Source organism: Tenrec ecaudatus, chromosome 4, assembly GCF_050624435.1.
Source record: "Tenrec ecaudatus isolate mTenEca1 chromosome 4, mTenEca1.hap1, whole genome shotgun sequence".
Classification (NCBI taxonomy): Eukaryota; Metazoa; Chordata; class Mammalia; order Afrosoricida; family Tenrecidae; genus Tenrec; species Tenrec ecaudatus.
The window spans coordinates 48,061,197-48,349,554 of NC_134533.1; the positions used below are offsets into that span (position 1 = coordinate 48,061,197).

A 288,358-nucleotide genomic window follows, 5' to 3' on the forward strand; every position below is an offset into this window, starting at 1 on the left:
AAAGCAGCACCTTGCAAATAAGTAATCACTTTAAGAAGCAACAAGATGTTGAAGATGCAGTTTGCAGATGAAGATAAACCATCCACAAAATCTTTTGAAGAAAAAATTTAATCTTGCTGGAACCCTAACTGAAGACAAGTAATTATTAACAGCCGGAACAGTAGACAACACCATAGACATCTGTCTCCACTGGTTCAGCTTACAAAATTCTGACTGGAAAATTAAAGTTGAGCAGCCTTTCTGCTCACTGAGTATCAGCACAGTTGTATCCAGACCAGCTGCAGCCAAGAGGAGAGCTGTCCTAGGAATGCTAACCCCAGGGGATGGCAATCCTGAAGCATTTCTCAGAGGAATCGCAGCAGGGCAGGAAACACGGCTTTACCCACAGAAGCCAAGCCACCATGACTGCCAGGTTGAACTAGTCTAGCCAAAGCAAAACGCAAAAGCAGACTAGTGAGGAACAGTAGTCATGGCAATGGTATTTTGGGTTGTTCATGACATTTTGCTGGTTGACTTTCTGGAGGCGGAAGAGCTATAACAACTATTTATTTATTAAGCTAAAGCTTTCACGGAAAAAAAACGCCCAGGAAAGCTTTGCCAGAGTCCTCTGCCACAGCCATGGTCCTGCTCAATCTTCTCCTCAAACAAGGCCAGTTTTGCACGAAGTTGTTCGGGAAATTACCTGGTAGCCACGCTAAAGTCCTGGTTCAGCTCCTTCTGCCCTCTTTTTGTTTTCTAGCGTTACACGTGTGTAAAAGGCACCGTTTCTCTGGAGTTGGCCATACAAAACAGACTGCATCGCCCAGGACCCTCTTCTGGGAAGGTCCTAAATGGCTAGTATCATCACTGACACAGCGTCTTGAACGCGATGGAGTGTATGTTGAAAAGCAGTTTCTCTCTTTTATTTTTACTTTCTAATGCAATTTTTCTATGAACGTTTTGAAATCCCCTTGTATAATCTTGAAACATAAGCATAAAAGAAATATCAACATAAGGAGTTAAAGTAACATAAGATGATATATTTTTTAAAAATACAAGGACTATGAGTACTAAAAATGCAAGCACAAAACCATTTCTCTTTAATGAGCTGGATTAGACTTCTTTGGTTGTATAAGCCATATATTTAAACTTTAATTTTGAAGATGCTAGAGTTATCAAAGAATTCTATACAATCCTAACCATGTCTTAATTGTAAATACTGAAGTGCAATATAACTAAAGTTGCTTACTTTAAATAAAAGGTATTATTATGTTAATATTGGTCGCCTAGCACCATCTTCTGGCTGTGTAAACTTTTTCACACTACAAATTATTTTGATATAAAATTATGTGTGGGGCGCCACCTGCTGGGATTTTCCCAAGGAACCAATAGTCATTCATGCTGATGAATTTTCTGGGAAATTAAATGATTACACTGAAGGAGTATGATTTTCAATCATTCTGGGGAAAATACAACACTTACAAAGAATATAAATCCCCTGCTTCTGAGGTAACTATAAATTTTGTGTTTCATGTGTCATATTTATTCTTCTGGAGAAATTGGCTAAATCTGTATTTGCAAACTCAGTCCCCATTTAGGAAGAAAATATGCCAACTCCTCACTTATCAAGTGTCACATTATTCAACATTTCATTATACAATAATAGCAAAACATTACTATGTGACTGTTTCATGCCCTAACCGTGTGGGGGTGGCAGAAATGCGTGTCAGGGTGCAAGGCAGCAGTGGCACTGCTTATGACAGATAAGTAATATCTGGATCAGTGTGGCCCATGGTCTCCAGTGATTTGGCAGTTATGCGATGTATAATTTTACTATTATGTACTGATGTCATCACCCTCCATGATTGCATAATCCAGTGATTGTGTCATGATTTGGTCTTTGAAAACTAACAATATTGACAAGAAAGTCGGTGTATACCAATATTTAAGCATACACCATTCCTTGCCACTTACAAGTCCAAGAAAAAGACAGTAACTGCTCCATTTTACAGACTAAAATACAGATGCAGTTTACTAACTTTTTTACGTAGCCTATTTTAAAAAACACACGCGCACACTCCTTGGGTGCTTCTTCATGTGGGCTTGGTTGGCACCTCATTCAGTGTTTGAAGATGAGTCTTTTAAGACTCTAGATGCTAGTCTTTCTGATAGCTGGGTACCATCTGGTCTCTTGACCACACTTTGTTATAGCACCCATATCTTCAGTTATCTCTTCAGGAGGATGATTATCATGTCATAAGAACTTAAGTTTTTAGATTGGGGCTAGAATTAAAGATGATCCCCAAATCCATTCACATAGCTCTGGTTTGTATATGTCTCTGGTTCACTTTAGAAACATCATTATCATATTATGATAAAGAGTATTTTCAATCATCCCCCTGAGGCATAAAGTAATCCTATTGGTAATGTCATTAATTTAACCAATGGTATAGAATCCAAAACTGTGTTGAGGAAAGGAAAGTATACAAGTATAGGCTAGTGTCAGACCGAAATAGATCATTTGTTGCCTGTGCAGATTAAACTCTTAAGTGATGGAATGCTAATGACAAACAATGGCATTGATGGTAGGACCAAACTTTCTGTAACATTCACAAAGACAGAAGCGTGCCTACTGGGCTAATGCATGACAAAATAAAGCAAGGCTATTATTCAGAGTATAAATATAAGAGATTTGAACCAACGTTGAATGACCACAAATCCCATAACCTTGGGATCACAGTCATGTGCTTCTTTTCAAAGTGGTTCAGCGTGAAGTCCAAGGGAGTGTGTTGGTTCCTTAAACCTGCAACAGTGACTTTGAGTTAAAGCTCTTTGTTTATGGATGGGGTGGGGGGTGTTTCTACATTGTATTTATTATAAGTAACAACATCTGAATCCAAACAAAGGGATGTCATCAGAGCTTAAATTATGAACATTCGGTTTGGAGAAGACCATGGGCAAAAAAAGCTCCCAAATCTAAGCCTACATGGGTTACGCCTCCAGCGAATCCCCTCTGACCACAGAGCAGGGGTGTAAGCGTCTTGTTATGAGAGAGGGAGGGCATTGGAAAGTCAATGGTGGCAGATGTAGCAATATATCCTATCATTTGATCTCCCTTCTGATTTATTTTAAAATTTCACTTTCTAATATTTTCTGCTTTCTTTTCAATTGAGGTTTTTTCTTCTATTTTGCCTAGTCACTGTTGTTTGTATTTGTTTGTTTGCTTCCTATTTGTGTTATGTATGGTTTTCTGTATCTCAACTCCAGGATAGGTAAATCTAGAGACACAGTAACTGGATTAATAACTAGCCAGGGAGCCCTAGTGGTGTCGTGTTTTTACATGGGGCTGTGATCTGCAAGGCTGCCAGCTTGAAACAACCAGCAATTGTGCAAGAGAAAGATTGGGCTTTCTACTCCTATAAACAGTCTCAAGACCCCACAGGGCGTCCCTCTGAATCAGCATTGACTTGATGGTCATCGAGTTTGTTTGTTTTGTTTGTGGGGAATGGCAGGGAGGTTTGGGAGACAATATGGTGCTTACACGAGTGAGAAAGAAGAAAATGTTCTTAAATTGAATGTGGTGAAGATTATACAACTCTTCTTAATATAATTGAATAATTAAAGTGTAAGATATGTGAAGCACATGCCAATAAGAGTATTGGGGGGGGGAGGGGAACGGACTGCTATCAAGTCTATTTCAACTCATAATTACCCTGATATAGGTTTTTCAATAATGTAAATTCTTGTAGGAACAGACAGCCTTATCTCTCTTCCTTGGGGATGCTGGTGGGTTTGAACCAATGACCTTACAATTAACAGTCCAGCCTGACCTACACTGCCACCAAGACTCTCATACCAAAACAAAACACTGGAAAATCCAAACAAAAGTTCAAATTTCTCTGCTTTTCCTACTCTACCCATCTGTATGGCTATTGAAGGGAGGTTTATATAAATATAAAAACAAAATTTCTCAAATAACATTGCAATATTTTTCATATGTTCTTGTAAGAACTTGACAGTTTGGAGATCAAGGTCATGTTATTTCCTTGACTAATTTTTCCACGAACTCAATGTCAGGTTTATTTGTTGCCTGAGACTCTTTCTGCCTGGGCATCTCTAAAACCGACCAGGTCATTAAAATTCCACTTGTGAATATTTGGACAGAAATGTCCAAAAGAAGTTGTTATAAAGTCACTTTTTCTAAAGCATTGATTATATTCAATCCAAGGTAAAGAACACTAACGTTTCTGTCCCTAAGAAAACAGATGTTCCAGTAATTTACTTATAGGAATCTGATTCCATGTGATTTTGGGTGGGTTTTTCAATCATGCATTTAGTGTGTTAGAACTGTTATTAGCTCATCAGCCGGGTTTTCCTCTAGAACTGGCAGTGAGGACCCTCTCAGGGAGCGGGTTAAGTTCTAAAGGCTGCCAGCACAGCACCATGTAAGCAGTCCCCCCATGGGCCAGAAAACTTATTTGCATTAGGACAGAACAAGGCCAATTCACAGAGAGACAGCAGCGCTAATAGAGACTAATTATTATTGTTTGCTGAAACCCAATTTTCTCCTGCATTCCCTAATTATGTAAACCAAAATAACAATAAGAATTCTTTCATGCTTCACTTTCATAACTGCTTTTAACACTTTACTCATACAGCACTCCGGGAGAAAAAATATATATATTTATATCCAAACAAATATACATATATATACCCAAATATATATATATATTATATATATACCCAAAGTAAATGATGAACTTAGATAATTCTCTTAAGTTCTCTGAGCTCCATTTCTCTTATTTCATTCTAATACCAAGGTAATTATCTTACCTTCCTTCAAACAGGAAGATAACTTTAGCAACTTATTACAAATGTGCTGTGTAAGTGTCCAGAATCATGGGTATCCAATTTGTCAATGCCTGAACAAATCATTCCGGGTGCCCGGCACAAAAAAAGACCCTAATTGACAGTAGGTTGTTTCCAGCTCACAGCGACCCCGTGTGTCAGCGGAGAACCGTGCCCACAGAGGATTTCCAGGGCCCTGGTTTTCAGAAGCGCTCCAGGCTTGCGGAAGAGCGGAGGCATTTCTGTGCGGACTCAAGCTTGAACCGCCATCTTTCCATGAGCAGCAGAACCAGTGGCGCCTTTGCACCGCGCAGGAGCTCTGCAGAGTGTTGCTGAACCGCCGCAGGGAGTTTCTGTATCTTCCAAAGGAATCCGTCTCCACCTGTCCGTTCTAAAAAGGTAGACACGGGGAGCTTTCCTGGGGTTTTGTTAGTTAATAGAACCCCAAGTGGAGACACAGTAAGGTGATGAAGCCGAAGGATCAGTGTAATGATCACTGACACCTGTGTTTGATATAGACTAGGTGCTGGGAAGAAAATGCCTTGTAGAAATAACACTGCCTTTGCAGTTTTATTCTTCGTAAGGTGAAGTCATTTCATCTTGCAAGGTAAAGAGGGGTCGTTTACTACAGTTTTTCAGCGGCTGCTATAGGAATAATGCCTTCTTTGAACCACTGATCCAACTCTTAGGTTCTGGTGATTCTAAAAAGAATTAGATGATCAATTAATAGATATTTAGTTGATATAAAATACCCAATGAAAGTTTGGCAGATCGATTAAACGTTTAAGAATAAAACGCATTTTTAAGTTACATTTCTAGAGCAGGGGAACATATTTTAATGAGGCCATCATTGTCTTGCTTAACAAATAGTCCTGTGAGCTATTTGATAAGCTTCCAAAATCCAGTTCTCTGCCAGATATTTTTATGTTTGCTCTGAACCTTATCCTTACAAGTCATATGATATCCAAGACTAGACAACACTTGGAGAACTGTTTTGGCCTTAGGCTGCTAACTGAAGTTCAGCGGTTCAAACTCACCAGCTGCTCCTCAGAGAAAGACAAAATTACCTGCTGGCATAAAGATTTACAATGTCCGAAACCCTATAGATGGTCACTGTGATTCAGAATAACTGGATGACACGGGTTTGAATTTGAATATTTCTTATGTGTGAGCTTGAGAAGAATTATTTCCCATTATACAGGGTAACTATTTTAGCATACTCTTTCCCATTCCATATTTCTGAGCTCCAAAATAGTGAGAGATTTAAGTGATATAAAGCAGTGGTTCTCAACCTTCCTAATGCCATGACCCTTTCATACAGTTGCTCAGGTTGTGGTGATCCCAACAATATACTTATTACCATTGCTACTTCAAACTGTAGTTTTGTTACTGTTGTGAATCATAATATATATATATATGATATGTAGGATGTATTTTCACTGTTACAGATTGAACATAATTAAAACAGTGATTAATCACAAAACAATATGTAGTTATATATTGTGAAATATTTTTTCTAATGACAAATAAATGAAATGTTGTCATGAAGCCTGGTGTAGCATGGGTAACAGTCTTCATGCCGCGTACTTAGATGTGGGCATATCTGCATGTGGGCTGACCCCCCTGGAGACGGAGAGAGGAATGGTGTCTCGGTTCCTAAAACCATCAGAAATATGTGTTTTCTGATGGTTTTAGGAGGACGTAAAATGGAAAAGTGGGTAAGGGGTGACAAGATATTGTAAGATATGAAAATAATAATCTATAACTTCTTAAGGGTTCATGAGGGAGGGAGGGTGGGTGGGGGTGGGCAGGGAGAAGAAATGGGGAGCTGATATCAGGGAGTCAAGTGGGAAGAAAATGCTTTGAAAATGATGATGGCATATGTGCAAATGTGCTTGACACACTGGCTGAAGGTATGGATTGCGATAGAGATGTAAGAGCCCCAATAAAGTATTTAATGAAAAAAAAGAAGAGCCAAGACATAACCAGAAAAAAATAGCCCAAACAAACCAAAGACTGTGTCATCTGTTTATAGATAAAGCTGATTCAGCAGTCTTCAAATTAGTCTCTTTTTGCTGTTATTGTTGTTCTTCCCTGTAAATGAAAAAATAAACAAAACTGCAAACTTTCAAAATTTGGAGAGTAATTAGAGTTATGATTTTATTTTATAAATGGCCACCAATCCTGAGCACTCCTGAACCTACTTCTGTTTTCTTTTTATCTTAAAATTTTCATTAATCTGCCAACTTTCATTAGGTATTCATATCAAAGAAATATATATTAATTGATCATCTGATTCTTTATAGAATCACTGGGACATTAAAAGTTGGATCAGTATTTCAAAGAAGGTATTTTTATTTTGTACAATATGCAATTTCTAGAAATATATGATATCCAATTAAGATGCAGTCAATTTTGAGCTACATAAGGCATTCCTTATTCAGATTTTAAAAACAAATGCTTTATAATGATAAAGCTTGACTATAAATTATTGTTTTATTGATCGTCATAACATTAATGTAAACCAACATACCCTGCCATAAAATTGATTCTGCCTCAAAATGATTCTATAGGTGTCAGGGGATGCCAGCCCCTAACACATCATTACGGGTCCGGTAGGCCCAATTGTACAGCGATAAGTAAAGATCATAGTAAAGTTATCGAGAGCATGAAAGATAGAAGAGAAATATTGAAATAAATGGAGTCAGACACGATTCATGGTAGCATGCCCACCTCAGCCCCACTTGGTGCTCCACGTGGAGGGAGAGCGAGATTTTAATGCTAGCCCAGGCTTTTTATATTCTCTGGGGACATGCAAGCCCCCTAATCACAGGTGAGGACATACGTCACAGGAAGGGGCTGCCCTATAGGTAATACAGTAATGAGAGGGGGTGGTCTAGGGGCACACACGCAATAGGAAGAGGAGGGTTTGGGTGTATACATGTGACAAGATGGAAGGATCCTAGGTTTAAGATGGCAGCCTAACCTTAGTCATCCTTGGGCAGATTTGACCTCTCTGGAGTCTCCTACCAGGAAACAGACAACTACTATCCTTATCAGAAGGGAGTGGGCCCTATTTGTTGTGGGATAAACAGTGGTGACTCCTTGCTCTAGATGACTGATAGCTCTCAGGGAGAATAAACCCTGACCTACTTCTGATGACCTCCAAGTGTATGGTTATTCCCAAGCAGCTGTTTGGCATATATTTGGGGGAGACAGCTTGGGAGAAATCCTTCTGTACCCCACATATAGGAAAGAACAGAACTACTTTATGGGGTTTCTGAGACTTAAATCTTTATAGAAGCCAATTGTCTCATCTTTCTACCATGAAGCAAGTCATAGGTTTAATATCATGAATGTCAGAAGTAAACAAATATTAGGTTCTGAAATTCTGCATTTTTCACAAAAGGCTATAAACTGCCACTGCAGCAGAATAATCCATCCCTGGCTATGAAGTGTTCATGTGTGGGGCTGCCCACCACAGGATCAGCATTTCAAAGCTTCGTGTCCCTCGGCAGGAGAAAGCTGGGGTTCTCCATTCACACAGTCACAGGCTGAGAAACTCAGGGACAGGTTGACTCTACCCTCCAGGGTTGGTAGAAATCACAATTGACTGGATGACGTTGTGTTTGTATTGCTGTTAGCCAGGGGCTGACTGTGCAAAAGACAGTCAGCTGTTCCAAACAAGTTTAAGTTGCAGCTGAGCAAAATCAGAACTAGTTCGTCAGAAATGTGGGAGTCTGGGGACTTTAGAGAAACAAATCCACAGAAACTCATGTATAAGAGAGAGCTTTATATAAAGGTTAAGTGCACATCAAGTAAACATCTCAACCTAGTGCTGCCCAAGCCAACAAGTCCAACATTAACCCATTAACCCATGTGTCCAACACCAGTCCACAAATTCCTCCTCCATCTCACACAACAGACGCAATGATGCCGACTGCAGGAGGAAAGCCGAGTCAGTGAATGTGTAAGCATCTCAGCGCTGGCAGGGGTCTCCACATGGCTGCTCCAGTACCCAGGGCTGCATTGGGGTAGGTCCATGTGGCTTCTCCTCAGGGATGTCTTGCAGGAAGTGAGCCTTGCCAGCTGAAGCAGGGAACTAAGGTCCAACCGTCAGAAAGCAAGAGACTGGAGAATTTGAAAGGTGAGGCTCACCGAGCCATTTATCCCTCTGCCCTTCAATTAACCCCACATGTGTTTATCAGCCAGGTTGGCACAATAAACTAACTACCTCAAGAACTAATGCATGACCTTGAGTATTTAGCATTTGGATTTAGAGGTTAACTCAATAACAGATTTAATCCAGGGAACACTAATGACCCAAAATTAGACAAACTAAGTGGCCATATCAATGAATCATGCATGAAGAAGCAAAAGTTCATTTAAAAAGAAAGAGGAAAAGGTCAACATGACTGTCAGAAGATAAGCTGAAGTTTGCTTTTAACAGAGAGTCCCTGAGAGGAATGGGGGAAATGATGAAATAAATGAGCTGAACAGAAGATACCAATGGGTGGATCAAAAAGACAAAGTAAAGTATTATAATGAAATGTGAAAATATGTACAAATAGAAAACTAAATTGGAAGACCAGCCTCAGGATTTGTCTAGTTGAAAGGACTGAAGAAAATACCCAAGCATTGATATTGGAGCATTCCATGGGCCAAATATTGAACAACACAGGACATATTTAAAATTGGAAGAAATGCACCATACCAAAAAAATAGTCGATATTCAATCATTTCAGGAGATAACACTATGAAGAACTGATGATATCAAAAGAGGGCATATTAACTCCCCTAAGACATTGGTAATTAAAACAAACCCCTCCAGGGCTCACAGAATCTGGACTTAGGTATCTCAACAAATAGGAGCAGTTCTGGAATGATGGCATGTGATAAGGAAGACAGCTAGCTACCTGGCCAACCAACTGGAAGAGAACCAGATTTGGGTCTATTGCAAAGAAAGGCGATGCAAGAGGAGGCGGGAATTATTGAGCAGTATCATTAATCTCACAAGTAAGTAAAATGTTGCTGAAAATCATTCAGAAGGAGTTGCAGCAATGCATCCACAAGTAACTGCTAGAAATTGAAACTCAAGTTGGAAAACAGCACAAAAGATAACAAAAGATATCATTGCTGATGTCAGATAGATCTTGGCTGTGGTAGAGAGCACCACAAAGATATTTAACTGTATTTTGTTGACTGTGCAAAGGCATTTCACTCTGTGGATTATAATAAATCATGATAGCATTGCCAAGAATGGAAATTCCAGAGCATTTTAATTGTGCTCAGGCAGAACCTTTATTCAGAAAAGAGGCAAGCATTTGAACACAATAAAGGGATGCTGTGAGATTTGAAATCAGGAAAACTGTGTGTGAGGGTCATGTCCTTTTACTGTACTTATTCAGTCTGTATGCTGCGCATCTCATAGAAGACCGACTGTGTGCAGAAGAATTCAGCATTAGAATGGGGGAAAGACGTGACCAATTTGTAATACACCGTGGGCATGGCTTTGCTTGCTGAAACTGAAGATCATTTGACATCCCGAGGAAGAGCAAAGAGTGCAGCCTTCGGTATGAATTACACCTCCACAGAAGGAAAACAAGCACGCTCACAACGGGACCAACAGCAACCTCAGGATAAACCCATTGTTAAAGCCGTCATTTACTTAGATCCACAGTGACCATTCATGGAATCAATGGTCAAGAAGGCAAATTATGTAGGGCAAATCTGCTGCACGTTTCCTCCTGGAAGAGTCCAAAACCAGCTCTCACTGTGAGGACTAGGGCGTGCCGGATGCACCACAGCTTGTCCATCGCCTCATACGCAGCTGAAAGCTGGACATTGACCACGAAGGAACAGCAAATAATGGCATGGGGAATGGATATTGAATATGTCACGGACTTCCAGCAGAAGGAATGAGCTCGTTCTTGGTAGAAGTATACATAGAGTACTCCATTTTAGGAAGGATAGCCAGACTTTATCTTAGATACTCGGGACATGTTATTGTCAAAAGAAACCAGTCCCTGAAGAAGGACCTCATCTTGGTAAAGTAAGTCGTTGTTCAAGCTCATAGAATTAGTACCTACTCAGAGCAGCACTAGGTGCAACAGAATGAAATATTGCTTGGTCCTCTGCCAGCCTCGCCATTGTTATATTTGGGCCCATTGTTCAGCCACTGTGTCAGTCCATTTGGTTAAGGATCTTCCTCTTTTTAACTGATGCTCCATTTAAGAAGCATAATTTCCTTTTCCAGGAGCTAGCATCTTTCTATAACATGTCCAAAGTATGTAAAGAAAGACCAAACTCCAAGCTCACTGCCAAGGAGCCATTGCTGACTCATAGAGACAACTATGGGGTTCTGAGACAATTACTGTTTACAGGGGAGAAAGGCCAGCCTGGGTCTTGGGGAGCTGAGCTAGATGGCAATGGCCATAATGAGCTAAGGCATTGCAGTGACAGTGAGGCCGCTGCAGCACTGCAGTGTTCGTTATGTCAGGGGGCTGCTGTGCGTTGGAACTCCACGAACAGCAATGAACAAAACCAAATTAGTAAAATGCATGTTGTTTGTTTGTTTTTCTATGGTTGATACCTTATTATGAAGAAACTATAAGATCCAGACTTACTCTTACATGTGAAGATCTGCCTCTAAGGACTAAGCTGATGTGAAAAGTTCTATAACCTTGACTTTTACAAATGGAGGTACATGGAATGAGAAGGCTAATACTGAATGTAATGAAAGATTGGTAAAAAATAGAAATAGTTTGCACAGCCCTTTGGCTCGTGTTGTAGATGTGAATGTGAATGTATTTGAGAAGGGTGGGTTTCGTTCAGGTGTAATTTTCCGATGAGTTAATAGTAAGACTAGATTCTTTGTGCCAAGGAATTGTGTATGCAGGCTTCTCTATTTACAATGTAAAACAAGATCGATAGAACGCTAGAACACGTGAACTCAGTAAGAGAGCAAGAGATTATTTAGGGAACAAATATTACCAAGTGCTTTTTCATCAACTTGACTACGTAAGCTTATAGGGATATAAATGAAATAGCAAATGTCTGTTTGTAAGAATTAATTTTTACTTATTTATATTTTCATTTGTTCTCAGGATCTCCAAAACGTGGACATGGACTCTATGTCCTTTTAAAATGCCCTTTAAGGGACTTGTTTAAATAAGTATTAGGGTTTCTAAATGTGAAGTTGTACTTTAAGGGATAATTACTAGCTGCTTCTTATCTTTATTTCTACTAATTCAGCCCAATGGCTTCCATAAGGATCTAAAGCTAGCATTGATTATTTCTGAGTAATTTATCTCACTCAACAGCTTTGAATTAAGAAAGAGCAGCTTTTATATAGAAAGAACCATAAGCTATCTAATGGAAAGTGTTCAATATCTTCTGAGGAGGAATCCTTTTGATGCAGTCTGCTAAGAACTGGGCTGTTTACCTTGAGGTCAATGGTTCAAAGCCACCCACTTCTTTGAAAGCAAAAGCAAAAGGTGAAACCATTTTCTCTGGTAAAGATATACACTCTTAGAAAACCCTAAGGAGCGATTCTAATGCTGTCCCCATGAGTTAGTGGCACTGGGTATTTTCTGAGGAATGATTTTGAGGAAAGATGATATTATATCCGGGCAGTTATGATATATGCAAAGAGCTAGCAAAAGGAGACTGAAAATTCAGATGGAGCACTGGACAGAAAGAACGTTTAATTGCTAGAAGCAAAGTGGATATACATTCCTTTCCTAATTTTTGCTCCCAGTTCCATCTTTCCCCATTTAATCCCAGATTTTTAACTGCCTGATTCTACCTATAGCTCGATCAGCACCGCCTTCCAAAGTGGCTTTTAAATGGCCCCTTCTTTCCGATTAAACTCAGTCTTGTGGACTCTCGGATCACCCTTTGTTCTATCCTGAGCATGCCATACCATCACATTAAAGTGAAAATACTTAGGGGAAAGGTCAAGAGCCTCCTCTAATTCCTAATGCCTTTTCCTACTCTTCTGTAAATGTTTGTTCCAGTAACGGTCTTTGGCCGTCGCTTTTATCATCTTCCTGGCCCAAGATTTTTCCTTTACTGTACTTTCTCAGACTTCTACCACCACACTTGGTGATCACATCAGCACCTCATCAGCTTTACCAGCTCATCCCTCACCATCCTCAGCCAGAGCCCTAGAAGGAATTCAGACAGTCACAACAGTGAGTTGTGTAAGGGATATGATATTATAAGTTCTATAAAGAAACTGCGAGAGACAAATTCCTCTATGTAATGAGGGAGGTGGCATGTGCTACATCCACAATTCTAAGAGCAGCAAACAACTTAATTGCTGTTTTTACCTAATGGTGCAAACAACCCAGAGCCACATTAAGCACAGCCCGGGCTCTACACTACAGTGGTGTAAAGTTCCAATTCCAGGTGGTAGGAGAAAAAGTGAAAAAAGAAAAACAAAGTAGGTCAGCCAATGAGCATAGTATGTGAAATTGGCCTCTGAAAAAAGACTGAGTAAAAAGATACAGAAATACTAACAATGAAAATTCATGATGCCCTTCTTGTGTGTAATTTTAAAAGTAAAAGGCATTAACTGCCATTATTGTAATTCAGAATGGACTCCAGCACACCTATCCACAACAACATTACTCTGTAGACGGATAATAAATCCCCAAAGTATCTAGCTCATAATCCCCCAAGGCAGGGCAGGTAGCCTTGTAGAGCCTGGATGACAAAGTGCAGAGGCATTGGGCTGCTAACCAAAAGTCAGCTGTTCAAAACTAGCAGCTGCTCCGTGAAAGAAACACCGGTTGTTTCCAACTCCTTGCAATTGTGAACTATGCCGCGATGAGCATTGTTGCTCAGATGTCTGGCCGTGGTTTGTGTCTTGCCTTTTCTGGGTATATACCCAGTAGGGGGATTGCTCAGTCATATGGTAGCTCAATTTCCATCTGTTTTAGATATTGCCAAATCGATTTCCATAGTAGCTGTACATACCTACTGGTGGACTAGCAGTGGACAAGAGTTCTGATCTCTCCACAGCTCCTCCAACACTTGTTACTTCGGATTTTTTTAATTGGGCTATCTTTGAGGGTGTTAGGTGGTATATCATAGTTGTTTTAAGTAGCATTTCTCTTATGGCTAGAAATCTGGAACATTGTCTCATATATTTATAGGCTATTTGGATTTCCGCCCTTGAGAAACTTTTGTTCAGGTCCTTTACCCACCTCCTGAGTGGACAATTGGTACAGGGCTTTCCATTTTCATAAAATGTTAGTCTTGGAAACCTATAGGGGAAGTTCTACCCTGTAGACTTCACAGCTTCACTATGAGTTGGAATCAATTCAATGGCAGTAAGTGTGGTTTTTTGTTGAAGGCCATTAAGACTCAGCCTTGAAACGGCTGAGAAGTCGCATGACCTATGTGTCAGTGTTTGCTGATTTCTTCTGTGACTTAACATTTTGAACAGACTGTCAAGAACAAGAAAGTATGCAAAGTCTGGGAAAATAGGTGGTTTAATTTTCTCAAGGATGTCTGACTTGGCAGAAGATAGAGTTGCTATATGTATCAAATGTGCTTACTTAACAATGAGATAATTAACCCCGGGTTGTTTCGGCATGGATAAAAGGAGTATGTGGAATAAACTCATGGCTTCAGTATTCACTGTTGCCCTCCCAATACTTTCTGTCTCTCTTTTTGTCTTAATCCTCACTCCGCCCCCTTTCAGGACTGTTCCACTTGTCTGTTGGCTCCAACAGCTTTTGTTTGTTTGTTTGTTTGTTTGTTTGTTTGTTTGTGGGAGAATAGGGCCATTGCAGATGTGATTAACTTAAAATCTCCAGATTAAAAAAATTGTCCTGGATTATGCAGGTGAGTCCTAAATGCCTTCACAGTGTTCCTAGAAAGGAGAAAGCGAAGGAGTTCAGATATACAAGCCTCATGAAAATGGAAACAGAAATTGATACATATAAAGCCCCAAGCCAAAGTCTGCCAGAAGCTACTAGAAGCTGGAAGAAAGGATAGAGATCCTCCCCTGGGACTGTTTAAGGGAGTATGACTTTGTTTCCCTCTTGTTTTCAGATTTAGGGCCTCTGAAACTGTGATAAAATTGATTTCTCTTCTTTTAATTATTTTTAAATGTAATATCATCAAGTTTGTGGCAATCTGTAGAGCAACAATTGGAAGTAATACACTAAGAAACCATATAAACATGGGAAAATCCAATAAAATGCTCTTTTGTGTTCTTTCTTCTTCTGTTGCCTTTCATTGATTTTTTGTACAATAGTAACGATGAAGAATTTCACCTAAGATTCTTTCAAAGGCAGAGAAAAGTTAATGAATAGTCTTCAATGTGGACTAGTAGTCTAAAGGATATCTCTCAAACTCACTGCCAGCATGTTGATTCTGACTTATTGAAACACTATACAACGAGGTAAAATTGCTCCCATGGGTTTCTGAGTCTCTCACTCTTTACAGGAGTAGAAAACCTCATCTTTCTCCAATGGAGTAGTGGGTGGTTTTGAACTTCCGATGTTATGTTTAGCATCCCAACAAGCAGCCCACTATAAGCCACCAGGGCTTCTTAAAGCACATCTAGATTCCAGGAATGCAGAAGCCTTTAAAGACCAGATGGTGGGTGAGATGTATGTAATGTGACATTGTTGTGGTTAGACTCCCTGTGTTCTGACTCATAGGAACCCTAGCGACAGCAGACTCAAACAGCTGTGCCTGCAACAGCCTCACAATTGTTCTGTTTGAGCCTATTGGTGCAGCCATCGTGTCAGTCCATCTCTTTGAGAGCCTTCCTCTTATAATATGACCTATTACTTCACCAAGTAAAACGTCTTTTCCCAGGGATTGGTCTCTCCTGATAACATGTCCACGGGACATGAGGTGAAGTCTCAGCATCTAAAGAGCATTGTGGTTCTACATCTTAGAAAATAGATTTGTGTGTACTTCTGCAGTCCTCAGAACTTTCAATATTCTTCACCAACACCTTCATTCAGATACAATAATTCTTTTGCAGTATTCCTTATTCCTCACACGCATGTGAGACTGTTGAAAATACCATGGCTTGTGTCAGGTGCACCTTAGTCCTCAAAATGACTTCCTTGTTTTTCCACACTTCAAATAGGATTTTTTAAAAATCATTTCATTAGGGGCTCATACAACTCTTATCACAATCCATACATACATTAATTATGTAAAGCATATCTGTACATTCATTGCCCTCATCATTCTCAAAACATTTGCTCTCCACTTAAGCCCCTGACATCAGGTCCTCTTTTTTGTCCTTGCTCCCTGCTTCCCTGATCCTCATGAGCCCTTGATAATTTATAAATTATTATTTTGTCATATCTTGTCCTGTCCGACGTCGCCTTCACCCACTTTTCTGTTGTCCGTCCCCAGGGAGGAGGTTACATGTAGATCCATGTAATCAGTTCCCACTTTCCAACCGACCCTCCCAGTATCGCCACTCACACCACTGCTCCTGAAGGGATCCTCCACCCGGGATTCCCTGTGTTTCCAGTTCCCATCTTTACCAGTGTACATCCAGACTTTCAAGGTAGAATTCTGATCATGGTAGTGTGTGTGGTGTGGAGGGGGGGTGGAAGCATTTAGGAACTAGAGGAAAGTTGTATTTTTCTTCAGTGCTACATCACGCACCCTGTCTGCCTCATCTCCTCTCTGAGACCCCTCTGCAAGGGGTTCTCCAGTAGCTGACAAATGGACTTTGGGTCTCCACTCTGCACCCCCTGCCTCATTCACTAGGGTAAGATTTTTTTTGTGTGTTCTGATAATTCCTTATACCTGATCCTTTCAACACCTCATGACCACACAGGCTGTTGTGCTTCTTCCATGTGGGCTTTGTTGCTTCTGAACTAGATGGCCATTTGTTTACCTTCAAGCCTCAAAGGGGAATTTTGCAGCCAATTTACCCAAAGTAATATGCTGTTTTTTTTCTTGGCTGCTGCTTCCAGGAGTGTTGATTGTGGATCCAATAAATGGGTACTAGTTCATACTGAAAATTGGATAAATTTATAACACAACATTCTATTGAAAAGTACTAGTGAGTAGGGATGGACCAGAAGGCATTTTCTGTGATGTGTTGTACATCATCCTTGGTTTTGGACAAGGTTTGCATCGCACACTTGGCTGATAACAGAGTGACACATTGGTCTCACCAGTGGACAGCACAGAGCGGCTACATTACACAGCACAGAAAGGGCTCCCTCATGATAGGCTAAGCAGGTAAGGGAAAGCTAAAAATAAATAACTCAATATAGTCATATTAGAAGTTTTATAACCTAGATTTTACTAATAACTACATATTTAGGGAAAAAGGAAATTATGTCTTCGAGTCCTTACATGGGAATAATAACATAAGCTCCGTTGCTATGGGCCAAGCTATTGATTGATAGACAAGAAATAGAGAAACTGTTAGAAAGCATGCTAGAGAGAGAGGAAGATACATAAATAGAGATGATAGATTTAGGGCTTGCTGTGTAATCTGTAGGACCCAAACAAAATGTATGTGGAATGATTCATGTTATCAAAAACTGATGCAGATAGCACCTGTGCTGAAAAACATCTTTCCCCTCACCTCTTATATGTGTTTAAGATCCACAGTGGGGTGGGGGAAGAAAAACAACGGCAATGGGGGGTCAGAGCACTAACCCACCCAAGGAGAGGGCATCGTTTATATTTCCACAGGAAAGGGGAGTGAGAGTGGACCTTGAAGGTGGCATTCCTGCTCAGAGCAGCTTGTTCCCAGAGATGACTGCAGCGCAGGCCCCAGCTAGAGACTGCATGTCCTCTCCACAGAGATTAGCACCACAGAGGACAGCCCGGAAGTAACAGCTTGGGGAGCGCAGCCAGTCTGACCCGCCCACGTAGGAGCAGGTCAAGAGGGGTGTTACAGTCCGGTGATGGGAGTGAAGCCACAACGTCCCCTAGGATCCTGATCGTAGACTTCTGATTCCAGGGGGAGCACTAGCCACCCCATCTGAATCGACTATGCACACGGAGACCACACTGAAAGTCTAATGGTATAAGAGCAGGGGCTGGAGGGGCGGTGTCTAGATTGCTCCATCCCTGACTACGCAGTGGGGACTTTTAGGATGCACACCTTTAGGACATGAATACCAAAGACCGAAAGGCCATTGTGTTGTTAGGTAGACAGAACCTGGGATATGTAACCCTGAAATTAATGGGGATGTGCTGATGGCTTATAACATGACCTTCTCTCTATTTAACAGAGAGATGTTTATCTGTTCTATGTCAGAATCCCTGTTAGACGTGTGACTGTGTTTTGTTTTTTTCCAGGTGTTTATCTGTACAAGATAGGGAGGATAGGTATTGATACAGAAGCAGCAAATGGACGGACAGTTCCTGGGGGTTAAGGGAGGGGAGGGGTGGGGGGAGGTGAGTGGTGAGCCAGTAAAGACGGGTACAGGGGACTAGTAAGTTTTCTAAAACCGATGGCGATGAAAGTGTAGCTTTTCTGGTCATGTTTGATCAATGGAATTGTATGTGAGAAGAATTAATGAGAGGTGAATGATGGGTAAACATAATAGTGGGGCAGAAAGTAAAAGAGAAGAAAAAGAGGGGGAGAAGAAGAGTTGGTACCAAGGGCTCAAACAGAAAGAATATGTTGCAAAAATGACGATGACAACATATACACAAATGTGCTTCATATGTTAGGAAGCTAGAGACAGGGACAGGGGGGTGTCCCTCCCATGCCTGTACAGGCCCCCTGGAGGGGGTTTGGAAGGAATCAGGTGAGCATTGGCCACCCATGAAGACCCTCAAACTGAGCATGCTCCAATTCAGGTCCCAAGCCAGGTGGGCAGTACACGGGACTTCCCAAACTAGACCCAGGTGGGCTTAAATCAGCCAGTGGGGTCAACCAGTGCTTTCAACCACACCTTCCCAGTCAGAGACTTGAAACACCCTGGCAGCGGGAAGGCTGTCTTCTTTTTGCCCTGCTCCTGCTCAGAGGCAGGTGGAGGTAGGAGGTGCACCTGCACCACTTCTGCAGGACCCCTCAGTGCCGCCTGGCTCTGCCTGGACCCACATGCCCCCGTGCTGGGTCTATTCGGGGCCTACAGCCTCTCTCTCTCTCTCTCTCTCTCTCTCTCTCTCTCTCTCTCTCTCTCTCTCTCTCTCTCTCTCACACACACACACACACACACACCCCTGCCCCCAGGGCCCACTCGTGCCATGCAGCTTTCTCTGGCCTCGGTTTTGCAGGTGTGGTGAGCAGCTCCAAAGGGTTGCTCGTGTCCAGTTTTGACCCCAGGGCAGTCTTGCTGAGGTTTGTCTCGCTTCCCTGAAACAGCATGTACCCTTTGAGACTGTAAAACCTGAAACTTCTCCTTTCCTTCATAAAAGCTCACTTGGATTACAAACCAGCTTTTAGCATTCTCGTGCAAAGCCAAGAACTGAGGTATTATCCACTTGAGAAACCTCACAGATACAATTGATGTATGCATTGTTATAAGAGCTGTAAAAGCCCCCAATAAAATGATGTATATATTTAAAATTAATAATAATAAATAAAACGTGCATTCTCTCCAACAAAAAAAGACAGAAAACATATATTTGTGTGTATGTGCACATATAAATGTATGTATACTTGTTTATCTATGTATATATAAACAAATGCAACAAGGAAAGAGGGACTTTGGGCCTCTACTTAAATCTTACCTCAGTACAGGAACAGTTTGTTCTAATCCTGTGGCATTGTTTAATTCTTACCTTCCTGACACAATCGCTGAAGACAAAAATGGGTGCATAAACAAATTGGCAAAGAAAACTGATGGTGCCAACTATTAAAGAGAGTCTTAGGGCCTGTAGCTAAACAAGCAGCCATTTACCAGGGAAGCGACAAAACCCACATGGAGGAAGCATTACCAGCCTGTGTGATTTTAAGATGTCGACGGGAAGAGTTATCAGAAGGTCAAAATCAAGCAACCAAATTGATGTGAAGTAGCATAGATGTAGTGGAAACCCAAGTATTAAGGTTGCAGATGGACATTGGGCCTCCACTCAAGCACTTACTCAATGCAAGAATATGTTGTTCTATTAAACTGGCATCCCAGGATGCACACCTTCCTGACATGAATGCTGAAAAAAAATGTGTGCATGAGCAAATGTGGTAAAGAAAGCAGATGGTGCCCAGCTATCAAAAGATATAGCATCTGAGGTCTTAAAGGCTTGAAGGTAAATAAGCAGCCATCTAGCTCAGAAGCAACAAAGCCCACATGCAAGAAGCACACCAGCCTGTGTGGCCACAAACTGTTGAAGGGATCAGGTATCAAGCATCAAAGAACAAAAAATCACATCATTGTAAATGTGGGTGAGTGCAGAGTGGAGACTCAAAACCCATCGGTAGGCAACTGGACACCCCCTTACTGAAAGGTTGTGGGGAGGATATGAGCCAATCAGGGTACAGGGTAGCAATGATGAAACATAACTTTCCTCTAGTTCTTAAATGCTTCCTCCCCCCACCCCTCTGTCATGATCCTAATTCTACCTTACAAATCTGGCTAGACCAGAGGATGTACGTTGGATCAGACAGCAACTGGAAACAGGGAATCCAGGACAGATGACTCCTGCAGGACCAGTGGTGAGAGTGACGTTGCCTGGAGGGTAGAGGGAATGTGGGGTACAAAGGGGAACCAACTACAAGAGGGGAACCAACTACATATAGCCTCCTCCCTGGGGGATGGACAGCAGAGAAGAGGGTGGGGGGAGATGTCAGACAGAATAACATATGACAAAGTAATAATAATTTATGAATTATGAAGGGTTCATGAGGGAGGGTAGAACGGGGAGGGAGGGGAAAAATGAGCATCCACTATTAAGGGCTCAAGTAGAAGACAAATGTTTTGAGAATGACAATGACAACAAATGTACATATGTGCTTGACATATGTGCTTGATGGATGAATTGTGATAAGAATTGTATGAGCCCCCAATAAAATGATTAAAAAATAAGATGTGCATGGGTTTGGATTTTGGCAGGTCCGATCCCATGAGCCTCTCACAGTGCCCCATGCTAAAGCAAACTGTCACCCTGAACCATTACCAGGCTTTACCCAGTGGGCTTAAGGCAATGAAGTGGGTTGCACAGTGGGAAAAAAAAGATAATTGGACAATCCATCACAAAAGGGTCACACTGAAATGATGATAAATCCAAGGTGCAGTAGAGCACTGATGAACCATGTTAACTATCCTCTAGTTCTTTAATAGTTCTTTCCCTTACTATTATGATTTTTATTTTATTCATGTCATCTCATTAATCATGTTAGATTTGTGTCTGTTTACTTGTATATTAAGATCACTTGGTACATGAAATCCAACATAGATAACCCCGCAGAAACAATAATAGGAGTAATGGCTCCCTGAGGGAATAAAAGAGGGGTGTGGGGAAGGGGAACTAGGGAGCTGATAGCATTGATGGCTGAATAACCCCACTTGATGGGATCAAACAACAGAATTGTATGTGAATGAATACATTGGATTGTGTAAGATATGGCAAAAATGTAAATAAAACTACTATACGGTAAAAAACAAGGGGTCCTTGGGGGTAAGGTGGGGGAGGGAGAGTATAAATATGAGCTGTTATCCAAGCGTTCAAGAAGACAGTACATGTTCTGAAACTGATTGTGGTAGCAGTTGTACAACACTGCTTGATGGATCTATGGAATGTTATGCTATCTATAAGAGCTCCCAATAAAATGATTAAATAAAATAAAATTATAAAATAAAAGTTAAGATTGTTAAGACAGAGAAAAAACAATAAACCAGTTGCAAAACCCTTGGAAGCATGAGGCCCTGCCAACTGCGTAAGTCACACAACAGTGAAGCCCTCCCTGGATTGGTAGGTCCCATCTCCCACGTGACATACTCCTATATGACTCTGGATTACGACTGAACTCCCAGACAAAGCAAAGTACCTGCCACAGAAGGGACAATCAGTGCATATTTCTTTAGAATGAAATGATGGCCAGAGAGACGTATGGCAAATCACATTTTTCATACTGAAGAACGGGCATAGACTTTAACATAAAAATCACCAGCATTTCAATGATTGCAAGAGGCAAAAGGTTTACTTTTTAAAGTTTTATTTTTTAAAAAAAAAGAAAGTCACAAGCAAAACTTAAAGAAATAATTGAGTTAAAATGTTCCGGTGTTACTTTGAAAAATAACTTCAGATCAAAGGATGAAGCAGCAACATTGACATGAAAGTAAATAAGCAATTTTTCTTAATGTCCTAAAAACAGATTTCATGGTCCAGGGAAACACAGAATATAACAAAATGGAAAACCAATGACAAGTGATATGATTTATCACTATTGATAATATGTCTATGGTTCTCTACACATTCTTTCATTTATCTGCAAAAGTTTCTAAGCTAACGATTTAAACACTGTACTTGTGTACAGTTTTAAATCTGAAAATTTTATTATGAAACCATCAAACATAACTGGCAAACTTTTCCCCATAAAATGTGATTAAAATATTTAAATGTCTACAGTGAGTTTTGTTGCTAAATTATCAAGCTTTGAAATGCTGGAGATTACAGCAAAGAAAGGTGAAAAGATACAAACTTTAAATGTTTCATTGGAGAAAAAGAGAAATGCTTAATTATTAAACTCAGAAACATGATGAATAGCGTTTATAAATATTCTGCTTCATGGGATAAAGAATTTATTAAATTAATGCTACTTTAACAGATCTTGCTAGGTTTCTGGGATGGTTTACCTTGGTTCTTGCTTCTTGCTAAAAGCATTCATGGGGCAGAGACAGTTTTGTAAATCTAAGTAACCTTTATGAGGGAACAGGAAGCTTCCAGTAATACAGTCCCAGATAGCACATCTTATCTCTGGCAAGCTTTCAAGGGATGGGGCATGGGAAAGTTCACGACCAAAGATGGCTGCTTCAGAGGAGCACAAGGAAGTGAGCCCATCTTGGGACCTGCAAGACAGCACCTGAAAGAACTGCCTGCCCTCTTTCTATTTACCTCTTCCTGTGCCCCTTGGGGAGGATAGGTTGGGGTATTGGCCATTTTTAGTGGCAAAACTTAGGTGCATCTGTGACTTTGGTGCCTAGTGTGTGCCCAGGTTGCTTGCACCTGTGCCTAGATGACCTTGGTCGGTATGTGCCCAGCTTTGGATTCTCCGGACAGGTGTCTAATGTTCGCCTGATTGCTTTCCGACTCCTTTGTTGTGGCAGGGCAGGCTAATTTTTGTTTAGCGAATGCATGTGGATACAGCCCCCTCTATCTCTAATCTTCCTACCTATCAATCTCATCAGGGTATATTTGTCAAGTACCAAGAGAAAGACAATAAAAATACCAGCTGCTGTATAGAAACACCCTAATGAGCTAATTCTGCTTTTATTATGATACTGCCACTGCAGATATAAAACAAAAATCACTGAATATTGCTTAGACAGAAAACTTGAGACCAAAGAGATAGAGTTGGCCCAAAGTGATTTGAATAATGATTTTCATGGTTCAGATGTATTTTATATCGAGGACTTACCTGAGCTCCCTTGACCCTGAGACTGGAGGTAGATGATGCCTGGAAACCAGTACTGCAACTCGAAAAGGAATCACAACAAAAGGTGCTAGGAGAAAAATGTGGATTTAAAATCAAAAGCATAAAGATGGAGACTGAGGTATCCCCCCTGACTGAGGTCCCTCGTCATCCTTCAGGTCTGGAAATGAGTCACTGGCATTGCTCAAGCTTCAGCCAAACAGTAGGCAGGACTGTAAAGAACGCAGAGTCAGTCCGAGGTAAGCATCCCAGAGGGAGATCGCCCTAGGAGCTCAAGAGGGCAGCATTTGCCCAGGGCTAAAGTTCTGAAGCAGGGGCCCACTAGGAAAGAAGAGCAAATGACACGAGAGGAAGCAGGAAGCTTGCTCTTACATCTTGCGATTGCATTCCCCAGTCACAAAACCGATGTACTCTGCAAACTTCTCTCAAATCACAGAAAAGAGTTCAAAAAGCAAATGAAATGCAAAGGTTTTAAAGTGAAAAGATTATGAAATACATTTATAAAAATACTTAAAATACATTCTTTTTTATGTTGTTGGTTTGGTTGTTTGTTTTAAAATCATTTTATTGGGGGCTCATACAATTCTTATCTCAATCCATACATCCATCCATTGTGTCAAGCACATATGTACATTTGTTGCCATCATCATTCTCAAAACATTTGCCTTCTACTTGAGCCCTTAATATCAGCTGCTCATTTTCCCCCTCCCTCCCCACTCCCCCCTACCTTATGAACCCTTCATCATTCATACATTATTATTATTATTATTATTATTTTGTCATATATTACATTTTCTGACATCTCCTCCCACCCTCTTCTCTGCTGTCCCTCCCCCAGGGAGAAGGTTATACATAGATTCCTGTAATCAGTTCCCCCTTTCTACCCTACATTCTCTCCACCCTTCAGACATCGCCACTCTCATCACTGGTCCTGGAGGAGTCATCTGTCCTGGATTCCCTGTGTTTCCAGTTGCTATCTGTACCAATGTACATCCTCTGGTCTAGCCAGATTTGCAAGGTAGAATTGGGACCATGATAATGGGGAGGAGGAAGTATTTAAGAACTAGAGGAAAGTTATATGTTTCATTGTTGCTACTCTGCACCCTGCCTGGTTCATCCTTCCCACAACTCCTCAGCAAAAAGTGTCCAGTTGGCTAGCATTGGGCTTTGAGTCTCCACTCTGCACTCACCCACATTTTCAATGATAAGATTTTTTGTTCCTTGATGCTTGATACTTGATGCCTTCAACAGCTCGTGGTCAAACAGGCTGGTGTGTTTCTTCCATGTGGGCTTTGTTGCTTCTGAGCTATATGGCCACTTGTTTATCTTTGAGCCTTTAATACCATAGACGCTATCTCTTTTGATAACTGGGCACCATCAGCTTTCTTCACCACATTTGCTTATACATACGTTTGTCTTCATTGATCATATCAGGGATGTGGGCACCCACTGATATGATTTTTAGCTCTGATCACTGGTCCTTGTTGTCAGACAGGCTCGTTTGCTACTTATGAAATAATCTTTCATTATTTGGCAGTAACAACTCCCATTAAGTAAGTCTCTATTTAAAAGGAGAGAGACAGACATAGAACACTTCCAAAGGGACCCCTGGAAGGCAACTGGAAAGCATCCTGTGCTATAGTCTTCTTGGAGATGCATAGTCGCTTTAGCACTTTGCAGGTGCAGAGTCACACTTCAGCCGATATGTTACTATAACTTATTACATATCAAATTCCCCAATTTGTTTGCAGTTAATACCATTTTGTTGTTGTTGTGAAAGGAACAATTGTTTTGTTGTTCAAATGAAATAATGGACTTTTGCGCTATTTCTTGGATCTTGGCATGGAGCATTGCAGGTCTGTCCCAGCAAAGGAAGAAGCTCTGTGGTACTGTCAGGTAAGTGTTGAGCTGTTAACCACAAGGTGGATGGTTCAGGCCCTTCTGCTGAAGCTCTCTGCTCCCATACAGATCTATAATTCTCAGAAACCTATATGAGGTAGCTATGAGTCCAATGGTAGTAGGTTATCAGCCAAAGTATAGAAGGGAAAATATTGAGTACCGTTTTACTCAGCATTCATGAGTGTTCAGAATTTAGTTAACAACTAAAAGTTACCTATTTTGCAGGTTTTGAAAATATAATTTTCACTATCTAGAATTACATTAATACACCTATCTGTTTCATCTTTTATATGGTGAGATCAATGCTCTGCTAACAGACTATACTAAAGACTATACTATAGTAAAGCCTACCAACTCACGTAGTGGGGAGACTTGAAACCATTCCTCAGAGCTATAGTTGAAGAATCATATATGGCTTAGGACATGATCTCTGCTGCTCCGATTATGAGGATGTTGCTTTCCCATCCAAATGTACTCTTGAAGACAATGTCGGGACTCAGCATATGTTATTCTCTTTAGCTAGTAGGATTCCTGGAAGATTTGGCAGACAAGGGACTTGGGAAGGCAGATGGAGGGAAAATAGTTCCTTCATGGTTTCTTGCTCTCGATGCCATGTAGCAGTGGCTCTTCACCTGACAACATCAATTGTTTTCTTTTGTTGTTTTCAGAAGGCATTGTTTCTAGTTTCCAAGTTCTTTCCAAATTCATAGTATTATAGATTTCTGGTAAAACCTATGTATCAGGTGATGCCAGACCTACACGCAGGGTCTGTCCTTGTCTTGTTGCATTAGCTTCAAGATTATTGCACATAACATGGTGGCTATAGTGAACTTATACTAACAAGAAACAAGCAAAGTATGTAATAGTAAATGGTGACGTGCACTGGTGGGAAAAATATAGGAATTAAGGCAATTCCTTGTTTGAGAGTGTGGGTAAAATTGCACATTTTCTCTAAAGCTTATTCTCCTGAGGAAAGGTTCCAGAAGGCCGGGGATTTCAAGCATCACCCTTGGGAAAGATTATGTAATTGTTCTATGCCTAACTTGTCCAAGAATAGAAGTTTCTGAGACTTTAGGAAAGCCATGTGCTAAAATGTGTCCATTCAGTCCACCAAGAGAGATCATGAATGACCATGCTGAGGCAAGAATGTATGGGATGAAGAAGGTGGAATACAGGTCACTGTGAGCAAAGCATTACACTGGATGCGAACAAGCAGACATATGAGGTGAGGAAACTCATAAATTTTACTGTAAATAGGAAGAGAAATGGTTCGAATTCAATGTCACACAAACGTTTTCTTTAGAAGAGTTTGAAGAGCGGCAGGAGCACTTTGAGCATAGTGGATTACGTGTTGGGCTACTAACCACCAGGTCAGCAGTTCCAAACCCCAGACAGTGCACAGAAGAAAGATGATGCTTTCTACTCCCATAATGATTTTCAACCTCAGAAACCCAAAGGAATCATTAAACCCAATCCTACTGGGTTGCTGTGAGTTGAAATAGACTCTATGCTGTGATTTTAATTTGATTTGGGTTGTGAAAAGGAGAAAATGTGAGTCTGTTGTATGGAAAATGTTTACACTTCAGAGGTACTATATACCTAGAATAGATCATTAACAAGAAATCTGTAGATTGCAATCTCCAAGGAAGTTCCTTAGGGGAAATTGCACAAGGAAAAGATGGAAAAAATTGCCAAGACAGAAGGAGGGAGATCAATTTCCCCATTACAACAGTGATTCTAGGACACAGCATAGTGTGAGTTCATAGAAGATTTTTAAGGTTGATAGGTGACCAAGAACTGACGGAGCCGCAGACTGGGGTTCAAAAGCAATTGATGGCATATCCCAGTGAGTATGTGCACATGCTCTAAATCCAAACTTTCTGGATGTAAATCCTAGCTCACCCTCTTTCTAGTTGTATACCCCAATCATTGGACAACCCAGAGCTTTACTTTCTGGATGATTTTACATGTGCATCTACCTCCTTGGGTCATTGTAGCATAAGTTCCCAAACTTACTTGGCCTACCACCACCTTTTTAGAAAACAATATTACTCAGTGCCACCAAGAAATTAAAAACTTTGGCACCCCTGCTATAGACTATAATCCACGATAAAGTATAGGTATCTGCTTTTGTATCCCTGATGCCCCAAGAATTCCAGTGCCCACACCTTTTACCTCCTTCAGAGAATGGTATCACCCATTTTGGGAAACGGTTGTAAGGAATTGAGTAAACTTCTCTAAAGATGCTGATGCTATGCAATATATGCAACATATTAAGTGTTAGCAACTATCAATGTTGCAGGCAAAAGTTGCCATGATAGTTCTCCCTGTTATAACCCAGGATATGGTGGGTTGAGAGACTTTAATAGAGGACAGGACTTTGAAGGGAGTGACCAGGGTACAAAATGAGGAGCTGGTGCTGTATAGAATTGGTAAGGAGTGGTGACGCCTGGGTTTCAATGACCATGGATATAGGTAGGAGGGGAGGGGGTCAGGAGGTGTCTTCACAAAATATATTTAAAAATGGAAATAAAAAATCATGGAATTTTTCCACTTGCTTTTGAAAGTCCCCTCATATATTGTCCAACATTCCACTCTCCACTTCCCCTGTGTCTTCAGTCAAGGAATATTGTTAGTGCTGTTAGGTGTCTCTAAGTTGATATCTACCCATGACAACCCAATTGACCTCAGGAATAGAATGGAAGGAAGCCAAGTTGGATAGATCCATTTGGACCCTGTTGGAGTAATAAGGAGAAGGAATTGTTAACGTTGACCACGGAGAGGCTGACATGATGGATTTAAGACTTGAAGATATCTCCATGAGAGAGAGTAGAGAGGTGGGGACTAGGAGCGATGGAAAGAATTGGTGGTGTGTGGTTTGTCTGGTTAACAAGAGCTAGATGGAGAGAAATCCTTGGTAACTTGACACTGCTAAATTCTCTTTAGCTCTACCTCTCCCTAGAAAGGGATTGGCAAGCCATTAGGATAAAGGGCGGGGCCCAGAGGAAGGATAAAGCAAATTATGATGGGTGGGGTCATTGGGGGTGTGGTGGGCGTGTCCTAGGTACCCAGCAGTCCTAGTGTCCATCTGAGCCAGCGGGAGGAAGAGCGACGGGCGCTCAGAAGATCTGCGGCATGTGCCTGTACTGTAAGGGGGATGATACGACCCAAGTCAACCCCGTGAGTCCTCTTGAGACGTTTATCGATCTGCTCTGAGCCTTGTGCGACTAGGTAGTTGGGTCTGGGTTTGGGACACCAAGATGAAGTAAGAGAATGGATTCTAGGCTGCGGAACTGAAGGTAGAGGGTAGATTGGGGTAGGGAGTGAGGCTGGCGGGGTGGAGAAAAAAATCAACAATGTACTGTCTTGGATTCAATGGGTATGTATTTCTCATGAGCCCCTGGAGTGGGTTTGTGGGGGTACCGTGTTGGGGACTGGGATAAAGTTCTCGATAGCCAGATGCAGATGATGTCTTATAGATTAAAAGACAAAAACCACAAACATCGGGATCAAAACTACAATACTGAAAGTTCTATGGAAACTTCATTAAACTAACAACCAAGCATTCTCAGCCTCAGGAAACCACCCAGCCTCTTGGAACTTCTCAATCACCCCAGTTTCCTGGGGCTTTAGAAGCCAGAGTTAGAGACTCACTCACTACCATTGAGCTGATTTATAGCGACCCTATAAATTTCACAGGACAGAGTAGAACTGCCCCTGTGGGATTCCAATACTGTAGCTCTTAATGGGAGTAGAAAGCCCCATCTTTCTCCCGAGGAGCGGCTGGGGGATTGGAACTGCCAAGCTTGTGGTTGGCGGCCAAATGCACCACCCACATACCCCTCCTGAGCTCATTAGATTAGAGACCGTCTAAAAATTAAATCCCTTGGCCAAGGCCTTGGTGACACCACCAAAATCAAGTGCCGGCAGAAATATAAATTTGTGGATTCCTTATGCATCCTACACGCCAGCATAAAATACAGTAATTTGAGTGCAGGAAGGTCAGTCACAGGTCCTTTATTTCTGGTATTTCGTCCCTACCCTTTACCGCGATACTTTTGCCTCATATGATGTTCTCATGATCTGGCCTCCTGTAGGTACGGCAGTACACGACATAAGATGACATTAAAACTAACCCAAAAAAGTAGTATAGGCTTCATATAATAACTAGTTTTGACTTATGTCTTTCTAATGTTTTTACATGTTACATAGGAAGGACCAAGAAGGAGGGATCCTATAGATCTCACTAGGAAACAGGTAATGTTTAAGTAAATCATTTGATTCTGGTTGTCGCAAAACTGTACTTTTCACTTTACGTCTGACTGATAAAACATGATACAACACTTCTGCAATACTGTTAGAAGGGGTCACAACTAGTGTGACCTAAGGGCTTATATTCTTGATTTTTACTGCATCCTTTGACATATAAGAATGGATAGAGCATTTATAAGTTTTAAGGCAGAATAATAAAATACACCATTAATTTCAGAAGAAAAGCATTACAGGTATCTTTGACTTAGTAAAGCATTGTAGGCATTCTCGAATTCATCAAGGAGCTCCTTCCTCATCCTACTGCCCTGCATCTCTCCCAGAGGTCCCACTGCCATGAGTTCTGTTTATCAATCTCATTCTTCCCATTTCCTGCTTTTCTCCCCTATCTACCATTAACAGAATCGTGTGTCTTCCTTGGTTTTAAAACTTTACAGACAGAGGATCCATACAACTTACGGCATGACTAATTGCTCCCATTAATTCTTGAAATGTATTTCTCTTTCTTCAGAGTTACATTTCTTTTATTTATGTGGCTGTGTAATACTTCATTGTGAAATAAGTCACAGCTTTTTATCCTTTCTCTTTCCCCTGTTGGGTGGACACTGCTTTGTGTTCACGGGGCTGAGATGAATATTCCAGTACAGGTCTTCTTTGCCATTATACCAAGTTCATTTGGTTATTCAGCTAGGACTAGAAAATTTGGGTCTTTAAGAAAACACTTTTTTTTCCATTGTTATCAGGTAATGTCACATTGTCTTCAAAGTAGGCGTATCCAGCTGTACTCTTGCTTTGTATCACGTCTCCTTCCCAACACCGTGCCTCCGTATGGTGATGATAGTCTTCTAGCTTGATAGGCTAGAGCACTCATGTTTAAATGAGGGGTCTGCAAAAGTTCATGGGAAATATCTATTAGTAAAGAAACTATGCATGAATTTCAACTTTTTGTGCACCACAATAAATTCATCACTTGTTACAACATGAATAATTGAGTTTGCAGTAGTCATGAGGCTAAGATGTAAGTTTGAAAAAAATAACATGAACGCTGATAAAACTGAAGCAAGAACAAATATCACATTTCTGGTGAGTCTTGGAAGGAAGAATGATGAAATTCCGCATGTCTTATGAAAAGCTTCTGGGAACAGTCCTTCAAGGAAACCTCCCAGTTTACAAATAAATAGCTCAGGTTCAGAATGGATGAGCCAGTGATGAAAAAGAAACTTGCAGATCCACATCAATTAAAAAAAAAAAACATCTTGGAAGAGATGAAACACGGCTTCCTCCTATGATCCTGAAGGCAAAGCAAAATGAAAGCAGTGGCTACCAAGAGGTCGAAGTGGTCCCGTCAAAGCAAAAGCAGACTGGCCCAGAGCTAAGGTCATGGCGACAGTTGGGGGGCTGCTTACAGCCTTTTGCTCGTTGATTTTCTGGAGGGTCAGTAAGCTGAAAGAAGGACTTATTATGGACACGTGTGGAGACAGTCAGCCTAAGCGTTCACCGGACAGTGCTCGGGAAAGCTCCACTAGAGGGGTTCCTTACCACAAAATGTTCCTGCGCATTTCTGTCATCAAACAAGGGAAATTTTTGGAGAAAACATGACATTCATTTTACAGTCCTGATTTGGTTTCTTATCACTACTTTTTGTATCTTACCCTTTAAAATGTTTAATAGGCACCTATTTTTCTCTAGTTGATGATGCAAAAGACTACATTGACATGGCAAATTCTCAGGCCCCGCAGTTCTGGAAAGAGGGACTGTGGTGTCATTGCTCACAAAAGTGCCACACACGTGGCAGAGTTTCGGTTGACAGCGTTCCTATATTCAAACATTTAAAAAATTTTAATTCCCTCTCTTCACAAACATTCTGAATACCCCTTGCTGCCATACAACAAAGATATAGAGAGCTGTGGTAGTATGAAATATTAAGAAACAAGAATGCACATATATATGTATTTTAATCAAAAGGTTATTTTATTTGGGGTTCTTGTAGCTCTTATAACAATCCATAAATTGTGTCAAGCATATTTGTACATATGTGCCCATCATTATTTTCTAGACATTTACTTTCTATTGATCCCTTGCTATCAGCTCCTCTTTCCTCCACCCACCCACACCCAGAGAGACCCTTTGATAAATTATTATTATTTTCATATCTTACACTGACCACTGTTCTCCCTTCCCCCACGGTTTCCTTTGTTCATCCTCCTGGAGGGGGCAGGGGGTGGTGGCTATGTGTCAATCATTGCCCCTACCCCTTCCCTTCAGGTATCACTACTCCCATTCCTGTTCCTGCATTTCATGTGTTGTGTACTCTTATCACTTATATGTACTTGTGCGCATGCTCCAGTCTAGCCCACAATGAAAGGCAGTACTGAAGTCATGATAGTGGGGAGAGAGGAAGCCTTAAGGAACCAGAGGAATATTGTGGGCTTCATCAGTGTTTTACTGTGACCTGGTTGACTCTTCCCTTCCTTGTGACCCTTCTGTAAGGGGATGTCCCATTGTATACAGAGAGGTTTGGGGTCTCTGCTCAGACCCCTTCATTCTCAACAATATGGTTTTGGTTTGTTTGTTTGTTTGTTTGTTTGTTTGTTGTTTTGGTTTTTCTGATGCCTGTTCATCAGTCCTGTCATAGTTGCACAGGCTGGTGTGCTTCTTCCAAGTGGGCGTGTTGCTTCTATGCTAGATGGCTACTTGTTTAACATCAAGTTTTTAAACCCTATATTTTTAGTGTGTGTTTTTTGTGTGCTTATTTACTTTCATAGTTATCAATATATATTAATACATACATTTAATTAAATGTTACAAAAAAAACGCCACGTTTGGCATTATAGAGTTAAGACCCCAGACATATCTTTTGATAGCTGGGCACCATCCTCATTCTTCACCACATTTGCTTATGCACGCATTTTGTCTTCAGCAATAGTTCCCAGGAAAGTGAACATCACAGAATGCCAGTTTGTTAGAACCAAGTGTTCTTGCATTGAGGGAGGGTATGAGCAGAGTCCTTAAGTCTTTCTAAAACCTTAGTTTATTGCCATATAAATAAATGTGCCTGGCTAGGTCAAAACTCTATTTTTATGAACTCATGCACTTACATATGTACACACCTACACATATATCTCTATCCATAGCTTTGCTTCTTAGATTGTTCTTCTGTTTCCTTTTACTGTAACACACATAGATTTTGTTTTCTTATTCCTAGAAAGAAAAACCCCTTTTATGTTTTAAAAATTAAAATTCACTTTAAAATAAAAGTAAACACATCTATCCACAAATCATACACCTATGTAAATAATATGAAAAAATAATAATTGGAATCAAGATTAAATCCCACAAGCCTGCTGATTTGTCCATATATTTTGTATGTGTTTTTTTGTTTTCACCTATGAACCACACATTTCAAAGAAAGGTTTCTCCTCATTATGCAAACAATATGTACAGGTTTGTTTCAGATGAACACAAACTCAGAACTACAGTCAGCACGGTACCTTTTCATGTTGTAAAACTATGATGTTGTCATTTAATCTTCCCAAAGTCCACGAACAGGCGTATTATGCACATGCAAAACATGAGGAAGCAGAAGAGGAAACAAAGTAAACTGTTCTCCAAGCCAATTCCGGATGAGGAACCAGAACTCCTAGTAAGTATAGAAATATCACTGATATTAGCAGATACCTGGAAATGCAATACACATCTCATGTCTTAGCTTAGGTAAAAGTCACTGTAAATTGTATTTCTTGTTTGGGAAGGTGTCTTCAGGTTCCTCTAAGGAGATGCCCATACATTATTTAAATATTTGCAGTCCTGGGCTGTAGATGATGTGGTGTAATGAAGAGCATGACCTTTGAAATTAAGTCATGCTGAATTCCAGTTTTTGTTTTGCCCTACATTTTCTGACTGCCTGAGTTTATTCATGCAAATCTTTTGGATTACATTATTTGGAAAATAAACTAAAAACTCCCGACATAGTCATTTCAACCTAACCTTCAACACCTATAACAGCAGAAAACTCTACACCAAACACAACTTATTTCATCTTTGCCCATCACAGAACCAGACATGTTGTCTCCATGGCCCTTCTCTATGTGTCCCTGACTGTATGTGTTATAGCCAGATGGTACTAACGCCCTGCCCTTTGAACATCTCTGCGAGAGTTGAGGGCTACCAGGGCTTTTCTTCTGGGTCAACATCATTGTCCTCAGTCATCTCTTTTTCAAACTAATGGTCAGCACTGGACTCATATCTTACTCTCAGAAATGTCTAGAATCAGTATTTTATTTGATATAGAAATATTTGGTGAAAGTTGTATTTTGACTGTTTTGTTTTGTTTCCTTTTGGAAACTACAAAGACAGGGCATGAATAGGTTTGTTGCTGGTGAATCGCTAATTTTAGCTTCTTTTAAGAGGCACTCAACTGCCATGAGGTTTTCTCCTCTAAACCAGTCCCCCTGCCCTAGGTGGTCTAGATGTGACAAAATGTGTCAGAAACTCATCAGAGACTCAGCTCCTTCTATCTTTGTGATCCTCTTACTTTGCCTTGTGACTTTAATTCTTAGGGCATCCAAAAAGGTTTTCATATTTGTGTTTCAAGAGAAAATAGGTATGGAAAGAAGGCATTTTCCAGTGGCGTTAGTTCCCTTTTGATTAAAAATAAAAAGGCTTCCTTATGTATATATATTCACATCTATTGAATTGCTTATAACTGGGCCACTGGTCACCCTCAGCTTCTAAGATGTTCGTTTGCCTTGAGTCTGCTCTGCCCAGTAGACAGTCAACTGATCTGCTGTCATTCCAATAAGGCTTCATTCTGATCTGTAGGTTCTTCGGGAGATCATCAAGCCTTTTCCTAGTTTGACTGAGTCTGGCATCATAGCAATGCACAAGGCACTGATGGGTTAGTGGGTGCGGTGCAACGAAGTTAAGGAGCCAAGCCACTACCCTGGAGTTGCTGCTGATTCATCACAGCCTTTAGGGCGGATTGAACAAATCCTTATGGAATCTGAGACTGTAAATCTTTCTGTGAGCAGATAGCCTCAGCCGGCTTCCATAGAGCAGCTGGCGGCTTTAAAATGCCAACCTTGTGCTTAGCATCCCAGCCCCTAGGCCCAGTGCTCCAAGGACAAGGACATTCTTAGTTGAGTCTACTGTGGGTGGTGGAATGCAGAAGAGAGGCATGAATACTGAGACGACCTTTCTATAGCACGTGGAAATTGCTCTCGCTTTCTGGCAGCTAGTATTTCTTTTTCCTACTCTGTTCTGAGTATGCTTTACCACTCGCCTGGTATTTGAAATCCCATTTGCATGGCTTCCAGTATCACAAGAACGTGCAAGTCGCCAGAGTGCAGCAAACTGACAGATGAGGGGTGGCCAAAAGACCATAGTCGTAGAAGAATTATTATAAAAGAATGTGAATCATTAATCTCAATATTGCCCAATCAATATTGTCTCAGAAACCAAACCACACTGAGTAACACTACTCTAAATGATACTTATTCTTTTATTTTTTCTTTGCTAGCCACTTCTGCAAAGAGCTTTGTTAGTAAGCAGCACCCCGACTGCTGCTTTCTTATTTTCCTTCTGCTTAATCTTTGGCTTCAGGGAAGACTACATTCATCAATGTGGTCTGTCCATCCTCAGGGGAATGGGATGATTATTAACCTGAGTCTGTACCAATGAGTTCTTTGCTGAGTCTGGTAGAACAGAGGGTGCATAGTAAATTATCTAGTTGTGAAAAGAACTTTGACAATATACTCTGGTGTTTTTAAAATATTTTTTATATTTCACTGTTTTATATATATATATGTTTTTGTATCACTTTCTTTGCTTTTGTCTGTTTAAATTTCACCTAGTTTTTCTCAAATTATCATTTCAATTATATATTCACAGATTAAAAAAAATATATTTAAGATGTCATGTTAAGATCAAATTCCCATGGGTTTTGTGATACCGAATACTTGCATTTTCATTTACTTGTCCCCGTGCATTCAGAGTCATTTCAATGGATGTATAATCCCTCACTCAATCACAGGCCAACCTGGGAAAACATTCCCTGTTTTGTCATCTCTGTCACAGTCACATGCATGACATGCCATCTCTGTCACAGTCGCATACATGGCATTTCAGGACTGATTTTTGTTCTTTACTCAAAACTGACATCTACCATTTCTCCAAATTCATCCTACCTGCAATGTGTGTGTTTGGCTCATGGAATTGTTTTTTATATCAGATCCATTACTTTGTTGATAATGCCTCTTTCCCTATTTGGCTCCTATCTCCACATGATCTTATTTTAATTCAGAATCTCATGCCTCGTTCTTGGTATAATTTGGCTTGCATAAGAGAGAGTCCTGTCTGAAACCTTTCTCAAATGATCTACAATCAGCGCCAGCTTTTCCCTATCTAAGGTGTTCATTGTACTTATTTTCTTTTATGCATTTTTAATCTCTTCCAGTGGACTTCCTGATAGAGCTGGAGTCTACTTGAAGGAGTCATGTGCCAGACCCAGAACACGGATTTCTAACATCAAGTGGCATGTCATGTTTGATTTCACTTGCAAATAAAGGCAATGCTCTGACACATCAGCAAAATAAACCCAGGTGTGCATTGATCATTCAAGCTACAGGTTGTAGTAAAGTATTAATGATTATGTTTTGTTACCACTTTTCTGTGGTAAATTTGAGATTTGCTGCCTCTTAACAAATGGCAAGGAACCTGCATAGACTTTTAAAGGTTATATATTCATGGTTATATTTAGTATTGTAATTTAATCTGAGTTACTATATAAGTAGGATCATGCTTTAATAATAAGGGCATATACTTTACTTAAATTTATATAACAACTTCTATTTACTATAGTGGTTAAAATTTTTTTAAATCCCAGAAGATGGTTTTAAAATAGTTAAAGCTTTTATTAACGATCCTTTCCTCTGAATATTTTGTCATCTCTGGTGTTTATATTTTAATAAGTTGGCTTTTTAAAGTTGTACGATAAACTGTTGCAATCAAGCCATAGTGTAATTTCAGTTTTGACTGAAGGTAAAATTTGAATGCCGAATTAAAATTTTACTGTTATGTATGAAATGAATGATTAGCATACATCTCTTTAAAACCCTCACTTAGTTGCATAAGTAATTGTTGACAGGCAAATAGAATGGTAGCAATTCTTTTCTAAATAAAAAACGATCAACTATTGGATTAAAGTGCGAATGATATTACCTGAGGATTTGCACTTTTCCAAGTGTAATGAAAGTGAGGCCCAGGGAATTCTTTGTCTGGACCTGTCTATTGGTGCTATGTTCTCATGGGAAGCAACCAGAAGATGGAAGAAATGATAGGAAACAGTTATCATACGAACTCAGACAAGAGACACAAATGTGATCCTTGAAAGAAGAGAAATAAACAAAAGGAACCCTGTAATGGGGCCCTTTTCTCCTGAGAGGGACATTCTAGACCAGGGTGAAAATTGGGGTAGCTGAAGAAAATTACAACAGTTTTCCTGATGAGAAACAGAAATAAGTGTTTGGGGACTTTGTGGGAACTGACAGTTGTAGAGCACAGTTCTGGAGGATAAGGAACAGTGAAAGAATTCCACAAAGTCTTTGATAAATGTGAAGGTTAACATAAAACAGATTGTAGACTTAATTTTTAAAATGATGAAATCAATATGGGTTACAAAACAATCGTCATTGTGATTGTGTACAGGGACAGAAATCATGAACCATTAAAATATGTTAAATTAGATTTCATTGAAATTTGAAACTTCTGGTATTCAAAACATCCACTAGAAAATGAAAAGAGAAACCAAATACTGGGAGAAAGTATTAACAATGCCTCTATCTAGGAGAAAAGGCTTGCATTCAAGATATATATGTATATATTTTAAGGATGTAGCACTTCATTTCATTCATTCATTGGAAATATGGATTGTTTCTACACTTTAGCTATAAAAAATACTACTGCTATGATATTTGCACACTGGTTTTAATGGGCATATGTTTTTTATTTCTCTTAGTTATATACCTAAGAGTAGAATTGCAGGTGCTTTTGTTTTTTAATGTTAGAACTCCAAGAATATGAAAACCCCACTGAACTAGACAAAGGAATTTTTTAATCACTTTGAAAAGGAAGATAATAAAACAATGGCAAAGACAAATCAACACCACTACACATCATTTGAAGTGGTACAATTCAAAAACCATGGTTAGGATGAGACACAACTGGTATATTGTTGAATGGAAAGTCATACAAGCCCTTTATTTGACTTAAAAGAAACACAAAATTATTTTCCATACACGATGACTGAGTTATTCCATCCTCAGATATTTGTGCATGACTAAAGAATTTTTAAAAAGATATTTATCAATAATTTTATATCTTTATTCAAATAGTTCAAATTAGAAAAATAATGCTAAAAAGACAACAAATATCTTTGAGTAAGTTAATTGATGTTTAGTTTGTTTTTGTAAATGTGTCATTTTTGTACATATCATTTCTGTAATATCATTTAAGATACTATGTTTACATTTCAAAAAACTATATTGAGAAAGGGAGCCAGCTACAGGGAACATATATGATATGAGTTCATTCATATAAAACTTTAGAAAAGATGGTCAATACGTGAAGACTGAAAGCAAATTAGTGCTTAACTTGGACCAGAAGTGAGTGGGGACATCGTTTGACAAGTGTCACAAAAATCTAATTTAAAAATAAATAAATCAGAAGACTAAACATCACCATGTTCACACTGATAAGTATTTTTATCTCTGTATAATTGAACATTGTAAGAATAACTAATAGAATGCAACAATTATTTTTAAGTTGGTAGCAATGGGAAGAGATTATTAATATCAGTATTCCTGGAATCTTACTAGAACTGACTGTAAATTCCTACCCTCTCTCAACTCTCTGCCTTCTAGTAAATTCCCACTCATTGAGACTCTATAGCAGAGGTTTTCAACCTGTGGGTCACAACCCCTTGGGGTCAAATAACCCTTTCACAGGGGTCACCCAATCCATAAAAATAGCAAAATTTCAGTTATGAAGTAGCAATGAAAATCATTTTATGGTTGTGGGGGGGGGGGTGGGTTACCACAACATGAGGAACTGTATGAAAGAGCCACGGCTTTAGGAAGGTGGAGAACCCCTGCTGTATAGGAAAGGGTAGAATGCCTCCTCAGCGTTTCTGCGGCTGAAATTTTTACAGGTGCAGACAGCTTTCTCTTTCTCCCTAGGAGCTACCGGTGAGTTTGAATTGCCCAACTTACAATTAGCAGCTCAACCCTTCACCCACTGTGCTATCAGATCCCACCCTAGACCTTTAAAATCAATATTACAGCTTAACAAGGTGCCCAGTTGTATCCTACAGCTATTAAAATCTCATAAAGACTCAACTAGATATTTCTGAATACAACATTGTTGACCCTGGACCTTACTTTCTTAGTGTCCTTTAACAGAAATCCTACATATGAATGTCTTAAAAATTAATTTCTCAGTGTGGTAGTTCCATAATCTGTTGTTAATTTGAGACCAGTGAAGGGGTGAAGTTTAACCTGCCAATTAGGTTGCAGCTTGAGGACTTCATCTGGAGGCACTAAGAAGATACATAGCTCTTTCCAGGCTGGACACAAGCTCAATCCCTGTGAGATATTGTTGACAACCCATGTGAAGACAGGCTGATGGCAGCCAGAGCCTCGGGGCTGGAGAAGCCACGTGGAGACCCTTGCCAGCACTGAGATGCTTACATACCATCACTGTATCCACAAGACTTTTTCCACTCACTGGCTGGTGATCATCCTACACATGGCATCATTGCATGTGTTTTGTGAGTCTGAAGACTTTAGAGATTGGTGTTGGACATATGAGCTATTACCGGTTTACGGACTTGATTTGGACAGGGCTGGGATGTTTTCTCAATATTCAATTGCTCTTGTATATATGAGTCTCCATGAATTTGTTTCTCTAGTCTTCCGGGACTAATACATCATGGTACCAGAAGTGGGGTACTACAGAAACAAATCATATGATGGAGAGTGAATGTTTGATTTCTGCCTCACAGTAATGTTTTTCTCTTGTCTAGCCAGAAGTCAGATATGGCAATGCAGTTTACTGGGTGGTTTTCTGGAATGAATATGGGAAGTTAAAGCTTTGATTATTTTGTTTGGTTGTAGTCTCCAGTTATTCCTGTTTGAAATGGCAAAAGTGAATGTTGTTAATTTATAGTTTGAGCTTGGGGGTAGAAACAGCCGCTTGAATTTCTCAGTGACCATGCTGGTTAGAGAAAATAGCTGACTGAAGTCAAAACGGCTGACAGAAGGCCTGGCCTTGGCTTGAGGCAATGCTGTCAGAGGCCTAATCTCATATGTTTGGATCAACACAATTGTTTAGATGAAGAATTAAGATAAGCTAAATATGGATTGAATTTGACAGTTTGAAGAATTGAGATTAGTATCTGATTCTAATTTAAACTGATTTCTACTGCTTATTATTATTGATACAATGATTGATAGCATTATTAGAAGTATGAAAATAGCTTGTAAGCCCCCTTGCCATGAGCAATTATATTTTAATCTCTAAATGGGTTTAGAACACACCTGCAAAGAAAGCTCTGAAAAGATAAGCCCCATCCAGTGCTTTGGTGTATTCAGGATAGCTGCATTCCAAGAGACCTGCTTAGGAGATTGTTGACAGATTGAAGTAAAAATGAAATCTTTGGATTTTTGAATTTTGAACTAGTGGTTTTTGTCAGAAGTTGGAGAAAACCTGGAACCACGAAGAAAACTCCTCTCTAGGACTGAATATTAAAGGGAGCCTGTGGGGAGGCTGAAATACTTGTTAGGTGACCACCTGGATCCACTTGTTGAGTAGAAGTGAGAGAAATGCAGCAATAGAGAGATAGATTGAGTCTAGTCACTGACACCTGTGGGCCTGGTTTACAGGAACTAGAGGAGATGAGAGCAGGTTGATTGGTCTGAAATTCGTGACCTAGCACAAGGGGCTAGGCTTGTTGAGAATTTGTAACAAGTCCATGGTCTAAAGGCAAGGTGACCAGTGGGCACCCTGGAGAGGCTAAGTGAGGCGGCCCACATTGAGTTGATCAGAACCCGACCAGATGAAGAGATTTTTCAACTTATGAACTGGTGCATATTGCTGCAGACTTCATAGATGGCCTGCCCTGATCTGAGTTTGCTAAAATTTGCTTTGCAGATTTTACAAGGTTCTAGTTATAACTGGAATGAAAATTCTCCATGTGAAAGAACATGATGGTCTCCTTAGCTGGGTTGATGTAAGTGGGCAGTATAGAAATTGGATACCCACAATTGGGAGCATAAAGACATGAAGTGGTCGGCTTACAATCATTCATATGTGGGGGAATATATGAATAGGATTAAATACATTGCTTTGTTGCTATTGGGTGGCATGGAATTGATTCCTCTTCTTAATGAGCCCATGTGACAAGGTAGCACTGTCCCATGTGGTTCCTTTATAATAATTTATGGGAAATTAGCCCTGGTTGTGCTTTTAGGTACTATGCTGTTGACCACAAATTTGGAGGTGGAAAGCCACTAAGCTGCTCTGCAGGAGAAAAATGAGACTAGGTTGTCTGTGCCCATAAACAATTATAGTCTCACAAACCCTATACTACATCACTATGGGTCAGAATGGACTCGATGGCAGTGAGTTTATCTTTGGGGGACAGATCATCATACTTCTCTTGTGAAGCAGCTGTGTGGTATCAAACCATCAACCTTCCCATTCTGAATTTAGGGTGCCTGCTTTAAGGGAAGGCTCTGTTGGCTCTAGGATAAGGCGTTTGTCAATCTTCAGCTTCTATCCTTTAGTCATCAGTCATATACATGGGGCCTGGTATCTATCTTCTATTACTGTCCTGCTTCTGTATTTAAACTTCCTTTGAGAGCTCAAAAGTCATTGGCATGAAACACTTTGAACAGATAGAAACACATTATAAAAATATAATCTCACCCCAAGATAAAGGTACTACAAACCCACATGGTCATTGATTCATTAAAAAAATAAAATAACCCACGGCCATCCAGAGTCCATCGGACAAATGGCTAGCTACCTTGTATAGGGGTTCCATGGCTGGAAATCTTTAGGAGAGCAAATAGCCTCGTCTTTCTCCCGAGGGGCTGGTGGATTAACTACACATTTTGTGTCTGAAACACCAACGCTTAACCAGCAGAATGAACTTCAAGACCAAACTCTCTGTCATCTGGTCAGCTCTGACTCATCACAACCCTGTGGGACACGGATTGTACCCTCTTTGGGTGTCCAAGGCTGTAAGTCTATCTGAGAGGAAAGCCTCATCTTTCTCCCACAATGAACGGTGAGTTTCGAAATCCTTACTAAGCAGCGGAGGGCGTACCTCAGTAGAACCGGGGTTAGATTTTATAATATACGTTTGGGGTGGGTAGAGCACAGTTAAACCAGAACAAGAGATAAATAACTTTCGAATATCAAAACTAATGGAAATCTCAACACATACAGTACTATGTTGGATTTTTTTAAGTGGTAAGATTCCCATGCTCGGCCCTTTAAAATGGAAGAATACTGACTGGATCTCTAAAAAGGCAAGAAGCAGTGCTGACACCAACTGTTCACGAAAGCTTTAAACTCCTGAAGGTCACAGTTTCCAGACTCTACCAACAGTCGTTCCTTCTTGATTGAAGGCGAGGGCGTCAGGACAACTTGGGGAACCACAGATTTCCCGTCTCTGTGGTAGGCTATTCCTTCCGGGTGCCCCGCCCAGCCGCGTTCGGTTGGAGCCAATGGTAGCTGGGTGGGGCGGGGCCTCGGGCTTTGAATGGGCCCTGCCGGAAGGGGCGGAGTCAGGAGAGGTGAGGTGGGCGTTGTCTTAGGGAGCCGGCCGCGCCGCAGAAAGAGGGGGCGGGGCGTTGCCGCAGGGGGCGGAGCCGCGCCGAGCGGCGGGGCAGCGATGGGGGCGGGGCGCGCGCCCGGTAGCCGAGACGCCAGTGTGACCTAGCAGTCCGCACCGCCTGGCGTGAGGCGGACCCGGGAGGAGCCCCCCAGCCGCTGAGCTCATGGGGCTGTGTTTTCCCTGCCCTGGGGAGTCTGCCCCGGCCTCGCCGGACCCGGTGAGTAAGGTGGCGGCGCCGCGGCCTCGCGCGCGCACCTGTCACCCGGCGGGGCGCGCCCGAGGCCGGAACGACGGGCGCCGGCACTGGCCGCTGGCCGCGGTGGCTCCGGCGGCAGAGACGGGGGCGCTGCGTGTGGGCGCGCCCCGGGGCTTACTGGGGTCCTGCCAGCGGGACTTGTCACTGGGGACACACAACGTGCCCCACGGGGGTCCTTTCACCCTTTACTGACGCGGCCAAGCGCCTTCGTTCCTAGTTCTCACGCTTACGCAGCAAGTGCGGGGCGCGGCCGGCCTGGGCCCCATGGGGTGCGCTGCTAGGGGCGACGGAACCCCCTCTCCGCGAACCCCGAGCTGCGGGCGATGTGCGTCTTCCTGTGTCTGTACCAGCTGTTCAAAGAAGGTGCTCCCCGAACTCGCTGATCGCCCGGGGCTGGACAGGATATTTTATTGATCAGTGTGCATCCCCCTTAGCATTTCTGTTTCTCATGTCCTCAGTTGAAAAAGAGTTTGTAAGGGGTGGTCAGGTTTAACAAAAATCAGGAGCGCCGATTAAGTTTGAATTGCAAATAAAACAGGACTATCTTATGAAATACTTGAAACATACTTATAAAAGTATCCGTTGTTTGTCTGAAATTAAAATTTAATCCTGCTTGTTAGACACAATGTTTTCTTTAGCTTCTCTTTTTAACAATATCTGTACATCCGTACTTCTTCCTGGGAATAGAGAAGTAGTTCACCTGAATGTCTCATTTCATCCCTGTCCAGCTAAACATAAAAAGACGAAACGAGATCTTTAGGGAAGTGCGTTGGCGCTCTTTTGGCCCTTTGATGATGATGACCATGTTCGGGTCAGCTATGGTTTCAGAAGCGTAGCGACTCTGTGCACAACAGAAGGAAGCACAGCCCCGTCCTGCCCCATCCTCAATCGTTCTGCTCAGTTGAGTTCATGGTTGCAGCCGCTGTATCCATGCATCTCGTCCAGGGCCTTTTGCTTTTTGCTGCCCTTCCACATTACAAGCACGATGTCTTCCAGGGACTGGGCTCTCCAGAGAACGTGTTCAAAGTACGTGAGGCGATAGAGAAAGTTTGCTTTGTTGTCACTGCTTGGTTTTCCATTTTAAACTACTGTTCTGCCTGCATGTATTGAACACACACACACATACCCCTGGAGCCTGGTTATACGTGTAAGGTCCCTATTTCAAGCCCATCAACTACTCCCTGGGAAAAAGATGAGGCTTTCTATTCCTGAAAGGGTCTGGTCCCAGAAACCCAAAAGCAGTTTTCCTCTGCCCCTACAGGTTGGCAGTGAGTCAGAATTGCCCCCTCCACAGTGACCTTGCTTTTGTTTTTATTTGCCACTCCCCTCTGACATTGCCTACTTTGCCTTCTTGGAAAACTGTTTGGGTGTCACTTTCTCTATGAAGGTTTTTGAGACCATTCTAAATAAAAGAAATCTGCCTTCCCCCTCTACAGTATGGCATACTAACCACCCATTCTCCTTCTTATCCCTCCTATTCTTTATGGGCGCTTCCCCAAAGCATTTACCCTCACCTGACAAACGTACTCATTGATTATAGATAGCTGTCTGTGGAGTCTCATTTGGATTGCAAATCCCATAGGGGTGGATACATTTATCTGTATATTTTTGTTTTCTTCTGTCTGCTCAGCTCCTAGAAAAATTCCTAAATTCTAGTAGGTGCTCATTAAAATGTTTCCAGTTCATGATTAGGTGTAGGTTTGGGGTGTGGATGATGCGGGGATTAAGTCCCGGTCCCCTAAGAGAATGCTTTCTGTTTTATGCCTTTAAAATTATATATACTATAATCTATAGGAAAATAATATTGCTTCCCAATTTGGAATACTAGCCCTCAAAATTTTACTCAAATCCTTCCCAATCCATATAATGAAATTAATCCAACTCATTTTCGAGTCGTTCCTGAAAACAGTAGTCTTTAACTTTTTATTGTTAAAGAAGTGTTTCTTTGATATATCCTCCTGTCTAGTTTGTAATCTGTTTTTTAAAGAATGGATTTTATTGGTCAACTGTTTTTTTTCATACCCTACTCTTATAAACAGCATTATTAGTAGGATGTATTGGATCTATACTAAATATCTTTGTAAACCCTTGAATTATCTATAAAACATAAGTATAGTGTTTATCCATGACAATGTTTGGTTTTCTTCACAAACATGTTCCACATTTTCCTTAGGAAGAGAAAAGAGCAAAACTCGCAGAAGCTGCCGAGAGAAGACAGAGGGAGGTAAGAGTAAAAATAGCATTTGCCAAGTTAGATCATTGTTTTTTTTAATTCCCTTCCAGTCCCTATTTCTAGCATATTAGAAGCATTTTTCATGTTATTATAAATCACATTGTTATATTTACAGCATCTAGAGTATGAAAATGTATAGTTGTTGTTTGTTTGTTTGTTTGTTTTAAGATGATATGCCCTGTTACTAACATTCTCGCTTGGGATAAAGTGACTATATAGTGTTTCCACTGACATATGTTAAGTTAGATTAGGGGGAAGTTTTGTATGGTTGCAGAATACCCAATGAAGAAATGACCATATATTTTTGTTTTATGTAAGGCTATTACAGATCTATTTCAGTTACCCCAAACAGGCCCCAAACAACAAGAAGCAAAAATAAAAACACTTTTTCCCTATTTCCCAGGTGGACAATATGACCCCTAGAGGGCATTGGAAGGATCTGGGGCACTGCAAAAGCAGATATTGCACTTTATCCTGGGTATGGGCTCTGGTATGCAAGTTTTCTTTGCACAGAGGCACTGAGTAATTTCAAAAGGGGACGTGAGCAAAATAAGTTTGGAAACCTATGTTTTGGACAAGTTATTGTTGCTTGTTTTAATATGCTTACAAAAATTTTAAAGGCTGCATCTCGGGGGATTTTGGATGTTCACTCCGTAGAAGAAAAGAGAAGGAAAAAGGAGAAACTAGAAAAACAAATCGCTTCCACTGGGCCCCAAACAGAAGGTGGACTTAGAGTAAGTAATTGGCATCTTTAAAAATCCATCTATTAATTTATTTCTAAGTGAATTGTCCACAAATTTAAAATCAATTTTGGAAGACAGATACTATAGATGGAAAGGAATGCTTATGTTTAACATTTATTGTAATCAATTTCCCCTTTTGTCCCCCCAAAGTACAATGATCTGTTTTTCTGATTATCCTAAGACTTGAGAGGCAAATTCAAACAATAAGGAAATGCCTAAAGAAGAAATTCAAAAGTACCCCAAATGTAGTGCCATTAAGACTGATGTCATTTCTAGATTTCATCTATCAATCTTACTGAATGGAATTTTCTTGTGAATTCCCCTTTCATAACCTAAGGTTTTTCATTCAAGTTTGCGATCTTTGACCTTCCACTGTTGTTCATTAGCAGAGTCCAGTCAGTTTTGAGAAGGACGGTAGTGTGCACAGATGTGCTGCTCTGGGAGCAGCCACCTCATGCGGCACTGCGGACGGAAGGTCAGGCAGGTTAAGTCAAGCTCTGCCAATGGGCAAGTCAGGGACGAGCAGGGCTGCAATGGCTTCATAGTACCTGTCAAATCCCAGGAGAGTAATCATTCAGGCATTAAGATATTCAGATATAATCGATTTAAGATAATATGAAAATTGGGGTGATATATATTTAAAAGAAGTACATTTCCTAAATATACTTGTGAAAGGTACAGTAGATTTGTTTCATTTATAATTAACGTGACAGTATCTCATTTAGCAGTGTTTTTTAACCTGCTACGCTGTTTTCCCATCAGCTTTGTTTTCTGTTCAAAGTCAAGTTTATTTTCTATTTCTATAGCTTACAAAACTAACAAATTATGTTTTGCAGACCCCAAACCAAACCCACTGCAGTGGAGTTGATTTCCATTCATAGCGACTCTCAATGAAGACAGAGTCCAACAGCCCATAGCATTTCCATGGCTGTATGTCTGCGTGGAAGCAGACTGCCACGTCTTTCTCTTTATAAAGAAAAGGACGCTTACGTGGTTTAATCCTTAATTTTTCAAACCAAACTTGTATGTTTAGGTTATATTTTTACCAATTATTTTCAGGTTGACACTAATTTATGGTGCCCCTTTTGGTGTGTGAGAACACTTTTCCAGAAATGGATAACCTGACCTTTCTTCTGTGGTGCTCTTAAGTAGACTTGAACCGCCAACCTTTGACTTAACAGCCGAGCTTATTCACCATTTACACTATGCAGAGACTTCAAAGTGTACATAGCACCCAATCTTATCCCTTAGATGTACTTGGAAAGCAGTCCTTGGGAGACTGTGGAATATATTCGGGTCTTCCATGCCCTGCTATCACATTATAATTAACATGGCCACACAGAACGGCACAGGAAACATTTCTCCACTCAGGCTATGTTACTATGTTCTATTCTGTTTGCCTCCAATGCCAATCCATGATTTTTGTGGTTTTATTGCTGTTCTGGTCTTTTCTGGTGGTAGGGTGGGTGACTCACTTTATTGCTTCATTGATTACACTTTTCTGGCTACCAGGATCTCATTACCCTTTGATCACCTCAGGTTTTAGCTCCATTTCCCTTCATTTTTAAGCATTCATGTATTTTACTCCAGACTTTCAGCTGTAAGGGAGAGCAGTTTTCAGTTGAATAATTTTTTTATTTCACTTACTGTGTGTTCTTTTTTTCACTTGTTTGTACATTGGAAAGGTGTTACATGACAGTGAGTAAAGCAGACTTTCTCGGTATGTTTTCGTATCTTCCAGTGGACTGTTTCATAAAGCTAACAGGGGTGGAGGAGTCAACTACCAATGACGTTGCTATCTTCAATCAAGTGGATCTTCTTAATTTCTTCTCTTTGAATAAATGAAGATTAAGTGTTTATAACATTATTGCCCTTAATGCAGTACTAATTTTATATAGAAAATACTGCAAATACTTCTGAGTTTGAAACTTAGGAAATGAACAGAACTTTCATTAAGTGCTACTTTCCCTGCATCTGCTTGTCTGCACTGGCTCTAAGCAGATAGGTTACCATTTTTCAGCAGTTAAAGCGTGATGCTGAGTAGGAAGTATATCTGCATCTGTATGTAAAAATTCTCCATATGTCCTTGATATTAACATTTGAAATTGTGTTCCCTACCCCAAATAACCTAGTTCTTTATAACTCTGCTGCTTAACCTTATTCCTGTTTTGATTATGTTATTCAGCAATCCTCTGGTTGTGAAAGCCTGGTTTACAGACAACTACCTGTCCTTAAATGCTTTACAAATCTGCCCTCACTTAGACTATCCTGAACCAGCCCGACCCCCAGCAACCTTTCTTTGCAGTCACCTTCTCTGGCAGCATGGGAAGCTCTTCAGTCATTGAGCAGGCTTCAAGCATTTTCTGAAACTAAAGTTAGGCTAAATATAAGAACTGTCTATTCCTATTTTGACTTACTGACAAATTCTAATTAAAGACATGGAACAGATCTCATCCATAACCCAGGGACTGCCTCTATTTAAAGATTCTTGCGTAAACTTGGAATTTTGTGCCTTTAAACTGAAATCTTGAAAGTTCATTTTAAGGGCTTATATGAAGGAACATTGTAAAATTTATTAATGAATGAATATTTGTAAACATCAAATTTCATCTAATTTTTTCTACAGCTTATTAAATAAACAAATTGTATTTTATATTATACTATCCCAAACCAAATCCACTTCTGTTGAGTTGATTCCAACTCATAGCACTCTAGGGACACAGTAGACCTCTCCTCCACCTGGCTTCCAAGGCTGTACATTTCTTTGGAAGCAGACTGCCACATCTTTCTCTCAGCATGGCTGGTGGGTGGGTTGGAACCACCAACCTAGCAATCTGCAGCTAAGCATTGAACCTTTGTGCTACCGGGGCATCTCATGACACTAAAGTGTTTTTGTTTTGTTTCTGGGTTGGTGTTCTTTTTCTTCTAGACTTTAAAATTATGTTAGTAGTACCATCAGAAGGAACTGTGGCTGTACAGAGATTAAGCACTCTGCTCCTAACCAAAAGGTCCGTGTTCAAAGCCCCAGCCCCTCTGGGGGAAAGGTGCGGTAGCCTGTTTCATAAAGATTCTCGTCTTGGAAATCCTAGGAGCAGTTGGACTCTGGCCCAGAGTGGAAATGGCCCGCTAGCACGGTGTTTGACTGGGTTTTGTCTGGGACTGCCATCAGAGGGCAATGATGCACTATTGGTTGTATAATCCTAACAGATCCAGTTTTATTGAAATGTTGCTCATAATTGAGTAAGTTAGACTGTGATTTGAGGTGGGTTATTAAGTATTTGGAATATATATCCTGACTCTATAAGCATTTTTATTCTTTTGTATTTATTAAGGAATGATTATAGAATTTATACACATGTGAAATTGAAAAGGAAAATGCAAGTATATGAGAGAAAGGTCTATTTTCAACATAAAATGTAACAAGGTAATTCTGTATGCTGTGTTATTTATAAACTTTGAAGATTTTTATTCATTCAAGATGTAAGTTTTATAATATTGTTTTGTGACATTTTAGATGTCTATGTAGAGAGAGATAATAAGCCAATATAATCCTTGCTGTTTCTTTTGAGTACTATGCTTGCTAACTTTTGGAATCCCATGACCACATAATGAATCTTAGAGTATGCATATTCTAAAAGGGTGATTAAATTAAACAGATCAGGTAATTTGCAGAAAGGAAACTGAGCCACAATCTTACCATCCTTCCCATGAGACGTGTTATATTACAGTATGCTTGTATTGTATATGTTAATTTTAAATCATTAGTCTTTTCACCCCATGAAAATAATACCTTTTCTATTATGGCATGAAATATTATATAACTCTCTATGCAAGACCGGCTCAGTTTTCTTCATCCTGTTAGAAGACCAGTGGTATTGTTGTTCATAAGAATACTGAACTCCTTGTATTTTGAAACAAACATTTTTAGCTGTGAAGTGGGCTGCTTTTTCCAAGGTTGAAAGGAAAAAGGAGCATCGACAACCGTGAACTGAATTTAGAACCCGAGCATTTCATCTTTGCACTCTTGTAGTGTAATAACAATTTCATGTTCATCACACCTCAGGCATTAGAACTTGGACTGCTGGTGCGGTAAGCCCGGGGAAAGCGCCAGAGTTGTGAAGATGGCGCAGGCCTGAGTGATGTTGGGATCTGTCATGTCATGCACAGGGTTGCTGGGAGCCAGAGCCACCTGGAGGGCACCTAACAATGACAATGGCCAGTGGCATCTCTTTGGGATGAAGGAGAATAGAGGGGGAAAAGAAGCTTGTTTGTTATGTCCTTGAAAACACAGGCATGCTCTTTCTCCTACAGGAGGAATGATCCTATGAGCCTCCTGTTTCTTAGAGAACAGTACTAAGAGTTTACACCCAGGGAATAACACTCAGCTCTAGCCACAGTATCCTCAAACACTGTGCTTATCTGCGAGTGATTTGCTGGTTGGTGACTTTCTGGGCACTGAGATACGCAGCTCCACCTAATCCAGGACTGCCTCCCTGAGTGTGATCAACTTTCCCCAGAACCACGTGGGGTGCAGAGGCTAGGAGCTGGACACCGCATGTGGGTTAGAGGCACTTTTAGGCAGAGGAGGGAAAGGACGGCATATGATTCCTGGTAAGAAATGAGTAATTGCTACTAGAAAGAAAAAGGAAAAACTATACACACAGTCATTCCACTCATCAAGTTACTAATCTCTTACGAAAATACTTATCTGATAGCCAGTTTCCCCTAATTTAGATAGGGGAAAAAGTTTAATGTTTTGTAAGTCAACCCAAATATCTGAATCAAATTATGAAAATAAGGCTGAAGTGTCAAAATGAGTGTATATGTATATATATATAGTTATGATACTAAATAGTTTCTGTTTTCTAATTCTAATCATTAAGTGACTAATATGGCTAAAACAGAACAGAAGTGATATGTGAATACATAACCCATTTGTTGTCAAATGGCATGTTTTATGAAACAACTATATGTGAGGTTGTTGTTCCACCTATTGTGTTTGATATGTAGCTCAATATTTTTCCTCACCTAATTTTGTAATAAGTCTGTATGCTCTTTGTGAGTATGAATATATACTTTTTTCTGTGTAGACATTGGCTTTGGCCATTTCTTCTTAACAAAATCACCTGTTACATGTGCTGACTCAGGGGGATTGACACAAGCTTGGAATGTTTCTTTTCTTATAGTTTAGCTTTTTTTCTCCAGTAAAAATGATGATGTACTCTTAGAATAAAAAGTAAATCTTGACGCTTTTCTATTTGAATAAGATGATTTTACATAATCAGTAGGAGATGCATAAAATATGCCTGCCTATCTGTGTTGAGATTAAGATGTGTTCTTTTAACATCCAGGTCCCCTTAACTAATAGATATGCTGTAAATGTCATATCTGGGACTTTTTTTCTTCTGAAACCCACTGTTGACCACATGACACTTGTATGTGCAGGAGACTCTGGGATGTGGTTTGGCATAAAAGAGTTTGTGTCTCAACAAGTCTAGTGTTTTAGGTTGTTTATAGGACATGGCTTTGTATTATTCCCCTTTCCCACTTCTACATATGTTTCATCTCACAGGGATCACTTCTAATTCTGATCATTATGGTCTAAAATTTGGATATTTCCAAAACCCCTGGATCTGGATACTTTTATGATCATTTGAAGTTTATTGAATATTTTTACAGCATCATCCTTGACTTCCCAGTAAAACAACTTTTGAGTTTTGCGTTAATTCCCTCTAGTCATAGAGGTAGACTAAAGCCATTATCAATGCCTACCTTAAATGAACACATAAGTTTTGTGTGCAAACTGGCTATATTTAAGCTGTTTCTGAAAGCTTCTTAGTCATATAAGTGGTAAAACCTCCTAGTTAAAACCGGGATAAGAATTGTGAGTAGACATTTCTCCAAAGAAATTATAAGACAGGTTAGCTGTCACATGAAAGTGCTTAGCATCATAAGGAAAATTCTAATTAAAACAAAAAAGATAAACAGATACCAGCTCTTCCCCTCCAGACACCCTCAAACCCTACCCTGCTCCCCAGAGCTACAGTCAAGAAGACTGATAATACAAGTTGTTGGCAAAGATAATGGAGAGTGGGGGAATCTCATATATTGCTGGTGAAATGAAAATATGATACAGCTAACGTGGAAAACAGTTTGACAATTTAGGTGAACAAGTGTTCTGTGTGACTCCAAAATGCTACTAGTTTCTAACCCAATGATTTACTTATGAATATTTGGGGGCCCATAAGTCGTAACAGCCCCAAATTATATGCAATCCAAATGTCTACCACCTAATTAATGGATGGATAAACCAAAGAAATACTCTTCATTAATAAAAAGGAATAGACTGATCCTTCCTGAAAGATTCGTGAGCCCCAAAAGGATGCTAGGTGAAAGAAGTGAAATGCAAAAGACTCTATTTGTAAAATTCATGTATCTTTCTGTCAGTGACAGATGCCCAGCTCAGTGGTTGCTTAGGGCTGTAGGTGACGCAGAGATCCATGCACATAGGATCAGGGACCTGGATTGTTGTGCTGGCTGCACAACGCCTTCAAATTTATTTTTAAAAATCATTGAATCGTAAAATTGATGTATTTTATAGTGTGGAAAATATAAATAAAGCTATTAAAACTTTTAAAATCAAATGTATATTATCTGTTACTTTATGAAATCCAAAATCAGGAATTATAGCTGAGGACTGTGAGGATTTAAAGAAGGAACTCAAATCTGGGATCCAAAATTAAGTCTTTCCATTCTCATTATAACCTCATCTTGTGAGTTACCGTGTCAAAGCAGCTGCTTCATTTGTCTCATTTTCTTTAGCTTTATTTTCATTCTGCCCTCAATTTCTGGTCTTCTGGCTATGGATTCAAGTAGCCAGTGTAATCCAACTGTATTCCAGTAGAGCCCCAGAATTTTAAGCAGCTAACGGTCTTGTTTCCTCCGTTTTAACAAGACATCTTGACATTTGTGGTGGACTATCTGTTTTTGTTTTGTTCCATGTGATTTGTATTTTTGGGGGTGGGGCCACAAAAACCTGTTCTTTCTCCTGTAGGCCTTATAAATTTATGTTTCACATCGACTCCTGTTTGTCAAGAGTTTATTTTGTTTCAGAGCTAGTGTTTGACATTTTTTTTCCTTTCACAGAGAGTAAATCAGTTTTCTGAACACTATGTTATTCTGACACAATCATATTTAAAACATGGTTACAACAAGCACTCATGGATAAAGCATCTGTTGCCCACTCAGGATGTTCAAGTCAACGCTGAACATGCCTGCCCCAGAGTAGGAACTGCTCCCACGGGTTCGCAAGGCTGTACGTCTTTACAAGAACATAAGACCTCCCCTGCTTCTACAGAAAATAACGTCATAACGTATTAATTCATCGTATTGGTGCTCTCATGATCAATTTCCATTACAATCAGACGCTTAGTCCTCTTGGATTGATCAGTTGGCTGGTCCAGTAGTGCTGCAGCACACACAGCAGCACTGGAATGTGTGTTGATGTGGGGTGCTGTGGTTACAGCTTTCTCTTCTTTTGAAAATGTGCAAGCTCTTTGCTTACCCTTTTTCCTATTAGAGCCTAGTGCCTGTAGTTGCTAAGTAATTCTGAATATGCTTCCATCAGAGTGGGTGCCTATTCCAGGCAGAAGTGGAGAAATAAGCGTTGCATTTTATAAAAGAAAATGCATAGAGCATAAAACAAAGTAGGAGTGACATGCAAATTGATGCATTTAGGGTGTCATATCTGAGGGTTACAAAGAATTCAACTTTGTACCTGGTCCTAAAAGAAGAGTAGAAACAGATTCCTATCAAAAGCATATTTGATTCATCTACCTCGTCAAACCCGGTTTTCTAAAGCAGAATTCCCGTTCATTGATTTAAATGAGAAATAGGCCTGCCAGATGCAGAACACGTAGGAGTCTAAACCTATACTTCCTCTGCAAATGTGGTAGGTGGAAATCTAAGAATCCTAACACCCCTGGACCGGGGGAAATCGACTAGACTTTAACTAGCACTGGCTCGGCCAGCTGAGATGTATGGACTGTGTGGAGTTCTGCACCTCCCTCCACCTGGAGGCACGGGGTGGAAAAGATTGCATTGCAGCTCGCCAGCTCCAAGATCAACATGTGCTCAGTGGTCTCTCGGGGAGCGTTTACTGTTTACTTATTTGGATTTCTGTTTGTGGATGTTTCCTCTTACTAACCATGTTTCAAAGTACCTACTTAAATGTCTAACCCTCCATAAATTTAGAATAAGAACCCCTTATCCTTTCTTCTTTCTTGGATCTCATCTCTAGCTGAGAATAAGCAGACAGTATCTAACTCCCAGCTACTGCCGGGCCTGTTTACCCTAAGACGTTAAGGCATTATTGAGTGAAATCTCTTAATATTTGGTAATTTCCAACTACAGAAATATAATTTCCTTTTTCCATATTTCCCTTCAGCACTAATAATCTGGAAGCTATACTTAATATCCATTCTGACCACCTATTTAGAGACTTTTTTTTAGAGACTTTTAAGAGACCACAATGCATTTGTTTAAAAGAGTAAATCTCGAACAAAATATACATATCCTAGTCTCAGGAACCCGTGAAAATGTTACCTTCCATGGGCCTTTGGAATGATGCTTCATAACCCTGAAATGGGAACGATCTGGGTTATCCAGGTGGATACAGTTCAATCACACAGATCCTCAAAAGCAGAGTGAGTGCCTTTGACAGGTGTAAGCAGAAAGTCAAATAGAAAGGAGGACCAAAGAGACGCTGTGCTGCTGGCTTTGGGGATGGAGGAAGAGGACAGGAACCAAAGATGGAACAGGGGAGACAGTGGAGTCTCCCACCCTCTTCAATAACGAGTGCCGCCTGCTGGCACCTTGACTTTCCCCCAGTGAGACCTGTATTGGACTCTCCAGAAACATAGAGTTATAAATTTGTGTTGTTTAGTCTTCACATGTGTGGTAATTTGTTAAGGGAAATATAGATGAAAAGATTGATGTTTTTACTAGAGCTAGACTCATGTCTTTGAGTTAAATGAATAAAGTACATATTAAAAGCAAATTTAAGAGGAACTTGTAAGCATAGTGAAAATGTTCATGAAACATCAGGATCATTGTACGAAGAAAGGGTTAAAGTTAGTTAGGTAATATAAAGTCCAAATCATTCAATGTATTTTAAAAACTATTAGAATTATCCATGATTCAAGATACATGAATTTCCAACAAAGATCTAAGTTTTATTTTCTCAGGAGTTATTACAGATAATTCCTTTTTCAAATTAATTTCCACGGCCTGTTACATAATTTCTGTGGTTAAGCAAAGCTGTTGTTTGCAAGCTTCTCCAGTCTGAGGAAGCAGTAGTTAAATCAGCTCGTGACAAGCTGACAGAAACATCTCCCTTAATTCCATGAGCAAGAAAGGTAGATTCTGCTGTTTAAAAACGTGGAAATGGAAAATTACCCCCGCTATGTTTTTTAGGAGAGGCCCTGCCATGGCATGGTGTCTAAACCGCCTGGCTGCTCCCACAAGTTCAGCAGAAGAAAGATAATGGCAGTCCGTTTCTGTAAACATGTCCCACCCTGGGGACCTCCGGGGGGCAGGTCTAGTCTGTCCTTCAGGGTGGCCCAGTCAGAACTGAACTGACAGCAGTGGGGTTGGTTTGGGCAGGTGCTTTTTCTGATTGGGGATCGACTCGGCAGTAAGAAAAACTTGGTTGGTGCTTCTAATGCTCATTGTCCCACTTTAAAGGGGCCCTGGTGGTGAAAACCAATCAATTGCCCCCCAGAAGCAAGATGAGGCCGTCTGCTTCGATAAAGAGCGACCGCCGGGGCCTTCCCGAGGGTTGCCATGAGTTGGTATCAACTCGATCACACAGGATTTGGGCTTAAGTGTCACATTCGGTACTATTTATGATAAAGTCAAGAACCTCTACTCAGGAAAATAAAGCAGTAGCCCACCCACCTGCTCAAAGTGAAGAGAAACTAGGTGACCATACAAGGGTAAGTCAATGAACTCAGCCACTAAGCAGATTCCCAGCCTCAAATGCACAGGTTTACCCAAGGCATGCTGGACCACATCTCTGTAATCGGTGACAAATTCTCTCAGTCACATGCTTGCCTTAGTTTTGTTTTGACAACTTAAAAAAAAAAACCTTTGGAGGCATATCATGAGTCAGTTAAAATCGAGGCAGATAGGTTAGCCCAGAAGCCTCTGGGGACTCTTAAAATTATTATTGAAAAAGGTAATGTTGATAGATTTTATCAAAGGACTCAGGGAATTCTGATGAGGGGCTTATTATTGGAGGTACTTATGAGGTTTTAAGAAAATTGGAGTTTGCATTAGAAGAGACTAGTTGGCCTGAGGAATTATAAACTGCCTCACAACAATGCACTTATTTATCCTTGAGAATTTTGTTAAGGAGCAAAACCTCACCTATTCTACAGCCCTGAGCTTGGCCCTTTGAGCATCTTTAAAACTCAACATGTCCAAAAAGCACAGCGTGAGTCCCTTGAGGATGCTAAACCACGCCGCTGTGTGGTGTGGTGTGTGAATTGCACAGCACAGAATTTTCCAGGGAAGGGACAGCACGATGCTAACACTTCCCTCAGCAGTGTCTAGACCTGGGTGGAGCATATGGTAAGAGACAACAGTTTTCCCATTTTGAAATTTTGGTTTAATCAAGGTTCTATGGAGTTGTTGCTGTCAAAGCCACAACGACAGAATGAAAACCTGCCCTGTCCTGAGTCCTCCTCACTGTTGTCCCTGTGCTTGAGCTCATTGTGGCAGCTGCTGCGTCAATGGATCCACCTCCTGGTGGGTCTTCCACCCTTTCAGGAGCCCCTCCACTTCACCACACATGACGTTCCCCGGGGATTTTACATTCCTCTCCTCATTTGATTTGCTCAATCACTTTCCAGGAAAGTTGCCATTTGAAAATTAACTTTATTTCTGAAGAAAGTTAAATGTCTTGATGTCAATTGGATATCAATTAAATCAGTGATACAGCAACACTTTTTTACAGATACAGATACAAATTTCTTAATTTAGCTTTTTCATTCTTACATCAGTGAGGACAATATTCTGCTGTTTATTGGCACAAACCAGCCCTTCCCCAGGTATACAAGGGGGTATATATGTCCGTAACCACGTTAGCTACAGTGAGCCAGCTTTACTGGATAGCATAGCAAAGTAGGATTAACTACAGATATACTTTATTAAGAAAAAGCTTTAAAATAACATGAAGTCAATGAATATTTGACTGTACAATTTATTCCATCAAAATATAAATGTAGGGCAGCTTATATGTGTGAATTACACTAAATGAATCTAAACCCTTCCAAGTGCTTAAGAATGTGTGAACAATCTCACAAGTGGTCCTCTAAGGGGTGTACCGAAAACTTCCCAAAGTACCACAGATATTTGGTCATAGGTAAAAGATAATCTTTAAGGCAATCTTCCAAGTAAATGTAAACTTTTCTGAAGTGACCTTCTCAGTAAGAATTATTGTTGTGAATTCTCAGTCATCTTAGGTACTTTCAATAACACCTTGTTACTCTCATTGTCCCCTCATCTTTTTTGTTAATTCGGCAATTATGAAAGTGGGATGCTTTTGCTCTGTAGACATAACGCAGGCACTTTCTGTTGACTTATCTGTGTGTACTAAATATTTCCTTCTAATCGTTTTTACCTTTAGCTAGAATGGTGTTCCTAATATTGTTTACATTCTAAACATTGCATTCCCATGTGGAGAAGAAATAACTTGCCTATAATTTATCTAATTTAAATCCGAGTTCAGAAATTCTTTTAATAGGTCTACAGAAGCATTAAAAATAAATAGTTCTATTCTTTGAACATCTTTCAATATGATGGAGATTTTCGTCTTATGCCTTTTTCCCAAAGGGTTTTTCAGAGCAGAAGAACTTAACTGACTAGTGGGGAAGCGGACAGGGCCATTGCTGGGGTCCCCTTCTCATGACCAGCTACCTTCATTTAGCCTCTTTCTTGGCCTTGCAGTTGGCAGAGACCACCAGATAATTATCTGGGTTCATGTCCTTAAGGGTTGGAGATTTGCTTTGGATGGGGGACGTTTTGCCATCCACACGGGAGATCTGCAGCATCCGGCAGGGGTCATGTTTCAACAGGTACCCTGCAAATGTTTCCCATCCTCCTCCAACGCGGACCATAACATGTTTGTTGTGCAGCATCTAAAATGGAAAAAGAGGACAAGTGTTAAAACTGGACCTTCTTACAGTATCTTAAATCAACTGCCAATTCTAATAGAATGAGTCCTTTTTGCCTTGTTTTTCATGCCCCATTTTCTTCTTGGTGCTCAGTGTCTGAGCTAGCAAAAAGTCCATGAAAGAAGCCTTGTTTTTCCTACGCAAGTGGATCACGGGGACACAGTCTCTGGATCCCGCTTGTCCCTATTATGAGGACTAAGGACTGTGGATCAGCCCCTGGTCTGCTGTGTGTGCAGGCTGCTCTCTGAGAGCTGGTGCTCCATCCCACGGCTCTCATTGCCCCCACCAGTGTTCCCGTCCACTGCATTCTACGCTTGTGAACTGGAATTTATAAAACGGGTCGTCTCTGCTATTGTGTAACAAAGTTAATAATCACACAGTCACTGTAAGCTGGAATCGAACATGCAGTCAGGAAGGCAGACGTCTTCCCCAATCATCACCTGAGCCTTCCGGGCAAGATGTTTTTGAACGGTCAAATATTGATGCTTTCCATTACTCTTGTTCTTCCTAAATAATTACTTTACAACACGTATTTCTAAAACTTATCTCCAGGCCCAGGAGCCATCTAGAAATCTAAGTTAAATAAATACTGAAAAACTGAAGAATATATTGTTGTTTCTATGTAGTAAAAATGTCAGCGTTATGGAGTTTGGCTTCTTCCAAATACCAGAGCATTTAGGATGGAGGGGAAATGTTTCTCATCACCACAGGACTGTCTCTCCGAATATCCCAGCTCCATAAGGACAGTGAAATGTCGAGAAGCGGAAGCAGTGTGAGAGGAACTCTGGGAATTGCTCTCATTGTAGAGCCCAGACTTGAACTTGTCCCCTGTGTCAACTTGAGTGAGTTTTTTAATCTTCCTTTTGTACATTTTATTGTGAGTTGGATGAAGGTTCACAGGGCAAATCAGTTTCCTATTCAATAACCCATCTCTATTTTGTTTAATGCCATTCATTGCAATCATCACAATGTAACATCATGAATCCCACTTCTCCCCTAGTTCCCATTTCCATACTGCCTTTGTTACTAACTTCCTGCCATCTGAACTTTGGGTTTGGACAAATGTACCCTTTGGTCTCATATAGTTGAATGTTCTAACAATTATATATCTCCCGGTGTTACTTTCATTTTACAAGCCTGTCTATTCTTTGGCTGAAAATTGAGCCAGAGAGGAGAGACTTTGATTCCAGGTCTTAAAGGTGACCAAGGCTCATAGTCTCAGTTCTACTAACGTCTAGGGTGAGGTTGGTCTTTATTTATTTATTTATTTGATCTTGAGTTTTGCATCACATCTTTCACTCTACCCAAGACCTTCTAATGTGATTCCTCTCAGAGTAGTTGGTAGTAGTAGCGGGCATCAGCTAGCATCACTGGTTTCACAGAGGTTGAGGTTGGCATAATCCATTGGTTATTGGGCTCTTTAGGGCCTGTGTTTTCAGTTTTCTTCATTCTTCTTTGATACAGATAGCGAGAAACTAATAACTGCACTTAGGGGGCTACCCACATGTTGTAAGAGGGCGGTCACTATTGAGAGCTCCTCGGATGCCCGTGATGCAGGGGGCCACTTGCCCTCTAATTGCTTTCATTCAACTTTTGAGACTCTGATGAGAGGCTCTGACCATCTTTTTGTATGACCCATCTGCTAAGTTTAACATGAGTAAAGTTTAGGTAATTCATAGACTCTCAGAAAATCATTCACAGACTCAAGCTAAGAAATGTTGATTTATGGGGATGACACAAAATAGTCATCAAAGTAAAATGTGCAGAGTAATAAAAATTATGCTGAATAACAATAATTAAGACTAGCTCCTCTTTTAAAAACCCTATGACACATACTCAGTCTTTGACATACAGAGAGTCACCACAAGTAGGAACAGGGGTTTAGATTTACAAGAATCCAATTGAATATAACTCTGCTACTCATTACATTCACTGATAACACTAGACTTTTTAAAGGAAGGGATCTTAGGAAACAGCATCCAGGTGGAAGCCTTTACATTTATTTCGGTATCAGATTCTACTCAACAAACGAAACCTTAAGGGGAACCCCTGACATATCAGACAGATAAGAGCAGTCAGGACTTAATGTGTAACTGCTTTGCTTCCCCTAGCTCTTATCAATGACATCCTGTTTTCATTTTACAGATGAGAACCATTCTGCCCAGCTCTTTCACGTGACATACGTAGACTAGGATCAAATATTCTGACTCCTACTATAGTATTGTCAGGCTTGTTTGTTTTTATTTTTTCCTACCATAAGATTGTGTCTCCCTGTAAAACCCACCAGAGTTTTAAGAAATTTCTTCAGAGTACTCATTCCCACATGCTCCTCTGAATGCTTCTGGTGTGGGCTTCTCAAACTAAGACTACTCAGACATGAAAACATACAGGCGAGTGTCACAACAGCACTCTGACCCTCTTCCCCATTGCTCAAGAGACTGGCTTTTCCTACTGTTGAAATGTTGACACTTCCTAGCCTTAAAAAATAATATTTAAGGACTGCCTCCAAATATGTGAGCAGGAATTGCCTCCGATGGAGTGCATAAACTGAGTTCACTTAACATTGTCAGTACCCAGGCTATTTTAACCAGAATGAATTCCCTATCCACACAGGTTTTAACACCGAGCTAACTCTTGGGGGGGAGTCGGGGAGTGGGCGGTGGAAACCAGAGCCAAACTGCATGATAATAGAACCCGCACTCAATCTACACCCACTTCTTCTTGACACCAGCCCTACCACAGGGAGGGATGGAGACCCAAGTTTCTTACCATAGTCATCAGGGCAGGTTAAGCAGAAAAGAATTTCACAAAGTACCTAGGCTTACTTTCACTTACCAACGCCATGCAGTCTCGTACTCTGAGTAACTGAAGTCACTGGAAGTCGGCTCCGTCTGCGACTCACTAATTTTTAAGAGAATGAGCGTTGGAAGAGACACGGACATGTTTGCTGAACTCTGACAGGTTTGCTATTTGGGTCTGCGCCTGTGTGCGGATGTGCATTGTCGGGTGGGTGTGGGTGGACAGTTGCTGAGGAGGAGACTGACTCCTGGGGACTCCCTGTGTCTAAGAGTGAAATTGAGCTCCCTAAGATGTTCAGTGGCCCATTTCAGGAGGTCATGGCCAGGCTTTCTGCTCAAAGGGCCTCTCAGACTCCGACCGTCAGCCTTTGGGTTAGCAGGGGACTCCTTCCACACTCTCACTTACATTTACCTGTTCCCCTAAGGATGTGGACATTTTCTCATTTGGAAATCTGAATCTAGATTTCTCATGAAATCGTCTTTGACTATGTTTTTCCCTTTGACTATTTCCTTAGGCAATAACTGAAAAGGTGTCATTCCCCAGAAGTCTATGATAAACATCTCTTATCAAAAGTATTTCTATTTTAATAAGCATAAAGTTGACTCTCTAAAGTTAGTTTGCCTAAAAAAGTACAGCAAATAAGTGGCCTACTGAGTAAAGAATCCTTCTCCCTCTCCCCCTGCTTATGATACCACACCCATTTATTCTATAACGTGGAGTTTTCATATTTACTTAAGTCACTGGTTCTCCACCTGTGGGTCATGACCCCTTTGAGGGTCAAATGATCTTTTCATAGGGGTTGCCCAATTCATAACAGTGGCAAAATGACAGTGATGAAGTAGCAACGACAATAATGTTATGGTTGAGGGTCACCACCACATGAGGAACTGTATGAAAAGGTCGTGGCATTAGGAAGGTTGAGAACCGCTGCCTTAAATAATGACTTGTGATAAATTTGTACAGGCAAGGAATTCTATCTAAACTAGTACTGAGTAACTTGAAGCAGATAAAATGTCTACACAGAAGGAGAGGCTGGTGGGATGGGTTGGGAGGGGGTGGAGGGCAGTCAACTATAATGTATAAAAGAAGGTAGAAAAGGTCCCAAAGTTGGTTGTGGTGATGATCACACAGGCCTTCGTGATGTCATCTAACTACTGACTGGTAGGATGTGTTACATGCAGCTCAATAAAAGATAATGGTTCACAGTCTGGGGTCCCCCAGAAACCCTAAATAAACATTCACCTTCATATTAGAAGCTTAGCCTCTAGTGGCCCAAGTTATTTAAAAAATTAACATAGGGCAAAAGCAGGTAATAAGACAGAATACACTCTAAGCCGAGGTCTCTTGCTATATGAAGGATAGGGAGGGGGCTTTGATGGTGTGTTCAATGCACATCTTCCTGCTCTTTGATTTCAAGGTTAAACAACGTGGGGTCCTTCACGGGATAAGTAGGTGTGGTGTCACAAGGCTGCATGCAAAAGGCAGCCCCACTTATCTGATGGCATTCATGTATCTCGTATGTCAATTCAGTATTCTATGTTGGTTTTCCTTTTCGTTCTATTTATTTGTAAGTAAAGACTATTTAGAAGTGCTACAAATGTTGCCCCAAATCATGTGTCACCCGGCAAAGTTGTTGCATAGTAGGTCCTATTCTGGCTGTGGCCATTTTTTGACAATTAGTCTCACCCCTCTGCAAAGTCTCGGGGACATTGTTCACTGCTGATCTAGGCGACATTTCTCAGTGCTAAAAGAAAAAACAAAAACTGCAATCTTGTCCCAATATTTCTCTCAATGATCTTAATGGAATTCTAGAGGCAGCTCCAGGCTGCTGCATGCACTGCCAATGCCTCTTGTCCAAGGTCTATGAACAGCATGTCTCAAAATTTTGTTGATGGCTTTGTTCTACGAAGATGCTCAATCGTATGTAGTTTCCTTAGGAAACCTCTCCATATATGCTAACAAAAATGAATGTTAGCATTAGATAACAAAGAGCCGATAGTATTACAGGCCCTACTATGGGTCAAGTAATCTATAAATGCATTACATTGCAACTAAGATAATTAAAAAGATCCAATGGGGCCATTGGCAGGACTCTCACTCCACAGACTTATGAACAGCGAGAACGTAACACAGGTGGTTGGTGCACCAGGGTCAGGCGAGACATAGCACGCTCTTTGTTTGCAATGTAAACTGTAGCTGTGCGACTTGAAAAGCTGCATGATTTTAAACATTCTTATTCTTAAACGAATTGTTTAATAGAGTGACTCAGCACGGCCTTATAATCCACTGTCAAATAAACCACTCTTTCATTTGGCTGAAGGCAATGCACCTTTTAGAGTGACTCCACTCTGTTGACCACGTGCCTTCATTTCAGCACCACCTTTTTAAATCTTGCTTTCTAATATTATAAAATAGCAAACAATTCTGCAAAAAAACTTAAAATATTTAGTTCTGTAGCTCACCTAGGTACTTAAATGGGGAAATGAGTTGAAAGTCCATTTTCTTGGTCAGTTTAGATGTTACATACTGGACAAATCTTGAGATCAGTGTGGTTTCAGAGTCCTGTGTGATATGGCTCTGTGGTAACAGTATCATGTCCTGTTATACATAGGATCATTAATCAACCTGATGCCAACCCAAAAGCAACGTAATGACCACAAGTGGACAGCCCAGCAAGGCAGAGTGGAGTCAGACTAGGCATAATGAGCTCAAAGCAAGGGGAAGATGTCTCTTCTCCTTCTCAGAGACATTTAAAATTAGTTTTTAAAAATATAAACACAAAAACTCATCTATCATATCAACAAAGAGACTGTATATGTAGATCACACACAAAAAGCAAGTTTTCCTAAGTGATTTTTTAAGTGGGGGAGGGATTTGGATCCTGGAAAAAATTAGAGTGTTGTACTTGTTTTTCAAGAGGAGCAGGCATTGCATAGCTATGTTACATAAGCAGCAAACAAGCAAAATCCCCAACAGATAATAAGGAGTAGGATGTAAGAAAAATTAATCTAGAGTCAAAGGCTTCATGTTCATGGTTGTTAGCTTTATTTAATGAACACCCTGCATGGACCAATATCCCCAGTGGGCTGAAACCATCAAGCCTATGAAATGCTTCCGGCATCATCACTATCTCAGGGCAATGCTGACAACTATGCTTCTGACTCAGAACCTGAGTTGGTGTTGGTGCCCCTGAGACCTGTCAAGTGCTCTGAACACCGATGTCATTAGGCCCCAAGAAAGTGAGAGCTTTGCAGTAGGGTGCCTTCATCAGCTCTCACACTTCACGAGTCCACCTTCTAATCAAAAGGAAAATCAGACTATGCCACACAGACTTGCCCAAATAGCCTGAGCGATTTTTAGTGATTCTCAGTCACTTTGAAGTCCAAGAAGGCTATGATCCATTTTTATTAGCATAGTAAACCAGTGAGGCAAAGACTCTGGAAAAGCAAATGTGTGTGTGTGTGTGTGTGTGTGAGAGAGAGAGAGAGAGAGAGAGAGAGAGAGAGAGAGAGAGAGAGAGAGAGAGAGAGAGAGAGAGAGAAGGGAGAGGAAGCAGAATCAGCATTTCCCATGTGGACAGAAGTGTCCACAGGTATAATTTGGAGAAATAATTCCCCAGTGACTGTGGCATCACAGTCTATTTCTATTTCTTTCCCTATTTTCCCTGAACCTGAGAAAAACAACCCTGACACCAAACACACAGTGTATTCCATCCTCCCCATCACCTTCTATACACTGCCAGGGCTACCTCATGTGGTTGTACAGACAGTGTACAGCTGCAGAGTTCTCTTTGGTCTTCTTCTGCAGCCTGCTGGCCTTCACCCACACTCAGCTTACAAATGATCAGCACTGCAGATATTCTGAACTCCGTAGACTGCCCGGAAAGTTTTTATACATGTTTCTGCATGCACGAAATTCCTCTACATGTCTCAAGGAAACCAAAGTGGATCCTTTCTTTTCAACCATTCACCAAATACCTATTGAGTGCAAGGCCAGGTTATTTCTTCATAAATAGCATACCTGAGGGGCAAGCACAGTCCCTGACATGGAGCAGGGACTCAATAAATGCTTGAAGAACCAAAATAGCACTTTGAGGGATAAGTTGCACCTCATCCAAGTGAGGCCATTTTCAATCATCTCCTATGCATGTGACAGCTGGGCCATGAATGAGGAATGTCACCAAAGAATAGATGCATTTACGGCATAGGCCGAGAATATAGGGAGCACTATGGATTTTCACAGAACAAACAAACGTGTGAGTAGAAGTACAGCCCTAATGCTCAGAAGAGAGACGGGTGAGATTTCATCTCATGGACTTTGGACACATTTTCAGGAGAGATCGGTCCCTGGAAAAGCATATCAGGTTTGGTGCAGTAGAGGGACACTGACACAGACAAGTGGCTGTGACAATGGGCTCAAAGAAAAATAATTAAGTGGATGGCAAAGAAGCGGGCAAGGTTTTGATCACTTGTCATAGGGTTTCAAGGAGTTGAACCAGACCTGATGGCGCCTAACAGCCCCAGCAAGGACACGTACATCATGAAGGGCACGTCTACGAGTGCCTCGCTCCCATCTCACTAGCTTTATTCATTTGTCTGTACTCTCTGACCTTGAGGCAACCTCCTTCCAACGTTCAGATTTCTCTTCCTAGACCTCAGGCAAAGTGCTGGCAACCATTGGCTGCCTACAAAGGATAAAGGCAACAGTTAAATGATTGTGTCCTTCTACTGAAGAGAGAATCTGAAGTAACCAAGAAGTGGATTATAAAGCACATCCATCTTTGCTCAGAGAGTTTCTTTGAGAAAAAAGAGAGCTTTGGGGGTAAGAAAGAAACAGGAAGCAGAATACATGAGAAAGAGGGAAATGCTATTGAGAATTAGGAGAGAAATAGGCAAAAAATGGAAAAATGAAGAAGAGATACAGAAGATACCATGAATGAATACTAATATCTCTTCATAATCTTCCTTTGCAAACTCTCATTACACCTGGATTGCATGTTTTAAGGTAAAAAACAAAACACCTTCCTCTCAGTCGTAAAACATTGCTTCATACAAATGCCACCCTCTCACTCTCACTCTCAATGGCTGCATGCCATGTGGTGACTCGCTCTGAAGCAGCCCCTCCTCACTCCATTGACCCCAGAAGCTCACATTCAGCCAGGCCTCCTCACTCCACTCCCTAGAGTCACCCTCTGAAGAGGCACGGTCCCCCTTGCCTCTGACACTGCCAGCCTGAAGGAGGCAGCTCACCTAAATTTAGATCCGTTCACCCTCCTGGGATATCATATGCTACCTGACACCTCCTTGTCAACCCCATTCACTGTGTGTTTTTACAAGCCATCATAACGTGAATGAAAATATTGTTTTTAGAATACAGTCATCTGCTCTCCAGAGGAAGGGTGTTAAATGAATTTATAGGACAACAGACTCTGTCATTGTCTAATATGATTGTGAAATGGCATATGCTCAGAATTGGGCCATGGGGAATTCAGCTATCTGCTGAAGGTATTCCCTGACACCTGGCGGAGCCAGACAGCAGGTGTTCCAGCGATGGTTTGCTCTTTGGAAAGCCTGGCACCGGCACTTTCAAAATAAGTGATAAGATCATCCATTCACAGGGCTGAGGTTCGGTAACAACAACCATTTGGAAGTGACTTTGTCAAGGGTTGGAAAATCCTCTCAAACTATTAGGGAATTATAAAGGGTTGTCAATGCCCTGTCCCCAAACATGTGGTTGTCACCTAATCTGGTGTCAATGTAAGGATTAAGAGTGTAGGGGTGGAATCTAGGCTGTCAATCTGGAGTTAGCCAATGAGACTTCTGTGGGCATGGCCACCTGAGAATTCTGGGAAATCTGGTACTTTCCTCCTCAGAGGCAGGAGAGACTCTCTCTGCCACACCCAGGGAGACATAGCTGACAAGACAAATGGATCCACCCTAATGCAATGAACCCTGCCAGCGTTGAGATGTTTCCAATGCCACTGGATCCAAGAACTTTCTACCCACTGTGATCTTCTACATCCGGCGTCATTGCATGTGTTTCATGCGTCTGAAGAGGACTTTATAGATTGGTATTGGACATATGGGCTAATATCAGACTTATGGATTTAATCTGGACTGGGTTGGGATGTTTTCCCAATGTTCAATTGCTCTTGTATATAAATCTCTTTCTTAGACACATGTGTGTGTCCATGGATTTGTTTCTCCAGTCTACCCAGACTCACACAACATGCTTCTGGAATGAACACTTCATTGTTTACAATGCACTCTTTTTTTTTTAGATTTCTTCACTTTTTCTTCATGATATAGCATGAAGCATATCATACCCATCTCAGATGTATGGTTTCATAAAATGAGAAAAAGGGAGCCCTGATGGCATAGTGGTTACTTGTTGGACTACTAACCACAAGGTCAGCAGTTTGAAACCACCCCCTGATCCATAGGAGAAAGACGAGGCTGTCTGCCCTCAGCCATAATTACAGTCTTAGAAACCCACTGGTCAGTCCTATAAGGGACACTATAAGTTAGAATCAACTTGATGACTGTTTGTTTCTTTAGTTTAATCAGTTTCAGAAATGAATGTAATCTCTCAGGGTCTCATTTTCCTCATTTGGAAAATGAAGATTATAACAGTTCCTTCCTGAGTTGCTCAAAGAAAGATGTTAATATATGTGACCCTTTCAGAAAGTATCCCAGGACCTCCAGAGAAGCATGTTCAAGCTCACCATATGAAGTGGTGGGGCCTGACGATGGAGGCGCCAGAGACCATGCAGGCAGGCTGTGGAGCAGGCAAGAGGACCACATCCTGGAGACTGTGAGGGAGAGTCACAGGTGGGCTTCCTGGCCCAAGGGGCACAGGCCAGAGGCCCACATGGCCAAGGGGGTGAGGTCTAGAGAGGCCTGAGGGAAAGAGAGGGGTTGTTGTGGACCAGTGACTGTTCCATACTGTGAACTGACCCTGACTGCGGTGCCCTGTAAACCCCCCTCACTAGCCCTCTGAACCTCAGGGGAGAAGGAAAAGGAGGTCGTATCCGGTGCATATTCCATTAGCATCACTGCTATAAAAATGATGTGGTTGTGTTCATGATGATAGGCTCCTTGCAGACTTTATTTCATTGAATCCTTAGAACTGTTTTCAGAAATATGGCTGGTTGTTAACATTCAACGAGAAGAGACAGGACCAGTCGCTGCCAGAGAGATTGAGTGCATTGTCCACCGTCACCCAATTAGAAAGTAGCAACATGAAGGTTGGCTGAGACTGTTCCATGGGCTATACCAGTTTCTGTTGTGTTACGTACTAACACTTTAAGATGCCCCCCTCTCTTTATAGCTGCCCTCGGCGATCACATTGCCCAGCTCGAAATGCACCCCAGACCCAGAATAAAGGAGGGGATTAACACACATTTGGAAGAACTGACTTAAATGTGTAGCTGTTCATGTACACCAAACTGTGGGAGTTGGTGCCTTGCCTGGGCCTCACATTCCCAAAGGAAACTATTCAGAGAGCCTCCTGACACTCTCCAGAAGACTCTCTCCCTCTATTGGTTACCGCAAGTACTCAGAGGTGAGGCAGGCAGGCATTGTTCCGACTTAATAGATGCCCCAATAGAGCCTCCGAAGGGGTAAGTGTGTGGCTCGAGGGTACCCAGCCAGCGTGATGTAATTCATTGTCTTCAGTCAGACATGCTCCATGGGAAGGCACAGCATCCTGACACTCATCTATGAAGGGTGTTCTATTGCGGTGCCCTCAGCCGAGATCAACCCCCAATATGAAGGTGAGTTGAGTCAGAGATGGTCTAGGTATTGGATGTGGCCCGAAGATATCCCTGGCCCGACTGTTGTTGCTTAATGGTGGGGGTGGGGAGCTTGTGCTTCCTTCCAGAGGCAAACGGGAGAAGAGCAGATGACGTGTAATGATGGACTGTTCTAAAGTGTGATTTACATCTGCTCAGAAATTTCATCAGAGATCAACGCCAGGCAGTCCGCATGGAGTTGTTATGTAAGCGTTCCTTTTTTCCCACCTCCGCACCAAATGAAATGGCGAAGGCTTCGCTGAAATTTAATGACCAGTCTACGCCACCATTCCAGACAGGAAAGACAGCAATAATGACTATTTTGAGGAGCGCTCCGCCAGGCGAAAGCAACGAGGCGGAGAGGGTGGGGCTGCCTAGGGAAGTGTGGCCTCAGTAAAAGGTTCGTACTGCGTCTGCGCAGAGGGTACCAGAATCCCGAGCCCATGTCCCTAATCACGTTCCTATCACAGCCCTCCGCTCTCCGTGGCCAATGGCTCTTGCCAGTAACCCACGTTGCCTCCAAGAGTCACACACACTTCCTTCTGCTCTGACCCTGCGTTTCTGAAGCATCTTAAAGTGAAGGCGAAGTCTTTCAAAAGTTCACTGGTCAGATAGTCTTTTACACTATTTAGGAACATTCTAACCCAATCCTCGGTATGGAGGCAAAGTACTTCTACGGGGTTGCTTTTCATTCTTTGTTTGGATGCTTCCCACAACCGTGGTCTTTGTGGCATCTTTTAAATAGTTTCCCGTTTGGAATTTAATTTTTTTTCCTTTTACTGAAAATTCTAATTCCTCCATTCATTTTCCAATCTGAGTAGGTGGCGTTTGGAAGCCACTTCCCGATTGTTCAGTCTTCTTCAAGATGAAGTCCAGAAGAAATAAGCAATTCATCCCGGCATGGCTGTTGCTCTTTGCAGCAGAGGCTGGTACACACGCGGTCTTCTAAATGAGCCTATTGTCCCCCAGGGCCAGCGAGAGATCCCCAGGGAGAGGAAGGATGACACAAGGCCCGGGGAGAGCAGCCACACGCAATGGATGTGCTCAGAAACGTGCCTGCCTGCTCACACGCACCTCCTTCTCAGGCAGGACCCCCCAAAGCTCCCTTCAAGGTCCGCCATGCCCGCATTGATTTTCTCCTCCCCCAAGTCGAGTATTTTCCTTTGAAAGTTTAAAAACTTTCAGCAGCCGAGTTTAAATTTCATATTCTCTGCAACTCAAGACGTCTATTTTCATACTTCTATCATTTTTGCTCCTAGATGTATGTGTGTGCCCAGCTGGGCTATATTCACATCTGCTGTTGAAGAATTCATTTAAGTGTGTCCCTTAATTTGCATAGGGGTTGCACACTGGAGTAATAACTGCACGGTTCCCCATGGTTCAGAACCCCTGTCCACAGGAGAGAGACAGCTTTCTGCTTCAGTAAGGACTGGCAGTCTCAGCACCCCCAGGGGCCGGTTCCACTCCATCCAGTGAGATCACTATGAGTTCCCATTGAGTCAGTGGCAGTGAGATCACTATGAGTTCCCATTGAGTCAGTGAGTTTGGGATTCAGATTCTTATTTCCAGGTTTTGGTGGTGCTGTTTTTTTGTGGTTTTTTTTTTTGTCTCCTTCATTTATAGTGCTAACAATGGGATTAAGCCTAATTAGAACTCTGGGGCAACTTGCTAACCCTTCTTTCTCAAATGAGAGAGTATTACTTTAGAGGAAACCCACAGAGCAAAACCTCAGTCACGTGTGTCCCTGGACCACTTCCTTTTTCTGCCCAGCAATCCACAATCCACTGCTTGAGCCGATGCTTCCCTGTGTCCTGTCTGTACAAAGCACACATTTCAGGAGCATATCTATATCTGCATATCAATGAGACCATGTTGTTGGGTGGTGTGTGTGTGTGTGTGTGTGTGTATGTGTGTGTGTGTGTGTGGTTTCCTTTGTCCCTTTTGGAGGAGCCCTGAGGGCAGAGTGAGCACTAGGTCAGCAGTTTGCCCCACCAGCTACTCTGTGGAGGAAAGACGAGGCAGCTCTCTGCTCTAGTCAAGGAGCAGTTCTAGCGTGTCCTATAGAGACACTGAGCTGGGATTGACTCAATGGCACTGGGTTTGGTGTTTGGGTTTATCCCTTTTAGTCTAAGTAAGTAATACCATGGGCACAAATAAACAAAAACCCAAACCCACTACCATGCAGTCCACCTTATATATAGCTTCTGAGGCCATAAATCTTTATGGGAGCTTCTGGCCACACCGTTCTCCCACAAGCAGGCTGGTAAGTTCGAACCACCAACCTTTCCTATAGTCATCAGTGCTTACCTGACAGTACCAGGGTACTCATGTGGAAAGAGCACCTATATTTATTTCCACTGAAAAGTCTATATTTCCTAATAATGTGTTGCCAATTTAGCTGAATGATGCTCTCTGTGTTTGACGTCATACACAGACTCCAGCGCAGTCTCGCTAATAGAAGTGCACCACTGTTGGAATGTTGCCTCCCCTTGACTGAAGTTTTGGGAAACAAACTGGTAATGGTGTGAATCACACTAATCCAGTGACCTTCACACTAATCCAGTGACCTTTTTTTGGTCTTAAGTATCTTCTTTTGTTCTAAATTCTTTGAAACTACCTGAAGCTCTCTTCTGCCATATTTCTGATTCAGGCTCTCTAACATCCTAACTACGTTAAATAACAAGGTCAAGACCAATATCTTAATCTTCACTTTTTAAGGTCCTTCTTCTTCATTCACCCATTTCTTACTGACTGACATGGTTAAATCTGAAGGCCCAGATCCTTATGTGGAAATGGAGCATGAGCAGATAGATCACCCAATGGAGGATGACTACATGAGTCCACAATTGCAAATTGCATCACTGCCTCAGTACCGAGTCACTGAGAATCAGGTCCCAGGTAACTATGTGGCACAAACCTTATCCATCAATTAAACTCCTGGTGCATCCCCTTTGACCATGGACCAGGGATCTGAAGAGCCTTGCTATCATGCAGATTGCATTGGAGAGAGGATTGTAGCAGACGCTGTGAAGTTCAAATTTAGCACCCTATCATTTGATCGACCTTATGTTCCACTTAAGTTTGTTCTAGTTTTTAAGATTTCCTGCTTACTTTTCAATTGAAGTCTTTATGTGTTTTACTTTGTTAATGTTGTTAGATTCGGGGTTTTGTTTCAACATTTTCAGTAAATGAATTCCAGGAGAGATAACTCTACAAAGACAGTAATTGGATTAATGGTTCCTTTGGGGTATCACAGGGATGGTGGGGGAAATGGGGAGCTAACCACAATGAGTTCAAGAATGAAGAAAACATTCTAAAACTGATTGTGGTGATGATTGTACAACTCTTCTTGATGTGATTGAACTATTGAGTTATATGATATATAAACTATATGACAATAAAACTCAATTGTGCCAATCTCTGACTTAACATTCATTGGCACATACAAAAAAAAATCCTTGGTGACCCTCAAGTGCAATAGTATAGCATTCAAAGTCACTCTGTACACTTGCACCGTTCTAGTTTTTATCTATCAAAGCCAGTCTTCTTCTTGCCTCCCACATAGGTGTTTATTCCTGCCAGACATATGTAATTATTATGAAACACATTGGAAGTAGGTTGGGTTTGTTTTTTTGTTTTTTAATATTGTTGGACTGAAATGTTGGATTGCAAAGTAGTTGATAAGAGGCATAGGTATGATATGATTAATAGGTTTCATTTGGTGAAAATCCACTGCCATTGAGTCAGTTCAGACTCATAGCAACCTTATAGGACCCCACAGGACAGGGTACAATGAAACTCCGTGGCCCCCAGACTGTAAGTCTTTACAGGAGTAGAAAGCCTCATCTTCCTCTCTGTGCTTCTAAAAGCACTTGTCAAAAGAATGACTGCTGAGGCCTCCGAGTCAAGGAGCACTCTCCATGTATGCACATCGGTCCGCAGGCTCCACACTGATGCATATCTACTCACGATGCCGCCCTTCCCTTCTCTGTCCATACCCCTGGAGAGAACTCCTCCTCCCTTTATGCCTGCGCTCGCTCTTTAGCCTTTCAGGAGACAGCCCACTATCTAAGTCTCTCCGCACTGTCACGTGTATTATTGAATCTCAAACCATCACCCATTCTTCTTTGCCTCGCTTGTACCCTAAGAGTTCTTCCAAGGGGGATTTCATCTTGACCTTTCTTCCATTTTTTAAAACATACTTCTCTATTTTTAACTCTCTAATAACAATGTTTTGTTAACTAAAATGTCTCCACTCCGGCAGGATATTTTTCTCTACCATAAGTTGTTTTTTCTTCTTCTTCTTCTTCTTCTTTCTTGAATATACATTTTTGAAGACCCTGACTGCAACTATAATATCTTAAATGTTTCTTTATCCTAATATACTTTTACCTACTCTCACCCCTACCCTTAACTTTCTGGAATTTGTTTGGTGAAAGTTTTCAAAGTTTGCTACAGAAGCACACCAAACATACCTTCAGCCTAGTCTTTGAGGGGTGAGGGTTTTATGAATATTTTTTAGGGCAAATTAAACTTAAGGCCCCAAATTAGTTTTTGACTGAATGAAGAATGGAAAGAAGATGATTCCAGCCTGAGGGAAAGGTCATGGTGTAGTCAGGGAATGCTGAGCTGCCTGGTCTGTGTAGCTAACCCGTGTGTAGCTTACTCTTACCACAGCGAAAATGTGAGCAAGATGGAAGAGATTGTCAGCAGATATGGCTGGAGAGGTAAGCAGTGAGTGTGTAAGTGACTTTGAATGCTTTCCTGGTGCATATGGGCTATGGAGGGTCACCAAGGATTTTTTTTCTTTCTTTGTGCCAATAAATGTTAAGCAAGGATTGGCATGATTACGTTTCTGTAACACAAGAACCCTTCCGGAAGGCCCACAGAGAAGTCAAGTGGTGGAGCAAGAAAGGGTAAGTCGGAGCTTCCACACCCCGTAAGGAGCTTCCTGCTGCGCCCTCAGCTCACGATGGCTGCGCAAAGCATTCATCCTGCCCCCACTCCAGAGCTGTTCTTTTGCTTAAGAGAAGACCCAGAAAACTTCCAGCCTAATGTTCCCACTCTTTATCCTGAAATATCTTCTACCCAAATAGGACAGCTACCTAGGATTATTATCAGATCCCAGGATTTAAAAGGTTTCCTTCTTACGAATGATCTACAAAGACTCTCGGTCCACAAGCAAGAATGATTTGAGGAATATCACAGAACCTATGGTTTGGGGCAGAGAAAGGAACAACTCAAACAAGATCCATACGCCTACAAGCCTGCCTCCCACGAAGACTTTGCCGAGCCCAAATGACTCTCCCTCTAGTTCCACATTTCCTTTCCCGGTGACCCATTACCCTGGTTCTTTCCCAGCCAGTTCCAATTAATCCAATCAATCTTCCCGGGCCACAGTTCACACTGCTGAAAGGTTGAACTTACCCTTTATGGAGAAACATGGATTCTAGTCCCTTGAAAATACGGTGCAAATGTAACTCCCAAACCCCATATACACCCACATACTGAGGCATCTGTCACTGGTTCTTCCCTCACTACCTAATTCGTTTCTTCACCTGGCCCCTGACTCATGCTGTCCTTTGCTTTGGCAGAGACGGCAGTTCCACTCGGTCCTGTCGGGTGGCTGTGAGTTGGCCTGGAGTTATGGCATTGGGTTGGTGTGGGTACCTCCAACTAGATGGCACTTTTTCTCTCTCTTAAACAAGCCTGTAGTCTTTGGAATCTTTCTTTATACATGACTAATTCTTATGCACTTGCATGATAGTCTATAAAAATAAAAGGGGGGGTGAATGCTTTTTGTGAATGAGACATCTTTCTCACCCTGGATGTTAACATTTCCAGACTCAATACTAGGCTCTTTATTCTCTGTTCATTCTCTCAACAACCTAAAAGATTTACTAAGCAACTACTATGTTGTAGATAACCTACTAAGTACTGGGGACGCCATATAGGATAAGCCTACCACATCCTTACCCTCATGGGGCTATAGTCAGTCAAGGAAACAAACACTGACCGAGTAAACACAAGTGTGACTCTGACGATAAAGCACAAGTCCAGGGGCCGAAGGCATCAGACATGATTTGAAAGTCAATTTGGATTTACTGACTCAGCAGTCATTCCCATTAATCTCTACTCTGCTGTTATTGTACACCAACAAATCAATTCCAACTCTCCCAGGGACCTGCTGGTAGGTTTGACCCATGGATGTGTTTTGGTTAACAATTGAGTGCTTAATCGTTGATCTCACCTGCAGAGGCTGGAACATGTAAGCACTTCCTTGTTTAGAGTTGTCTTTGCAGCTCAGGTGGACCCTACGGGTCAACCCGGGGAAAGAGATGGGTGAAAAAGCAGCCAGGGCTGGCACCACTCCTTTCCACTCTGGGCCCGTCTGAAACTCAAGCAGGATGCTTCCAGCTTGGCGCACCTCTCTTACCACCACAAGGGGGTAAAGCTGTTACAGAACACAGAAGCTATTGCAGCCGTGGCACCATTTGAAGTGAGAAAGCCCGTGTCCTTCGTGGTATCGCTGTGTATTCTGGCCAGCATCAGCAACAGCCACCTTCTGAATGTGTCATCGTGCCAAGTGTTAGTCACACTGGGCCTGGTGTTCTGTTATGCTGCAAGTGCAATCCTAATGGGTGGGTTGAAAGGAACACTAACCGTGCAGAGAAGTCCAAGAGGTCTGCCTGGAAGACGAAGCTTTTGTGCTAGCCTTGAAGGGTATGATGTGTTAATCAGACAAATGGCGTTCGGGGCAGTAGCAAAAGAAAACCATTGTGGACACAGGAATGGGGCTGTGCTAAGACCTCCATGTGGCAGCACTCTTAGCTTCTTGAAGAGGCGACAGAAGAACATGTACGTGGTGAGGCAATGGGAATAGTATCGTCAGATGAGCTACAAAAGTCAAGCAGGAGCCCTGTAGGGTCATTGACATATTATTTTGTGGCCCTCCAAATAGTTATAAAATAATGGTAATTTCTACACTCATATCATGAAGTAGCTATATGTGCTATTTCCATTTAAAAGTTGAAGAAAACAACCTTGGAAAAGCTCAGTGGTATATGCAGTCAGACTTTAGTTGGTGGCAGAGCGGGGACAGACACAGATCTGTGTCTATAAAAGGACAAATGGACGGATGGGCTGCTGGACGCGGCTGCAGTTCACAAGGCATCGGCCATGCTATGTCTCCAAGCAGCATAATTCACCCCTCCGTGAGTTTTCAAAGCATAAGAATCACTTATTTATATGTCATTAGCATAGTCTGTTTCATCCTCGGTAGAGCTCAAATCTCAGTGACAATAGTGATTTCTGGCTGTCCTCTTGGAGGGAGGAGGCTACCCTGGCATCTCGTGGGTGGAAGCTAGAGACGCTGCAAAGCTCCGACAACACTCAGTATAGCACGTACAATAGGGGATTATCCTGTTAAAGATGCTGATAGTGCTGAAAACGATCAACCTTCCTCTATAAGAGTGTTTATGCCAATAAGTCAAATCACACTAAAACCCCCACTGTGAAACAAAACACATTTCAGTAACTTTCAAATTCAAACTCCAATGTCTTGTTCCATCTGAATTCTGGGCCATTAGACCATCAAGAAAGCATGATTGAAGGAGCCCAGGTGGCAATGTAGGGAAGCAGGGAACTGCTAACAGCAAAGCTGAAGATTCAAACCCACCAGCCACTCTTGTGAAGAAAGAAGAGGTTATCTGGCCTGGTAAAAACTTGGAGCCTTGGAAACACTCTATCGGGTCACTCTGAGCTGGAAATAACTTGGGGGCAGTGGGCTCTGCTCTGACGAGATGATCAAAATGCAACACTCACAAAGCCGTATTCTCCTGCAGGAAGGAATATGTGATCAAAAGAGCGGGAGGTGACGGCTATGCCTGCTTTCTTGCGGAACGTCAGTGTTACACGGAAGGGCAGAAGAGCAAATACACACCATTTCAACTTATAGCAACACTGACACCGCAGAGAAACAGCAGCGACCTGCCAGCCTGAAGTCAGTAAAGAAAGCCACTTGTGCCAGCCAGCTCCTCATTACTCCATACTCTGAGAGGGAACAAACACGTTCCACAGACTTCCTACAGTGGTTGAACATCTGTTACAAAATTACTAACAAGGTACCAAGCTGTTTGCCAAGGTTTAATTCCAGTGGTGTAGCAATACTGCAGTTCCTAAATTTCAGCACGCGGGGGCAGCAGCACACAGTGTGTGGGTTTAGGTCTTGAATAAGCATTTAGCACTGTCTGCTTTTACTTCGCCTGGCACCAAGAAGTCTGCATGTTTCTTCCCCCAACAGTTCTCTCCGTTGTTGGTTTTGTTTTCAAAAGAAATCTATTTTTCTACTCCAGGATATATGTTTCTCTGCGAGAAAATAATAATGATCCCTGGTGGCACTCGCAGGTAAATGCTGAACTGCTAAACTCAAGGTCCATGGTTCAAATCCACTGACCTTTCCTCATGAAAAAGAAGGGGTCTGCTCCCATAAAGATTCCCAAAGTCTCAGAGACCATATCTAGGGTCTCTATGAGTCAGAATCCATCTGATGGTAATGGATTGTTGGTTGGATTATATATGTGTGTATGTATATATGTCCATACATATATATACACACACACTCATACATAGTGTATGGACACTGTTTATCACAATAATAATGGTGAACACAATACAATTACACATTAATAGGGCCTTTCTCCTCGGTGCTTTCCCTCACCTATAATTTTAACAAAAAAAGATTAGCTTCCTCCCTTTGCATCTCAATTGCCAAGGATCAGAGAGAAGGAGCAAATTGGCCAGGGTCACCGAACATGAACTGAAGACCCGAGACTCGCGCTGTGCGTTTCAGAGATTTGTAGGACAGTAAACGTCTTTGATGGTAAGATCAGAGATCTTACTGATTTCTTGTTCCCGCATACCACACATGCTTAGTAAAGTAAAAGGTCAGCAAAAGCAAGGACAACTATCAAGGTGATGGATTGACACGGGGACTACACAGTGGGATCAAACATCACAATTGAGTTGATGGCCCAGGACCAGGCGATGTTTCAGTTTGCTGTGCACAGGGTCACTGTGAGTTGGAACCAATTTGATGGCACCTAACATTAACCAGGAGCCCAGGTGATGTAGTAGATAACTCTTGGGCTTCTAACCCAAAGGTCAGCAGTTCAGAAGCCACCTGTTGCTCATGTAAAGAGTTAGTCTCAGAAAGCCACAAGGGCAGTTACCCTGTGAGTTGGAATTGACTGTACAACAGTGTGGTTGATTTTAGAAACAACAACAACACACATCAGTGCCCAGCATCATTAATAAGGACAACTCATTTCCTCTTTTTAGAGGGGGGAGGGATGCATGAAATGGGAAAGTGAAGATGATTACTAGAATGCTTTTAAGATGTAGATGATCTGACCTTTGCCCCAGGTCAATTAGATCAGAATTTCTGCTGCAGGTAAACGTCTTCAAGTTCTTCAGGTGATTCTAATAAGTAACATCCTTGAGAACAGAGAGAGGCATGACGATGAGAGTTAACTATTGAGAGTGGAAGAAATCTTTCCTACCTCTTTTTGCCTTTGATAAGTCCTTACAGAGAGAGCTGAAATATCAAGTCCTTCTGGAGATGATACATATGTTTTGATTTCTATGGAAATACAAGTTTCAGCTTGTCAATCCTAATAATGACCCACCCACCTGTTGCGATCAATATTATGAATTCAATTAGAGAGGCAGGAACCCATTTTCTAATTCAATTAACAATATCTCTGTGCAATATCAACGTTCATAGACATTCATGGTAGATATATGCAGAGTCATTTTGCCCTGTATTATTAATGATCTTTTATGATATCAGCAACTGTTGAAGATGTGTCCTGTGATGTGAGTTATTATGAATATACTAAGATTGCTATTATTGAACACAGATCCTACCACATAATGGGTAAATGATAAGCCCTTACTATATTACTTAGGGGTGAAATTCATAAATACCCACAGATAAATGCATGGGTGAATAGGTATAGAGTGACTTGTGAAGTGATGAGACAAATGGCAGATCTTATTGGCTCAGCTCCAAAACCCCACTTGAAGGCATCCTTAGCTAGCTCTACTGGTGTTTTGAGCTGGCCAATGTTTACAAAAAATAAAGATGGACAAGGACAGCTGAGATAAAGTACCTTTTTACATTCAATAAAATGTAACTGCGTGAAGATCTGTTTTCAGAAATGAAACTCCTACAAGCTTTGCATTTGTCTGAACAGATCTACGCCACCCAGTCAGGGCCATGTTAAAGCTATTCTGAGAGGTCTATCATGGAAACAGAACCATTGGTTAGAGAGTTAGGAAAATAAGAGGTTAGTGTCTCCTTGTCTCCCAAAGACAAAGCTTTGGTCAATTTGACCCAAGAAGCCTGCCTTGGGGACACTCCCTGCTTCTTGATGGGCAGAGGCCGTGTGGGATCATGTTGCCTGCTATACTCACAGATGGTCACAGCACAGCTGTGGGGGTGCCTACGTGACTCCCCTGATTTCCCAGACATCAACAGAGTCCTTCAATCCACCAGCATATTGTTCTGTGTATAACACTGCTTGAATAATCAGGTGCGAGTGATTCAGCACCATCCGGCACTCTCTGGTTCAGCCCGGCTCTTATCCGGTAAGACGTGTCAGGTGTAGGAAACAAGGCAGCTTCCCAATGAGAACCCTGTGTCAGAGGGAATCAGAGGGGCTGGGTGAGAAGTTGAGCCAGGATGGAATATACTCGGCCAGGATGAGGAGAAAAGGAGGCGCGGTAAGGCAACAGAGCCCTTTATCCCGCTGGCCTTCTTTATCTGTGCAGGCGGCAAGGATGTGGCTACTGAGTCCCATGCGTGTGTGTGTGCGTGTACGTGTTTGTGTGGTGTGTGTGTGTGTGTGTCTGTGGGCTCGACCAACAGAGGAGGTGGAGCTTGAATGACGAGCAGCTATGACTCACCAAGATCACTTTCAGTCCTCCAGGATAAAGATAGAATTGCCATTCAGCCACAAGTTTCTGTCTGTATCATAATTGTTTATCAGCTTGACTAGAGCTTTCTGGGGCCATGACAGAAACACCAGTGCTAATAATTGGGCCTCGACAAAAGTACTCCCTCAATGCAAGAACACTTTGTTCTATTAAACTGGCATTCCATGATGCTCACCTTCCTGACACGATCACTGAAGACAAATGGGTGCACAAGCAAATATGGCAAAGAAAGCTGATGGAGCCCAGCTAGCATAAGATATAGAACCTGGGGTGTTTAAGGCTTGAAGGTGAACAAGTAGCCATCTAGCTCAGCAGCAACAAAGCCCACATGGAAGAAGCACACCAGCCTGTTTGAACATGAGGTGTAGAAGGAATCATGTATCAGGCATCAAAGAACAAAAAAAATCAAATCATTGTGAATGAGGGGTTGTGGAGATTGGGGATGCAAGACCCATCTGTAGGCAACTGGACATCCCCTTACAGAAAGGTCACAGGGAGGAGACAAGCCAGTCAGGGTGCAGTGTAGCAACAATGAAATATACAACTTTCCTCTAGTTCCTAAATCCTTCGTCGCCCCCCACTCCCTGCAAAACAAACACACACACACACACACACACACACACACGATCATGATCCAAATTCTATAGTACAAATCCAGCTAGACCAGAGGATGTATACTGGTACAGATAGGAACTGGAAACACGGGGAATCCAGGACATATGAACCCCTCAGGACCAGTGGTGAGAGTGATGATACCAGGAGGGTGAAGGGAAGGTGGGGTAGAAAGGGGGACCCGATCACAAGGATCTACATTTAACCCCCTCTCTGGAGGACAGACAACAGAAAAGTGGGTGAAGGGAGATGTCGGACAGCGTAAGACATAACAATAATAATTTATAAATATCACAGGTTCAAGAGAGGGGGCAGAGGTGAGGGAAGGGAAAAATGAGGAGCTGATAGCAAGGACTCAAGTAGAAAGCAAATATTTTTAGAATGATAATGGCAACAAATGTACAAATATGCTTGACAAAATGGATGGATGTATGGATTGTGATAAGAGTTTTATGAGTCCCCATTACAATGATTTAAAAAAAAAAACACCAGTGTTGTGCGCATGAATCTGAGTCGCGGCTACAGAGGCAACCGTGAGTTGAGAACTGGGTAGAGTGAAGGTTAGATGTCATTACCTGTGATGAGGAAATAGAAAATCCACTGCCATCTACCCCCACTTATGAGAGTGCATGCTTTGGAGGCCTGGGTCTAGTGGTTCTGCACTGGGCTGCAATCCACATGGTCAACGGTTTGAAAACCACCAGCAGTTTCTCAGGGGAAAGATTGGACTTTCTAGTCCTGTAAACAGTTACGGTGTGGGAAACCCATGGAGGCTCACTATTGATTTGACGGCAGCCAGTTTGGCTTGGCTTGGTTTGGTTTGGAAATACCAGAGCAAGGGCCTAGGCCGTGCAGGGGCACTCAGAGAGCATGACCACTCTGATGAAGAGCCAGCACACCTTCATTGTGGAGGAGGGCTGAGCGAACACCTGAGATTGCTTAGAGATCATGATCCACCACTAACAACTACCTGCCAACGGGTTGATTCTGACCGACAGGGTTCTAGCTCTGCGGGTACATGAGACTATATATCTTCACGGGAGCAGATAATCTTCCCATTTCATAAGAAATGTCTGCTCTGTCCGGATCTTTATGTGGAATAATAGCCTGCAAGGCAGACACATCTATATCCATTTCATAGATAAGGGAAGTAAGCTCATAGATCAGTGTGTCCCCCACAGAACAGTAGGTTGTGACAAAACTGGGGAGAAGAGTCCGTGGGCGGTAAGGAATTCACTGCCTGCCCACAAAGTGTCATAGAGACGGCGCGTTCAGAGTTTTCCTTTCACAGACTGTGGGTGGCAAGGAGCCTTCCCCCCATTTCCCGCCTTCGTGACTGCCCGGGCTGGCTTTATAATAGAGACTAGGACCCCAGATCGCCTGAGCCTATATTTTGTTGAACACAAAAACAGTACTGTCAAAGTAGTTCAAAGCTAAGGAGTCCTTTTCAAGCCCAAGTTCTGGAAAAAAAAAAAAAACATAATGAGGCTGAAGAGGGTCCTCCTATTTATTAAGAGACTATTTTATGCCAGGGAGTGGGTGAGGGGTCTTCTTTAGTTATTACAGAAAATCTATCAAAGATCTTAGTTGTTTTCCAAGAGCTTAGGGATCATTCTTGCAGTGGTTGCAAACGTGTTCCCTGGGACAAAACTGGACATGTCTCTCACTGACCTTTCACTCCCGAATCTGAACCTTGTTCCATATCATGGTGAAGACAATTCTGCCTACAGAACACTAGAAAACAACCTACTCCCGATTTTAATGACTCAAAACATGCATGTTTGCTATAAAAGCATCAACTGATTTCTATGAATATTTATTCTACTAATTAGATGTCAACTTGGAGAGCCTGTACCTCCTTGACACAGGTACAGATTCCACTTTGATTTCTGAGCTACTGAAATTAGTCTGACCTCATTTCTTCAAGCACAATACCCGGCACTCAGCTGTCCCAGGTGAGAACAACTCTTATGTTGTGATTCGGGGAGTTGGCATATATTACACTGGGGTAAGAGAGGAAACCTTGGACATTTACTCAGCTCTAGCTAAAAGCAGACACCGACCTGACAGCCAACAATTAAAGTTTGCCTTCCATTAAGGTTCCCAGTGAAAGTCTATGAGTTGTTAAAAAAAAAAAAAAAAAGGTTAGTGGCCTTTTCCTATAGAAATAAAGGTACTAAAAACATGTAGGCGGTATTGAGCACCATGCTGTTCTCTGAAAGAAAACACACACACACACACACACACACACACACACACACACACACACACACGAGACATGATAGATGGTGCTTGCTGGAAATTTTAATTAAACCTCTGAAAGCAGCTGCACTCGTTCATGATGGGCCACAATAGCAGAATCTAGGGCACGTGGCAGGGAATAGATATCCTGTGAGAGCGGCCACAATCTCCTTGAACTTCATTTAATCTAGCTCTCCACTAGGCCTGCTTCTGAAGGCCCTCTCAGACTGCCACGCCAGGAATGGCAAAACACAAAGCACTCTGCTCCTGGTTGCTTAGTGACACTTGCGTGCAGACCAGTACATGTCGTGTGTGTGTGTGTGTGTGTGTTTATAATCGTGTGCTTGTGTACCTGCTATCCTTGTTTGTTGAAGAAAGGACACCAGGCCTGTGACTTCACCTTTCTGGCTTGGCTGTGGCACTTGAGTCATTAAAATCTCTGATCCTGGAAGCTTCCTATGAAAGTTCCTTGTATAGTTAAGACGACCAGCTGTCTAGAGAGATGCTGGAGTGGTTGTCGGTGTCACTGAGTCCGTTGCGTCCCACCACGACCGTGAGCAATGCACTGGCCACTCCTGCGCCGTCCTCACAAGTGTCCTTACGCGTGAACCCATTGTTGTAGGCTCTGGGCCAGCCCATCTTGTTGAGGGTGTACCTCTTCTCGCTGTCCCTTGACTTTAGCAGACATGTCGGCCTTCTCCAGGGCTGCTGTCTTCCAACAACATGTCCAAAGTATGTGGGATGAAGTCTCGCCAGGCTGGCCTCCATGGAGGCTTCTGGCTGTGCTTCTATCAATGCGGATTTGTTTGTTCTTCAGGCGGTCCATGGCACTTTCAATATTCTTCACCAGCACCATGATTCAACTGCATCAACGACGTTTGGGCTTCCTTATTCAATACATGTATGAAGCACTGAAAACAATACAGCTTGGCTGAGGTGCACCATTGTCCTCAGAGTGACTTTCCTGCTTGTCCACACTCTGAAGTGGGCTTGCGCAGCAGTGACCCAATGCAATGCATTGTGGGATCGCTTGACTGCTGCTTCCATGAGCATTGATTGTAAATCCAAGTGAGATGAAATCTTTGACAACTTCAATCTTACTCCATTTACCATGATGTTACCTATTGGTTCAGCTGTAAGGATTTTGGTCTTCTTTACAGCAAGTTGTAATTCAGATCCAGGTTGTAACCTTGGATCTTCATCAGTAAGTGTTTCAAGTCATCCTCACTTCCAGCAAGCAAAATTGTGTCATCTGCGTATCACAGGTTGGTAATAAGCCTTTCTGCGATCCCGATGCCACACTCTTCTTCATGTAATCCAGCTTCTCAGATTATTTGCTCTGCCTACAGAATCTGTAAGTGCTGTGAGAGGACACCACCCAGACACACACCTTACCTGATTTTAAGCAATGCGGTATTCCCTTGTTCTATTCACACAACTGCCTCTTGATCCACATACACATTCCACATGAGACCAAAGAAGTGTTCTGAAATCTCTAGTCTACTCAAGGCTGCCCATACCTTGTTATGCTTTACACACCCTGAATGGCACAGTTAATAGGCTCAGCTGCTAAGTGAAAAGCAAGAGGTTGAGTGAGGTTTACCCAAAGGTACCTTGGAAGAAAGGCCTGACCACCTACTTCCAAAATATCAGCCACAGAAAGCCCGAGGATGCACAGCTCTGCTCTGGCATGTGGGGGGTCATCGTGAATTGGAATCTTTTTGGTGACAAATGGTCATATACACCTTGAAAATTCTGGCTTCTCCATACTGCCTGCTTCCTGGAAGTATTCATACCTCCACAAATTCCTTCCCCAGCCTTTCCCATGCCTCTGAGAGCAGGACGCTCTGGATATCATGTGTCATAAACATAACTCAGTCTGCCCGCACCACCTTCAAGTTGTCTGATTCTGGCCAAGTCTCTTACTATATATATATATAGTCTGTTACTTTATCAGGGTCTCATTTATAAATCTATCTTGCTTTTGGGGCTCGTTTTGGTCAAAGGTGATAATATAATTCAAAGTATGTTGTGAGCGGTCAGACACTTTTTTAAGTATACAATGCCGTGACTCATTTTCTCCTTTAATTTTTCACCTAAATGTTCTCTCCTTTTCTAAACTTTTCTTGAAAGCTACAGACTTGGCTGGATGATTAAGTAAGATGTGGGCAGAAGTAAAAGGTGCAAGGCACTTATGTGGTGCATGTGCTTCATCCTTCTTTTCGTTCCCCCTCATTTTGTCTGGGCCATGCAGCCCCCTTGGGTCCTGCATCTGAGACCCACCCTCAGCAGTGTTGAGCGGAGGGCTTGAAGACCACTCCGCCCCAAACACTTTGTGGAATAGAAGCCTCAAAGCAGCTGTAGAATTTCATGATGGAGAAATAAACTATCTTCTTGAAGTCACTGCTACTTCATTTTGGTTGTTTTCTGCCCTATGTAATTAATCTTAGTCCTAAATAACAAATTGCTTTACTTGTTTAAGCATTCCTCATCTTTCAAAAATTATGTGTCTCGGTACTAGCTTCTTTGGTCAAGCGTCATCCATTTGACACATAGTTATTAGTCATCCTCATATGGCAGGCGATGGATGCCTGGAGAGGCCATTGGGAGACCAGTGAGCAACTTCAATGCATGTTCTGTCCTTGCCATGGCTAAGGGAGGAAGAACGCTCACCAGAAAATATTTCCAATAATATGAGTATTTTAAAGGAGAAGAGTTTGCGATCAGTATTCCTGCACAGGGAGCCTAACCTCACAGGGGCCACCACGGAAGGGCATCGTTGAAGCGCAGGACTTTAGGAAGAATGACTAACACGAAGACACACGTTAGTCAGGCAAAAGTCAGAGAAGCACATGCATTCCAGATAGCTGAAGCAAATGGCCAGGGCCCTCTCGCAGGAAACAGAAAAAGGTGTTGAGAGAAGAGAAATTCAAAAGGCTGCCAAAGAAGCCAGGCAGACCGACCAGAGGTGGACACGGTACTATGATACACTGTACATTCTCTCTACCCTTCCCATCACCCGCAAAACAGAGATGGACAACTACACGGGGACTACCAGCAAGGGGAAATTCTCCGGCTTGATCTTCCTAATTTTCTGGGTGAGAGGATGGATTTTAAACCAACAACACAGCATCAAAATAGTCCCTGAGTCTAGTTTTGGGTTTTATCTTCATTTTACCCTCCGCCCCAAAAGAAAAACACTGACATTTGAAAGCTACTGCTTAATGGGGTCATTGTTTGGCCCTGGTTTATATAAGAATGAACAAAGCAGACGAAAACTTGCCAGTCATCTCCCTCAACAGAACACTTCTTGTTCCCATCTGTTTCCTATCCTTTCCATTTTTAAAGAAAGCAAGAAAAATGGCTCTCCTCCTCTTTCTCTTTAACAGATGCCGGCTTTTTCATACCTGTTGCTGTTTGTTTGTTTACTACAGAAATATAAAGTAGTAGTAAACGCATGTGCACAGACTTAGCATCAGCCACGATACTGAGAAGAATCCGGAAAAGTCCCTTCAAGGTGTTGCTTGGTGTCACTGAGTTGATTCTCAGCTCACAGCTCCAGTTTTCAAAGTCAACCTGAGCACTTTTCACCACTGGCTGGCCAGGACTCCTTGCCACGCCCCCAAGCCCATCTTGCCAATAAGGCTTTGAGTCATATAGAGGCTCTGGGCAGAGCAGAACAGCCCGGGGGCTTTTCAAGGCAGTCCTCGCTACCAAGGCAGTCTGCCCGCTTTCCTCCCAGAGGGGCTGATGGGTACGAACAGCTAATCTTTAGGTAAGTAGAGGAGTGTTTCACCCACTGCACCACCTGGGCTCCTTAAAACTTATTATCAGAGGTCATGCATTCCTTTGCAATCTGCTGTAATTTCCACTCACTGATAATCGAATATTACTGTTCAAGGGATACAAGACTACATTGTCTCCATTCTCCAGGACTGTTCAAATAGAAGACAAAACATCCCCTACACGGCTCCTCGGCTAAGCGAAGTGTTGACTTGCTTTTAAATTTACTGCCACCTTTATCGGACCTGCTTTTCCTGCTCTTCTCAAGGCTGGCTCCTCTCACCCCTTAGCTTTTCCTTCAGCCGTTGCTTCCTGGCAGACACCTCCCTTACGTGTCCACTTCAATTAGCCGGTCCTGAATCCTATCACTGCCTGTGGCGTCAAGCTATTTCCTTCTAGCCTTTAGGAATCCTAACTGAGCTGGTGAGTCGGTGTGCCAGAAAAGAATCTGTCTCTACACGAAGGAATAAAGGAAGGGATCTATTTCCCGCTGTGTTCTCAGTAGCTGAACAAAAATTTCTGGTATATCTGTTGTGTGAACGAATAATCAGTCCTCTGTGTGAGCACCTCAGACCAGAGTCACTTGGGGTGTGTTTATAGAGCAGTCAGCTCCACTTTGAAGTCTTGGCAGAAACTAGGATCTTTGTTGAATCTCAAAGTGGCCTTTTCTAACAGCCCTTTCACTGACTTTGATACTCACTAAGATAGACCCTGCAGCAGACTCATTTCCCCTGGGGCCTGGCAGGTGCAGGCTATCACAGTGTACTCCCAGAGGGTCTCTCCTCCCCATCAAGCATATGCAAGAAGGGAGGGCTTAGGCCCGAAGGGTTCTGGATGCACAGTTGTACCGACAGATCTTTACAATGGATCCCAGAAAAGGCAGGCTTGGCAAAGCAATGTTAGCAGTAGGCTCCCAGAAAAACCTGTCCTGCCATCGTCCTGTGACCATTCTGAAACAAACAGAAGAGGAGGCACACTTTTAATGAGAGAACCTAACCAACCATGTAATCCCACATAAATGTTCTTCCCCGCCCTTTGATAGCACACTTTTGACTCCTCTCATTGACTTTCAGCCAGTCATGAATTTGTACCTTTATTTCCTTCCCAACTGTGCAAGACTGCTTGCTTAATCATGGTCCAGTGGAATATTCATGGTCATCCTGTGAATCTGGATGTCTTCCTGGCCTGGATCTTCTCTGGAAATTCAATGAACCTCTTAATTTAACTTTTACAGAGTGCATGTTTTCACTCTAGGACGCATATAAAATGAGTCTAAAATAATTTTCATTGCAGATGAGTCACAGAGATGCTCAGTAACAGGACCAAGGTCATGCAGCAAGTCCATGGCAGCATCACATGACATTGGAAGCTCCTTTACCCCATAGACATATCTTCTCAACTTGATTTTTTTATGGACAAGGGAAAGTAATTTCTATTAAGATATTCATTTTTAAAATTCTGGTTCTTTTTGTCTTTCCCTGTAGTTCATCATTTCACTCAAACCTACCCTCAAAGGATGATTCACATTATCCACCTTTTTTCTTTCCACGCTCTCAGTAACATTTTCATTAATGCTTTTATCAGATGAACAACGGCAATTGTCTCCTAACGGACTGCTTTGGTAACTTTAGCCTCCTCCTGCTCCAGTCTACAAATCTACAGTTAAAACTCTGGCAGACTGATATTTTACGATGCAATTTGAACATGCTAATTTGCTACACAAGCAGCTTCCATTGTTGACTAATGCCTATGTTTAAAATGCAAGTTTGTAGCTCTCCGAAAGTGTTTCCCACTTACCTTAGGCACTGTAACCCTTATTGAATTTCTTGACATAAACAGCCAAACTGGCCCACCCACTGTTGCAACATTCCTTGGCTTATTCCTGTTCTGCTCTGCTCACTCTATCCTCTGTGTTCTCTCAATTAAATCAGAAACATTGTTAAAACCTGGTGATTTTCTAACTTTGTTTTGAAAGATTTCCTGATACATCAACTGCCCATTGGCTTCACCTTTTTGTGAATCTGCCAGTGCCTACAATGGCGCCCAGTTTCTAATAGGTACTCTGCAAACCTTTGTCGAATGAATGAATGAAACGACAGTCTCTACATCATGTTCTATGTTCTAGCACCTCTCATTTGGTTTTATTTGGCCATTTGATATGTATTATTACTGTTACTAACTCTCTGATCTTTCCAAATGGATTCTTTGGGGTCAAGACCTCTTTTATTAGGCCTTTTACACACAGGAGGTCATATCTCCCTTCTTCAACCAAGTGAATCATACTCACAGATTATTATCAGTGGTCTTTTAATCTCTGTTAGGTTGTGCATCCCGGGATCCAATCACAGCTACACGTAGTGCAATGATCCCTAAATCTTATCAGATAGACCACGTGACATACAGACATCATACAGACCATATTTTACATACAGCCAATTCACTTTGCACTGATGTGTTATGAAAGTAAATTATCAGTTTGTGTCACTTTTTAACCGTGTTTTTAAAAAATACAAATTTTCTGGTTCTTATGAAATCATAACCCCTTAATTCTAGTTTTCTAATTACATTAACACATGCATACCCATCCCCACTATTGCAGCTGAGTTGACTTTGACCCTAAGACCCCATGAGAGTATGAGAGCAGACGTGCGGCAAAGGGTTTTCAATGGCTGTTTCTACAGAAGTCAATGATCAGGCCTCTCTTCTGAGGTTCCTATGGGTAGACCTGAATTTCTAATCCTTTGCCTTCTCAGCTGAGCCTATTTCCACTCATGGGCCCTTCCAACCACATAAGAATAACATATTAGACACTTGGGACAGAGACTTGTATCTACCACCGTCCATGCCCTTGTCATACTCAAAAGACATACTCATCAATGTAAATGCTCTCAGTACCAAATTATTTATAAATGTAATAGGATTCTAAGACAGTATGAATATGAAAATCAGGGAATTATGAGTTGGATTGATTCAGAGCAACAGATTTGGATTTGAACTGGAGCATTGAGAGAAGCTATGAGGTGGCTTTCAGCAGCCGTTCAACAAATGCTGAGTTTCATGTCAGACTGTGCTTCTTGGCCCCTGCCTTATCAAACTTGTAATCTACAACAACATTTACAGCTTTACAGACATTTTGAAGAGAAAAAGAAATAGACAATTTCCTCTTCAATCACATTGATACTGATTTAACCCTTTCCTAAAGAAGCCTTTTCCAACTTTCTCCACCCAAAGCAAACACACCCAAGCCCTCTCTTCCACAGAATGTACTCTTCTTCCTAGCTCTTGTGAGTCCTTGAGCTGAGCTTATTTATTAATCTATTTCAGAGATCAGCAAACCACAACCCACAGAACTAATGTCGCCCCCTGGCTGCTTTTGTAAAGAACAGCTCTATTGGAAGACAGCTATAATCATTCATACACATTGTCTATGGCTACTTCCTTTCTGAAACAATGTAGTAACTTATGACACAGACGCTATAGCTAAAATGCCTATGACAGTTATCATCTGGTGCTTTACTCTTTAATCTTGGCCCATGTGTTTATCCTTTGTCTCCCCATTCTCAAAATAGAAAAAGAGTAAGACTCTTTTGTGAATGTGTATCTTCAAAACCACTGCCTAGGATAAAAGAAAGAAAAAAAGAAAGAGAGAGAGAGAGAGAGAGAGATCTCACTGCCATGGAATCTATTCAACCCCCAATGACCATAAAGTACAGACTAGGACTGCCCCTTTGTATTTCTAAGGCCTTCAGACTTTGCAGGAATAGACTGTTACACTTTTCTCCCATGGATATAGTAGGTGCTTAATGGCTGTTTCTGACCCCCCTCCCCCCCCCCGTCCCTTGCAGAATGAATTTAAAAAGGTAAGCTAGTATATAACTTGCTCCCAAAGATCTACACATCTGGTTTCATTACTTTCTGGGTAAATATGTAATAGATGCAGGCAAAGAAATTTAGCAAATGGCCAAAGAATACTCTGGAGAGGCTCTTGGCCCAAAGAGCAGTTTCATTATAAAATGCCTTGGTCTCATAGATGAGCTTACATGGGACCAAACAGTCTATTTTTATAGCCCTGCTACATGAAATAAAGTATGTACTAAGTCACCAGGCAGGATTGGAACTGAGAAGCTGGGTCCCATCTGGAGAATAAGAGCTCAAGGTAACACTTTTTAAAACACTTGGTGATAGAAGCACCAGCTTGTGCCTTTTTGTAAAATTTATTTGAGTCTGGTTGATTGAGATTGCCCAGAGGTTTAGAAAACATTTAACTACTACAGTTGTAAAATATAAAAATACCATTTCCCACCTTTTTTTTTTTGGTTCCGTTACTAGTCTATAATTTTATCCGATGTCAAATGCTCACCAGAGAAGTCCCTATTAACAAGTGGAAATTCTGACCAATTGAAGCCAAGCCACCCCCTATGCCAGGCAGATGTGTCAGAAGAAGCCAAAATCAACATGTTGCTTTTCAGTTTTTCTGCTTAAGGAACAGAGATGAATTTAACAGTGTTTCAATTTTATGTAACCTATACACCAAGACAAAGTCCCTGCAGAGTGCAAACAGTTAATAGTCTTTTGCTAACTGACCGTGGGTCTTGACCACCAAGTGGGGCTTTATAAAAAAAAAAAAGCCTGACCATCTACTTCTGAAAAATCAGCCACTGAAACCTCTACTTTGTGCAGTTCCACTCTGACACATATGAAGTAACTATGGCATCAGAATCGAGCAAAAGAGAGGCCCTCACGCGGGAGACCATAGCATGTACTGCACTCAGAATTCCAGCCAGTTAGGTCTCCAGGCTGCGCCACACTGTCACGATCCCCACAGCCTGCCCAACCAATGGGGCTTGCTGATTTCTTTCCTATATGATACCTTCGCTCCATAACTACAATGCATTCAGAGTTATTCAACATGTAAAATATGCATCGCTCTGCTTCACAAAATTCAACCAAAGCGTCATGATATCTTCAAGCAAAAGTCAAACTCTCACTTATAATAGTCTCCTGTCTCCTCTCATCAAACCAGCCTCCCATGCTCCCTCCGTCCTTTGTTTCTGCTCTCCAGGTGGCCCTTGTGCTTTGCTTTTGTCACATGCCTTCCCTCCACCTGCAATATTCTCTTTCTCTGGGCCTTTGTGAATGCTACTTCATTTCAGTGCTCTCCGCTATAAGAAGTCCTGGTAGCACACAGGTTCAGCACTCAGCTGCTAACTGCAAAGCCAGCAGTTGAAATCTACCGGCTCACTCCAAGGACAGGGGATGTGGTATTCTGCTTCTGTGAAGATTATTGACCCCCAAGCCTCCTCAGGAATATGCTACTTTCTTTAGGGCTCTTTAAAGCCATGATAGGGCCACTGTAAATCTGAAGATACTCCACAGCGACAGGATATGCTTTGTTAAGCTAATTCTGGCTTGCTTTTTCTTTGAGTCTAAACTCATATTTCACCTTCTCCTAAAAAGCTTTCTTTTCCCCCTAAAGTTCAGATTAACAGTGGGGGGAGGGGGCGGAATCTAGGCTTGGAAAAGCCATTGAGAAGGAGACTAGGCAAGGAAGCAAAATCAGAGACCTGGACTGGGGCAGAGGCAGAAAAGTACAGGTTTGTGGAGTATACCTCACCCCTGGGATTACATTCACCTGAACCCTTTGCTTCCAAACATCACCTAGTGCAGCGGTTCTCAACCTGTGGTTCTCGACCCCTTTGGGGTCAAACAAGCCTTTCACAGGGGTTGCCTGATTCATAACAGTAGCCAAATGACAGTGATGAAGTAGCAGTGAAATAATGTCGTGGTTAGGGGAGGCACCAGCATGAGGGGCTGTGTTAAAGGGCTGCAGCATTGGGAAGGTTGAGAACCACTGATCTAGTGGGACAGCACACCTGTAACTAAAGTCCCAAGAATGTCAGTCCTAGGGACACTTAAGAGTCTGGGAAAGCATCTGCAGGGCAAGGCAGCCAATGTCTGGAGCACTGGAGTCGACTCCCTCCTCCTAGAAGTCTCTCCATAGACTTGCCTTTACATCTCAACCAGAACAAGTCTTTCTGTGGTAAGGGCAAGAGCCTAATTGTGGTCGCAGGCAATTTCACTCCCAAACCTAAACAAAGACCTCTGTCTCAAAAAGATTAGTGAAAGACAGTGTTTGCACTTAATCTTGATATATCCCCAATGTGATTACACTTTTAAAACAATTCCAATTCATGGTAATCTCACTTTGTCACAGGAGAACCGCATTGGATTGGGTTGTCTATGGTTGTAACGTTTGGGAAACACCTTTTCAGATCTTCCTTTTGTAGAGCTTCTGGATGGACTCAAATGGCCAGTTTGCAGTGGGGCATTTAACCTTTTTGCTCCACCCATTTGCCAATTAAAAAATGTAGCATATACAATTTAGTAACACTAATTATTTTAATTATGTTGTCCGATCATAAACAATTCTGTTGCCAACTTTCCCATCACCAAAACCAAAAACACAATGTTTCTTAACTAATGCTTAAAACCAGTTCTACTTTGAGCACTTTCCCAGTTAATTTACCCATGGACCTCTTGTGAATTTTCCAGCGCTTTGCTACCAAAGGCTGGAAAGGGGAAGTAAAGTGTGATGAAACGTTATTTGTCAAAATGGTACATTAAGTTCCTTTTAATCACAAATATGTCTTGTTTTGAAAGTCTTTTCCTTTTCAGAGATGAGAGAGCAAGTCCTTAGTGACTCCCAAACTTTGCAATATGGAAAAGCACTGGGCTATTCAGGATAAATACCCACAGTAATATCAATCATTTTGAAAATCACATAAAATGAAAATGGAGCTATGATGTATTTTTCTGGACATTTCTAGTCAGCAAACTGCGTGGAAGCATTTTAAGTACATCAACACCTCTTTCACCAACTTCAGTTTAAAAATATGTCTGTCACTTTTTATAGCCTGCCGTGGGAATGAGATCTACAGATGACATTGTGGGGGGTGAAGAGAATTGATCTGTTTATTGCAAATGAAAGCAAACAGAAAAGCTGACCCTTCTCCTTGCTTTCAAGAGAATAACTTTTATACTAAACAAGCGAGGAAAGTACTCCATTTCAGCTCGGTCCACAACCGGCAGATCCAAAGGTGGCCTGCTAGAAGGAGATCAGGTAAGCTTGAGACATGACACTGGCAGTAAGGAATGGTGAGCATTAGAGCCTCCATCTCACTCATGGGTCACTGATTGAAATGACGTAAGGAAAATTAAAAACTTGGCACAAACCCAAACTCACTGTCATTGAATCAATTCTGATTTATAGGTCCCCTATAGGAAAGGATAGATCTTTTAAGGCAATTTCTTATGATCTTTGGAAAGATATTTAAGAGAAATTAAATTTTACTTTTAAGAGAAGCAAGAAAAGTAAAATAATTTTCAGAACATAGAAAATCATAGTCTTTGAACAAAGAGTATTAGCTAAAAAACTTCTTGAACTTTATTTCAGGTGACCCCTGAATACTGCAAAGGGAAAGCAATTCCTAGTCAGCAAGATGACTCAGCCATCTTTGGTGATGAATCATGCCAATGCTATCATAGTCAGATTAGCTCCACAGACTTAATTTTCAAGTTCATTTAGCAGTAACTTTCCAAACTCACTGCCATCAAGTCTATCTGTCGCATGGCAACCCAATACAGTAGGGCAGAACTATCCCTGGGGGTTCCCTTTACAGGAGTAGAAACCCATGTCTTTCTTGGCTTCACTTATTGCAATATATACAAACCAGCTATAGCTTACTTTATATATGTGCAAAAATGCATTGTAGATATTTACACGTTGCAGGTCACAAAAAAAGTTATGTCTGCTATTTCTTTCATCCAACTTAACTACAGACTCATTCCTATAAGCTTTACATTTTTAGGGTTTATTGTACAGATTTTAGAAATTATTTTCAGGAGCGCATTTATCCCACTGCTTGTCAATTGTCAACAGAGATGACCAAATAAATGAATTGTAAATGTCAAAATAATTACTAGTCGACACTAACAAATTAAGCACTGTCTTTACAAAGAAACCAAGTTGACAGATAAATGGTATCCTTAACATTTCCAGTAGTTCCTAGCACCTGGCAAAGATTCATGTATTAGGTGAAGGAAGGAATAAATGACAGATGCATTCATGTAGTTAGCAATCATTTTTAAGAAATAGAAATTAATTTTCATAGTTTAAAGATATCCATATTTTAAAAGCAGAATTTACACAGTGAGTTTTTATAAGAATAATTTTTTTTCTTTATAATGGACACAATTTACCCAAGATTTCCTTTCCAGACCGTAATTCATATTTAAAACTAAAGAATGAGCTAATCCTCCTGTGCATTTAGGCAACCTCAGGACCTCCAATTCAAATACCGTCTCAGTCATACCTTCCTTAAGCTCCACTGCACTGGAATAAGACATCACACGTGGTAGCTCAGGCACTGCTGACACATCTGGAAGTGCAGATGTGATGTCCGGAGCAATCGTTTGGCTAAGACCCATAGGTCCCATGTGTGTTAAAACACACTGGCCATTTGTGTCATGGCAGTAAAATAGGAACACTGGGAGCACGTGCTGCTACGGTCACATTCTGTAAACGTATTCTTTTAAATGCTTTAAAGCAAAGGCCAAGATGGCATTTCATGCGAAACGTAAAAGCAGACTTATCCTTTTGACAAATTTTGTTAGGTTCAAGAATAAATGTGCTAGAGTGAATATGGGAACTGTGTTAAGAAAAAAAATATTTTATTACTATTATTCCCTACCCACAAAAATCCACAGATTGTCCTTTTTTAAAAGTACTTTGGAGAAAACCAAAGAAGAAACAATGTATTTTTACTAGTTGAAAGCAAAACAAAACAAGAAAAAAAAAATTACAATCGCCCCACAGAGGGGTCACAGTGAAGGGATGAGTCACCAGGGTGCAGTGAAGCATCAAGGAAACACACAGTATTCCTCTGGTTCCTTGAGGCTTCCTCACCCCCCACTCTCATGACCCCAATGCGGCTTCCCAGTTCAGACTAGACCGGAACATGTGCACAGGTATAGGAAGGGATGGGAGCTCACGACACACAGAATCCAGGGACAGGAGTGGGAATAGTGATACCAGAGGGGTAGGGGGAAGTGGGGGAGAGGAAGGGAGAAAGGGAGAAATGATCACAATGATCGACACATAACCCTACACCCCTCTACAGGGGGAAGAACAACAGAAACCATGGAGGAAGGAGACAGCGGTCAGTGTGAGAGATGAAAATATTGACAATATACAATCTATCGGGGGTAGGAGGGGGTGGGGAGAGCTGATACCAAGGCTCAATAGAAAGTAAATGCCTAGAAAAGAATGAGGGCCACATAATTACAACCATGCCTGATTCAACTTATGTATGGATTATGATAAGAGTTGTATAAGCCCCCAATAAAATGATAAAAACAAACAACGAAATTGTAACAGACCAAAAAAAAAATTTACTTCTAGTGCCCACCTTCCCTCATTTGATTGGAGGCCAAGACGCCACAGAGAAAGCAAAGTGGAGAGGTTTTCCCCTTAATTATTTAAGCAATTACCTTAAACGTGTGCTTTGCTTTGGCTGTGGAGACATAGTCACAACCACGAAGGCCCTACTGAAACAGAAGACACGATGTTCATAAAACGCTCTCCGTCTTCATCCCAGAAAGGCACATGCGCATCACCTAAACACGCAGACTGTCATCGTTTGTGACAAAATGAGAGAAGACATTTAAAAAAATAACAAATACCTAAAATGAGAATGACTAGGCCTCCGTGCCTCCACATTCTACAGTGCAGGGGCCTTTTAATGCATCGTCAACGAACCTAAGTGACCAAGGGGATGCAGAGTCTGAGGACTGTCAATGGAGCGGTCCGCATTTAAAAACACAAATACTGAGGGTTACCTCTCTTCCGGGGTCCCTTGTTCTGTTCCCTGCTCAGTTCTTAGATTAAAATTAGAGATTAATGTGAGGAAATAATGTTGCCAATTCAAGACATCAAGTCTGTCTCTCCATCCCTCATGGGAGATTAGAGAACATGGGATTCAGTCCTGGGGAAAATTGTAGCGTACGTGCGGTTTTCCTTTTCAATGGAAAACTGCTTCGTTTTGGCAGTTGGGGTGGGGTGGTGGTAGGCATTGGTACCCTGCCATCTTATTCTCTCTTCCCTGGTACTCAGCTCACTCACGTTGTGTACTTAGTTATTTCTTATAGAAGTATGTGTAATGGGAGGGGCGCACATCTGTTTTTTGGGTTTTTTTTTTTTTTTGCTGTGGTTTCAAGAATGAGTTCATGCTGTGCTCTAATCTCTCAAGGGTCACAATCTCGCAGAAGGCAGAGCATTTACCCCAAAGGCAATTTGTTGACAGACTTTCCATCAGAATCGAAGGGTATATACCACATGCTCTGCCTAAGTATGAGGCTTCCAAAGTAAAATAACTCCCCATAGAAAATACGATAATACTGTAATTGATCTATTTGTTGTAATTGGTCTATTTATCTTTAGAAGGTAAGCTTCTCCTTTAGTCTAGTTGATATTGTAAGTTATCCATCAGCTATATTGACACTGTTTATGAGCAAAGATCTCTTTCGGATGCTTTGTCCCAAGATGCCAATTAAAACTGGGGTTCCTTTGGAATTCTTTCTGAGCTCCTAGGAGAAGTTCGTTTTTGTTAGGTGGTGTTGAGAAAACCCAGATGACCAGGGGAACTCTCCCAGATTAGGGCAGAGCACAGTCCACACTGATCATGTTTCTTGTACGTTGCTTGGGGAAATGGTAGAAGGCAGAGGGTGTTTTATAAACAGCATCGTGAGACAGGAGGTTTTGCAGCGTATGTAGTGTAAGCCATCTTAGGTAAGGCAGAAGCAGGCCTTGGCCTTAGTTCTGTGGAGGGGAAGGCATTGTGACATCAGAAAAGCTCCTGACTGTTTGCCATATGAGTTTTCATGATTCTTCTATTAACCCAAGACTTGGAATAGTGCTGATTATCCGAAGAAAAAAGCATCCTGGCGTAAGTAACATTTTAATGGCTAACACACTGATCCCGTCCCCTCCTGCCATTGAATCAATTTCAACTCATAGAGACCCTACAAGACAGAGCAGAACTGCCCGTGGGGTTTCCAAGTCTGTCCATCTTAACTACTGCATCTTTCTTCCACAGAAGGGGGATGGGAGTGATCTGCTGGTACTGCAGTTAGCAGCTCCATACACAGCTCCTATGCCACAGCGGTAGATGACCATAAACAGATGTGTTCCTCTCTGTCTGGTGCAAGAGTTTTAGAAAGGCATCCTGGTAGACCTTCCACCTCATCCCAAAATGAGAGCATAGAAATGCAATCAGGCATGCCCTTCCCCGCTTTCAAACGAGGCTTTCATGAAAGAGATGGCCCAGTTGTCTCTGACACACTTACACTATGAGGCTGGATTTCAGGAGATACATGACCAGCGCCCCCTTTCAGAATGAATACTGAAAACTTCAGCAAGGTGTCAGGTTCTGGGAACAGGAATACATTCAGCACTGGATGAACTGGGGAGGGGAGAGGACTGAGAGAGAGTTTTATATGGGGATGTCCCAGATAATTTTCAATCTTTCTCATGGAGGATCTTGCCCACTAGAACTCATCCACATGGATTCTAGGGTGTATGATTCTAGGATGCACAGAAAGCATGTCTCCATATTTGGGGAGTGTGTTAGACAAGGCACAATTGGCGTGTTGCATGATAAGGACTTAGCAAGAGAAGATGATGTGTACACTATATGATGAAAGAAAAAGATGTAACTGGGAAATGAGTTGTGACTAGCTGCAATGGTTTCTTACTGGTATTCTTTTCTAGGAAACATGGAAAATTTCACTGACTAACTTACTATCTCTGCTCGCCCTGACCACAAAAACAGCAAGATTTTCACTATAATGCAAAGACCTACATCCTATATTCCAAAGTCATATTCAACTCAAATTTGTCTACCTTATTCCTCCTCATAGCTACACAGAGAGCTCCTCCAGGTCCTCAGTGCTTCCAGACCTGACTGAACAAGATGGCAGGGAATAATAGAGCCTATTGTAAAAACCTTAAATAAACAATAATAATAATAATTAGAACAAATCATTCTGGTAAATTGAAATTTCAAGTGAATCAGTTGGGAAGGTTTGGTAGTTTAGCCACAAAAGCATCAGCTGAAGTTAGGACTGAAAGTCTATGTTTTGGCTGAGGATCTGAAATTGATAATGCACAGTATTAAACAGTGAAATGCAAAGCAAGGCCTAAAATAATCAAATCATGCAGAAATGTAACTCATTAATTTTAATTTATGCAAAAGATTAATACTAAATAAAGGAGTCATGTTGTATTATAGTAAATGTTAACATTTTCACCGGGCTTGATTACATTCAATGCAAATTCAAGATGGCCACATTTGCAAAATATGCTTTCTAATGAGCCAGGCTTCATCTTGTTAAGCAACTTGAGCCCTTGGGAGACCTACATGCAATTTATAATGATGGGTATTTCACAGGTTTATGCTTTGGCTGCTAGAAGATTCATCAATAATTCAAGGACATAACACATTATGTATATGTGTTTCATTTCTTTACTTTTTGCCCCCTAAATGCACATTTACATTATTAAAAATCATTCACATTTATAGTAGTAGACCCCACAAAAAACAAAAAGTAGTTTTATTGGATGAACACATGAGGAGAAAGATCTTCAAAACTTTTCAATTTCACATTGCTAGACCATATCTATTTTGTTAGTCAAGGCAAATGATCCCTAAATCAAAAGCATAGTGAACACTGATTTCATTTATGCTACTTAACAAATAAAGCCTGAGAGAGAAATCCTATTGTGCGATTTTAGAAGTAGGTAGAATCAAAGATACAAAATTATCATAGTTTAGTGTATCCTGGCTTGGCCACTTAGTACCAATGTAATTTAAAGGAATTTTCTAATTCTCTCTCATTTTTTGTTTCACAGTCATAAAGATGAATAAATTAACCATTTTTAACAATGATGATAAAATGAGTTCATGTATATTTAAATGTGCTTTAGAAAACATATAAAGTAAGATGGATTACTGGTACCAATTAAAAAAATTAAAACAGCTCATTAAAAAGTTATTTTAAAAATTTAAAAGTTATTTAAATATGACATCAAACCCAAATTTAGCTAACTTGATTTCAACAGCATCAGTTTCTTGCTGTGCCAAAAGTTTTTAGTGTGCACCTTTTCATAAATCTAAGGACCTTTAATAAACATTTGCAAAGATAGAAAAAGATCTTAATCCAGAAATCTGTTTATACACACTCCATTTTAAATGGAAAATTATCATTGTAGCTAGTGAAAAACATTCTTTAATTCTTTCATTCCTAGAACCCAAATTATCTCTGAAAAATTTTCCACGTCTGGTCAATATATTGAAACACCAATCAAACATTGTGCTAAACAATAGGAAAACCCTTTTGGTTGGGTTTCTGACTCGACGCGGAGATTGTTGTTGCTTTGTGAGAGTCCTGTTTTTACTTTTGAGTGTCCTGAGTAGTGTCCTTATGACTCTCCGACAGAGTGGCTATTACGTTTCAAGGTTTAATGAAGGACACAGGCAGAGAAACAAGAAAATTAGGAGGGAATTACTAGACCTTGAAAGGTTATGCCACAGTACTCCAAAATGCCATACCTAAAACCTAGTGGGTCTAACATAGAACAGAGAGCACTAAGTTAGCCTTGTGGCGCCTGCAGTGAGGTGTGTGGGGTCAGGAGAAGACTTCTGTGCTTGTAGCTCCAAGTATGAGCCAGCACTGAGCTAATTTCCTTCTCAGAACCTTGGCGATCATCAGGGTGCCTATTTCACTGCTTCCCAAAGATGTGCGGCTCATCCAGAGCACCCGAGGAAAGCACTTAGAACTGCACCTGACACGCAGGAAGCAGTAAGCGAACATTAAAGGGTGTATGGAGAAATAGAAGCAAAAGGGAAGGGTTAATTTTCTCAAATAATACTTGACTAAAAAATCAAATTGAGATTTCTTTCAACATCAATTAAAATGGAAAATAAATAAATTCATTCAACTTTGCTATGTCTTTTTTTTAACACATTGAAAATGCACACATATATAAATAAATATACATACACACATGAGGTCTATAGATGTTCAGAAAATCCATGGGGAAAAGAAGATACCAGAATTTTTTACCAACCTTTTGAAGCCATCTCATATAAATGCATATATCTATACCCACTCATGTGTGTTTGTGTGTGTGTGTGTGTGTGTGTGTGTGTGTGTGTGTGTAAAGGCCTCACTATCGAAGACATGCATATCTCTGTGCGTGTGCAGTGGTACAATTAGGGATAAATCTATATTAAAAGCAGGAAGGTATAACCACACATCCCTTGCACAAAACAAGCTTATGTTACTGGCAGGAACATTAAAGAAATACAGAAACTGGCCATGTAGATTCTGGAACTTTGCATTTTCTCAATAAGGCCATGGGTTTTTTCAATATGCCTCCTAAAGTTTAAATAAATTCTAGCACACATACTTGCACACAGACACAAGATTCGAGCTGGAACAGAGTCACACATGAATTGCATCAACTGAAAGCATTGGAAAACGTGCTGCTCTAGGCAGACAGGGTCAGAATGCCGAGCAGCTCAGGTGGAAGGGAGATGACTAGTTTCTCATTGATGTAGCTGCCATGCGCAGTGAGGAGTTGAGGCTTGGTTAGCATGTGTACAGTCCTTTTAGAGATGTGTTACCCAAGAGTAAATCGCATCCATGTATCAGGACAGCCTCAGTGAACAAGAATAAATTACAAACAAATGTGAGAGATTTTCATAGAGCAAAAATATTAAAAAGAAACACCAGAATTTTATCATTGGGATGAAAGCCACGTGTTTAATACATTTCGAATGTTGTTACTTGCGTTGGTTGAATTAGTGCAGTTTTGAGGTGGCTAAGGAAAGAAAGGGACCCTGTCTAAAATGTCTCACTTGCTAAGAACAGCTCTGCTTGCCTTGCCTCGGACGACTGTTGGAGATTTTACATACCTCAGAAATGATATATTTTTACTAGTGAGAAATATGACAATAAAACGCAATATAGTTTTGGAATTATAATCACTGCTCTAATAAATTCCTGAATTCCGCGTGGGCTTATATGTCAAGCCCGTTTTTGCAAACACGCATTCTTTTAGTCAAGTGCTGAGTAATGGCTGCTTTGGCCATGTTTCCGCTAAGGTGAATGGAGGCTTTAGTCTCCAGGCTACCTGTTTAAAACTCCTATCCATTTCTTACACAACAGCCTATTTCTCATTACCCAGAAGGGTATGCAATTTGAACCATGCTACTTTTTACTCACAGTAAATCAATATGTGTCATAAGAGCAAAAAAAAAATAATATCGCTCCCTATCCTTGCAACTTCCCTTAGAGCAAGTCCCAGAAGACATGGCTGGGTTGCGTTGCTATAGCAACGGAGCCTTAGTGCCTCCCTTGGTAGGATTGTTACAGTGGGTTGATTTTTACCCCACAGGTATAATCCTGAAAGAATTTTTATGGAACAGAAGAAATTGCACAGACCCTGTAAGAGTGTGTGTGACCTTTCTATTGATCTGTGATGATTTAATTCCAAAGCAGTACCGAGGAGGAGTTTCCATAGTACTTTAAATCCTTTTTGCGATTTCCAATTAAATTATTCATTGTCTGTTTGGGGCGCCGAGCAATCGCCTGTCTTAAACTATGAAAAAATACCCTTGAACTATTAGACCATTAACACTGAATCTCATCTGATTTTGCCCAAAAGTGACGGTCTGCCACAGAATGCCTTAAAATAATACCAAGCCACTTTTTAAAAATTTACATTGAAAAATGTTGACCAGAAACTCCTGGCAATAAGAAGAATTATTTCCTGACCTCTATTAAAAATGCAACAGAGATGGCAACAATATATCTTAAAATATTTCAAGAAAAAAAGGCCTTATAACTACTTTGATAGTTTTGGCATGCAGTAAGTGCACAGGAAATATTTTACCCTTATTCACCATCATAATGCCAGGTAAACACTATGAATATAGATACCTGTTTTTACAGCTGGCACTGTTGATTACCTAATTGTCTCTTCTTTTTGTATTTTGTGTTTCTAAAGTGCAAAAGGTCAAAGGAATGCTACACATGTGCATTAAATCTAAGAGAAGCAGATCCTTTCAGAGCACTAGCCTTTTAAATAAAATATGTGCACTTAATGGCCATGCTACGGGGAAGCTGCTTGGATGGGGAGACTTGGATTTTAGCTATTATATACTACCCCGTCACCTTAGTTGGTCTGAGATCTGCAGGGCCCGGAGTTCGAACCTGCTGACCATGAGCAGAGGAGCCCTGGAGGTATAGTCGGTGAGTGATGCACTGGACGGTCAAGCACAAGGTCAGCAGTTTGAAACCACCAGGCACTTCATAGTGAAGCACTTTCCTTTGTGAAAGAGTTAGAGAAGCCACCTCAGATCCTGCAAGGTAGCTGTGCATCAGAATGGACTCAATGCTAATGAAGCCATTGTTTTTTGTATTCCCTAGGTGGTGATTCTGAGTAAGGTCTTCAACCTTCGTGCTTTACCTTCCTTGTCTGTATAATGGGATTGAACCTCTATTCACTAAAGTGGGATGAGACTTTAAAATACAATAATATATTCCCCGTTTAGAAAGAGCCAGGCAGATGCAATGACCAATAGTGATAGTTGCTAAACACCTCATTTAAACTCCTCAAAGTGTCAACTCTTTCTTACAAACATCATCTTTGAACAAGAACTATCATCGTTCTTTGGATCACACTTTATTCATCCTAACTTGGTAATAATAAATTCTGATGCAGTAAACAAATACTTATCATATCAGTGAGTGCCCAAAGCAAGTAGTTAAAAAGTCAGTCAGCTCCCTATCATCATGTGGTTGTCAGCTGGCCCCAAGTGTGATTACCAGAACATCGAGCAACTTTGTTCAGGGTCAAGGTCATACCCTCAGGGATGCTGGAACTCCTTGGAGTCCTTTATGTCCATTTCTTGCATTCGCAGAGATGTTTCTCATATCAGATCATTCCCATGTCACTAAATAGTGAGTCCACTCCTATGGTCTGGGACTCCAAAAGGTGAAGCTTTAATGATCAATAAGGAGACATCTGAGAGGACATGACTCACTGCTGGGATATGCAAATAAAAGGGATATGATCCTCTTGGTCACTGGTCCTCAACCTTCCTAATGCCGCGGACCTTTCATACAGTTCCTCAGGTTGTGGGGACCCCCCAACCATAAAACTATTTTCGCTGCTACTTCATCGCTATAATTTTGCTACTTTTATGAATTGGGCAGCCCCTGTGAAAGGGTCATTCGACCCCTAAAAGGGTCCGACCCACAGATTGAGAACCACTGCTCTAGATCATGTAGATTCATGTTTGCCTGTTTGCATGTCCACACAGGAAGACTTGATCCTAAAAAAAAAAAAAATGAGAGCATTCTCCAAAAACGATCAAATATGAAAGGAAGAGAAGAAAGGGGAGCACTTCATCTGAAGGAAGCTGTGCTAGACGTGAAGTCTTCAGGGCCAGAGGAGCACCAAGGCGCTAAGCAACCTCCCTGCCGGGTACAAAAGATCGAAAGCTTAGCAATGGGCTCCTAAATATGAATAGTCTGCTAATTCACACGACAACGGTGAGAAAACCTTTAATTTAGTCTCAATTTTGCAAGTGGCTACTTGCAGGCTTCTCCTTTTAAAGAGGCCATCTATTTAAAATCGCATAAACAGCAATGAGAACAGAAAAACAAAATTCCTCCTGATGCTAGTCCCTCAACACACAAACAAAAAATCAAAAGCTAGTTGCCGTGACTCCTGTATTCTCTAAGTCATAGTCATAATTATATGTGTATATAATTTATACATGGATATTTTTATAGGATAAACATCATTTCAAAGTTTGTTTTTTCCATTTCACATTGCTCCTAAAGCATGTCCTCACAGAAATGCAGACATTTCCATAATTATTATTTTTAGTATCCAAATGGTTATCTAGCATATACTATTGAATCGATCTATTGTACAGTAAATATCTTCCTACAAATAGTTAATTGTTTTTCTTTTATAGTGGGGGATTTAAAACTTTAGTACACAAAAGAAACATTTGGAGGGCTTATTAAAAAACAGCTGACTGGTCCCTAACCCCAGAGTTTCTAATTCAGTAGGGCTGATTCTTAAGGCATGAGAATTTGCAAGTCTAGTAGGTTCCCAGCGGATGCTGATGCTGTTCATCTGGGGCCCGCGTTTTAAAAATGATTGTGGGATTATTTACATAGAATAAGCCATCATTTTGGCATTGATAAATCAAATATAGGGAGTCCTGGGTTTGTAAACAAGACCCATTCCTAAGTGTATATTTAAGTCAAATTTGTAGATTAGTAGAAACGGTGCACACATTTGCGCCATACTTTAGTACAAGAAAGGTGCCCTGATGACGTAGTGGGGTGTGTCTTGTGCTGCTAACTACAAGGCCAGCAGTTCAAACCCACCAGCCACTCATCCAGAGGCAGATGAGGTGTTATGTTCCTTTAAAAATGTATAGCCTTGGAAATCCAACGGGGCAGTTCTACTCTATCATGTAGCGTCTTTACGGATCAGAATTGACTTGAAGACTGTGAACTTGGGGTGGTGGTTGTTTGTTTTTTATTGGTAGAAAAGGCTGGCAGCTTTTTACAGAGCTTTAAACCATTCATTCTTGAGCTAGAAATTCACTCCTCCCCACCCCTTGGCCTCTTCTTGGTTTCCCCTCCCCCGTCCTCAGTCACCCGTTCCCTTTTCCTCATCCCCTCCCCCTCTCTCCACATGGCCCACCAGCAGGGCTGATGTGAACATGCTATCATGAAATGTGTCTGAATCCATTATTTCAATCTCTCTTTTATCTCTCATGCTCTCTATGACTTTATTATACTATATATATTATACATAATATATATATACTATACAATTGCACTTATCAAACCTGCGATTAGTTGTGGGGGGCTGGCCTTTCCTCCACAAACATCAATGACAATAAATTGTTGTTTGTATTGAGCAAGTTCACTCTGGCCATATGTGGCCAAATCTGTTGTCAATTTGAAAGGATTATGAGTGAAGAGGTGGAATCTTGCTTGTCAATCAGGTCACAGTTTAATGACCTCATTTAGAGGCACTAAGGAGATAAACAGCTTGCTGGAGGCAGGACACACTCACTCCCTGGGAGACATTGCAGTTGACAAGACACATAGAATGACCTAGTGACCTGAGCTGGATGAACCACGTGGAGACCCCTGCCAACACTGAGATGCTTACAACGCCACTGGATCCACAAGACTTCCCACTCACTGGCCTGTAATCTTCCAGTATTCAGTGTTATTTCGTGTGTGAAGAGGACTTTATAGATTGGACTGATGGACTTGATCTGGACTGGGCTGGGACATTTTCTCAATCTTCAATTGTTCTTGTATATAAAGCGCTTTCTTATACACATAAGTATCTGTGAATTTGTTTCTCTAGTCTACCAAGAATACCACACCACATGAAGACAGTATGTATATTTTATAGCATAATACAAACAAGTCAAGATGCCTACATTTGGTAGCTTCAAGAAAGATATGGCACCGTTTAAAATATGTTGATGTTAAATATGCAAATTTATGAAACATATACAACTTTGACAAAAACACAATGAAGTAATTCTCCCTTTCCTATGTTTGAAATCATGACAACAGATGTTCACTCATTAAACCAGGAACACCCCCCCCCAAAGTTAATTTAAAATATTACCAGGTACAACCAGATGACCATTTGAAAACTCAATACTGAGGTTTTAGGTTTTCTTTTAATTAACAATTACCAATTCCTTACAATGAGTTGAAGCAGAATGACAATCAATGAAATATAGTCAATGCAACCAACTAAGAAAAACTGCTAACCAGAATGTGCACACATCACCAACACTTTGTCAAGTCAACCATTCAGTGTAGAATTGGGGAAATAAAGGAAAATATGTACAATACAAGACACATGTGACCCGCCTATGCAATGCTCATTCCTAAACACAAGAGAATGGTAACATAAGTGCCACCAAGAACACCTAGTGACAGGAAGAGGAGCCTTTTTAGAATCACTTAGCACCATCTGTCTGAAGCTGTATACCTGGGCAGATAGATGACAAGTTACAACAAATATACATTAATGGGTGTCTTCTTTCTTGACAGGTATTTTTGATTTCCAATTTAAGAGGTGATTAAAAAATAATTTCCTATTGAAAATTAAGTTTAAAAATGTGTGTGAAATATTTTTGCAAATGAATATTATCAATATTATGTGGCCATGGCAAATATTAAGAAAACAAATAAATGAAGTTATTTAAAACTCAGGATAATCTGTGAATAATCCCACCACAGTTAACTCCCTTAGTGGATGCAGACTTACCTGGCATATCAGAAATATAAAACTGAGTTCACACGATATATTCAGATGCATTTACTGAAATTAAATTTAAATTCTATCACCAAAACATTTGGTGATGATTTCTCCGTAACTCACAGCTCATTTCTATAAACAGCAACATGCAAATCCAAACCTAACTCACTTCCCTCAAGTCACTGCTGCCTCACAGCGAACCTCTGTGAGTTTCCAAGACCATAGCTTTTTACGGAAGTAGAAAGCCTGCCTTTCTCCTGCAGAGCTGCAGGGGGTTTCAAACTGCCAACCACGCAGATCACAGGCCAACGAGTAACCACTATACCACCAGACTCCTAGTATATGAAGGGTTTCATGAAAACAAAATCCATTTCCTTTTAAAAAGAAACAAGATACACCACATATGTTGAATACTCCATGAATTTACACTATGTATAAATGTAAGGATTAACTTATTTTGGTTTATAAGTGACTAAATATAGAAGACCAGAATACACACACATGCACACACACACACACACACACACACACACACCAGGGGGAGCTTCAAAAATTTGTGGGAAATTTATATTTTCTTTTCATTGAATTTTTTCCACAAACTTTTTGGATCTCACTTTTATATGTATTTTGCCTAAAATATTAGGTAAACTGACTTTTAATTATGAGTTATAAGTTATTAGTCATGAATTGTATTATATAAGGGATTCATTGTTTACATAAATAAAACTTGTTTTGATTCTAAGAGCTAATGTTCTAAAAGAAGTCACGTCTCGATTGATAAGGTCAACATGGTAAAATTTAAAAATTTGTGGAGATGCTAAATCACTGTTTAACATGCAAAGTGAAAACTAGTAGTTTCATTAAAACAAAATGTACATTTTCCTTGCAATAAAAAAACCCACAACAGAATTATCAGCCATAACTCGGGCAACTGCCTTTTCCTAATAAGCTCATTTACCAAAATTTGTTCTTAAACCCATAATAATAAGTTATTACATTGTAGTTAATGTCCCTTTAGTTGCAATTTCAAAGCAGAATAGCAATTATTACCTGAAAATTAAAACCAAAAAAGTTAGTAACATTTGAACGAAATGACATTAGAATACAAAATTGATATATTTTCTTCAGAAACACATTATAGAGCCTTATAAAAAAGTTTACATGAATAAGATTCAATGAAAAAATGAAACCAAGGAGATTTACACTGGCAAAATTTCCACTGGATTACCATTAAGAGTTATATGAACTATTGTACTAGTTGTACATGTTCAAATTGTTCTTTTCTACAAAATAACAAGCAAGATTTTCAAAAATCATAACCTCTGCCCTTTAGCAATTTACTAAGAAATACGGCAGAAAACATATATATTCAGTGACTGGAAATTTTAGGGGATCAAGTTTACGTTTTTAGTAAAGTGCTGTTTTCTCACTAAGAAGGTACTAATTCCTGGTATTAGCAAAGCACCAGAACCTAATTTTGAGAGCCTGAGTTCTCTGGATATTTAGCAAAGCAGATCGCAACCGAAAGGCCTTCAATGCTAATCCACTGAGTCACCGATTACAGTCTCCAACTGCTCACCAGATCCAGTTGGGGCGGAAATTAGGACCATTGGACAGTGGACGGCGACTACCAAATGTGTAGGTAGGTGCACCACATTCACTTATCCTGAGTCAGACATAAATCAGAAGTTACCGTTTTCATTTAAATTATTCTGTCTGAATTTTCATTCTCTATTCCTACACCATAACCAGATTTCTTAGCAAAAAAAACCCAAAAAACATTCAAGCAATTTCAATGGTTTTCAACACTCCAAACCCACTGCCATTGAGTTGATTCTGATTCATAACAAGCCTACAGGCCAGGGTAGAACAACCCATGTGGGTTTCGGTGACTCTTTCCAGGAGTAGAAAACTTCGTCGTTCTCTCCCAAGGAGTGACGTGTGGTGATGAACGACATTGTGGTTAGCAGCCCAGCAAGTACCCACTAAACCACTACTACACAAAGGCTTCCAAAATGGTACTCAGGATCAAGTGAATGATTTTTCCAGAATCAGAGTTATGGAAGTCTACCCACCACCCACCCACTGCCATTGTGTCCATAGTCCTGAGTAGAGCAGAACTGCTCCATAGCGCTCCCAAGAATCTAAATCTCAATGGATCTGATTGCCTCATCTCACTCCCTTGGAGTAGCTGTTGGTGGGTATGAACCACTGACCACATGGTTGACAGCCCAGTGCTTAACCCATGGCATGGCACCACTGTGCTCTTTTGGATGGCCACAGCGCACAGTCCTTGTATTTCCTCATTGGAAGATTTTAGTTCCTTTCTTCTACCATGTTTCCCTGAAAATAAGACATCCCCCGAAAATAAGATCTACTTACCGTTTTGCCTCTCACTGAAATATAAGGCATCCACCCTCAAATAAGACCTCCCCAAACATAAGGCCTCCCCGATAATAAGGCTCCCCCAAGCTACCATAACTCTGGACCGTAGTGGGGGTGCCACCTCGCAGCTCACTGTTGGCCACAGAGCAGCCAGAGCAGACAGAAAGTGCGAGTGATTGTACCGTAGAATAGGAGTAAGTGTACCATAGGTTGTTGTACATGGAAATAATGGTAGTAACAAGAATTCTTGATACTGCAGGATTCACAGTTTGTCTGGTTATGCTGGTTTGTGATGACAACTACTACCGTACCGTATACAGGTAACACGTTTCCTTTTTTGTTGTTCAACAATAAATGTGGACCGCATTCTTCTTCATGGAAAAATAAGATACCCCCTGAAAATAAGACCTAGTGCATCTTTGGGAGCAAAAATTAATATAAGACACTGTCTTATTTGGGGGGAGACAGGGTATTTGGCCCCCATGCTACCTTTGTGAGTTCATGTATCCATGAGTATGGAAACAGGATCTCTCATTTATTTGGGCCTTTACCACAGATTGTACATACGATACTCTCAAGAAATATTCGTATCCTGCAGCTTTCATTCAATTGCAAGCACCACCAGGGCAGATCCTGCTTACTCACCTGTCAGATTTTCCCTACAGCCCACACCTCAAGTCCTGAATACTCTCATGGAGAGCAAAGCATCAAGGGAAAAGAAAACGTTTACCCTAATGAAGAGGATCTTTTCTCCCACTCGGTATCTTCCTTGGGAGAGCCGCTCAACGCAGAACTTGTTTGGGCATTTGCAGGGCGGGTCTTCAGAGATGCGTTTCACCTGAAGTAGAAGAGTCGTCAAGTTCACAAGTCTCATTTAAAACAGTTTTGGTTTTTTTTTACTGGATTCAACATACCTTGTAGACCAATAATATTTTAAAATTTGTTCCATACTGGACTATGGGCAGAGACACAAGCAAAGAGATGTCATATTAAATGGTGACTCAGCCAATGAAATGGTTTGATCCCCAATGGATGATGGGGTCAGCAGAAAACGAAGCAGAGTTTCATTGAGCTGTGCATGGGTTTGGGTAAATGCAATGACAACGAGCAACAACATAAAGGTCAATTCCTGAAAGCATTTTTCTGAAGTCCAATCATGGTCACTAAGGCTGAAGCTGGATGTTGAGGAGGATGGTGTTACTGATGAAGAAGAAATCAATGGACAGTCTGGGAATGATAAATTGAGCTCATTCACTTTTTAGGATGAAAGAGATCAGGTACATCAGTTTGCCACAATAAATATACTGAAAACTAGTCTAGAATGTATGTTAAATATTTATAAAAGATGAGTATGTTAACATAAGATTACATATTTCTAGAGTATAATTTCAATTGTATTAATTGACCTACTTTCAAGATAAACGAAAATTAAATTGTTGTTGCTTCTTAAATGAGACTATTGTTTCATTTGGTTTTGAACTCTAAGTTTTTCTAAATGAAACCAGTCCTAATTCACCCAGACTCACTCATAAACTCAATTCAATTTCATCCATTTCAATCTACCAAATGATACTTACAGGATCATATTTTGAATTCTATATGAATTTTATGAATACCATGACTGTACATCAGATTTTTATCTATTATACATTATTTCCACTGTTTAAAAATTATATAAACTAGATGAGATGCTCACATTCCTTATAAATAGTTGTAATTACTAAAAGACAATGCGTGACTCCCTGGTTTTAAGAATATATTTGATATTTATGATTTTCTTGTTTGGGAACCTGCCTCTCTCATATCTGCCCTTAATTCAATTAACACAATAATGTTCTGTGTTGTGAGAAAAGGTTTCCTTGGAGGGTAGAGAAAGTTCTGATTAAAGTTCTACCTGCAACTAAGAGGCTGACTAGACATTTGAACACCTTAAGCTGATTTTCCTCATTTAAATTCTCTCTTCTACAAAGTTATCATGGTGCCTGGGGTTCTGTCATCAACTTACAGTCGTTCCTTCACATAAGTGAATGCTCACCTCTACCTTTCTACTAAGCAAGCACGGTGACAGTTGCAAACCCCACTGACACGTGAGTATAAATAAAGACTTTGCTTTCTCTAGAATAAGAAAAAAATCCCAGGACATAGAAAATCCAGAGAGAGTAGATAAATTGTGAAGCACAACTTATTTTAAGAAGAATAAAAATGTGCTTCGATGAAGACCAATATAGAAGAAGCAGACATATTTCTGATGGAGAGAATTGATCAACCTGAGAATACATCTGCCAGTTCTAATTCTGCCAACATACCAGCTAAAGAGCAAACCCATGTCAACAAAGGACTCGGACTCTGAGAGACCTTGCAGGACAGAGGAGAACTGCCCCTTTGGTGGTGAGGCCCGTGATTCTGAGACTGTGACTCTTCACAAGAGAAGACCGCTTCACCTTTCTCCTGTAGAGCAGCTGCGGGGTTGGAACTGCTGACCTCTAGGTTAGCCCCACATCGAAACCGCTAAGCTTACGATGCTTGGTCTATTTTCCCCCATGCATTTTTGTATCTCAGTTACTGCTTTACCTTACTGCTGCTGTGTTACCCGGAGAGTTCCTTAACACTTTTGTGAGCTCTGGCACATAGAGCGTCCACATGCCTTTTCCATGTCTGGAGTTCAGTAGGAAGGTGTTAGTCCACTCTCAGTTTGTGCTGCCACTTGGCATGTGCATCTGCAGAAACCGCCCTTCTCCCACCAACCTGGGCACCAACCCCCCCAACACAAATCCATCACTGACTGCATTGTTCCGATCTTACCCAGAATGCTTCCATCACGGGAAACCTGGGATCTCCACAGAAGACGCAAAGCAGCAATTTGGTCTTGAAAGTATTAAGGACTAAAATGGAATTTCATAACATTTTACAATCCTTGGAATAGTGTCATGCCTTCATTGCATAGACTATGTGTTTGACAAATCGCATTGCATAAATAAATGAGCAAAACCAAATCAGGGTCCTCCGCAGGACACAGGAGACATGGATGGAACAAAGTAAACACTGTGTACAATGAACTGCAGAGCTGGCTTTCGTGTAAGGACAAGGCAATTGCTGACCATCATTAGGCTGGTGACTAGGCCCACGACTCTGGGGTCAGAGGCCGGCCAGCCTCATTATGCTTGCATCATAGATGTGTCCTCACTCTAGTACTAATGGGGATTTTTCCCTGGAGATTTTTTGAAGGGAATCATTTTTAATAGAATGGTGACAATGAAAGAATAAGAGATGCCATGGAATAAGCTGTATACTTGAATAAGAAGTATAAAAGTTGAGTGATAGCGGCATCATTTCCTTCCATAATCATGAACCACATTTGAGGGTGTCGGAATGGCATTTACAAGCTCAATGAGCGTCTATGGGCATGGTTCTCAGTATTTCCCTCTGTGCACATCTCCTTCTGTGTAATTTTATATAATGTGTATGTGACTGTATGACCATTTTATTTATCATTTCTGCACATAGTGTTATTTTCCTGACCACTGTAATGTGAGCTTTCCTGAGAACAACACGGAGAGAAGACAAGAAGGGAGGGGTAAGCGAACCTAGCTCCTGCGATTTGGGAGAAAACCAGACAAGCAAATAACATCGTGACCGGTTGAAGCGTAGGTTGGCTGCCTGCCATGAGGTAAGTGCACTCTCCACTAAGAAAAAAGTATATATAGAAAGTAGTTCTAACTTTTAGTGCTTCCGTGAAGCACATAAACCTCTAGCATATAAACTTCTAAATACAAAAAAATACATTTTCTCAAGTATCTTGTCCTCCCCTAATGCCGACCTAGCTTTCAAGAGCAACGTTGAAATCAAGGCTCTTCCACAGTGTGTGAGAACTGCAGGCAGCAGGGGAAGAGAGCAGACCAGCCTGTGGGCGGTGGGAATCTGCTCGGTAAACAGTGACCGACAGACAACATGTGACTTCTCATATTACCCCTGGGATAAGGCAGTCTGGCAGGTGTGCTGGCTGCTTTCCTTTGTGCCCGGAACTTAGCCAGCTTTCTGCTGAAATGGGATTTTGAGAGGAGTCTGATTGCTCAGAACGAGACTATCTCTCCTCCCCCAGCCTGAGGAAGTTGAGGCAGAAGAAGAGAGTAAAGAATCGTTTCTTAGAATTGCAATCAACTCATTGTGTGGGAACTAGCTCACCGCGAAGGACCGCCAAGAGGAGAGCTAAACCTGACCCCACAGTTGAATCACTGTATCAGGACATCTGGAGAATAAATCATTGTGAATAGGCTTCTTGTGTGAGTGGGAGTGCATTTTATGATATCTTGATTAAAGAAGGTGGGATACAGTATTCACATAAAAGGTCACCTTTTGTACTCTTTTCTTTTTGTGTGTGCCATTTCCCAAAGTATCAAATACAGAAATGTGAGGAAACATGGGAGGCTTCAGAACGGACGGTTATTGCTGAAACCATTCACTGGGACGTGATATCTTCATGGGGGTCTCTTGTGTCCTGCTCTTTTCTCCTTCTTTCTTCCTGTCTTTGTGTTTTGTTCTTCCTCTCGTTCCTCTTTTATTCTTTAAAGATAATCACTTGGTCAGAGGATAGATAGTATTGTTGATAACACAGAGAAATTTTTTTTATATAATCCTTATTTTGTCTACCTATTTTAAAGCACATATTTAAGTGCATACATTTCCACTCTCATCTGGTATATGGGCCTCACACATGCAGTGAAGCTTGTTGCCATGGGAACTATTGCCTTCTTCTGCTAGATATATGAACCTTTGATTTAAACCATTGGTGAGGCTCATATTACTTTTCTTTTTGCACCACTGTTCCTGAAATAAAGCATTTCCAGTGGGAAACTATCGATTAAACAATGCAAATATTTCAGAGTTTTCTACAAAGTTGAAAGAAGGGGCCTGTAGGAAATGTTCGTGGTCAAAGAGGTTTGCAAAATTCCAGATTAAGCAAGCTCTGAGGAGAACCTTCCTATGCCAGCGTGCCTTGCTGCACTCTCAGTTGGAGCGACAGTCAATTATATTCCTCCAGCAAACCTAACCACAGAACCCTTCTCCTCATGGGCACCGAGCGGAGTGAGTATTTGATTAAGCATCCTGTAAAAATGTGTTTTTAGAAACTTGCAAAACATAGGTTTCTAACTGGCAAAGTATTGATACATTTTATACAATTATTACATTCATTTAAGGAGCCCTGGGGGCACTCTTGGCTCAGCATTAAACTAGCCTGGTGGTCGGTGGTTCAAACTCACCAGCCACTCAGGGTGAGAAAGATCCACAGTCTCAGACTCTATAGTTAGGGTTACCATGGTTGAGAATTGAGTTTTGTTTGTTTTCAACTACATTTAGCTATAATCTGCACAGGTGTTTAAATCACCAGACTGTGTTTGGTAAATGTTAGAGACAGTTTCAAGCGTTTGTGAAATTCCTTTCATTGGTGTCAGTGGAGACGAGACTTTGGAGTGGGAGCAAGCAACTTCGGAGTGACTGCCTTCCCATTTCATGGTCTCATTTCTTCCAAAATGGAGCATTGGTAAAACTGCTGCGTGATCCCTTCCACATTTGTTTGCCTTTGTATCAGCACCTCTTCCCCCTACCCATTTCCTTCTCAAGAATGAGGGCAGGCCAGGCACAGTGCAGGCTGGTAGAGACAGGGAACCACTTCAGCTATTTTGCCCGAGCTTAGGCAAAGGGCTTCAGGTGAGAGAATTGTCCCCTCTGGTGTGGTGATTATGTGTTGGGCTGTGATCAGAAAGGTCTACAATGGAAAGCACCCACTGATCTTTGGAGAAAGATGGGGCTTTCTGCTCCCCTATACAGAGTTACAGTCTCAAAACCTCACAGGGATGGTTCTATCCTGTCCTGTAGACTTGCTATGAGTCAGCATCAACTCAACGGCAGTGAATTTGGTTTGTTTGCTTTTCAGCAAAGCAAATGGGAAGTAAGTGCATGTGTGTCTAGGGCACATGACGTATTCAGAGGAACTGAAACAAGGGGAAGATTGTCAACTTAATTACCCAGGCTGATTATTTATACAACCAACACAGTGCTAGATCGATATCGATAAAATATGGTCCTGTCTTTGAGATCGAGTCATCCCCCTCCCTGAGGGAAAAAAGACCTTTCATATGAAAGAGAAAGAACGCGCTCCTGACGAGAACACGTTCAAGAAAGTGAGCATGAACGATAGTTGAGAAGAAAAGGAATAAGAACATATTTCAACAGCCAGAGAGAAATACATTCATAAGCAAAAGATATAAGGGACATCTTGCCCTAAAGTCAGTCTACTCTACAAGTGTGATTGTGAAAAAGAGTAAACTTGCTCAGTGATGGATCAATAGTGCACCATGATCTCTGACTGGTGGAAAGGGTTAGGGCACCAGGCTTCTAGATGATCTGTCGTAGGTTTCAACCCACCCCGAAGTCCTTCCGAAGAAAGGCCTCTTGATCCACTGCTGTAAACCCTCCAGACACCCAGCCAGTGGGGTGTGCACGTGCACTCCAGCTCTGCTATAGTCCGTCCAATGGCAACTGGCTTACTCGTTGTATCTACTATCAATACAACATGATCCTCACTTTCCTTACAAAATAATATGATAATCAAAACCCATTCAAGATACAAAATTGTCAAATCCTCCTAGATGGCATCCGATTAAAATGCCCGGCCTAGTCTTTCCACTTTGTGTGGACTGAACACTTATCCAAACAAACACTGAATTAAACTAAGCTACCTGGATAAAGTGAAGTTTAATTTTTTATGTCCCTTCACAGCTATCAGGGCTCTCAGTCAGCCAGCAACTAGGAATTCCTCCAGGTCATCTGAGCGATTAGAGCAAAGAATGGGGCCATTGTGCTGTGCGTCGGGGCTGCTCTCAGTCGGAACTGGTCGATGGAGTCTAACAAGGCTGCCTTGTAGGTGAGAGGGTGATATGGAGGAAAGCAGAGAATGGAGGACTCCACTTGCTCTATCCATCTATCAGGCATTTTCTAAGCAACTTTCAGCTCAAACTTGACAGAAAGAAGCCCCCTTTCAGACCACAGCTGGCTGTGTGGTCAGTGCTGGCTTTGAAAGACTCTCCCCTCCGTGTTTGTGAGATATACTTCAATCTAGTGGCGTTGGTGTTGCCATTTTCTACAAAAGTCATGTACATCAATAATTCTATTAGTGAAAATATATACAACTAATATGGCAGTCGCCCATGGCTTCCTCATATTGTTGCTATTCGTAGTATTTATGCTTGTATTCAAAGACAAACTGACATGTATGTGGTGTTTGAGAGAGCTTCAAAAATTCATGGGGAAAAATCCATTATCACTTAAATTTTTTCCACAAATAGGTTGACACCCCTGATAAACATGCAAACAATCCAGTTATTACAACCAAGGACTACTTAACAGACACCAGAGAGAACCTGAGACCTGGGTGTTGGGGGAACAACCAGAATTATTCCTAGTAAAACAGTGGTTATCAGTTTATATCTAAAATAATCCCTAATCTGTAAACAACAACAACAACAACAAAACCTCGGCTTCAATGACTGCTGAACAGAGAGCCTGGGAGCGCGGAGAGTTGGATCCCTGGGTCGGAGCCTTGTGCTCCTCTTTTCCCCATGCTGCCCCTCAGCAGGCAGATGAGCTTCTGGACTCCAGGCCCCCTAGTCAGGTACCAGTACTTGAAAAATAACGATGCACCCTGCCCACCGGGGCAGTGACTAGAGGACCAGTATCTTCTGTGTAAAACGCTTGCTTTCCTTTTCTAAGAGAAGGATCTTATACCTCACACTTCTTATCAATAAAACGAGGAACCTGGAACCGATATCAACAAAGCTTAAATATTTTCAAATGTAATTTTCAGGAAGTCACTTGACTTTCCTAAAATATCAGATACTACTAGGCATAATTAAATGATACGTGATTTGAAAACAAAATGAAACAAACAAGCATAACCATGGCAATGGAATTGATTCTGAATCATAGAAACCTTATAGGACAGAGAACTGCCCATGTGGGTCTCTGAGGCGCTAACGTTTTCTGGGAGTACACAGCCTCACCATTCTCCTGTGCAGTGGCTGGTAGTTTCAAACTGCTGACTTTGAAATTAGCAACCCCACTCATAACCTACTATGCTACCAAGACTCTTTGTCAGGTTTACATATCAGAATATAGACTTGTGTTCTCAAAGGGTTTAGAACTCAATTTTAATTAAATTAAAATAGATAAATGTTATATAATGCAAGAATGAACAAAATAAATTCTGTAGCTCAGAAATTAGTACTAATTGCTGCCAAGACTCCTGAAACACTTTACTTACGGCATCATCCAGTAAGTTTCCTGTGCTCTTTTTCCCGGAAGATTTTGACGAAGAAGAAGGTGAAGGGGAAGGAGCGGAAAGTGTTTCTTCTTGTTCAATCTCTTTTTCCAATTTTATCAAACCAGGAGGCTCCACGCCATACCTTTCAAAACATACCCGATGAAAAACATATGTATGACATATAATGATTCAGAGGCCACATGTTACATTTGATTATGAATAGGCTGGGTGTAAATTGCTCACCATTAAATGAACACTAATTTTTTCTGGCATTGAAACAGTATGCTGCTAAACAGGCAACCTTCTAAGTGGGTGAAAAACCTCCTGTGTGCGTATATGTGTACATATGTAATACAGACACAGCTAATAGTATCCTGAGATTAAAGGAAAATAGTTGGGAGTAAACATGAAAGTCATATAAAATTAGTCTTTAGCATTCACATTTACCGATCTTAATGCTATTCATGCTGAAATGAAACTCCTCGTTTGAGGTCAGATTTCTTAAATATGAAGATACAATCGGAAGGCTAAGAGCTATTTGCATGAAAACAAATACCTTCAAGTGATTTAATGAAGTTAGTTGTTAACTGTGCACTTTAACACCGGTTCAGAAACAATGTACTATAGGTTATGAGTAACATGTCATGTTATTATAAACGATATACTTAATAACTTTCAGTATAATTTGGAGAAAAAATATCAGAAAGGAAATAATTAGATAAATAATATAAAATAATAAAGGGTAAGTTATGTATTATAAATTATACGTATCATAGATGTTCACAACAAGAGAACGAAGTAATAGTTATCAATAAATTATCAGCCAAAATTAAGTTTTAATTAAAATTAGGTTTGGGGTCCTAGATGTAGGCATATATCCAGGGTAGTTCTGTAATTTGAGAGTTGGGTTGTTTGCAGTCATCTACTTAAAGTCTACTTCATCTTCATAGGTTACAAATATAGATCCAAAGAAAGCCAATAACTATTAAGAAGCAGGATTCAGAGTTCAATGACAGTTTCTGCCTTCAGGGCTGATGCCAATTTCCTCTGACTTTTCAATCAAATGACCTGCAAGTGTTGGACTTGAGAGAACAGATGAATTATGGGTAATGAAGCCACAGATAGGAAGTAAAGGTGTCAATTCTATGTTCTGGACTTCAGAGGAGCCTGGTAGCGTAGTGGACGATGCACTGGGATGCTAACCGCCAGGCAGCGGTTCAAAGCCACCAGACATTCCATTAGATAAGAATGAAGCTTCCCAATCCTGTAAAGAGCTGCAGTCTTGGAAACTCACAGGGGCTGTGCTCCCTCCCTTGTTCTGGAGGCCCGATGGCAGGGAGATGGGTTGAGGGCTGGAGGTGGAATAGGGCCCAGGCAGCTCTGTTGGGTCTGTCTGGAACTGCTCACTGTGAGGCCGGGTGTTCCAATCTAGCAGCCGCTCGCTTCCAGTAGAGATATATGGCCTCAGAAACACTACATTGGCTGGTTATGAGGCAGAATCTACTTGATGCAGGGGAGGTTTTTTGATCTGTTCATTTTTGTTTAGATTAAATTGTATATTCATCTATCATTAACTGTAAATGTTTAAATTAGTGCCGTCTTCTAAAAATGTACAATTTTAACTGACCTCAGCATGCAAGTGCTCAGTACACATCGTTAAGAGAAAGCATGTCCTTCCTTAATATTTCCTTCTTGTAGAGGATCGTGATTCATTTGATTTCTTGGTCTCTTTCCTCCTGTGATCATTTCTGTCTAGGGAACATGAGGCAATTCCCTAAACCGGTTCATGAGAGAACGTGGGTCTCCTTCCCCCTTCCCCTGAGAGAGCTGCCCACAGGACGGCCTCCATGCAACCCCTCCCTGATTCCTCTCTGCTGGATGCTTCTTGACTTGCTTGTGGAGGAATTTAAAAACACTAGCCAAAGGTTTCAACTTGAGCTTTATAATAATAAAGGTGACGTTTGATATTTCCCTGACTATTCCTTTATTTTCTACTTCTTAAAAATTAATGGAAAGTAGCAGGGAGGGGAGAACCGTAAGGACATAATGGATTGTGCATTAGACTGCTTACCACAAGGCCAGCAGTTCGAAACCCCCAGTGGCTCTGTGAGGGAGAACGATTGCGCTGTTTACTCCTATAAAGATTTACTGTCTTGGAAGCCCACAGGGGCTGTTCTATAGGCCACCGTGGGCCAGAATTGCCTCGAAAATCTTACAATTAAAATTCAGGTAACTTGGTAAAATTCATTTGGACAATTGTTTTGAGAACTGCCCTCAGTGAACATCCAGACACCCACTGGCATGCGGTAGATTCTGACTCATAGAGCCCTATAGGGCAGCGGCAACTTACCAGTCTGGGTTTCTGAGATTTTAAATCTTTACAGGAGTAGCTAGACTCATTTTTTACGCAGGGAGCCACGGGTGGATTTGAACTGCTGAACTTATACCTCAATTGAGAGCCACAATCAGTGTTCCTTGGGGAATATCAAGTCACAACACAAGAAAAGTGCAGCACTAAGGTAATGATGCCCCAAATCTTTGCTCTTTTAAATTATTAATTCTAAACCAATTGAGATAATGTCACAACCTACAAAAACTATGCTGTTATGCAGATACAAAGTACGATTATCATTACTATTGTTACAGCCTTTGGAAAAGGAATTTACTGCAGTCTTCCTTTAAACCAATTTCCTTAAAATAGTGGAATATCAGAAAAATCTCAGGTTTGGAACTTAGCAGTCAAAGTGATAGAATCAGCTTTGCTACTCACTCATTGGATGAGTTTGGATGGTCTTTTTAGCCTTTCTAGACCTCTTTGTATTTTAAATTCAACCAAAATATAAACTTTGATTATGTTTGAGTTTTTAAGAGAAAAAAATAAACTTGACAAAGAGGCTAGAAGAATTTGACATGCTAGAAGTCACAGAGCAATTAATGTTCAATCGTAAAAGAAAGTATATTTGAAAGTATAAATTAGGTCAACTGGAAAATATGATTTAATGCTGTCCATGGAACCAGGCCACCTTTAATGAGGAGATTGTATGCACTAATAAGAAAGAAAACTCAAATCATTAAAGTAGCAACAGGTTTTGCTCCATGCCCAATACATGAAAAGGAATTGGAGTTTGACTAAAATTGCTAACAAAATTATACACCAAAAACCTTACCCTGGTGATCCCCAGCCCCCGCCCCCAATCCTGGGGGTGTTGGAAATTGGCGATGCCATTGAAAACTTAAAATTAACACTAAGCTCCAAATCTCTGCTTATATTGGCTTTTGAGGGCTTCAAGCTGCCTACAGCAAGTCAGCCGATCCCAAAATGCACACTTGAATACGATTCATTGACTTCCTGTCTGCCTGGAGATGTCAGCAGGCTGTAAATCATGAAACCCCCTTTGCCTTGGGGTCCGCACCTGCAAGCCAACTGAGTCACCAAGTAAGCCTTTCTCTCCTTTCCAAAAGGCTGCTTCTCTGGTTTCCGTGAGTAACTGCACACTATTTCACAGTCGTAGTTCATCTGTGGGACTTTCACACGTGCATACTGTTTTCCACTCCTGTCCAACTGCAGGGTTTCAGAGTCTTAGAGGAGGAAACTGTTGTTCTCAAATGCAAAGTCATTTGAACTACAGATAGCAAGAAGGTTGAGCCCACGACCACCAAATCCTCACGTGGGTGCAACATAGATGCACAAAGGGTAAAGTGAGGACCCAAAGGCGATGCAGCTTTCGATGTGATTTTAAGTGAAAATGGCGATTACTAGGGAAAGTTTTGGGTGATTAATGTTTTTATTGTTAATTTCTCCATTTTTTCTCTGGCACGTAACACAATTTTTGAGATTGGCCCACATTAGATAATTTAGCTCCCAAATTAGAAATTTCCTCTATTTAGAAGAAAGATATCTAGGGCTCACTTTTCTGGGGACAAAGGGTGAGATTGTATAGTCAGATGAGAGAAATACCCCCTCCTAATGCATATGGCAAGGTAATTTATAGAGCCTTGCAAGATTTTCTGACCCATTATCTAGTGCCTTAATGTAATTTAAATATCAACTTAAATGGAAGGGAATTTCATCCATATTGAAATTGTAATATTTTTAGAAATCAGATTTAAGTACTTTAAGTTGGCTCTTATTGGAGCCAATGAAGAATTCTTTGGGAAGGATGTTTTGCTTTTTAATAGCATTGCCTTTCATTGTGCCATGGATGGAAAGGAGAACCTAAAGGAAATATATGTTTAATGTATTTATTAGGAATAACCATCCATTTTGTTTAAAATCAAAGATGTACTCAAAGATAAATATCTTCTAAAGGCAAAGTTTTTACTTTTATCATAAATATGACATTACAGCCAACCAATATATTGAAATCATAGGAAGTTGTTTTTTGTCTTTGTTTTTTTCCCCCAGCAACGAAGGTCAAGGTACTGTCATTATAAAGTTATTTGTGGTTTTACTGAATTGGTGTTTTTGGTTTGTTTTACTTTTAAGAAAACAAATACACATATCTAACGACCAGAAACTAACTTGCTTTCTGAAATATATTGGAAGGACTTCACTATCCAGTGATGATAGTTCTATTCAGTGGAAAATAAACCGTAGTTTCACCCATGAGTATGAACATTAGTGTCTCGTTTTCACAGCTAAGAGCTCAGAGGAGCCCAGAGCCCTCCAGAGGCTTCCCCAGGTGAACCCAGACTAGATAGCTTAGCAGAGACTCAGAAAGCATTCTGGGAAACATTTGTGACATGATATTGAGATGCCTGCAAGATGATAATCACATAATTTTGAGAAGTACATGTTTAAAACTCAAATATAAGCTAACAGTGAGGAAAAACAGAAAACTTGTATTGGGCACTTGGTTAATGTCTGGTCAGTTGGTTTGTGTGCAGAGCGATGTTATTTATGTCTCATTGTAGCTCTTTTAACTCATTTCTGGTCTAGGATAAGAACCCTGGTGGTGTAGTGGTTACATGTTACACTGTGATCCGCATGGTCTGCAGTTCAGACCCACCAGCTTCTCCATGGAAGAAAGACTGGGTTTTCTCATTATTGACCCCATGGCGGTGAGAATGAAAATGAGCCTAATATAAATCTATTTTGACTGAATTACTTGTGGAATCTACCTTGAAGCGAGAGCTGGAAAAGGGAAGGAGGATGCACACCATTTAAGGGCCTAGAATCTAGATATACATGATGCAAAGTTTAGGAGCAAAATGAGCTTTAGGGTATGACTTTCCATTTTCCATCAACTGATGCTTCAAAAGGGTGGGAAAGAAGGTGTGGTTGGGGTGTATCAGGATGTTGTTTGCACAGAGCAGTCAAACTCCCCATGAAGATCTTTAGAAATCTTCACATGGGTACAAAGGGAGAAACTTAAAGAGAATGTTATTCTGAAATGTTCATTCTATCATGTTGATATTGGACTATTTAACACCATGTTACATAAAGCAGCCAAAATTGCAGTATAAGTAAGTGTTAGCATTTTCTATCTCAGTATAAGTGTACAAGATGAAATGTAGAATTTACAAACTGGGTACTATAATGTATGTGTTATTTTAATTCAGACATAACTCCTTTCTAAAATCAATATTATTTTCAAATGGGAACAACTTGCACAGTCATAAAATATGGTAACAAATGGAGCACCCCAAAACACAATATTAAAACATACATGCATATATATAGTACTCTATGTAGAAATTGATAGGGCATTAGAGTGCCCTTTCTTTCAGTGAGATTGTCGGTTTGTTTGGTTGTTTTTCTGTTTTTTCAGCCTTACTGCTTTTATTGGAATTGACTTCATGGCAATGAGTTTGTGTTTGTCAGTTTAAGGCAATGGGCAATTTAAGAAAGGCTGAGTGCTAGAGGATAATTCAGAAAGGAATTTCATCATTGATTACTCTCTTTGATACTTTAACTACAGTTAAAATGCTCAACTCAGCAAGATTCCTAACCAGGGTGTTCAGGTAATAAAAAAATAAATATAAAATCCAGAAAGCAGGCAGATAATATCATCTAATTGGAAGGAAAATGTCCACTTCTGGCTGTGCTCCACATGATGCAACTAGGTTCTCTTGCCTTTTGTCCCACAATTTTCAGAACTGGGGTGTTTATTTGATTCATATATTTGGACTACTAAAGCAACAGAGTGGAATCTGGCATCTTAGAATATTTTAAGCAAATGACAGAACTTTTCTGCCAAATCCTCAGTTTACTAGAACACACTTCTCATTCAGCTTTTCCCGCTCTAGTGACTAGCGGTGCAGCTCATTTATTTTTACTTTACTTTGTGTGACTTGCCTTCCCCTCCTGCCCTCGCCCACACCCCACACCCATACGAGAGATGTCAATCTTTGGATGATACAAAGAGTGACATGTGCATCTGCTTGCTGAAACACGAGATGTTTGACCTGCAAGTATTCATTTACTTCTGACAATTCAGTCGCTAAAAGTCTATGGAAGACAAGTCTACTTTGACACCCATGGGGTTCCCATGAGTTGGCATTAGTAACATGTAGTAGTATTACTATGGTCGTCACTCTTTTTATACTTCTCCTGCAGACCAGAAGAAGTTTGGTGAGAAAGTGGGTTTGGCCGAGGTCTGGGGGCAGCAGGCACCTTTGTCCTGCTCCTTCACACAACCTATGGAGGCAGCAGCACTGAGAGGAGAATGGAATCCTCAAAAGCATGCAGGAGCTTATAAGCTTTCAAAGGCTCTTGAGGGCTAAAATTGTGCCTAAGGAAGATGAGGTTTTCCATTCCCTTCAAGAGTTACTGTCTCTGGACAAGGCCATAGAAGAGGGGATCAAAAAGGGAGTGCCCTTGACAATAGCCAAACACTAATTGGAATATCTAGGGATATACCTGACTCAAAAAGCAAAAGCTCTGTATGAGGGAAACTACAAAACACTATTAAAAGAAACCAAGAGTGACCTCAACAAATGGAAGGAGATCCCATGCTTGTGGATCAGAAGACTCAATATAGTAAACTTGTTAGTTCTACCCAAGGCACTATATAAGTTCAATGCTATCCCGATCCAAATTCCAGTATCTTTCTTCAGAGTTGGAAAAGCAGATTACCAACTTCATATGGAGAGGGAAGAAACCGAGAATGAGCAGAGAACTCCTCAAGAAGAAGGACAAAGTTGGAGGACTTGCTTTACCCGTCTTTAGCACCTACTATACAGCCACAGTGGTCAAAACATCGTGGTATTGATATGATAGATATTCAGACCCAGAAAAGGGTTGAAAACCAAGAAATAAAATCATCAGCATACAGACAATTGATCTTTGATAAGGGCCCCCAAAATATAAAATGGGAAGTGGATGCCCTCTTCAATTTGTGGTGCTGGGGAAAATGGATATGTAGCTGCAGAAAAATTAAGGAAGACCCTTACCTCACTCCATACACAAGAATAAACTCAAGGTGGATCACATAACTTGAGGTAAAACCCCAAAGTATTAGAGCCATTAATGAGGGGATTGGGACAAACCTGAGAACCTTGGCACAGGGATTACATAGGCTATTGGAAATCAGTAAGGACACCAACACAGAGGAGGTACAAATTTACCAATAGGATATACTAAAGATAAAAACATTTATTTACATTGAAAGAATTTTCCAAGAGAGTATAACAGAGACCACAGAATGAGAAAACATCTTTAGCAATGACACATCTGACAAAGACCTTCTTACTAAAATCTACAATACTCTGCAACTTACAACAACAACAAAAACAACCAAACAATTGTCCACTCAAGAGGTGGGCAAAGGACCTGAGCAGATGCTTCTCAAGGGCAGAAATCCAAATGGCAAATAAATATATGAGAAAATGATCCAGATCCCTTGTCATAAGGGAAATGCAAATTAAAGCAACTATGAGATACCACCTAGCACCTTCAAAGATAGCCCAATTCAAGAACTCAGAAAGTAACACGTGTTGGAGGGGATGCAGAGAGACAGGAACTCTTGTCCACTGTTGGTAGAACTGTAGGTATGTACAACCATTATGGAAATTGATTTGGCGATATCTAAAACAGTTGGAAATTGAGCTACCATATGACCCAGCAATCCCCCTACTGGGCATATACCCAGAAGAAACAAAAAACAAACCATGGTTATACATCTGTGTCCCAATGTTCTTGGCGGCACAGTTAGCAATTGCAAGGAGTTGGAAACAGCCCAAATTTCCATCAACAGACAAATGGACTAAAAAACGCTAGTACATGCATACAATGGAGTATTACGCATCCCTAAAAAGCAGAGATGAATGCATGAAGCACATCATCGCATGGGAAGAACTGGAGGAAATTATGCTCAGTGAAGTAAACCAAGCACAAAAGGACAAGTACTACATGAGTTTGCTGAGGTTAGCTCAAGAAATTCAAAAGGAGCATAGGGAAGAAGCTACTGTATACCTATGTCCCTGGGGTGAGGTCCAGGTAATATGGCAGGGGCCAGACTAAACTCGGGGATACATATGGTAGCCCACTAAAAAAGTGGGGGGAGACATGGATAACCGGGGAACAGGACACTAACCCACATAGGGGAGGGTGCTGATTGTGTCTCCACAGGGAAACAGGGACCAACCAGACTTCAATCCGGTGCTCCAAGACAAGAACACAACACACTGACTGACATGAAGCAGGGAACGGATAGAGAGGCCTGAGGGGCCGGCCCCATTACCAACTAAGTGGACAGCACTGCCACCACTACTGCCACCACCCCCCACCCAACCACCCCCCATAAGAATTCAGAGGACAGCACTGAAGCTACAGCTCAAGGAGAGGGACTTGTCTGATCAAGGCACACAGGAGCCAATGAAGGGGGAAAAGGAAAAAAAAAAAAGAGCGATGCACATCCTGGCTCACCAAACCCTGAGGACAATGTTTCTGCTCAGAGCAGCAGTGCACAGAGACGACCATAGGGCCGGCCTCACCATGGGACACAGCATTCCTCATTGACCCATAGCACCATGGGGGACAACACTAGAGACACATGGCAGGAATTGTGCCCACCCTGAGTTCACTACGCTGAAGCCAGCTTCTGAGGGCATGCAGCAGAGCGGCAGGGGGAGCAGAGCAATACAGTTCCCAGGGATAGATGTGGCCCCAGGGCATGGCACCCCATCAGACTCAACTGGAAAGCACTTGTGAAGGACCAGAAATAGACCCTGAACTTTTTATAGGGTTTTGTTGTTGTTGTTGTAGCTATTGTTTTACTCTCTATTGTTGCTTTGTTGGACTCAGTCTTGTGATGGTACATATGGCAGTTGCTGCTTGTCTACCTGGAAGGGCTAGACTGGATAAACAAGCCGGAAGCGAGAACAATGGGATGACAGTTCCAGGGGGATATGTGAGAGGAGGAGGCGGGGAAAGGAAGTGGGTGTTAACAAACCCAGGGATAAGAGAATAACAAGTGATCCAAAATCAGTGGGAAGTAGGGTGTAAGAGGTCTGGCAGTGCTGGATCAAGGACAATGTAACCAAGAGCAATTCCTGAAACCCAAATGAAATCTGAATATGAGAATGGGACAAGCAGAAAGTACAAAGAAATATAGGAAAGGACTAGGAGGCAAAGGACAGTTACAGAGATCTAAATACAGGCATATACAGATGTAAATACATTTTTATACAATGAGGGGGAAATAGATCTATGTACATATATTTATAGGCTTAGTATTAAGGAAACAGATAGACAGTGGGCCCCTATTCAAGTACTCCCTCAACACAAAAACACTTTGTTGTAACAAATTGGCTGTCTGAGACTCTCACCATCTTGGAACAATCGGTGAAGACAACGGGTGCACAAGCAAATGTGAAGAAAGCTGATGGTGGCCGGCTACCAAAAGATATAGTGTCTGGGATCTTAAAGGTGTGAAGATAAACAGGTGGCCATATAGCTGAGAAAAAACAAAGCCCACATGGAAGAAGCACGCCAGCTTGTGAGATCACAAGGCATCGAAGGGATCAAGTATCAGGCATCAAAGACAACAACAATAAAAAAATCATAGCATTGTGAATGAGGGGGAGTGCAGAGTGGGGACCCAGGGCCCATCTGTGGGAAATTGGACATCCTATTGCAGAAGGGCTATGGGGAATAGATGAGCCATCAGGATGCAATGTAGCAATGATGAAGCATACGATATTACTCTAGTTCTTGAATGCTTCCTCCCCACCAGTATCATGATCCCAATTCTACCTTACAAATCCGGCTGGACCGGAGGATGTACACTGGTACAGACAGGAACTGGAAGCACAGGGAATCCAGGACAGATGAACCCCTCAAGACTAGTGGTGAGACTGGTGATTCCAGGAGGGTAGAAGGAAGGTGAGGGAGAAAGGGGGAACCGATTACAAGGATCTACACATAACCTCCTCCCTGGGGGACAGACAGCAGAGAAGTGGGTGAAGGCAAACATCAGATGGCGTAACATATAAAATAATAATAATTTATAAATTATCAAGGATTCATGGGGGAGGGGGAGCTGGGAAGGAGGGGGAAAATGAGGAGCTGATGCCAGGCTCAAGTAGAAAGCAAATATTTTGAGAATGATGATGGCAGCATATGTACAAATGCGCTTGACACAATGGGTGGATGTATGGATTGTGATAATAGGTGTGAGAGCCCCCAATAAAAGGATTTTTTTTAAAAGCAAAATAAAATAAAAGTAGAATTCTGACCAGAAAAAAGAGTTACTGAGTCAGTCCTAACCAGTGGGAATGAGTTTGCTGTGCTGTCATGAGTAGACTGGAGTGGACTCAAGTCCCTGGGGTCCTCTCCATGGGAGAATGGAGGAGAGCCCTAGCAGACCTCCAGATGTCTCAGATGGGAGATTTCTTCATTTTTTTTTTTTTGGTGGAGATTCAGTTCAATTTAATTGAGTGGAAAAGAAAAGAACATAAAACATTCTCTCTAGTACCCAACTCTTGGGATAAACTGAAAGTCATACCTGGTGCATAGTTAGTTAAGGTTATATGAACTGCAGTGTTTTAAAGAATGTGAATGGCTTATTCTGAACACAAGTTAATTTTATGTGCTCGATGTACTTTCTTTTTCTTGATTTTCTTTAGACATTCTCTCTGAGAATTTGCACCCAGAGGTAACTCTCACTCACTTAGTTTATAAGATCTTGGCCAATCAAGTGTAGTCATAGACAGACTAGAAAATATGTAATAATTAATCCTGGTTCCTGTGCTTTGTCAAGCCATCTGATTTATGGCGACATAATTAAAAAGGCATGAAGCCAAAGCCAGTCTGCTTTGCTAATAAAATCCCTACATCTGATTCAGTGATTATAGTCTCTGGCATTGCTTCATTTTTATTAAAAATTAAAATATTTAAAATATATATTTATATAGATATGTAATTCTATATCTTTCTTTAATGATTAACATAGAAAATAGATTACATACCTCCACCCTGCTCAGAAATGAAAATTAAAATGGATCAGAGATGAGAAACTGTGTGGGGTTAAAATGAAAAACAAAAAAGGTTTAATTTTTTTGTTTCTGTTAATGGACAGAGGGAATGAGGGAGGAGAGAGGGAAAGAGGGGAGGGTGAAAGTGTGGGTATGGACCACAAGCTCCCTAACTTATTGAACCTACCATTCCCTTTTCCAAAAAAAATTACTCAGCTTCCCTTTGTCAATTAAAATCTTTTGCACTGTAGCCTATAATCCACTATAGCCTATAATCCAGGATATAGTGTGCTTTTGCAGTCCCTGATCCTGCCAGAGTCATCCCCCCTCCCCGGGGGGGTGGGGGCAGTACTGCCCACTTTTGAAAACACTGGTAGACCTTCTACTGAAGAACTAATTGCTGAATAATGCAGCATATATAGAGTTTTCTCCATTTTAAAAGGGGTTGGAGACAAATTGTGTTATATTAAAGGAGTTTTATAAAGTAGTTAGAATGTCTTTGACAACAAAATCGTGGTGCTAAGAATATCAGTGACATTTGAACATCTGCTTTCTAGATATTCAATGATAATCACATTGAAATGAGCAGCTTCTGTTCATTAAAGCTAAGCATCAGCCATGAAAGCCAGCAAGCTTCTCTTCTGCTTAGAGGCTGAGGTATTCTGTGCCTCCCACCATACATAGCAAGGGTTGGACCTACCTGGCTGCAATCCGGCCAAGCTCTAGCAAACAGAGGCATACTTCTCTGGGTTGCTTGTGAAGCACTGAAAGACAAGACAGATGGAAGACCTTTATAATATAAAGGATTGTAATGCAGCTCAATCGTAAAGAAGCCTGTGGGTGCTCCCCATCCCTCATGCTCTCAATGCATGAACAGCACACACGCATTTCCAGCTTGTCACTCACAGGAACCATCCTGTAACCAGTGCCCTGAGTGCCACTAAAGTCTTCAAGTACCTTCCAGAATATTGTGCCCTGGCTTTTTCCGAAGCTGTTTGTCTAAGGATGTCTCACTCAAGTGCATGTTCACCCTGGAAATGCTTTCTTCAATTCGTTCCTAGTAGTAAGTCAATGTTGGGAACACATGTAGCTGTAATTGTGATCCAAATAGTTGGAAGGTATTTGAAAATGCACAGCTCACAAAGCCCAGAAAGAAAAGACAGGTTTTTAATCATCCTGCATCTATCTTTCCTAATGATGTTAGCAGTAATGATTCAATACATATGAATAAATGTTACCCACTGAAGTCTTTCCTTATCCTCCATATAATGATATCAAACGAGACACTGAAACTTCATAGCCTCTACTAATCGAATCTAATTAAATGATGCTTTAGAAAGAAAATAATCTTTGATTGAATGGATTTTGTAAATCTGTTACCAATCTATCTAGGTCAGCTTTGTCTGTCAAATGAGAAAATTAGAAGACTCTGTTGTGCATTTATATTTCTAATGCAATTATGTAAATATATCATTTTATAAATATGTGTCACTGATCGCTTTGATCATAATGCTGACAAATCAGGCTGTGTGTAGAGTCTGTGAGTAGTATGCACTGCTTATGTCACGCTTTTTGAAACAAATTAGAAAACAAGTGATGTTATTTGAAAAAAAATATCTAATACATGCAACAGATATTAGAAATCGTTACATTGAGAACAGTCTTTGCAAAAAACCCACTGCCATTGAATCAAATCCAACTCACAGCTACCCTATATAGGGTTTATAAGACTAAGTCCTCACAGGAACAGAGTCTCATCTTTCTCCCCTGGAGAAACTAGTGGGTTTGACCAGCCCAATGCTGACCTGACAGTGCCACATGATTAAGATCCTGATAAATGAAGATATACGCTTGTTGGTAAATTAAAAGAAACAATAGAAACAGTGCTTTTTATAATATAATTTTATAATGATTCCATTTTCCAAAATTATGTTATTTCATTAATCTAGACAATATATGCCATCTCTCTGCAGATTGTAATTGGTAATCCCAATATTTAACCTACTTATACTACAATAGAATCCTTTGAGGATGTGTGGTAAATAGACAAACATTTTTTACTTAGACCTTAAAAGTATGTGATTTTATTTGCTTTAAGCAGATTTGTAGTTTTATTATTTGGTTAAAATAAAATTTTTAAGTTTGGGTAATAAATAATAATCTCACCAGCAGTGCTCATTAAAATTCAATTGACTATGAAAAGTTCCCTATTTCCATTCTTGGAAAGAAAAATGTTCATTTCATCTGATTTTCAGTGAATTGTCTCAAAACCCTGGTTTGGGAGCTTCAACTTACTTCTAATGAAAGGAACTTAAAAGGAAGACACTGAACTACGTCCCATCTCAATTGTACCATTGGTTGACACAAGACAACCTGGTGGTGCAGTAGTTACGTGCTCACTGCTAATCCCTACAACCCCATCCTTGCAAACTCCAGGAAAAAGAGTGGCCGTCTGCGTCCGTAAAGATGGCAGCCTCAGGAACACAGTAGGGCAGACTGACTCTACTCTATTATGTGGCTGTGAGTCACATTGGACTCCAGGGCACGCTTTTTATTCCTTAATCTTACTTGTATTTTTTTAAGTTGTATAAACTTCACAGCTTTTGATACATTAAGTCAGCTTCAGTATAATGCAATATATGGACTATCAAACCATATAAGGCTTTCGTTTCAAGCAGAGCAATACTAAATGAAACAAATGAAATACAATAAACCAAAACAAAAGGATGAAAATTCAGTCTCGAAAATCAAATTCTTCTGATTTGGATTCTTTTTTTTCCTCTCCATCAAACAAGAGCTTTGGGGAGAGCAGTGACTACAGGAAAGCCTAGGACTATGTTACCACCCAACTTATATCCTTATCTTGAAAGGAAAGTTGCTGGAGGCCAGTGGCTGGAGGTCCAGCAGATTTGGATACAATGTCATATATTTCCAGATGGAAACGGTATAAACACAAGAAAAATTTTCAGATATCATGGATGTGCATGATAGCAATAACCATCTATAAAAGGTAATATCTGATATGAATTTTTAAGCTTGGATAATCAAACATACTCTCATCAGCGGTGTCATTAAAATAAAATTGACTGGAAAGTACACTATTTCCATTCTTGGCAAGAAGAATGTTAACATCATCTGATTTTCAGTGAATGGTTTCACCTTTAACCGACTTCCTGTATATATCCTGAGGATCATATCACGATTGATCGATATCCAAGAGTTTGAATTCAGCTCCAAATAAATGGTAACCCAAATTTATTCTGAAGGACAAAAATAATGGAAGGTGCTTCCTATCCTACCCACAACTGACTTTTCTATTTTCAGAAAACGGAAAAATCAGATGTGAGTAATAAAAGGCTAGATAATGTGATATTCAGATTGAATCATGATTTCCAATTGATTTTATTTCCTCACATTAACAATCAGTTTAAAACAGCTTTTGAATCAGTTTTAAAAAGCCAAAATTTGAATGTGCTCTTTTACCTGGTCTCAAATGAAAACTCATTTTTGAACATTACAAGTTCACTGCATGATTCTGTATTTTGTCTTCTTAACAGAACCAACCTCTAGAAGTGAAGCTGAATCAACTCTTCACGCCCGGTACCACTCCTGGGAAAGGCTATGGCAAAGACAATGACTACGTTCTAGAAACCTTTACTTCAAGACAGATTAGTAATATTGCTTTGCATGTGCTTTTAAATATTGCATATATCACATCTGGCACATAATGGCTGAGGGAGTTAATTGTGCCAACCTGGCCGAGAAACGCATGTGGGGTTAATTGAAGGGCAGAGGGAAAAATGACTCAGTGAGCCTCGCCTTTCTAGTTCTCGGGTCTCTTGCTTTCTGATGGTCGGATCAGGGTGCAGCTGCCTTTGCCAGTTCCCTGCTTCAGCTGGCAAGGCTCACTTCCTGCAAGACATCCCTGAGGAGAAGCCACATGGACCTACCCCGATGCAGCCCTGGGTGCTGGAGCAGCCATGTGGAGATCTCTGCCAGCGCTGAGATGCTTACGCGTTCACTGATTCAGCTTTCTCCCTGCAGTCGGCATCATTGCTTGTGTTTTGTGAGACAGGGGAGGGCTTTGTGGATTGGTGTCGGACGTATGGATTAATGTTGGACTTGTGGGCTTGGGAAGTAATGGGTTGGGATGTTTTCTTGATGTGCGCTTAACCTTTATATAAAACTCTCTCTTATACATGAGTTTCTGTGCATTTGTTTCTCTAAAGTACTCAGACTAACACAATGGCCAAAAAAATGTTTGATGACTAGTAAGAAATGAATGAAATAATACTTGAAAGATGTCTGGATTTTATGGAAAAACAAAGCAGTTGCTCAAAAAAAATTCATGTCTTTCAACATCAAGAATGATGACAGCTATGCGGTCGTGATACACGTCATAATGAAAGAATTGAATAAAGACTATAATTTCTCCTAGCTCTCATTTTTAGAGGAGACAATAATTTAAATTAATTAATATTAATTTAATTAACAAAGCAAGCACTTTGACCTAATTGTTGCAACATTTAATTTCACTTTGCAAGTATCTACATTATAGATAAGAGGTGGCTTTCTTTGAATTTGTTGCACTAAAGATAGTTCAAAAGTAAATGTACATGAGGTAGGGCTAGAGTGGTCCTGGACAGGAGCCAGAAACATCTAGGTGTAATTATCAGCCTGGAGACTTGCTAACTGGGGAATTTGAGGAGGTGCTTCTAGATAACTTCAGATTTCAGGGGGAAGACATAGCACTCACGTTCTAATATTGTGGGAATTAAATCACTAATATTGTTATTTTTAGAATAGTGGTTGGTACATAATAAATAATTTCCAAATGGTTCCTTATTGCTATTTTTGTCAATTATTTCCTTAAGTACTCTATTCATTTGGCTTAGTCAGTTAACATTAATTACCTCTTTTCTTTAATAGGCACTCTTTGTGCATATGTGCTGTGCCAGTCACTGTACTAAGGGTAGATGGGACCTCGAGACAGGACTACTTCTGCTACGGAGAGTTGTGTGTAATTGAGAGTTGTCCTATTGTAAGGAAGGTATTTTAAATTATTTGTGCTACATCACAGAGCATTCATTCTATTAATCTGGCCAGTATATGTGGGCAGATATAAAGCAGGTGCCTCATAGACATTATGAAGGTGTGTTCATTTAAAAAACTTAAATAATGTATTAGAAAATAGATTCTTTTGGGGGGTTTTGAAGCATAAAACAACTTGCCATTAATTTCCCTGCTTCTGAGAATAAAAGCATTTACAAGCTTCTCTATTTAATAAATTAGCTGAGCCGTGCCCTGGTGACGCGGTGGGTATGTGTTGGGGTGCTGATCGCAAAGCCATCAGTCATCAGTTCAGAAACCCTCTGGGGGAGAGAGTAAAGGCTCTCTAAGTCCCTAAGGAACTGCAGTCTCAGACCCACAGCAGTAGGCAGCTCTACCTGGTCCTACAGGGCCCCCTGTGAGTTGAAATCAACTTGATGTCAGGAAGTTGGGTTTTGTTTTTTTGAGATACTAAAAAGATGGCTGTCGCAATGCATGTCTTTGTCGGTCTGATTTGAAAGCCAGCTTGGAGTGGATTAAATTCGAACAAAGCCTCTTTGAATTGAGTCATATCGACTACACATTTTAAATTCACTTCTTATCCTTTTCTTTTTAGAATAAATAAAACTTCCACTTAGACTGAAGGTTAGAACAGGAAACATGTTGATTTGCACCACATCATTAGGACATCCTTAAGGGCGTTCACTTGGAATTGAGATTGAAGAGGGGATTGTTATTGCTTTTTCCCTCTGTCCAAATTGTCTCTAAAACAAATGAAAAGCTCCCTGGTTGATGGTTATTGTTATGCAAAATGCTTTCTCATTGGAGACTTAGTTTCAAATAATGGAGACCATCTGAAAGAAGAGCATAATGCAGACCATCTCCAGGAAAAAGCACAGATCTCTATTCAAAAATCCATGGCAAGAGACTCCATCTCATACCCTAGATTCTATGAAAACCTCAGGGGCATCAAATGGCAAATGGAACACTGCTAGTGCTCAGAATAGGAAATGAGACCTTCTGGTAAAACAATGGGCCAAGTTACAATGTCACAAATCTGCAGGGATGAGCTGCAGTAGACCTTGAATGTAGAGTTTCGCTAAATATATTAACATAGGACAATAGCATGGAAGCAGGGAAAATTGTTTTATGTGTTTGGTTTTTATACAGTTAGAAGCTACACTATTCCTATTAGCCTTGAAAAAAATTTTTTTTCTTTTGATTTAGGAAGAAAAATGGAAAGTTGATATTTTCCCAGCAAATATCATTAATGGCCTCTCACTTTTCCAGGAATGAGAACAGGTTCTAGTATAGGAGGAAACAGACTATAAGGATGTCCTGACAGAACTGTGGGTTAAGCATTGAACAGATGATCCCAAGGTCAGTGGTTCAAACTCGCCAGCTTCTCTGTAAGAGAAAGGTGAGGCTATTCGATCTCCAAAGATTTACAGCTTTAAACACCCTAGGTTGACGTTCTAGGAGGCACAATTGACTTGATGTGGGTGGTGGGGTGGTTTATACTAAATGACAAGTCATAAGGATTGAGTTCTCACCCTTGCTGCCAAACCTGCTTATTGCTAAAACTAATTCCATCTATTTGCTCTTTCCTATGAGGTAATGGCAAGGTGAAGAGTGTTAGTTATATAATAAAGATTCATTCCACATTATACCTTTATAACTTACAAGTGTGGCCCACAGACTAACAGTAGTGGTGGTGTCCGCTGGGAGCTTGTTCCAAAGCAAATGTCTGAGGCCCACCTCAGACCTTCTGAAAGCAAGGCAGTCTGCCTTGACGCAGGCTCCAGGCAATCAGAACACACTAAAGCTTGAGGAGCTTTGCATTGATTGATGGTATAATTAGCACAATGAATATTAATTGTGATTTCTATGGCTCATGAACTGACTGTCATGAAGGATTTCCACTCATAGCAACCCTATTGGGTTTCCAAAGACTATGAGAATCCTCATCTTTCCCCTGGAGAGCAGCCAGTGGATCTGAAATGATGACATCATGGTAAGCAGTCCACTTATTACCCAACAGCACCACCTAGAAAGAGAGAAATCTGCTTTGCCAAATAAAATGTGCTCTGCAGAGTCAAGGCTAGCAGGGGGGATGGTAGTGCAGTATGAGGGGAAATGCTTCTTGCACTGAACGAGCCCTGGATGAGAGTCATGAGCATTTCTTCCAATCCAGGATCTAACAGGTACCAACGCTGCTCGCCAAGAAAGGAAAATGACTATTCACAAACTATGCCCAGAATGGCGTCATTCTTAGTAAGACAAGTTTAACAACAGAATCCAGTAAGACTTAGCACCCACACTCCGTGGGCTTAAAATAACTGGAAGGTAAAGAAAAGAAAAAACAAAGAAGCATTTTGCAACTTCATTACCTTGGAATGGGTCTGTCAGCATTCAAATTTCCCAGAACGACTTATCAGAGGGATTTAAAGTATCATACAGTTTCATAAAAATCCCATAAACAAGGAGAGTTCATTGATCATTTGATCAAAAATGAAAGATGAATAGAAAAATGTAGCAAATCGCCTTTGCCTGTAAGTTGAGAAATGTTCTAGAACCAGGAGTTACTCCGAGCTCATTCTGGTTGAAACGCCGTGCTTCACCGATGGGAAGGCCTGATGAAGTAATAAGGTCATTATCATCAACTGCAATGAGATGTAAAAGTAATTTCTAATTTGGTTTGTTTTTCTTCCACTTTTTTTCTTCTTTGACTTGAGATAATCATATGAATTTCTAAAGTTAACTTTATGAAGCCTGAACTTTTGTGACACACTATGGGGGCTTTTGTAAATAAGTGGGTCTGAATTCAAATTCTAGGTGGGTCATGAAGAAACTGTGTGGCATTAGACAACTTATTTAAATTCTCTGCGATAATTTCTCCGCCTTCTCATCTATAAAATGGGAGCTGTTGGAAGAGTGAAGTGTTAACTGACCTTTCTCTAAGCATGAGTATTATAATTAGAAATTTTGCAGTAAAAAACAAAACCTGGAAAAACTAACAAACTGTATACTTCCCTAATTCCACACCAGTTCTCTCCAAACTTTTATAGACCAGTCATTTCCGGAAGATATTAGTTCTCTCAATCAGATTCATTACCATTTTCTCTCATATTCTCTCTGGCTCTGGGGAAATGGTTAAATTTAGAAAATTTTTCTTGAGTTCAAAAGTGAATTGAAATGCCAACAAAATAAGTGCTTTAGAAGACCAGATGTTAAAAAAAAACAAACGCCTGAAATGAAATGCTCCTTGGAGAGAAATAAATTGAATATAAATAACCCAGGATTGAATGACTGCCCCAAAATGATTGTTCTACACTAGTTCTAAAAATAAAAAGTAAGTTGATGTTATTTCCCACAGAAATACTCTCACGGTTGACAACAGTCAGGGCAGCCACAAGGATGACGCGTCAAGCACTGGGAAATGAGCACAGGATCTTTTTCTGATGCAACAGGTGACTTGAAGCACATGATGCCAATTGAATGATAGGAACGAACCATCCACAGGCTCGCCTGTTGCGTTTGGGAAACAGCAAAATTGCTCTTCCTTCCTAGTTATCTTTCTTATGCTGCTCCAAAAAGTATTGTAGAAAGGAGCAAAGGGGTTCACGTCAGCCTCTGAGGCATGATGCTGACCAAGGTTAAATAGAATAAAAGTTCTGGAAAATTGCTCATCAGAATGCTGCATCAAAAGAAGACAGTACTACAGAGTAAACACAAAGACAGATACCAAAACCAATGATGGTCAAAGTCACGCACATGTACATGCTAGCACAGCAAATAGCAAACCCTTGTTGCTGAGCAGGTTCTTTCTCAGAGACATGGGTGAAGAATAGCCACAGGCCTCCAAATCCTATAATTATCCAATAACATCGTGATAGTGACACAATTATAGCAAACAAAACCTCGTATGTTTAGTCTTCCCGATTACCATTATTTGCCACCTCCCGATCTCCCTGGAATACATACAAACAAAGCAAAACAAGCCAGCTTCTGAAAAGAAATGGAATTAACTTGACGATTTATAAATTGATGCATCAGGGTAAATTATACAATATATGCCAACCCATTAATATACAGAATGGTTTGTTTCAAATATCTTACAAATAAATTGGCCAGTCTTCTAAAATCATTCAATTTAATGTCAGGAAGATTAATGACTAATGCATGTTAACAACTTTTATATCTTTGTGAAATTGAAAAAAAAATACATTTATACATTCAACCTTTTAAACATTCTTTTTTCCCCCTTTTCCTTATTCCACAGTTAAAATAACATTCATTTATTTTCAAAGAAAAATCGGGAAGGGGACAGTTAGCATTAGATTGATAAAGTACATACTTTTAAATTAAAGAAATAATTCACATTCATCTGTGTAACCTAATTCATGTTCCTAAATATTAAAGAATCAAATGAAACCAGTTGCTACTCTTAGTAAATCAGAGAGACATGGAAAAGAAAATCTTCTCTGGTCATTGATTTACATGCCAGCCTAGTTTGGACAGCAGGGGAGAGAGTGAGCAGCACCGGTACATCCTTAAGGGGAGCAAGTGTGCTCAGTGGAACAGGCAAAAACTGATCGCATCTGTCGCTCCAGCAGCACACAGTCCTCTAGCCACTTAAAATGCAAATTTAATTTCAGCCACGTGTAAACGTCCTTATACTATGCTGATGTGCAAAATTTTCATATCAACAAGTACTTCCCTGTGCAAATTTACCTAAATTACTTCCTACTAGATAAAAATAAATTTTTCTTTCTTTTTTTTTTTTCCCCTCCAGATTACAGGTTTTATTGGCTCAGGTTCTAAAATGTGTTAACTGAAAAACGAATATAATGTGCAACTCCATTGTTGTTCATTTCTCCTTCAATGTCTGTTACTCCATACTGGGTATAAAGGTGATATCTTGTATTCACAGAATAAAATAACCGCCCTTTAGTATTACACAGCCTTAGACTATACTGTTTTGGGTTAGTAGCTCTGAGTATAATTTGTGAAATGTCACAGATTGAATTTATTTCTATTTTATTTACTATTAGCAATGCATTTTATTGGACATCCTGCCATATTAATACTTATGCCTCTCTCTGTTTCCTTCCGACAGAACGGGACAAAGGCCATGAAGGTCTTCGAGATACTGTGTGAACTTGAGGAGTGCATCTGATTTCCACTTTTCGTTAGTGCGCACAGCATCCTCTTTTCTCCCAGCCTCGTCAACACTAAACACACACTTTTCTCAATCTTTGTTTAGTTTGTATATGACAACAGGAAGTAATAGTTTTATAGGAATTTACTTTATTCCTAAAGTATTCAAGTTTTTCATATCTTTCTTGATATGCTCTAATCCCTTTATGAACTGGCAATTCATGACTTTTGTCCATTTTTCAATTGATTCATTTTTGAAACATTTCCATTTTCATTTCTATCCAGGTTCTGGTAAATTTATAACAATGGCCATTTCACAGAGGTAACATCTTTCAAGAAATCCATAGAAAATAAATCGCAGATTTATATCCTGTATGTGACTCTATTATGTAGCACGGGGACTTACCTGCCAAGAATCAAAAAGGCAAGAAACGCAGGAGAAGCATAAGAAGTAAATGACTGTCCACACTTCATAATTCACCCCAAGACACCTTCTCTAACCTACTGATTTCTTGTCAGGACGTCTTGTAGAAAGAGAACAGATGGAGTTGTGAATCAAGATCCGCTCACCAATCTTTGTACACAAAGCTCTGCAGCAAAGGGTGGTGTATCAGTTGCCACAAAGATAAGGTTGCTTTATGCAGGCAAAGACCTTTTGAACAGCTAATAACAGACGCCTCTTGATACTCTCAGTACAGTGATCTACTTTATCATCCATTCAAACAGATTTCCCCTTCATCAGGGCATCTTTTCCTTTTATGCGCTGTTCAAAACACCAGGACACAAAGGGTGCTCTTCATCTTGTGTGCAACTGAAATGAAATCTTGAGGTGGGGTGGGGGGAGGAGGGGGCAGGAGAAGCAGCAGCAAACCCTTGCCCTAAATTCCCTTTCAAAAGTAAAGTGTGAAAAGACATCAAGCAGAATACACAGGACTATTGTTGAAAGTCAATCCTGCAAGCACAGAGTCCAATGCCATCGGCAGGGGTTCATGTGCTTCCGCGCCCACGGGGAATTTAAAAATAGAAGGGGAAAAAATACACGGAGAAAAGCTTCCACTTGGCAAAATGGGATTTCTCATTGTCCCTCCTTTTGATTGTCATTAACATCTATGGGCACAGATGTTTCCTTTATCTGAATAATCCTAAAGTCAATGTTCTAATATTGGCCCCCGTCTTCTGTCTTTCCAGAGCTCATTATGTTTCACTTCTTATTGTATTCTCAGCAGCAGAAATGTTATATTTATCTTTTCCTTCAACAGCAAAACAGAAAACCTGTTTGATTTAGTTTTCTATTAAGAAGATTGAAATGTGTGTGTGTATTTTGTAATTTGTGTATCCTTGAAATCTCTCTCAGTAAGTCTTCTTGGTCAAACAAATACATTTTAATTGCAAATGATAAGCTGAGTTATAATTTAGAAAAATAAGCATAATCAATGTTTATTTATTTTACAAAATGATCAGTAGTTATTTTGTATAAACATAAAGGGCTTTCTTTCTTTAATGCCAGTTTGTTCATTTAATTTTTTTTCCAAACAGGATAAAAAACTGATCCATCACAAAATCCTTCATGGCATAATTGTGCACATTACCAAGTAAATATTTATACATAAAGGTCATTATTTCATAAGTTGCTTTAGGACTTATTGTTTAAGGCAGAGATGTTTGTTGGGTATGTTTTTTTAAACTAATGTAAATAATTTGCATTCCATAGTATTAAAGCCTTGAGACATCATAATCTTTACTGCAGGTGAATGTTGGTATTTGATTATTTTTTCCCTTGGATTTCACGTAAGTTTATTTACGGACAGTGAGCATATTCATACTCCTAATGCCTATAATGCACTTGTCCTGGGAGCTCACTGGAAAGAAACAGAAAGAAAGATTCCTTCAATGGTCAAGTTAACTAGCAATAAGGCAGATTCCCCGTGTATAGCTTTTTGATGTTGTTGTGGCAGATACAGCGGCACAGAAGAACTTTAAGTTGTGAATTTTAATTGCTTAAATGTGCTGAGTGTAATTCCTGTGATTAAGACTTTATTATATGGCTAAAAATACCAATTGATGTTTATTAAAGTTTTTGTCACACCTTTACCTACATGAATTTCTCCACACTCTTCTTATAAGCCATCCTCTTACTCTTTACAACAAACATAAAAGTTAAAATCTGGAAGTGCAACTACCTCAGAACTGACACAAAGAATGAAGAAGAAAGGACATCAGATACTCGTGCTATCTTCGATAAAATTTGGTCTATCTTGGTTTGAACAAATGGTAAGGACAATCAGAGCCCGTGTTTGCGTGTTCATTGTGCATATATGGAAACATCGCTGCATATAGTTTACTGCTCTACAATTGATCTGGTTTATTGTTCGACTCAGGCAAAATGATCTTCTACCCTCAATTCATATTGTTTGTTTCTCTGCTGACAAAACCCTCATCAATCTGGTGGCAGTCTATTCCATATCTTATCAACTGTTCTTACCACAAATACAAATTCCTTCAGGCTAAAAACTGAGAAAGACTGAAGTTGTTACCATCAATTCCTAAATTCAGTAGAGACTTGGTGCCTTGTGGAGCCTCGGCATGATGGGTAGACTGAATAGTTGGAAGGTAATGTATATATGTATGCTACCTGAAGCAAGGTTGGCTTACTTAGATGCTAATATATAGTATTGGTATTATAAATTGATTTTTTTAAATCTTGGGATAAAATTAAACCAAAACTTTCTTTTTCCCAACACGTCTGCTTTCTTCATCAGGCTGCATTTCCTGAGACAAAGACTTTAATTCAAATCATCTGCATATTAGAGTTTTGAGGGTGGAGTCTACCTAGCAGATTTAACCATTGCATCCCAGGATGTAATGTGATATCAAAACACTACAAATTTAAATCTATGTTTCCTCCCCAAAACATACAGAGGATCACTGTACAGTCTAAAAGTAGATTTATAATATTTTCAGTCAGAAAAAAATTCAGTTTTCTGGATAGGTAAAGCCTTAAGCTTAGTTCTTATTTCATCATCCCCAATTATTTCAAACTCATACTGGATTGATTTTTTTTAACACATTAAAAAAACAAAATAAACTAATTTTAACAAGACAAAGCTTATTGAAGATAGTTTGTCCAGCATTTTACAGAAATTTAAAACCATACTTTTCTCTATGGTTGAAGCATATATTGCTACCTGTCTAATCTAGGTCAGAGCCTGGTGGTGAGGTTTTGCAGTACGCTTTCCAAATCTCCCACCCTTTTGCATAAATGGCCCCCACACTTAGCTTAGGAAAAGAAGGACCGACTTACTTCCTATTCCCATATCCAAATGTGATCAACAGTAAGACTGTGATTACACTTCCATAGTTTACAATGTGCCCGTAATTTTACAATAAATTCAGAATTTTAAAGCTAAGAATCGGTAAAAATGTCTTGTTATGTATATAAATATGTTGATAGTTTTAATGACAAAAACAAATAATTATAGAATTATAAACGGGATACGCACCCAAGCCTTCCGATTCGAACAGACACGTTTCATCCACACCTAAATCTCTGCACCAGGATAAGAAATTTGCTGTGTTGTCCCGGGCAAAAAAGGAACCCGAGGGCGCACTGGTTTTGCATGGAATCTTCTTCAAGGGCAGGCTCTGAAAAACAGAGACGTCTCAGTCGGGTGAGATGTCTGGCAAAGTCAGCATAATAATACATCGTAAGTAGACAATGATGTTTTCAAACGCGTGGCCTCATGTCAATGGCCTCATGTCAATAAACATGTTTGTGAAGAATCACAAAAAATAAATTAGTTGCTAGTAAAATTGACCTGCAATTAACAGACTATCCATAGCTATGCATACCAACATTCTTGTGATTTGAAGATCTAAATTAAGTGGAAACAGGCCCTTTCCAGGGTCAAAGGGCCTAGGTTTTCCGTTTTTCTCTTCCATCTATCTTTTTTTTTTACTCTATCTTTCATCTAAGCAGTCTATCAGTATAACTTACAAAGAGTTTATGAATAGATTTCTTATTTGTTAAATGGGAATTCAGAAACAGTATTATGTATTAATATATATTACATTATGTAAATATTCAGTGTTTACATTCTTGTGTGTATATATATGTATATGTATGTATAAGTGTGTATGTATGAAGGAACTTCAAAATGTATGCGGAAAATTCCATAACCATTTAAGTCCATTTCCCACAATTTTCTGAAGCCTTTTCATACATATATCACAAATTTATATGTGAATTTTAATCAGAACAGCAGGATTGTCCAAACAACACAAGCTTTGAGTACCAATACCAAATAGAGAAGATGTTTAAAATCACCAACTTATTGACTGTCTAGTTTATCAACCAACATTTTGCACTTTAGACAAGAGAAACACTATCTACTACCTACTGTGTTGTGAATGAACAATGTAATGAACAGGAAATGGACACCAATGTGGTTATTTGCCAACTTTGGTGAACTATTCTTCTTCTTATTATTTTAATTAAATACTTTTATTAGGGGCTCTTACATCTCCTATGACAGTCCGTATTTTCATCCATTGTGTCAAGCACATTTGTACTTATGCTGCCATCATCATTTTCTTTCTACTTTTGTCTTTGATATCAGCGCCTTGTTTTTCCTCCTTCTTCCCCCGTCTTTCCTCCTTCAGAAAGCCTTGATAAATTATAGATTATTATTTTCATATCTTGCATCTTCCTCTGTTACCATTCACCCACTCTTCAGTTGTGCTTCCCCCTGGGAGGGGGGTTATATGTCTATCCTTGTGATAGATCCCACCTTCTCTCCCACCTTCCCCTTCTCCTCCTGGTATCTTTACTCTCATTGTCGGCCCTGAGGGGTTTATGTATCCCGGATTCACTGTGTTGCAGGCTCTTATCTGTAGCAGTGTGCATGTTCTGGTCTAGTATGATTTTTAAGGTAGAACTGAGGTCATGTTAGTTGGGGGAGGAAGCGTTAAAGAACTAGAGGAAAGTTGTGTGTTTCATCAGTGCTATACTGCACCCTGATTGGCGCGCCTCTTCCTAGTGACTCTTCTGTAAGTGGATGTCCAGTTGTCTACACATAGAGATGAGATGAAACAGATTTGCGAGGATGAAATTCAGCATTTACATATCTATGTAGTTATCCTCTACTTTGTGAACTGGCGTGTCACCCATCACTGTGCTTAACACCTTTTTTCACCTAATAATCTGATCTTTGGACGGCAACCATGCTGGGAAGTGAACAGTGAGGGGAACTTTCTGCTGTCTTCTTAGAAACTATTTTCTTTTAGCCCATTGGGTATATTAACTGTGCTTTAAAAAAAATAGAACCGTGTTATTTGCCCTTGAAACCTATTATTTATCAGTCTGTGAACTAGGAAAATGATTATGATAGGGAGGATGTGAACCTAGAATACCTCTCTATTATAGGCCTTTCATGAAAGTTCAGTTAACTCCCTGCCCCCCACCCCCAGCAACATATTAGAGACCAGAATGTTTCTGCTCTTATTGTTAGTTTTCACTTTTGTTTTAAGCAGTACATACTGAGTTTTCTGGTTGAATTATATTTCCTCAAGATATATGTTCCATTCCTACTCCCTGGTATCTATGAATAGTATCTTAGTTGGGAAAGGGGTCATTGAAGAAGTAATTCATGAAGATGAAGTCATTAGAATAAACACTAATTAATATATTTATGACTGGTGTCCTTATTTAAATAAAAAAAAGAATGGATACAGGAAGACAGAGACACAGAGAAGAAAGTCACATAAGGATGGAGGGAGAGGATGGCCACAGGCCAGAGAATATCCTCAGCTATCAGAAGCTGGAAGGGACAAGGAGAACATGCTTCCTTTCAGCCCTCATAAAGAGCACGGCCCTACTGATGTCCTGACTTGGGAGTTTTAGTCTTCAGCACTGCGAGAGGACACATTTTTGTTGTTTTAAGTCAACCACACTGAACTCAAAGCCTTGCCATGGAGTGGCATCTGAGGCAGACTGACCCTGTAGGCAGCGGTTCTCAACCTTCCTCGTGCTGCGACCCTGACATACAGTTCCTCATGTGGTGGTGAGCTCCAACCATAACATTATTCTCATTGCTACTTCATAGCTGTAATTTTGCTACTGTTATGAGTTGTCATGTAAATATCTGATATGCAAGATGTATTTTCATTATTACAAATTGAACATCATTAGGGAATAGTGATTAATCACAAAAACAATATGTAATTATATCCTGTGAAATAATTCTTTCTAATTGCAAATAAATGAGATTTTGTCTTGAAGCATGGTGTAGCATGAATAACAGTCTTCACGCTGGGTACATGTATGTGGGCGTATATGTGTGCGGGTTGACCTGCCAGGGGAAGGATAGAGGAGCAGGGTCTTGTTCCTAAGACCATCAAAAATATGTGTTTTTCAATGGTCTTAGGCAACCCCTCTGGAAGGGTTGTTTGACCCCCAAAGAGATCACAACCTACAGGTTGAGAAGTGCTGCTATATAGGGTTTCTAAGAATGTAAATCTTTCTGGGAGGCTATAGCCTCATCTCTCTCCTGAAGGGCAGCCGGTAGGTTTGAACCACCAATCTCACCATTAGCATCCCAGTGCTTATCCTGCAATGTCATGATGTCACATAAAGCCATCCAGTTTGTGGTACTTGTCATGCCAGTCTTGGGAAGTTAGTATACATGGCTCTCAATAACATATAGAGCACTTTCACTGTTGTGTAAAACATGTGAAAGGAAACAAATATTTGTATCCTCAAGAGTGGAATACACACACACACACACACACACACACATATATTCATCACTGCCTTAAACAGCAGAAAGATCAAGGGTGTTTCTACATCTCACTATGCAGGTACAACAAAAGCAGTGTCTGTCTGGAGCTTGCTAACAAGGACGACCTCCCAAGTGAAGTAGTGGCCCAAATGGGTTGAAGGTGTCCTCTTATCAGCAGAGAAGTAGTAGGATTCTTCATATCCTGGGTCTGATGACTGTGCCTACCCAAATCAGCCTCCGGTGACTGGAGCACTCAAAAGCTGTCTCTATCTGACTGGATTTCATTCAAGGTTCACATAATGAAAACTTTTGCATGTCTATAATACAAGATTTCTAATTACATACTTGATGCCTTACAAATATTTGTCATATCTAAGGCTACCTCAATTGTTCTAGCAGCATTACTGATGTGATTTAGATATCATTAATGCTTTTCAAAGAATGTTTCCCAGTTGAGTTGTAAATAACCACAAGAAAGAGTTTCATATACTAAGTTTATAAAATGTCCATGAGAACTAAGCAGTTAGTATTTATGAAAATTATAATGCATATACCCTTAAGTTTAACCATTGTAGCTCTAAGAAGAGATCCTACCAAAGAAATAGCATAAGTGTTTATAGATATAAGAGCAATTGTATTTGCTGCAACACAGATAAAATGTGAAAAAATGTAAATAATAATATAGCAAAAGCAGGGTTGTGGAATAATATTTAGTATGATGAATCTCTACATGGTCATTTAGAAAAAATCAGATAAATAGACATGTATTAAATAGAAATATATTCCTCATATACTATGAAGTAGAAACAAATATGTGGCAAACATATATGAGGTGCTTCAAAAGTTGGAGAAAATAGAATGAAATGATAATCACACACACATTGATACCATAATTGCATTTCATGATATGCATGACACACACATGCATATTAGTAATGGTCATCTAAATACTTCAGTTGTATATAAATTATATAAAATAGTTTTGCTATTTAATTTATATTTTATAGTTATATAAAGTAAATTTGGGAAAAAATTCAAGACATGCAGCAAGTTTAAAGCAGTGATTACCATTAAGGAAAGGGATTAATGGCTGTATAGAAGGTCATCTACTTCTTATTTTACATGCTTCAAAAATAACTGGGAGGATTGTGAGTGATTTATTCAATTTACAATAGTTTAAATAAAATAGGAAAATTGTATTAGACAGGTATTTTTAATTTCTCAAAGAATATCTAACAAGTGACTGTAATGTTATTTTATGATACTAAGAAGATAAAATTATCTTTTAAAAATAAAAATAGATTCAAATTAAGGATTTGCAAATCTATCACCTATATCCCTAGTATGTGTGTTAGGGGCAGGGAAAAGATAGTAAAATCATTTGCAAATTTATTTTACACCATTATTTATGCTTCCATGTAGGTACTATAATCCATACACTATAAAGGATTTGAAACTCACAATCTGTGTGACAAAAGTAAATGTGACATTCGTGTGGTACAGGAGAACTGAGCGACTGATTTGACATTGAGACCACTAAAGGATACATTTTAAAAGAATACTCACAAGTTACCGGACCTCAACAATTGTTCAGGTCAATCTTTAAGAACTCACAAGGACAAGCATTGAGCTAATAAATGAAAAGAGCGTTTCCTCCCTATAAGCTTGTGGTCTTTAAAGTCATGTACATATATGTAATATTAGACTGTAAATTTTAAAACAAGTCCACAGGAGCCAGAATATGACCGTGAGTCTATCCCACTTGAATTTGAGTAACATTTCAAGAACCAATTTGATGCAATGAGCACTAAGGACAGAAGACGTGCTGAGCTGTGGGAGGACATCAAGACCAACCTTCATGAGGAAAGCAATAGGTAATTGAAAAGGGGAAAGGGGGAACTGATTACAGGGATCCACATGTGACCTCCTCCCTGGGAGAGGGACAGCAGAGAAGCGGGGGAAGGGAGACTCCGGATAGAGCAAGATATGACAAAATAACGATGTATAAATTACAAAGGGCACATGAGGGAGGGGGGAATGGGGAGGGAGGGGGAAAAAAAAGAGGACCTGATGCAAAGGGCTTAAGTGGAGAGCAAATGCTTTGAGAATGATTGGGGCGGGAAATGTATGGATGTGCTTTATATAATTGATGTATGTATATGTATGGATTGTGATAAGAGTTGTATGAGTCCCTAATAAAATGTAAAAAAAAAAAGGGGGGGGAAGAAAGAAAGAAAAGAAAATGATTAGGGCAAAGAATGTACAGATGTGCTTTATACAATTGATGTATGTATATGTATAGACTGTGATAAGAGTTGTATGAGCCCCTAATAAAGCGTTTAAAAAAAAAGAAAAGATAGCAAAGAAAGAAAAGATCAAAGTGGACGTCAGAAGAGACAATGAAACCTGCTTCTAATTGTAGAGCAGCTAAAGCAAATGGGAGAAATAATGAGGTCTCAGATCTGAACAGGAAATTTCAAAGGGCAGCTCAAGAAGATGACAACTTGAATTCAAACAATACCACTTAATCATTCACTGGAAATTGTTGAGCGTGTATATTGTGTATATTTTCTGTATAGTCTTTAAAAATTCAATGTAATGATTTTGAACACATGGAGGCTACTTTAGGACAATTAAAGCAAAAACTGGTTATGAATGATTTTTATAACGGAATAATTTCAGTGCAAAAGAATTCACTAGAATGTCTATTCTGTCTAATAATTTGGCTCTGAAGGTGATTTTTGAGACATTTGGCTCTATTCTAAAGCTGACAGATCCAGTGCCCACATATGATTAAAAGATTGGCAAATTATAAGCAGTGTGTATTAAAATTCTTAATCTTTGTCCAAATAAAACCTTTATTTGGTAAAAAAATTTTAAATGTTCACCCGCACCATTCCAAATGGCCTGTGGACCTTCACATTTCTGCAATAAGACCCATCACATACACTACAGGGCGGGGGGTGGGGGGGAACCCTGCTCCATTGCCTGGAAGAAGTAGAGCAGAGTAAAGCTTTCATAGGACCCACATCCTCCCTTATTATCCACATATCAAAGGTCTAAGTCTCCCACAAGGAACCCTGGTGGGGTATCATTTGGGCTGCATTTTGCAAGTCCAGCAGTTTGAATCCACTGAACACTCTTCAGGGGAAAGATGAGGCTTTCTACTCCACAAAGACTTACGTGCCCAGAAACCCACAGGGCAGTTCTACACTGTCCTATAGGGTTGCCATAAGTTGAGATCCATGTTGGGGCATTGAAACGTATCCCACAGAGCTGCTACATTATTTGTGTACCAAGATCTTACAACAGAATACTGCATTTCACTCGAACTAGTGAGCAAAGTATTCATTAACAACAGCATTGTTTGTCTTCAGAATATTAGAACCTAAAATGCTTTTGAAATGTTGTTCATAAAATATTTAGTCCTGAAAACCTAAGCAGTTATGTCTCTTCTAGTTCTGTGATTTTTTTTAAATACTACGACTTTTTCTCAATTCTCATGAAAATCATAAAATATAGTCAGCTCTGGAATGCCCTTTTTAATAAAAATATGCAAAGGAAAATAAAATCTGGTATGCTGAGTAAAATCATCCTCACTTTACCAAGAAAACCTTGGAGAAGGGGTTTAGTATGTAATATTGCCTTGGTTAATTATGGATGTTCATTTGGTATAGGGGGTTCAATGTTTGGCTGCTAGGTGAAAAGTTGGTGGTTCAAGCCCAACAGTTGCTCTGTGTAAGAAAGATGAGGCTATCAATTCTCATAAAGACTTAGAGCCTCAAGAAAATCTATGGGGTGGTTCTACGTTGTCCTATCGGGTCACTCTGAGTTGGAACTAACTTGATTACTGTAGGTTTGATGGGTTCTGCAGTATGTACTAGACTTCAAAGAGTTCAAGGGAAAAGATCACTATTTTTGAATTCCATTTTTCCAGGTTTTAAAGTCCCCTAGTATATGTGAGTATATATAGATATAATTATGTCAAGGTGCATGTTAAGCATATTCATCCTTGTATATATTTGTATAATTATCTTTGTTATCTACAACTAACCTAACAGAAATACAAATGAATAGCTTTAACAAACAGATTTATTCTCTCACAATTTAAACAAAAAAGTCCCTGTCATCCACGTGAGTCTGCCTCATATGAACCCCATAAAACAGAGTAGAAATTCTCCTGTGGGTTCCCAAGACTCTTACCTTTGCAGAAGTGGCTAGCCTTATCTTTCTCCCATGGAGAAACTAGTGGTTTTGAACTGCTGGCCCTGTGGTTAGCAGCCCAATGCATAACCCCTATGCCACCAAGGCTTACCCACTGGCTTTAGAGCGCTCACTCTAGGAGAAGGCATTCTCACCCCTTAAGTTCCGGAGTAAGATCCTTATCTCCTTTCAACATCTACAGGCTCATGAGTCCTTGGAGATCTACATGTGTCTTGGCATCATTTTCCTCCTGCAGCTAGAAGGTTTTCAGCATAGGACCTAGAGTCCAAAGATGCTCTCTGTTCCTGGATCTTCTTTTAGATACTCATGAGCACCTGAGTAAGGTCATATCCTGATCCTCTTACATAGCAAATTACATAATGGGAGGTGATTACATCATTGAATCACTGCCATACTGCTGATAATCATGGCCTTGCCAACATGACAAATATTTTAAGGGACACTTCAATCCATGACCTTCTTGCCTTTGGATTCCTAAAATCATGACTTGGTCACATGCAAAACTATTTCATCTTATCGTATCATCCCCAAAGTCCACTCCAAGTCCAAATTCTGTCCTGGGAAAAATCTTCTTCATCTCTAACTCTAGGACACAAGTTATCTGCTTCCAATAACAGTGGTAGAATAGGCGCACCATTGATATTTCCATTAAAAATAGGAGAAAATAGAAGCAAAGAAGATGTGTAGTGAAAAAAAAATGTGTCAGCACAATTTCCATTAGCTTTCAAAGCCTGAGAATAATCCCCCATTTCTAAGACTCCGGACAATAATGTTGGTCATGCTTTCTGGACTCTGAATGGAGATCCCTAGGCCCTGAGCTTCATATCCACCTTCCCCCCTTCCCCACACTATGAGGCCTAGAAGACAATGGTTCCACCCTTTGAGCCTGAGGCAGCTCAGCTTCCTTGTTCCTCAACCATCTAGGCCCAGTCTACCCTATTCTGCTTGGGCAAGTGTTACAAAATTCTTCAGTTCTGTCAATAAATGCCTGGAGATACCTCATGCCACCAGTCAGGCTAGGCCCAAAGGTGCTCCTCTTTCTGATTCTATCGGTCAGCATGTCTAGCTCCAAAAACAAGGATCTAGAAGCACGCTGACCCCCGCAGGTTGTGCAGGTTGGTTGCCACACCACATCGTCTCAAGCCAGTCTCCTGGTTCTGCTGCTGAAGCTCCTGTGCCACCACGTCTCGCCATCTGCACTATCTCTGCTGCTACAGCTCTCCTGACTCCCTTCCAAACCCTCACGGATTTCCTCTTGACAGCCATTATTCCACCATAAGTCCTCAAGGCAATCTAGACACTTACTATTCTCACTGCCAACGCTGACTCATAGCAACCCCACCGTGGGTCTCAGAGACTGTAACTGCTTACGGGGAGTAAAAAGCCCAGTCTTTCTCCCTCGGAGCTGTTGGTGGTTTCAAACTGCTGACCACATGGAACCACTATGGGCCAGGGCGGGTAGGCAGCTTAAAACTCTTCCAGTTTGTACTCCTTACTAAATTCCACAACCACATCCACATTTTAGGTTTGTGTTCGATTAGCACCCATGCCTCCGATACCAGATTCTGTGGTGATCATATTGCTAGGACAGAAAGGCCACACGTGGATGGCTTGAACAAACAGCAATGTATGCTCGGGCCATGTCGGAAGCTGGAAGTGTGCATGCAGACAGTCCACTCAAGAGGAAGGCTTTCTCTTGCTGACAGGTCTGGAAGAAGGGCCTTGACTGCCACCAACATTTCTGGGTCTGGTGTTCCTGGGAGATCCACATACCTTTCAGCATCGGTTTTCCACTGGCTCTAGGAGGACCCTCAGAAAGGGTCCCAAGGCCAGAGATTCGTTCTGCTCACAGCTCTATTTCCTTGGTGGTAGGCAGGTCTCTCCTTCCCTATTAACGTCTCTCTCGTTTCATCCCTTGTAAGTTAAAAAGTCATGCACACCACACTGCAGGGTAAGTCCTCTTAAGTCAGATCGGGACTATGATGTGAGCACGGGTGTTCTATCTCACCCCAATATTCTTACAAAGAGCTGGGTGTTCACATCAGGTTACATCATGGCAGATGGTTATATCATTACATTTCTGCCATGTCACCAGTAATCATGACGCAACAAAGTTGGGAAATATGGAATTGAGGGGTCACAATTTAACCTATGAAAATCACCAGAGGCACAAGCATGAATAACACCATTTGGCCTGTAAGAATCCATATATTTGAACTGTTATGTCATACTAAACAAATCCCTTGAATATAATATATTTCAGCATTTGATTTTATTCATAATTTTTTCAACAGGTAGCCTTAAAATAAAGAAATTATGGTTAAGAAGATGCATCCAGGGGCAGAATAGCACCAACAAAACAAAGAGCACTTCTCCAGGTCCTTAATCCTTCCTCCTCTATCTATTATGATCTCAGTCCTACCTTGGAACCCCAGGTAGTCTGTTGTACATGTATCAGTGCAGACAAGAGCTTTACAGAATTCAGGAGAGACGAAACCCTCAAAGACAGTAACACGAGAAATGCTTCCGGAGGGGAGGGGATGGGAGAGAGGTTCATGGAGGGAGAACTGATAGCAACGAGAACGAAATGCCCACCCTCAAGGGTGACAATTATCAAGATTGGAGGTGAAGAGATAAACGGGCGGTATAAGACATATATAAATACAATAGCAATACACAATATATTAAGGGTTCAGGAGAAGGAAGGGAAAAAAGAGGAACTGATACAAGGGGCGGGATAAGAAAGATAATGCTTTGAAATAGTTGATGGAAATATTTGTACATGTTTTCTTAATATAATGGACATATGGACTTATAATGGTCATGGGGACTTATATGATAGAACCTACAATAAAATTATTTAGGGAGGTGAGGGGAGGACTGGTAGGGAGTGACCAAGAGCAAGGTAACTGAGAGGAATTACTGAAACCAGACTGAAGGCCAAACATGGTGATGGACGGGAGGAAAGCGAAAGGAAATAGAGGAAAGTAGTAGGAGGCAAAGTGCATACAGAGAAGCCTAAATACAGACATGTACATATGTAAATATATTTATGATTATGGGGCAATAGACTTATATGCATATATTTATAGGTTCAGTAGTAGGGTAGCAGATGGACATTGGGCCTCCTCATGCATAATCCCCCAATACAATAGCACCTCGCCCTGCTAAACAGTCATTGCAGGATACCCACCTTCCCGACATGATCACTGAAGACAGCCCTGTGTGTAAGCAAACGTGGTGAAGAAAGCTGATGGTGCCCGCCTATCAAAAAGATATAGCATCTGGGGTCTTAAAGGCTTGAAGGCAAATAAGCGGCCATCTAGCTCAGAAGCAACAAAGCCCACAGAGAAGAAGCACACGGCCTAAGCGAATACAAGGTGTTGAATGGACCATGTAGCAGACACCAAGGAACAAAAACAATCATTGTGTGATCACCTTCCTCACATAATCGCTGAAGACGAAAGTGTGCATAAGCAAGTGTGGTATAGAAGGCGGATGGTGCCCGGCTACTGAGAGATATAGCGTCTGGGGACTTAAAGGCTTGAAAGCAAACAAGCAGCCATCTAGCCCAGAAGCAACCAAGCCCACACGGAAGCAGCACACCAACATAGGTGATCATGAAGGGCAGAGGAGATCAGGTCTCCAACAACAAAGGTGGGGTGGTGGTGAGAATCACATCACCGTGAAAGAGGGGGAGTGTGTGATGGGGACCCAATGCCCACCTGTAGACAGCAGGACAACCCTTCCAGAGGGGTAGTGAGGAGGAGATGGGCCACTCAGGGTTCAGTGTAGCAACAATGAAACTAAAAACCTTCCTCTAGTTCCTGAACGCTTCCTCCCCTCCCAATCATCATGACCCCAATTCTACCTTGCCTTGCGGAACTGGTTATACCAGAGGATGTACAGCAGTGCAGTGGGGATCTGGAGGCACAGGGAATCTAGGACAGATGAACCCCTCAACACCAGCGGTGGGAGTAGCGACACCAGGAGGGAAGGGGGTGTAGAAAGAGAGAACCGATCTCGGAGATCTATGTGTAACCTCCTCTCTGGGAGATGGGCAATGGGGAGGCAGGTGAGGGGAGACGCCAGGGAGTGTAAGATAAGATATAATAATTATTTATAAACTATCAAGGGACCAGGGGTGGGATCGGCGAGGGAGGGGGACGGGGGAAGAAAAAGGAAACTGAGCTGATTCCAGGAACCCAAGTGGAAGGTGAATTATGAGAATGTTGAGTGCAACGAATGTATAAGGGTGCTTTGCTCAATTGATGTATGTGCAGACTGTGATAAGAGCATTATGAGCCCCAATAAAAAGATTTTTAAAAAAGAAAGAAGAAAAGCTACAGAGTAAGTGGCCTACTTCCTATGAACCAACAATGTTATACTAGTGGTTTAAATAATTCTCTATTCCTCAAAGTTTGAGACAAATTTCTCCACCCTTGATTACTCCCAGTGGATATCTACTTCAAGGTATAAAGCAGAAAGATATGTGAATGAGGAAATTGCTAGAAACTAATATCTTTCCTTTTCCAAAGGGTATAGAGAAAGCACTGTTCAAATAACCAGGCAATAAAGTCATTCTTTCTCTGCTGCCATTCATATCCCTTTGCTGCTCTTAGTTTCACAATAAAGTTTTGAAAGAAAATTCTTTATGAATAAAATTATTTCATTGAACACCCATGGTATCGAGGTAGCGATGCATAACTACCAAGGGACTTTATAAAAGATAAAAATATATTCTGTATGGTCAAAGTGATAGAAATTTGCCCAAAGAAATAGACAAAGGGAAGAAAATTACCTGGGTAATAGCGCTCTTCTAGAATGGTCTTAAGGAAAACAATTAAAAAATTAAAATCCCTTCCACGTGTATAGTGATTTAATTACAACTCATCTTCATTCATTTTCTAATGTTTTTACTTCAACACGCTATGCATTCTAACCCAAATGCGCTTCCCTTCCCACCAAATAAATCGGATTGCTTTTCCCCTATTCTAACTCTTCCGTGATTTTCCAGGACTTTCTGAAGAAAGATTAAACACCCCATCACATGGCCTCTAAGGCCTCTATTAGTCTGGGTGCTATCTGTCTCGCGTCACACCCACCCACGCACTCGGACCCACAGCCACATTAGCTTTGTCCTTGCCCTGGTCCTCCGCACATCACTATTCTCTCTGCCCTTCCCATGGTTCATTGCTGTGGTGCTTCTCGTGTCACAGAGTCTATTCTAACTCATAGTGAGCGTCCGAACGACAGAAGGAAACGCTAACATGAAACCTATTTGATAGCACGTACGAAGTATTTGTTGAAGAAATACAAATCAGCTATTAACTCATCCATGCATTCTTATGACCTGTTGTGAGAGGCAGCAGAGGGGTTAAGGGCACTCTGGAGTCAGACTAAATCCAGGTGCTCTTAAGCCAACTCTGACTCATGGTGACCACACGGAGTAGACTCAAACTACCTTTGTTTAGACTCAAATCCTTTGTTTAGTGACTACACAAACTGCCAATCTTTTGTTTAGCGGCTAGCTATTAACCTTATGCCCCACCCAAGGCTCCAGAGCCAGATTACTCAGGTCTGAACCTGGATTTTCAGGCAGTTGTGGGACATCGGACAAGTGACTCAATTTCATCACGTTTCAGTTCTTCATTCTCTGTGAAATGGCTTATTATAGTGTATACAATAGAAGGTGCCTTGGTGGCCTCTAAGTTGGTTTAGGAATTTCTTAAAATAGTGCCTGATACATAATAAAGCTTAAGTAAGTTTTTCAGAAAATTAAAGAAAAGGAAAGTAAAAGAATGATTTAAAAAATCCCTTGAATATTTATGATCACTGAAGCACATAGCCACAATTTAAATACATCTATCATTTCCACATTTCCCCATCATCTGCAGTGGCTAAAGTACTCAGTGGCTCACCAAGTGGTTCAAATCCAGCAGCTGCACTGTGGAAATAGAGGTGACCATCTACTTTTATAAGGACTGACAACCTTGGAAACCCTGTGGGATAGCTCTACTCAGTCCCATAGAAGAGCTGCGATTTTGAATTGACTAATGGCAGTAGGTTTGGTTTGGGGCTGGGCTTCCACCATCCTATTCTCCCACCATACAGACTACTTATCAAGGATTTTTGTGTTTCCTCCAAAACAGAATTTCCCTCTTAGTTATGACCCTATTACTACGGTCTCATTAACTTCAATAATCAGGACAGTTTTCATTCTTGTCCTGCACCTTCCTTCTGCAGCCAAATAAGTTACTAATCCAACTCAGAGTTATTTTCCAGTAAATGTCTGCACATTGGCGTCGAAGGCCGAAGGAAGGGAGGAGTAAGGCAGGCATACGTCTGCGGAAGGAGCACTCTAAGAAGGCAGAAGAGCTTCCACAGGAAGGCTTTGTCTGGGCAGCGTCAAGGAGCACCACACAGGCCATTAGACTGCAGCAAAGGGGCAGTGGGAGCATCGGGGGACACAAGATCGCCGAAGTAGCCAAGGACCTGGGCATGGAAGTCCTTCCACCAGCTGTTACAAGGATTTGGGGCTTCACTCAAGTGAGTCCAATTGTCAGTGGATAATTTTGAGATAAGTAACATGATCTGACTTAAATTTTAAAGTAGGTCCCAATTGTCCATGTATGCGTAATTTGACAGGGCCAAATTTAGAGCCCTTAGTATATGCCGACTTCCTTCACGATCATATCACACAGCATTCATTAAGTCTGAGAAAACAGGATAAATGTTCTACTTTTAATGTTTATGGCAAAAATTAAGTGAGGTGAAATAAAATATAGTCTGATTCACCATGTTTAATTCATGGAACACACATTTACTCTAAATATATAAAGATGTAATAATGGATCTTTCTTCCTTTAATCTTTCTACTGTGCTTTGTTATCCTTAGCAAATCTGCTAACTCAGGGTCATGTGTGTTTACAAGCGCGCTCCTCGGTACGTTGTGCCTCACTAAGAGACTAGGATAGCGACATTCGACCCATGTACTTTGAGCAGGTTTTCAGGCAGGACCAGCCCCTAAAGAAGGATATTAGGCTTGGTAAAGTAGAGGGGCAGAGAAAAAAAGGAAGGCCCTGGACAAAATGGATTGACACAATGTGAACTTCAATGGGCTCAAAGCTAAGAACAATCATGAAGACGTGCAGGACCTGGGGGTGTTTTGTTCTGCTGTACAAAACATCAGTTTGCTGTGAGTCCACACAGACTGGGAAGTATCTAAAAACAAGAAGTTGTGATCAAAACAATTCTTGTTTGGGGAGGCTCAGGATCTTCAGATAAGAAGTTTTCTTTCGTTTTTTTTTTTCCTTTTTTTCACTAACCTGTAACTGTAATGTATAGTCTTTGCTTAAATGTAGGCAAGAAAGCACAGTAGTAAGATTAAGTACCTATGACTTTCAACACTGATAGAAATCACTGATGCTTCGATTTTCCAAACATTGCCCCAATCCTCAAAACTCGCTCCCATTCAGTGGATTTCATCTCATAGAGACCCAGTGGGCAGAGTAGAATTGCCTCTGTGGGTCCCAGGACTGTTGATCTTCAGGGGAGTGCAACGCCTTGTCTTCCTCCTGCAGAGAGGCTGGGGGTTGCCGACAGCTGAGCTTGCAGTTAGCAGTCCACTGCGTGACATGTTACACCAGCAGGCAAACGGTGCCGACACCAGGAAACACTGGTTTTGCTATCTATTTTACTTTAAACATACAATATTTATTAGAACTAGGGTGAGATTCATTTAAAAACTAAACATTTTTGCTTATTTTTATGTTTCCATGTCTATTTTTAATGTTGTTCATAACTACATTTCAATATGATGGGTTCTCTTTTATAAGCCTATGAAAAATATGTTTTACTTTCTCTAGGAGAGATGTGATTCATAGGCTTTACCTAGCTGCTAGAGGGGGCAATGACAGATTCAATTAAATATCTAGTCTGTAAGGAAGAGCCTGTCTACCTCTTTCACAATACCGAGTACAAATTAGGCTGTCCTGATTTCCCCGGACGTGATGCAGAATTTAGATGGTTCCCCCCTAGAATAAGCTTCCTTTCCTCCCTTGAACGCCAAAAATTGTCAATTTTTTCCCACATTTTTTGACTGAGCTAAAGTTTTGTTCTTGTTTGGGGTCTGTACATTGCTTGAAATGCGGCATTATTTATTTTTTGATGGGACAGTGATGCAGTAGAGGAGCAGCCTATGTTGCTGTGAAATTAGACATGGCTAGCAAAGTAAAATAAATACAAAACACACACTAGACAGCTGCATGCATGATCTGGAATGCATTTCCAAACTGCTAAATGAAACAATATAAGGTATTCATGTAGCCAGTCCCTACAAGCTTAAAATGCCGTTGAAAAGTTCCATGCACAGTCAACTCAATTACCTCATCTAAAACACATCAGGCCATTACTCTGTCATGCACCAGTACCGCAGACCCTGGACCACACACACTTAGAAACGCGGTGCATGCCTGCACTTTAAATTCCCCGGCTCTCAGCAGACATTTTTAAATGAAAAAGCAACCATTTCCCCCTAATTTTCAGTCTCTTACAAAGGGCTCCTGTTAAGGGATCTGCAAATGTTCACCTGGATGAGATGGCATGTGTGTCCATGATCAATTTATTCCAGTGATCTGAATTTCTCCAAAGCATTTAGTGACAGCTCATTTTAAGAGCATTCATTTCCCGTGCCCCACTGTGGTGAAAGTGACTTTTGTGGCCACATGCTATTATATCCGCAGTGCTCTGAAAGAGCAGGGCCCCCAATTAGTGCTAAGGCCTGTCATAAAAACAGTTCCCCAGTGACTCTCCTTTTACCATCTTGACTTGCCCAGAGTTCTGCCTGTGGGAAAAGCAGGGTATGAGAATATACTTGGAAGAGATGACGTCATCCTGGAAAAATTCAGGCAGGTTTACAGTTGTGCTCAAGGGGCGATGCTCTGCTGCTGCTGCTGCTGCTGCTTCGCACTCTGGTAGAGTATATCTAGCGACCTCCTTCTGCCAATCCACAATTTTTTGCAATTTTTTTTCAGGCCCTCTGCAGTTTCAATTCACCCTGCTTTATTTTCAGACCTATCAATCGTATGCCTTATGGAACATTTACTTATACTGCAAAACAATAATTTGCCGTGTGAACTTGTGAAAAGGAAAATGGAAAGAAAAAAACACCATCCTAAGTTTGGAAATGGTTTCTTCTTAACTAGCCAATTAGCATCTTGCAGCCTCTGAAATCTTGATAGATTTCTCTGTGAGGACTCAGTGAGTTCTAAGCACAGGGCAGGAAGGCTCTAGAAATGCTCTCTCTCAGTTCCCTTAGTGCAAAGACCTCATCAGAAGCAACCTCCTGTCTGGAGAGAACACAGGGGTTTGGGGAAAGGTGGACGTGTACTTGCTCAGATAAAAAGGCCACTGGATCACACCAAATTGTAGCAGAATCAAACAAGCCAACTATGATAATAGATTGCATTTATACATTCCTGTAATTGAAAAGACTCCGAAATAAAATTGATACCTTGTTATTTAGTTCTTTCTATGGAAAAAAAGAAAGCTATCTCAAATGTTTTTCCCCTAGTCTTTTTTTTTTTTTTGACAAGGACCTATACCCTTGTTTAAATAGCGTACTGTTGTTTAGTGAGTTGCACATTGGTCTACGAACCACAGTTTAATGGTTAGTAACCACCAATCCCTCCGAGGGAGAACGCTGAGGCTTTCTACTCCTATAAAGATTTACACTCGCAGAAATGTACAGGGGAACTTCCTCTCTGCTTTCTAGGGTCACTACGAGTTGGAATCAACTGAGTTTGGTATTATGGCTTGGAAAGCCATAATATGGTTTGATATTGCATAATCCAATCCATAAAAAGTAATACACAGCACAAAACTTCATTCTGTTTTAAAATGAGCTTCTTAAAGATTGTCAGTCTGAGAAGACACTGGCTTTCCTGACCCACTAGCCAAGCAGTTATATAATGAGTGAGAGGTGGCATTTTCTTGTATGATCAACTAAAGGAAGCCAAATGCATCTACTTTTGACTCTGTGATAATGAACAGTAAGAGTAAAGCATTTAGTAACATGTGGATAGTGTGACTGGTCAAAATAATTGACTAAGTTCATTTAAAAATCATGACAGTATGGTTATATAGAGGTACTTCGGGCATTGTGATATGAATATAGGTACTATAGACATTGTAAAAATGAAATTTAACATTAATTTGCATCCCTTTTGAAAGTGCTTGAGTGGTACAATTGTTAAGTGCTCGGCTGCTACCCAAGAGGTAGATGGTTGAAGACAGCAGGAGCGGCGCGGCAGAAAGAGGTGGCAGTCTGCTTCAGGAAGGAAATTGCCTTGCTCCTCCTCAGGGCCAGTTCTACCCCATCCCACCAGGTTGTTGTGAATCTGAATTAACGCAAGACCAATGGGTGGGCTTTATCACCTTGGTTTACAAGGTTGATAAGAAGCACTAAAAAAATCAGCATGTGTGAATTTTCTAAATATATATTTATTATATATTTAAAGTTCTCGTCTAAATTTAGTCACATAATATGATACTATTTTTTCTTACTATCGTCACCGCTGCTTTGCAGCCACTCTTTTCAGGTCATCTTAGAAACCTGATCTCAAAAGCTATGTATTACCACATACGTTTTACACACAGATGCTGAACAGATAAAACTGTGTCTTTTTAAATCACACCCCCTTCACACACATTCACGTACATAAACAGTATACAGTAAATAGACAAGTACGTAAACAAGATACAGTAAATAGTATCTTGATTCTAACATTACTCATTAAACATCTTTCACTAAAATTATATATATATATATATGCAGGACTTATATGCATATTTATATAGTATATTTATGACTATACTATAGTCCATGACCATATCTGTCTCCTTTTTTTAGTTTTCTATTGTTTAATAAACTAACACATTGTCAGAAACCAACAACAGGATTGCTCATTTCTCTTAAATATGGAAATGATCTGAATCCATCCTGTGGTCTTATAGAAACTGCATTTTCCACTTTAGTTGTTAAGCACAGTTTGATAGATGGCTAATTAGGAGCTCTGGGAAGAAATATTCACATTTCACTCACCAACCTCTTTATTAGACAAATGGGCAGTTATTGGCAAAAGGATGCAAAGGAAACTATTACAAAAATTGAAAACCAATGATTTCATCCTTATGGCTCCATCAGTACTTGGAAGGAATTTCCCTTAATTAGTTAAAACAACATATTGCAGTTTGATAACATCCCTTGAGTATCTATTACATGAAAGACACTAAATTATTCTTTTTCCTAATTTTCAATGGTGAACAAATTCAGTTATCACTCATTTGATCCTCGTTTCATTAGAACCAAGAGAAGCACTAATAACACCTCTTTTAAAATCTTCAAGTTGATGACCCAGGGCCCTATGGGGACAACACTGGAGACTCAGTGTCAGGATTGGCCCAGACTGATCCTGTGATCCTGAGACTCTGAAGCAAAACACTGAAGATGTGGCAGATTGGGTGGGGGGGGGGAGGGCGAGCAGCGGAGCCAGGAGAGCAGAGCAGGGAGCTCCTGAGGGAGTGCAAAGGATAGACTCTTGGGCCAGAGCATGGCACCCCATCTAACTTGACTGGAGGATGCACCTAGAGGTCAAAAATCAGACCTTGATCTATTTACAGGTTTTTCTTTCTTTAATTTTTTCCTTTTTAAAAATTAATTTATTCTTTTCTGGGTCATTGGTTTTCTTTTGTTGTCACTGTTGTGTTCTCATTTGTCACTTTGTCTTGCTATGCCCTGTTTTTTGGTGCATATTATCATCTCTGTAGATCTATCTAGATAAGATAGGCTGGATGAACAGTCTAGAGGAGAAAAAAATGGAACCCTTGGTTCCAGGGGGACATGGGAGAGGGGGAGGTGGGGGGAAGGAGGTGGTGTTGACCAACCCAGGGACAGGGGAGCAACAAGTGATCCCAAATTAGTAGTAAGGAGGGTGTGGGGGGTGTGCTAGAGATTCAGCAAGAGGAATGTAATCGAGAGAAGTTACTGAAACCCAAATGAAGGCTGAGCATGATACTGGAACGAGAGGAAAGTAAAAGGAAATAGGAGACAAAGGATATTTATAGAGGTCTAAATAAAGGCATGCACATAAGTAAATATATTTATATAGGATGGTGGGGAAATAGATCTATGTGCATATATTTATAGGTTTAGTATTAAGGCAGCAGATGGACATTGGACCCCCACTCAAGTACTTACTCAATGCAATAACACATTGTTCTATTAAATTTGCATTCCATGGTGCATACCTTCCTGGCACAATCACTTAAGACAAATGTGTGCATAAGCAAATGTGGTGAAGAAAGCTGATGGTGCCCAGCTATCAAAAGATAGCATCCGGAGTCTTAAAGGCTTGCAGATAAACAAGCAGCCATCTAGTTCAGAAACATCAAAGCCCACATGGAAGAAGCACACCAGCCTGTGTGACCACGAAGTGTAGAAGGGACCAGGTATCAGACATCAAAGAACAAACAATCATCCATGTGTGCTCACTTTCTCGGTATAATCACTGAAGACAAATGTGTGCATAAGCAAATGAGGTGATGAAAGCTGATGGTGCCCGGCTAACAAAGATATAGCGTCTGGGGTCTTAGAGGCTTGAAGATAAACAAGCGACCATCTAGCTCAGAAGCATCAAAGTCCACATGGAAGAATCACACCAGCCGGTGTGATCAAGAGGTGTAGAAGGGATGAGGTATCAGGCATCAAAGTATGAAAAATTTTATCATTGTGAATGAGGATGAGTACAGAGTGGAGACCCAAAGCCCATCTGTAGGCAACTGGACACCCCCTTACTGAAGGATTGCAGGGAAATGAGCCAGTCAGGGTACAGAGCAGCAATGATAAAATATACAAATTTCCTCTAGTTCTTAAATGCTTCCTCCTCTCTCCCCCCATCATGATCCCAATTCTACCTTACAAATCTGGCTAGACCAGAGGATATACACAGGTACAGATAGGAGCTGAAAACAGGGAATCCAGGACAGATGATCCCTTCAGGACCAGTGCCTAGAGTGGCAATACCTGGAGGATAGAGGGAAGGTAGGGTAGAAAGAGGGAACCGATTACAAGGATCTGCAAATAACCTCTTCTCTGGGGGGTGGATAATAGAAAAGTGGGTGAAGGGAGACATCGGACAGTATAAGATATGGCAAAACAATAATAATTTATGAATTATGAAGGGTTCATGAGTGAGGGAGTAGTGGGGAGGGAGAGGGAAAATGAGGAGCTGATATTAAGGGCTCAAGTAGAAGGAAAATGCTTTGAGAATGATGATGGCAACAAATGTACAAATGTGCGTGACATATAGGGGTATGTATGAATTGTGTTAAGAATTGTACAAGCCCCCAATAAAATGATTTTTTAAAATCTTCAAGTTGAATAAATCATTTGGATATTAATATGCTTATTTCTCTCATTGTATTCACCTTTGATAATGCTCTAAATTTTAAAATCATAAATTCTATGTAATAATATCTACATCTACCATTTCAAGGGGTAGCATATGAACAAGAACCAATTGTACTGAAGGAAGAAGTTCAAGCTGCACTGGAAGAATTAGCCTTAAAACAAGGCTCCAGGAATTAATGGAATACTCATTGAAATGCTTCAACAAGTTGATATAGCTGTGGAAGCACTCACTCATCTATTCCAGTAAATTTAGAAAACAGCTACGTGGCCAACTGACTGGATAACATCTGTATTGGTGTCCATTCCAAAATAAGATGACCTAACGGAATGCTCAAACTTAACAACAATATCACTGATATCACATAGAAATAAATGTTCCTGAAGATCATCCAACAGTAGTTGCAGCAGTACATTAACAGAAATAGCCCAGGGGTTCGTGCTGGATTCAGAGGAATTGGAAGAAGGGATATCACTGCTAATATCAGAGGGATCTCGGCTCAGAGCAGAGAGTGCCAGAAGCATATCCCACCTTTTTATTGACTGGACAGAGGCAGTTGACTGTGTGGAACATAATAAACTCTGGATAACCTGGAGAAGAATGGGAATTCCAGAGCACTTCATTGTGCTCATGAGTCACAACAGAACAGGACACGGTGTGGTCTGAGCCATCTGTACAACTGCTCCTATGCCTCAGCCCATTGTTGCCGCCTGGGGTCAACCCATCTCCTCTGGGCCCCCCTCTTTTTGTTGCCCCTTCACTTAATCAAACACGATGTCCTTTTCCAGCGACTGGTCTCTTCTGAAAACATGTCCAAAGTAAGTTAGATGAAGTGTTGCCATTCTTGCCTCTAACGAGTACTCTGGCTCTTGTTCCTCCAAGAAAGACTTGTTTATCCTTCCAGCCATTAATAATGCTTTCCATATTCTTCTCTAGATCCACAATTCCAATGCATTGATTCTTCTTTGGCCTTCTTTAATCAAAGCCCAAGGTGCACATGCATCTGAAGCAACTGGGAACACCATAGCTTGGATCAGGCATTCCTTTGTCTCAAAGTAACATCCTTGTTTTCAAGAGTTCTGTGCAACAGAGCTACCTAATGTAACTAATCTTCTGATCTCTTGACTTCTGCTTTCATCAGCATTGATCGTAGATCCAACCAAGACAAAATCCTTGACAACTTCAACCTTCTCTCTGTGCATCATGTTGTTACTATGCGTCAGACCCAGCTTGATGGCACCTAGCAACAAACACTGATCACAGTATTTTAGAACCATAAGTAAATATCTATATTGGACAACTCATGTGTTCACTATTCATTCATCTAAAATCATACCTACTTAATCACTATAATCTTGTTGTTAGGTGCTAACCAGTCAGTTCTGACCCATAGCGACCTTATGTTTAATAGAGGGAAACACTGCTAAATTCTACGCCATCCTCACAGTTGTCCTTGTGTTTGCACCCATTGATGCAGTCACGATGTCAATCCATCTTGTCAACGGTCTTAATGCCTTTACAGCAGACCTTTTGTTAGGCCACAAAATGACTGAAACCTAGAGGATGGCATAAAAAATCATACATTCTAGTAGAGAGAGAAAGATGACAGAATGGTTCAGGTGCTCTGATACATGAGAAGCCTTAAAGATGGGGGCCAATTTTATCTAGTAAACCTAAAGATCATAAAGCTGTCTCTGCTTTCCAGCATCCCTTATCCCTTTCACAGGGGCAGTGAATTATTTAGGGTTGATATGCTAGCTGAAATCTTTGTATCTCTCACCAAATGACCTTTTCCTGCTTGAGGCTGGTGAAAAGGTAGGGAAAGACGCTGGTAGGATTCACCTGTGAGAAACTGTTTATAGAATTCATTGGATTGCCGTACAGCTGGATATAAAAGAGGCCCCTGAGAATCAGGAGGTGGGGATTTCACTACAGCCAGAGCCTGGAGGGGATCTTGCCTTCTGGACCACTAATCCCTGAGCAGCGAGTCTGCTTGGTGCAGGAGACTGACAGCTTTGACATCTGAGGACTTGCAGAGAGACAGCAGAACCAGGAGCCACAGCAGAGTAGTGGACTTCTCCCCTCTTAATTGGAGGAGCTGGACTTGAGGATCCACAGAGGTGGAACTGAGTGTCTTCAGACTTGAGGCTTACTGGTATGGAGCACCTCTGGGCGCTGAATTTGGAAAGCTGAGTTGGCTGACCCGCAGATCTTGAGCTGAATATATTTGGGTTGAAGCTTGCAACAGAGTGGCATGCCATTTGGGCATTTATTAGTAGACTGAAAAAAAATTTTATAGCATGCCCTGACTGAATAGCTGTATCCTGAGTATTTCTCACTTGCATGGTAATCCAGTCACGTCCTTAATGAGTCCTATAATTGTGAGCATTGTTGGTGCATTCTGTGTGGCCACTGCACTGAATTACAGAACCAAACATCTGAGAAGTAAAGAATGCGATGGGAGATAGAAAAAGAAAAGTAGAGACTCCCTGGGAGACATTGCAGAAGACAAGCCACATGGATGCAATCAGACCTCAGAAGCTGGAGAAGCCAGAGAGACCCCTGCCAGCACTGAGATGCTTACAATGCCACTGGATCCAAAGACTTTCTACCCACTGGCTTCTGATTATCCTGCATTTGGCTTCATTGCCTGTGTTTCGTGAGTGTTTAGAGGACTTTATCGATTGGTATCAGACATATGGGCTAATATCAGACTTATAGCCTTGGACTGGACCGGGTTGGGATATTTTCTCAATGTTCAATTCCTCTTGTATATAAATCTGTCCCTTATATATATAAAAAAAAAAAGAAAAGTAGAGAGTGCCGTGTTTGAGAAAGAACACAACTTCTTTAATGGGAACACCAGTTTTTCTTTGGAAACAATCTCTCCGTTATTTCATGAAGTCTTTGTGTCCATCACAGTGTGTGCCCTGACCTGGCCGGAGTGTTGGTTACTGTACAGCATGACCAATCCAACTCTATCTTCCGAAAACTCTAGTCCCGACTGTGATCACAATGCACTTGATAGTTAACCCTTATTAGGCACCCTATGTACGAAGTAATGCCCCGCGCTTATGCACATTCATTGATTTAGTCCTCGGTAACAGCTTATGCTGTGGGTGCTATTTATCTGATAGATGTGGTGGTGGATGGGTTGATGCGTTGGGCTGCCAACTTCGGAGGTAGCAGTTCAAAACCACCAGCTGCTCCTCAGAACCAAGACAGGGCATTCCACTCCTGGAAACAGTTACTGTTTTGGAACCCTCCAGGAGCAGTCCTACCTTACCCTACAGGGTCCCTATCAGTGACTATTTAGCAGATATTTTAAAGATGAGGCACCGAGAAGTTAAGCAATTTGCTCCAGCTAATACATGGTGGAGTCGTAACTTAAACCTCAGGAATCTGGCTCCACATTTCGAATCATTTCTGTTTAGCTCCCTCTCTAAACACACACACACACATTAAAGTGGAACAATTCTGATAGTGATATTCTGTGGTCCAGGTGTCCATGCTATGCCAATACTTGAAATCAATTCGTTCCTTACGTCCTCCTAGAACTAGGTTCACTTATCGTCAATTGTGCAACCCTGTTATTTTCAACCCATTGCCTTTGGCTTATGCTTATTACCATAGGGTTGAGTTCATGTAGTAGGTCTCAGAAGAGCAAGAGGAACTTGGAATTGGCTTGTAGCTGCTATCAGAACACAACTATTGAACTGAATAGTAGCATTGTGGAGTATGTGCAGGAGCTATATAGGAGTGAAAGACAAAACCTGTTTTGTGGAATCACACTTGTATTCCCTCAGAGCCCACTTTAAGGAAAAGCACACAGGTTATTAATGTGCAATTAGATATGGATTATTTTTAGATTTAGGATTAATAAAAGAATGCAAAATCATTTTGAAAAGATGATAAATACTACATCTCACAGTACAGAAAAGTACATTTCATTAACTGACACAGCTTACTCTATTTTCATAAGAAGAATTATTAAATAAATAAAGATAATTCTATCTTTCTTTTAATCAAAATTTTTAGAGAGAGTCACCAAGATTTAACTGAAGTACAATAGTGCCTCTCTGGGGTGCTTGGGGACACTGCGTAACCCAGCATGCTGGGACAATGGTCATATGTTCCCCCATATTCGGAGATGCCCTGGGTACACTGAGAACACAGCTGCAGATAAGATCAGTCCCAAGGAATTGTTTGTGCTCAGAGAAATTTTATCACGATGCTATTGTTACACTACGTGCACTATGCACCCTTGTCTCATTATATATAAAGCTGTACTTTGGTAATAAAAGTTGCCTTTGGGTCATCAGTCCAATGGCCACTCTTTTTCAGGTCCATACCACTGGACGGTAACACTATGTGTTTCCTTGAGATTCACATTGTATTGGTCAAATAAGTAATTTTGATATTGATAAAAATTCTGTTGTCAGATTTGAAGAAATCTATCACATTTCTTTTAAATATGAGTTGTAGGATATAGAAGAATTTCCCCCAGAAAAGCTGTGATACAAGAACTCCAAATAATAATATGACTTATATTTAGTATTGGCGCTTGTCCTTTCCTTAGCTTCTGCCTCCTGACTGGACCTCAGAGAGTGGTGAAGCACCAAAGGGGGATGCTACATTCCCCACTCCAAATACTCCCTACTCCGGCACCATTAGTTCGGGTCAACTCTGTCAACTAAGCGAGATGCTCCTGTAACTATTCTTCTGTCGTTAAAGTACCAGTGAGGCACAGAATAAAGTATAAAAAATGTTAAGCTAGAGTGGATAACCTGAACCAGGCCTGGACATACTGGGGTCTGAATCAGAATGGATTTAGATCCCCTTCACAGCAAGAGGAATTCCTGACCAATGAGCTACATAGACAGACTCAACCTTCTCATTCAAAAATTTTAGTGCTGCTGTCTATAGGTGACAAAATTTCCCCTCTATTTATGTAAGGGGCTTTGAATATATTTGTCTGAGGACAGGATATTCCTTTAAATTAGATAGAACTCATTTACTCTATAGTAACAATAAACCAAATGTACTCCCACAGTGTCGGATCTGACTTATAGTGACCATATAGGACAGAGTAGAACTGCCCCTGTGCGTATCTGAGACTGTCACTGTTTACAGGAGTAGAAAGTCTCATCTTTCTTTCTCAGAGTGGCTGGTGATTTTGAATTGCTGACCTTGTGATTAGCAGACCAATAGATAGCCCACTGTGTCAGCAGGACTCCTACTGTACTAATAAGATATCCTGGATGCAGTGTTTTCTTTCACATAGGCAGCAAGAGATGATCCTATAAAAGTCTGCTATATTGTCTAGTACAAACCTTGGTGCAATGCTAGCCCACACTGAGGGACAATAAAATGCCAGCAATCACTGAGTAAAATATAGGGAAATAAATTTAAAACGTGGAAAAGGAAAACATGCTGCATTATATACTCTAGAATGAGCACCTCGTCTAACCACAATTTGTTGATGTCACTCAATGAGGCAGAGGAGACCACCTTTCACTAAGACGTGAAGAACAGATTGGTGAGAAAGATAGAAATATTTGTCTCTACTCATCTGAAAATGAGTAGACAAAAGAGAATGAAGGAAAACAAAGATTCACAGAAAAAAATGAGGCCATAGAACTAATGGCTACATGAACCAGGACCTCATCTATCCAAAGACCAGCGAACCAGATGGGAGCCAGCTAGCAAGACAGTCTGTGCCGATCTTAAATGGAGTGTGAGAAATATGTAAAACAACACTCAAATTCCTGGAAATGGACAAACACATTGGATAAATAAAGACAAGGAAACCCCAAGACTACATCCTAAAATACCCTTTGAACTTGGAACTGAGGATACTCTCACAGGTTAACTTTCATCCAAATATCAGATTGGTTTATAAAATAAACAATATCACCTATGCTGCCTTAAATAATCAACTACAGCAGACCAAACTGTTAACTCTCACTACAAAGCAAAACTGAGAAGGAAAGGAGGGGCGGGAAGCAAGAGGTCAACAAACACTACTTGAACTAAGGACGGGCTTTTCTTTGTTGTTGTTTTCATTGGATTTTTGTTATTTTGTTTTCTTTTGTTATTTGTTTTGCTCTGTCTTGTCTTTGTGCATGTTATTATCTCTGCAGGTATATCTAAATAAGATAGACTGGATGAAGAATCTAGAGGAGAAAACATGGAACCCATGGTTCTGGGGTGACACGGAAGAGGAGGAGGTGGGAGGAAAGGAAGTGGTGTTAACAAACCCAGGCACCAGGGAACAACAAGTGATCCAAATCGGTGGTGAGGAGGATGTAGGAGGCCTGGTGGGGCGTGACCAAGGGTAATGTAACCGAGAGGGGTTACTGAAATCCAAATAAAGGCTGAGCATGATAGTGGAACAAGAGGAAAGTAAAAGGAAATAGAGGAAAGAGCTAGGAGGCAAAGGGCATTTATAGAAGTGCAAATAAATGCAAGTACATATGCAAATATATTTATATAGGAGGATGGAGAAATAGATCTATGTGCATATATTTATAGGTTTAGTATTAAGGTAGCAGATGGACATTGGGTCTCCACTCAAGTACTCCCTCAGTTCAAGAATACTTTGTTCTATTAAACTGGATTTCCATGATGCGTACCTTCCCGCCACTATTGCTGAAGACAAATGGGTACATAAGCAAATGTGGTGAAGAAAGCTGATGGTGCCTGGCTATCAAAAGATATAATATCTGGGGTCTTAAAGGCTTGAAGGTAAACAAGCGGTCATCTAGCTCAGAAGCAACAAAGCCCACATGGAAGGAGCACATCAGCCTGTGTGATCACGAGGTGCAGAAGGGATCATGTATCAGACATCAAAAAAAATCATATCATTGTGAATGAAGAGGAGTGCAGATTGGGGATCCATCTATAGGCAACTGGATATCCCCTTAAGGAAGGGTCGCTGGGAGGAGATGAACCAGTCAAGGGGCAGTGTAGCAACGATGAAACATACAACTTTAGTCTAGTTCTTAATTGCTTCCTCCCCCATCATGATCCCAATTCTACCTTACAAATCCAGCTAGACCAGAGGATGTACACTGGTACAGATAGGAACTGGAAACACAGGGAATCCAGGACAGGTGATCCCTTCAGGCTAGTGCAGAGAGTGGCAATACCTGGAGGGTCGAGGCAGGGTGGAGTGGAAAGGGGGAACCAATTAGAAGGATGTACATATACCCTCCTCCTTGGGGGATAGACAATAGAAAATTGAGTGAAGGGAGACATTGGACATTGCGCGATATGACAAAATAATAATTTATAAACTATCAAGGGTTCATCAGGGAGCAGAGAGCAGGGAAGGAGGGGGGAAAATGAGGAGCTGATGCCAGGGGCTTAAGTGGAAAGCAAATGTCTTGATAATGATGAGGGCAATAAATGTACAAATGTGCTTTACACACTTGATGTATGTATGGATTGTGATGTTTGAGACCCAGTAAAATGATTTTTTTAAAAGAAGAAAAGAGAACAATCATGTTTTAAAAATCTGAATGTTGACACATTGTGAAAAATAGATCTAATGCCTTGAGACAACTAGTATAAAAATTGTTAAAAGGGAATTTAATTGGCTGTGTACATTTTTACCTAAAACATAACAAATACAAAAAAATGTTATATTTTAAAATAAAGGATATAGGTTGTTGAGGAAAATTTTGGTGTTTTTAATGTGACTTTTCTCTCTAAAATAGGAAAATAATTAGAAGAGCTATTAGTTGTTACTGAAATAAATTCAATCATTTTAGTGCTTGCAAAATTGCAAAATATACATAGTGGCACTAACTTCCAGAAGTGGAAAGGACATGGTTGTCATAATATAGAGCCAGCTATCCCTTAGAATAGCCTGTTCCACAGAAAAATATAGATTTATTAATCATGGAGTCTGGTTCTTATTAGATTTATATAAGACAGAAACAGTAATAATAGAAAAGTAGAATGTCTGATTATTTAATTCCTAGACAGAGTCAATTAACAGATCCTAGAGCCATAGTATGAAGAAAATAATGAATACAATTCTATATTGTAACATGGCCATATAACCTTCACTGGAGAGATCTGAACAGTTTACTGTGCATTACTACACCCCTAAGTGATAGATGTTTTCATCCACATTCATCTTCTCTTAGAACTACTGAGGCTTTGAAAGCATCCGTTTATTTGTTGTATAATTTTCTGAGTATAGAATTTACATGGAACTTCTCAGCAATTGTAAAATTGTTCATTCTTTGATCAATGGCATAAGTTCTTCTACAGTTGTTAGATGCACATAAGATTGAGACAATCTCTACCACCACAAAATGTCACAGATCGATGATGTCAATGGCCTGACTTTTGCAACAAAGATGACTTGTACAGCATCAAGCCTACAACAAAAGCCAGTTGGACTTGTAGAACCTCAGGGAAATTATAATGACATCACTTCCATCAGAGTTGCGGTCATAAATGTGGGCTTTTTGCTAAGTGTGTCTGTCAAGATGTCCACCACTGGCATAAAAGTAAATATGTTTACTTAGAATGTATTTATTTATTTAGAAGCAAATATATCTATCTTGCTACTGGGGGTTCAGTATGCACAAGTCTCTTCTGATCAGAACATGATTAAACATGTACTGCGATAAGTGGATGACTTCAGATAAGTTCTCTCCGTACTATATTTGTTGTAGTCTCTGAATTGCCTTCCAAAAGAAGGTCATATCAGAGCAGTGGCTTCTTTTTTAAATCATTTAAGTGGGGACTCATACAGCCCTCACACATACATCCATTGTGTCAAGCACATTTGTACATATGTTAACTTTTTCATCTTTTTCAGAACATTTTATTTCTACTTGAGCCCTTGGTATCAGCTCATTCTGCACCCCGCCACCTGTCCCCCCATTCTTCCTCATCCATGAACCCTTCATAGTTTATAAATTTTTATTTTCATGTCTTACACCGACCACTGTCTCCCTTCACCCACTTTTATGTTGTCCACCCCCCTGGGCAGGGGGTTATATGGCGATCATTGTGATCGGTTCCCCCTTTCTCTCCCCACCTTACCCTTACCTTCCTGGTATTGCTTCTCTCATTATTTGTCCTGAGAGGTTTATCTATCCTGAATCCACTGTGTTGCAGGTTCTTATCTGTAGCAGTGTACATGTTCTGGTATAAGATGATTTTTAAGGAAGAATTGGGGTCATGATAATGGGATGGAGGAAACATCAAAGAACTAGAAGAAAGTTGTATGTCCCATTGGCGCTATACTGCACTCTGTCTCCTCTCTTCCTTGTGACCCTCCTGTGAGGGGATGTCCAGTTGCCTCCAGATGGGATTTGGATCTCCACTCCACCTTCCCCCTCATTCACATTGATATAATATTTTTGTTCTGAGTCTTTAATGCCTGATACCTGATCCCATTGACACCTCATGATCACACAGGCTGGTGTGCTTCTTCCATGTGGGCTTTGTTGCTTTGCAGCTAAATGGCCACTTCAAGCCTTTAAGACCCCAGACTCTATATCTTTTGATATAGCAGTGACTTCCAAGCGGATCAGCTGGGCCAGTCAAATTCAAGGCAAATGGATCAGCTCAGAAGGTCATGGCCGCTGTGTGGAGGCGTTCTGCAAGGGGAATTTTGATAGCCCTTTTGGAAACCCACAGGGTTTGTTATGAAGACTTTGATTTTTTCTCTCCATCACAACCTGAAGCTGCTCATCTTTCCAGGGCAGCAATAGCTCTCCTATGAGAATTTCACACCTAGAAAACCTTATCTAATATTTGCCCTTTCTCACTTTTTTCTCCCTAAGCTCAATAAACATTTAAAATTAATATGATTTCAATCCCTCAAGGATGCCACACCTGCTGCTTGATGTGGTGTAAACTGAAGGGTGTAGAACTCTTCAAGAAAAGGTCGGAAAGGTGAAGACGCTCCCTTCAGAGTATGTAGGATACGTCGAGATAGAAAATATGCCCAGAAACAATAACTATGTGTTAACATTGTGCTTTAAAGTGGTTTCTATGATTTTGTGAGGAGCCTTGGTGGTGCTGTGCATTAAGAATTGGACTGCTAACTAAAAGTTCAGGGGTTCAAACCCACCACCTGCTCCACGAAAGAAAGAAGAGGCTGTCTGTTCCTGGAAAGATTGACAGTCTTTAAAACTCTAATAAGGTTGCTATTAGTTGGAACTGATGATGGCAGTGGGTTTAAGGTCTTGGCTTATGACTTTTGTTAAAAAAATCATTTTATTGGGTTTTTTTATAACTGTTATATCAATGTTTAGAAAATGATGATGGCAACAAATGTACAAATGTGCTCAATACAATTGATGTATTGGTTTATGTTTTTATAATGATATGTTTTAACTTATTATTTTTTATTTCTACTAGTTTGGAACAATTCGATTTCCTTCATTGTGATGGGTTCAGAACTCTAGAAACCATTCGTATACACTTCACAGCAACAACAAAATGTTTTTACGGCACAGCAATTCAACTCTAGCTCTGGTTCATAATCTATTGAAACCACAACCACTCTGCCTCCCACAGGGGCATCAGCATCACTATGACAGGTGGACATTTTGCTGACTTGATAGTGAAAGCAGGAGTAGTGTGCAGGTTATTTGCCTGTATCAAATATCTGCAGGCCAGAAGTTGGAAGATAAATCCCATGAAAATCCAGAAGGGCGGCTCTTCTAACTCAATGAAGTGTCTAGTGTCAATAATAAGGGACCTGGAAGAAACTGTGCCTCCTTAGTAAAGAACACTGTGCAAATCCTATGGTTCATCATTATTATCTTATGGAAACGGAGTCTCATGAAATACCAGGTGACCATCAAACGTGTACAATTCAGCATGAACCTACCACCAGATCACCCCTTGACTATATGTCTTGTTACACTAGCAGCAATCTACCAATAAGTAGAAGTGCCACCTCTAGGAAAAGCTCGGTGCAATCGGTCAACCCAGGCCAACTCCATAAACTCCTCACTCAGCCCCTCTTCTGCGTGTTTTTACAACTTGAATTGTTTGCTATCGAGTCTCCTATAACCAGTTGACTTTTTAAAAGCTCACTGCCATCAAGTCAATTCAGATTCATAGTGACTCGTTAGGACGGAGTGAAACTGTCCTTGTTGACTATTGGTTTTAAAAATAATCAAAATACTTTGCATATTTAAAATAATAAACCAGCTTTGGCACTGCAAGCCCTGGTGGTGTAGTGGTTACACGTTAGGCTGTACACTGCATAGTCAGCAGTTTGAAACCACCCTCAGCTCCAAGGGGGAAACACGGGGCTTTCTACTCCAGTGAGCAGTTACTGTCTTGGAACCCACAGAGGGATCACTGAGTCAGCGCTGACTTGATGGCAGTGAGGTTGGTTTAGTTTGCTTTGGTTTCGTTTGGTCTATAAGATATTTGAGAAATCCATTAAGTATAACATTTCATTGTCTCTGATCTAGAAGCTGAGAGATTTGCCCAGATGATCAGGAACTTAGAAAGAGGAAAACTAGAAAAATAATAACAAGGAATTTGATTTTATCCTGAGAAATCATTTTCATCAATATATTTAAAACTTGGAAATACTTATATTTTTTAATCCCAAATTTGGCTTTAACATTAACTTTTCTAATTTTGTTCCTTTTTCTTTAGTCGTATACAAGATTTCAATACAAAATAATTTATATCCATATGATTTTATATCTATTCCTTCAATCACATAATGATCCAACCTCTGATGGTTTAATCCCAGCATTTATGTTTGCATTTCCAAACCATAACTTTTTTCAGGGGTTTACAATCACTTTAGTTGTGTTCCCATGTCATCCAAGACTTCTGACGAATCTTGCCAAAGGATTTCTAAAATTTTCCAGAAACCCCTTTAATGTTTCCAGAGAGAAGAGAGACTGTGAGACCTAGAGGAATTCGTACAGTCATCTTTTTCTCAGAAATAGCAGTAGCTGAAAATCTCTGGATTTCCCTTAAATTGATTTTTCTCTTCATTCTGTGGACTATTATTTAAATGGAAACATGCTCTTGATTTTTTAGGAATAAATATGGTAATACACTATCCTGAAGTATGGTTACCTTACAGCCCAGGAAACTGGGTTTTCTTGATGTGAAAATATACAGTAAGTACTCTATCTGACTAGGATGTTCTTTTCCCCAAACAAGGGCTCAATTCTGAATGAAGTCAGCAAATGTTCAGTTCTTTCCTTGGAGCGTAATAGAGCATTCTACTAGGTAACAGAACTGTTCTTCCTTGTTTGCTCTTTTTTCTTTCTTACTTACTTTTTTTTTTTAGTTCATGTGTTTCTCATTTGATTGAACCAACTATAGCTCTGTGAAGTCAAAGGAAGTTTAAAACCCACAGACACTCTCATGGCTGAGGCAGAGATTCTCAAAATAAATGAAGTGAATGGAAAGGCTGAACCTTTTAAATATCTTGCCCCACAGCGATATCTTCTGGTTGAGAAAGTACTGTAAATAAATCAGCAACTGTGTGGCTGGAGAGACAAAATACAAAACTAGAAGAGATTCTTCCAGTTGACTGTGTGGGCACTAAGGAATGGAGAAAGTTCATTCATCACGATGATAATGACCCTGTCTGATCTGGTCATGCCAGCTTTGAATCAGAAAACTAAGAGATCAAAGGCTGATTTTACCTTTAAAGATTCTCTGCTCCAGGAGTATTAGCACCATGGTTGTAATGAATTTATCATATCTTCATGGTACAAGATAACTAATTAAAATAATTCGATACATTATACTATGGCATGCTGATCACAAATGCATCTACCCAATGACTGCTTAATTCTGGGAAATCTTTGCATTATTCCAAAAGTAAGAAAATGGCGCAGTATGCAACATCTATGATGTATATGTATCTCTTAGCCAACAGAGAGGCCCCTTTCTATGGATATTGATACCTGGAAAGAAAATAAGCCATGATATGCTATTTATGTGCATAGTATCTTATCAAACCAGAACAGGATGTGTACAGATTTATAGCTAAAACGTACATACATACTTCTCCAAATTTATTAGCTTTTACTTTCACCTATTAAGATTATTTAAATGATCCTGAAGACATACTTCACACATTCTAGATATAACTTTCTGTTTAAAACATTTACCTGGTTATAAAATCCTCAGGTTAACTATGTATCAGGCAAACATAAAATACTGCTACAAGAATGAAGAGATGAAATGTAAACGTATCATTAGAAAGGGTTTCCCATGTTTGAAATCTTACCCTAGCCCAACCTGAAAACCTTCCACTCTAAATGAGGTTTTTCTGAATCCATTTTTGTTTAAAGTTAAGATGTAATGATAACAAAATGCTGTATGTTTATTATAGCATCTCTTTTTTTCTAGACTAAAGATCAGGCTAGGAACCCTGAGTCCTGACACCAGTATACTTATATACTTATGTACAATAATAGCTGGGAAGATATTAACCATTTGGTTTCTCAAGTGGGGAAATTTTCTCATAAAATAAAGAATAGACTAGCCTTCCTTGTATTTTCCATTTAATAAGGCACATGCCATTTTGACTTAAGCTGTGTATCATTTGAATTCAGTTGTGAAATATATAAATGCTGCCAAGGACACAAGAGCCAATCCAGTCCAGATAAGTAGTGATCACACTGCCATATGGCAACTTCCAATTCAGATAAATTCGATATTTGAGCATTAAAGTAGAGGTCATAATGGGAATTTTAAAACCTATTCAATTAGGTTCAACTTATTCAATAACACAGGGAGTTTTTACCTTAAAATGTAGTTATCAAATTAAGAATGAAGTTGAGCTCTTCAATTAAACAAAATGGCTTGACATGAAAGATCTATTTCAAGTTTAATAAAACATTGCTGAAATTCTACTTATTTTGAAATAATTTTCTTTTGCTTTGTGGTTTTATAATAAAAATGATACAGTGATGAAATAAATGGTTCAAAGGACAGCAAATACTGAAACCCTGACTGATCGCTGTTCTCATCATTGTTTATAATTGCAGAGATCTGGAGCAAATGTATGCACATTTGCCAATATCAGTCTCCACGGTCAATATGAATTTACAAAGTGTTTCTTTTCTAGTTTATCTTAAGTTCTATCAGTGCCTCTTTTGTGGCGGCAAGGGAGATAATATTTTGCATAAAACTCTATGGTTGATATACATACAAAAGTACTAATACTACCATATAGACAAGGAAACCAAAGCTCAGACATTTTCAATTAGTAAATAATGAGACCAGAACACTACCAGAAAACATCATAGTCTTTGAGCTATAGACTAATGCTTTGGGCTGCCTTGTTCTTTACAAAGAAAGGAAGCCTGGCGGCGCAGTGTTTGAGCACTTGGCTGCTAACCAAAAGATTGGTGATTCAAACTCACTAGCCATCCTGCAAGAGAAAGATGGAGTAGGCTGCTTCTTTAAAATAAAATAAAATAATAATAGAAAGCAACAGTCTTGAAAATTCTATGTGGCTGTTCTACTCTTTTACAAGGTTACTATGTGTTGGAATTAACTCAATGAATATGGGTTTGGTTCTGGATTTGTATGTTACAATCTCATAATCTACTTGTAGATGTTAGATCCTGTTTTAAAGCAAATTTTTTGAACCAAATCAAACAGAAAACTATCTACTAGCGTCGGGAGAGTTGTTTATTCTTGATTGCTATGAAGAATCCCAATGATCTCAACACTGAGGCATGATGCTCTCTTTCATTGGCAACAAGTAATACAGAGTTTTCAGGACCTGTACCATCATGTCTGAGCATGACCGTATGTTTCTGTTAATTTGTTTTTAGTATCCTGTACTCTCCTGTTAGACATTAATTTTTTTAATTAATAAGTTGAATTAGAAGCCAGTTTCATGACAATGAAAACCACAGCAGTGTGGTTTGGTGTGCTAACACTAAGCCTGATACAAAGCATTTTCGAAGTCTACCACGTCTGTGCTACCTTTCATCAACGAAAATGAAGACCCCAGACTTGGAAGGATGATATCCACATCAAATCCTTGCTTGTTCCTTTCTTAATGGGGCAACATTGTGTAATTTACTCGAAGACTATAACTGTATGAAAAATGGCAGCAGTGATTGCTACACTGGGCTAAACATTAGCACCACCTGGTGAGCTATTGAAAAGCTGTAATGCCCAAGTTGTGCTCCACAATTGACTAAGTCCAAATGTTTGCGCATGGGAACGAATCGTAACTATTCTTCCAAGATACTCAGAAATGTGGGAAAAGTTATAGGAAAGTTCAGGAGACACTGCCTTTATATCATTATAGAGCTGTTTTAAGATGGGAAAAAAGTAGGAGGGAAGAACCCTGCATGTTTTATAATACTTCATAGAGTGATCTAAAATATTGCCCTAAAGCTAAGTGCCAAACTACTGCCTGAGAGTCAGTTCTGACTCATAGTGACCCTAGTTTCTGAGACTATAAACCTTTATGGGATGAAAGAGCCTCCTCATTCTCTTGCAAAAGAGCTGATGGGCTTGAACTTAGAGTCAGCAGCCCCGGGCCTAGCCCGCAGCACCGTCGGGCTCCTTAAAGTGAAGTATAAACGCCAAAAGCCAGCTTCCATGGACTCAGTTCTACATATAGTCAAATGAAAAAAGAACAAAACGAAATGAAACTGAAACATTGCTTTAGGGAGGTTGACCTCTGGTTCAATTGTTTTTAATAAAAACAGAAATTATACATTATCATTTTAATTTTTCTTCCAGCATTACTGAACCATTTAATGCCTTTTTAAAAGTTGTCTTCAACATTATTCAATGATATACTGTTCCCTCTTCTAAGAATTAAGATTCAAATGCCTATTTTATAAATGTCAAAACTACACTTTAATTTTTTCTTGAAAGGATTATTTATTATGTATTTATATAAAATAATTATGCTTATTTATAACTTTAAAAATTAACTGTAGCCAAGAAAATATATTAAAATTCATATGTAGAAAAGGAATCTGAGTAGTCAGAAATAAAATGCTGTGCCCTCAGTTATACCATTTAGTGTTCATGCTTATTTGTTTAAAAGGAAAAAAACAGAATTATGAAATATTTTAGCCCAATAATCTGTTACAATTTATGTATGTATACAGAATAGACATATATATATTAATTCTGTGTATATATAAATACAGAATTATCCAGGTAATTCTTGATGCAGTTTTGTTCATTACCTAAAAATTCAAGTTCTTTCTCTGCCAAATTTTTAATCAATACATCAGATTCACCCAATTTACACACAGGGTTTTGTTATTTGAATACCCTCAATTTCCACAATGTTTTCTTGAATTAGACTTCCTACAACAATGTAAGGTTTGTGCCATAAGAGTGCCAAGAGCAGGTTACCTAATTTACAAAGTTACCCTCTGTGCTTGGATTGTTGATACTACAGACCGAGAAGCATCTGTTCTGAGCCGACTCCTCAAATTAACCTTGATCGTATCTATCTCGTGACCATGACGTTGGGGTTGTCTACCTTTGTGGGCTTGCTAGCTTCCAGGCTCTCCTTGAATTTCTCCTGCACGGTTTCTGCAAGCTGGCAGAGCAAGGCACCATTATCCAACTTTTCCATGAAAGTTTCCGCCGTAATCTCCTTCCCTGCAAAAACAAAAGGAATCAATAGAAACCTTTAAAAGTTCTCCAACACAAGTTACTCCAAAACAACAACCACCCAATTCACTGCCATTGAGTCATTGCTGACTCACAGTGACTGCCTGTGGGTTTCTGAGACTGTCAATGTTTATGGGAGGAGAAAGCCCAGTCTCTCTCCTGTGGAGCTGCTGATGGTTTTGAACTGCCAACCATGTGCATCACAGCCCAATGTGTAACCACTGCACCACCAGGACTCCTGCAACACAGAAGTTAGGGTCATGCTCAATAACATATTTAAGAACAATTTTTTGTGTGTGGTCACTAAAATGGAAAGGCCAGGTGAGTTAGGAATCCAGTGCAGGAACTAAGGAATATGCTTTCTTAGAAACTTTATACTTACTGTCGTTAGCAAAAATAATTTTTCAACAATCAGCATTTATATAATATAATATCGTTCTATCGACATAGAACTTTTATTTCACTTAAGTGGTTGGACTCTGTACCAGAGTCCTCCAATTGAGCAATCAGTGGAATGAAAGTCAAAGCCATGAATGAAAGAATTCAACTCAGACCTATGAGACATAGGGGTTCTGAAGCTGCCAATCTCTGTTGGAGCAGAGTCTCATTTTTGTCCCTTGGAGTTGCTTGGAGGTTTGAACCAGTACCTTGGCAGTTAGCAGTCCAATACTTACTTCACAGTGCCAAGATCCTCGAGGGCCCTTTCAATTACTTGGACCAACAAAAACCCAAACGAAACTCACTGCCATCAAGTCGATGCTGACCCACAACGGCCCTATAGGACAAGGAAGAACTTTGCCTGTGAGATTCCAAGACTGTAACTTTACGACAGAAAGCCCTGTCTTTCTCCCCAGGAGCTACTGGGTTTCCCAACTGCTGACCCTGAGGATTACAGCCCAGTGCATAACCACCTGCCACCAGGATGCCTTTGACCAGCAAAGAAGGGCACAGTGGAACTGGTTTAATGAAGGCACGTGAAAAAGGTCTCTGTAGAAAACACTCTCCTGTAATCATCCCTCACCCTACAAGGATCCTTGAGCTATGTGGAATTCTCAGGTTCCGATCTCAGTTCTTTCTGTCACAAAACTATCCTCAAAGCTTCTTCGACCACAGCTCTCAGGAATCTGATTCACAAGAACCAACCCCTGACTTTTAACTGCTTCCCAGACAACAGGCAGTTTTCTTTCTTTCTCAAACACCCTTTTCCCATTAGTGTTCCCTTCCCCCTTTTTTCAGTCCCCCTTTCCATCCCTCGCGTCTAACAACTTTACTGAGTTTCATTCACCCATTTAAAGTGTATCACTCAGTGAGGTGTAGTATGTTCAGAGCTCCGCCGTCATCACTACAGCCGACTTTATACCATTTTCATCACATCAAAAATGACCAGATTTTCATATTGGTAAAGCGGGACACCAGCGGGACACCATTGATAAAACTCATATCCTGGCGAAATAGCCACATGGCAGCCGAAAACCGTCTACCCTAGCTTGTCATGCATTCTTTCCAAAAATCGGGCCTTTTTTAAAATGCCGCGGGACGCAGGACAAATTGTTAAAAATCCAGACTGTCCCGCCAAAACGAGACGTCAAGTCACATTTTATCCCCCACCCCTCCTAGCCCGGGAACAATGTATTTCTTTGTTTCCTTCTTTCTTTTTCTATTTAATAACAGGGATTAATGCACATATCAAACCAATCCCCTGTTCAATCATGTCCAGCAGAATTGTACATTTGCTACCACAATCAGTTTCCAAACCTTCTTTTTCTATGAGGTCTCCTTGACGTCAGCACTCTGTGATCCGGCCACCCCTTCCCTATGCCCCTCCCCCGGAAACCCTTATTCCACTTGCTGACTCTATAGGCTCATCAGCCCGTTTGTATACCCCCTCAAAACAAAAAACAAAAATTCTAATATCTTCCAAAGCTCTCTTTTATTCTAATGGTTGAAGTCATAGAACGTTTAATTTTCTTCCTTTTATTTCCTATGGACTTAAGTTTTATACATTCAGGGATCCTTCTGTTTCGGTGCCATAATTGTCCCTGCCTGGTAGCTGAGCACTCAGCAGCAAGAACACTGGGGATTTCTCTCCCCCAGCCCCGTCTCTTCCCAAAGTGCACCCCGACTACTGCTAAAATTAATATTCCTAATCAGGAGTCTTGATGGCACTGTGGGCTAAGCATTGGACTGCTCACTGCAAATCCATGGTCCAAATCCACCAACTGCTGCAGGAGAGACATGTAAAGCTGTCTGCTCTGCTCTCATCACGTTTCAGCCTCAGAAACCCCAAGGAACAGTTTTCTCTGTCCTATAGGTGTGGGGTTACCAGGATGGCTTGATGGCAGTGAGTTCTTGGCTTTTAATCGCTGCCCTCTTAGTGTCAGCATCTACCCAGGAGCCTTTAACATCAAGTTTCTAACCTTTCTCTACCTAAACAAATTTATCTATGCACTACAACCCACTAGAGCTCCCATATGCATCTAATCTACTTTCCATAATATCTTGCTCACACGACACTGCTACTGCTCTGAGCTCTGCCTTCCTGGAGCAGCTTCGAACCATTTCTACTGCCCTGCTTCGGTTTCTGTCATGGTCTCTGACACAATGCCCTCCCAGTCATTCTCTGCCTTGCCAAATTCTTCCTTTTGTGTTTTAAAATCTGAGTTTCAAAAACAATTCTCCCCATCTACAAAGGCATCTTTTCTGTACAACTGGACTCGTGGCATCCCTCGTTTTGGCAATCATCAAACATTTTCTTCTGCCACTGGGAACATGTTTTGCATAAAGTCTCTTTTCCTGAATATACTGTGAACAAGTAGACATAGATTTTTTTCTGTAATATTCTTGTACAGTGGCAAGCATCATATTCCCATGGTAAATGTGTCCAATGGGTATTGAATTAGAATATATTTTTGAAAGTTTTATGTCAAAAGCATAAAAAGAAAACACACGCACCAATGAACACAAAAACAAAACAAAAAACAAGAAAGAAGTATGTTCATTTTATATGCTGAGACTCTGGCTCAATTACCTTTTTTTTTAATCTTTAGAAAACTTCAGGCAACTCAATTCCAAGACTATTTAAAATGTATCATACTGGACCAACAATTTCCTTAATGATAAATTTGTCGTATCTAATATATTCACATGTTGAGAAACATCTACTTGAGATGATTCTTTGTGTCTAGATGGTAGGTAAAGGGAGAAAAAGCAATGTTTGTTGTTTGTTTGGGTTTTTTTTATGTTCTGGTTGTTCTACCGGATAGTACACATTTTAGGCACTGTTAAGATAATGACTTCTGCAGGTTGGAAAATGCCAGCAGTTGCACGTGCTCACTCCATAGAGAGCCTGTGCAGAACGACTCTGACTTCAGAGTTATATGCAGCATCGCTCAGCTCAGAGATGGAGACTCTTCTTAAGATATAAAGATCCCGTATAACACAATCTGTATTTTATACTGATCATATTCCCCTACAATTTTATTAGCAATAAGAAAGGTATTTTATAAATAGGCAGAAGAGAAACAAATATTAGGAATCACTTTGAAAAATTACTACATTAAAAACAAACTACTATATTCTTGAAACATGCATAAATGTCAAGATAAATAATGCAACTTTATGCAACATTACTGAATGATTCCTTTATAAATTACTACTCTATCTGTACATGGAGCAGATTTCCATGCATTCTTACTTCATTAATTTCTATGGCAATTTTGAGTGACAAAATGATTATGATTATGTCAAGATAAAAAGAATTATAAATTATAAAAGATCAATGTTTGTAAATATAATTATAATAAACTCCAAAGAACTATAAATTATTAAAAGAAAATAGCTTGCATTAAAAATTCATTAGCAGTTTACCAGAATGTATGCTTTTTAATTTTTATTTCTTATATTTTAAGAATTTAATTTATCCTGTTTTTATGGTGAATACTTGAAGAAACAATTTTACACTGAACATCTGTATCTAATGAAAAATATATTAGGTGTCAACTTTCAATTCTATATATTTTATAGCTCTAAAAGGTGGGATTTTTTTTTTTTGGCTAATACAGACACTATTACATATTTTATAGCTGAAACATACTGTTTCAAGTGAAGAAAAATGCAAGACAGAATGTTTTAAATCCTTCATATGTAATCTATTTTCCATCCAATGATTAAGAATAATAAAGCATATGAGCATTTTAAATATAGTGTGTGATTATAAGAGACCAGTTATAACCATTATGTGTGATGATATATATACTCTTTCACTCTTTATTGCATTGATGTCAATAATTCTTCAAAACACAAAAATAGAATATATAACTATTCAAATTATTTATCAGACAAACCCTTAAGAATAAACTGTAAAAAAAGAGAATAAACTGTGAATAAATAATTACAATTGCTCAAGAACAAGCTATGCAAAGCTAAATAACTCTAATAAAAGCATCCAGATTATGGCAACAAAGGACCATGTCTTCTCTGGTCCCATCCTTTCCAGGTGAAGGACTCCACATAACTGCCATCCAGTCACTGCTGACTCACAGCCACCCGCTGTGGGTTTCTGAGACTGTAACTGTTTTCGGAGTAGAAAGCTTAATCTTTCTCCCACAGAGCTGGGGTGGCTTCAAACTGCTGGCCATGCGGATCATAGCCTAAGTCATAATCCCTACGCTATCAGGACTCTTCAGATAGTATATAATTAAACCATCTTGATGTATCAACCTACTCAAAATAACTTACTACCATGATTCGATTCCAAGTCACATAGACTCTATGGGACAGAATAGAACCGGTCCTTTGGGTTTCTGAGACTCTTTCCTGGAGCAGAAATCCTCATCTTTCTCCCAGCTCCTACGTCACCGGAGTTCCTCATCAACCCACAGTGTGTTTAAAAACTACTGGCATGAAGACTTGCTCTAGTCTATGTGTAAGGTCTTTCTTTCCTGGGTTCATACTTGCAGGCTTTGGTCTTTACCCTATCACCTTACTTATCACTGACAGCCTGCCAGTGGACAAAGATCAGTGACTTTGATGAAGTACTATAGATAGTCACTTCCCCTTAAAACATTAGAGCATTGCAATATAGCATCTCCATGAGTCACCTCAACTTGACTGCAACTAACAGTGAAAATGACATGAAATAAAGATCAGCCTGGAATGTTTGTTAAGTAACCCAAATCAACACGCACGACTGTATTCACTAGCACAGGGGTCGGCAAACTTTTGAGATGGAACAGCCAATCCTGTCCCTCACAACAGTTGAAAAATTATTTGAGAACCATGTATTTTCACAAACAAATGAAATCACCAATATCAGGAGAATATTCTTTAAAGTTTCTTTAGTGTTATTCAGAGCCACGTATGCACGTACTGGAAAGCCAATCCTGGGTGATAAGTCACAGTTTGCTGACCCCTGCTCTAGAGTTTTTCCAGACATGTTTGTTTGTCATGATTTCAAAGAATATATTAAGGATTAATCTGTAAAGTATTAGACACTAGAGCCTATTGAACAAAATGATTCATTTCACCCTCTATCTTATTGGGATAAAATTTCTCCTCCCAGGAAATTATGATAATTGAACTTAGGTCCCTAAAACATGGCCATATCTACCATAATATCTGAAATATAAGTCCTGGTATTGTTAGCTGCTATTCTACATACATTACATACACTTCCTTTCACAAACCGTGAATGGGGTGACAATGGAGGCGCATAGCGTTAATAATTTGTCTAATACATCTAGTTAACACCTAGAGAGATTTGATTTATTAATTCTGGAAATCTAGGTTTGGAGTCAACATTATGAACCACTGAGCTTCAGTATTTCAGTAAAGATTAATGAATACATCCGTGACAACTGTTCCATAAAAAATGCCTTCTCCCTTTTACACTTGTCTTTTTCTTTGTATAAACTCCCAAGCTAGACTTTCAGGCAAAGAGCAAAGAGCTCCTGGGGCCTGAAAAATTAATAGCTGTACACTTTCTAGACTGTGGAAGGAGTCAGCATGCCATATGGCATGTTCTAGAACTTAACTTGATTCACTGAATAAGAACGCTGGGGTGCTTTTACCACTACAGGTGAACCAAATACTACCAAAGAGTGCTCCTACCTCCACTGCACCTCCCAATTCCAATATTCCTCCATAATAGCAGAACTGGAAACAACACATTTGCTATCTTAGCCCAGAGCGTTAGGTAACTTGAAGTAGAAGTTTGAAGTTTGTTAAATAGGAGATGATTCATTAGAGCTCTAACTCCCAGGACAGCACCTGCCTCACAGTGATTCACCTGCATCTGCTCTGCTTGTGTATCAAGAAAAGACAAATCTGTTTCTGTTGACAGTCTTGGTATCATATTAGGTACTAACTGTTCTGAAAGGTGTCAACTTGTCAACATGAACTAGAGTCCTTGAATGTCTGACCTGGCATAAGATGCTACTGTTCTTTTTTGAACATGACGGGAGGATAAGAGCTCTTTAGCATAAGGGTCTGTTAAAGGACTTTAATAAGAAATAAAAATTTCACTGCAGCAATTCCAAACTGCTTGCTTTATTCATGCTTAATGTTTTATATTTAATGTTTTCATGCTTAACATTTTAATGTTGAAAGTACATTACTTTTAGAAAGTATTGAAACATTGGATGTGTTATGTATGAACAATTGACGTTTTCTTTGATTTCCATGTAGGAAGGACCGAAAAACAAAGATCACCACGATGTCAGCTGCCATAATGCAATGTATTAACCTCATGAAACTAGAAACTAATTTAGCATAACTTGCTTTGTAATGCATTTCATGAAGTACTCAAAGTCCACTTGATGTCTGTTAATAATAGACTTCATAGGAACTAAATAAAATGCAAGATGACTCATTCTTTTATTTCAATATTCTTTGAGTTCTGTTTTGCAAAAATTTCTCAAGGCATCAAGATCATTTGTATTATGAACTACAAACATTAAAAAAATATTCCTCTTATTCTCTAAAAGAAAAGTCATTCATTTGGCAAACCATCTTCTCCTTGTTCGTGATATTGATCACCTCAACTGAGTTTCATGGACATTTAGACTTCTGAGATCTGGAAAGGACATTAGAGATCATGTGCTCCAACCCCTTCATTTTATGGTTGAGGACACTGAGCCCAGAAAAGATAGCTGTGTGACTTTAGGCAACTTTCCTACCAAGCGTCGGAGCCAGGACCAGAAGCCAGGTCTCCTGATGCCCAGTTCAGAGCCAGATCTTCTGACTTTTTGTCCAAGGATCTTTCCATTGCACACACTGGCTCTATTCTTTGAGGCTATCCAGGGCTTCTCACACTGATCAAGCTGCTTGAAAATGATCACATTCACCGAATGAAATGCCTGTGATGCCAAATCATGGGACGTTGGAGCATGGCTGTATAACCTGGCTCTATTCTAGTCAAATCATGCTCTTTCCTTTCCTAGAACCTATCAGTGCTGTTCATTGATAATAGCGTGATGCATAAACTCTTTAGTATGGCCGTTGAGGCTATAAATGATGTGAGCACAACAAATCCCATCCATCGCTCCCCTTAATTTTTTAGAGTTGCCACTGGTCTTTATACAGTTCTTCCAATACATCAAACTCTGACCTACTTCAGCACATGTGGTTCCTTTCACCCACAAGTGCTTCTCGCACCGATGGTATGTCTAGTCCTTAATTATACTTTGGCTCTTAGTTTAAATATAAGTTCCCTTTAGGAGGATTCCCTCTGAGCATTGTATCCCCACTGACCCATCAATTTTATAGCCTGATTGCAACTTATAAATCTTAGTGTCTATAACATGTCTAATAAATAAATTATCCCTTCAACTATTTCATCTGTTTCTGTGCCCCTCTAGTCTAAGGTATATGAGAACAGCTGCTATGTTTACTCTCATGCACCATGCTACCCAGACTGAGTCTGCAACAATATAATCACAATCAATTTATTCATTGACTACTGAGTGCCAGATCTCATTCTAAAGGTAACAATCTCATTTAAACTCCAGAATCCAAAGTGGTTAGTACTGTTATCACACTTATTTTTTATATGAGGTATATGGCATAGCATATTAAGGTATTTGACCAGTATCACATACTTGTTAAGTGGTAGAAAAGATATTTGAATCTTTAAGCACTCTGATTCCAGGATTCATTTTAAAACCAATATATTATGCTGTTACATGCTCAAATATTTGTGGAATACATAAATACATTTATGTACGAAAAATAGTTTAAAATCATACTGAACTGTATAAAAGGAACACGCTAAAAATAATGACAAAACATATTGTGTTTACTGCAGGCTAGACACTATGAACTATACACATTTTAATCATTTAATTCCATAGTAATCTACAGAGCAAGATCTTGAACTGAGTCTCTAGTTATAGCCAAAGAAGCATAACTAGAAAAGAACTGACTATTTCAATTTGTATAAACTGAAATGATAACCGGAAGAGGAAAATTACAGGTGAAAGCTCTGCAGGAAACTCGGCATGTTTCTTAGGAATTAAGGACGGTGTCAGCGTTACATAGCAACCAACCTCTTCCTCATCAGATCCAGAGCAGAGCAGGAAACAGCGGTGCCTTGCTCAAAGAGGGCATCTCACTGCGCCGTTCTGAATGTGCATCTCTCCGAGTCTGGCCTATAATCCAGTCTCACACTGTACCTCTACAGTCTCCCATTCTGGGTCTTTGACCACAATTTTTCTCATTCTGCTTGTCCCCGATATGAGTGTGTTCCCACTTTGCTTTGTAAGCCACCACTGAACCTCTTAGCATCAAAGCTCTGCTATTATTAGAATCCCCTGTCCTGAAAACTCATCTGCACTTGACCCCTTCACTTTTGTAATAGTATTTATCTGAAGGTATCCCCTATTAATAAAGAATTGTTGGTTTAAATACCTGATGAAGGTGCAGTCGGCATATCCACATGTTGAGGACTTGCCAATTTCCCAAATAGGGGAATCACAGTGGGGAAAATAGAAACCATCTAACCGTAGGCTAAAGAGTTAAAAAAAAACAATTGAAGAAACACACACACACACATCTGGAGTCATTGGGAGCAAGGAAAACCTTGCTAAATTTACAGAGGGTTGGATGCTTCTTCCTAAACGTTTCAGGATAGCATTTGCCTTTCACTCTCCAAATAAGAATACCAATAATGGGGGAAACCCTTCTGAAACTCATCAATAGCATGCATGTTGTGTGTCCATATTTAATTAACATTTGAATATTCATTTAGTCAATATTCAAACCTGATATATTATCAACTCTACTTGAGTCATTACCTTGGGTCTTAAGTCAATTTTATCCTCGGAGAAAAATGACCATTGGCGATAGCGCTGCTGTACATAACAGCCCTTGAATGTATGACTCCATTACACACCTGGTAGATCTCTTATCCTGTGACTAGATCAGCACAAAACCCACAAACACAAAAGAGGCAACCCTAGCATGAGGCGGCATCTTTTTATCTCAGAAGTAATACGAGTGGAAGAGAACTTAAAAAACAGAAAAGAATGAAAAGGAACATTTTTAGGTCAAGGCTGAGTGACTCTAGGCAGCCCATTTGAACAAAGGCTGGATATTTTTGTCCCCACGTTTGAGTACTCAACAGTTTCAGAAGGTGGGTTTTAAAAGCCGTGTGAAGAAGTCTAGCTTTAGAAGCTGGACTTCACAAATTCCTGTGGTCTCTAAGCAGTGTCAAGAAGATAGGACAAACTGGTCGATTGCAGGGAAGAAAAGTAACCCAAAAATCAGAGGAGCACATAGATAAAATAAACAACTTGACCGTGTACATCTGCATTTCAAAGCATGTCATTAAAATTGCTAAGCACAATGAAGGTGAAAGATAGTTAGAAATTAATTCAAATGCACTTATGCTTCAGGTTTCCCAGATGAAAAATCCAAATAGTGAAAGTCTTTCTTTCTAAGGTGCTGTCACATGCTCAGGTGAAGGACACTCCTGGAGAAAAAAAGCTGTTATCTTTGCTGGCAAAATACAATCTTATAACCTTACCTAATAGATTGGTTAACCACAAGGCCAGATCTTCTTTCATCGGTAGCAAATTAGCTTCATGTCTGCTGGCCAACCATTGGCTGTACTGATGCATATCAGAGAGGCCAGGCCCACTGCGTGCCTTTGGACTCAGAGCAGTGCACATTATTTATCCTCTTGTAATACCTGTTTGGGAAACAAAAGAGCAATTGCTTTTGATACAGACCTCTTTTGTTAAAATCTTGCCACCAAAGACTCAGTAATGACCTGGATCCACGGATGTTCTGATAACGGTTTAGATGATTAATTATTAAACCCACTGAAACACTATTTGCTTTATATGTCCCAGCCCTCGTGCTTCTGGCCAACCAGCTGTGTGAAGCTGTAGAAAACAGCAGCAGTCAAAGGTCAAATACAAAGAAACAGTGAGTCCTCAGCTTGTGTGCAAGACTGTATTTGGAAAGCATCCATTCCCAAGGCAGACATTGCTCAGTTTGTCAAAGATAGTTAAGTAGCTAAATTACATGTTTAGAGTCCATTTTGCAAACTCACATTGTTTGAGTTAATTTTTGACAAGTGTTCTACAGAATTGTGGTTCTGGCAATGATAATAAGCCACCTGGTCTTGTGGCTAGTGGTCTTCTGGCTTAGAGTGAACACGCGGTCGTTACTCTGAAGGCTATAATATATAGGGGTAAGGTCAGTTCTGCTCCCTTTCTAGTGGCTAAGCCATCTGAGACTCACAATTTAATGACCTGAAGGGAGGAAGGCAAGGAGGTGAATTCCAAGAGTCCCTACTACATTCGTTCCTTTGAGAGACAACCATGACAAGAATGAGATAGGATAAGTGACTTAGTCAAGTTATTATAGCTTATAGCAGCATCAGGCTTCCCCCTGGGTTTTTTACTCTAAGATGATTATCATTTACAGATGATGCATTTGTACAAAATAGGTTCATTAACAATCCAATTTGATAATCCAAGCATTACACCCAAATCCTAGCAATCATTGAAACAGGGTCTTTTTTTTTTTGACATGCAGTGTGCCTTCTTTATTTATTGTATCTTCTCACATAATCTGTTTGTTTGATTTACTTGATTTTATTTGTGATCATCTTTAGAACAGAAGTCAGTAAATGCTTAAATCTATAAAACAGGAACTGATTTTGTTAACTTGATCATAAGTAGCCCTGACTCACGATCTGAGGCATAGAAAAAGTGTTTGAGTCTCGAGTTAGCCTTAAGAATCTAAGACGAGAAAAGTCATACTGACATAGCCAGCATAAATCAGAATTCACTTGACATCACATGGAATTCTACTCCTTCCATAAAGGGTGTAAAAGGAATAACTGAAAGCATTCAGACTGAACAAAATGAAAATAAAATATTTGCAACTAGGGAGAACAAACATTTCTATAATATGAAATGTCAGCAGTATTTCAATAGCAGTGCATTTTAAAAGTACTTTTATTGGGGGCTTTTACATCTCTTATCATAATCCACACATTCTTCCGTTGTGTCAAACACATTTGCACATATGCTGCCATCATCATTTTCAAAGCATTCTCTTCCCACTTGAGCCCCTGATATCCCCTCCCCATTTCTTCCCCCTCCCTCCCCCACCCACCCTCCAGTAGCAGTACATTAGAATTATCAAATAGTCGATATACTTTTGAGAGGTTTTAGTCTTTAAAGTTATGTACAATATTCCATTTTGGACAAACTCTAAATGTCTAATTCACATAACATAAGCTAAATTTGGTCCTTTAGAGATTGCTTTTGGAAAGCAAAATCAAGACCATAGAAACGTAACATTAGAAAAGAGTACTGGGAGTACATATAAATATCTAAAATATGCCATAAATATGTCATTCAAAAGATCGATATTTTCAATATAATTATCATTTAGAGTAATGAAACAAATATTTGCCACACATTTAATTTGAAAGATAGTTTCTATAAATCTCTATACATCGAAATCTCTAAAAGGCACTTGTAAATATTTTCATATGGCTGAAAGGGCACAAATTCATATTTTTTGCTGCCAAACCATATAGTTGTGTCATTCTTGTAAACAATATTCTAGGTCCGGGAAAGCATGGAAGCTCTCTGGAGCGGGTCTGCATTTCTATAAACTTAGGAGTCTCAGAAACAAACATTGAAGCAGGCCTTTGAACCCGTTCATTCAGGTTTACCTCCTGCTGAAATCTTGCCTTTCTGCCCAAATACATTGAACCAGAATCTACATTTTAACAAGATAAGAATCACTTGGGGGAATCTTATTAAAATGAAGATCCTGATTCAGTACAGTTAGCAGGGTGGGGGTGGGGTGGGGGTGGAACTTCAACTTCCCAAGGAGGAGTCTACCCCAAAGGAACCAATTCAAAGTCCTGTATTTAAGTGATAATACACTTCAGCGCATAATTCATACATTTAAATAGCTAATTTAAATCTTAAAAGGGTTACCTCTAAAATGCCTTTCTTCTCAAGACACAATCTCTGCCACTACTTTCCTGAAAGTGAGATGGGGCAGTTCAGTAACTTCACCTTCACCCTATTATGTACTCTGCAGCTTCCATTTAAGCATCAGAGTCTGATTTTGCTCTATAAAAGCAAGAAGACACCTCAGACTCCAAGGCTCATTGTCCAGCAAAGAATTCACGCAGGGGTAGTTTACAGTGAACCTAATGGCATGTACCAGTGTCAATGAGCCGGAGGGATACAATCCTTCCTCTTAATACTTCTAAACAGGGAAGTTTTTCTTTTACTGGACAGTGGCACATTTATTTCTCATGTAGTCTGTCCTGTGTTTTGCCAGAAATGTAACTCAACGCTCTCTTCTGTTTACAGATGATCATTAAGTAAAACACAATAAGAATAATTAAGCAATCTTAAACTTTGCTACTTCATAGATAATCCCTTTGGGTGGTCGCTTTTGTTGGGAGAGTTCTATTTCCCAAGGATGTAAAAGCTCCTGGGTAACCGACAGTCCATAGAAGGTAAACAATTAAGCTTGTACCAAATCTAAAATCTTTGCCATAGAGTGGCTCCCGATCCAATTGCTTTGAGTGTGCGTGCATGTGTGTGTGTTTAATGTCATATTATCATTAGCATGACTCAGGAGTTTGGCTGAAAATCACCACATTTTAAGGGAAAAGCATACATCAACTTAATAAGGAATTCTTCAAACAATGTATTTCTTCTCCCATTCTTCCCATCGTAGAAGGGATTTTGGCATTATGAATATGATGAGACTTGAACTCGCCCAAAGGAAGAAGGAAACATTAATGATTCCAAAAGTAAAATATCACATGTTTGAAGACTCCGTCTAGTCTACCATTGCTCCAGGAGCTCTGGTGAAGACATCAGTGATTCTGAAGCTGAAGAAAATGTATTCTTTCTCGCCACCTAGAGGTGTGCTGTGATGGTGAGCAAGTTGCTTTCAAGCCCCTCTCTAGCTATACTGCTGGAGAAAAATGTATTGTACTGTTAGAGAGAAATAAAAATAAGAATAAATGTGTAAACATCGTATCGGCAGCAAATGTATTATTAGCGGATTGTGGATGGACTATTGGAATTAGTCTCAAAAGACCTAGGATCCAATACTGACTCACGGTCTCCTCAGGTGGTAGCTGTTTCACTCTTGTTACATGAATGTTTTCCTGGGTCTGAATCCCCCACTGTGTACAATGGTGGGATAACTGTTCATGCCAGTGCTTGGTATCTCTTTCATACTAGCTAAATACTCACCAAATAGAAATCACAACACGCAAAACTGTGCCAAAATGGACTCTCACTGATTTACTAAAAATAGAAAAACAATTGTGCATCAAGATAGCAATGTACTTTAAAACTCTCACACCCCAAACTCACTACCCCACAGTCATTTCTGACTCATAACGACCCCCTGTGGGTTGCTGAGGCTATAACTGTTTACAGAAATAGAAAACCCAGTCTTTCTCCTGCAGAGTTGCTGGTGGTTCTGAACTGCCGACTATGCAGTTTGCAGCCCAATGTCAAACCACTACACCAGCAAGTGTCCTCACATCATTAAAAAAGACCAAGGCTGGGAGATACAGATAAAGTATTCTGAAAAAATAAAACCATCAATAATGAAGAATCCAAAGCTTGTTTGTTTGGATTATAAAGGGCTGACACCACCAGATGGTGAATGAAATGTTGAGGTCTAAAACATTGTCTTCCATGTGTTTTTGTTTAACATGGGTAACAAATTATCTTATATTTTGGACACCAATTAAAGGATTTTCAGCTAGTAAAATAACAGGCCTACATTCAGACTCCCGAACCGAACTGACAATGTATAACCAAGAGTCTGAATGGATTCACAGTCAAGTGTCCCACTTTGAAGTCCTGTCCCGGAGGGAACGTGTTCTTATCTGGGGCGCTGACATCACTTGCATCTGGTCAATGGTTGAAGGTAACTCCCCAATAATGGGAGGACATCACTAGAGGAATGACGTTCGTGTGATGCACGTCTTAATGATATCATATTTAAACATTCAAAATAAAACATCCCCAATGGAATACCCCTCCAAGGGATGGAAGGCAGAAACATCAGCATCAAGCTTGAATTAGAAGTCAAACAACTGGCAATTCTCGATACCGCATTCACCATTTCTTCCTCTTTATGATATGTCTAACTCACTGCCAGCAACCCTATAGGACAGGGTAGAACTGCCTTGCTGAGTTTCCAAGAGGCTAATTCTTGGTGGGAGTAGAAAGCCTGGCTTTTCTCCCTCAGAGAGGCTGGTGGCTTTGAACTGCCACCTTGTGATTAGCAGCCCAACACATAACCACTAACTAGCCCAAAGTATTTTCACAAAAGAAACTATTCTAAACCAATGTCAAGAGTATAACATTGTAATCTAAGGACAATAACAGCGAGCTTTTACTCAGGACAGTAACTTGGTAGCTGATGAATGGACCTCCACCTCTGTCACAGGGGAGCAACTTGTCCACAAATAAAGGAACCCAATGTGCAGGCAAAATAGCACTCTCTACTAGTTTATCTAATTATGTAATAATGTCGTCAAACTCAGCAGGACCTGTGATGAGTTATGTAGTCTAATCCCCAATCATTAGGAGGCTTTAAAAAGTTGTGCTCCGCAAAGAAACACAGTCATTCAGTCACAGAGTCACCTAAAGGGTCCTCCTCATGAGACCTTTCTCTCGGGGGGTCCCCTGATGACTTGTTGTGAACCAAATGATGGTACACCTGCCACAACAATTCCTTCTCAAATCATGAAAAAGAAAACTGAGTAACAATTGATTTCTTGTATTTTCCTGGCTTTAGAAATTGTGCTCCAAGTTTGTTGTTGTTTTTAATTCTGCAAAACCACTCAACCAAGACATTTGGCTCAAGCTTTTGTATTCCTACCAAATTAACTCTGAACATAATTTTATTAGAAAACCACCTGACAGTCATTTATCAATGAGAGCATCAAATTTTCACCTAAACAGATGAAGAATGTCTACATTCTTCTCACGTACACCACATGAGAAATATCTACATATGTGCTGTATATAATACCAAGATTCCTGCCTTAATTATAGTGTGGTTGGGTTATAATGGAATTCTACACTCAGTTTAAAATTCTGAGGGGGTATCAAAAAGTTAATAGAAAAGTAGAATTAAAAGATAGTGGAATTTTCCATTGAACTTTGGGAAGGCCCCTCCTGTGTGTGTGTCTATGGGTGCGTAGTATCGTGTATGAAAGAAAAAGGGTGAGGGGCAAAACTCAATTGCTCTATTGGATTAAGACAGAAAATATTTAGCACAGGAAAACTACACAAGCAACTTACTCATTTCGACTAAACTAAAGTATGTCTCCCCTTTCTTCTATTTCACAGTGAGAATACATTGAGTGGAAAACTTTGAGAGGTGCTCCGGAGAAATAGGAAGAAAGAGTGGGATTCCCATTTGCCACTTCAACATCCAACCTCCATTACAACAACAGCATGATGACGTTAGTTGCAGTTTTTATTAAAAGATCACGTGCAAACAAATTGGTAAGAACTTCGTTATTCGTTTTCAACCAAGGCAACTTTGGCCTTCTGAAGGCTCCTGAAGGCTCCAATGTCAACGCCGTTCCTTGCAGCAAAGTTCAAAAATAACACACAGCGAACGTATGATCCAAATAAGACCTGACATTTCCCCAGACCTGCACATTTAGGGATTAATGAAGGCTTCTTACCAAGATAACAGAAAACTCAGTGGCAATCACATGACCTTTTGCACCAGGAGAAATAAACTTTGCCAGTGGAAGTGCTGTCCCTGTTACCAAAGTACGGTGTTTTTCCACTAATAAAGACATAACCCCCCCGAGCTTCATAGCACACCGTCTGAAATCTAAGGTACCTTTTTGCTGCATAGCTACTCCAGGAGCCACGAGGTTGCCATGCCTATTGAAAAGGCTGCCTTGGACGACCCCTTACCTTCTCTTAGGCAGTCAGAACCAGGACGCCCATGATGGAGAGGACCCCCACAGCAGTTAGGGGCCAGCATTCCTTGAAGAGGAACTCATTGATCAATCTCACAGACAGGCCGACCAAATCAGATCCCAGCCATAGTTAGGTAGTGTCCTAACTGTAAGGAGGCTGGCGGAAAGGAGGGAAGAGCACAAGGGCTTGTTCTCAGCCTTGCCTCCTTGAATCTCAGGGGATTGGTGGGAGGAGAGGTGGACTTCCTCTGCCGGCCAGGCTGGCACCTCCAGCGCCCCTGGAGATCTAGTTTCCTTTACACAAGATCTCTCGCTCACAACTGACCTAGCTTTGTTGGAAAGTGTTCTTGGGTCCTGGGGAGAGTTTGCAAGCAGAGTAAAGTTTTGTAAACTCTTGGCGGGGGGGTGGGGTGGGGGGAGGGAGAATGAAGAAGAAAAGGTGAGGGGATGAAGATAGAGATTTTTTTCCCCAAAAGGTTAAAATGGGTCAAACTAATGAGAGGCCTACCCTAACCCCAGTTGTAATGGAAGGCAGAACATAGAATCTGTTTAACCCTTGATATGCTCCCTCAAAGGACAAAGAAAATTTTGGATGATCGAGCTGCGTTCAAGGCAATTTATGTGATGGGACTGGTAGAATTTAGTCTTGTCAAAATAATCAATGCTTTTAATGCCACATTGGCTCCCGTGCTCCCCCCAAAATTTCATATTCCAAAACCTTGCCCTTTAGACTGGACAAAAAGTAGACCATTGTGCAAATATTGTTCCCAAGTGGGTTGATTCATAAGCTAGCGTTTGTTTATTCACTAATTTTTTTTAAATGCTCAACTCTGTCCAACTCGTCAGTCGAAAATAGATAGTACTCTCCCTATCACGTGTGTTAAGTTCTTTCCTGCCATCTGGGCCTCCTTGATTCAAACAAAACATTCCGGCGTTTGATCCGCTGAGATGGCTCCCGCCCTCCTCCCCAACAAGAGACAGCGCTGAGAGCGCAGTACAGCACCCCTGGTGCCGGGACGCAGATGCTGGCGCGCTAATTAGCAACCCTGCCGTCTGTCCCCGGTGGGCTGAGATGCCCCAGCGGGCGTCTTGCGCTGCGGTGCTTGGGCTGTGCCCAAGTCGGGATGAAGGACACATGGCCAAGTCCAGGCAGCAGGGAGGCCCGGCTGCAGTGACCACCCACTCTTAGCCCCAGGCCTACGCAGCGGTCTAGCGCCCTTCCGCACCCCGCCCCGGGGGGTTATTGCGACGCCGCAGCAGCCAACCCGCAGGGGCTCCCGCCGGTTGCCCGCAGAGGCGGCCGCGAGGGCGGAGAGCGAGCCAGCCTGCCCTGCTCACCCCCGTCCGGAGCTGGGCTGCAGGCGGCTCTCAGAGGCTCCTGGGCTCCCGGCTCGGCTCCCGCAGCGGCTCCGGCGGCAGCGGCGCTCCGCACCCCACTAGCCCGGCGGCGGCGGCGGCGGCGACGGCTCCAGGCGCTCTGGCCCTCTTCATTCTTCCCTGCCGGCTCCTCGCGGTGCTGTTGGGAAAACGATTTCTCCCCTTGCCAGAAACAGATTGCCTACATTTCATCAGTCCACCTAGACCCAGCGGAAGCGCATGCTTACTTTTTCTCGTGGACGGCAAACGTACTTGACACTGATTTACCCTTCTAACGGGGAGAGATTATATTACAAGCCCTTGGCAGCAATTCCAAGGTTGGGGCCAAGCTCCTGCCCCCTTCTTGTCTCTCCCCCCCAAAACCCGACCCTAAGAGAGAAAGGGAGAGGGGGTGGGGGTGGGGAGGGGATCATATTTAACTCCAGGCTTCTTCTTTTTTTTTTTTTTCCAACAGAGTCAATGGCTTTAGCACAATATTGAAATTGGGTGTTGGGAACGTTTGGCTTTCCCAGACAGTGGTTCTGCAGATTTAGAAGCATGAACTTTCCAGTAACTTTGGCCACTTTTCATTCTAAATTGAACCATCTGATTGCTCTGTCCGAATCTTTTGAAATGCAAGGGTTTAGAAGCGGCCTGGCTCACAGCTGTTTTCGCTTTACGAAAGGAAATCAAATGCCAGCCTTCCCTCCTGTAGCCTCCGCCGAGCAGGAGCAGTCCATTGAATGTCATAAACAATTTCCCCAACTGTTGTGTATTAGTAGTACATGTGCTCTGGGGTGAAAAGTCCCCCCCACTCACTCCCACCCCCGTGAAGTAGACAGATGTCCAAGAGGCTACTGCACATCCAATGGGGCTCTTGCTGAGGGCCCTCTGTGGGGTCAGGCTCCTACTGCCCCAGAGTGCAGATTACAAGAATCAGCCTGCTGTTAGGTTTCTCAGTTCCTCCATCTCTCCTCTGAGGTGCATGGGGCAGTGCTCAGACGTCCAGCTCCACTCTTTGGATCTCATTGTTCAGTGAACTAGCCCCGTACTTCCCCCAGTTTTCCTCTCCCGCCTCCCGTACCTCCCACCCCCCATAAGGAGCAAGAGAAACGGCTGTGTATCCGCAAAACCAATGTAAGGTGGAGAATTGGAAAACTTTAGCGATAATTGAAAAAGAAAGCCATTTTGCATCTATCACTGCTTTCATTTGGAAACGGTTTTTTGTTGAACATCCTGTAGAAATGGCCTTGATTATTCACATGCCATTGCAGCACAAGCAATGACGAAGGAAAAGGAGAAAACATGGGAAAGTTTGGCACACTCCTTGCTTTGTAGTATACTTCAGTTTGGTCTCAAAACGGTCGCTTCATATCCCTCTTTGGGTGTCTGAAGAGGAGGCAAAGAGAGATTGCTCATTTGAAGGAGAAACAACATTGTGAAAAGGTCCATAGAAGTGCTTGGATAGACAAGGATGACAAGACAGAGGAGGCGACAAAGAAAACGCCCACAGGTTCCTGATAAATGAACCACAGACTCTGAATCATGCATCTTAACATCATTCAAGGTGGAACGGGATCTGACTGTGTTCCTAGAACCTCAGCAAAATATTTGGAGCTTTTCAGTCTATAGATTTGAATAAAAAGCCAAACATGCATGGAAATTTAGGATCTGTCCAGATACAAATATTCTTATCACATGGTTCAGTACATCGTTGATTAAGCAGCCTGGGACTACTCGCAGCTAGGTCGGCCGTTCAAACCCACCAGCTCTCTGTTGCCCTCTGAAACCGGGCAGAACTGCACCTGGATTTAAGAGCTAGGAGTCAAAGGGCATTTATGGAGCACTAGACAAAGACATGTACATGCAAATATATATAGGAGGATGGGGAAATAGATCTATGTGTCTATATTTATAGGTTAAGTATTAAGGTGGCGGAAGGACCTTGGGCCTCTACTCAAACAAGCCCTCAATGCATGAATACTTTCTTTTATTAAATTGGAACTCTATGATGCTCACTCTCCCGACACAACTGCTAGAGCCAAAGGGGGTGAACAAGTAAATGTGGTGAAGAAGAAAAAAAGAAAGAAAAGCAACATGTAAGGGGTTATTTTGTTTGTTCGAGAACAATGTTAAACCCACTTTGAAAAAATGTCTTTAATGAAACAAAAAAAAGCAACATTTTGCTTATTCAGGATCAATGTTAAACCTAGTTCGAGAAAGGAAGAATGTTTACAAAACTATCAGAAAACATAATTATTTAAAATGACTCCCCCACGCCCCTTCCTCCCTGGTATTTCACATCTTTCAGTATATTAGAAGGACCAAACGGAAAATACCAGGAGAAATAAAGACCATGCATTTATTCTCTCCCTCTTGTAATGAAGAGTTCATGTGCACATCCTTTGCTGAAAGTAGAAAAGAAGCACTATAGAGATTTCTAAAGAGGTGTAAAACTAGTGTTTTTGCATGTATAATGACTCATTTGATTTTACTTTTGTGAAACGAAATGACTGTTTTCGTCTGTTTACATGTTCCAGTCAGTCATTACAACATTTATCAAAGAAACTGTTGCGATGTTGAACACAGCTTCTAAGGACAGCACTATGGGGAAAACTCAAGTGTACGAGTAGTTTTCTTGTTTCAAAAGAGGTGAAATGTTGATTGATGACAAACCTCATTCTGGATGTCAGTCAACTTACCAAACAGACAAAAATGTTGACTTGTAGAACATTTGGAGCTTGTTACACCGGGTCAGACTGTTACTCAAGCTTTCTATTTAGAGGGTCTGAATAGATTGTGTAACAGGGTAGGACAAAAATGGCCTGATTTGTGGCAGACGGGGACTGGTTTTGCCACCAGGATAATGTACCTGCCCACATAGCCATCTCATTGTGCCAGGTTTTCGCAAAAGACAGGAAGCCTCTCTTGCCCCACATACCTTACTCACCTGACCTAACTCCTCTGTGAGCTTTCTTTTTGTTTCTGCAAATGAACAGGGACAAGAAAGAACAGCAATTTGATGACACAGAAAAGGTGAAGGGAAAAAAAAAATGAGGGAAGTGCTGTCAGCCATCCAAACAGATGAGCTAAAAAATGTTTCCAAAACAAGTACAAATGAGCTTGACACAATGGTTGAATGGATGGATTATGATAAGAGTTGTATGAGCCCCCAATAAAATGATTTTTTAAATGGAATAGCAGATTTGACAAATGTATCAAATATAATGTAGAGTACCATGAAGTTAAGATGGTTTTATAAAACAATTAAAATATATAACCTTGAAAACATTCTGGTTTTGGGGGTCCCCCCCTCGTATGCATGATGCATGGATAAAATTAAGAATAAAATACTTTCTAACTCCCCCCTGATCTATAAGTAAATGTCTCTCATCTTCTCTCTAATTGGAAGTATTATATAATCACTTATTCCAAAAATTGGGATCGATTAGATAACACTTTGAAATAAATGAGGTAAGATTACATAGAAACAAACATCAGGCAAAGCAAAACAAATTTCCAAAGATCTTCAAGATGATCTTCTACTTGGAAATACTTTTTAAAAAGCAGTTAAAAATGTCAAGTTAAAGTCTTGGAAGCAAGTGATGAGTGATACAAACTCCAATAGCAAGCCACACAAGGGTGTGGAAAAAGAGGATGTGAGGGAGTGTAACTGGTGATAACATGGATTATTCCTGTTTTATTTACCCGCCTTTGGCAGTGATACAAAGTATATTTATTTTTCCCTACATTGCATCTTGGCTCATAGCAGGTCCTCAGTACGAGTTATACAACCGAATTATTATTTGTTAAGTCACAGGCAAACAAAATTGATTTCATAAATCCTGCCTATAGATCATACACAAACTTTTAAGGATACGAAGTTATCTGAATTTCTAGAAGTTTCTGAATTTACAAACAATAAGTACTATTACTTCTCATCACAATTCATATATAAAGCTACAAAGAAAAAATGAGATACATTTTATATGGACAGTTCAACATTGCCTATCAGTCTTACACGAAACTTAGAGAAAGTCAATCACTTTATTCTCATTGGGGAATTTGAAATTATAAATGCAACACAACAGTCACGTAGATATTTCTTTCCTGCTCTGCCAACTGCATGTTTTTTGAAAAATGAATGGTATGTGTGAGCATATATCTTATGATTTTTCCACAGAGGAAAAATTAAAACCATTCTTCTGCAATGTGTCCTTTGTCTGGTCTAGTTTTAAATAAACCATGTAGTTTATATAGTTGTCAGTTTCTTTGTCGAAGTGAGAGTTGATTCCTTTGGTTTGCATTCATTAAGTATCTTTGTGGTTTGTTGCTCACTCTTCTTCAAAAGTACACAAGCCACCCAACTGTAAGAAGTCTTAACTTGATATAAATATTTAATTTACAAATATATTCTGTCAACATCCTTGGCTCTTGAACCACTGTGCCCCTTGCATTTAAAGTAGCGCCGAGCATACTATAGGTACTCAAGAAATAATTGCTGAATAAATGAATGACTTATAGAGTAAACCAGTCTCTTAGGAAACATACTGCTAATTGCTTATATTTTATGATATTGTCTTTAAGTTAGTAGTTTGGAACTCAGAATAGGAAAATAATGTTAAAACGATGTTATAAATAGTGGTTCTGTTCCCAAGCTAAAAGCATTTCATCTGGTAAAATGCACATAGGGTTCACTAAAACAGATGCTTGCCTGTGTGCCAGGCTTATAAATGAGGTCAGTCTGTGTCACTTGTCACTTCATTAAGAACCAAGGTTGATTGGGACTCAGGGTTTAATCATAACCAATATAACATGAGTGCAATGAAAAGTAATGGGAAAATACCTACTGCAGTGGCTTTCTCTCTTTCTTTTCATTGCGACCCACAGTCAGAGCTGCGTGTGGAACAGCTCCATGGAAGCCCACTCAAACAAGCGTAAACAAAACATGTGTCACAAAGCAACATTTACTTTACTAAATTAGTGAACTCTGATGTTTTTCTATTCTACTTTTTTCTTATTTCTTCTATGTATTCAATTGAAAATAAATGTCCCTCAAGAACTTCTAAGTTTATAGCAAAACCCAGTTTGAGAACAATTGGCTTAAAGGAAACTACACAGTTAAGCTACGGGTAAATTGATAAAAACGAGGTAAGGAATCAATGAATGCTAGGTTTCCTCATAAGGAGTAAAGCCTGTCCCACCGCGCACAGTTCTACATGTACATGTGCACATATAATCATGGGGAGACTTAACTGAGGCAATGCCACAATATCCCAAACTTGCATGCCTTCACACCACTACGTCTTTGTTCAGGCTAACTAGAATAATCTTTTACTTTTTACTTTCTCTTAAGAAATCTGACTAATTAATCGTGGACCAGTTTGATTGTTATGTTCTTTTGTGGTTGGTTTATCCTCCCATACTAAATTATTGCTTGTCTCGCTGTCCAGTGTCCTGAGCACTTGGTCATTTCTCTTCTAACTCATTTATACTAAAACATCACAGTTGTTTGCTTGTGCACCGTCTTTCCTTGTAAACTGTGAATCCCTCAACATCGTTAACTAAGTTTTTCATCTTTGCATGTCTAAGGGTTTAGCCCAATATCAAACTGAAGGTTGTTGGATCGATGAATGAATGAAACAAATACACCCAAACCCAAACCACTGGCTAGCTGAAAGAGTAAGAGGGAGTGCCACTGAACGATGAGGACATACAAGCAAGATATACTACTAAGGCCATTACAGAATTGAATGGACTTCTCTCTGATATGAACAGAGATGATATGAGATGCTGACTATGTATCACTGTTGACAGAACAATTGACATAAGCGAGACTTCACTGCGATACTTCTTAGAACCCACTTACAGGTCGACCTTGATCAAGTCAGCTGTTCAATAACCAGAAAGCTAGTTACATAAGGCATGGAACTGCCACAAACTAATGACTGGTGGCAAATCAATACATCACAGTTACAGGTGGAGCTACAGCAATAGCAACAGGACCATGATTGTAATCACCGCCTTTTTATTAAAAGAGCTTACAAAATTGGTCTAGGGCCTTCCCATCAAGAAATAGGGCATAACTGATGACTGATACAGCATAACTCATGACTGTGTGACCCCTCCACTACTGGACATCAAGGACACACCTAGGAAAGCCTATAAGTGAGACGGCCTCTCCTTGGAGGGCAGGAGACTGTGGAAGTATTTCAATGCACTGCCTGAAGGCAAGATGGTTCTCATCCCTAGTTAAGGGTCTGATGAGATGAAACCTACATCGAATGAGGGCTTTGTGGCTGTCACTGTCATCACGGCCGAAAATCCAAACTCACTGCTGCTGAGTCCATGCTGACACATCGTAACCCACTGGGACAGGGTAGAACAGCCCGTGTGAGGTTCTGAGACGGGAACTGTTTATGGGATGGCGATGCCTCTTCTTTCGTGGATCTCAGTCATACCTTTCTGCAAATGGAATGCTCAGAATTGAAGCTCTAACACACATAACTCACGTGTTTTATAACATAATATTTTGTTTATTACCTGCTGTTGTATTATTAATTGAACACCTGAATAATCTTGTTGTCTCATTTTAGGCAATATTGTCTCCTTTGAGATAAGGACATGATTAAAATGCAGACATCCAGAGACTCACATACACACTTTTCTGAATCTTTTTCTCCCTACTTCTGACGTCTCATTTTATTCCTAGTGGCCTCAGGACTTGTTCATTCATTTATTCATTCACTTATTCTTCAGCCTCCCCGGTGTCAGTCGATGGTTAGATAATGGCGACATCATGGACCTTCCTCTCCAGGAACTCATCAATTAATATGAAAAAGATCATAATTAGCTTGCTCAATACCTGACTTCTAATAAAAAGCAGAGGTGAGGTTCAGAGACTGATGTTTGGACTCGGTTCAACATGTGATGTTGAGACTCAGTTTACAACATAAAGGACATTCCTTCCAGGAAGTAATGGAGCTCCTTTCTTTTTTCCTTCTTTTTTCTCATTTTAAAGGGGATCTGGAGAGCATTTCCATTGATTTTCCTTTTGAAATAAAACTGGAGTAAATTTATGTTCAAAATTCTAAATGATAAGAAAATACTCTGGAAGGGAATCAATCAATCATTTTTTGAAAGAAAAAAAAATGTTTCTATCAGGGGTCCTAAGAAAACTCAGAGAAGCTGCCACAGGTGCTCAGGGCTCCAGAGCACACAGAGTTGGTCAAATGTCTTAGCAGATAAAAATTCAGCACAAGAACCCAGCCTGAAGACATTTAATCCTCTGACCAGGAAAAAGTCAAGAGATTTCAAAGCCTATCCAGAAACTATCTTTCTACTCTTCTGAGGGAAGATGCCCACAAGAGAAGCTCAAGGCACCGTCCTCAGGTCACTTCAGACTCCGAGTGCTGTTACTAGACAGAGCAGACCTGCCCCGAGGGCTTCCAAGACAGTACATCTTTACAGAAAGCAATAGCTTTCTCCTGAAAGATGGCGGATGAGTCTGAACTGCCAACCTCACAGCCAGCGCTTAAGCCATTCCATAACCAGGGCTCCTGCAAGAAGGGGCTGAAGGAAGTCAGGGAAGTAATCTTATTAAATGTTATCATCATTTACACGGTGAAGAATTAGAAGACAAAAAGTGTCGCCATTTAGGGTAGGGGTCCTCCAGTGGTAGACACCATGCCATGCTCAGCTACTTACTGACCGCAAGCTTGGTGGTCATGTCGTCCACCCAGAAATACCTTCTCAGAAAGGTCTGGTGATCGACTTCTGGAAAACCATTAAAAACTTGATGGAATACAATTTTATTTTGATATGGAGTTGCCATGAGTTAGAATCAACTCAATGGCAACTTACCATTTACTGAAATTGGGAAGACTTCTAACACGTTAGTTTAAGATGCCTGCTGATAATTGGTACTCCTGAGGACATTGTGTGGTAGGTGGATCTCAGTGAGAGGGTGACTCAAAAATGACTGAGTCTATACTACATGTTAACAGAAACACTTAATAATCATGACTATTGTCCGTCTCCCAAATACATCAGAATTGCTTAGGATGGACTATATATCTATTGAGAAACTTACAAGTACAAGTAATAAAATTAGTTATTTCTACTCTTTCAAGTTGTGGAATTCTGGCAAAGGTGAAGTTCATCAATAAAAGGGGAAGTGAATTTAAATTGAAATAAAATTAACTAGTAGTAATGTATGATTGTAGGGCAAGATGTGATACTCATATAATTGAACTGCTTCATTAGAAAACTATATACTTGGAGGAAAAAAACAGCATCAACCACGCAATACTGCAGGAACAGAATAGTCATGACCGTGCAGACTGAGAGAAAGAATGGATCTGGACAAGCATCTTCCAGTGAGGAAAAACCTTACATCTCTTTTTACTTCCCTGCTAATTTTCTATTCTTTCTGTCTTGTTCATATAGAGGGGTGATTCATATTTGTTTTTATTGTTGTTGCTATTTTTAGCCCCCTTTTACCTTTGGTCTAAGAAAAGGAAGGGTTAAAGAAATGTTTCCATTATAATTACTTCTTTTTTTCATCCTATTCACATTTTCAGGATTTCTCTCTTCATATATAACTAGGTTCTTCCTCTTTCATTTCCCTACTCTAAAAATATGTTCCTTCCCTTTCTATCACTTCCTCTGTAGAAATCTTGTGATAATATTTGACCTGTCCTCACAGAGCTGTGCAAACTATATCAACATATGTCATAACAGCTAAAACTCCAAGTGTTAATAGAGTAAAAATTCAAATATCCAACCTTGTAAGTATTCTAAGTACACACACATACACCATGACAGATACCACCAGTAGGAAAATAAGATATTCACTGGGAATTGAAATGCTTTTCACTATTTCTACCACCTTTTTATATTTTCAGTCATTTTTTCCATCTCATGGATATTATGAAAAAAAGTATTGTGGTGGTTTTCATTTGTTAATATTGCCTTAAAATTTGGCTATAGTGTGTCATCACGAGGTGCCGAAGGGATCTGTTATCAGGCATTAACAACAACAACAAAAATCATATCATTGTGTGCTCACCTCCCCGATATGATCACTGAAGACAAAGGGGTACATAAGCAAATGTGGTGAAGAAAGCTGGTGGTGCCCGGCTATCAAAAGATATAGCATCTGTGGTCTTGAAGGCTTGAAGGTAAACATGCGGCCATCTAGCTCAGAAGCAAAAAAAACCCACATGGAAGAAGCACACCAGCCTGTCTGATCACGAGGTTTCCAAGGGATAAGATATCAGACATCTGTAGGCAACTGGACTTGCCCTTACGGTAGGGTTGCAGGGAAGAGATGAGCCAGTCAGGGTGTGATGTAGCAATGATGAAACATACAACTTTCCTCTAGTGCCTAAATACTTCCTCCACACCCACTATCACGATCCCAATCCTACCTTACAAATCTGGCTAGACCAGAGGATGTACACTGGTACAGATAGCAACTGCAAACACAGGGAATCCAGGATGGATGATCCCTTGAGGACCAGTGGTGAGAGTGGCGATACCAGGAGAGTGGAGGGAGGGTAGGGTGGATAGGGGGAACGGATTACAGGGTTCTACATTTAACCTCCTCCCTAGGGAATGGAAAACAGAAAAGTGGGGGAAGGGAGACATCGGACAGTGTAAGATATGACAAACTAATAATTTATAAATTATCAAGGTTCATAAAGGAGGAGGAAAACAGGAGCTGAGGCCAGGGGCTTAAGTGGAGAGCAAATGTTTTGAGAATCATGAGGGTAAAGCATGTACAAATGTGCTTTATGCAATTGATGTATGTATGGACTGTGATGAGTTGTGTGAACCCCCAATAAAATGAATTTAAAAATTTTGGGTATAGATTTTTCAAATCCATGGTTTAATTTGAGATGTTCTTTAATGAAATTTCTTAAAATAATTTTTTCAATAATTTATCTGGATAACACATTGTTCTTTGTTCTTTTCCCCCTTCTAATAGTGAGCTTTTTAAAACATTCATTACATTCCTCCCTTAGAAAAAATTATTCTCTCTCTCTCACTCACTCTTTGTTTCTATCTTTCTGTCTCTCCATCCTTCCTTCTCTCACATTCTCTTGAAAGCCTCATTGCTTCAAATCTCTACTTTCAACATCCCATGCCTTAGGCAAATTCCCCTAATTGGAGCTGGTATGGGGAGTTAACCAATTACTCTCATTGATGACATATGTTTCTGGGGCTCAGAGAAGGCGATGAAAAGTTTCGTGTTTCTGAGAAGATGGCCACATTTAAGCCTCCAAGCTCTACTCCAAGAATCAGATGAGACCTTGGCAACTGCTATACACTATAACTTCACATTTTGTAGAAATTATAAATTTTCTTGAAATAAGACATTTGCAGTTTGTTTTGAAAAAAAAATTAGCTCCTCAATCATGAATACACTAAGGCTGTAGCTTCATTGAGACAATATAACACCATAAAGATGTTTTTTTTAATAATTCGGGGTAAATCAGAATATGTCCATAAAAAGAAGACAGGAAGGAGGCTTGAAGAGGCAGTGGAAGTACAAAACTATAACACAGACAAAGTGCTTTTTTTTTAACATTCTTCCTCAGGACTATTAATTCATAAGGAAAGCTCTCATAATTCACCTTAATACTGTGCTAATTTTGAACATAACAGTGCATTTGAGACATGTAGGTTGAAAAAGTAAGTAAACTGAGGTTCTGCATTGAGGAAGAATATGACTGAAATTTTATTTTTTTATTTGATTTGTAAAATAGCAATATCTATCTGAGCTGGCAGATAGACTTACTGAACCATATATTCATTGCTGTCATTGAGGCAGAGTTTATGCTCACAGGCTGACCACCATGGAGTGATGTCAACCCCGCACAAGCCTACAAGATCGGGCAGAACTGCCCCTGCAGGTTGCTGAAAGCCGTGTGTTTCTCCGCCAGGGCAACGGCAGAGCTTGGGGATCTCAGACCAACGTGTAACCAAGGATGCCACCAGGTCTTCTTGAGAGTTACGAGGGAGCACATTATACATGGGAAGCACACAGAGAGCTTCATGGATGTGGACACTCAATTTTTCTAAAGCAATTGGGAAATATACAAAATCTGGAGTTTCTGATTTCAATAAAGTGCTGTGAATTTTATTTTCATTTATGTTCCTAAGTACTTCAAACTAATTTGGCAATCAATAAAAGAGCAGATGGAAATGCTAAGGTTTTAAGAAGCTTCTTGGCTTTTACATATTTAACTCCAATGGTTTTCTGTACACCTACTTCCACATACTCCCATTATCTCATTATCGGAATTCTCAGACAGCACCTGGGATGGTCTGGGCCTTCGGTGAGGCTATGACCAACTGGGCTACTGTCTGGGGGCCATCGCGAATGGAACAGTAGACTGGAAGTCCTGGTGACAGACAACCAGACCCACTCAACCCTCACCGGGCTCCCCAGTGGTGCAGAAGGCCTTGGGGGAGGGGAGAGATATAAGAAATCATGGCGGAATGGGAAGCAGTCTAGAGAACATAGGGATTCCGCTAGGAGTGGGGAGTAGTGGAAGAAACTTTGAGCAAATTTTGGATGGTCTTAAACACCATGGCAAAGCATTTGGACTCTTAACAATAACTTCAACTTATTTTCAAATGGATTATTTAAGGTTTAAACATGATACAACTAAGCATTTCTATTATCTAACCTTCAGTGTTATGCTAACCAGGACTCTTTATGCTCTATTATATTTGCTTTCTAGGATTGCTATCACAAACTGGGTGGCTATTAAAAACAGAAATGTATTGCCTCACCACTCTGACTGCAAGAGGTCGGAAATCTGGGTGTTGATCAGGCTGACGTCTTCCAAGTGCTCTGGGGTAATTTGGGCCATATCTGCCTTTGAACTTTTGGGGACCGGTGGCTATCCTTGGCATTCCTTGGTTGATGGATGCATCATTCCAAAATACTGCCTCCACTTTACATGACCATCATCCTTCCATGTCTCTCTGTCTCTCATACAAAGACATGACTTATATTGGATTGGATTACAATTCTCCCTGCTTCAATATGACCTCATGATGACTGACAACATTGTCAAAGGTGCTGAGGATTAGAACATTCCTAGGTACCCAGGGGGTTAGAACTTCAATGTAGCTTTTTCAGAGACATAATGTAATGTCTTATTAGAAACCTATATTTTAGTTTTAAAAGAAAAGTTTAGAAAGGCACATTATTGGAAATGAATATCTCCTTAAACAGAAAAGGAAATAGGGAACATGTCATTGATTATCATCACTTGGATGTATACCTTTTTAAAGCTATTTCAAATTTACTTAGAAAAAAAAAAGATGTAAATCATTTCCACTCTGAACTCAGTGCCACAGAGTTGATTCTCACTCTTGGTGAGCCTATGGGGTAGGGTAGAACTGTCTTGGAGTGTTTCCAAGACAGTGACACTTTATGGAAGCAGAAAGCTCGGGCCATTTAGTGACTATGTCCTTGCCATCTTATTTTGGTCTTGAAATATGTGTTTTTCTATCAGGCGTCAACTAAAACTCCAGGCCTTATTGTAGTGTAACAAATGGCCCACGCTTTGGTGGCAGAGAAAAGCCCATTTATTTTGCTGTTGGATTCGGTGGGAGAAATTAGGTCATCATAGGGGTGTGCATCTCCACTCCCCCACGCCTGGGGTGTCAGGTGGAAAAATACAAAGTTTGGAATGTACGCAATCATCTCAAATGTTACTTACTCACATGTCTAATGCCTGGCACGCATAAATAAAGTTTTCTCCTTGTGACTAGTCCATCACACAACATGGTCCCTGGGGTATCAGGGGAAGTATTTCTATTTGGGAGTAAAGTCTCCCAAAGAACTAGGCAGGTGGGATGAGTTTTGTGGAATTAGAATTTAGCGTCAGGAGTCAACCATTGTCATTTCTATTTTTCTCTTGGTCTGTGAAGCCTGGCCTCTGAGTCAGCGATTCTCAACCTGTGGGTCACGACCCCTTTGGGGGTCGAACAACCTTTTCACAGAGGTTGCCTGATTCATAACAGCAGCAAAATTGTAGTTATGAAGTAGCAATGAAAATGATTTTATGACTGGGGATCACTACAACATGAGGAACTGTATTAAAGGGACGCAGCATTAGGAAAGTTGAGAACCACAGAGAGTGAAGGGAAAATCAAGGAATCTGATGAGTTTTTAAACTGCCACACCAAATCCCTCCATCCTAATAACAACGATTCCCACTTGAGGTTTTCCTATATCTTAGTGGGCCTTGCCGAGGAGTGCTCCATTTTATCCATCACTGGCTGGAGCCCGGACTGTGGCATAGCACAGAGTAGAGGCTAAAATAGAGGCAGTTGGAAATGAATGAATGGTTTCCCGAAGTATGCTGTTCATTTTCTTCCTCTTCCTAGGCCTCGTCACAGTAGCACCCTTCCCATAGAGAAGTAGATAGATCGATGAAGGGAGGCACCAAGCACTGTGCTGGTCGGTTGCCTTGCAAAGATTACTCACTAGGTCCTCCAAACAACTTCACGAATAAGTAATATTATCGCTTTATTATAGAAGAAGAAGCTCATTGGTTGAACTCAAGAAAATGTGGAGGTCTGAAAGGTCAGGATTTAGTCGAGTTTCTTCTTCTCTTAGAAAATGTGTTATTTTGACTCTATTGTGAACACTCTGAAATCCTGTAAGACACCGTAGAAAGGGTCAAGGAGACAAACAACATGACTTGCACAGGGACACCCTGTGCCGCAAGGTTCACCCGAAGCTCCCATGCACACATGACTTGGGACTCTAATTGACTACCTTGCTCTTGCCCTTTATGAGAAGGAAGTGCCTGTCCAATTAGTGTAGACAGTTGAATTCTTGTGACAGCTCTGGCTTGGCTACGGATCCAAATGGGTTCATATCATTAAACTTTTGAATCATAAAGAGAAGCTAATTTGTAGTAAGAAGCAGTAAATCATATATGACAAATTAACAATCTGACCACCGTGTGGTGGGTCTCTGGAAGGGAAACAGATCACCTCTAGCGGGAATTGGTAGAGATGATTTATAGAAGAGGTGGGATTTGATTTCAGTGTTGTAGCACTGAAGGAGTGATTTCACGTGAGGTAGAAAGGGAAACAGCATTTCCAGGTAAAAGAACATTTAAGTATAAAGAGGTTTAGAAAGGAAAAATCAAGACTGTTTAGGGATGAAAATGAGACTAATCGGATCAAATTAGATGCAGGGTATACAATTTTTAGGAATCACAAAATAAATCTTGCATATATTTCTGATGGCTGTGAGCTCCTGTAAAACAAAAAATCGTATTCTCTTCTTTTGAGCATATTTGCATCCAGCAAATTTGGCGAGACTTATTTTGACCAGCTATAGACTGGAGTAAGTAAACAAAAAGAAAATAAACAAGCAAGCAAACAAATAACAGCAGACAGGAAGCAAGGAGGAAAAGAAGGAGGGAGGAAGGAAGAGGAGGGAATGAAGGAAGAAAGGGGCACAGGGAGCCAGGGAGAGAGGGGATCTTGGAATTGGAAAGCAAGCTTGGCAAAGTGCAAATCTGATGCCACTTATCATTGATGGAATATGCAACAGTTTCCCTTTTCTGAGCTGGTTTTTAAAAAGATGCCACCCAAAGAGTGAAATGCAGGCCATTTGCTTCTCTTTGCTTTCCACATAGCGTGGCTTTCTCATGACTATTTCAATTGCACATTTCTTCCAATGCTTTCCCAGCAGTCCCTCTAATTTTTAATCATCTGGGCATCAGCGTAATATCTATGGTTAATGTTCTTTAATCCTAAACTTAATGAGATTATAAAATGCAGAAACCCAGAGATAAGGTTGAAAAGACCTAGACTGCTAGAACTTGAGTACTAGGTTTAGTGTACTCCAGGCTCTAGAGCTAGTGAGGCATGAGAGAAAATCTGGCAGCCAATATAGGCTATAAAGGGTAAATTGATCCTAAGGCACACGAAAGCAGCATCCAGTCATTTTGTTGAAAGTAGGCTCCCTCCACCTATTTTTTTCTGTAATCTGTAAACAAATCAGCATCATCACACTGGAGAGTTAGAGGGAGAACTTCATGTTCTCTTGAACCATTTTTCATTACGCAGAAATGCAGGTAGTACCTGATATAATCCTTGTGCAAAGGATAAGAACATCAAATTGTTCTGCCTCACTCACTAGACGAATAAAAAATATCATTCTGTGTTCTAAAACCAAGAAGAGCACAGAGACCAGGGAACTTCAGTAGAACTATAAAAAGTTAAGCATACCAGGCATTTAACGTCATTTTTTACTTAAAGGTTTTTTTAATTTAAAATCTGACATTCTATATTAAAAATTTTATTGTTGGTATAAGTTTCTAACTTTATAACATTTCAATAATGTTTCTATTTAGAATAATAAATGGCGTTTTCTTAATATTTTCTCAGCATAATCAAGTTTATTTTGCTATATGCTCATGTGTTTTTTTAATTGGCCTTCATGATAATGACTGCTTTCCTGCTACTCTACCATTCCCTTTGGAATGACATCTTCTCTGACATACAGAAGATGAAGATAAATGGGTATACAGAAAGGAATACGAAAAACGCTCAAAAGGATCAGATACTTTCAATAGCCTGCTAATAAAATCAAAGCTGTGAAATGAGTAAAAACCCAGTTGTCGTCAAGTTGACCCCTGGAAACCCCATTTGTGCCACAGCAGAATTGTGCTTCTAGGATTTCAATGGCTGCTTTTGCCAGAGTAGATCACCAGCCCTTTCTACCACCAACCAAGGTGCCTCCGGGTGGATTCAAACCATTAAACCATTAAACCATTTCACTGCAATCCATTAAACCATTTCACTGCAAATCCTGATCCCAACTCCAACGGGCATGTGGTATTGGTAGTGTCTCCTTTATCCCAGCATCAATAAAGGACATGAAATTATGGCATGATTTATGGCACAAATTACGATAGATTTCTCAACATCATATCAGTCTTTTAAATCTATATTGATTGTATCAATATGTTGTCATTTTATCTTTGTATTATATAAAGGAAAGTACAATATATTCTAAGATAATAAAAACAAGAATTTTCCCCCATGAGATCTGTTTAAATAAAGATATACATGTGGTGGGAAAATGGCAACATTCATTAATCAAAATAATAAAGGAAAATTATTACTTCAAACACCTTTTTTTCTTCAAATATTATGTTAATTTCCTTTTAAATTCTCCACTTATATTTAAAATTTGGTAACTAACTGATAAAAACATTACCTGAAAGAATTTTGACATTCCAATAAAATGCCTCTGTGATACTGTACATTTTGTTTTAATCACTTACTTGGTCTATGTTAGCTAGTTTATTTTGAAATACTAGGAATCGTTGGAGAAAAGACTCCTTGACATTAATGATATTAACAGACTAGCCCAGTCTTAGAACAACGATTGGGTCTGGAAGTGATTAAAATAAGGACATTTCTTGATACCTTCATATAGTACATTTCTTCCTCAGCAAGAGATATTACTCAGGAAAATTCAATCCATCCTTGATACTTTTAAAGGGAAAAATTAAATGAGTTTATGTGTATATGCATATATTTTCTATGTATATTTTCTTACTTTCCATTTCCCTGACTTTTATATACATATGGATTAATTCTCTTAGGACATTTCAGGTTATGTGTCTGGAAACTTCAGCCATCCAAAAAAAAAAGAAAGTTGGGAATTAATGAAAAAAATGTGCTGAAAGAATTCACATAAAAGTTTGGGAGACTTGAAAATGAGAACAACAGATACTTAAAAAGTTATTGAACCAGAAAAAAAGGTTCTCATGGCAGGTATTTATACAGCAACACACTGATAACTGTGGGGTAAAAGTAAAGACATCCAGGCACTATTAAACAACTCAACATGAAATCCAAGTGCCAATTCACAGATAAAACAGAACCTGTTTTGTATGATCTTCTGGTTCTAGAATTAGAAGTATATATTGCTTATTATAAAATAAAAAGACTTAAAATGAGGTTTTGTTTCCCCCCAAAATTATTTCGTTCTAGTGTTTCCTTAGTCGGTTCCTATTATTTACTATTAGGCTAAGACACAGATACTCTAAGATGTACGTGTAAACTGTGTATAGACGGTTTCAAGATAATTTAATGTCAGTATAAATTCTATTATTTCCTCTTTAAAGTTTTCTAATATAGATATCTAGTTAGTGAAATGTATATAAAAACTGCATATGAAATTTAAACATATATCCCCATAGGGAAATGAAAGCATAAATCTTTCAGTGGGAGGAACTCAAATTTATCTGCATAACTTAATCTATGTTTTCAATGTGAAGGTTAGCTGTCTTCTGGAGTTACCATGTTGTTAGATGCCATCAAGTCCGTTCCAAATCATAGTGACTTCATACCCAACGGAACAAAACACTGCCTGGTCCTCATCTTCCTCAGCAAGGTTCTTATGCTGAAGCCCATTGCTGCTGCCACTGAGCCAACGGACCTCGCTGAGGATCTTCCTCTTTTACGCTCTCTACTATCAACCACGATGCCTCCTGCAGGGACTGGCCGTTCCGGATAACAAATCCAAAGGACCATGCTAGCTATAGTTCTTTCAAGGCAGATTTATTTGCTCTCTGGCAGCTCATGATATCTTCCATGTTTTTACCCACTTGCTATTTCAAAGGCATTAATTTGTCTTTGGTATCTCCTATATTCATGACTCAGCTTTCACATGCCAAATAAAGGCCACTGCTATTGCGTCGCTTCCAACTAGGATGACTCTATAGAAGGCTTGCAAAGCTTTGTAAATGTACAGAAGCAGGTGGCCTCATTTTTCTCCTGAAGACTAGCTGGGGGGTTTGAACCCGAAATCTTGCAGTCAAAAGGGCGATGTGTACCGGATAGCAGGGCTCCTTATATGCATACTGTTGTTGCTGTTTGGTTCCAATCCACAGCTACTCTATGCACAACAGAACGAAACACTACCCAAGCCTGTGCCATCCTTACAATTGTTCCTACCCCTGAGCCTATTGTTGCAGCCGCTGCGTCCATCCATCTCTTTGAGGACCTTCCTCTTTTTCACTGCCTCTCCACTTTAATAAGCATAATGCCCTTCTCCAGGGGCTAGTGTAGATGCAATATCTGACAATATAGCCCAAGGATGTAAGATTAAGTTTTGCCACCCTTGCCTCTAAGAAGCACTCTGGCCATACTTCTTCCAAGACAGATCCCTTTGTCTGGATAGCAGGCCATGGGACTTTCAATGTTCTCCTCCAGCACCACAATCCAAATGCATGAGTTTTTCTTGTGTCTTCTGTATTCAGTGTCCAACTTCTGCATGCATAGGAGGCCATGGAAAATATCATGGCTTGGGCCAGGGGCACCTTAGCCCTCAGAGTAACATCCTTTTCTATACTCTGAAAAGTCTTGTGCAGCAAATTTACCAAACAAGGTGTGTCTTTTGATCTCTTGAACTACTGCTTTCATGAGTACTGGTTGTGGATCCAAGCAAGACAAAATCCTCCATTTCAACCTTTTCTCCATTTACCATGCTACCTACTTGTCCAGCTGTGAGAATTTTGATCTTTTTTTACAGTGAGTTTTACTCCATATTAAAAGCAAAACAGAAACAGAGAAGAAATTTCTGTCATGGAACCAGCAGGAACTATTTAAACCTAGAGCAAGTTCAGGTACGTCAAGAGGAAGGTCAATTGGAAAGGTACCATATTATATTGTATCAATAATCATCCTTTAACTTGCAGTCAAAATGTCAACTTCTTAGGCCTTTCCTATCCCCTAGGATTTGTTAACCTTCCTCCATTATCCACCCTCCCACATTTGGGGTTACTCTAATATCTGTCTTCACCACTAGATGAATGGTTGCTGTCAGCATCACATTAATTTTATTTACCATTAAATCCTTAGTACACTGCAGGTGCTATAAGAAGGGTTCAAGGTAATAATAAACAATGAGTGAAGCTGGAACACTAGCTAAAGATAGGCCGTACACTTGGATCTGTGTTTTCTAGTAACAACGGACAAAAAAAATTAGGATTCATGGTAACTGCCAAACCTACCGCCATCGAGTCCGACCCCATTTACTGGGGCTGCACACAGCAGCTGGCAAACAATTACCCGGAAATGGGTCCTTCTCCCCGTTCTTCTCTCCTGCAGAAGGGCATAGTCAAATGCTTCAGTTTGCTACTAAATGTCATTTCATTCAGTGATTTTTGTGAAATAAGTTAGCCAAGCTATCTAATTCCTCTTTCCAGTTTCCAAGACAGCAAACGTTGATAGAGCTGCGGCCTCACCTTTCTCCCAGGGAAAATCCCAATCTTTTGGCCAGCAGCCAAAGGCTTGACCCACTGCACCACCAGGGCTCTTGAATTTAGCATGGTGCCTTTGTTCTTGTTAGGTGTCTCAGAGACAGTTAAAACTCACACTGAACATCCGAACAAGCCACTGCCCAGTCCTTTTTCAACCTTACAGTATTTCCTATTCTTGTTGCAACTTCTGGGCCAATCCACCTCATTGAGGCACATCCTCTTTTACAGTGACCCTCAGTCCTTCCAATCACGATGCCCCTCTCCAAGGGCTGGTCCCTCCTGAGATCATGCCCAACCCAGTGCTTACCATTGGATTCAAAACTCTCTGCCATTGAGTGGATACCGACCCACTGGGACTCTGTAGGACAGTGTAGAATGGCCCCTGTGAGTGACTCTGAAAGTCTAGTCTTTGTTGGAGGAGCCGCTGGTGATTTTGATTTTCAGCCGGCTGCTGAACTTGATTTTCATCTGCAGCCCAAGACATTAAAAACTACCCCAACAGACTCCTAGTAAGTTGGTTGGGACATTGTTGAATTGCACTTAAAATTTCATTTAATAGAGTTCTCTTACATCCAGTCACAAATCTGTCACTATCGAATTATGATAAACTCCTACACACACCTTCCTTGTTGTTTGAATTCGTTATGTGTCCACTGAGGATATTCTCAAAGTGAAAGGTAGCGCTGAGCAGTTTTTGATGAACGGTTCCTAGGAATTCTCATCAGAAGGTTCTATAGGTTTCCAGACATCCCGCTTTTGGTGGAACAGTCCCTATTTTTAACAATTTTTCCCACGTCCCGTGATGTTTTTAAAAAGTCCCAATTTTTTGAAAGAATGCACTACAAGCTAGGGTAGATGGTTTTCGGCTGCCATGTGGCTATTTCGCCAGGATATGAGTTTTATCACTGGTGTCCCGCTTGACCAATATTAAAATCTGGTATTTGGGAAAATTCTGAATTGAGGCAGAATAGTCGTTCTCCTTCAATTCATAATTTTCCTAATGTCATTATCAAAACTGTACTCTAGACTTTCTCTATTATAAGGTTCCCAGTGTCAAGGAAAAGCTCAGGTAGCCTAGTGGTTTATGCTTTGGCCTGCTAATCGAAAGGTCAGCAGTTCGAAGCCCCCAGTTGCTTAACAGGAGAAAGATGAGGCTTTCTACTGCCAGGAAGAATTGAAATCTTCTATTCCCGAGAAAAATTACAGTTCTATTCTGGCCTGAAACGCAGAGCACTGGAACGCACTAGATAGCAGGGCGGGTCAGGAAACCCCTTATTAAATTGGCAGCTACTTTGTCCAATAGCATTTCAGGGAGGCGTATCCTCTCGCGCGCGCTCCAATCGGCTCACAGAGCCGTCTCCCGGGCTAAAGCGGAAGTGAGGCCGCTCAGGTCGCCACATGGAGCCGCTCCTGGATCACCTGGACCGCTTCTCCGAGGTTCTGGCGGTCGCGCGCACGGCCCACGTGGCCTCCTGGGACCCCGCCACCGTGCGCCGTGCCCTGGAGTGGGCGCGCTACCTGCGCCACGTCCACGGGCGCTTCGGCCGCCATGGCCGCATCCGCGCGGCCCTGGAGAGGCGGCTGCAGCGCCAGGGGCGGCCGGCGGGCAGCGCTGTGCCGGGCCCCGCCCCGGGCCTGACGAGTTTCCAGTCCCTGGGCCGCTGCGACCTGCTGCTCGCGGCGAGTCTGCTGGAGAACCGCGCCCTCGGGGACGCCGCCTGCCGCCACCTGCTGCAGCAGCTCTGCCCGGGCCCCGGCGGCGCCCACCCCGACGGCGAAGAGCCGCTCCCGGACGGCCTGGCCCGCCTGGCCCGCCGCGCGGCCGCCGTCCGTTTGCTGCGCCTCCACGGCCTCGGAGAGCGGCGGGCGCCGGCGGAGGACGCGCTGCTGAAGACGCAGGCCGAGCTGCTGCTCGAGCGGCTGCAGGCGGCGGGGGAGGCCGGGGCCGAGGGCCCCCGCGGGCTGCTCGGGCGCCTGTGGGCGCGCCTGCCGCACGGCCACCTCCTGAAGGTGCTCGCGGCCGCCCTGCTGCTGCCGCCGGCGCCGGCCGCCCCCCAAGACGAGGGGCTGGGTCCGGCGCGACCCCAAACACCTTCAGAGCTGGGCGCCTGGTTGCTAGGACATTCAGACATCATGGAGGCCTTTTGTCGCACCCTTCCTGCCCGCCTTCTGGCTTCCGTGGCGGGCCGCCACCCAGCACTCGCCAGCGGTTATCTGGGTCTGCTCACAGAATGGGGGCGCCGGCTGCACTACGACTTACAGAAAGGCCACTGGGTAGGAGCAGAGCCCCACGACCTGTCCTGGGAGGAGTTGTGCGACAGGTTTCAAAGCCTCCTGCAAGCCCCTCCGCCCCTGAACGATGACGTTCTCACCACCCTGAAGGCCTGTAAGGCAGCAGATGGAGATTTTGAAGTCCCAGGTCTCAGCATCTGGACGGACCTATTGGTGGCTCTTGACACTGCACGGGGACAAGGACACGTTGAAGATCTCAGGCCAGGCCCAAGGGCCCTCCACCCAATGTTCTCCTAATTGTGCTCTTGAATATGTGGTATACAAAATTAAAACTTCACTGTTCTCACCAAACCTGTACTTCTTTCTGCCATCATATAATTGTTGGTGTTATTTAAGTTCCAATGTTGAAAGGGATTTGAACCAGAGAATTTATGTTTTAGAAGGCCACTCTAAATAAAAAAAAAAGAATAATAGTCAAAGAAACAAGACATTTTAACAAACAAAAGACACCTTATTTCTATCGCTGTGGGTCACTGACATTAACAGTTGTTTTATTAGTGGGGAAGCTTTTTCTCTGGCCACATCACTTCAGAAGTGCTTGGGGCCAAAAGCCCACTGCCCTATTTGAGGTTGAAGCCCCAACTCCTGACCTTGCTTACCTATTGTTCTCACTAGTTAACCAACCTCAACATGTTTAAAATTTTTATTTAAAATGCTTTTCCCCCCATTTTTGATAAATAACCGCGCTTTGAGAGTGGAAAGCTATGTCATAGTGACAAAGCACTAACACAAAGATAGCTAAAAACAAGCTAAAGTATATAAAATATAAATAAATTGCCTTTGGATATTAACTTTTGAGGGTAGAAAATCAAAACTACCTTCAGAAGACTCACGTTTTAGGGATGTTTCTAAAATTCATAGATCAACCTTAATGATATAATTGTCCCATGTTAAGTACAGGCTTTATTCTAAGAGTTAAGTTTCTTGATTATTTTTCTTCGTGGCTGCCCTATGGGAACTTTAAAATTTTGGTGTAATGTGTGTAGGAACTGAATGTCCATTTACCTAGATGCTCTGAAACACAAATTCCTAATAGCCATATTTAAGTGTGGTTTATTCATTTTTATGGGCAATATAACTTTTCAATTATCAAGCTATTTATCCATAGTCAGACTAGCTGGTAGTTAGAGTCTTTGGAACACAAATGAGTATCCAAAAAGTCAATTAGTGATACTGGAATTAGAACATCAGGAATTGTATAATCTTGTAGAATTTTTCATGCTGGGCAGAACCCGCTGTTCTACTAGCAAGTATACTTGTCTCCGAGTTCCTGGTGTAGCTCTAGCATGTTCTTGTTCCCACTTGTTGAATTATTTTTTTAGTCTCTGCCATTTAGAGCAAGCAGCCCTGGTGGCATGGTGTTTACCCAGTGGGCTGTCAACCAGGTCAGCAATTCGAAAGCACCAGCCGCTCTGGGAGAAAGATGGAGGTGTTTGCCCCTGCTGAGTTCGCCTCAGAAACAGAAGGCCTCTCTCCCCTGTCCTACAGGGGTGCTATGAGTCTGCATCTGCTGGTTCAATGGCAATGCGTTTTGTTGAGATTCCAAGTAGACCATCTTGTTGCAAGAAAGAATTCCTTCTGTAACCCTCAGGAAAGGCTTCCAAAAAAAGTAACCCAATGAAGACATCTGCCTGGGAAATTCTTAAACTAGCTCTAGGTTTCAGGTAAGGACAGTTTCTGAACTTTCCCTGTATCTGAGAGTATAGTTGGAGCTAAATTAATAAGTATTGGCCTAGTCTTAAAGGACATTTTAAAATTCATAACTCATTTACCATCATTAAGCTCAGATTTTAGGCCGACATACATTATTTTATATACTCTATACCAAGATTATAGTCTCACAAATAAGTATTTAGGCTGAGAGATTTAGTAGAATCCTAACAGCAGAAAACAATCAACATGAGAATAGAAATCAGTTCTCATTTGTTTCCCCCAGCCTAGCATATGGGCTGGTGTATGGTAGGCAGTCCTCATTTTTGAATAAGTGATCGAAATTAGACTGACAGGCCTGTGCACTTTCATTCATAAACAAAAGCCCAAACCAGTTGCCATGCCGTCCAGTGTGCCTCAGGATGCTCCCATGTTACAGAGGATTGGGAGCCCTTGGGTTTTCCAGTTTGTGATCTTTCTTTCTAAAGTTGATCAGCAGGACTTTCTTTTGAGGTGCCTCTTGGTAGATCAAAACTACCAACTTACTAAGAAAGAAATCACTCAAAGTAGTATGTAGTATTTGTCTAACTGAATAGCTCCTTAGGTGGTGAAATCAATAAAGATCCCACTTAAATTATTTCCACAATTTTTAGGGGCCTAGGTTAGTGGTTTGTAAAACAATATTGAATTAAGAAGTCTACACAGGAAGCATTATATTTGTTGAGTATCATTTATATTTGGTGTATTAGCTACTGGTAGGACTTTTGTCAAGTTACTTTTTGAAAAAATCTTGGTGGCTTAGTGGCTTATGTGCTAGGCTGCTAACCTCCAGGCCAGGGTTCCAAAGCATTCACAGTTCCATCCAAACCACTTGCCACTGGTGGAAGAAAGAGAACACTTTCTAATCCTGTAGTCTTGGAAACTTGCAGTCTTGGAAACTCTTCCTAGTTCTACCCTGTTCCATAGAGTCACTATGAGTCAGAATCAATTTGATGGCGGAGATTTGAGTTTGTTTGTTTTTGTTTTTGTACTTTACTCTTTGAATCAGTTTATTCCACTAAAACTGGCAGACTTCCATCTTCTCTGCCCACTTATCATAATTAGAGGTTAAAATAACAGTGCAGATATAGAAATTAAAAACAAGCTCATTAAGATGTGACTATTAAAATAAATTTAAAAATAAAACAAGCTTGGGAAATTAAAATTTTAATATATTTTTATTGGATAAATTATATAATAAATAATGCAATATTAGAAACATTTAATGGAATAACTTTATTCAGTAGTCTACCTTCCTAACACTATTCTCATTGTTCAGTTTTTGGTTTTTTTACACTTTATAGGGTTGCTATCAGAATCAGCTCAAAGACAATGAGTCTAATATTTAGTTTACACTTTTAGATAATTTGTAGGCTATTTCCATAACTAAATAACTATAAAATATAAATTTTAAAGTTATATATAAGGAGATTTTAAAATATTTGTGGAAAAATAGAATTAAAAGATGAGAATTTTCTACGAAGCTTTTGAAGCCCTTTCGTATTTCATGTTTATTTGTTCTTAAGGTCCCATCAAGTCATCTCCAACTTACAGAAATGAATGAACAAAGAACTTGACACTGCCCGGTCCTGAAGGAACCTCATAATTGTTCTGTTTGAACACATTTTAGCCGCTGTATCAATCCAGCTCCTTGAAAGTCTTCCTCTTTTCCAGCGACCTTCTCCCAACCATGACGCTCTGTCCCAAGGACCGGTCTCGGGATAACATGTCCGAAGTATGTGAGACGAAGTCTTTCATGACCGCTTCTAAAGAGCCTTCTGCTTGTATTTCACCAAAACTGGCTTCCCTGTCTTCTGGGAGTCTATGATACTTTGAGTATTCTCCACCGATACCATAACCCAAATGCTTCAATTTTAAGTCTTCCTTACTCACTGTCCAGCTTTCCCATGCACATGAAGTGAGTGAAAATACCATGGTTTAGTGTGGGCACATTTGATTCCTCAAAGTGATATTTTTGCTCTTAACATGTTAAAATATCTGCGCAGCGTATTTACTAATTGTGATACATTCTATAATTTCTTTACTTCTACTTCCATGAGCGTTGATTTTAGACCCACGTGAAATGAAGTTCTTGACTTCAGTCTTTTCTTCATTTATCATAACGCTCTCTATTGATCCAGTTGCAGAACTTTTTTCTTCCTATTTACCTTAAATTGTAGTCCCAACTGAAGGATGCAGTCTTTGATTATCAGTAAGAGGTTCAAAACCTCTTCCTTTCCAGGAAGCATGATACTGCCATTCACACAGTGCCAGTTAGTGAGGTGTTCTGCAGTCGTGATGCTGCGTTCACGTGGTAAAAGGATATACCCCTGACACATCATTTCTGATGTGAATTGTGCAATATCCCCATGTTCTGTTTAAATGACTGCCTCTTGGTCTATGTGCAGGTTTCACACGAGTATAATAAAATGTTCTCCAATTCCTATTTTTTATTCTTATCAATAATTTGTCCTGATCCATACGGTTGAATGACTTTACATAGTCAAAAAAAACCATCTTTTTGGTCTTCTTTGCTTTCAGCAAAGATCTATCTGTTATCAGCAATAATATCTCTCACTCTGTCTTCTCTGAATTTGACTTGAACTTCTGGCAACATCTTGCTGATGTACCGCTATAATGATTTTTGAATTAATTATTTTCAGCAAAATGTTACTTGCCTGTATTATTAATGCTATTGTTCAATAATTTCTGCAATCTGTTGAGTCACCTTTCATTTGAATGGACACAAATATGGATCTTTTCCATTATGTTGGCCAAGTAACTGTCTTCCAAATTTCTTGGCATGGACCAGTGAGTGTTTCCAGAGCTGCATCTGTTTTTTGAAACATTTCAATTGATATTCCATCAATTTCTGGAGCCTTTCTAATTCCTTCCATGCAGCTTAGGCTTCTACCTTCAATATAATATATTCTTGATCATTAGCTATCTCTTGAAATGACTGTTTGTCAATCATTTTTGGTACAATGAGTCTATAGTCCATACTCTTCTGATGGTTTCTTTATCACTCAGTATTTTGTTCAAAGAATCTTTCACTATTTCAATTTGAGAATTGAATTGTTTCTTCAGTTCTTTTAGCTTTAGAGATGTTGACGATGTGCTTCTCCTTTAAGTTTTCTAACCCCAGATCTTTGCCCAGTTCACTATAGTGCTTTACTTCATCTTCTCAAGCTGCCCTTTGACGTCTTGTGCATCATTCTTTAATTTCATCATTTTCTCCTTTTGCTGTAGCTAATCTAGTGGCACTGTCAGGAAAATATTGTTTTGTTCATTAATAAGCCACAAGAATGTTGAACAATCATTACTACCAAGTGAAAGCTGACCCGATATTTGTTAAATTAAGACATGGATGCTTGAAACAGCTTGGAAAGTCAGCTTCTGATTGCATGTCCCTACTTAGAAAGCCCTCCTCCCCCAGCATTTCCATTTCACTTAAATAGATGCCATTGTTCTTTCTTAGCCCCTAAGATTCTCCAAACAGACCCGCTGTTTATCTTGATGTGATAACAATCTCTGTCCTTCTCTTTTCCATACACTCCAGGAACACAGGACTTTCCTTCCGCTCCTGAAACAGGTTGAGCTCTGTTCTACACTAGGAGGTTACCTTGCACTGTTCCTTCAGGCAAGGATGCTTTCACTTAGACCCTTCAATTCTCCGCTTAGTTTTCATTTCACTCTGTAATACCTCTACCTAGATGTATGTCATCTTGTTATTTTCCATCAGACCACTCTATTTCTCAGAATTGTAGTCCGGATGCTGGCATCTATCTGTCTTTTCCACAAACTGTAAAATCAGTGAGGGTGGGTGGTTTCTACTTTACTTCTCATAGGTTCAAAACCCCTCACGCTAAGTCATACATACGGTAACACGCTGATAAATATTTTTGAATGAATCTGTTCAAGGTAGGAGATTATATAAGGTCCCAAGAAAAATCCCTAGCAGGGACTCAAGTGAATGTTTCTTAACAGCATCATCTCCTGGGTCAAATTGCTGAGAAACTTATGCCATTTAGTATCGGCCGCATAGAGTATGCCGAGCCCTTGCTGTCGGGTAGACGTTGAATGGCTAGCTAAAATGTCAGTGGTCAAAGCCAGCATTCCATTCCACCAGAGAGGCTAGCTGCCCCTGCACATAGGTACAGCCGTGGATCACCGTAAGTCACAATAGGCTTTATGGCAATAGGTCTTTGGTTTACACAGAGTATAATTCGAAACAAAAAGATTGGGGGCCTAATATATGGAAACATTCCAAAGAGACAGCTCTAAAATTGAAAAGATCTTTCAAGGTTTCTTTACTGTATTTGAGTTGAATCAACATTTATCAATGTCAACTCTTATTTGCTATAGTTAAATTGACTAGTTTTACTTGCTTGTTTAGAGCTCAAAAACTCTACAGTAGAAATCAGTTATAGACAGAATGGCCCACCTTCCCAAGCAGCTTGTGGACATAGGGTATGCATTATTAACATAAATTAATGAGTGAAAATGCTCTAGAAAGAAAATATTGATTTCTCTCAAGAATTAGAAATGATCAATCATTACATTAGAAGCATGGTAGCAGGGTCATTTATCAAATGCTAATTGTCATAATGGACTAGGAATTCCCTTTTAAGTTAGAAATATGGTGGCCTGAAGGGAAAGTAGCTTGGATAATTATAATAATTAATGTGTATCCAACTGTTTTTTAAAAATATCATTACTCTTAATATTGGGATAAAGGTGTTGAGCTCAGAAGAGGTGATCGTGTTTTACCATCCCATTGTGGTTTAATCCCTTCAGTTCATGACGATCAGGATTTAAATTTTAGAGGCTTTAAAAATTTAACAGTGAGAAGTATTAATACAGGATGTAAGATGCTAAAATCAGTTTATGTTATGTATTTGTACATACATGTGATACACTAAGGAGTCCGAAGAGGTTGTGGGGTGTCAACGGTTGTGGGGTGTCGGGCAGTCAACGGCTAGGTCAGCAGTTCAAACCCACTGGCCCTCAGCAAGAGAAAGATGAGGCTCTAAATCTTATTGAGGGTTACTATGGATTGGGATGAACTCTATAGCAATGGGTTTGGTTTGGGGTTATAATATAAAATAGGAACATTAAACTCCGAATGAAATCAATGTTAATCACTAAGTATTGAGAATATATTGTAGTATTTGAAATTTTGGTATTGGCTATTCATATTTAAATAAATTTATTCCAAAAGCAAATGTATTTTAAAAAATCATTTTATTGGGGCTCATACAACTCTTATCACAATCCATACATACATCAATTGAGGAAATTACCCTTATGAATTCGTTGCCCTCATCATTCTCAAAATTTTTTCAGTAGGAAGCACCTTCATGCACATATGTATCTATATATGTCCTTTTAGTTTTATATTGGTATTGTAAAACTGTACTCATTTATTCATTCTGCATCACCTATATGTCAGGCAGGCTATGATATAATATGTTATAAGTGGATATGATTTCTTTAGTTATGTATTTTTCATGTCATCAACCAAATTATTCTATTTCTCTTTAAGAAAATAAGCCTGGAAATAAATGCATGAAGTATAGATATATGTGTGTGAATTGATATTAGATATTTTGCCTTACATAATTGTTTAAAACTCTGAGGAATAGCTGCTGAAATATTTATTATTATACCAACCATATGACATATTATCAATACGTTTTTAGAAGATATTCTGTTTGAGGCTATGCATATATTTATGAGCATTGATAATATGACAAGGTATCATAAGAAAATAGTACACCGTTTGCTTTCTATGAATATAGATGCACCCATGGACCAGAATGGATAAAATATCTAGGCATATTGTTTTCATGTAACTTAAAAATGGTAGTGGTTTTTGAACCTACAACAATTTTTTAGCGAATCTATTACTGCAATATAGAACAGAAAAAAACTGCACATTATTCATTGCTTGGTACAGAGAGATCTTATAATTTTGTTATAAAAAGTTCAAGGTAGTATGTTTTCTTTTTTTTTTGGTAGTATGTTTTCTATTGTATATTAAAACATATAACCATATTCATGCTCTTTGATATTTCAACAATAACCAAGTAGTTTACATAGACATTAGATTTGGGTTGAGATAAGCAGTGCCCATTCTCTTGTCGATTTTTTCAATAATTATAAAAACATGTGTTCCTGACACTGCCATTTTGAATTGTTGTTGGAAACATAAAATAAATTGCAAGTGACTAACAAGTGCAATTGACAGAAGATACATGGTATGGTTCACTAGTCAGCGACAGAGATGGCATTCAGAATTACTATAGTAACGAAAACTAATTGAGAGCAGGCGGCGTTTTCTCATTAGAGTTGTGAAGTATTGGACCTTGTGCACTGCACCAGCAAATTGGCCCCAGTAGGTTCAGAATGATTTCACTGCTTGCCATTATAGATGCGAGCTGAGGCAGGATGTTTGAGAAATAGGTTTCTGTATTTGTGAAAGGAACGATACCCCTATGTGTAATATAATTCTGTGAATGAAATATTACAATTATTAAAATGCTATAACAAAAGGTACTTTATTTAAAATTAACCAATTTAAGATGATCTAAAATCTAAACACCAACCTAATTTACAAAAAGAGCAGAAACATCAATCCTGTTTTATGAAAATGGCTATCTTTAATAAATGATTTTTAATGAGATAACACTATCTCTGTACTGTGTTGGGTAAATCTTTCATCCTTTCAAGATATAATGCTCTCTTGTATTCAGTTTGGATAAAAATAATAGCTATATTTTCCTTCACCAAAACATTTAAAACATGAGTTGTAATAGCTGGGTTTTTATAAGATGTTTTATTTACATATAATTCACATGTCACACAACGGCTCAATCATATTAAGAAGAGTTGTACACTCATCACCACGATTTTAGAACATTGTCTTCTTTCTTGTACTCACTATTAACTCCCATTTCCCTTCTCTACGTCCCCTGCCATACCTTCAAGTGACCATTAATCCAGTTAATATCTCAGTGGATTCACCTTACTGGATTTCATATACAGAAAACATACAAAACAAAACAATAATAAAATAAAGCAGAAAAATCTCAATGGAAAACATAGCAGAAAATATTAAACTGTTGATTAAACGTAAAATGGGTAAAAAGGGAGATCAAACAATAAAGATACTACATTATAACCTAACTATATCAAACAACTGTTGATTTAGGTGAAATGCATGAAAATTTTTCTTAGTTTTCCATTATCTGAGAATACCTTGATTTCCTCTCATACCTGAAGGGTAATGTTTCCAGGTACAGAATGTAGGATGTGATGGTACTGAATAAGCGGTACCATTTCCTTTTGGCCTCGATGGTTTCTTGTGAAAAGTCTATCATTTTAATTATTTTTCTCACACATGTATAATATCTTCTTTCACTACTTCAAGACTTTCTCTTTGTAGGGTTCAAAATCTGGTTATGATGTGTGTTCATTTGGATTTCATTGATTTATTCTATTAAAGCTTGGCTCAGATTTGTGAATCTGTAAGTGCATTTACTGATTGATATAGGCAAATTTGGGAAGTTTAAAGCACTTGTCCAAGGTCCTTCTGCTGATAAAAGAAGAAATTATTATAATGTCTTTCTTTTCTAAACTTACTTTCTCTACTGTAATTATTTTTTGTATGGGCAACTGACCCAAGAGATATGGGGCAATTTTGTGAAGCCCATGAATTTATATTTGCTTACTTATATTATAATTTCATGCATACTAAAAATAAGATTACTCAATTAAAGCAGACAGAAGACTGGTCATTTTAATTAGGAACAAGATACTAAGAAATTATATGAAAAAATATACAAATAAATCTGTGGTTAACCAGTAGATTCTAATTCACAGTGACTCACTCTATAAGACAAAGTGGAACTACCTTATTGGGTTTCCAAAGTTGTAATCTTTACAGAAACAGATTGCTACATCTTTCTTCCCCAGAGTGACTAGTGGATTTGAATTGCTGAATTTTTGGCAGGTAGCTGAGCACTATCATGTATCCTTGTGTAGATATGGTGCAATGGCAAGAAAAATGAGAGATGGAAAGGAAAAAAATAGCATGTAATAACCAAGAAAATATCTAGTCTTTTAAAAAACATTTTACTAGGGACTCATACAACTCTTATCACAATCCATACATACATCAATTGTATAAAGCACATCTGTACATTCTTTACTCTCAGCATTTTCAAAGCATTTGCTCTCCACTTAAGCCCTTTGCATCAGGTACTCTTTTACCCTCTCCCTCCCTGCTCCCTCCTCCCCCATGCACTTCCCCCTTCATCCACTATGGTAAGATTTTTTTTTTGATGATGCCTTATACCTGATCCCTTCGACACCTTGTGATCACACAGGCTGGTGTGCTTCTTCCATGTGGGCTTTGTTGCTTCTGAGTTAGATGGCCGCTTGTTTGCCTTCAAGACTTTAAGACCCCAGACACTATCTCTTTTGATAGCCGGGCACCATCAGCTTTCTTCGCCACATTTGCTTATGCACCCATTTGTCCTCGGCGATTGTATCATGGAGGTGTGCACCCAATGATATGATTTTTTTTTTTTTTTGTTCTTTGATGCCTGATAACCGATCCCTTCTGAACCACGTGATCACACAGGCTTGTGTGTTCTTCCATGTGGGCTTTTTTATCTTCAAGCCTTTAAGACCCCAGATGCTATCTCTTTTGATAGCTGGACACCATCAGTTTTCTTCACCACATTTGGTTGTTCACCTGCTTTGGCTTTAGTAGTTGTGTCGGAGGGTGAGCATCATAAAATGCCAATTTATGCATTGAGGGAGTGCTTGAGTAGAGGTCCAATGTCCTTCTGCCACCTTAATACTAAATCTATAAATATAGGCACATAGATCTATTTCCCCATCCTCATATATATTTGCATATGTACATGTCTTTGTCTAGACCTCTATAAATGCCCTTTGCCTCCCAGCTCTTTCCTCTATTTCCCTTGACTTTCCTCCTGTCCCACTATCATGCTCTGTCCCCACCTGGGTTTCAGCTATACCTCTTCATTACCTTACCCTTGGTCATTCCCTACCAGGCCTGTCACTCCCACCTCACCACCAATTTGGATCCCATGTTGTTCCCTTGTCCCTTGGATTGTTAACACCACTTTCTTTCCCCCCACCTCCCCCTATCCCTTGTCCCCCCAGAACTGTTGGTCCCATTGTTTTTCCTCCAGCTTGTTCATCCAGCCTATCTTATGTAGACAGACCTGCAGAGATAATAACATGCACAAAAACAAGACAGAGCATAACCAAGCAACAGTATACAACAAAACAACAACAAACCACTGACAAAGAACAAAATAAAACACAAGAAAGGCTAGTTGTTTTTAGTTCAAGGATTGTTTGTTGGCCTTTAGGAGTGTTTTCCAGTCCAGTGTGTTGGGGCACCACGCCATGACCCCAAAGTCCACTTTCAGCATTCCCTGGGGTCCTTGCCGCTCCATTCCCTTGCTGTTCTGCTGCACTCCCCCAGTGCTTTGCCTCGGTGTGGTGGGATCAGGTCGGGCGCAATTCCCACATTGTGTCTCCGGTGCTGTCCCCTGCAGGGCCATGGATCGAAAATATCTAGTCTTGAAGAAAACACAGTAAAAAATAAATAAGTTCATTCTTGGTAGGCTTTATGCCAAAAATATAATATAATAAGTTAATAAATTAAATGAACAAACTCTCAAATACAATGGGACACAATAGAAGTAACAATTAAAAGAAGCTAATTGCTAGTTAAATTTATTACAAAAATAATAGGTAAAAGCCATAATAAATTCAATTTACAGGCAGAGAAAATTTAATTTGATTTATATGCTTAGTGAAGGTGAGTATGAGATTGAGGTCCATGGATTTAGAGAGAAAATGAGAAATGTGAGGGAGTGAGATGAAAGGACATCTGATGTTCTTGGAATAGACAACCCCTCCCTCCCCCAAAAAAGGAACAAATAAAAATGTTCAAAGATATAATAGGAATATATATATGTATATATATTGTTATATCACTTAACATTAAGAAAGAATGTAAGGGATTAAGGTATTAAATCTAGATAATTATTCTAGGGAAAATTATAGAAAACAATTAAGATTGTACAGCTAGATTCATGCTAGTAGTCCAGCACAGTAATACAGTAATACAGTAATAGGCCTTGTGCCCATAACCACTTCATAATACCACCCTCCTTAACTGACTAGAAACAATGTGTTTGATGGTATGTGGGTGGGTAGTCAGGACTGATAAAGGCCCACAACCTCTAAGTCCATTTTGAAACTCCATCACAAGATAAGGATCTTGGGGGAGGCATGCTGAATGGGATACACTGCTTAATGTATTTATTCTTGAAAGTCATAGTGACTGGGGGAAATCTAAAACCTAATCCTAATTAAGTAACCATTGCTCTATTGACCAAAAGGTAGCTTTAGTGACCTGGATAAATTTCATCAAATAATTTTAAGGACTACCTCACAGGATTTCGTGGCCTACATGTACTAATATTTAAACTGACATAGCTTTCTTCAATGAAGCAACTGCTGTGCCCGACCCACCAACTGTTTGGTTATGAATCAAGCTCTTAACCACTAGGCTGCCATGGTCCTGTTCATGTTCTGAAAACAAGTGTGAAAAATAAATAAATTAAGAGTTAGAAATAAATATATAGTCCTCAGCATACATAGCATGGGGAGATGCTAACCACGAGCCTTGGGTAGCTTTCTGAGCAAGTAGGCATGAGAACTATATTTCTGGCCTTGCGGGTTCTTAATAAGGACTTAAGTGCTGGAGATGACACATCATTATGACAAACAATGAAAAAATATTTTAGCTGTGAGAAAATGGTGTGGGGCCATGCCTTACTCTCTCTGGCTACCCAAAGGGGAAGGAGAAGCCGACTGCGCACCAGCCCAATGTCAATTCTCACAGGCAGAGGTTAGACAGGTCTTCCCCCTCAACTCCGTTCATCCTGTTGTGACACCAGCGGTTCTTCCCACAGCATGCTCCTCCTTTGCTGGATTTAATAACCCATCACCATTTCCACACAAAACTCACAGACAGTACTTACAATTATGGGATTTATTCCGGAAGTTAGTTAAAAAATGTTATGGATGCAGTTTTTTCTTCTCTAAAGAGGCACTGGATACTCAAAGGACATAAACTATTAACGTCCACTATACTCCCTCCCCTTCATGCATGCATGAAAGCATGTCACACGCAAACATTGACATAAACAGATGCTCTAGCACTCAATCAACTGCGTCTTTCAGCTCTCATTCTACAGTGATCTGTATCATTTATTGAGTTTGCAGACACTCTTGTACTACTTTATAAATGTTATTTAGTATACAAGCATTATTTTAGTAGGGACTATTATGATCATCTTCCTGTCACAGATAAAAAAAAAACCTAAAGTTTCTTATTCAATAGATTTTCAATCTGCATCCACCCGAAATACTAGATTCTGAGCAAGTTAGTTGACATATTCTATTTCATATGAGATTCTCAAATCAGTCAAGGTCTATGGGCTGTTTTCTATTTCCCTATTTTCCTTGCATTAGCACTCCCTCTTTAGTCTCTTAAAATCTGTTTTTTTGTTCCTCTCATGCCTTCAGATACCCAATTTCATAATCAGAACCTACAGAATTTCAGTTTATCCAAAAACTTCAAGGTAGTTTGGGCTTCTCTCAAAATTTCTGACTAGAAAAAGTACCTTGGGCTTTCCTCTTTCATTTTACTTTAAAAATAAAAAAGATGAATTGTGTGAAAATTTATAGAGAAGATCAGTGTTATATTCAATAATTCACACACATTTACTCAGGTGACAAGATGCAAAGCTACAGTTAGCTTATCATTTTCCAAAAACAATTCCAAGAATGTTAGTGTCAAATGATGTCAGTAAGTTGGAAAATAAAAAATAAATTGAATTATGTAGTCTTATTTGCTGAAGAACTAGTGAGAACTATTAATATGCTAACATGCATCTTTAATTACTAAGTGAGATATATTTTTATTTTATTTATTGAAGATATTGCTGAATGTTTACTCTGTTAGGCTGGATATAAAATATGCAGATAACTATTATGGAATCTATTGACTAATGGTGAGAAACACACTAATAATGGAATAAACACACAAGCCCTTATGTAGGTGATGAAAATGAGAGTCAAATATAAACAAAGAGAAAATGTGTCATATCTGTCCACCAAGAAAAAAAGCAAACAAGACAATATGGCCATCTCTGAACATCTTATATCACTAGAATGATGAGGGACATGCTTGAGTAAATTTTTATTATGAATTGCTAACATGGACATGTTTCTGTATAGATTATAGGTATTTGCCTTCTGTAACCATTAACTAATATTTTCTAATATACATTTCCTTCTGAGGGCTATGATTTCCGTGTTGTTTTTTTTTATCATTCCAACCATTCATCACTATGATTTTTATGAAACTGCACTAAAGACACTGAGAACTTGCTATACAAGATAGTTCTCCTGTTTGATACCTGATTAACTTCCAACAATAAAAGTAAGACAGTACATCTGGCAAATTTAGAAATATTTTAGAAATTACTAATTAAATAATACACAATAACACTATATTGAATTATATCTCCTTGCAGCCAGTTTTTAGAAAGAAGTAATTGGCATAATAGTCCCCCAGTTAATTAGTCAAAATAAAGCTATTTCTGTTTACTATAAAATGAAAAATATAATTACCTTTCATATGCAATATATTTTTTGTTTTTGTTTTTACTGCTATCTTTCTTACTCAAATCAATGTCAGCGAATTTCCATGGACTGGTTTAGCTGTGCTCTTAATGTACTTACCAGTGTGGTAATGTAATGCCATTTAAATGGAATCTTGAATGCATATTGACATAACTCCAAAATAAGTGAATATTGAACATAAATGCATATTGAAATAACTCCAACATAAAGATAATTTTAACAAAACTAATTCCCTTATTCTATACCTATTTTACTTTTGAGTCATTTTTCTGGTCACTAGTCTATTATTCCAGGAAAGAAAAATGATTACGTGAGGGGTGATATATTTCAACAGAGCTTATAAGAATAACACAGACTGTCGAACTTGAGACAGCTTTCAGGTTGCAAATTCCCCGTGATGTATGTCATTTGTCAGATCTCTTCATCTTTTAAGTGGCGAGCATTTCCTTGGTGAGGGCAGGCATACTGGTATGTGCAGCCCAAGGACTCAATGTTGTGTGTGGGTGCTGTTTACCCATAATTCTAGCTCCCTCTTTGTGATCCTAGAGGCGGCTAAGAGGAGCGTTTGCAGTACTATGGTTTAGGGACAGGTTCCACAGCTACTCCATTTCCTGCCCTGAAGGCAGTTCTACTTAAACGCACTCTGAGTTGAAAATGGACGCCATGGCGCCTAAAACTAAGACAAGAACCGTTACAGAAAGACAGAGTGCGAATGAAAGTTTCCCACTTTCCCACATATTGGTGATGATTGTGTTAGATCGGAGGTGACTGCCGAAGTGCTGAGGGAGAAGGATCCTGGGTCCCAATGGGAACTCAGGCCTTACTGAGGAAGTTTACTGATTGCCCTGGGCAGAGGGAGGAGAGGCGTGCACCCCAACAATTTCACTTGGGCTGCACTGACTTTCCACCTGGAATCGTTTCACCTGACAGTCTGTGTGTAGATTGTCAGGAAATTATCGGCTGGCTCCCATGACAGGCAGACTTCCTGGTGGCTGGAAGCAAGAGGGATGCGGTGGTTCAGGAACCGTTTCCCCACTGAGCGGAACCGAGTGCCACAAGCTAGTTGGCAGATGTAATGATTTCACTTTTTATCGGGCATATTTCTTTTTTTTTTAATTGAGGGAAAGAAATACCCCCTGCTGAATTAGTTATTTTTTCATATTTATAAGGTGTTAGTGGAGGCTCATATGGTACTTCCATATGAAGCAGTCAAAGGCAAATAACTATAAACATGATTTATTTAAACATTTCCACATTTTCCTTTTTAAGTAAAATGCTCTTGATATATTGAACCAAAGTTGTCACATTTTATACCTTAAACATTGCCACAATTGTGGCTACACGTTCTTTGCTTTTTAGTTTAAAATGAGATTGACTGCAATTAGCTGAAAAGATACGTTAACAATAGGAATGCCATGTGCACCCGCAAATGTGGAGCACCTTCCTGCTCGTGCCTGCCGACATGCCTTCTGTCCCCTGTGGCCTCCTTTCCATAGCAAGGTCACTCATGTCCTCTCACAAATGACCTTGTCCTGTTCTTATTCTCTCTTTTCTTTTTATTGAAAATAAGTGAAATCCATAGAGTGCATAGAGTCTGAACTGACTCCAAGGTGTTTGGTTGGGAGCTTTAGGACCACCAATCATCTGGGAATTTCCTCTGGCTCCTGGGAAAGCCAGGTGGGTCACAGTAGTGCAATGCCCATAGGGTCTCCACCCAATGATTCTTTCAGAAACAGATAGCCAGGCCTTTCTTCAAAGGCACTTTGGGTGGACGTGGACCTCCATGTTTTAAATCAGCAATTGAGTGTGTGAACCCTTCGCCCCAGCCAGGAGCACCATGTTTGTTAACAATAATGTTTCCATTATTCTCTTCAGGTCTTGGATATTTCTCGTGAAGTCTCTTCCAAAGTGTTTTTTATATAGTTTTTCTTGCTGTTTTATTATTATTATTTATTTTATTTATCTTTTTTTATTAAAAGATAAATTTATTGGGGGCTATTACAACTCTTATAACACTTCATACATCAATTGTATTAAGCATAAAAAGAAACATTGTATCAAGTATATTTGTACATATGTTGCCATTATGATTTTCTAAACATTTACTTTCTTTTTAAAAAAATTTTATTAGGGGCTCATATGACTTATCACAATCCATACATATACATATATCAATTTTATAAAGTACATCTGTACATTCTTTGCCCTAATCATTTTCAAAGCATTTGCTCTCCTCTTAAGCCCTTTGCATCAGGTCCTCTTTTTTTCCCCTCCCTCCCCACTCCCCCCTCCCTCATGAGCCCTTGATAATTTATAGATTGTTATTTTGTCATATCTTTCCCTATCCAGAGTCTCCCTTCCCTACCTTCTCTGCCGTCCATCTCCCAGGGAGGAGGTCACACGTGGATCCTTGTAATCAGTTCCCCCTTTCCAACCCACTCACCCTCCACTCTCCCAGCATCGCCCCTCACACCCCTGGTCCTGAAGGTATCATCCACCCTGGATTCCCTGTGCCTCCAGCTCCCATATGCACCAGTGTACAACCTCTGCCCTATCCAGCCCTGCATTTCTTGCTGTTTTAAATACAACATTTTGGAAAGGATTGTAAATAAGAAGTAGAATTTTCTGTGGGTTAATTCTTATCAAGATTTTTTTCTTGCTGTATATAAAATTATTTTATTTGAGAAATAAGATTATATACGAGCATCTGCGCATGCACTTGTCTCTCTTGGTTTCTTATGCTTATCTCCTTGAAGATTCATCTGAAGCTTACCTCATTTAACTGAACTCAAAACAAATTAAGTAAAATATTCATTATTTTTGTCCCTAGGAAAACAATTCCCTTTCTTTTTCAATTCCAATATTTTTGGTTGCAAGTAGAAAGAATATCTTCAAGTATTTTCAGCATCTGTACAGATAGTTCTTGTGCAATGTAAAATATTGGCCTGAGGTCTTGAGCTTTCAGAACATTAGTTCCTTCTTACCTGAAGATGTTTCTTTCCACATTCAACCTCTATGTCTCTGCAAATCAATTTTTGAAAATTTAATTTGCATAATTATTTTGGACATCACTGATTATATCCTTGATCCAGTGCTCCATTTTCCATTAAATTTTATTCATTTCTCGGGAAAGAAAGTAGGAATGCAAACAAAAGCAAACATTTAATAAGTCATATAAGTTATTCATATATTTGGTACGATGCCTTGTTTTATTGAGGCATATTATTTTAGCACAGTATGCCTATCTATTCCACAATGCTCAGTTTCAAGCACGTTGGTGATATCTGATCTCCTGCCCCTTCACTGTATGTGCTGGTCGTGTTTATCAATACTTCCCTCTTGGTATTACTTTCTATGGCTTCTGCTACTAAACAGTGTATTTTCAAACATTCTGAAAGGTAAAAGAAATGAAACAAAAGAAGAAAGGAGCTCATGATAAAAGATCTACCCTACATGCAGGACACACTGGCCTTTCTATTTAATGAATCACAATAGGAAGCGGAAGCTGTGGGCCTTGGGAAGAGTCTGCGTGGCTGGGTGTTTAACTGCTCAGGTACTAACCGGAAGGTTGGCGACACAAACCCACAGCTGCTCCACACAAGAGAGACGGGGCCGTAGGCCTCGGTAAAGATTTACTGCCGTGGCAATTCTGTAGGGCAGTCAGTTCTACTGGCTATGAGTCGGAATGAACTCCACCACAATTGGTTTTGGGGTCACTGGAAAATATGAATAAAAATACTCATTGCTAACCATTGTCCTTGGAGGGTGCTAACAGTATTTCTACTCTAATTGAATAATTCGTGGTCTGGCGTCTACCACCTTTGTGTCCTTCCCTCCGTTCTTTTCTGAATCACTGGGATTAGCAGCTGGTTTTGGAAAGGAGATCTCTGGAGAACTAGGAGTGGAGACTGAAATTCAGTTCTCTCCCAGCTTCTCATTTGGGAGGTGGTCTGTCCCTGACTTCAGGACAGGGCAACTGTGGGGTAAATTTTCTCCAGGAATTCCCTGAACGAGTTCCTGAAGTTAACCTCTACCAGACTTTACCAGGGAGGTCATTTTTGGCTTTCTTCAGAGGCCTTCCTAACATACAGCAATCATGCCATGTGCCTTGGGAGCCCCTGAGAGAGGCACCAATGAGCAGTTTCTAAGCGTGGTCCAGTTTCCATGGTTGAGAGACCGTTCTGCAAGCTCATACTAATTGTCAGAGATGCCAGTTTCTGTAAGGAGCTTCTAACTTTCTCTGTTTTTCTAGTCAGCTTCCCACATTCACTTAATGATGTCCCCCAAGACCACTTTCTTAATAAATCTTATGTCATGTTGTTTATTTAAAGATCATTCTTATGGGCAACCTGATCCAAGATGTGGCAACTAGCAACTTCCAATGTGATTTCCCTGGATGTTGTGTGTGCGTGTGTGTATGTGTGTGTGTGTGTTCATGTTTTCCCTTTTCCTCAATTCAATAAATTGACTCTGTAGAAGATAGTCTTTTTCAAGATTCTCTCCTCCTTTTATCTTCCAGTAAAAATCCAATATCTTCCAGTCTAAGTCTCTTTATAACTAGTTTTGCCTTCATTCTTAGATTTACCTCACAACTCTGGGCCTCTTGCATTTCATACACTTTAATTCAGGGAGCTGATCAATCTAAATCGGCAAGATTAAATAAGGTTTAACCTCACTTAAACTACAAAGAGATCGTTGAACCCATGGCATCAAGCATTGACAGGTGGGGGAAAAAATGAAAGTTTAAGTACATTCCAGGTACTCCACTAAGTATTTTCGTGTATGATTTCATTTTAGAGCATGAGGCCTCAGTGGAATAAAATAGTATCAAAATTTTATAAGGAAATTAAGGCACTTGCATATTAAATAATTTCCTTACATTTACTCAGCTAGTTGGTGATGGCGCTAGAAGTTGGGTTCCTAAGGCTTTCTCTGGTTCAAGGCAGTGTTGCCTCAAAGAAATGAGCCCGCAACATTAAGCTGGGTTTCTGAAAGTATGACCCAAAAACACCAACAGCTAAGACACCGGGGGCTTCTAGGACCCAGAGGCTCAGAGTGAGAACGCGGATGTTAATTAACCATGTCCTCAGGGGTCATACTCAGAGGACCTTACTGGGTGCTTGAAGTCATCATCCCAGATGGGTATCAAAATGAATATTACTTGAGACATCTAACAAATTTTGATTTAAATTCCATGGGAACCAGCTTTGTATTAGTTACTCTCAAGTCCCACTGCCATGGAGTCAATGCTGACTCACAGCGGAGCCCTCTGGGTTTCTGAAACTACAGCTGTTTAAGGGAGTAGAAAGCCCAGTCTTTCTCCTGCAGAGCTGCTGGCGGCTCTGAATTGTAAGCCATGTGGATCTCTACCAACGCGCGTGTTTATAACCTAGTTGTTGTGAGGTGCCAGGGAGTAGCCCTATATGTACATCAGAACCTAACACTGCTTGGTCCTGCACTGGCCGCACACTGGTTCTTATGTTTGAGCGCATTGCTGCCGCCACTGACAAGCTAAATCAATTAAATCGAGTGAATTGTTGGTGTGCCCACCACTGGAAGCATTGGAGTTGCGCACACAGCAAATGGAGAAACCTACCATCTTGAATATATTACACATATTTTTCAAGAGCCAACACATGGGGTATCTGACCTTAAATCTTAGCCCAAAATTACATATGTTTTTAAGGACTTCAGCGTTTTGTGTATTATGGTTGATAAAATGTGCTTGGATGACCAACTGGGCACGATGGTTTAGTAAGCCGTGGGGAAGATTTTTTTCACCGTGATACACTATCTTAGAATGGGAACTCAATATCTGATGTGGAAGATAAGCAGTATGAAAAATAACAAAAACCCAATAGAGCCCCCAGCCCCCCACCCCCACCCCCGCAGAAGTGATGAAGCCCTGCTTATTTCTGGCCTTGCTTTGACAAACTCCCTGTGGGTTAAGAAGTATTCCTGACAGTTCTAAAACTATCTTTACCCAAGCAGGTCAAAGATTCATGGAAATATCTTGTTAAGTGTGAATATTTATCTTGGACACAAGATTATTTCTTTCCATTTTATAGTCTGATTGCCAGATGTCCATAAAAATACCAGATTACTAGCAGAGTAGTGAAAAAAGTTTTTCCTTTCCACTTCTCCTAAATCAGGGTGAGATTTTTGATGATACTACCACAAAAAAGCTCAAAAATAACTAAATATTGCCTTTGCCCATGTCCTAACAGTTCCTCAGAAGACTCCATATTCAAATAGTGGGATCGGGTTTTTTGTTTGTTTGTTTTTGGTTGATTTTCTCCCTTTCATTAGCATGTCAAGCACCTGGGATAACTTAATACAGTACTGTTGGAAAGAAGTTTTCAATTAGGGCCACTGTTTTTCTTGCAGGCCTTTGGACTAGTCCATTCTGCTTCTACCCCTTGTTGAGAATTTACATTTCCATTCTAGATAGTCTGAATCAAAAATTTATTCTTTTAAGAAAAGCTATGAAAGCACAAGAATCACCTAGGGATCCTTTTAGTATTCAGCAGCCTATTTCATTAAGTAATTTTTTAAACATCTCAGTCTGAGTACTTTCTTTGTGACGACTTCCGGAAAATCAAGGACTATGTCAAGGGTATTTAGCAATAATTTAATCACGAGTCTTACAAAATGATCCTTTCCCAGTTACAAAGAATTTAATCACAAGAAATAGTTCCTCTTCTACCCTTAACACTTATCTGTTTTACAATTTAATTTTATTCCAGAAAAGTTCAGGAAGATTGAGTTCAGTGGCAGATTACAGAAACCTCCTCTGCTTAAATTGGTCTTGGAGGAAATCCAGACAGAATATTCCTTAGAAGCAAGGATGGTGAGAAGCGATGAGGGCAAGATCTCATCTCACATATCTGTGGACCTGTTCTCAGGAGGACGCAGTCTCTGGAAAAGGATGCCCTGCTTTCTAGAGAGTCAGCAAAGAGAGGAAGATCCTCAGTGAGATGACTGAGCCAGTGACTGCACCATGGGCTTAAACATATCAACAGCCGTAAGGCTGGCACAGACCCTGTGTTGGTTTCATTCTGTCGTGCACAGGGCAGTTATGAGTCTAAGGCTACCTGAAGGCACTTAATAGCAATGACTCTGAGATTTCAGCATAAGGAGGTGGACGCTATCTGATAAGGCCTTATAGGAGCAAACTTGAACCTGGTCTTCCAGGAAAGGCTCCCTGAATAAACTGCAAATCTAGTTTACCAAGGGAGCTACTATCTTTTCCCCAGTCAGGAAACTGGAGAGTCAGGCATCATTAAACCAATTGTTGGCTCCCACAGTACTTCACCTGATCCACAATCTCATCCGGAAGCGGTTGCCATTTGCACACTGTTGTTTTCAAAAAGAAATTGCAAGGAAGGTTGGCTCTACCTGCTAGATCTTCACCAGCAGAAAGGCTGCCTCGAAGTCTTGATGCTCTCCTCAGATTGCACCTGATTGGCACAACTAACCATATCTGGAGCCTGAGCTTCAAGGAAGTCTGGCAACGTGCACTTTCACATTTCCAGCCTCTCTGCAGAAAAGCACTATGAAAGGGGCTGGAAAAGATTTGAGTGAATCAATCTAGTAAATCAGGGAGGGTGCATTCTAGCCTGAAATGACTGAACTTTTTTTTTAAATGAAAATTACTCTTCAGTTGTTTGCTTCTTTCATTTACTATAAATGGAGCTAAAATGCCAAGGTTTAGGTTAAATTTTAGAGGTCTGGAAAATATAAGTAGCATATGAACTTTACCAAGATAAAAGCTAAAGGACACATCAGTGTCACAATGAGAGAAATCAGGAATAGGAAATTATTTAAATTTCTAAGTATACTCTACTCTTAGGTATGATAAAAAAGCATATGAACAATTAAAAGACACTCTTCTATTTCTATACATTCCGTTCCATGAGATCCAGGAATTTGATAATATCTTTTAATCTTCTGTACTTAATTATGTCTCTTAAAAACTATTCCACTGCTAGTCTGTTTTCTGTTGGGTTGTTGTCCTTGGGAGGCTTGGGTGTTACTTACTGTGATGCTCCAAGTTAATGCTGCTGGTATTTCACATACCAACACATTTCAATAGAGCTTCCAGACTAAGAACAGACTCCAGAGAAGGAATAGGCAATTCATCCTGGGGCATTCTTTACAGAAACTTGTATGAATAGCAGCATAGTCCTGTCTGACTTAGTGACAGAAAATGAGTCCTGCACATTGGAAGGCACTCAATGTACAAGTGTAGACAAGCTGCCTCCACAAAGCAGAGTCACCCTTAATGATGAAGATGGAGCAGAGCTTTCAGGACTTCAATGTACTGATGGGCCACAGCTCAAGGTGAGATGAAACAGCTTCAACTATCAACTAATAGTCATGATAGGCAATGGGAGAGGTATAAATCCAGGAAAATTGGCAGCCATCAACAATGGAATTCATAAAACTCAATATCCTAGGCATTAGTCAGTGGAAATGGACTGGAATTATCCATTTACAGTTGGACAAGCATCTCATGTATTATACCAGGAATAGAAATCTCAAGAGGTATGGCTTTGCTTTCAGAGTCAAAAATAACATTTCAAAATCTGTCTTGTAGTGCAATGGTGTCAGTGACAGGATAACATGGGGAACAGGGTGAGATTAAGTAGCTAGAAAATAATTGTCTTGATGATAAAAAATTTGAAACTAGCAACTGAAAGATAAAATTTTATAATACTAAGGAATTCATTGCCAATGCTCTTTTTCAGCAACATAACCTTGTCAGCTTAAATGCACAGGACTAAAATTTAGTTTATCTTGGAACACATGAGGGTGATCACCGGTTAAAATAAGGCCAGGAAGAACAGACCATCAATTGCTTGTGTACAAGTTCACAGGAGCCAAATGACAACTTTGAATATATCTTACTTTAATTTTAGAACATCTTAAGTAGAGGTCTGACACATTTAACACTAATGACTGAATAACAGACAAGTTGTGGGATTTCATCAAGAATATAATCTATTAAGATAACAAAGCAGCGTTAAAAACACAAGGAAGAAAGAAAAGACCAAAATATAGGTTAGCAGCGACTCTGGAACTTGCTCTTGATCACGAAGTCCCTAACGCCCGTGGTGGGATGCAGCCAGCTCGCACTGGTTCGGCAGAAGAGATACCTAATTTTTTATTGAGTATGAAGAACCAGTTGTTAAAATGACCTCTGTAATCAGGGTTCTCTATAAAGCAGGTGGCTGGGGAGCCCAACCCGGAAATCACAATTATACAGTCCTTACTCTTCCTCTCGACACTCATCTGCACAAACGCGTATTGTAAAAACCCGTAGTAATATTCATGCCATCCATAGGTATAAAAAATTAGAGGGAACTCTGCTTGTAATAGTTATTCATTTCATAAAAGTTATTCATTTCATTGATGAAATATTACATTTTTATTTCCTTCATGTGATGCTTCAGTAAATAAACATGTAACATAAAAAGAGAAATTATGAAACACCCCAAGGATGACATACTCTCATTCGTTTCAGCTTTGTGTATGCCTCAAGTTCCCATGAGATAGTATGAGTGAATTATAAAATTCCTGAAAGTGTTCAAAGAGCTAAAAAATTTGAGAACAAAAAATATTTTCAGAGCAATTGCTGTAAATTTAGCAAAGCAAGAAGGATTTCTTCAAATACTAAGACACTAAGCTGGATTCAGAAGAAGCCAAGGAATGAGGAATAAGATTGCTGACATCAGAGAGCTCTCAGAAAGATGTTTGCTCGTGCTTTATGGACTATTCAAAGGCATTTGACTATTCAAAATCACAACAAATTATGAATAACAGTGTGAAGAATAAGAATTCCAGAACAGCGTTTCTCAACCTTCCTCATGCCGTGACCGTTTAATACAGTTCTCATGTGGTGGGGACCCCAACCATAACATTGTTGTTGCTACTTCATCTGTAATTTTGCTACTATTATGACTCAGGCAACCCCTGTGAAAGGGTCATTTGACCCCTAAAGGGGTCGCAACCAGCAGGTTGAGAACCACGTATCTAGACCAAGAGAAATTTACTCAAACACAATGAGGAAGTAGTACATGGTTTTCCAAAAGGGTATGGGTGTCAGAGTTGTTTCCTATCACCATTCTTTTTCAACCTGTCTGCTGATCAAGCCATGGAAAAGCTAGGCTTGATAAAGAAGATAGCAGAATTCTGATATGAGGCAGACTGATTGAGAGATAGTGAGATGACAGAACCTTGCTTGATGAAATTAGGGAGGACTTCAAGAACTTGCTTTTGAAAATCAAGGATTACAATTTCAGTCTGCATGACAACTCAGAGTCAAGAAAACAAAAATCCTCCCAACTGGAGCAGTAGAAAATCATAAAAATCAGACCAGTTTAAACTTGTCAGCAATGATGGAAGCAGCAGTCTGGGAATCACAGCCTGGAGCATGTCTACTAAACAAAACCTATTTCAAGGGTTCAAGAGGAAGGATGTCACTTTGTGGCAGAGGTGAACCTGACCGAAGCTATGGTGCTTTCAGTTGCCTCACATGCACATAAAAGCTTGACAAGGAATAAAGAAAGCCATAAAAATGTTGATGCATTTGAATTGTGATGTTGGCAAAAAATAAAGTACCACAGACTGCCAGAAGGTCAAAGAAATCTGTCTTGGAAGAAGCACAGTTCAACTGCTCCTTTGAAATGAGGTTGGTGAGTTACTGTCTCCCATCTTATGTTATCATGAGAGGGCAGTTCTTAGAAAGGGACATCATGCTTGGTCAAGTAGAAGGTCAGAGATAAAAAGGAAGAATGTCAAGGAGATAGATTGACGCAGTGCCTGTTGCAATGGGCTTAAATATAACCATTACTAGGGCTACGCAGGATAGGGCAGTGCTTGGTTCTTTTGTTCATGAGTTTGTGTCATGTTTCTGGTCAAGACAGAATGTACTACCTTACCCATTGTTGCTTCTCAATTGCTGCTTGCATTACGTGATTGTGGCTTCCACTGATTGTCCATTGGAAGGTTTGTTCTACTTGTCATTAACTGAGGTAATGGAATGGTGGGGGTGGGGGGTAGGGAGACACATCTAACCTCTTCCAGCCTCACTACAGGAATAGATGCTCCAACTCCTTCTCTGCCCAAGGATTATTCCTATGAGGCCAAGGCCAGATATGTCCCCACTTTCTGTACCCTACTCACACCAATTGACCCTCCTTTGGCAGTCTACTTCTTTACTGATTTAATAAAGCATTGCAATGGTCACATAGAACTCACAGACAATACAATACCCATGACTATAATTTTCTTATGGAATTAACAGGTCACAAGTCAGATTCAGAAATGTTAAGAATACAACTATGGTACTTGGTTTCTCAGCGACGGGGATCTCTACCTTGCTAGAGTGAATGTTAGAACGTTTCTTCAGTGTAATAAAGGTCCAAATGGCACCGCACTCTGTCAGTAACTCCTCCTCAAAGGCACACCTGTCGCATGCACCAGGAAGCCTGCTACTGTCTTATGGTCTCTGCTGCTTCAGCTGCTCCTTCCCCGTGGTCTGTGGGCTCTGGGGAAGGTCCAACTCACAGCCCTTCTATCTGCTGCATGTGGAATTCTCCTTCACTACTTCCAAGATGACTCCCTTTCTACCCAGTGGAATGGCACACTTGACTCATTCCTTCATTAGCATCCTGCACACCCTTTTTGCATGTTCCCATCCAGTCATTTGGTGAGAGTTCAAAGACTGTATAGAAAGAGCCATATAAGGGAATTCAACTGGATAATATTCATCTGTTTAAATATGCAATGTTGTTTGCACGTTCCAGACGATTAGCCATCTTCATCGGGGGAGTTACCTTTTTTGACTCAGGGATGCCTTAGTAACAGTAAGTATTGGATCTTCCATGGTGGCAATTTTATAGTGCTGAAGGGCATCGATCTTTAGCATTGATTCCTGCTTTAAGTAATGTAACTATTACAACCAAACCAAATTCACTGCCACCAGTTTTATACCAACAGATAGCAAACCTGGAGGTGCGGGGGCAGGATAAAACTGCTCATGTGAGTTCCAGAGACTGTCACTCTTTACAGGAGTTTCTTTACATGGGTCTCTCCCATGGGGTGGCTGGTGGTCAGTGGTCAGCAGCCTAATAAGGAAACCTTACTCCACCAGGGCTCCAACGTACACACTGAGAGACATTGTTTGTAGACTTACCTGAAATAAGTTATCTACTCGACCTCAGAAAAAGACACATAATAGATTGGATAGTTAATTTCTTGGAAAATAGAATTGGAGAAACAATCTGTTCTTTTGTATTCTAATGTCTAGATATTTTTAGAATGTCAAATTATTTCAGTGATATGGATTCAATGGTGAATATTTACTCTACCATTTATCTATTCAGGCATTCAGATTACAAAAACGTTTTCCATAAGAAAACTTCTTAGCCATAACCAAACACCTAGAGGGAAGACGTCACTGGGCTTGGGATTTTAGGATCATGCTCTTGGGGAATATGATAATTAGGTTTTGTCTCAATTTGCCTGGGCCACGTTTGGCTGTTAAGGCCTAGAAATCCCCCATATTGAGGCTTAGCACAATGCAATCAACTCCAAAATGGAATCCACTGCAAAAAGATTGAGGTGGAAACAGTCCCATATTCAGGTCACATCCCTGATGTTTCCTCAAGGAAGTTACCTCAAGGATGTGGCCTGCTTCATATATGAGTGATGATATGGGAAAGCTTGGTTGGTTTTTACTGGTACAGATTTTGCATCTGACTCATTGACTTCCAATCCGTTGGTTTTGAGCCAGTGACCTGTCATATTGCCTGCTGGTCCCGGGAATCATCCAAGGCCTGCCATCTAACCTGTTACGCTTGGGTTCATCTGCCTCTGCTTCCACACGCCTATAGTTTCCTGACAATCGTGGTTTGGTCAGTCCTACTGCTATGTGAGTTGGGAGAGCCTCTAGCTTACCATTGACCTATGGACTTCAAATCTGCCTGGACTCAGACTGGGTCACTTTGGCAACTGTGTGAGCCATTTTCTTGACATATGTATGTAATGCCACTGTTTTACTTCTCTGGTGAACCCCTCTTAATAGACATCTAAGTCCATAGGAATATCATAACTAAAAAAATACAATGTTATGTATCCTACTTGGATGAGTAGCAATGAAGATCTTAAAAAGCATGGCCATCTAAGATGTAATTAGTAGTCTTTTTTTTATCTAGAGCACAGAAGAGTGAGGAAGATTGTGTTTGTCTGGGTACATTAGAGAAACAAAGCCACAGAAATTCATATGTATAAGAGAGAGCTTTATATAAAGGTTAGGTTAAGTGTACATCAAGAAAACATCCCAACCCAGTGCTGCCCAAGCCCACAAGTCCAACATTAACCCATACGTCCAACACTAATTTACAAAGTCCTCCTTCATCTCACAAAACACACGTTGATGCTGAGTGCAGGAGGAAAACCGAATCAGTGAATGTGTAAGAATCTCAGCGCTGGTGGGGGCTCCACAGGGCTGCTCCAGCACCCAGGGCCGCATCAAAGTAGGTGTATGCGGATGTCTCACAGGAAGTGAGTCTTGACAGTTGAAGCAGGGAACTGACTAAGGCAACTACACCTCGGTCGGACCATCACAAAGCAAGAGATCAGAGAACTAGAAAGGCGAGGCTCACCGAGCCATTTATCCCTCCGCCCTTCAACTAACCCCGCATGTGTTTATTAGCCAGGTTGGCACAATTAACTAACTACCTCAAAGATCTAAGACTCAAGAAAACAATTAGACCCAAGGAGCAATGGCCACATGAACCATAGTGGCTAATACCCGGAGACCAGACCTGAGTGGTGTTTGGTTATTAGAAATGAGAATTGTAATTAGAGTTCCAATTGAAGGGTCGGCACAGAACATGATAACATTGCAGAACAAAATTGAAAAAAAAAGCAGACCAAACAAAAAAGCACCATAAAAAAGGCCAGGCTTACTGTCTGACAACGACTGGTAAAACCCCTGAGACTATGGCATTTAGACAACCTTCAGACCTGGAACTAAGCCCTCCCCTGGAGATCACCTTTCAGTCAAACACTAGACAGACGTATAAAGTAAACAACAATACCCATGAGGATTGTAACCCTCAGAACAACACACTGTATGGCACCGAAAGAGTAGAATTCCTCCCCCACCCCACCCCAAACAGTTTCACAAGGCAGAAAAGGTCTGGAAATAAAGATGAATGGAAGTGGGGAACCCAAGGAAGAAGAAGGAAAAGTGCATTGAGAGTATTAGAAGGGATTCGACAAAATAAGAAATGTATAACTCATTGAATGGACAACTAATTCACTTGGCAAACTTTCACCTAAGCTACAATAAAATTTAAAAATAAGTATTTTATGTAATTGAACAGCATGTTATATCATATCTACTTATAATACAGTTGTTGCTAGGTACCGTCAGGTTGGTTTAGGCTTAGAGCTATCCTAAGTAACAATACAATAAAATGTGGCCTTAGGTTAAGGCAGTGTAGCAACGAGGAGACATACAATTTTCCTCTAGTTCCTAAATGCTTCCTCTCCACCCACTATCACAATCCCAATTCTATCTTACAAATCTGGCTAGACCAGAGGATGTACACTGGTACAGATAGGAACTGGAAACACAGGGAATCCAGGGTGGATGACCCCTTCAGGACCAGTGGTGAGAGTGGCAATAGCCCGGCAGGGTGGAGAGAGGGTGGGCTTGAAAGGGGAACTGGTTACAGGGATCTACGTATAACCTCCTCCCTGGGGGACAGAGAACAGAAAAGTGGATGAAGGGAGATGTCAGACAGTGTAAGATATGACAACATTATAAAAATTTATAAATTATCAAGGGTTCATGAGGGAGTGGGGAGCAGGTAGGGAGGGGGGAAAATGAGGAGCTGATGCCAGGGGCTTAAGTGAAGAGGAAATGTTTTAAGAATGATGAGGGCAACAAATGTACAAATGTGCTTGACACAACTGATGTATGTATGGATTTTGATAAGAGTTGTATGAGCCCCCAATAAAATGATTTTTTTAAAGTTGTTTTGTTTGAGCCCATTGTTCTAGCTACAGTGTCCAAGTGACTTCACCTAAAAGAGACTATTTATGTATATAGAGAAACCAAGCCTTGCACGGCTGGGGAAAGTGTTTCTCATTACCAGGCTTCCCACCTGGATAAAGTTTCTCAACGTAAAATGAAACTTGGCAACAAAGAGCAGATTATGGTGTAGCTATAAAAATCTTTGTTAATATTTCTGGAATGTTTAATGTGATGCACAGTATACTTTTCAGGTAGCCAAAAGGTTTATAAGAAGTATAAAGGCAATGTTTTATATCTGCCTGGCATTTCCCAAACACAGAAAAATGCTAGAATAGATGTGGATTTTGAAAATACAGTGAATGCCTAATACATTCAAAGCTCACATTCGGAAAGAAATGATCTCCAGATCCCCAGATTTCCATTGGCATGCAGTGGTAAACACTAACACAGCTATAAACAGGAGAGGGAGCCCTGAGCTGTGGAGAGCGTTGGCCTACGAAAACCTTTGGGGAAGCAGTAAAGAGAAATGGACTGGGAAGGGGCTTACTGGGGACCAAATGCATCCCTAGTACAGGACTATTTTTTGGCCTGAGAAGGGGTTCCTGTCAAGTCATGCTCTATAGGGTTTCAGAAATGTGCTGCACCTATTTATCACTCGTCTGTCAGTTTGCTGTACTGTGGCGGCGTGTGTTTTGCTGTGATGCTGGTAGCCATCCCACGGATATTTCACAGACCATCAGAGTAGCTGTGTGAGTCGAGGTACTTTAAAGAAACAAATCCACAGACACTCATGTCTAAGAGAGAGTTTTATATAAAGGTTACGTGCACAGCAAGAAAACATCCCACCCAGTGCTGCCCAAGCCCACAAGTGCAACGCTAACCCATTAATCCATATGTCCGACACCAATCCACAAAGTCCTTCTCCATCTCACAAAACACACTCAATGACACTGACTGCAGGAGGAAAGCTGAGTCAGTGAGCATGTAAGCATCTTAGCGCTGGCCGGGCTCTCCACAGGGCTGCTCCAGCACCCAGGGCTGCATCGGGGTAGGTCCATGTGGCTTCTCCTTGGGGATGTCTTGCAGGAAGTGAGCCTTGCCAGCTGAAGCAGGGGCTGAGGCAGTGGAACCCTGGTGCGACCATCCCAAAGCAAGAGACCCGAGAATTACAAAGGCGACTAGATGGCAGTTAGTTTTATGTGAATATATTGCTGTCATAAAATTTAAAAATCACTTTAAAAAAATCACTGAATCAGTAGGAATCCCTTTGAAGTGAAAAGAGTTGAAGACCCTGGAAGGTTTATTATGAAGGAGAACAGAATAGAAGCAAGCATCAGAAGTCTGAGAGGTCTTCGTTGCTTTCTTTATGATGAGTGTTTGATGCATTTTTTTTAAAATAACCTAGAAGAAAACATGAGAATGATGTGCAGTTGTGTGTGTGTGTGTGTGTGTGTGTGTGTATACAGGTGCAACTGATAGAAAAACGATGGTCGCCTCAGGATGGGATTATGGGTCATTTTAATTTCTTATTTACATCTGTGTAGATAAGGTGTTTCTTTCATCAGGAAGAGGAAGTGTTTCTGCCTTATAAGTTCAAAATCCTTGGCTATAGAGCCACAGGAACCCTATAGAACAGATCAGAAGTGCTCCTAGGAGTTCCAAGATGCTAAGTCTTGAAGGTAGCAGACAGCCTCATCTTCCTCCCACAGAGTGACTGGTGGGCTTGAGCTGCTGAGTGGACTTATAACTACCTGAGTGAACAGGACGAATGAATAAAATAGGCACAGTAGGACACAGAAGTAGGACAGATACTCTTGTTGGAGGAAGAAAATACATCCTGTCTTAGGGTTTTTACTTTCTTAGTGAAATATGAGACTCTGGGGTCATTAGCAAAACTAGGATCCAAAAGAGGGGTTATTGAGAGAGAGAGAGAGAGAAGTCATGTATAAAAAAGTTGTCTTGGGGAATTTGGAAATATACTGAAAATCTATTGCTTTTCATTTAAAATAATGAGACAACTGAATAATGTTCAAAGAACTGGTTACTGACATCTTGAGACAGCCCTAAAGTAGAAAATAATATCATAGAAAATATACATCAGTTTAAAAAGGAGGTCAGTGTGTTCTGATGATGTGGAAGATCTTCATAGTTAAAGAAGATTGCATGATGAAAACCTGTATGTAATCTTATTATTCTCCAAGTAAGTTGTGTATGGGTACCGATACACATTGTTTTGGAAAGATTTGCAAAAAATTGTCAGCAGAATTACTTTGAGAAAGAGAAGCATTTTTAAGGAAGAGGCAAACGTGCATATCTTTTCTAGGTCTGGCACTTTTATTCTTGTTCCTTTTTGCGATGTCAACAGAGGATGTGTAGGTTTTCTGGTGAGGGCAATTACGTTTTCTTTTGCTTTGTTCCGGTTTTTCTAAGGGGTTGAAGAGAGTAGCCCTGCTATCAGAGTGAGCAGAGCGAACACTGAGCCCCTAAAAATAAAAGATGTGTTGGAGTGGAATTCCTTCCTATGGCTCTTCTACCGATTTCTCTGTAACTCCCACCAAATGATTGAACAGAACTATGCAACTAGGGTGTGTGCAACACTAAGAGAGGGATTGATCAGTTTTCCTTACCAGCTTCTGGCTATAAGGGTGAAGTGTCTTTGGAGCAGCAGCGGAGAGAGAAAGTCCAGGACCTTGGAAGAGCACATCAAATTTCTTTCCAGAGTAGTAGAGGAGGAGGCCACCGACACCAGAGACTGTGGCACAGGGACTTACAGGAGAATCAAGATTGGGATACCGATCAGATATGTCCCTCTCTGGGAGCTAAAGATTCAACACTGTCCTTTGAAATAAATTCTTCTGGGGGGAGGGGCAGGCATTCACTTAGTATTTGGAACTGTGGCCAGCCCCCAGGATCTCTCCACTAGTTCCCTACTCCACGCCTGAATGTTGCATTCACACCTTGAGGCACTGGGTTGAAATCTGGTCCCTCTTTCCCTGTGGAGATATAAACAATCTGATGAAGGGGGAGGAGGAGAGGGTGGAGCACATCCTGGCCCACCAGGCCTTGAGGGCGATGACCCCAATTAGAGCAGCCAGTCCACAGAGAGGACCACATGGCCAGCTCCACCATGAGACAGGATGCCCCTCACTGACCCATGGCCCTGCAGGGGACAGCACCAGAGACACAATGTGGGAATTGTACCCAATCTGATCCCGCCACACCAAGGCAAAGCACTGGGAGAATGCAGCAGAACAGCAAGGGAATGGAGCAGCAAGGTACCCAGGGAATGCTGAAAGTGGACTTTGGGGCCAGGGCGTGGTGTCCCAACAGACTGGAATGGAAAACACTCCTAAAGGACAACAAATGATCCTTGAACTAACCACTAGCTTTTCTTTCTTGTGTTTTATTTTGTTCTTTGTCACTGGTTTGTTCTTTTGTTGTATATTGCTGCTTGGCTTTGCTCTGTCTTGTTTCTGTGCATGTTATTACCTCTGCTGGTCTGTCTAAATAAGACAGGCTGCATGAACAATCTGGAAGAGAAAACAGTGGGACCGACAGTTCTGGGGAACATGGGATAGGGGGAGGTAGGGGGAAAGGAAGTGGTGTTAGCAAACCCAGGGACAAGGGAACAGCAAGTGATCCAAATTGGTGGTGAGGTGGGTGTGGGAGGCCTGGTAGGAAATGATCAAGGGTAATGTAACCAAGAGGAATTGCTGAAACCCATGTGGGGACTGAGCATGATAGTGGGACAGGAGGAAAGTCAAGGGAAATAGAGGAAAGAGCTGGGAGGCAAAGGGCATTTATAGAGGCCTAGATAAAGACATGTACATATGCAAATATATTTATATATGAGAATGGGGAAATAGATATATGTGCATATATTTATAGGTTTAGTATTAAGATAGCAGAAGGACATTGGACCTCCATTCAAGTACTCCCTCAAGGCAAGAATACTTCTACTAAATTGGCATTTTATGATGCTCACCTTCTGACACAACCGCTGAAGACAAAGCGGGTAAATAAGCAAATGTGGTGAAGAAAGCTGATAGTGCCTGGCTATCAAAAGATATAGCTTATGGGGTATTAAAATATTGAAGGTACACAAGCGGCCATCTAGCTCAGAAGCAACAAAGCCCATATGGAAGAACACACCAGCCTGTGTGATCACGAGGTTCCGAAGGGATCAGTTATCAGGCATCAAAGAACAAAAAATCATATCATTCTGTGCACACCTCCATGATAAGATCGCTGAAGACAAATGAGTGCACAAGCAAATGTGGCAAGGAAGGGATCAGTTATAAGGCATCATCAGAACAAAAAAAAAAATCTTGCCATAGTGAATGAGGTGGGGAGTGCAGAGTGGAGACCCAAAGCCCATTTGTCGGGCACTGGAGATCCCCTCGCAGAGGGGTCTAGGGGAGGAGATGAGCCAGTCAACGTGCGATGTAGCAACGATGAAAAATTCAACTTTCCTCTAGTTCCTGAATGCTACCCCCCTCTCCGCTATCATGATCCGAATTCTACCTTGCAAGTCTAGCTAGACCAGAGGATGTACACTGGTACAGATAGGAACTGGAAACACAGGGAATTCAGGGTGGATGATTCCTCCAGGACCATTAGTGTTAGTGGCAATACTGGGAGGGTAGAAGGAGACTGCGTTGGAAAAAGGGAACCGATTACAAGAATCTACATGTGACCTCCTTTCTGCGGGACAGACAGCAGAAAAGTGGGTGAAGGGAGACATCGGACAGGGCAAGATATGACAAAATGATAATTTATAAGTTATCAAGGGCCCATGAGGGAGGGGGGAACATGGAGGGAGGGCAAAAATGAGGAGCTGATGACAGGGGCCTAAGTGGAGAGCAAATGTTTTGAGAATGATGAGGGCAATGAATGTACAGAAGTGCTTTACACAATTGATGTATGCATGGATTGTGATGAGTTGTATGAGCCCCTAATAAAATGATTTTAAAAATTGGGACACTTTCTCTTGTCTGAGAACTGTTGATGGAGTTACAGGTGGGCTGGCTTCCTGACCCACAGAAGCAGAAGCCACAAGACCACGTGGCCGAGAAGCTGTGGACTGGAGAGCAATTTGGCAGCTGAGGTGCTGCTGTGGAGCAGGGATTTTATCCTTGCCGTTTACTGATCCTGGCTTATGCTAGCCTATTCACTTTCCTCATAACCCCCTTCTTCATGAGTATTCACTCTGAGTTCTGTGAGCTCACTGCCATAAATGATTAAATCCAGAATAAAAGTCGAGTGCAGCGGGAGGGACCATTGTTATCAGAGTACGTAAAGAACAGTGGAGCACAGACACATCTGACCCAGGCCTCTTAGCCACAGGGGAGTCAGATATCAGATATGGCCGCTCCCACAATAGTTCCTTCAATAGTTAACAAATAAAAATATACAAGAGACATTCTGAGTCATGAGTGTCTCTGGTCCACAATGCTCTCCTGGTTCCAGATACAAAGTCTAGTTATAAACTAATGCAACGAAAGTCATGAAACATTTGCTTCGTGTTATCTCAACTCTTTAAATGGTTACCTGAGTTCTGCTTATGAAATGGAAGATCCCAAACCAAACCTCATTGCTGTTGAGTTGATTCCTACCCATGGGGTCCCTGCAGGACAGAGTAGTCTAAAGCTGCACATCTGTATGAAAGCAGACTGCCACATCTCTCTCACTGAGCAGCCAGTAGCTTTGAACCTCCAGCCTGTCCATTAGCAGCTGGGTCCTTTAACCACTGTGTCACCAGTATCCCTTGCAACTGGAAACAAGCAACCCTAATTACATAATCACTCATGATAGCTATAACACCAAAATGTAATGAGCAGTGGTTTCAAGGCCACCAGGTAAGTGGCAGTATTGCAAAGGAGGAGTAAATTGGTGAGTGTTACCAACAGCATTCCAACCAAGACATGTATTCTTTACCTGTGGAGGCCCTGTGCCACAATGGTTGCACATGGCAGTGTTTTTCTAAGGAAATCTGGCTCAGCGATCAGGGCCAACTCTTAAGAAAACAGCCATGGACTCAACCCAGTTCCAGGTCATGTACACAGGGGAATTGAATAGAAACACTCTGAAATATATTTGCTAACCTAAAAACTGTACAAATCCACTCTAGAAACCATATGCAACAAACTTCCAAAGTACAATGTCAAGAAAGGTGTAAAAAGAAATCATTCTAAAGTTCTTGAAAAGAAAAAGTTTCAAGAGGGAAAAAAATCTAATGATACCTAACTAACCAATTTTAGCTTTTTTTGTGAGAGTAGTATGATGGAGTATCTTTGGTACACTTCAAGATGGGACTGTGATACACTCAATATTATTCCTTAAGTTGTACCATAAATACATTTCAAAACTCTATGTTTTATGTTTGTAAAGCATTCAACTAATATCAAGGGAAATTGAACTTAACATGTGTATGAAAAATTGTGCTAGGTAAATTGTTAAGGCAACACAAAGAGTTCATTGTTCTCTACAAAAAATGTATCTCTAGGGACATTAATGATTAACATTCATGAAGTTTTTTTTTCTTTGTGCCAAGAAATGTGCTGAGTAATCAGTATATATCCTCATTTGTAAGTGATTCATTGATCAGTAATGTTAGCAAAATAAATACATTAATTTAAAATCCCCAAATAGATACTGTTACTATCTTCATTTTATAATACAGAAAAGGTAGTTGAGACTCATTAAGATTAAACAACTATGACAAAGCTCACAAGTGGCCAGGTTAGGATTTGAAACTCCCTAACTGATGCATTTAACCAAAGGCTATACTGATTTTAACAAATGTAAAGCATTTAGCTGACGAATATAGGCATAGGTTTAAAAGATCCTTTCATAACCTGTAATTAACTTTTGGTAGTTTATCCAAACCTCAAATTAGGACTACTGCGCATACCTTCATTGAGATTCTCAATCTCCTAGTTGATATAACCTTTCTATTATCTTCTAAAAGACTTATGATAAGGAAGAATAAAAAATGAAGCACCTGCATGCAGAAGGATTCATTAAGGAGAAATTGGCAACTTGGTTGAGTTATGGGTAGACTTCATTCAATAAATTTATGCCATTTATGAAATATCAGGTACTGTAACGCTCATTGCACATTTGCACGGTACAAACTGACACTGATAACTTGCACAGAATCATACAGGCCTCATTTGTATCCTGTTTGTCTTGTCTCTGGATTGCAGGGACTATCCATTGTCAATCAGGTGAAATTTGATGATTAAAAGTCTCTCGACGTCAACAGTGGTCTCCAGCATAGGAACAATTATGAGGACCGCACAGGACCAGGACTGAGCAGTGCTTCCTTCAGTTGTGCATAAGTTCAAAATGGGACAGAACCTACTAATTGGCACCCACCACCAACAGCAAGGCATCTTCATTGACTTTTACCAGCACCTGCAGCCTTTGACTGCAGTGATTTTGTTAAAAATATAATTAGACAGTCCCCCGGTTATGAATGGACCGCTGAGTTGTGATGGGCAGCTAATACCAAAACAAATAATTAAAAAAACAAATAAACCTATTGGTGTGGAATTGACTCTGAGCTATTATAGTCCTTTAGAGGGTTTCTGAGGCTGTAAATCTATAAGGAGAAGAAAGACTCATCTGTCTGAGAAGCTGGTGAAGTCAAACTTGTGAATCGTGTCTAGCAGCCTGATACATAACCCACAACACCACCAAGGTTCTTGTTATTTAATGCATAGTTTGCCAAAATTATTTGACCTACTTCCTCTTTATCAGAAAAAATTGCTCAACACCCATAAGCCCATATAGTATAGCTCATAAGTCAGTATAAAGTGTAAGTGTCTGGTTTTTCAGTCCCCTGGATTGTTCCTGTTTCTCCCAGGAAGAGTGTCATTCACTTTGGGAAATACTGCTCTGAAATAAGACTAACCGAGAACCACATCCGTTCCAATTTACTTGCAAATTTGACTTAAACTCATGCTTCAAAACAACTCTTATTTGTAGCCTAAGGACTGTTTGTACTATCCAGTCTAATAGGATTATTAATGTGATGAAAAATCAAATAAAAATAAGTAAATGGACCAATAAATAACCAAAGAGTTCTGCTGCCCATGTTTGGAACCCAATGGCCCCCAAGAATGGAAGAATAATTATGTAGGTGAGAAAAGCCAACAATTGAAAGTCCTGTAACAATATATCCTAAGTCTAACCAAAATGCTATCTGGGAGGATACTCTTCCATGGAAATATCGCCTTCTGAAAGGCCAGGTTATGAAAGTAGTGTAGGTGAATTACTTTTTGGAAATGCATTCATTTGGTTCTGACTGCAGATTACTCCTGAAAATGTAGTTAGATACCAGCTGGAACTTCAGGATCTGATGGCTTGATGGCTTGAGAATCCATTCCCAAGTGTGATTGCTCAAATACCTGTGTGGCTTGGTGCCAGCTGTTGGCAGAGGGCCCCAGCTCCAGTTCTGGAGAGTCTCACCACCATGCTGCTCAAGTATCTTCACAGAAAGGCAGCAGAATACACAATGCAATCCAAGATACCAAAGCAGCACGTTTCCTTTTTCATGACCGAGCCTTGAACGTTACTGCCGTCACATCTGTTCCATTCTGTTGATCACACAGGTTGACTGATTTCATGTACAGGCTGACTCTGATGCTGCGTATAGGAGAACAATGTGAGGGGGCAACTTCCAGGAGATGAGGATTATTCATGATCATCCTGGAGGTAAACTATCAAGCTTGCCAATGTGTCTCCAACTTGAACACAACACTCATACACGCTGTAAAATGGCTGTGAACTATTGCTGACTCCCGATGCAAGCAGTTTGAAAATATGTCAAGCTCATATTTATAAAAATTCTATATTAGAGATCTATAATTGATTACATATGTTTTGCTTAAATATTCAACAAATCTGGCTGTTATTTTATCCACATTGTAAGTATAAAGTTTTATTCATTTAATCCATTTTTACACTTAAGAATGTTACTATGCTATTTCATTAAAATATTTGAATAATGATATATTAAGAAGGAGTATTATTTACTGAGTCATTTACTAAAACTATGTGCTAGTCACATGCCTAGTGGATTACCTAGTACAATTCTCAGAATATTTTGGAATTCTCATTTTTTCAGGTAAACATAATTTAAAGAATATATCCAAGAGTTGAGATTTGAACTTTTACTGACCTGAATCAAAAATTGTCCTATTAATCTCTATGCTATCCTCCTAGGTCCCTGTCGAACTCTAACTACCAAAAGTTGTCTTAACAAATGTAAAAAAAAAAAACACAGAATAGCTATTATTAGAAAGATTGGACCTATCAAGTATTAATGAAGATAATTGTGAGAATGTAAACTGGAATAGTCACCATGGAAATTGTGAGATGGTTCTTCAGAAAGTTAAACAGAATTTCATACAAGACAGGAATGCAACTTCTAGGTAGCTATTCAAGAGACTTAAAAACAGAGACCCAAACAGATGCAGAAACACGTAAACAGAAAAAGCTTTACTTGTGTTTTATTGACTATGCCAAGGCATTTGACGATGTGGATCCTAGCAAAGAATGGGTAACCTGGGTAAGAATGGGAATCCCAGAACAGTTCATTATGTCCATGCAGAACCTGGACGTGGACCAAGAGGCAGGTGTGTGAACAGGACAAGGGAACACTGCTTAAAATCAGGAAAAGGGTGTGTCAGGGTGGTATCCTCTCACATACTTCTTCAATCTGTATGTGGAGGCAATGATTAGAGAAGCTGGATGCTGCAACTTTGTTGGCTGAAAGTGAGAACCTGGGTGGAGGGTATAGAGGAAAGTGTGGCATGTGTTATGATCAGAAATATAACCAGAGGCTCCAAAAATATAGAAACAGAAAACTTGCTATTGCACGAATGGTGATTCTGTTATCTTTTTATAAGTTTAGGGCCATGATTTATTTCTCCTGTGGAGGCTGTCCATTTTTCCTCTCATGGTTAAACTTTGAGGTCTTCCCAACCTTCCTTCCTTAATTTGATCATCTAAAACTGCTGTTTTATGTGGAATAATATTCCTGTCAACATGTAAATCTTTAATGATCTCCTTTTATTTGGCTTCACAATCAATACTCATGCAAGCAATAGTCAAGAAATAAAATTATGTATGGCATTGGGTAAATAAGTTGCAGAAAGCAAAACAGAACAAAAGAAAACTCACTGGCAAGTCAATGACAATTCATGATGATCCTAGGACAGGATAGAACTGCCCCTTGGGCTTCCAAGGCTGTAACTCTATGGGAGGAAAAAGTCTCATCTTTCTCCAGCTGATAAGCTGATTACTTTGAACTGCCAACCTTGAAGTTGCAGCATAGCCACCACACCACAGTGTTAAAGAGGAAAGACGTCCCTGAGCTGTACTGAGCTGCACCGGACCCAACCCATTAGATTGTCAGTGGTTTCATATACATGTGAAAGTTGGACAAGGAATAAGGAAGATGACAGAAGAATTAAGACATTATGGTGTTGGCAGGAATATTAAATATATCACGTACTTCCAGAAGAATGAAAAAAATCTGTTTGGGCAGAAGTACAGCCGGATCGTGCGTTGAAAGTGATGATGATGGGACTTCACCTCTCATATTTTGCACGTATCAGGAGATGCTAGACAGTCTCTGGAGGTCAGTACGCTTGGTACAGTGGAAGGTCAGTGAAGAAAGGACGATCCGGAAGGTGGTGGATTGATATAGTGGCTGCAACATGACAACGGTGACGGAGGTATGGGAATGGCCAGTGTTTCGTTCTGTTGTACAGAGGATTGTAATGAGTCAGAATCAGCTCAAAGGCACCTAGCAAGCTAAAGCTCTAAGCCAAACTAAAAGATTCAAAGATTAAAATGTAATTGGAGAAAAACCATTGAAAGTAATATATTTAAATATTATAGGATCCATAAGGGAAAATGTATTTGATATGAAGGAGTAAAGAAGACTTTGAAGATAACTAAGCTAGCCTTTGTCACTGAGAGGAATCCAGTTCACAGACACCTTGCAGGACAGAGGAGAACGGGCCCACAGGGTGGACTTGGCTGTGATTCATATGCGAGCGGACTCCCCTAGATTTCTCCCATGGGATAGCTGAGGGTATTTAGAATTTCAGAAGCTCCAAGGAAACAAATTCCAGGAAGAAGCAATATTTACTTTAATTTGTACTGTTTATCTCATATTACCTTTGATAAAATAATTGCTAGTGCTGAACTGTGCACGGAGAAAGTTGATTTGAAGAAAATCCCATCTAGACAGGCCTATAAGACATCGTCTCTTACTGTAACTGCAGTTTAATGTTGATAGTGTAGTGTTTATATTGTTTGCAATATAAATACTTGTGATCTAATGACTTTTCCAGGATTTGAAATGTAACAGGATGAATTTTAAAATAAAATGTGTATTTCTGGCTTCCAAGGAATGTCTTTACTACTTAATTCCCTGGGATTTACTGTGCTCTTCCAATGCAGAGTAGTTACCGTTCAATCCCGGGCACATTTGCCTCTCTCCAGGAATGAGGTGGACGGTGGGATATCAGGGGAAGTGCCAGGACACCATGGATGTCCCAGATTGTCCAGGAGCGTAGAGAGAGGCCCTGCGCATCATCTGAAAGGAGTCAAAGTAAGGAAAACCAGGGTTTCGGGAAATTGTCTTGTGACATATCGACTTCAATATCTTTCCTCTCCATCGTGGGGGACTCATATTTGTAAATTACAGACTTCTCTGGAGAAAACTTGTTCCAATTTGTTTCAACTGTTTCACAATGCTTATATAGTTATATCCAAGTTTTGCCGATAATTACATATCAATGAATAACCCTGTGCACGTCATATTCGTGGACTGCTATGGAAATACAGTGATAAGAAAAAAAAATGCCTTTCATAGAATCTACATGCTCTTGAGTTGATATGAAATCATGTATTTCAACTTTCAAATCATGTTATTGTCATGAGAAATTCAAAAGGGAAAATATCCATCAATAAAACCGAATCTCAAAAAAACTAAACAAAACCCCTGAAACTCTTTAGAAATAATATTTATATCTTTCATGTCCGTTGAATTCTTTAACCTATAGAATTTAAAAGGTATTATTATAACTTTTGATACTAAGACATTTTTCCTTCCTTGTACCCCTTGTAAATTGGTGGTTTTCACAAAATAGAGCTAAATAAGTATAGAATGAGATATTTCCCATGTGTTTTTAACTGTTTCTGAAGTGAGCATAAATCTAATGTAGACCTACACCTTTCCCCCCACTATACGCATATTAAAGTTGGGATTTCAATGCAAACCCTAAATCCATTTTTCAGGCTGAGGGTATCTCCAATGTGTTTAGTATTCATCTAATGCTATTGAAAAGTAAAGCAGGAAGAGTTATTATAATAAAATGACTTGGAGATGAGAAGAAAATGAAACAGCTGGGACAAGAGGAAGCCGTGGACTCCAGGGAAAAGGAAATTCATGTCAACACTAATGCCCCTACTAGCTAACTCACTGGAAAACAAACACAATTTATTAGATAAATTTTCTGTAGTGAACGCTTTGGGAACATTTGATGGTTCACTTCTGCTGAATGCTGTAACAATAGACAGAAAAATAACAATTTTTAATCATGTTGATTACTGATATTCCCCCTTTTTCTCCAAAAGCTGAAACAAGTCTAAAAAGATACAATCGTTCACTGGGTCATTTGGCACCATGAAAGCATGCAACCCTGTATATAACGAATTCTGAGATCACTCTCTTTTCGTTTCGATGTCGATTTTCATAATTTATAATGCACTTCTTTTTAATTAGAGCGGATTAAAATTTCAGATAAAGCAGGCATGAATCCTCTGTTGCTTTATTTGGATCACGACGGACAGGAATCTAACCCAACCAATGCAGAAAGAACAGGTTTTGCACGACAATGAGTTTTATTTAAATGGAAAGTCCATATTTGCTGACCTTGCCGCTCGATGTTTTCGTTATATATTTATTTTGCGTGTGAGTGCAATTTTAATTTCTTTGGAGAGAGGTGAGCCTGCGTGCTGTAGGGTTTTCTCTGGAGGCCTATTCTCTTGGCTGGATGTGTATGACAGGTTTAGGCATTAAATGGCTTTAAGCTTGTCAAAGAAAGGTTATTAAAAATGTCCCTGCCTTTCAGGCTCTGTGCTCAGTAGGAGTCCGAATGCAGTCCTATGGGGCCGTCTTTCTATTTAGTCATGTCATTTGGCTCCTTGCCTGCAGGACGAAGTGAGACACCATCTGTTATTTTTCACTAATGGCTGTCGAATCTGAGCTCGCCTGGCTCAGTGTGCTCACCATTTCCCACCAGCGGCCAGGACACAGCTTCGCTAACAGGATTCTGTACTGGGAAAGTGTGTTTTATTAGCAAATGGCCTTCTGGATGCGGAAGCGCTTTCATATTCGAAAGCACTATTGAGATAGGAGCTACAATCACAATTTTATTACTTGTGAACTCCACATGAAAAACAAATTAGTATGACTGAGATCTCAGGTTGATGGTTTGTTGTTAGCTGCCTGTGGAGTCAAGCGCCATAACCAGCAACATGAAATCCTGCCTAGCTCAGGCCCTCTGCATGACCAGGTAAGGAAGATCTGGCGCTTGAACAGAGGTTTCATTGGTGGATTTTCCAGAGCAGATCTCCAGACCTTTCTTTCCACTTCATCTTGGTCTGGAAACCCCACTGAAACCTGTTCACCATCATAGCAAATGCATTCACTGGGTATCAAACTAAAATCCCCTGTATGAAAGGCGAGAATTCAGCACGGAGCCGGCAATATTCCTTCGACATTAGGAACTGCCTTTTGCTGATACTAGTTATGGTCACATGAATCAAAGGCACATAGGAGTCCTAATTTTAATTGAGCTGGACAGTAAGACCTGCAGTGTATTCAAGAGAAAACAAGCAACAGTAAGTTTCAGTGACTTGCAAAATTTCATATCCAGAAAGAGTAGGTCGAACCTTTCTACTGAGCTATATTCCCACATGCATTACTCTCCAGATATGTAACTTCAAGGGGGCTTGGAAAAGTTCATGGAAAAAAATGGAATGTAAATATCATGGCATTTTCCCACAAACCCTTTGAAGCCCCTTGTATTGTGGAACCCTAAGTAATACACAAGTTTATTTGGGTTTACAATGAAGAATTCTTGGAACAGTTTAAAAATGATGAAGCTACTTATTTTCCTAGGGATAGCTTTCCGTGTCCTCATTTGTTTTCAAGTGAAGAAATGCCTCGTGTTTAAATTCAGACACCTTGTGAATTTTCAGCTTTGCAGTCGGCCTCAGCTTACAGACAGGGATGTCATGCGATGTCAGCCTGTTGTCAGACGCGTGCAGACGGCACCTATTGGAAGAACATAGACTGACACACGGCTTATCAACAAGGCCACGATGTCTGTTCAGATGATAAATTTCATCGTGGCCAGTGTTTTGTGGCAAACATTTATTGTTTAACAACAGCTCAATGCTGTTTCAGACTAAAAGCTTGGTCAAATGTTCTGCTCGGACATGGTTTGATTTCTTCCAAGGTACATTTTGTTGTAGTGATAAATAGCCTTATTGTCTATTAGTTCCAATGGAAGGAACTGCAAGTACTGAGCAATCAAGAAGAAAAGAATAAAAGTAAGTATTTTCTTTGTGAGTTAACGGGAAATCTTATCCCTGAGGACTTCATTATGACTAAAGTGAACTGGATAAACTATAAATTGATAGAAAGTATAAATATAACCCAGAATGATAGATTTGCAATTTCTTAAGAAAGGTTCAGTGGAAGAGAGCTTCGCTGGTATATAAGTTTGGGGAACCATGATCTAAAAATATATGGGTCTGAAAAAAAATATATATGGGTCTGTTTACCGGAAAATTTTTGTTTGACTTTTAATCTTATGTGCATCATAGCTCTCTGTAGAACACAGCACGCACAATATTTTCTAAGCATATTTATTAATGGAACCCTAAATTTTGAAATTCTCACATAACTCATTTTCCAGTGGACATACTTTGGAAAAACACATATCAAATATATTGCTTGAGCATCTCAAAAATATCTCAAACTCATATTTACAGTTTTTATTTTCTTTTTGGAATCTATTTTAACACTCATTCCCCAGGTTATCCAAACAAATACTCACACACTTCAGTCATGTAGTATTTTTCATATCAAATCAATTGCTGATTACCTTCTATTTCAGGGAGGCTGAGCGGTGCAATGGACAGGTGGTTGGCTGCAAATAGAAAGACGGGCAGTTTGAACTGAAAGGCCTGGAGACGTGCGCCAGGGGCTCGTCCAGCCCGGGGAACACAACAATATGGGGCAGGTCGACTCTCTTAAGTGACCTTGTTAGGAGTTAAAATCAATATGATGGCAAGCAACCACAGCCAACAACCATAAATATCTAAAAACCGCTACCACTATCATCAACCAGCAGAGAACAATCACAACCACTGTTTCGGTTGTTATTGTTTTTCGGTGACATCCAGCTCTTTCTGTTCACAGTGACCCTCCGTGCAATAGCATGAGTCCTGGACACACACCGCACCTGCACAATTGTGGGGACAGAGCCCCACCAACCTGTCTATCTTGTAAGAAGGATCTGGGCTCTACTTCCAAGACAGATTCTTCATTCATCCGGAAGTCCGTGGCAATTAAAATATTCCTCACTAAAACCATAATTCAAATACGTCAATTCTGTGGTCTACACGATTCATTGTCCAGCTTTCACATACATATGGGGCTGCTGAGAATGCCATTGGGACAGGTGCACTTGAGTGCTCTGTGTGAGAGCTTTGCTCGGAAGCATTTGGAGGAGGTGCCTGTGGAACAGATTTGCCTAATGCAATACATTGCGTAACTTCTTGACTGCTGCTCCCTTGAGCGTTGATTGTGGATCAAGGTAAAATGAAATCCTTCACAATGTCCATCTGTCTAAATTTATCACAATGCTATTTATTGGTCCATTATGAGTTTTTTTTAACTTGTGATATTGACTTGTAATCCATAATGCAGGCTATAATCTTGTGTCTTCATCAGTAGTGTTTCGGGTCTCCATCACTTTCAACAAGCACGGTCGAATCATCTGAATATTGCAGGCTGTTAATGAGCCTCGCTCTCATCCTCATGCTGCATTGCTGGGTACTCTCTGATTATTTGCTCAGGATACAGATGGCTGAAGTGTGGGAAAAGAATATAACGGTGACACTCGTCTTTCTTGATTTCAAGCCGTCCCGCATCCCTTGCTCTGCTGCTCTTCTCTAGACAAAAGTTCTTCGCGAGCTCTATTAAGTTTTCCAAAACCCATTCTTTCCAAAGTTACCCACACAGCTGAGTGGATTTTTCCATAGCCAATAAGCCCAGGCAAACATCCACCTAGTATTTTATGCTTTTTTTGAACCAAGGTCCCTCTGACATCACTAATCAATAATGTCCTTCATTATACATCCTGTTGGGCTGAGTCCAGTTAGTATTTTGTCAGCTCCCCATGTGTATCCTGCTGCAACTGTTATTGAGTCATTTGCAGCAAAATTTCACTTTCATGTGATTTCAATGACATTATTCTATCATTTCTACATGCTGTTGGGTCACTCACTTATCTATGGACGGGGCATGGAAATGGATCCCTCCTGTGGCTGGCCAGGTACTCGTCTTCCACATTTCTCAGCTGAGACTAGGGGCACTGTCTGTCAGAGATCACCCCATGGCGCCTAACAACAAAAAGCTGAGATGCATATCTGTAAACAGGAAGTCTTTTATAGTTGTGTGTAACAACTGATGGCTTCTGTTTCAAGGAGCCCTTCTTTCAGTGCTGACCCATAGCAACCGGTCACACAGCGCAATGAAACACGGCCGTGTCTTGTGACATCATCACTCTTGTTCTGATGTCTGAGTCTCTTTTTACAGCTACCTACCCTCTACTTTACCGAGCATGATGTCCGATTTCTCTTAATAGCGTATCAAAAGTACGCTTGGCAAAGTCTAGCCATCTTCACTTAAAAGGCACATTCTGGCTGTGTTTCTTTCAAAAAGATTGTTTTTTTTCCCCCTCTGGCAGTCCATTAGACTTTTGATATTCTCCAATGTCACTATAATTCAGATGCATTGGCCCTTGTTAGCCTCCCTTATTCAATGGCCATCTTCCACATGCAGGTGAGAACATTGAAAAAGACTCTGGCTCGGATGAGGCACACTTAGTCCTTGCTCTTCAACACTTTGCAGTTCTTCTGGAGCAGATTTTCCCAAAACAATAGGGCACTTGATTTTGACAGCCACTTCCATGAGCATGTGATTTTGAATCCTTGACAACTTCAAACTTCTCTTCATTTATCATGATGTTCACTATTTGTCCTGTTGTGAGAAACCTGGATTTCTGTTTGTTACAATGAATTGCAATCCACACTGACGGCTGCACTCTTTGATCTTTAACAGCAAATGTTTAATGTCCTGCTGGCTTTCAGCAAGTTAGATCACTGAAATGCATCTTCGTTTTCAGACTGTTAATGAGTCTTCCCCCAATCCCGACGCCACATTCTTCTTCATAGTTGAGCTTCTTACTGTCTGTGCAGCAGACAGATTGAAGAGGTCTGATGAAAGGACATCACCCGGTGCACGCCTTGTTCTGCTCACACATCTGCCTCTTAGTCCATGACAGGTTCCACGTGAGCACAATTAAGCATTCTGGAACTCCTATTTTTCACGGTTACCCATAGTTTGTTATGATCCACGCAGTTGAATATCTTTGCATAGGTCTTAAAGCACAAGTAAACCTCCTCCTTGGCTTTGAGATAAGGCCCATCTGACATGTTCGATGGAGCAATGACATCCTTCATTCCACATCCTTTTCTGAGCGCATCTCGAATTCCTGGCAGCTCCCTGTGGACGTGCTTCTGCAGTTTCTCTGAGGTAACTTCCGCAAACTTTTCCTTTCCTGTGATATGGATGACCTCACGCACTGCTGTGGAGCAGTTGGCGGTTTCAAACTTCTGATCTGTGGCTAGCAGCCCAAGCATAACCACTATGCCATCTTTTGATATTAATATTATTATATAATTCCTATATATTTGGGTTACCTGTTTTTAGGATGGCTACAAATATGAGTTCCTCTCAGTCAATTGGCCAAGTAACTGTCTTTCAAATTTCTTAACATAAACCAGTCAGTGCTTTCAGTGCCTCCAAAGTCTGTTGAAACATTTCACTTGGTATTTGATCAGTCCCTGGAGCCTCGTTTCCACTACAGCCCTCCATTTTGCTTGCACTTCTTCCTTCAGTACCAATGCTTTGTGAGCATGTGTTATTGAAAAAAAAATAGTTTTGTTTTTTTTAATCATTTTATTGGGGGCTCATACAACTTATCACAATCCATACATACACCTGTGTAAAGCACAAAAATAGTTTTATGGACATATATTACACAAAAAATACAATTCAATCATTCAGTATTATTAAAACGAGTTGTGCAATCATTACCCTGCTTGACTTTAGAATGTTTTCTTTTTCCGTGGACTCATAGTTAAGCGCCCACTTTCCTGCAGTCTTTCCTGCAAGGCCCCTAAGAAACCATTAGTCCAGTCACTGTGTCTATAGACGACCAAGCCTGGATTCCATATACAGCCAAACATACCAAAGCAAACCAACAGAGCAACCATGACAAGTCAGAAAATGGAGAAAAACTCAGAAACTATTCAAACTAGAACAAATTGCAAATGTCCAAAAGGGAGATGAGATGATACATTGTATAATTTAAGCCTAACTATATACTGTAATAACCCACTTTCCCGTGCACTCTGTCTGCCGGCAGGGCTAGTCACCCCCTGATGTGTGCGGTGAGGACAGATTGGGAGCTTTAATCCATGTGGGCATCCTGCAAAGGGATCTTGGGCTTTCGCTGTCCTTCATGGTCTTCCGCAAACCAGGTGCCCAGCATGTATGCTTTTATACCATCCACTTCGCTGGTCTTACATTGTGTCATTTACTATCCCTACATCACACAGGCTGGTGTGTTTCTTTCGTGTGGTCTTAGCTGACACTTAGAGGTCGTTTGTTTGAAGAAAAGCCTTTATCACCCCACGCACTACTCTCCCTGAGAGCCAGGCATCATCAGATTTCTTCACCACACATTGCGATAGTCCCCATATCTTCCGTGATCTCTTCATGAGGGCGATTATTGAGGGGGCCATGTCATAAGAACTCATTGATCTTAGATTTGGCCTATGATTCAGTGCTAGCTCAAAATCTGTTTATATATTCATAGTTTATATATGTCTCTAATTCACTTTAGATACATCATTATAATTTTATTGGGGCACATTGTAAATCATCTCCATGGATCGGATCATATGTTCACTCTTGTAAAGAGTTGTTTTGGGTACGGTGACTGTCTATTGCTCCCATCTTTTCTGATGCTTTATCATTCGGTGTTTGGCCTTTGCACTACTTCCATTTGTAACTTGCGGCTAGATTTCTCCTTCAGTATTTTTAGCTGAGTGTGTTTACCTTTTTGGCATTCTAATTCCAGGTCTTTGCATTTAATTATAATACTTTGGTTTGTTTTCCCAAGTTACCCTTTGAAATTTTTTATTTGGTTCTTTTCCTGTATCGTGCTTTCCATTTCCTTCGGTTGCTCTGTGCTCAAGAACAGATTTCAGAATCTCTTCTAACATTTACTTTGATCTTTTCTTTCTTTCCTACCTTTTTGTGGCCTTTTGCTCTCTTCATGTGCGATGGTCTTGATGCCCTGCTGTAGCTCAGCAGATCCTCTGCCATTAATGTTTAGTACATCCCATCAGTTCTTGGTATGCTCTTGAAGTTCGGGTGGGATAGACTGAAGGTCATATGTTAGCTCTGGTGTACTTGTTTTAATCTCCTTCAGCTTCAGTCTGATATTACCTATGTGCCACTGATGGTCATTTCCACAGCAGGCCACTGCTCTCACGTTGACAGATGAAATTGAGCCTCTCCATCTTGTCTTTCCACATTTGTAGTGAATTTCATCCCAACCTGATTCTGGCAAAATCTATATGCATAGTTGCTGTTTATGCTTTATTTTTTTTAAGTATTTTCAATGAACAAGATGTTAGACCTACAAGATTCTATCTTGTGAAAGCAAGCTCAGAGGCCAAGCAGAACCCACATCCTTTCCCCAGAGCCCGCACTCTAAGTCCATTAGGACCTCCTGAATGTTGAGGAAATAAAGTTGTTAAAGTCAAAACAAAACAAAAAAAAAGATTCTATCTTGTGATCACCAGCTTCATTCTTATCACTAAGGCCATATTTTCCAACTACTGCTCCTTTTTTTTTGGGTTCCAACTTTCATATCTCAATTGCCAGTCATTATCAATGCATCTTGATTACATGGGTGATCAATTTCAGACAGTAAAATTATTTCATTTCTTCATCACTGGCTTTAGGTTTGGGTGCATACATTTGTAAAATAGTTGTATTAGCTGGATTTTCTTGTGTGCATATTGATATTATCCTTTCACAAACAGTGATGTACTTGTAGATCAATCTCGAAATACTATTTTTGACAATGAATGCAAAACCATGCTTCTTAAATGAGTCATTCCTGGCATAGTACGGCCTATGATCGTCTGATTCAAAATAGAAGATTTCAAACCACGTCGGCTTACTAACGCTTAGATATGGATTTTTATGTGTTCCATTTCAATTTGAAAAGTTTCTATTTTCCTAGATTCATAGTTTGATGTGCATTCTATGTTCCAGTTTTCAATCAGTGTTTGTAACTGATTCCTCTCATTATGAGATGTGCCCCACCAGCAAACAACGATCCTAAAGGCTTACTCCATCCATGGTATTAAGCTCAACTCTGCTTTAAGCAGGCAACTCTTCCTCAGTCATACAAGTATTTTTAGTGACTTCCAGCCTGAGGGGCTCATTTTTCTGCACTGTATCTGACAATACTGTGCCGCTATTCGTGAGTTTTTCAGTATATCTGACAAGGACAGTGGCTAATCACGCATAAGTAGACAGTGGACTTATTCCACATAATCTGGAAATGGCTGCAATCTGTTCTCCTTGCGCCAGCTCGCTGGTGTTTGCAATACTGGAGACACAGCTCCCTGTAGTCCAGCTGCACACAAACCACCACAGTCAAATGGCGTACAGACAACGGTGGAACAGTGGATTGAGGTGTATTTTATATCTGTAAATATAATTTCCTGGAAACATGTTAATAAAAGGCTACTCTCAATAAATTGGAGAATTGAGCTATCCCAAAAATCCAGTTCTTCCATAATGCTATACAACTCCACCATTCCTGATATCAACCCATCTCTTCCCCTTAGTATATTACCTCAAGCTCCAAGGTACTATAATTTGTTGCAATATTTTGTAGAAGTCAGGAACCATTAAGAAAATGGTCAGGAGCCCCCAAAATAGACTTCAGGCTACCAGGGGCAGTTCCTGGAATTCCCTCAGGACCAGTGGGGAGATAGTCATAGAGGTCAGGGGACAGACCTGGAATTATGTATGGTTCTTTTGTTTGTTTGATCTTTTTTCCCCCCGTTTCTTCTTAGTCTCTGTTGTTACTGGTTTGCCTACTTATATAAGATAGGCATGGGAAGCAAGCTTAAGGAGAAAGCAATGGGACTGACAATACAGGAGTGACTTGTGGGGAGGAGGCAGGGGAAGAGTGGTGAGCAAGCAACACCATAGACAGGGGAACAGCTAGGGAATTAAACTAAACAACAAGGAAGATGTAGAGATCCTGGGGGTGTTGGAGCAGCACCAATCTATCTGAGAGGAATTACTATGAGGCAGAAGAAGGGTTAGCGTGATGGTGGAGCAGGAGGAAGGTAAAAGGAAACACAAGAACGATCTAGGAAGAAAAGCTATGGATAGAGGTATAAGCATGTGTGTACAGATGTAAATATATTAATTCCTAAAAATAAAATTATTGGTCTAGGTACATATTTTTACATGTAAATACACTGAGCTCATGGATGAACTTCAGGCCTCTGCTCATGCCCTCCAGCTATGCAAAAACACTTTGTTCTAATAACCTGGCATTCTGTGATCCTCACCCTAAAGGCACAATCACTTAAGACAAAATGGGTGCATAACCAAATGTGGTAGCATATGGTGCCCGGTTATCAAAAGATATAGCCTCTGGAGTCTGCAAGGCTTGACATTAAACAAGCGGCCATCTAGCAGAGAAGCAAGAAGCCCACATGGAAGAAGCACATCAGCCTGGGCAATTATGAGGTGTCGAGTGGGTGGGGTAACAGGCATTAGAAGATATAAAACAAACAAACAACCAAAAAATATATTGTTGAGAATGAGGGGGTTGGAGCAGAGGCCCCAAATCCATCTGTAGACAATGGGTCAACCTCTCACAGAAGGGTTACAAGGGAGGGATGAGTCAAGCAGGGTGCAGTAAAGCACTGATGAAACACACAATATTCCTCTGGTTCCTTGAGGCTTCCCTACCCCCTACTATCATGACCCCAGTACCAGCCTACACTGTGGCTAGACCAGAGCATGTACACAGGTACAGATAAGAGATAAGAGCTCACGATACACCGAATCCAGGAACAGGAATGAGAGTAGCTAGACCAGAATGGTAGGGAAAAGGTGGGGGAGAGTAGGGGAGGAAGGAGGAACCAATCACAATGATCAACACATAACCATCAGCACCGCCCTTTCAGGGGGATGAGCAACAGAAACTGTGGGGGAAAGGAGACAGCGGTCAGTGTAAGATATAAAAATAATTTATAATTTATCAAATGGTCATGAAAGGGGGGGTGAGGGAAAAAAGAGGAGCTGATACCAAGTGCTCAAACAAAGGTAAATATCTAGAAAATATTGATGACAACATATGTACAAATATGCTCGATTCAATTGATACATGGATTGTTATAAGAGCTGTAAGAGCCCACAATAAAATTATCTTTTAATACAAAGAAATAAAGAAAAAGAAAATGGCTCACATGGTTATGGGTACTGGTAAGACCCAAATCTGAAGTCCAAACATCTGTTTGGAGGCTCCTCCTTCTCCACAAGCCTATGGTGGGTGATGAAATTAGGTCATTATAGGCCATACTCAAATCTCAAGAACTAGCTGTGAGGCAGAGGCCAGCCATATGCAGAATCCCAGGCAGGAAGTAAGTCAAGGCAGGTCTCCATGCTTCTGCACATGCTCACTCAGGAAGAGGGGTCACAAACTATAGCTTTGATGGAGGTGTGGTTTTTACCTACTGTAGATCATCCGCCCAAGGAAGCCAAGAGTGGTTACTTGAGTCACACTTTCCAGCAAGGTGGCAATGCAAAATACGTCCCACCCTAATCCTGTCACATCAGTACAACAAACAATGTCCTCCGAAATGCAATTATACACACAGCTGTGGAGGTTAGAATCTACAGTACATCACAAAAGGAGGAATAATAGTTAGAAGTGTCATATTAAGTGATTACTATATCTCAATATCATTTCTAGCATATCATTAAAAACAGAGGAAAAGACACTATTATGTTTCACAATAAATAATATAATATTACTTTTGGGAATTTATTTTCCTTGTATTGGAAAGAAGCAAATGAACTCTAGGCTCGGTCCAGAAGTGATTCAGTAAGCCATCTCACAAGAGTGACTTTATACTCGCCATTGATGGTCAGAGGAAATTGTACAAATTACAAATAACTCAATGATACAAGTACAAAGCAGAAAGTATTAGCCAGAAAGAATAAACTCATAGAAAGCACGCCCACCTTAACAATTCTCTGGTTCATCCATATTTTTCTGGTCAATAGCACAGGCATTCAACAACTGAGCCATAGTTACGATGCTGGAGGATGAGATGGACATTGAGTAATAGTTATTATTTTGTAGGATGAGATGGACACGTTTCTTCTACTTTTGCTTTGTCATCATACCACACATTAATTGCATGAAAGTTGTTCAAACTAATCACAGTTGGCCAGTGAGAGTGAATCAGTCCTTTCCATTTCTTTACATTTGGGGGAGGCTGTAAAAAAAGTTAAGAAAACTTCTAAAAATATAAAAGCTTCTTTTTTTTTTTTGTAGTTCACCCTTTTAATATGAAGGTTTGTTTTTTAGATTGGCTATTTTTCCTTTCTTTGCTTTAAAAATTAAATGAAAAATGAGGAATGTCTAACTCATACATATTTATAAGTATTTCTAGTAATATTGTATGTATATGTATGAACTGTGATAAGAATTGTATGAGCCCCTAATAAATTGTTAAAATTAAAAAATAAAATAAAAATAAATAAAAAAAAATATATATAAAAGCTTCATTCCTTCGACTGGTTCCAATTCTTGCCAGGACTGGCATTCCTTATCAGAAATGAATTCAAGGCTTTGCCTTGTCCTTTGGGAGGTTTTCAATGATTTTTCCCTTCCCCAGATGTTTGCCGCCAGGATAGCACAGACTCTGTTGTTGCTTCAGTTGAAAGCAAGTGTTTCACAGAATGATCATCCTTTTGAGATAGACTTGAATATACATCAGGCCTATCACCCTTGAAGCATCTCTACAAAACCCTAATCAGATAATAATTGAGCCGGGACTTAAACATCTCTAGAAGAGAAGTGTGCCCCTTGAAAACACAGATTTAGAACGTACTTATTTAAAATTAAGTCTTTCTATAGCTCCATCAGTGGAATTCTATTACAGGAATGCCTCCTGCATCACACAAATTTTCTGGAAAACTCTCCTCCTGTCTACCTTTACCCCACTCCCACACCACTACTGGAATTTTCCCTTCTCTAGACTAAACATTCAATTTTCTTGGCTCAGCTTTCTCCCAGTTCTGCTAAAAGGCTCCCCCTTCCTGATTTAGTGCCTTAGTGCAAGCTGTTTGCCAGGAGCTGTGCTCCTCCACATTACCCAGTTAACTCCTTCTTGCCCTTCAGAGCTCAGCTCAAGTATTACTTCCTCAGAGAAATTGTATGCTTTGCCCATAAGGCCCCTCATTATAATCAGATAAAGCTCACAGCTAATTTTCTCCATTACTCCCCTTATGGTCTTTAAATTTATATGTGTGTGATTACTAGAGAAATGCCTATGTCCCCTATAGATTCCATGCTCTCTCAGGCAGTTAAAGCTCTATCTCCAGCACTGGCAACAGTGCCCAGGACATACTAACTACTCAATAAGTAGTTGTTGGATGAATGAAAACAATCTTCCCATGTCGTGAGTTTGATCTTCATAATAACCACAGAGCTCTTCTCTCTGAAAGAAGAGCGTTTCCCAGTTTGTTTTGATCAACAGAGAGTAGAGTGGGTATGTCACCTCTCTTACTTAGGAGGCCCAAGTCTAAATGTGGTCCAAGGTCTCCTTAGGGTTTTGGTAGCCAGCTCACCTTACCACACCCTGTTGACACTATGTAATCAATTTTGCCTCCATCGGTACTGTTATATCTCCGCCTTTACCCCTCTCCTGTTCTTTATTGTTTTTTGTTTGTTCATTTGTTTTAGTCCAATTATAACAATTGACACTACATAAGACCACAGCCCAGACATCAAGTGTCTTATACAAGTGGGACATGTTTCCCAAATTGTTCAGGGGAAAATGTAGAGGCCCTCTTTCTGAGGCTTTGGTCAGAGACATGATGGGGTTAGCTATAGCTCCAGTTAGTTAAAGTCATGACTATTTCTACAGAAGGTCTGAATGCTAGATAGACTATTAGTTGCTTTAGAGGGATAGCTTAACCCAAACTGATACAACCCAGGGTTAGAAAAATCCACAACAATGTGTCTACAGGGGAATTTAGGTTCTACATCATTTGTAAACCAAACCTTTAATCTAAATGTAAACAAATTAGCCTCTAGGTAGAAAGAAAAAGGGTGCATAAGAGATTAAGAACTCGACAGAAAAATTGGGACCACAGGGTCCAAGTACAGAATAGAGAATGACATGGGTGACCATGTGAGCTCACATGGAGAGAAAAGTGGAGGCGGTGGCAGTCTGCTGGGTAAAGATTTAGTCTTCGACGCCCTATGAAGGCAGTTCTACTTTGTCTTATAGGGTTGCTGGGATTTAGAATGAACTCAATAGCTTTAGGTTTAGGTTAGTATGTTTGTTTGTTACTACTAATAATAACCAAGGCAACAAGCGTACCAGAGTCCTGGGATGATCTTTGGGAGGCCTGGTGGCCCCGTCAGCAGCATTGGACTGCTAACTGAAAGATGGGCTTTCAGAATCCCAGCCCCTCCTGTCTGTGAGGAAGGTAAGGCTTTCTACTCCCCCTGGGAAGAGTTAGTCTCACAGACTCACAGGACCAACTCGAGCACGTGCTGGAGGGCCGCTATGCGTTGGCATTGACTTGATGGCAGTGAGCGTGTAGAAGAATGGTCTTTGTAAGCCAGACTGCATTGTCATATTAATAATTGTTTAGTTCTCAATCCCATTGTTTCTGACATTGCTTAACTCTTTCCTGCCTTATTTTTCTCATCTGTAAAAAGAGAGGTAGCAGTACTTACTCATTAACAAAGCCTAGCACAATAGTCGTAGATGCTAACATTTAATCAGTATTAATCACTCTCTTCTGTTTTCCTGTTAACATCTCCAGCAGTGGCTCAGAAAGGGTGATGTGTCTACAGGGAAGTAAGTAACGAAGAAGGGCAGCAGGAGACACACAAAGGGTTGGGAAAGACAGAGTAAAATAGATCTGCCAGGTCCTAGAGATATTTTTAGCCTGGGTGTGTTTTGGCTTTCCAATGTTCATCAAATCACAAAACACAAGGCACAGTCACTTCCCTGCGCAGATGCCCAATCCTAATCAGAGAACCTTAGAGAGCTGCCGTAAGCCTTAGGAGGTGGTGTGTTTAATGCTTAACCCATAAAGGTCTAAAATAATTAATGCTTCTGCTGTTTTATTGATGGGCCACGTCTTCAAGGGATTGTGTAGAAGAAGGAGTCAAAAGAGAGCTGTGGTTGGCCTATAGATGTAACAGCTGGGCACCATTCTGATCGAATTCTCCCAGAGCACAGCACTCAGCTTATCAACCCTCCAAAACTGACGCTTTTTGTCTTTGGCTCCCTTATTTAGCAATTGCATTGGTATTTGTTTTCTTTGGATCTTTCTGTGCCCCTCCTCCCCCACCCCGCAACTATATGAGTTTTGACGACAAAAGAGTTCCCAGGGAGGTGAAAGAGAACAAAACATGGAGGTAAATTCTTTTCGTTTTTTTGTTTCTTCATTGAGAGGTTTCAGACAGATTGCCAGCTCAAGAGCACAGTGACATGCCAAGGGGGTAGAAATCAGATGAAAAATGAGCCAACAGGCAGCAAAAAGTAGCTGTGAGCCATGGCATTTCTTAGTGCCCTCCTGGGAAAGCCAACAAGGAAGGGAGGCTGGCAGGACTTGCCTCCCACTCTTTCTCCCTCATTATTCTTAAGATGAGCTGACAGGAGGCCCAGTGGGCTGGCGCGTGTCAGCCAGTACAGGAACTACACATACCCTTCCCTGCCTCTCCAGAGCAAAGTGGGCCGCCTCACCGCTTTCTCTTCCATTTTTCTTTGAGAACAGAAGGGTGGCAAGGTGGCGAAGAGCGGGATTCTTCAGCCTGACTCCTCTTTGCCTTACTAGCTCTGTGAACAGACAACCGAAACACCAAATCTGTTCCCATTGAGTTTGCATCAGGGAAGTTCTAGGAGGTACAGGATAGAATTGTTCCATAGGGTTTTTTTTGGGGGGGGGGGGCTTTGATTTTCTTCCAAGGTACTGCTGGGTGGATTCAAAACTCCAACTTTTGGGTAAATAATTAAGTGCAAAAAGTTTTTGCCACCCAGAGAACCTGCTTTGAGAGCACATTGTTTCCCCTTGCTTCTATCTCATTTTCCTCATCTGTGAAATGGACGCAACCCAACCGCATAGGCTATGGTTGGGGCTAAGTGAGTCATTGTATGCAAAGTAGCTAGAACAGCGTCTGGCACCGAACAGGAACTTCATGAATATGACCGAGGATCATTCTTTACTTACTAACAAAACCATTTGTCTCAGCTTCTCACTCTAGGGACCCCAGGAGCTCAGCTGTCTCTTCTTTTCTGGTCCTGTGGGTCCTGTCACTCATGAACCAAGCCGACCATTGGACCTCGCCTTTTCCATTTCCTTGTATGCCCAATGTCTAGCCCAGCACCTGCTATGCAGCATTAATGAACGTTTGCTGAAATGAACCGTGCCATATAAACACATGTAATACAGAATCCACCTGGACTCTCAGTGTGGGAAGACCTTAGGTTTACATAAGGTATATATATATATAAGGTATATATATAAGGTATATATATATATATTCGGATATAAATGCTTACTCTGCCTACAGGCAGCAGAGTCTACCATTTTTATGCTGTTTATTTCTCTCTGTTCATGTCTAGTCCAATGGAGTTGATTTGGGGGCCACAATAGGAAGTTTTTAAGTGTCCTCTGCTACTGCTATCACACTGATTTGCATATAATGAGTTTTGTTGTCCTCAACTGTGGAAATACAAATGTGGGTAATGGTCTAAGTTTCAGTTCAGAAAGCCCATCATTTTTCTGGTGCGCTGAGGTGTACTGGAAGCTACCAGGGCGATGTCGGCCTCTAAAGCAGTCTGGTTTCATACGAACAGTCTGTGCTAATGAGCTAGATAAAGCCACAGCCTGTTATGGAACCAGCCTTACCAAGGAAACAGGACAGACAGAGGCCATAATACCCAGTATGCCTCGCCATGGAATCCCTCTTAATAGACAGACCCAGACAGGGGAAAGCACTTTTTTACAGGTAGGAATACGTTACTTTGAGGATGGATGTTTAAATCTATTGCTATCCCAACTTATTTGATTTTATCAAGTGATTGAAGCTGCATTCATTTGTGTAAGTTTACCCTTTTGGGCCCTTTCATTACAAACTTCTAGTGATCAGGGCCGTCTCATAACCACCTTTGTGAAACCCACAGTGCTCAAACCATCGCCGAGAAACATCAAATACATTATTATGGGCTTTTGAATCAATACCCAATAATAGAGGTGAGCTAAAAGGGTTTTCCTTATGTCAGGTTATATCCTGCAAAGGGTTGGGTATAGCGCCGCCTGCCTTGGTATTCCTGAAACGTAGGACAGGGGAGGTGAAGGCCAAGAGTGGGATTTTCTTGACAAATCGTCTACCATACTTCTTATTTTTCAATCCTGATGAGTTAATCAGGTTATTGGGGAAGCTTAGTAGTCTCCATTAGCAAGTTCTTGGTCCTTAAATTCCAGGCTAGAGAACTCCATTTAACACTCCAGGGATTGGGACTGTCTAGGAGATGTCCTTTGGGGCAATCATGAGGTGGCAAGAAAAGGTACCAAAATCACCTTAGGGGTGAGTGCAAAAAGGCACGGGGACCTTATGTGTCCTCCTCTGGTTGACAGAAATCAGACCCAGCCTCATCTCTCTCCACCTGTTCTGACACCATCCACTCCTCCACTGCACTCTGCATCTCTTCTGGGTTTGCACACTTATTGCAATACAGAAGTCACAGGCAATACTCACCATTAAGGAGGTTTATTAAAGAAGTTCATGGGTTACCACAAGTCACGCGCGGTAAACTGTCAGGATAGTCACTGAGCTACCACGGCCCCTTCTCTTCAGCCACCAGCAGCCAAGCCTCTCTTTAGTCTTCAGCCTCTCAGCCACATCTTGGCCTCTGCCTGCATGGGCCAAGAGCCTGATGCTTCACATCAGTGTCATAATCTTGACTTTGTTCCTCTGTCCTGTCTCCGGGTCTCAGGACTGGCTTCTTTGCTCTGTCCCCTGGTCTCCATGTGACAGCCTCTGGTACCTCTGGGTCTTGGTCTCCACCACTTCAGACAGAGAGTTTGTCCTTACTCCACTGGTGGCTCCTCTTCTGATAACCTCACTGTCATCGAGTCAATGCTGACTCAAAGGGACCCTCCAGGGCAGGGTAGAACTGCCCCTGTGGGTTTCTGAGACTAAAACTGTTTATGGGAGTAAAACTCTCCAGCTTTCTCATGAGGTGCCTGCTGGTGGTTTTGAACTATCTACCTTAGCAGCCCAACTCATAACCTCTGTTCCACCAAAGTACTGAGGTTTTCCTGTGGTCCTGCTTCTGAAATGGTGCATCCTTTTCTGGAGGTGTGGGTTTTGTCTTAGGCCACCTCTATTAAGGTGGAGACTCATAATATGTCCTACCTGGATCCTGTAACAGAGAACTCCCTCTAGCATGGGATGTAATTACAGGACTCTCAAACTCAAAAACTAGCTGCCATCAGACTGATGCCAACTCATAGCAACCCTGTAGGACAAGATGAAACTGCCCCCGTCGGTTTCCAAACCTGTAACTCCTTACAGGATTAGAAAACCTCATCTTCCTCCTTTGAAGTGGCTGGTGGTGTTGAACTGCTGACCTTGCAGTTAGCAGCCCATAGCAGCTCAATGCATAAATATTAAGCCACCAACAATTTTTTTTTTTTTAGAATTGACAAGGCTTATTAAAAGGAATTACAGGTAGAAGGGCCCTATTAAGGTCAGCAGTTAGAGCGTACCAGCCGCTCCATGAGAGAGAGATTTTCTACTCCCATAAAGATTTACAATCTCAGAAGCCTGCAGGGGCAGTTCTGCTCTGTCCTTGGGATTGCTCCAAGTCAGGATCAAATGAACGGCACTGATAGCAACAGTGTATGTGTGGGACCACGAGGAGCAAGACTTTTTACTCACTCTGATAAATATCCTAGTCCCTAACACGATTTTGTTACAGCTGATCCTTTCCTTTGATTAGCCACCCCTCTCCCTCCCACGCAGGAACCCTGACCTCCCTGAGCCTTTATGTCTGTCTCCAGATCCTTAATTTTCCACGTTTATGAGTAAATCCTTGTGGGGACGGGCAAAGACAGGGAGACAGACGATATCTAGCCTGCTAAGCCACCAGGGCGCCTCCCAGTTCAATCAGACACAGCATTTTAATTTTCAAAATGTGTTTAAACAGGACTTTGCAATCAGTGGCTGGCTGCAAATAAGCTTGTAGGAATACAGTGGTCTTCATCTGATTTCAGGGTGCCTTCAAGAAAAAAGGTCCCATAGACACGGTGGAGCCCCAACGCGACTATGGTTTAGGTGCTTGGCTGCTGATTCCCAGGTCACGGGTGTAAACCCACCAGCCCCTCGTTGGGGAGGTGAGGCTATCTGATACCATCATTATATATAGTCTCATGACTTGTATTTGGGGGCACTCTGAGTCAAACGGTCCTGGTGGCAGTGGGTGTGGCTTTCTGCTTACTCAGTGCAGTGGCTTCCGAAGGATCTGCTATTCTGGTAAAATCAGGGCCAAAAGGTCAGCTCAAGAGGTGGCAACAAATGTGTTGGGAAACCCTCAGATGTAATCTGAATAGATGTTTCTCAACGGACTCTGGATGATCGCAAAAGCTTCTTGGGGAAAAAAAGGTTTAAGAAAATTGTAAACTACATTGGTGAGTAAAAATGACCCGGAAAGTTGTATGGACGAAGTTTCTCCAACATGACAATGGACTAAATCCATTTTACTGGGAAACAGTCCCCATTCCACCCTACAGCCCTGACCTGGTCTCTTCAGAATCATTTCTCGCAGCCTTGAAACTTGAAAATAATTTAGAAGAACATGGTTTGAGTCGTTTGGGGATGGCCAACTGTCGTTTTAACATGGTTTAAACTGAGGAGTGTAGAATTCTTCTAGGAAGAACAAGCGAGATGAAGACACTACTGTCCAAAGCATACAGACCTTCCTGGAAGACATGCTGAGAGCATGTAGCTTCATGTTTTGATCAATTTGTTGATAAGGCTTTTTATAATTTTGTGGCAACACATTTTTACTGACTCTCATAGTTTGATTTAAATAAAGAAGGGAAATTCATTTAAAAGGTAGGACACACTACAAGGGGTAGTTCCACCATAAAGCCCAACACATGCCAGGGGCTGCCCTTTCCACCTGAACCCCACTGATGTTCTCTCAATACGGTCCTTCAGATGGAGGACTGGTTCATGTCAACGGCGTCAGGAATGATCACCTGCACGGTACCAGCTCTTCTTAAGGCTTTCCCATGGCATGTGCCGACCCTCTCATAAATCTAAAGAAATGCCCCAAATAATAATCCCTTCTATTGATTTTATGTTTGCTTGGCTTTTTATTTTAGACAGCTTCAATTTTTAAAAATCTGAATATTAACTCTGATTAATTCGTGAATTAATAGGATTTTTCACTCCTGTCTCCCGACTTAACTCTTTGGAGAAGGCATCATCTGGTGATCATCCCAGGTGTCACTAATTGCTTAATTAACATTCAGCTCCAAGGCCTTAGGAAACCTCAGGCTTGGATTCCTACAAGATAAGAGGTAGTTAATTACTACCATAACACCTTTGAAGCTGCCACAGTGCATTTATAAAGAAATTCTTGAGATAGGCCTAGATTGTGAAAAAAAAATTGAAAATCCATTTAAAACATGTACATATAAATATTAACTCATAAATTAGTATTCCTTCTTGAGATTCAATATCTCAGCATGACCTTTATCATTCAGGACTAGTTATTCACCTCCATGAATAAATAACTTTAAAGATATCTGTGAATTTAAATGTTTGTTGTTTTGAAGCAATAACCATCTGGCTAAATGCCAGCGCATTTTACTTTACTTGTGAATTTCAGGAAAATTCATAATAATGAGTCAACTTGATAAAAGAAACAAAACACAGAAAGCACAGAACCAGTCTAAGATTGGACAATGCATATTTAGACTATCCGTCCTATAACTCACTGCTGTTGAGTCAATTCAGACTCATCTGGACCCTATTTAGCGTTTGGGAGTCTGCATACCTTTATAGTATGTAGAAACAATTTTCTCCAGTGGACTGCCTGGTGAATCTGCACCGCCGACCTCTGTTTAGTAATCCCGTGCTTACTAACAGCACTACCAGGGTGCCGGTATGTTTTGTAATGAAATGTCTTTGGTCAATTTAAACGGTTTTGTCTGGAAAAGTATTAACCTTCAAACATAATTGATGTCAGCACTTCGCCGATAGGAATAATTTCGCGTGTAACGTGCTGCTTCACATCCCACAAATGCAAAGCAGAAACAACGGCTTAAGGAACAGTTTTTACAAACTCACCTCAGAACAAAAGATTAGTTTATGAGCAAAATAAAAATCAATAAAGAACGAATCAAGATCACAAACTTTAGATCAATAAAGAACAGAGAGACATAATTCAGAAAAGAAGAACTATTACAAAAGCATGTACAAAAGCATAATAATCAAAGAAATACAAACACTTTGTAAATTACTCACTAAATTAATTAAAATGGCAACATATGAAAAAGCCCCAGATTATGGAAAAAATATTAAAACCAGGACATTATGGCAAAATCTTTATTATAGGGGTCAGAGTAAGTTAATGCAATATATTTAGAAAATAACTTGACACTATCCAAGCTAGCAAACATTTACAGTAGAACCCCAGTACTTGACCACATCAGAACTCAACGTGATCAGATTTCGATGCGAAATGTCAAGAAAAATTTTGCATCGGAGCTTGAACAAAACATCGGAATCCGACCCAGCGCACGTGATTTTTGTAAAAAAAAAAGCTCTCTGTGTTTCAGTCACGGGGCGGTAGTGGGCGTTGTTAGTACGCATTGTTTAAACCTGTGTTCCAAGCGTTGTGCTCTAATTTTCTTAGTTTTTGTGGCTTTTTGTACTGTTTTTAGATGAAACAAGCAACGTTTTTTGAAAAGAATCATCGTGATAAGAAACTGGTTAGCATGTTATCGATTGTTGGTAATAATTTAGTAAACCCTTTTAGAAAACAGTTAAAGAAACACCAGCTGCAGACCACATTAGGCAGATTTTCTTTCTTTTTTTAACAGAAAGCCAAGTAGGTCCTAGTGGAAAATGGTAAAGAAGGAAAAAAAACTCCCGAAGAGCAGCCGCCAGTTTTTTTTTATGGAAGGGGCTTCCCCTTCCAAACACTGACTCTCTCTCCAGACCTCCTCTCCACATCCGTGTCCGCAGATCCAGAACCTCATCCCTCTCAAGGTATGGGCCATGCTGTAGTTGTTAAAGACTTTTTCAATATTGTGTTTCTTGTTTAAATTATATTCTTTAACTCTGAACTTATTTACTTTGAAATTTCTGTATAATGTTTTGTATAAAAAGGCAAGGTAAGGGTAAAAACTTCATGGTCGAGAATTGATCATCCATTGTCAGTTATTTCTTATGGGAAAAATTGGTTTAGAGCTCGACTGCCTTGAATATCAACACTCCTTCTAGAATGGGTTAGTGTTGAGGTCCGGAGTTCTACGGTATATGTCTTAGCTAAATAATAGAATAAAGAAATAACTTAGATAATATTTATGATGTTAATCACATGATAATTTATGATACAAATAACTTATAGTTACAATTATACATTGTTTTGAGAGCAATCATAAGTTGTTGTGATTTTCATTCAGAAGAGAAATAGAGACATATCTCAGGTGGTTGTTGCTAGTTGCTATGGAATCGGTACCTATTCATGGTGATTTTTGATTCACAAAACAAAACGTTGTCCAGTCTTGACCCATCTTCTTGTATGTTTGGTATGTTTTAGTCCATTGTGGCAGCTATTGGGTCTATTCATCTCATTGAAGGTTTCCCTGGTTTTTGTTTGCCCCTTACTTATTTAAAGGCGGTCTAGTGGCATAAAGGTTATTTGTACATTGGGCTGCTAACCACAGGCCAGCAGTTTGAAACCATTAGCTGTTCCCTGGGAGACCAAGGGGCACAGTCTCAGAAATTCCCAGGGGGCAATTCCATCTTGTCCTGGAAGATTGCTGTGAGTCCGAATCACTTAATGGCAGTGTGTTTGGTTTCTCACTCATCCAAGGAGCCCTAGGGGCACAGTGAGTTACAAATTGGCCTACTAATCTCACAGTCAGCAGATTGATACCACCTCCATCTCCTCTTGAGAAAGAAGCCGCTGTTTACTCAAGTAAAGAGTTCCAGTCTCAGAACTCCACAGAAGCAGTTCTACCCTGTCCTATAGGGTCACAGTGGGTTAATCATTCTTTTACAGGAGAGTTTGTTTGTGTCAACAGTCATTTGTTTCCTGAATGACTAACTTCGCCCAGGGCTTTAGGAGTTGAATGCACACACATGAAATAAATGCACTTCAGTCATTTGAGAGAAATAGTTATAAACTATAAAACTGGAAATTGTATCCAGAAAAATAAATCGAACCCTTTTCTTGAAAGCTTAGGCTTGAGAAAGAGCGACCATCTGCTTCTCTTGGCTGAGAAAGCCTGTGTTTGAATCATGCAATGATTTCCTTCATAGAAACCAGTCAAAACAAGGTGTTAAGGCAACTGCTCTTTTAAACACAGCTGTGTGTTATAAGTGGGCTGTGCATTCTTTACAGCCCTGTGCCTGCACTGTCTCCTGCGTCTGCCATCTCAGCAAGACATCATTTACTCAACACTGAAACCATGAAGACATTCTTGATTCTTTTTTCTCCCATGTTCCCTCTTCAATTCATTAGATAACCCTGTAAACTCTGCCTACCAAATACATCCCCAATTCTGTGTTTCCCCACCTCTACTGTTGTCTTTTTTCCAACCCACCTCATCTCGGCCCCTCCCTCCACTGTGACCATTTCATAATGTTTTCCCTGCATTTCAGTCACAAGAGTCTCTATAAAATGTAAATGTGGCTATGTCACCTCTTCCCCAAACCCTACAATGGTTTCCACTAGGCTTAGAATAAGTAGCAAAGTCACTCCACGGCTAAAAAAAAAAAAAAAGTGATGGAGGTAGTACACAGGGACCAACTGGAAGAACTCCCGATGGCTGAACGTGGAATGAGCTGTGCAGGAAAGTAAGCATGGCAGAAACACATTTCCATGAAAAGTTTAAAAGACATGTCTATGACTATAAACAGATTACAATATATCATGACCCAGGAAATGAATAAATGGAGGAGAGTAGACAAATACGTTGGCAGAGGAATTTCAAATAGGCTCTGCAGACACTGTCCCCTCAAGCACAGCTCCCCACCTTTTAAGTGTGGTGTGCTCTTAGTGACTTTCTGATAAAGATTATAGTATGAAAAGGAGGAAAGAATAACTTTTCAGGCACTAGGCAAATATCTCAGTCCAATGATTAAGGTTAGCAGGATGAGTGATCAGTGTTGTTAATCTCATCTACCCATTGGTGTGACCTGATGGGAGGGTCGTTCACCTCTGTGGACTTCCTCCCAAAAGCTCCTACTCCCAGGTTTACCAAGACACACTGACCATAGGACAGTTTTGGACGACACTTGATCAGCACTTCTGAAAACTCCAGAGTTCAAACAAAAACCTTTCAAAAATGGCGAAAGTCCTAAAGAGCCCAAGGCCACACAGCAGTGAGTGCAGCGTGGGACCTTGAAGAAGACCTTGTGGTGAAGGTGACCACTGTACAAACGCTAAGGTGAGCTGAGGAAAATACAGACATTCGTTAGTAATAATATACTTATAATGGCTCATTTATTTTGATGATTGCACTACACACATGCAAAATACTAATAATAGAGAAAAGTGAATGTAGGATATAGGGGATACTCTGTGTTATCGTTACACCTTATTTTTCTTTTTTGTAAATCTAAAACTATTATAAAATAATTTTATTTTTAAAACCAATCTCTATGGCTTCTAAGACATTACATGATCCAATCCCTGACAATTTCTCTCTTTCTTATCTCCTCTGTCCTCTCCCTTGCTCACCTAGCTCAGCTACATCGATATTGTTGCTATTCCTTGAGTCTGTCCAAGCGTGCTCCTGCATCATAGCCTTTGCTCTGCTTCCTTTGTCTGGGTGCCCAGATATTCACACAATTCACTCTCACTTCTTGAAGGTTGTAGCTTCAGTCATGTCACCCGCGGAGAGGTGATGTCCTTGCTACTTTAGATAAATATCGCATCCTCTATCACTCTCCAGCCTGTCTTACTTTTCTTCATAAGAGACTCTATTATGTTCATATTTGCATTTACTCATATATTGTCCTTCTTTCTCACTGGAGTATAGGTTGCAAAATTTGGCTAACTGCCTCCTTTTCAGGAAAAAAAATTATTCAATGCTACCCGGGCAACTAACACACTTTAGTACTATAATAGCCCAGAATCCAGGATGAAGTGTACGTGTCTGTTTTTGCAGCCATCCCTGGCTCACTCCAGCATCCTCCCTGTCCCAGGATTGTTCTCACCCACCCTGGGAAGGACTGCACTAGAATCTAAGTTTCATAAAGGTGAAACTTGTTTGCTTTGGTCATTGCTGTATTTTTTTATTCCTTGGACAATATATGACATGCAATAGATACCTAGTTAAATAGTTGTTAAGTAAGTAACTGGATAAGTTCCTATATTCCCTGAATCTGTGAGTGGAGTCCAGATCTGACCTCTCTGGCTACACAAAGAAGGGAAATCCAACTCCACATTTGCACACGGGTAGTTCCTATGAGATACAGGCCAACCATGGCTCTGCCTTCCAACTTCTTTTGCCCTCTTCTGATACCCACTGTCCCTCCTGCATCTGTCTCATTCTCTGGAGGCCTTGATAAACCTTCACAATGAGCACACACGCCTCACAAACACTCCTCAGGGTTATGAGGGTTTGTAGGGAAGTTAACAAGTCACTTCTCATTGACTGCAGTGCCGGGGTCCTCAGTATGGCCCCTTGGCTTTTGCCCTGCTTGGACAAGTGTTGCCAAGCTTCTTTAGTGCTGAAAAGACCTTGCAGGGCGCCCCACTCTGCAAGGCAGCCTATCGTCCAGAGACCTCGGCTTTACTGTTCCCGGGTAGGGAAGCCTGTGGTGACTGCTGCAATCATGGGAACTGCACTGTTCGGTCTCATGCTCTTGGTGTTGTAACCGCTGGTGCCTCTGCTGCCTCTACCACTTCAGGCAAGGATCTGACACATGCTTCGTTCTTGGTGGGCATGGGTTGTCCTCTTCTTGTTTCTAAGACGGCTCACTTTTATACCTAGGGGAATGGCAAAAATGACCCATTACTGGCTTAGAGTCCTCTAGACCTTATTTGCATACACCCACCACAACCTGAATTACAATACTTTTAAAAGACAGCCCTCTAAGAGAAAAGATTTCAATGCTTAGAACACTCGTGTCTCTGCCAGACACTTCAGATCCATCGTTTCATTCCATCTAATTCCCGCCCGCTTTTTAAAAACCATTTTATTAGGGGCTCATACAACTCTTATCACAATCCATACATACATCAATTGTGTCAAGCACATATGTACATTAATTGCTCTCATCATTCTCAAAACATTTGGTCTCCACTTAAGCCCCTAGCATCAGCTCCTCATTACCCCCCTCCGTGCTTCCTCCTCCCACATGAACTGTTGATAATTTATAAATTATTATTTTGTCATATCTTGCCCTGTCTGCCGTCTCCCTTCACCCACTTTTCTGTTGCCCGTCCCCCAGGGAAGAGGTCACATGTAGATCCTTGTAATCGGTTACCCCTTTCCAAATCACCCTTCCTCTACCCTCCCAGTATCGCCAATCATACCACTGGTCCTCAAGGTATCATCTGCCCTGGATTCCCTGTGTTTCTGGATCCTATCTGTACCAGTGTATATCCTCTGATCTAGCCAGACTTGCAAGGCAGAATTGGGATTATGATAGTGGGAGAGGAGGAAGCATTTAGGAACTAGAGGAAAGTTGTATGTTTCATTGTTCCTACATGGCACCTTGACTGGCTCGTGTCCTCCCCGAGACCCTTCTGTAAGGGACGTCGGTTCCTATCAAAAGCTCACTGGGTGAGTTGATTGTAGATAATCAATATTCACTCTCCAGATTCTCTAAACTGGAGACATTCTACCAGATCAGATATCTTCGAGTTTGGTCTTCTCTCACTTTTTTGGTGTCTCTCTCTCTCTCTCTCTCTCTCTCTCTCTCTCTCTCTCTCTCTCTCTCTCTCTCTCTCTCTCTCTCTCTCACACACACACACACACACACACACACACACACACACACACTTGACACAGTTGGCCTTTAAGTTGTGAAAGTGATTAGGACATTCAGGTGTCTGAGTGAATTTTCCCATTACTCTAAGTGTAGCCCTATTAAGACAAAGATCCTCTGGCCCTTGAAGGAAGAGCACAGATTGAGATTATCAGTGCTTCTTGACTAGGCATATGGTTCCAAAGATTCCTTAAGGTTGAGATTTTGAGATTGAGCTACAAACTTCAGAAAGATTGAGACCTATGAATATAATCCTTTATCATAATGAGAATAAAGCCCACATGGAAGAAGCACACCAGCCTGTGTGACCATGAGGTGCTGAAGGGATCAGTTATCAGGCATCAAAAAACAAACAAAAAAGCCCCCATATCATTTTGTGCTCACCTCCCTGATACAACCACTGAAGACAAAT

At 40.5% G+C, this 288,358-nt stretch overlaps 4 protein-coding genes and 1 non-coding gene across 6 annotated transcripts; 4 read left to right on the forward strand and 1 right to left on the reverse strand.

Moving 5' to 3' along the window:
- The first annotated feature begins 20,818 nt into the window (after positions 1-20,818).
- LOC142447654 (small nucleolar RNA SNORA42/SNORA80 family) lies at positions 20,819-20,951 on the forward strand. The gene has a single exon (XR_012784319.1). It is a non-coding gene; the product is annotated as a small nucleolar RNA SNORA42/SNORA80 family (small nucleolar RNA).
- Positions 20,952-28,414: 7,463 nt separating this feature from the next.
- CCDC179 (coiled-coil domain containing 179) lies at positions 28,415-33,709 on the forward strand. Its single transcript, XM_075547694.1, has 4 exons — positions 28,415-28,459; positions 29,492-29,536; positions 33,087-33,191; positions 33,662-33,709. Exons 1-4 carry the CDS (start codon positions 28,415-28,417, stop codon positions 33,707-33,709), a joined length of 243 nt encoding a protein of 80 aa, XP_075403809.1.
- Positions 33,710-42,513: 8,804 nt separating this feature from the next.
- On the forward strand, positions 42,514-52,707 carry SVIP (small VCP interacting protein). Its single transcript, XM_075545967.1, has 4 exons — positions 42,514-42,663; positions 44,876-44,926; positions 45,556-45,669; positions 47,420-52,707. The coding sequence occupies exons 1-4, from the start codon at positions 42,610-42,612 to the stop codon at positions 47,432-47,434; spliced, it is 234 nt and encodes a 77-aa protein (XP_075402082.1). The 5' UTR covers positions 42,514-42,609; the 3' UTR covers positions 47,435-52,707.
- Positions 52,708-57,659: 4,952 nt separating this feature from the next.
- GAS2 (growth arrest specific 2) lies at positions 57,660-190,181 on the reverse strand. 2 transcript variants are annotated; one of them, XM_075548402.1, is made up of 8 exons: positions 190,037-190,181; positions 179,882-180,003; positions 142,415-142,556; positions 129,406-129,469; positions 117,288-117,429; positions 109,701-109,808; positions 95,689-95,742; positions 57,660-57,878 (listed from the first exon to the last, which is right to left on the reverse strand). In XM_075548402.1, exons 1-8 carry the CDS (start codon positions 190,179-190,181, stop codon positions 57,660-57,662), a joined length of 996 nt encoding a protein of 331 aa, XP_075404517.1. The 2 variants fall into 2 exon arrangements, with proteins under 2 accessions (XP_075404517.1, XP_075404518.1); XM_075548403.1 differs by lacking the exon at positions 95,689-95,742.
- A 28,358-nt stretch (positions 190,182-218,539) lies between these two features.
- FANCF (FA complementation group F) lies at positions 218,540-220,109 on the forward strand. Its single transcript, XM_075548404.1, has one exon. It carries the CDS (start codon positions 218,554-218,556, stop codon positions 219,682-219,684), a length of 1,131 nt encoding a protein of 376 aa, XP_075404519.1. The 5' UTR covers positions 218,540-218,553; the 3' UTR covers positions 219,685-220,109.
- The last annotated feature ends 68,249 nt before the right edge of the window (positions 220,110-288,358 follow it).

What these genes read in the sequence shown, in the direction of transcription:
- FANCF (XM_075548404.1), top strand. Translation starts at nt 218,554, where the DNA reads ATGGAGCCGCTCCTGGATCACCTGGACCGCTTCTCCGAGGTTCTGGCG.
- GAS2 (XM_075548402.1), bottom strand. Translation starts at nt 190,181, where the DNA reads ATGTGCACTGCTCTGAGTCCAAAGGCACGCAGTGGGCCTGGCCTCTCT. An exon ending in GTTCGAATCGGAAGGCTTGG is followed by an intron (nt 129,470 to 142,414) that starts GTGCGTATCCCG and finishes CTTGTCTTTCAG; the next exon opens with TGCTTCACAAGCAACCCAGA. An exon ending in GAAACTTACTGGATGATGCC is followed by an intron (nt 109,809 to 117,287) that starts GTAAGTAAAGTG and finishes CTTCTACTTCAG; the next exon opens with GTGAAACGCATCTCTGAAGA.
- SVIP (XM_075545967.1), top strand. Translation starts at nt 42,610, where the DNA reads ATGGGGCTGTGTTTTCCCTGCCCTGGGGAGTCTGCCCCGGCCTCGCCG. An exon ending in CCCCGGCCTCGCCGGACCCG is followed by an intron (nt 42,664 to 44,875) that starts GTGAGTAAGGTG and finishes CATTTTCCTTAG; the next exon opens with GAAGAGAAAAGAGCAAAACT. An exon ending in CCGAGAGAAGACAGAGGGAG is followed by an intron (nt 44,927 to 45,555) that starts GTAAGAGTAAAA and finishes AAAATTTTAAAG; the next exon opens with GCTGCATCTCGGGGGATTTT.
- CCDC179 (XM_075547694.1), top strand. Translation starts at nt 28,415, where the DNA reads ATGTGCCTGTACTGTAAGGGGGATGATACGACCCAAGTCAACCCC. An exon ending in TAGATCTCACTAGGAAACAG is followed by an intron (nt 29,537 to 33,086) that starts GTAATGTTTAAG and finishes ATCTTCCCAAAG; the next exon opens with TCCACGAACAGGCGTATTAT. An exon ending in ATGAGGAACCAGAACTCCTA is followed by an intron (nt 33,192 to 33,661) that starts GTAAGTATAGAA and finishes TATGTGTTATAG; the next exon opens with CCAGATGGTACTAACGCCCT.